At 37.7% G+C, this 288,358-nt stretch overlaps 1 protein-coding gene and 1 pseudogene across 2 annotated transcripts; both read right to left on the bottom strand.

Moving 5' to 3' along the window:
- Positions 1-51,312: 51,312 nt before the first annotated feature.
- On the bottom strand, positions 51,313-258,254 carry TFEC (transcription factor EC). Of its 2 annotated transcripts, XM_043967675.1 has the most exons (9): positions 258,174-258,254; positions 86,204-86,245; positions 85,553-85,795; positions 81,091-81,186; positions 66,355-66,469; positions 64,600-64,656; positions 59,958-60,033; positions 52,917-53,064; positions 51,313-51,909 (listed from the first exon to the last, which is right to left on the bottom strand). In XM_043967675.1, exons 1-9 carry the CDS (start codon positions 258,252-258,254, stop codon positions 51,529-51,531), a joined length of 1,239 nt encoding a protein of 412 aa, XP_043823610.1. In that variant the 3' UTR covers positions 51,313-51,528. The 2 variants fall into 2 exon arrangements, with proteins under 2 accessions (XP_043823610.1, XP_043823611.1); XM_043967676.1 differs by lacking the exons at positions 81,091-81,186; positions 85,553-85,795; positions 86,204-86,245; positions 258,174-258,254 and adding an exon at positions 73,715-73,780.
- LOC122728994 lies at positions 182,166-182,824 on the bottom strand (annotated as a pseudogene).
- Positions 258,255-288,358: the final 30,104 nt, after the last annotated feature.

The raw sequence follows: 288,358 nt of genomic DNA, 5'->3' as shown, positions 1-288,358 counted from the left end.
CCATTCGTACTTCTAGGATCATAGATTTAGAGCTAAAAGGGGACTTGGAAGTCTTCTAGTCCATCTGTTCTTTTTTGTGGATAATAAAACTGAGGCCTATAGAGGTTAAATGACTTACCCAAGGTCACACAAGAAGTAAAGGGAAAAACAGATTCAAACACAGGTCTTTTGACCACAAATGTGCTGTGATTTGCATTGTCCCTTGGAGCTTCCAATTCCCTCTGATAGCCAATAATGTAATAGACATGTATCATCTTTGAACAAGTAAAATTGTCAACACTGTCTACAGAAGCCATCTACATCTGTTGCCATTTTAACATCCCCTTTAAAGATTTTCTAGAAAGTACTACCAACCCCTTGACAGCCTCTGTTTATGACAAACAACAATGACAAAAAGGGCCCAATTAATTCTTATTAGAATTAGTGCTGTGTTTTCTATGTAAGCTAAGTTCTAATAGTGGTTTTTCATAGTGACTGTATGCAATTAATTTGTTCAGTTAAAAAAAAAGAGAAGTGTTACATTTTTAATAGGTAAAAATGTCAGAATATAAGCATGGTCAAGTGCCAAATCATGGTTTAAAAGAGGCTGTTGTAAGTCTACATAGCATTCTTTATAGGTCACTAAGATAAAATAACGTGTGGTCTATAAAGCCATAAAAATATTTTTTTGAAAAGGAAAACCATTGGGGATATCATATTTCGACAGGAGGAGTATAATGGAAAATGTACTGGACTAGGACTCAGGTGAGACCTGTTTTTGAATTCCATCTCTCTGATACTTCCAAATTCTGTGACCAAGAGGACAGTGGGAAATAGTGAAAAGAGCATTAGATCTACAATCCACAGTTCTGAGTTCAATTTTTAACTTGTCTATTTGCCACCTGTATGAACTTGGACCATTCATTTAACCTCAGTGAGCCTCAGTTTCCTCATCTATAAATTGAGTAGCTTATATTAGATGACCTCAGAGGTCCCTTTCAGTTCTCAAGCTGTTATCCTTTGACTGTGAAAAACTCTTTGAACTTCCCTTAGCCTCAGTTTTCTCATTTATAAAACAGGAATAATACTTGTCTCACAGGATTGATGCAAGAATTAAATGAGACAGTGTATATGTAAAACACTACATAAATATGCAGTTATTAGACTACATAGTACCTGTGCACCTTACGCCTATCTCCATAGCTCACTTACTAATATACACACTTAGGAAATGATTTGGCCATGAAGCGTACCCTTGATCCTGGCTAGCTGTTAGGATGCTATCAATGCTATCAATAATAATAAAGAAAGCAGAGGAGAAAGTGCTATGAATGACTTAATAAGAATCCAGCATGACTATTTGAAAAGAGCAATAACCACAAAAAATTGACAGTGGATTGTAAGGGTAGAAATGTAGGGGACTGTAGAAGTAAACAGAGTTATTACAATGTTCCTTTCAGTACAATAATCACTAATGACTACATTTACAGTTGTGTTTTTTAATTGCAACTATATGGTCCCCCTCAAATGATTGTATTTAATCTTGATTATTCAAGGAATATTGATCAATTAAAGACTTTTGTTATTTTTTTTCAGTTGTGTCCAACTCTTCACGACCCCATTTGGCATTTTCTTTGCAGAGATACTAGAGTGGTTTGCCATTTCCTTCTCCAGCCCATTTTAAAGGTAAAGAACTGAGGCAAACAGGATTGTGGCTTGCCCAGAGTCACACAGTTAGTAAGTGTCTGAAACCAAATCTGAATTTACAAAAGATGAGTCTTCCAGACTTCAGGCCCAATACTCTATCCACTGAACCACCTAGCTGCTCTCAGTTAAAGATTAGGTTCTTATAAATCCTCAAAAGCAAGAATTACTTCACAAACTTAATTGGAAGTAAAGAAGATAACTTTAAAATCCATGTGGCATGATTTTAGGGGTATTAAAAGATGCCAAGTCCCCCAAATCTTCCATCCCCTACTTGTTGATCACTGAATTACTACCACTGTTAAAACTCATTGCTGTCAAGCTTGAGTCCAACATTTTAAAACATGAATAGCACTGAAAAAAATAACTGTTTAAGCTAGTATTAGTGAAATAGCTGGAGAAGGAATGCAACACCTGAGATAACCGACCCAAAGGGACCTTTTGCCTGCTTCACCATATTGTCTAGTCTGGGCAGCTAGGGGGCACAGTGGATAAAGCACAGCCCTCGATTCAGGAGTACCTGAGTTCATATCTGGCCTCGGACACTTGACACTACCTATGTGACCTTGGACAAGTCACTTAACCCCCATTGCCCCACAAAAACAAACAAAAAAATAAATAAAAATATATTGTCTAGTCTGACCTTGGAAAAGAAAATACTAAACATCTTATTATGAGAACTGAATGACACTACTTATGTTGATTCTACCCCAAGTCACTTCAGACACTGTCCAATATTAATTTATTAGTCAATAAATATTTGATAAATGCTTCATATGTATCAGACACAGAATGAAAGGATGAGAATACAAAGTCATCTTATGAAAAGGTCTCTGCCCTCACAGAACCTGAATTCTATCCTTAGAGAGAGCATGGATGCAAAGTAAATACAGGCTAATTTTTCACTAGCAGACAATAGCAGTTTGGGGAGATCAGCAAAGGCTAGTGCTGAGGACAGAGCACTGGGCCTGGAGTCAGAAAGGCCTCAGTTCAAATACTGCCTCAGATGCTTACCAACTAAGGGACCTTGGAAAATTCAGTTAACCTATGTCTGTCTCAGTTTCAGGGAAGCTAAGTGGTGCGGTGCACACAGATACAGGCCTGAAATCAGGAAGACTCATCTTCCTAAATTCAAATCTGGCCTCAGATACTATGTGACCATAGGCCAATCACTTAACCCTGTTTGCCTCAGTTTCCTCATCTGTAAAATGAACTGGAGAAGGAAATGGCAAACCACCCTAGTATCTTTGCCAAGAAAACCCCAAATGAGGTCACAAAGAGTCAGATGTGACTGAAAAACAACTGAACCAAAAAAAAATCTGTTTCCTCCATTGTAAAATGAAGATAATGATTCCTACCTCACAGAGTTGTGCAGATCAAACGAGATAATATTTTCAAGTGCTTAGCACAGTGCTGGCACATAGTGAGCACTTAATAAATGCTTGTTTTCTTCTCCTGGATCACTTTTTGGCACAGGGATAGGAAAATTTTTCATTCAAGGGAAGAATTTTCCTGACTCTGCCTCTATTACTCTGGTAGAGCCAAGAGAGGAGATGATACCATGATCTGGCCAAGAATACCATGAAGAAACACTTCAATTTTTAAAAAATGAATTTTCATCATATATTAGATAGAAAACCCAGCTGTTTGATTGGAAACTTAAGTCCTCATCATTTTTTCTTTGAGAAAACAATACTTAAGTGTCTTATTTGTGATTCAGATTGAAAACAATCTCAGCACTTGTGTATTTCAACCAGTATGTTTGTTTTCTACTTATTTATAGTCATATTTTTTCATGTATGAAAATTTCCAGAACCCAAAATGCAACTTGTAAATAATTTTGGCTTGGCAAGGCCTCATGCACACTAACAGATTACATATTGTTCTGGTTAGGCAAGGCAAACATGGTACTGAATTTGTAGATGTGTTTTAGCTCATGATGACAGCTTATGTATGATTTACAGCACGGAATGCTCAAGGAGGCTGTCCTAGTTCAATATTCCTATTTATTTATGCCAGAGTTTGTTGTAAACAAAGCGATTTAGCTCATATGTCAGATGGCTACTGACAAAGAGCCTTCAAGAGCTGCGCAGACACATACATTTTGTAAAAATCACATAAATGTGTTTATCTTCCAAGAAAACAAAGTCTATGTATTTAAAAGGAAACTAAAGACACGGTATTTTTTCAAGCATTTCACCGTACATTTCTTGGGGGGGGGGGGAGGGATTCCTCTCTAATTTTTTTTTTTATTTAGTAAGTCAAGTTGAATATAAGTTGATAATCCCCCAAAACTGAAAGCACCATCAACAAGACAGTTAGAACATTTTACCTCAGAAAAGACATCTGTCTTTTAGAAGGAATTTCCTTTTAAAGAAAGAGGAGTCATTGTAAGTCAACTTCTGCTCGCAGGTTCACTCATAAAGAAGTTTGACTCCCAGAACTTGCTCTATTTCCATGCATAGATTTCTGCATGATCTAATTGGCAGAAGGTGACTCCAGGTATAATAATCTCCTAGGCATGATAGCAGGAGTCTTTCTCACCTTCACATCACATCGTAGATCACTCCGACAGGGGAATCACTTGTTAAAAGCTTAATGATCAGAAGAAAAATACAAATTTTTGAAGGAGAAAATGGGGACCCACTCCCAGATTTCTCTCATCACCTGCATCTTACATTCTGCTTGACAACACAGGAAGGAAGTCGGGCTTGTTGCAGAAGGCCCATAAACTGATTCTTCTAAAGGAGATTGTTGAATGCCCTGGCAGGCAGAGTTAGGAGGACCTTTATTTCTTGGGTTGGTGTTTTCTTGAAGTATATTCGCCCTTTGATCAAATGTTACTCTAGCTTGGAACTTTCACATTGGGAGGGGAAGCATCAGCAGAAAAGTTCTGTGTACCCCACAGACTATGAATAAATATTTGATGATTGAAGGGCTTGTTTGTCCTTGGAATTCACTGGAACTACGAACCTTGTTTTCCAAATGGTTTCTACGGGAGTTAAATTTATGATTTTCATATCTGGGACTTGAAGTGGGGGGTCTGAGTAGTGGGGTGGGGTGGGGAGGGAGTGGTGGGCAAAGTAAAATGATTCTATTATACAATCATTAGAGGCTATTTAGCCCAACATCCTCATTTTATAGATCAAGAAGCTGAAACCCAGGGAGGTTAAATTACTCACCCAGTAGTTTAGACAGGTTGTAAGTTTCTCAGTGCCAGGATTTAAACACGGGGCTTCTAATATCAAAGCTAGTGCTCTTTCCCCTGTAGTAAGCTTCCTCCTCCAAACACTTTCAACCTACTTGTCCCTAGTAAAAGAGGGGAGAGAGGAAAAGAGTTGGTAGAGGACTCAATCAGAGCTGGTAATGTTAACTAAAGGTGTCAGGGTTTGGCTCTGTTGGGGCTGAACTAAAAAAAAAAAAGAACCTAAAAGAACAGGGGCTCTGTGTTTTCCTGAAGCCGCCTTTCAATGTCTTAAGACCAACCATGCAATGCTCATCAAGTTGCTGCCTGGGCAGTTCCACCTCGCGGTCATTGCTCAGTCACTTCATGACCCCTGAAATTACTGCTAAAAGCTCTAGTGGGAATTGTGATGGGACCTTAGCTTGTTCTAAACTCACATGGTCGATTGCCTCAAGGGGAGAGAGACAGACGAGGCAGACAGACATATAGATATTCTTTTCTTCTTCAAAGAGGTTTTCTCTCAGGAACTTAGCCAGAACTCCTGCCCTGCTATAATGACCTGCCGCTGGACTTTTTGATTCTGGACTGGCTTGATGTTTTACAAAAAGGCGCAGAACCAATCACAAGATTTTCCCGAGTTGCATCATCTTATTTAAAGCACTTTATTTTTCTTATATCCATTAAGAATTATTCCTACCTAGTGTATGCTTTTGATTGATCGATTGATTGATTCAGTAGAGCCATCTGGACCCTCCATGGTTAATTAGTTGTAAATGACCATATGAAAACATTCCCCAAGCAGAGCGTTGTGAGATAATCTTTGCTATTGGGCAGCTCAGGTTCAGTTGGTGGATCACTTGAGCTCAGGTTTTGAATTTCAGTGGGACTAAAGCCAGTGGGGTGTCCCCACTAATTCTGGCACCAGGACACATAAAAAGGGAAGAAGCAGCCTGGGTAGAATATGAGCAGGTTAAAGCCTTTGGGGCCTATCACAATCTGGTCTGTGAATTGCTGCTGTACTTCCGGTCTTGGCAAGGTAGGGAGACTCAGTCTCAAAGAAAATTAAAAAGTTTCAAATCACTAACACCAAGGCAAATGCAAATTAAAAATAAAAAACAAACCTCTGAGGATTAACCTCACATCATGCAAATTAGCAAATATATAAGAAAAATGGGAACAGACAGTGTCATTCAGTATATGAGGGGACAGACAGTGTTGATTGAGCTATAAAGTGGTCTAATCATTCTGGAACACAATTTCAAATTATACAAGAAAAGTCATTAAAATGTCCATAGACTTTGAAGTCGTGATCCTCCTACTGGCCATGTACCCAAAGGAAGTCAGAGATAGAAAAGGACAAAGTTCTAACATATACTGAAATATTCATAGCAGAACTCTTTGTGATAGTAAAGAACTGGAAAGAAAGTGGGTGCCCATCATTTGGGGAATGGCTGAAAAATCTATGTCATATGAATGTCATGGAATATTATTGTTCAGTAAAAAATGATGACTCTGAAATTCAAAGAAAAATGGAAAGGTTTATGTGAATCTATGTAGCCCAAAATAAGTAGAACCAGGAGAATACTATACATAATGACTAAAACAGTATAAATGAAAAGACCAGTAAAAAGAAGGTTGAATTCTGAGTAACTTAAAAAAAAAAAAACACCTCCTGTCTTGGAGAAAAGATAATGAAATATATCCCCTATTCCCTCCCACAGAGAGGGGCTTCTCAGATCGAATAGTGAATACACTGGGATGTAGTTGTTATAAGAGATATCCTTGCTTAATTGTTTGTGTTTGTCATAAGAGAAGGTTGAACAGGCCAAGGATTTAAAATAATGTGATATAAAAGAAAAAACACCAATAAAACATAGGAATAAAAAGAAATTGAGATTCAGTAAATATGGTTGAGTATTACTAATGGAGTTTACCATTAAGCTAAGGACTATCATTAGCTATTGTTATTTATTGGGCATTGTTGAAAATTGTTACAATATATTCTTTTTATTCATTGATGTGTATAAACCTACTATATACTATTTATCAATACAGATTATTTGTATTGAGGGTTTGCTTATTTTGCTTTTAATAAATATTTTTAGTCCCCATAAACTCTGAAAAGCAAACCATTATACATGGACTTTAGAGAGTAAATGGTTGTTTGAAGGGATCCTTTGGGTGTTATAGATTGAACTAGGTGGTTCCTGAGGTCTCTTACAACTGAAATTCTGTGACTTAATAGATACATAGAGGGAGGCCAAGACATGTTGAATCAAGGGGAGAATGGAGGGCACTGATTTGACACCAAGGATCTTAAATTTCCATTCCTGTGCATTTGCCCAGAGACAATGAGAACCTCTGAGGAAGAATGCCAACAGTGTCAGGTATCGAAAGCAGAAACAATCTATTAGCGAGATGTAACGATGCAAAGGAAATAATGCCAAGTCTTGCTTTCCCATATCCTGCAAAGCTCAGTTTTTTAGAAATAGCAAAGTCCCGTTCTAGTCTCACCTAAAACAAAACAAGCCTTTACGTAATTCCTCTGAAACCTTCAATAATCTTTAACACGGCACTGGAATTCAGGCAGCTTTTAAATTATTTCACCCACTCAACTGCTATACTACTACTACTTTTTTTTGCCCATTGTAACCTGTCACCCAGATGTCTGTCATTCATGGACAAGTCCCATAACTTCTGAGCCTCACTCGATGATGATTTTATTTAAAGTATTTTAAAACCCCCAAAGACAAAATTTCTTATCAACCAATTTAAATTGACCAAAGGACGGTCCATACATATAAAACATATGGTAAGTTTTGTCAGTTCAGCTTAAAACAAACCAGTTGAGGCCACCACACGCTTGGTTCATTAGTGGTGGTGGTTCTTTTACCAACCTGACCCCTTTTTTTTGCCTGAGCTGACTCTGGCATTACAGTTGAACTTCCATGTAGAAGGGTAGGCACCAAATATATGAAAACCATTGGTTTAGTAGGGAAAGAAAAGAACAGTTCAACAAATTTTAATTGAAGAAAGGTTTCGTTGAACAACCGATTTGGGGAATGGGGAAAAATTCACAATTCACATTAAATAACAGCATGACAGCCACATGCCTTCCCATTCTGTAGCAGCATGAAAGAAGTTGTTCACTCAGAGAATCTCTTCCTTCAGTATAGGGCTGAAATGCCCTCTATAGTTACCCCTTGGCTGTTTGCACAGTTTACATCTTCCCACTGAATTTTCTGTAAAGATCAGAATTTTCTCTTTTCTTCCCATCTTCAGAAATTCAAAGGCTCCTCAGAATTCCTAGCTATTTGCATGACTACTTGTCTGATATCAGTCAGTTTCAAACTACAGAACTTCTCTGCCCTATGTTTGAGCCATTTTGTATTTGTTTTTATTTTATATTCAGTCTTTTTTACTTTAGTAATAAGCTGAACATACTTAGTGTTTTTATCTGAGCAAATCACTAAGGAAACAAAATGGTTATTGCTGAATCCTCCACACATAATTTTTAAAGCATTATATAAGGCGTCTTTTAAAAAATTAGCATAATTTTCTTTTGGAAAAGTAGAAAGATATGTACAAGATTAATGAAGGGTTTGCTTTAAGATAATATTCCATCTTCAGAAAAGAGATAAAGGAAAAAGAGATAAGAAAATGGTAAAGCACAAAACATTCCAAATCATGAAGGAAAACATGTTTTCTTTTCTTTCTTTCTTTTTCTTTTTTCTTTTCTTTTCTTTTCTTTTATTTTTTTGGAAGAAAAAGGAATGTGTACCAAAGAGTTCATGCTTACAATTTATTGTGATCTAAATTTGTACCAGATTCTGTGTGTCCTCCAAAGGACTGGAAAGGATGGCTGCTTGTCTCTCAATGGCCAGTCCCTTCTCTCTCTCTCCCTCTCTCTCTATGGTGGAGATACTTTTGTCTAATCTGGTCAAATTTTGAACCTTAGGGAAACCAGGGGTGAAAGTTCAAACTCCTTTGCTAAAGTGTAGTCATTGTATAATAAAATATCCAAGATGATTCATTCAGTCAACCTAATATCTACTCATCAAGCAGGAGAACAAGCTAAGGAGGTATTATATCTTTCTCTAGCATAACACGTTAAGTGCGGCATTCCAATCTAAAAGGTAGAATTGTTCCTTTGAGTAAAATAATTAATGAGCCCAACAAAAGGGAAAGCTGTTACGAGAGAGACCTCTAGTGGCAAAAAAATGCAAGTGACCTAAAAAAATGGGAGTTTTATTGTTCAGCTTGGCTCATCCACAACTTTGCACTTGTATTGGTGAAGAAGGTGTTAGGGCAGCATCTACAAAGATAAGAAACCAGAGACCTCTCTCTGGTCGAGCAGGTGGATACTTTCCACACAAATACTGCAGACCAGAGGCTTCAGAGAGGAAAATCCAAAGGCTAGGGAACTGAAATTCAAAAACAACAGGTATCTGAAAGGAAAGGCATGAGAGACGCTCAAAGACAACAACAGGAAGCCAGAGGCGGTATATTTGCTAGGAAATCTGGCAACTTGGCTAAGATGTTAAAATAAAAATTTGATTTTTAGGGAATTCTAAGATCATTTGAAACCACAACAACTATCAAAGGAAGCAGAAATAAGTCATTTGAAATTCTGCAGGGTGAGAAGGGATTTCTCGGTCCTCTTTCCAATTTAACCCCCTTACCAAATGAAACATTTTGCATGTGTGAAGTTAATTTTATTTCAGCGAATAAATATAGCATACAAAAGCAGGGAGATGGATGGAAGACACACAAGAGCTCTAGGATATTTTTTTCCGACTCTCTCTGGATGACATCTAGTTTCACTTGACTAAAGCTTCATGGAAGACTAAACTTCTTTTGTTCTCCATACAGTTCCACACAGATCAGTTTATGACGTGCAGAAGAATTTTAACTACATATTAAATAGTACCTAATCTAAAATAATGATAAGAGCAAATATGAAGAGTGAGGAGCATTCATTAGTTACAAATTCAGACTCTTGGGACTAAATTCCAGCTGAGACTCTCCCCCCCCCCAAAAAGTTTGTTTTTTATTCATTGCTATTTGCCAAATAGGTAGTCAGACAGTGTCTAAATTTTGGTTTTATTTTGTTTTGGTTTTTTTTTTGCAGGGCAATGAGGGTTAAGTGACTTGCCCAAGGTCACAATTCTTTTTTTTTTTTTTTTAGTGAGGCAATTGGGGTTAAGTGACTTGCCCAGGGTCACACAGCTAGTAAGTGTTAAGTGTCTGAGGTCAAATTTGAACTCAGGTACTCCTGACTCCAGGGCCGGTGATCTATCCACTGCGCCATCTAGCTGCCCCCACAGTATCTAAATTTAAATGAGTATTTCCTCCTTAATTTCTCTGAACAATCACCCAGAACCACATAATTTGAGAAAGTGCTCCGGGCATAGGAAATAAAGCAGGTAAGCGATATTAATCTAGGACTCAGAGCTAATTTATTCACTGAATTACAGCTGCATTTTTTTTTCCTAAAGAAGAATATCATGGCTAGGGGAACTAGTGCCTCCAATTACAACCCCTTGTGTAGCAATATTGTAAAGTCATTTGTTGCTAATGCCAATATATCACATACATTCAGGCTTTTCATTCATTACAGTAGACTTTTACAAACTGCCTTATTTGTTGTACTTTGTTTAAGCTTTGTCATCCTAACTTGAGAACTGGCCTAAAAGGAAAGCCTAGGTTTTGTGAGGCTATTTTTACATTCCATTTTTGCCCTGTTTCCATCCCCATTTTTAATTTTCCCCAGTGTCTTTAACGAAGCTTCTTCAAGCTCTCCTCAGGATGATGAAATTTTTAGAGCCTATTTGCAATGCAGGTTATTCACAGCCTTTCCATTCTTCATACTAATATATCTCGGTTAATGCTGAAGAAGGACTATCTTTCTGGTTGTTACCAAAGTCTGAGCATCCCATAAAACAGGACATCATAATTCTGGGGAAGTACGGTTCATGAATCTACTGAAATTTGGGACTAGGAGCTGGCAGTATGTTAAATGAAAACTGGTGAGGGTCACACAAATTCTGTCTTCCTGACTTGGTTGCCAGGATAAAATTGCTCACCCACTTGCCTCCTTAGCATTGATTAGAATGGTTTTTGTTTTTCCTTTACTAAAAAAAAGGAGGGAGGGGAGTGAATTAACCAAATCAAATCTTTAAGTGGAATTGGAAATGCTTGAAAAGGTGAATACTTCTTTCCTGCTTTGCTGGGGTCCACCCCCTCCCCACCCAACTCAGTGAAAAGCCATCTAGAATTTAAGAAATCCTTAAGTTACTGTGGATTCTTCCTGAGGGGGGAAAAACCTTAGTGAACAATTCAGTTACTTTACAATTGCCTCTTATGACCTCATATTGTGTTTCCATCAATAGGTACATCTCTTGCTCTCATTCTCAGTTTCCATTGTGCTCTTCATTTTCTCAACAGGCTACTCACCATTCTTTCATACTTCACAGAAAAAAATTATTATTAATAATAATCATCATAATAATAATAATTCTCACTAATGTAATTGTATGGAAGCAGGGCTGGAGGTAGAAATAAAAGGAATTCAAATGGTTCCCTAATCTTGATTGTCACCTTCCACCCATCAGGCAATTTGGGTTCCGCCAAGGAGGAATAAGAGCACAGAGAAAGAACACAGAAGAGAAAGCAGGAGGAAAGATGAAAGGGAAAGGGAGAAGGAAGACTCTGGGAGTGATTCTGAATGCTCAGAAATGAGTACCAGAGCATCCTTTCCACTCTCCAATGTGACCACTCCCCCCCCTCCCCAACCATCTTCCAAATTTATGGAATGATAGAACAGCCCTAAGGCAGAGTTCTACAAGCAGATAATCATGACCTACCAGTCTCTCAAGGATAGGAACTGCTATCCTTCCCACAGTAAATATACACATAATATATGTACTTATATATTCATTTTAGTATTACGTAGACAGATCTACATATCTATATATGCTATAGCCATCAGTCTGTTTTTAGCAGAGGCAGCTAGAGGAAAGACCCTAAACTTGTAGTTGGGAGAGACTTGTATTCAAGTCCTGTCTCTAACACTTACTAGCCACGTGACCCATAACTTACCCACTTAAGGCACAATGGATAGAGTGCTAGGCTTGGAGTCAAGAAGACCTCAATTCAAATTCTGCCTCAGACACTTATTGCTGTGTGACCCTGAACAACTCATTTAACCTCTCTGAGCCTTAGTCTGTTCATCTGTAAAATAAGAAGCCTGTACTTGATTACCTCAAAGGTCCCTTCCAAATTCTATGACTTTTGAGCTTTAGTATCCTCTTCTGTAAAATTGATGTGGTAATATCTGGACCTACTTCATAGGGTGCTGATAAGCTTCCAGTGAAATTATGTAAGACCTCTTCAGTGCTTGAGGCACTATAGAAGTATCAGCTCTTTCCATCATCAGTGTACCCTCTGTTTTCTGGCTGTGTGTATTGTTTATGTGGTCCTTAGATAAGTAAGGTTAAGCTTTTCTCATGAAGTAATGATATCTTCCTTCAAAAAGAGATATGTCTATATTTCTAGCCCTTATACCTTTCCCCACACTTGTAGAGATAAAATAACCTTTATTCTTTTAGACATTTATTTCTTGTTGAATTAAACACCCATTGTGTAAACAGAAGAAAGTGAGCTATTGGGGGGGAGAATTTAACTGGGAGTCATAAAAACCTGAGTACTATTTTCCCTCCAATTTTCAAGGATTTATTAGCTAACAAATATCTAAGATGGTTCATGCATATTTTAATTTTTGTTGTTGGGTTCATGCATAATTTTAACACACAAGCACATACAGGCAAATATATTTGGATACTGGCAGTACAGATATTCTTAGTCAACAATTACATGTGATAATGGGAATAGAAGTGAAGGAGGGGAGAGCAAGTCTGAGGCAAATCCCTTGTAGCTTCAGAAACTAATGCTGTTAAACTATCCCATTGAGTAATAACTCTAAGAAGGCCTTGTATTCTCATCCTGCTCCAACATCAAGTTGCTGTATGGCCTTGTGAGTATATCACTCAGTCTCCCCATTTTCCAAATAGGGATATCGATATTGGCCCTCACAATGTCAGAGGATATTCGTGAGGATTAAACTACTTTCAAGAAATATAAAGTGTTATACAAATGCAAGGTATTATCGTGCATCTGACGCAGCCAATTACTGTGAGGTATTGTTTGGAGTGTCCCTTAAGTTGGTTGTAATAGGATTTCTCTTACTAGTGGTATTTGGGATCACTGTACTTGACATCATACATCAGCTGCTTTGGGATCTTACTGTTGTCACTTTAAATTTCATGTGCAGATGAATAAAGTTGAATTACAGCAGGGACTAAGCAGACTTTTGAATCGACCTAACCTGATTTCCTCTTCTTTGCCAATAAAGCATCTGCTTCTGATTAGTATTCAGCACCAAGTTCTTTTAGGCCCCAAGTGATACCCAGAATTTTTTTTTGTTCCAAATGCAGCTGAGCTTAAGAGGCAGGGAACTCTAAGCCCCAAAAAGTCTAGGACTTATTAAATCTCAAAGCACCCAATATCATTTGTTCATACATTTAGCAATTGTTGAGGAGCCTACTATGTGCAAAGAGATTTCCCTGGTTTGTCAACAGGAATAATTTATAATGGAAGAAATACTGTAGAATTTGGGGTAATAGGCCTGATCTCTCAATGGCTTGTTGAGAATAATTTTCATCAAATTTCTTGCCAAGTAAAGTACTAGAGGGTCAAGCATACTTGCCCCATCTTAGAAGCAACCTTCTCCCAAACAACATTCAAACCTGCATTGGATATCGTCTTAAGTGGTCTGGCAAGATCATGGCAAGATCATGGCACCAGTATTAGATTCCTTTGAGTACGGAGTAATTCAGTTCAATGTAACAAAAGAGTTATTAAACAGAGCATTATGTAAGATGCTAGGGAAGAATCCAAGATTAACTAAGGCAGGGTCCCTGTATAAAACTTAGAATCTAGTTCTTAATCAAAAGTCTTGATAAAATATAAAGCCACAACAAGGCTACAGATTAGACCATATGATAAAATAGTCTGGTGTCTCTTATAGCTCTGAAACTATTCTTTAATGTATCATATTCTGTAAAATTATAGTATAATTCTATGGGTGGTAGACTGGTTTGATTTATTTTAAATATATATACGTATATGTATGTGTGTGTTTATTATTCATTTTTGTTTGTTTGATTGATTGTTTCTTTATTTATAGAAAGCTGATATATGTATGCCAGGCTAGATACCACAGAAAACATTAACAATGAAGGAAGAATTATAGTTGAGACAAAAGTTCACCAAGATAAAATCCAAGAAAGGGGTGAGTAATAAAGCTCATGACTTCAAACATCTTTTCACGGATGCCCAAAGTTTAGGCAACAAGCAAAAGGAACTAGTGGTACTGATGCAAGGAGGCAAGTTTGAGTTCATTTTCACTGTGACTTTGTAAGAAGCCCATTAATTAGAATATGGCTCTGGATGGGTATGCCTTATTCAAAAGAAATAGGATATATAGAGAATCAGGGGAGGAAGAAGGGCACATGAAACATATTAAGAAGGTATACTAAAGTCAGAAACTAAGGAAATGTATTTGGGGAAAGATAACTGAAGGAAAGATCAGAAACAAATGTGTGTTGGAGAATCCTGCAAACCATCTGAGTAGAAAAACAACCTAGATGAATTTGGAAGTAGACCACAAGCCTGGGATAATATAGCATCATATAATAGGGATGAGGAACTTTGATTATCCAATCATCTTATGGCACTTTCTGCCAAAAAAGAGTAGTTAATAACTATTTAACCTGCCTTAGTGATAATTCTATCTCACAAAAGGTGGAAGGACCCAAAGAGGAAAAAATCATTTCTAGAATTGCTTCCTACTAACAGTTCAAACCCACTTTCTTCAAGAGGCATTTTCCAGCTCCCATCCCCACCTGCGTCCTCATCGCCACCACCCTTCAAACAACTAGTGCCTTCCCTCTGAGATTACCTCCCATATATACTATATATATATATATATATATTTCATATGTATATAGTTATTGTCTCCCCCATTAGAATGTGAGTTCCTTGAGGGCAGGGACCATGTTCTTGCCTTTTTTCCTATGCCCAATGCTTAGAATACTCAGTGCATAGCCAGTGCTTAGTCACTTCCTGCCAAAGGAACACTCACTCCCTTGAAGAGTTTGTGATAGAGTAGAGGAAAGCTGGGTTTAGTATGACGTGTACCCTAGATTTCAGGAGAGGGAATTTCAAAGAGTTTAGAGGAAACTACATACTTCCCTTCTCAAAGGGAAGTCGTTTAAGAAGGGGTGAGAAATTCTCAAAAAGAAAATTTTGAAGATAAATAAAGAAAACAATTCCAAAAGATGTTGTGCAAAGAGATGGGTGCAGATGAACTAGTCAGCTTAGATTTTTTTAAAGCTATGCACATAAGATTGAAACAAGGACAAATAACAGAAAATAAGTAGAACATTGCAAGTGTCCTGTTTAAAATGGCGGGGGTTGGGGGGGGAGAGAGAGAGATAGATCAGAATTAGGAGTAGTAAAGCTCAGGATAATCTAAAGAGCTAAGAACAGAGCTAATCTAGAAGCAAGAGTATGCTTGTTTTAGCTATCTATATTAGAGAGGAAATTGAGGAGCAATGAAGGGATAGGACTGCTACCTAGGATGGATAGGACAGCAATCATCTTCAGCATAGGGATAGCAAAACTGCTTTATTCTTTTTTTGCTGATTTTTTTTTCTCTCAGTGAGACCTGACCCTAGAATTGTAAATAGCAGAACAGAAACAGCTAACAGAGAGTTGATGCCTAAGATAAATAAGGTAGTAATAAAGTAGCCCCTAGCTGCCCTTGATGAATTCAGGTCTCCTGGCCCAGGTAATTACCTCTGTGGCTACTGAAATAAATGGCAGATATGATCACTGAGCTTGTCTGTAATATTTGAGGGATTGTGGATTATGAGAGAGGTGACAGAACTGGAGAAGAACAAATCTGATTTCAATTTTCAGAAATGGGAAGAAAATAGAATATGGAAACTACAGACCAGTGGGATTAACATCAATTCTTAGGAAAATTCTAGAATGTATCATTAAAGATATGGTAAATGAACATATAGAAAAGGAAGGGGTATGTATAAAGGAATAGCTTGGCTTTCTCAAGAACACGTCATGCCAGCCTAACCTTATTTCTGTTATGTACAGGGTTACTAAAATAATGGGTCAGGGAAATGTCATAGACATAGTTTACCTAGATTTTTAGCAAGCAACTTGATAAAATATCTCAAAATAATTTTGTGGGAAATGTGGAGAAATATGAACTAAAAGATAATTGTAGAAGGATACGGAACTGGTTGAATGTCCAGATTTTAAAAGTAATTTTAAATGGTTCAATATCAATAGGGTGGGGCAGCTAAGTGGCGCAGTGGATAGAGCACCAGCCCTGGATTCAGGAGGATGTGAGTTCAAATCCGGTCTCAGACACTGAACAAGTACTAGCTGTGTGACTCTGGGCAAGTCACTTAACCCCAATTGCCTCAAAAAAAAAACAAACAAAAACAAAAACAAAAACTATCAATAGGGCAAGAAGTCATCAATGTCAGTCCCCCTCCTCAGCTTTATGTACTGCTTAACATTTTTATCAGTGACTTTGTTGAAGTATTAATGACATGATCACCAAGTTGGCATATGAAACAAGGTTTGGAGGGATAACAAATTCACTGGATGGTAGAGTCTAGAACATTAGGTTGAATATAATACCTCAATATAAAATTCAGTAGGGATAAATGTACAATCTGACATTTAGGATCCAGAGTCAACTTCAGCAGCAAAAAACGGGGAAGGCATTATTAGAAAGCGTTTTGTCTGGGAAAAAAAAAAAATGGGGATTTCAATGCAAACTCAGTCTGAGTCACAACAGTGTGATACAGCAACCAAAAATTGCTGATGCAATCTCGGCCTACCTTAAGAGAAGAATAGCTCTCTGCCCAGGTCAGAACACATCTGGAATGGTATGTTGGGCTCTGGATGTCATGGATTTGGGATAAACTAGAGAATATCCAGAGGAGGAGAATGGGAACACAGCAGGGCCTTGAGTTCATGTCATTCATACAAGGATTAGGTGAAGGAACTGAGGGTATTTCGCCTGATGAAGAGTGGATTCAGTGGAGACATGATAGTTGTCTTCAAATATTTAAAGGGCTGCCATAAACAAGAGGAATTAAGCTTGTTCTGGTTGGCTCCAGAACACAGAACCAAGAACAATAGAAGTTGCAAAAAAAAACAAAACAGGCTTGAACTTTAAAGGGAAAACACTTTCTCACAAGTTATATCAAGAGGTAGAGGGCAGTTAGGTGGTGCAGTGGATAAAGCAGTGGCCCTGGATACAGGAGGACCTGAGTTCAAATCTGGCCTCAGACACTTGACACTTACTAGATGTGTGATCCTGGGCAAGTCACTTAACCCCCACTGCCCTGTGCAAAAAAAAAAAAAAAAAAGAGGTGGTGGGTAGTCTTCAAAAAAAGGTGTTGTGACTGTTTATCAGGTGTGGTATAGATGGCTTTTGGTTTTAGTTCTGAATGGAACTAGTCAGCCATTGAAATCCATTCTAGCTCTGTGATTTTGTGGTTTTCCAATTGAGGAATACAAATATTCACTCTACACTCTTAGAAACTCAGAGGAAACAAGTCAGGCAAGATTCAGACTTGACTAATTATCTTTCGTGCTCTTCAGACTAGCTCTCATCTTGGAGCTAGGATAGGAAAAAAAAATACCAATGATCTAGTAATGTAATTCCTTTCATTATAGAGACAAGAAAAGTGAATACCATTAAAGTGGAGAGGTAGGCAAGGTTATGCGTCTAGTTAGTAGCAGTGCTAGGGCTGGGGGCTTCTTTTGTTGGACAGTATATTGGCTAGAATCGTGAACTTGCAGTTAGGCACATCTTGGTTCAGATTCTACTTTAGTCACTTAAGTATCTATGTGACCATGGGCAAGTCACTTAATCTAGTGCTGCTCAGTGTCACAGTGGATAAAGGTTGTATTTGGAGTCAGGAAGAACTAAGTGCAAATCCTGCCTTACACACTTCCTTTTTGTATGTCCCTTGCCAAGTCATTTAACCTGTTTCTGCAATAGTTTCCTTGTCTGTAAAATGGGGATAGTAATTTCTACCCCTCAGTGTTGTTTTGAGGATAAGATGAGATATTTATAAAGTTCATTGCAAATTTTAAAGCACTGTATAAATCCTAGCTGCTATCATCATCTTTATTACTACTACTACTTCTGCTTCCACCACTGCCACTATACCTATACTGCAAGGTTGTTCCTGTGCATGTTTAACAACCCGTATTCCAGCAAGTAAAAAATTGTGTGCATGACACACTTTTAAGTTTAATTTGAATTATTATCAGATATGATATTTGCAAAGCCCTTGGTACCTCACACATGATAGATGCTATATAAGTTTTAGGTATTATTATTATTATTATTATTATTATTATTATTATTATTATTATTTCTGACATTTTTCTCATGTTTTCTTAAGTCTGCACAATCAGCAAAACAATAAATTAAGCCCTGATTTGTAGCATTTGCCAATTTTCAAGGTGAAAATGATCACACTGAAAATTTTCCTATCTGCTTTTCTGAACTGGCATAGCACACCATGATCCATAGGCCTTACTTCCTCATTTGTAAAATGATGGAATTGTACTAAATAGCTTCTAAGTTCCCTTCCGGATCTAAATCTTTGCCATTCTGGTACTCTTCTGTGATACAAGTCTGAGTCAAGAAACATTGCTCAGTTAGCTCCAGTGGCTTTGATCCTTTAGGATCAAAGATCCTGTTTGGCATTTAAAACTCTTCATAGCCTGGCCCCTTCCTGGCTTTCTAACTCTCTTAGACATTAGTCTCTTCCATAAACTCTAATAATCTTGTCATTTCTTGAACCCCACACTTCATCATCTGTCTTTCTGTCTTTGCACTGGCTGAATTCCGAGCTTGGAATGTTCTGTCCTCTGACCTCTACTTCTAACTTTCCTTGGCTTCCTTTAAGATTCTGCTCAAATTCTCCATTTTTTTTTTCAGGAGACTGTTCCTAGTCTCCCCATCTGCTGATAATGCCTCCCATTTCGAGTTGTTTCCTATCTACTCTGCATGTATTTTATAAGTACTTAGTTACTTACACGTTGTCTCCTCCACTGGAGGGCAGAACTGGTTTTTGTCTCTCTTTGTATCCCAACTGCTTAGCACAGTGCCTGATACAGAGTAAGCACTTAATAAATATTGATTGATTTACTGACTGATTTAGTTAGCACCAAGTATAAGACAGGTACCATTCCAGACATTAGGGATACAAAGAAAGAAGGGAAAGAAAAATTCCTATCTTCAAAGAGTTTGCAATCTAGTAAGGTTAGAAAACCAGAAACAAAGATCCAAACATGATTGAAGCTGCCATGAAGAAATGAAAGATGAGGTGGTCCATTTTAAGTAGCATAGGAAGGAAAGAAACAGTGTTGGCTGTAGTCCTGAGAAAGATTGTAGATCTCCCCTCAGACTCTTCAATTGCTTTCATATGTAGGTATTTTGTGCCATTAATGATACCAGCATCTCCGATGATCTCAAAGGTTGTAGAATAGACTGCCACCTCATCTACTCCAGCCTTCTCATTTTACAGATGTGAAATATGAGTCTCAGAGAGGCTCAGGACTTCCTTAGTTGGTTCCTTAAGATTTTGAATGTTAGAGATTGGGTTTGAATTTATGTCCTCTAAATTTAAATTCATTTCTCTTAACTCTGCCACAGTGTCTCTCTCCTACTTGAATAATAAGTCTCTGGCTCTCGTGACCTATTGTTTGTTTCCCCAAAACCAAGATTTGGAAGAGATTAATAGTTTCAGTAATTTAAAAAAACCCACCAAATCAACACTAACATTTGAATACCTGAGCCTCTGAGGTTGTAGGCCAGTAGACCCAGAACAAAGTGTGTTTCTTCCATTAAGGACCCTCTTGATTGAAAGAATATTATTATTTTTTTTTTTTGCAGGGCAATGAGGGTCAAGTGACTTGCCCAAGGTCACACAGACAGTAAGTGTCAAGTGTCTGAGGACAGATTTGAACTCAGGTCCTCCTGAATCCAAAGCCAGTGCTCTATCCACTGCACCACATAGCTGCCCCTGAAAGAATATTAATTTTTTTAAAAAATAAACAAGATGACAGTGATGAATGCTGTGGATAGCTTTTGTAATACAGTGTGCTAACAAGATTATAAACTCTCTGAAGATAGAGACCATGCTGTATTCATTTTTATCCATCCCGCAGTGATTAACACAAAGTAGAAGCTCAATAAATATTTGTTAAATGAATTACCATTTGAATCCTCAATTCCTACATAGCCATCCTAAACCAAGGAGCTTTGTTCCACAATCCTACATATCTTATCCTTCCTTGAAAAAGGACTGAGCAGGAGAATAAGGATGATTCATGACAAATCCATCCCTTGCATTAGCAGGTATAGTCCCTTCTAATTCAATGCTAGGTCCTTAATAGGTGCTCAGTGATCTTCTGAATGCATGGATTTGAGTACGTCATTTTCATGTATAAAAATATTCAGGGGCCTCCCACTGCTTCTCACATTCCTGATGTGGATAGTCAAGGTCCTTAACATTCTATTTCCATACTACTTCTCCAGCTTGATCTCACCCTACTTGCCCCATGTATTTATTCTACATTCCAGCCATGATGGATTACTACTGACCAGTCTACAAATACATCCCACATTCTCTTTCCCATGGCTCTAGTACATTTCTTGGAATGCACTTCTCCAGGTCTCAGTTTAATAAAATCTTATAAATGACTTAAGAACTAGACAAAAGACTTAACCTGATGTGATTCCTCCTTTCTTTGAATTCTCATAGCACTTTGTTGTGATTCTTTTATTCAGATGCTTACTAGCTGTGTGACTCTGGGCAATTCATTTAACCTGTTTTCCTCAGCTTCTTTATCTGTAAAATTGGAATAATAGTAGCACCTATCTTCCAGGGTTCTTGTGAACATCACGTGAGTTAATAATAATTATAAAGCATTTAGCACAGTGCTTGGCACACAGTAAGCCCTATATAAAGATTGGTAGTTTGGTGTGTTTTTTTACTGGACCAGTGACTAGACTTGTGCTTTCATCATTATAAGAAGCTTTAAGTGAGGAATTTTCTTCTACCAATGCAGATGAATGCCTTTTTTTAAACACAGTCTTAGAAAATTGCCTAGGAACCTCTATCCGATTGCTTGTCACCTCACAAGGGCAGGGGGAGGGAGGAAAGGAGGGATAAAATTTGGAACTCAAAACTTTAAATAAAGGAATATTTACCAATTTTTTTTTAAAAAAAAGAAAGAAAATTGGGGCAGCTAGATGGCGCAGTAGATAGAACACTAGCCCTGGAGTCAGGAGGACCTGAGTTCAAATCCGGCCTCAGACACTTAACACTTACTAGCTGTGTGACCCTGGGCAAGTCACTTAACCCCAACTGCCTCACTAAAAAACAAAAAAGCTAAAAAAATTTTTTTAATTTTAAAAATTTTAAAAAGAAAGAAAATTGCTCAAGGGCGTAATGAGAGTATAACTTGTCCAGGCTCAAATAGGCAGCATGTGTCAGCACTGCAACTTGAACCCAGGTCTTCTGACTCTGAGGTCAACCCTCTATCCAGTCTACCAACGTCTATTGAATGAAAGAATGCTTTATTGGCCAAGAGCATCATTTTTTGGTTATAAAGCCCAGGTCATTGTTACTGTTTCAAATTGTATCCTAAAGTAATTAGTTCCATTCTGTGACAGGTAAGACATGTGTTGTTTCTCCCAGGAATAACTTACCCCTGTGCTGACTGTATCCAGGGCACATAGCCTCGGTATTCTGCTTGGGTTTTATTGGGTTGACAATGTGCTCTGGATTTTACTCTCACATACTGAAAACACCATTTGTTTTGGTGTTCTACATATGACATCAACTCTTTTGCTCTCTAAACAGGATTGTGCATTCCATTTGCAATGGGGGAAAAAAAAGCATCCAAAGGAAATGTCTTGCTCTTGTGCTTTGGTCAAATGGTTTTTTTTAAATAGTTAGCTAAAGTTAATACAAATTCTGTTTCCAGGAATGTTTGTAGAGGCATATTCAATTGAGGAAAGTTTGATATAATGAATATGACTATCCATAAGAGAACCTAGGAGCTCCTTGAAAATGTATTATTTCCTGTTTATGAAATGCATTCTCTATCCCATTAAAAATCTTTGACTTAGTTGTGTTTCTACATGATAAATACCATTGTGCCTTCAGTCCATTTCTTAAACTTTCAACATCCAATAAAGCACATAGTTTGGAGGGCATAGATTAACCTTTTGTAATTTCTACAAAAATTAAGACCCCCCCCCCCCCACGAAGCACAGCAGAGTTTGGCCATGAGATCAATTTCATTTTTTTCTGGGCTCTGGCCATCCCAATGAGGAGAAATGAGAGAGAGGGAGAAGGAAATACAATCTAAGTAGGAGAGATAATGGAGGGGAAAAAAAGGGACGTGTGGCAAACAGAACTGAAGTATGGTAAATGGGGACAACTTGACAGCTTCTTCTCCAAAGCAGATCATGTTGTTTCTTGGAGCTGTTACTGTCATCCTAATGGTTTATGAGGCAAGCTAACCCTGAATAGGTACTCGAAGGTGCCAGAGGGCAGATCTCCTATAATGTAGGTTACTCATAATTATTCAAAAAATAAAAGGTAGTATTTAATCATTTTTGGAAAGCTCAGGTTACAACATTCTCGTTTTTTGCCTGAAATCATTTCCTGCCTTTCCATTTCCTGGAAAATAGGCAGAGAAAGTATCCATTTATTGTTGATAACTATGTTGTGAAGAAAAAAATAAATAAACCTCCCAACTACTTTTTTAAAGCAAGGAATCCCCTGAAGTGATCAAAAGAAATGGGCAGGAAATTTTTCTTTCTCTCAATTTTAACTTTTAATTCAACTTAGACACACTTATAGAAAGATACATGAGGTGGATTCATAGTTTGAAGTCCAGGGCATACATTATCGTATTAAATTGAACCAGGCAAGTTTTCCGCTGAGATTTCTAAATCAGGTTTGTATATTTGCTTTTAAGTGAATGCTAGAAAGGCCAAGGGGCAAGAGTTGGGGGAGGAAGCAAAACAATATGTTGTCTGGGGATATAATATACAATCTGTTTAAAATCTGTCTTCTAGCTGACCCACAACAGAGGCAGTTCTACTTTAGGGTCCTGATGGAGAAAAACTGCTTCTTGTCATATTACAGGTATAAGGGACTTCCCTCCCCCCCATATTTTCCTGCAGTTTCTAAGATGTTTAAAATAATGGTGCAGTCTTTTAGTGGCTATTTATTGGTGCATTTTATACCATTTGTTAGCTATAATCTTCCATCATTTGAGTACATTGAGCCCTAATCTTCAACTCTGTCAGCCCCATTTTGCATTACAAATCATTTGTAGTTTTATAACTGTCATTTCCAAGGACATCTGGAAAAGATGGATTTATGAAAGGTTACCATGCATTCTAAGAAGGCCTAGAATTAGCATGACTTTGTAAAGGTTCTTGTAAATTGAGCAGCAGCCTGCGCTGGCAATAAGGTGTTTTCTGCTCTAGTTAGAGCATATTTATTTAAATATTAAGGCAGGGGATGACCTTTGGCCTCAAAGATCACTATGACACAGCCATAGCACAATCTATTAGCTGTCAATGGAGCATTATGGCCCTGGCTCTCTCAAGATGCCTATTTGTGGACAGTGTTGTAATAACCCTTCCATTAGGCATCCCCAAGGCAAATAACCTTGGCTTTAACAGAGTCAGTTTCAAATTCCTTAGAGTCACATTAAGAGACTATCTGGTTTGTGTCAGTTTAGGATCAACTACTCTCTGCATTAGCTCAATTCAGTAAATTGTAAGGGAAAACACTTTTATTAGAATTATTTTCTATGTGCCTACAGGTAACAATTAAATGCTGACATGTAAAAACAATCCTTCATTTTATTTTTAGTCTTTTTCTGAAACAGCAAATTTAAGAATCACTAGATAATTGCTTGATCGGTAGAGATGAAAAATGGCATTTTATTCTGTACATATCCTTTTGTTGCTAGAACATGTACCGTGTGACACAGTTAAGTGGTAAATTTCACAATAACCAGTGAAACAAGTCCCCTGGCACTAGGAAATAAACTCTCACAAATGGAAGAGAGAAGATAATATTCCCTGGGAAGGAGTCACACCTATCTGTTTGAATTCAGTGATGATGACAACACCAGGAGAACAATTTATACAATAACATCACTGTAAATACAAACAACTTTGAAATCTGTAAGAACTATGATGAATGAAATGGCCATCCATGATTCTAATGGATTAATGATGAAATAGACTATCCACCAAGTAATAGATTTTAGAGTGAATAATTTATGTGTGTGTATATATGTATATAAATTCTGTATGACATGCATATAAACACATATACATATATGTAGATATGTGTGCGACAACTAAATCTATATATGTATACATGTGTGTGTGTAACATGCACATATATCATACAGCCAAGATAGCATACAGACAATGAGGAGATTTGTTTGGTTGAGAATATATATTTGTTACAAAGAATTTGTTTTTCTTTCTTTTTTTTAAAGGGTATGGTGAGTATAGGAAGAAGAAAAATAGATTTCTGTCAGTTAAACAACACTACAGAATAGAGAGGGGAATTATAGGTTGTATATACTTTGAGATCAGGTTGTGATACTGTTTAGCTTGTTTTCCTTTGTTACAAGAGAACTCTGGGGGAAATTTATAAATGTTTGTAATATAATAATAAAACAAGTCAACAAGTATTTTTTAAAGTAAAGAAAACCAAAAGTTTTCTTTTAATTTTACTTCTTAGACTCACTCCACACCCACACAGCTAAGTAAATGTGGTTCTACCCAAATGAAATTCTTGAATATTTTTTGAATCACAAATGATTACTCCTATTTCTAACTATGCAGAATCATTATAGAGTTCATAATATAAGAGAAAATATCAGATTGAAAGACATTTTTACACTACTAAAAATCAGGGTCAAATTTTCTTTAAAATTGCCTTCAAAAATCACAAATGTTAACTGAGGTCTTAAGGATAAACCAATAAAGATCTTATTTAAATTCCAAATATTTTCCCCAAGACATTGATTTTAATGTTACCATTATTTTTGTTTTTAGGCAAATGTAACCCCCCTTCTTAAAGAATAAAATAAGTGTATCAGTTGTAAGGGAAGGATGCAAAGGGTTTGATGCTTACAAAAATTCATTTGGGGGCAGCTAGATGGCACAGTGGATAGAGCACCAGCCCTGGAGTCAGGAGTACCTGAGTTCAAATCTGGCCTCAGACACTTAACACTTACTAGCTGTGTGACCCTGGGCAAGTCACTTAACCCCAATTGCCTCACTTAAAAAAAAATTCATTTGGAAATTCAAGAGATTTCTCAAGGATATGTTTTGTTGTTGTTCACTTGGTTCAGTCATGTCCAACTCTTCATGCCCCCATTTGGGGTTTTCTTGACAACAATACTGGGGTGGTTTACCATTTCCTTCACCAGTTCATTTTACAGAGGAGGAAACTAAAACAAACAAGATTAAGTGATTCTATCCACTCTACACTCAGTTGACGTAGGGATATGCTACTTTTATAAAATTATAGTTTTATAGTTTGAAGGATCAACTTAGAAATTAGCTAGTCTACCCACTTTTCTTTTATAGATAAGAAGACTAAGACCCACAGTGGTTAAGTGACTTGCCTAAAGGTCACACAGGCAATATTTGATAGAACTGGTGTTCAAACTCCCTTAGGTTTTGGTGGGGTTTTTTATTTTGTGCAGGGCAATGAGGGTTCAGTGACTTACCCATAGTTACACAGCTAGTAAGTGTCAAGTGTCTGAGGCCGGATTTGAACTCAGGTCCTCCTGAATCCAGGGCTGGTGCTTTATCCACTGTCCCACCTACCTGCCCCTTCAAACTCAGTTTACATTTATAGGTCTCATGATTCCAAGCTCAGTCTTCTTTCCACTGCCTCATACTGCCATCATCATTAACATTATTGTCATCACCATCATTCTGCAGTGAATATTCAATTCTGAGTTGAAATTAATATTTTTGAAAACAGCTGGCAAAATTAAAACATATGAATAAAGTGCTAGTTTTAAAATCCAAGGACCTATTCTAGCTCAGAGGTCAAAAATCCCAGGTCCTAGGCTCTTTTACTTCACTATCCATGTGATTTCAGGCACATTATACTTCACTTTACTTCAGTTTCTTCATCCCTAAACTAAGGTGTTATGGTTAGATGATTTCTATGGTCCCTTCCCAGTCTGAATGTGTTGATTTCATTTACTGGGCATTACCTATGTGCATGGCACTATGGTATATCCTCAAATCTTACAATTTCCTTTTTTGATCATACTGCCAGCATAAGGAAAATGCTGGAATACAACAACTTAAGAACCAAATAAATATTATATATTCTTGACCTATCTGTGTCCTGAGGCCCTAAGGTACCTAACACAATTATTGATTTATTGTGTTTTGCATCATACCTGGTTAATTGTTAAGCAAAAAGGGTAAAATGATGACATACATTAAAACTTCAACCCCCATAAACAACACTTAGCTTATGATTTACAGCCAAGTCACAGTTACCATTTCTACTTGCCTCTGCCTCTAACACTGCATGCTAGACCATAGGGCAGTACATGGCATACTGCATAATATAAGATGTAATTTAAGGGGTTCTATTGATGCTATAAATCACAAGTAGTCTTGCTGAAGCAGTTTATGAATGGCAGTAAAACACTAAGATTGAATTATATCATTAGAATTCTGTACCCCGTACAGGTATTATTATTTGTAATTGAGGATAAAGTATTATATATACAGGTATACACATATATGTATGTTTGTATTTATATATGCATATATGTACATACACAGATATATTGCATACCTATGGAGAAAGATCCAATTGTTTGAATTATTGGATATTTACTGAATTATTTTTAGTTCTAAGGCAAAAAAGATATGTTTTAAGAACAAAATTAGAAAACAAGGAGAATAATGGAGCATCTGTCATCCTAGATTAGGAGCATTCACTGTATTCTTACTCTGGACCATAATAGTTAGAATATATTCTGACAGGTCATATGTAACCTAAGTACCAGACTCACTGAGGAAATTCCATAAATGGGCTTTTTATTTGGCAAGATTGGGTGTTTTGTTCAAATAAACTATTAAAAACCGTACTTAACACAGCAACAATTGTTCCAAATAGTCATAACACAAACAGATGAAAGCATTAAAAATATCAGTCAACATGTTAATTTTGTCTATATGACTCCAAACTAGATGGTCAGATTTTCCCACTGAACTCATTGGTCATTTTTTGATACACATAGTCTCATTGTAGCTTTGAAAAAGTTTTCATCTTTACTAGCTTCTTTGGGTGGGGAGAGAGTGAAATGGTCACCGTAATAATTATTTAATTATTCTGAGCATATCATTTGATCCCCTGTAGACTAAATTATTTCATCAGCACTTTGCTGTTGTTAAGTCATTTTTCAATTGTATCCATTCTTTGTTATCCCATTTGGGGTTTTCTTGGCAAGGATACTAGAGTGGTTTGCCATTTCCTTCCCTAGGTTGTTTTACAGGTGAGGAAACTGAGGCAAACAGGGTTAAGTGACATGCTCAGAGTCACACAGCTAAGTAAGTGTCTGAACCCAGATTTGAACTCAGGAAGATGAGTCTTCCTTCCATTCATTCTATTCACTGTACCACCGCCTAGCACTCTAAGGGATGATTTATATACTAAGTATAGTTTTCCCGCTCCCCCAACCAAATGAGAATCTGCCCTAGTGTGGACCATCAAAGCACTTTGCATCTATCATGTTCTTTTTCGCTTCACTTTTTATTATGTTTATTTCTGCGCGTTTCACCCATGCTAGCTTGTATTAATGAGACTGTGTTGTGTTCATCCTCTGTAGCCTTCTCGGCACATAGTCAACAAGAATTCATTAAGCGCTTAGTATGTGTTGAGCACTGTGCTAAGCAACAGAGATACAAAAAAAATTCAAAAGTAGTTTGTGTATTCAAGGAGTTTACATTGTGATGGTGGAGATTACAGGTAAATAAATGGTTACATACAAGATACATATAGAGTAGATAAAAGGCACTCTGAGAAGGAAAGTCATTAGCACCTGGTGGGACCTGGAAAGTAGAAACTGAGCTTTGAAACAAGTCTTCAAAGAAGCCTGGGAAATAAGAGGCAGAGATGGGGGCAGTGATCCAGGGGAAGAGATGGCCAGTGCAAAGATATAGAAAGAGGAGGACAGAGATACAGAAGTGCAAATAGGCCAGAATTTCTGGGTTTCTTTTTTAACTGTCTTGTGATCATTATTCTTTTTGTTTACATGGTAATAGTCATCGTACATTTTTCTTGGCTCTGTTTATTTCACTTTGCATCAGTTCACATAAGTCTTTCCATTCTCTATATTCATCATACTCATTATTTCTCACAGCACAATAATATCTCTTTACATTCATGTACAATTTATTTAGCCATTTCCCCATAAAAGTAGATTCTCCATCTACTTCCCCACCACCACCAATTATTTGCTACCACAAAAAGTGTTACTATCAATATTTTGATGTATATAGGGATTTTCTTCTTATTGGTGACCTCCTTGGAGGTCTAATAGTGAAATCTCTGGGTCAAAACGTATGGATATTTTCTTCACTTTATTCTTTACTGTATTTTCTTCACTGGAAGGAAGGAAGAGAGGAAGGAAGGAAGGAAGGAAGGAAGGAAGGAAGGAAGGAAGGAAGGAAGGAAGGAAGGAAGGAAGGAAGGAAGGAAGGAAGGAAGGAAGGAAGGAAGGAAGGAAGGAAGGAAGGAAGGAAGGAAGGAAGGAAGGAAGGAAGGAAGGAAGGAAGGAAGGAAGGAAGGAAGGAAGGAAGGAAGGAAGGAAGGAAGGAAGGAAGGAAGGAAGGAAGGAAGGAAGGAAGGAAGGAAGAAATCATGTTTGTAGGGAGACCAGAGTCAGATTGAGTTGTTATTGATAAAAATGAAAAATATGTAAAAAAAATAGAAAAAAGAAAAGAAAATGTACCCAATTGTACCTAGATATTGATTCCTTCAATTAAGTTAAACATATTAATAAATACCTGTGCTAGTCAGTGGGGACAAAAAGCTGAAATGATCCAATCCCCATCATCAAGATGTTTACAAGCTAATACTAACTCATACTTTATATGCTATCTTTCTAAATTTAAGTTCAACTACTTTGAAGTGTTTCCTCTCTACTTAAAAAGTAGGAATGGGATGGGCATGATTATTCCCACTTCAGTTATAACCACCTATGGCATATCTACTTTGTGAACATATCTGACACATAAGAAACATTTAATAAATACTTGCTGCCTTCCATTGTTACCTTGTCCACAAAAGATATTTATTTCCCCAAGTACTTTTCCCTAAAATTATGATAAAATATGTGAGGAAACAAATACCTTTTGTTGACAAATAACAATGGAAGACAAAAAGCATTTATTGTTTCCTATGTGCCAGCATAAATGCTGGGCTTACAAATGTAGTCCTCAAAGAGCTTACATTCTTTTTTCTTTCTTTTTTTTTTTGTGGGACAATGAAGGTTAAGTGACTTGCCCAAGGTCACACAGCTAATAAGTGTCAAGTGTCTGAGGTTGAATTTGAACTCAGGTCCTTTATCCACTGTGCTACTTAGCTGCCCCGAGCTTACATTCTAATGGAGAGGGGGCAACTAGGTGGCAGAGTGGATAAAGCACTGGCCTTGGATTCAGGAGGACCTGAGTTCAAATCCAGCCTCAGACACTTGATACTTAACTAGCTGTGTGACCCTGGGCAAGTCACTTAACCCTCATTGCCCTGAAAAAACAAAACAAAACAAAACAACAAAACATTCTAATGGAGAAATATGACCCACAAAAGTCAGCTGAAGAGTGAGAGGAGGGGGATGTAGCCACAACAGAGCATGGCATTGAAGTCTAAATGAAGGTTGGCTGGCTTAGGTCTCTCCCCAAAACGGAGGCTCCAGGAGGAACTCCCCAGTGATGAAAGAGGGCCCGTATAGCAGAGCCATGTTCCAAGGTTAGAAGACTATGGAAACACATGGCTGAGAAGGGCCCAGGCTGTATATAAAGCTCCAGGTGAGGATGCAGCAAAGGCACAGAAGTGCAGAAAGTCAGAAGTGCCAGGCTTTTCATCCAGCTTTTGTCTGAAGAGCTCTGGTACAAGGAAACCTGTGACTTCCCAGAACTTCCTGGGGCATCTGTTTCCACTTTTGAACAGATCTATTTAGGGTCTGGAGACAGGTGGCACCATGGATAGAGTGCTGGGCCTAGAGTTAGGGAGACCTGAATTCATGTAAAGCCTTAGATCCTTACTACATGATACTATAGATACTTACTGTATGACTCTGGGCAAATCACTTAACTGATGTTTGCCTCAGTTTCCTTATCTGTTAAATGAGCTAGAGAAGGAAATGGCAAACCACTCCACTATCTTTGCCATGGAAACCCCATGGAGAGTATTGGCATGCCATGGTCCATAGGTTCACAAAGAGTCAGTCACGACTGAACAACAATTTAGTATCTAGTTAGGAAGTTTCTCCCCTTTCTACAAGCGTATACCCATTGCCCCCAGTTCTGCTCTCTGGGGATAAGAATGTTAATAACTGGGACAGCTAGGTGGCACAGTGCCCTGGATTCAGGAGGATCAGAGTTCAAATTTGGCCTCAGACACTTGATGCTTACTAGCTATGTGACCCTGGGAAAGTCACTTAACCTTCATTGCCCTGCAAAAACACACAAAGAATAATAATAACTGGCATTTCTATAGCACTTTAAAGTTGGCAAAGCACTCAATACAGATTATTTCACTTGAGCCTCACAACAACTGTATTGTGTAGGTCTACTCCAAATATTCTTATCCTTATTTTATAAGTGAGTAAACTGAAACTAAGAATTTCAGATCAAGTATTTCAGCCAGCCTAGCAAGGAAGTCTGGGAAGCTATCCCAATGGTCTTTGTACTTGAACCTCTTTCCTGACCCTGGAAAAACCTCTCTCCTGCAACACCTTCCTTTAATTGGTCAATTCCTCCAGCAACCTGCATTTTAGAGAAGGCCCCAGTATGACTGTGTTCACTTAATTGGTCATCCGTGGGTTCCTGACTCTCCAGACTTTTTTTCTGTACCATTCTCTGACATGAATATCTTCTTCCCTTACTTTTTTTAAGCCTCCTTTTTATGTGTTATCTTCTCCTAGTAGAAAGTAAGCTCCATTTGTGTGTGTGTGTTTCCATTTGAATTCCCATTGCTTGGCATATTGTAAGAGCTTAATCCTTATTGACTTGGCTTGATTTGCTCATGGTCACATAGCCAGAGGCAAGAGTTGAACCCAGTACCTCACTTTAAGACCAATACTGTTTACTTCCCCAAAGAGGAACAAAAAGAATCCCTTCTTCATTTGGCAACTAGATTATGCTCACTTAAGTCTTCTCCTCACCAAGCTAAATAAATATTCCAGTTTCTTCAAATGATGCTTGTATGGCATAGTTTCAGGGCTTTTCATCATCCTGACCAATGTCCTTTGGATGATTTCCAGCTTGTTAGTATCTTTCCTAAAATGCGGCACTCGGAATTGAACACACAGCTCCCAATGTGATTTTGTCTTTGTATCCCCAGGACTTCGCATGTTGCTTTTCACAGAGTAGCTACTTAATAAAAGCTTGTTGCATTGGATAAAAGAAAAGTAGTAGCAAGGGATTTGTACCCTAGTGAATATGAGGCCAGAAGGGTATGCATAAGGTGGACTAGAGGCCAGAGATTTATTCCTTCTTGTCCAATGGGCCAGAGAGTGGATGGGACAGTGGGAAATTAAATATGATTTTAATCATAGGTGAAATGCATATAGAATTTACTTATGGAACCTTACATCTAATTTCTAACATAGATTGAGAAATTAAGTTGGAGTCAGACAGGATCAGAGAAAATCCAGCATAAAATTCATCACCTTCACTACTCTAGATCAACCATAAATTTCAGCATGAAGAATTCTCAGGATGAAGTCATATATGCACACAATCCTATCTGGATCCTGTCTCCGAAGGGACCCATCTAGAGCAAAGCTTAAACTGTGGGTAGCAACCTCATATGGGGTTCCATAACTGAATGTGGGGGTCGTGAAAAATTTGGCAACAGTAAAAGGTTATGTACACCTATTTTATATACATATATACCTGGAGGTGTATCAGTGAAAAGGGGTTGCAAGTGGAAAAAATTTAAGAAGCCCGGATCTAGAATGAGGAACTTTAAGATGTGCTACACAGCAGACTGCTTTCTTCTTGGAGGACAGGCAATCAATTTCATTCAGGCTTATCTGATTAAAAAAAAAAACAAACCAAAGGCATGGTGCTGAAAGTGCTGGCAAAGGAATAAGGATGCGGGACAGTTAGGTGGCGCAGTGGAAAAGCACCAGTCCTGGATTCAGGAGGACCTGAGTTCAAATCTGACTTCAGATACTTGACATTTATTATCAATGTGACACCCTGGGCAAGTCACTTAACCCTCATTGCCCCACCAAAATAAAGGGGGGGGGAGACAAGGATGCGTTGAAGTCCTATAGCTCCAGAAGGAGCATGTACTTGTATTCACAGAACTTCAGAGTTGGATGCAGCTTCCCTGTTTTAGTAGAGAAATGGTGGAAGGAATATCCCCATCCTCTTCTTCATTCCATTCAACCTTCAGTTGCCAAATTATGTTGCTTCTTTCCTCATTGCGTCTCCCTTATCTGTTTCCTTCTCTCTTCTTGAGTAACTGCTACTCTAGTTCAGACCCTCTTCATCTCTTACTTGGACTAGTGCAATAGCCACTTAACTTGGCTCACTAGGGCATCCTCCACAGTTACATAAGCGAGTTTTCCTAACACCCAGGTCCCCTATTCAATAAACGTCTGTGGTTCTTTTGTCTCTAAGGATTAAATATAAATTGGGGCCAGCTAGGTGGCGCAGTGGATAAAGCACCAGCCCTGGATTCAGGAGGACCTGAGTTCAAATCCGGCTTCGGATACTTGACATTTACTAGCTGTGTGACCCTGGGCAAGTCGCTTAATCCTCATTGCCCTGCCAAAAAAAAAAATTAAATATAAATTGCACTGGCATTTAGAGATCTTTGGAACCCCAATCAACATTGTTATCCTTATTATATAATACTTCCCTTTCTGAATTCCTTGTTGTCCTTCACACATGGTACTCAATCTCTTCGTATCTTCATGCTTTTATACTCTTCCCTCTATGCCTAGAATGTACTTCCTCTTCACTTCCTTAGAATTCCTTGTTTCCTTTAAAACTCAGCCAACGCATCTCCTGATACAATGAAATCCCTCCTGATTCTCCCAACTACTAGCGCAGCGCTCTTCTTTACCCTGCTAACTTACCTTTTATTTATTTTGTAAATCCTTACATGCATAGATGATACCTCCTCTGATAGAGTTGAAGCACTTTGAAGGCAGGGTCTGTTTCATTTATGTGTCTGTTACATATAGGTGCTTAATAAATGCTTATTAATTCATTGATTGATTGACAACAGACGTCATCTGTTACAACCCATATTTGGCCAAGAATCTGTTTGTGAAATTCCTGGCAAATGCTCATCCCACATCCATTAAATCTCCAGTAAGATCTATTACTGCTGGGGGCAACTAGGTGGCACAGTGGATAAAGCACTGACCCAGGATTCAGAAAGACCTGAGTTCAAATCCAGCCTCAGACACTTGACACTAGCTGTGTGACACTGGGCAAGTCACTTAAAACCCATTGCCCTGAAAAAAAAGGAAAAGAAAAAAAAGATCTACTACCACCCTTGTACTTTTGAATAGTTCTGTTTCTTAGTTTTTACATTTCCAATATAAATAAGCATCCCCATTTCTTTCAACTGATTCTTACATACCATCATCTTCAGTCTTTATACTGCCCTGATCAGTCATCTGATTGTATCCCAATGTGTTAATTTTGTCTAAAATTGTGGTTCATAGAACTGCACGTGTTACTCCAGGCATTGTTAGACTTTGATAGCTCTAGGAGAGACTGGTTGGACAGGATGACTTTTCAGGTCTCTTCCAGTTCTAAGTCTTTGCTCCAGATTTTAGTGTTTTAGATGCCTGCTGCCCTAGAATCAAAGTGTCCAGTACATGGAAGCTGGCCAGAAAGAGCGTGGGGTCAGGGTTCTTTCCTCTTCTCCATTTGGAACGCAAGAGCTGGTGAGACACTTAGGAATTGTCCTGTTATCATTTCAATTATTGTATTTTAGCTTTGTTCATTTTGAAATATTCATGTTATGAAATTTTCTTTTACCTTTTTCTCTTCTCAAATTATGCAGGCATTTCCTTGTTTTCAGAGATTCCTTTGTCTTAGATATTCTATGAGTGTTCTGCATCTCTTATGTGCCCAGTCCTCTGGTATGTGATATAATAAAAGAGACTTCCCTTTTCCTTGAACAATTTACAATCCTGATGAGGAAATCAGATGTACACACTAAGTCAATAAAAGTAACCAGAGGGGGCAGCTAGGTGGTGCAGCAGATAGAGCACTGGCCCTGGATTCAGGAGGACCTGAGTTCAAATTTGACCTCAGACACTTGACGCTTACTGGCTGTGTGACCCTGGGCAATTCATTTAACCCTCATTGCCCCACCAAAAATAAAATAAAATAAAATAACCAGAAACAGTACATATCAAAAGGAGCCACGTGCTACAGATGGATAAAGCCTAGCACTTAGAACTGAAAGAGGAGAAGGGAGATGAGAATTCATTTGGATAATTTCACAGGGCTTTCAAAGACTCTGTCACCAAAGACCATTTTTAATGCCAAGTCTCTACAGTCATAGTATGTAACTATGAGACATGAAACAGTTCAGCTCAACCAATGTCTATTAAATATTTATGATGACAAGAAGATAACCAGCATTTATTCAGCACTTCATATCTGTCAGGCACTGTTCGAAGAACTAAGGGTGCAAAGAAAGGCAAAAGATAACCCTTGTCTTCAAGGTGCTCCCAATCAAATGAAGAGGACAAAAAATAAACAAATATGTACAAACTATATATGAGGTAAATAGGAAATAATTGAGAGAAGACATTAGAAGTAAGTGGAATTGGGAAAAGATTCCTGTAGAAGGTGAGATTTTAGTTGGGACTTGAAGGAAGTGAGGAAAGCCAATAGCTGGAGATGAATGAGCTAAGGCTTGGGGTTCAAGGGGACTTACTTTGAGATCTAAGGAGACATTTATTAAAGGTTAAGAGAACAGTACTCTGAATCAAATTAATGTTTATGCTTATTGGGAAGGAATGGTAGCAAAGCTTTGCTTCAATAATATGTATCCATTCCCATGACAATGCCCAAATGTCATATACTATAGGAGGACAGAAAATGTACAACCTTAAATGCAAAATGACCACAAGGTCTGACCAGAAAAATCTCACAACCAGAAGCCCTAAGATTGTGCCTATGACCAGAGTGGCCCATACAGTGTCACAGATTTCTTTAGGTGATTAGGAGGGGGTAGCAAAGAGGTTGTGAGACTCTGAAAGGAACTGAATCAGGTAGGGGGGAGAGGAACAGGTTGCTGATTAAAAGGCCTTACCAGATTTCTATTTAGGGGAAATCGTCAGTATTGGCACTTCAATAAAACTCCTTGAAAAGCAAACTTAAAAATTTGAATTGCTACATTGATCTGTTACCCTGACCCTCTGTAGGATGTGATGAAAGGGAAATCACAATGGGAACATGTCTTCTAGGATTCATAAAGGGGAGAACAAGTTTCTGTCTTCTACCTGGTAACTCTTCAAATTCATGAAGACACACAGAAAGTTAAAGCTAAATATTTTCATTTTCTTCAACCGAGCCTCCAGAGCTTGATGTTTTCTTTTTCTTCCTTGTTAAAGTCTTCCACTTTCTAACTTTCTTATACACATCAAGATTCCCTCTGACTTCTTAATTTCTTTTTTGTTGTTGTTGTTCTTTTAATTATATCTCTTTTCCAGAAAACATTTTATTCTCTCTGGTCCCTTGAATGGATAGGTTTTCCTTTGTCCTTCTCTAGCAGGAAGATAACTGATATTTTGTGCTCAAATACTTGTTACCTGGAACTAGCAGAAATTCAGGCAGAGCACACTCTCACAGACATATTCAAAAATTTCCCTTGCTTTCCATACTTGCTGGAATTGAAATTCTCAATTCTCTTGTCATGCTTGCTTCCAGCTCTTAACTGCCATGGCAGACTTCCTGAATGCTAAAACTGTAGCTGGGGGCTCTTGGCTAATTGTTTTATATGCACATTGGATTTTCCTGCCTTTTTCTGGGACTCTCCTTGAATTTAAAGACTACTTGCCACCTTGGTCATCTTCTTTTGAGCCTTAACTAGCATATTCTGCCACAATCCTAATGGAAACAGAAAATTCCCTCAGCTTTTATACCAGCCAAAGTTATAGCTATGTGAGTTTTTCCTCAATCAGGTCAGCAAAGTCCCAGGGTAGAAGTTCCAGAGCTGAAAGCATTAAGTCCTTCAAGGCATGTTCTGTGGTTTGGGCAGCAAGGTTGCTAATGAGATGGCCGGGGAGCAAAGTGAAGCATTACCACAACCCACCTAGATATATTGGGCCAAGTGTTACACTTACCCGTCAAGACTACAGGGCCCCAGGGAGCAGTGATCTTCTTTCCCATTTTGAATTTCTACAATACATATATTCTCCACTTTACTTTCTATCAGTATCTATTTATGGAATGAATATAAGTGAATGAGTCAAGCATTATTAAGCACTTACTGTATACAAAACACTACACCAAACCCTGGGAATACAGATAGGAAAGGAAGATAGTCTCTTTCAGAGCTATCATTTTATTTTTACATATTGCTTTGAATTGTTCTTTTTTGTACTTGTTTGATTTCCTCATCAAACTGTTTCTCCAGGAGGATGATAATCTTTTTTTTATATCCCCTATAGTACCCACTATAGGGCTGGGCATATAATAGATGCAGAATAAGTATTTGTTGAATGACTGCTCTTCAGAAAACAAGACATCTTCTGTATACTTTGGGAAGAAAATATGGTCAAGAAATATATATAGGTCCCTAATACACTCATTTCAAATGCACCAAAACCCCTTACAACTTACAAACTATTAGAAGATAGTTTGATAGGCACATTCTGACTCTCCAGATGAAGAAAGCTAATTATGAATTGTCAGAGAATACAAATATGGCGTAGCTTCGGGATTTAGTTGTGATAGAGAATTCAAATATCCAGACATCTGCTGAAGATTTCCCTCTACTAAAATAGGAGAATCTGATTCATTCTGGCTCATTTTGCTCTGATAGGTTTGTTCGTTTTTGTTTTTTGTTTTTTCATTAAAGAAACTAGAAGAAACAATGGATGCAAATATTATTCTGGACCTACTTCTAACCACCAAAGAGGAACAAGTTGGTCAATCTAAAATGACAAGAATCTTGAGAGGCAGGGACTAGGAGCTCAGAATTTAATAAGAAGACATTGTGCAGGGCAGCCAGGTGGCACAGTGGATAAAGCACCTGCTCTGGATTCAGGAGTACCTGAGTTCAAATCTAGCCTCAGACACTTGACATTTACTAGCTGTGTGACCTGGGCAAGTCACTTAACCCCCATTGCCCTGCCAAAAAAGAAAAAAAAGAAAAGAAAAGAAAAAAGAAAAATGGGGGAAAGGCTTCCTGTAGAAGGTGGGATTTTAGTTGATAAGAAGGAAGCCAGGAGGCAAGAGCTAATAACAAAAGTGGGCCCTCTAGTGGGGGGGGGGTAGAGAAAATTCAGATACAGGCCTAGTATATTGACTTTCATTAAAATAAATGCTATCAAAAATCCATTGAACTCATGGTTCATAAACTTCCCATCCAACATATTTTTCACAAAATTGTTTACAACTTCAAATCTATTCTTCTTGTCCTGAGTATTGGTACTTTGGAAAAGCTAAGTGAAACCTATTAGATTGGTCTGTCTGAGAACACCAACTTGTGTTTTATCCATGCCAAACATATAACAATCATGTCAAAAAGAAAAAGCTAGCATGCAGACATGGAGAACAAGGCACTGTGGTCACAGATAAAAAAATTGACAATCCTTGCTCTCAAAAAGCTCACATTCAAATTGAGGGAGACAGTATTGTTATTGTTCAGTCATTCATTCACATCTGACTCATGACCCAGTGGATCATACTGTCCATGGGATTTTCTTGGCAAAGATACTGCAGTAGTTCACCATTTCCTTTTCCAGTGGATAAGGCAAAAAGATTAAGTGATTTGTGTAGGGTCACACAACTAGTAAGTATCTTGGGCCAGATTCGATCTTAGGTCTTTCTGACCCTAGGTCCAGTTCTATCCATTGAGCCACCTTGTGCCTCAAAATATAGGAGAGTTCCACTAGAGGGCAGATGGAGGGACCAATTGTTACTTAGGCAGAGCGGGACAGGGCAGATGGCAATGCCCAAGAGTCTAGAGAATATAGCAGCAGGTCAAGTAGAACCCAACAATCCATTAAGGCTAGTGACAGGGAAAATGCTAAGGCTGAATGGATTGTAGCTGAAGATATGTTGTTCACATAAAGAATGTGAGTGATGGGGCAGCTAAGTGGCACAGGCAATAGAGAATGGATAAAATACTTATCAAACACATGTTCCAGGTGCTATGGTGGGCAAACAGATATAAGTGAAAAGAAAGATGCTCCCCCAAGGAGCTTTTATTTTAAGGCGAGAAGACAGTACATTAAAGGGAGCTGAAAAGTAGCCAGGAGGAAGGCTAGAAAATACCTACTTGGGGCAAGGTGGAAAGTTAATACAGAAAATCAGGAATAGGACTGGACTGAGGGACTAGGATGTCAGAGTGTTCAGAGGGGGTAGGGACTGGAGTGAAGAAAAGTAAGTCGCATATAAGACACAAAATAGTCTGTCTTCCAACTACATGCATTTTCACTGGCTCTCTGCCATGCCTAGAATTCTCTCCCCACCCCCCCATCTACATCTCTGAACTTCTCCTACTTTCTTCAGATGCCAACTAAAATTCTACCTTTTGGAAGAAGCCTTTCAGGGGGCATCTAGGTGCTGCAGTAGATAAAGCACCGGCCCTGGATTCAGGAGGACCTGAGTTCAAATCTGTCCTCAGACACTTGACACTTACTAGCTGTGCAACCCTGAGCAAGTCACTTAACCCTCATTGCCTAGCCAGAAAAAAGAAAGAAGCCTTTCCCATTCCCCCTTAATGCTAGTTCCTTCTCTCTAAGGTTAACTACAATTTATTTAGCCTGCATCTTGTTTGTATATAGTTGTTTGCATATTACTATATCACCCATTAGACTGTGAGATCTTTAAAATGTTTGCCTTATATCCCCATTGCTTAAGAAGAACCTAGTATATGGTAGGTGCTTAATAAATGCTTATTGATTTGACTTAGTATACTGAATTAACTTGAGGAGAGTGATTTCAGAGCCATAGATGACAGCTCTCTTGAAAGTGCAACCCAAATGCCACCTTCTTCAGAGGCCTTTCCCAATTTTCTCAGTTGTTATTTACCCAGCCCCTTGCCCCCCATATGACAGTGCATTTATTTTGTACAAATCCTGTATTTACTTATCTTCAAACATTTATTATCATACTGATACGATGTATGATCCTTAAAGTCAGGGACTAAGCTATTTTTATATTCACATTCCAGGAACTGGCAGTGACTGGCACATAGTAGGCATCTAATAAATTCTTGTTGACTGACTCAACATCTCATACTCGTGGTAAACTAAACCACTTCTGAATCCATCCGTCTAACTGTAGTTTCATGTAGCCTTCATCATTCTATCTTGTCCAGAATGAAAGAATGAATGACCTATCAAAATCTTTCCTGAAATTTTAGGCAAACTATTTCTACAGCATTCCCCTCACTTACCAATCTAATAACTTTTGGAAGGGAACTTTATTCTGGAATTAATCATTCTTGATGAAACCAATCAAGTTGACTTTTGGTGATCACTTGCCCTCTAGGTGTTACTATTCTCTTAATAATGCCTCCTACAACTTGGGAATCGAGGTCAAGTTCACTGGCAGACTCCATGGTCTTCTCTTTTACTGAAAACCTGGACAGCCTTTGCCCTTCTTTACCCATATGGAACCTCTCTGGTTCCCTGTGACCTTTCAAAGATCACAAAGAATAGCCCAATAAAGCATGTCTGACAGTTTTGTCAGTGCACTAGGATATATTTTGTATGAGCCTGTGGCTTCAGTTATTTAAGGGTAATATATGGTCTTCTATTCTACCTGATCTTGGGTTTCAGCTTTCTCTTAAACATTTTTATACTGTCCTTTCCAAGTTTAAAGTTCATTCTTTTCTTCAGAAAAGAAAAGCACAATAAAATGGAGTAGTTTTGCCTTCTCTCTGTTATCCATTATCATTTCATCTCTCATAAACAGAAGTCCTATTCATTCTTTGATATGTTTCCTACACTATAACTTTAAGAAATTATTATTTTGGGGGCAGCTAGTTGGCACAGTGGATAAAACACTGGCCTTGGATTCAGGAGGACCTGAGTTCAAATCCAGCCTCAGACACTTGACACTAGCTGTGTGACCCTGGGCAAGTCACTTAACCCTCACTGCCCTCCAAAAAACAAACAAACAAAAAACAAACCAAAAAAAGAAATTATTATTTTACTTCTTCAATAGCCTAAGCACCTCCAGAGTTTTTGCACTCATGACACTTTTGTATTTATCTGCATTATTCTTTGCTTGATTTTTAAAATTTTTTATGATACAACGATATTTACTTTAAAAATATAGCAGAAGGCAGCTAGGTGGTGCAGTGGATAGAGCACCAGCCCTCAATTCAGGAGGACCTGAGTTTGAATCCGGCCTCAGACACTTAACACTTACTAGCTGTGTGACCCTGGGCAAGTCACTTAAGCCCAATTGCCCCCCCACACACACAGCAATATATATATATATATATATATATATATCAGAAAAAAATATAGCAGAAATAGTAGTGCAGACATTTCCACCCAAGGGCACATTCTTCCCTATACCACCTCAGTCTTTGGGGAGATCAGCTCTTTCTTGTTGGCTAGAATCAATCTAGAATAGCAGTACCATTATGACTTATTCTATCTTTTGAAGGATACAATTACTGTTTTTAAATTTTTTTCCAATTGGCAAAAATCTATTCTCTCATTGCAGCTTCACCCCACCCACCTATAAACATATATAGATATATAGATACATAGATATACACACATTTTTATATATGTATATAAATCTCCTGTTCTGAATTTAGAGTCCTTCATCTATCAGGAGGTGGGCAACATTTTTCATCATTAGTCCTCTGGAATTGTGATTAATCATAGGCTGATCAGAGTTTTCAATTCTTTCAGAATTGTTTGTCTTTACCATACTTTTGTCATTGTAAAAATTGTGCTCCTGGTTCTATGCATCTGATGCATTCTGCATCATTTCATACAAATCTTCCCAGGTTTCTCTGATGTCATCCCCTTTTTCATTTCTTATAGCCCAATAGTATTTCATCACTTACTTGTACAACCATTCAATTGTTCAGCACCTCCTCAGATTCCCACTCTTTGCCACCTCAAAAAGAAAAATGCTTGCACATCTTTAGTTTGTTCTGCTATGAACTAATGCTTTCCTTAATCTATACCCACTATAATTTCCCCTTCCACTTTTCCTTCATATCAAATGAGATAATATTTGTACAAGCACTTAGCACAGAGCTCATAACCTCTTATTTCCCTGTTGAGTGAAATATATTTCTCTATCCAATTGTGTGTGTGTGCATGTGTGTGTGCGTGTGTGTGTGTATGTGTGTGCATGTGTGTGTGCGTGCGTGTGTGTGTGTGTGTGTTCTTCCCTCTATCTCCTCCTCCTTGTTTCTATAGATATTTACTTCAACACCCTGATTGTGTGGGATGATTTTCCCTAAGCTTTTCCTTTCTCTGTCCCCGGTATATTTCTCTTCTCCCTCTCTTTCCATTCAGAACAGAACAGAACAGAACAGAACCACTCCCAGACCTTGTCTAATCAAATTCCCTCTATGACCCTGGATGACACAGGGTTCAAAGGGAACATGTCATCTCCCCATATTTGAATGTAAATAGTTTATCCTTGTTTAGCCTTTTATCATTATTCATTTGTTTAACTTTTTATGTTTCTCTTAACTCCTTCATTTGAACCTCAACATCTGGTTTTTTCATCAGGATTGCATGGAAGTATTCTATTTCATCAAACATCCATTCCTTCCCCATTCCTTATTTTTGAACTTGTGCCTTTCTAGGTACACAGCCCAAGATTTCCCTACACAGGAAAGTAGTATAGGACCCTTTCTCAGTCTGCCCTGGATTAGTGAGCTAGAACTGGATAGTGGGGACTAAAGTTAACAGTTGGCACATATATTACCTGGTATTTCTTCTTGCCTTGGTGCACAGCCTCTCCTTGGATGCTGGAGTGTCCTGCCCAGAGTACTTTTGGCCAGACCCCTAGTGTCCACAGAGCTCTCTGTCCTAACCTACAATTCCCTGTGCCTTTTTCTGGATTTCCCCATTATGATTCAGTCCTGTACATTTTCTAGATCTCTCTGGTGAAGTTTGGAGGGAGTTTACTGTACTGTTTCTTGCTATTCCATCAACTCAGCTCTATCTCAGGATACAATTACTATTAAGAAAATCTAAGAATTTCCTAGCTGATCTGCTTTTGGCAGGACAAAAGGAAGCCAGGCCAGTTTATACTTGGTTTCTCCTTGTTTATTTTCTTCCTTCTGTCCAGATATTGTATGACACTTGCCAATGACAATATTGCTTCTGTTTCTGTCTCCATTGATCTCCAAATGCCCCATCTCTGGTTTCTGTACTTTCCCCATGATTCTATTTTCTTAAGATATGATTCTACTCTGTCCCACCCTCTTTATTTATTCTGAGCCTTTGAATAACATATACCCTTTTAGAACTTCCATCTAATCATGAATCCCATTCCACCAATTTTCAGTTATATTGGTGAGGCCACATTTTCCTTTTTGTCTTAGAATTTCTAGTTCACTTTGCTTTTTCTTGGACCATATTTTCTGTCAATTATGAGACTCTCTTCTTTCTACATTATAGCTACTTCCTAGGGGACCTGGAGTGGTAGTTACTTTGTACCTATACAGATAGTAACCATTTTACTAGCATCCAATATTTACTAGCTGTTGTGACCAAAAGAAATCACTTAACTGCCCTGTTCCCGAGTTTTCTTAATGGTAAAATGGGAATAATAATATTTAGTTTTCTAACCTCAAAGGGTCATTGTGAGGTTAAAATATCTTAGGAAACTTAAAACAATTATTGTTTAAACTCTTTCACTGGCCCACCATCCCTGTATTTTTAGCCATATTCCATGAATCCAAATCCCATTCGTGGGTGCCATCTTCTTAACCATCTGGTCAACTCCCATGCCTACCTTTCTCTTCTAAAGGCCTTACTTTTGATTGGCAGCAGTAGTAGGAGGGGCAGCTAGGTGGCACAGTGGATAGAGCACAGGTCCTGGATTCAGGAGGACCTCAGTTCAAATCCAGCCTCAGACACTTGACACTTACTAGCTGTGTGACCCTGGACAAGTCACTTAACCCCAATTGCCTCACCAAAAACAAAACAAAAAAACAGTAGTTGGAAAACACCACCTCTTCCAATTCCTCTAGTACATTATTATTTTCCCAGGATTAAGCATCTATCTCTAAGTCATACTCAAAAAGAAAGGCAGCATATTCTTATATTCATTATAGTGTATATTTGCTGCTTTCCCTGTGACACAGAATGTAGGCATGCATTTTGCCATAAAACTATATGAAAAATTTTCCAAGATATTTTTTCATAAATTGATTTTTCTCACAAAGCACATTGTCACCAAATTCACATTTATAAGCAAATGAATCCATCCTATAGACTATGGCCTTGTTTTTGGCAATGTGATATACCCCAACACAGCTTCTTATTCCATCATAAGGCTTGAATGATTCACGTGCAATGTTTCCAATCCACTTTTCTAGGCTTGTGAAACTTTTTAACGAAATGTTAGCATTTGCAGGCACCAGATGTTTTGACATAAGGAGAAGCAATATGTAAATTTTAATCCATGCTAGGAACAATAGCCTGCAGGCACCTTTTTCTTATTACATGAATCATATACATAACCACAATGTGGTGGATCATATCAAAATCATCACCAACTGGAATACAGTCCTCTTGTCTTGTGGTTGCCAATTAATAAGACTGATATATATTTAACTTGATAGGTATCAGTGATTTAGCCAATAGGCCTTATTGTACTATGCTACTGTAACCACTGTGTCCTAAAGGTGATTAAAAAAAAATATATATATATATATACATACATATATATTTTTTAATTGCTGGTGTTCTCTAATCTCCCATTAGTAGTCAATAAAAATGATGTAACCATCATATATGGCTTTCATTTGTCAATATCACCAATTTTAATACAATTTTTTTTTTAGTATTAGGTATCTTTCCTGACCTCTTCAATATCTTCTGATTTCAACCCATATGTAAAATTCTTTTTTCTTTGCAAATAATATAGGCAACTTGGAGACAGCCTTGACTGTTCCCAAAAGTGCAACATTAAAAAGGAGCTATCTTGTTAGGCTCAAAATCCCTTCTAATAAAGAATGACTACTAAAAGGCAGTTCCTTACAGGCTGTTAATCCAAAACCCAGACAACAAAAGTCAATGTAAAACATTTATTCAGCCATATGATAATACAAAAAGTTCTGATTATTTTTTTCTTTCAAAAATTGTCTAATTTATTTTCCCCCCTAAAAGTGAGTTTCCCCCCCCTCACAGTGATGTGACTGGTTTGACACTGGTAAGGCCTTGAAATAAAATAGCTATCTGCTGAAGTGAAGGAATAAGAGAAAAGCTCACTGAAAGAGAATACTAACCGTTGCAGGCTATCTAGGAGCAAAACATACTGTTATTTATTCCTGAGGTAGCTATGCATTGAAGACATGCATTTGGTGCCGACCTACAATTTAAGCAGTACAGGTAAATCCCAACGTCGGAAACTCCCTCTACCAGTACAAATAGGCAACACACTTCTATCTTATAGTCTTGGCGAATTGACTGGAAAACCAAGAGATTAAGTGATTCACCCATGACACAACCAATATATGTCAGGGGCAAGACCTGAGCTCATCATCCTGATAACAAGCCTGGCAAGCCATCTTCTCTGCCATTCTAGCCCTTCAAGATATATATAAAATAGGGGCAGCTAGGTGGTGCGGTGGATAGAGCACCGGCCCTGGATTCAGGAAGACCTGAGTTCAAATCCAGCCTCAGACACTTGACACTTACTAGCTGTGTGACCCTGGGCAAGTCACTTAACCCCAATTGCATCACCCCAAAAAAAAAAAATATATATATATATATGTCCAAAAAATACCTTCTGATGCTAAGAATAATGCTGCACATGAAATCTTTATCCATTTCATTTTGAAATGTAATCATTGTGCATTGACATTCCTTTTGTGTATGTGTTAGAATAGATGGTCCATGAAGTTCTTTCCATTTTCAAATTCTGTGATAATGATTCAGTACCTTCGTGTTACTTAAATAACATATTTTAAAATATTTTCCAAATTAAAATTGTCTTCTGTTTATCCTAGATTTTTGAGAGTGTGCGAGAGGGATGTCTAAACTTATAAAGATTTTTGAGAATTTTGCAATATTTTAACAGCTCCATCACCATGCTTGCTATTTATTTGGCAACATTTTAAAACATTTGCCATAAATTAAAGCCTTAACAGCAGGAATAAGCAGATGGCAAGAGACCCTATTAAAGAAAATATCAATTATCTTCATTGGGGAAGTATTAGATCATGATGTATTATCATGGACTTAGAATTTATTAGTTGTCAAGTGTTTCATCAGTTCAATATTCTTTCCAAAGCCTTAGCCCATATTTTTTCTATTATCTAGCACTGTGAATATAGAAAAACAAAATAAGACAAGTACAAAACCTGTTTTTTAAAAATCTATTATTTAGTTGAATATATATTACAAACAAAACATCAGTGCATTATAAAAAGGCATTTTATAAAGATTGCATTATGTACTAAGGCAATCTATTCTTGTACATTTACTTAGAAAACACTGTGATTTAAAATGAAAAATTGCAATAATTACAAAATTCTAGTTTTATAATAACATAAATGCTTTCCCTGATCTAACCAACTTAAGTAAATTAAAATTACAGTCACTTTACCTCAGCCATTCATATGTATAGCCCTATTAAAGTCAAAGATTTTATAATGGTGTTCTTATTAAGATTAAATGACTGAATTATTTTTAGTCTTTTATGCCATGAGCAACTACATTGCTGTTGATTCAGATGTTTGAATTGGCTGTAGATTTTCAAACAATAACCACATGCAAGGCAGCAAAATAATTTGTTTCTTTTTATTGGCATACAAATGCATTTTATGAATTAAATGAGGATATTTAGATTCTCTTTCCTTTTGTATCATCATCTTTTTGGGTTTTGCTCTATGACCCTTGTTTTCAAATATCTTTTATACAACACAAAACATTTTCTTTTAGTATATAAACAAAATCATTAAAAATTCAGAATTATTTGTTACTGGGAACGTAAGCCTTTCTCTTGTTCTTAAGGCCTGAATCATAAATGAAGAAACTGCAGTTTTTTACAAAGGATTCATCAGTAGAAAAGATACTGAAAATAATTTGGATATATGCTATTATACATGTAAATCCCTTGTAAGAAAAAGGTGAGAGAAAAAAAAATCCATTTATATATGTAAAGCAGTAGACAGCAATATCTCATTGCTAAATTGGATGGGTACTAGGAAAGAATTAGCCCACCCCACCTTGGAATGACTTTCTCTGAGAGTTTCTGAAGTTCAATAGCCACCCCCTCCCCCTCCTCCACCTTCCTTCTGAATATCCCAGGGAAAATGTAGTGCAGCACCATATTAAGGACACAATTCTTTTCTCACTTCCTGACCAGACTATTCCAGTTTCACCTTAAAATAAATCACACAAGTATTTAAAGTATGGAGATGCACAATGACTAATGAACCATGGAGTAGTTTCTCCTATTAATCATAAAGGGTACATAATTTAAAGCGTAATAAATCATTCATCAGGTCATATACACACCAAAAAAAGCTCATTATATAATGTTCTTTCTATAAACTATTGAAATCAGTATAATTTTAGGTCACCCAAATTCAAATTTTAATGCACTGGTCTTAGAAAATTAGTATATTATGATTTTTGAAGTGTAAAATTAGTCATTATGAAGCCTTTTTTTCTTTTTTTGAAGGGTGAGGATTTTCACATGGTGTCACAGTCTCTGATTCTGGCTAGGTAATCCAGAAAAAGAAACAGATTTTTTCAGGTGTATTTTCATCTACTTGCTTGGTATCACCACATCTATAAATTATTAATTTGAGAACTAATACTCATATATTTGTGAATGGCAGTGAAGTCTAGTGGACTAGAATCAAAAGGTTTGTTGTTAGCTAGTCATGGCCAACTCTTTTCATGACCCCATTTGTGATTTTCTTGGTAAAGATACTGGAGTGGTTTGCCATTTCCTTCTCCAGCTCATTTGACAGATGAGGAAACTGAGGCAAACAAGGTTAAGTGACTTGTCCAGAGTCACACAGCCACTAAGTGTCTGAGGCCAGATTTGAACTCAGAAAGATGAGTCTTCCTGACCCTAGGCCCAGCACTCTATCAGTGGATACTGATACCACCTAGCTGCCCTTGCTGAATCAAAAGGACCCAGGTTCAAGTCCTGCTTCTCACAAATACTGGCTGTGTGGCCATGGACAAGTCATTGAACATCTTAGTGTTCTAGACATCCCTCAAAGATTGTAAATTACAGAGAAGGTGCCAGACAATCACTGGTGAAGAGGGACTTTACTACACTAGGAGTCTCTTACACCAAGGAAATCAAAACGGTGTGGACATTTATATATATATATATCTGAGTATAGTATGTGTATGATTAAGAACATTATCTATTAAAAATCCTAATTGAGTGAGACAAAAAGTTTTTCTTACTCCCAGATATCAATGCCTCTTAAATGCTATGAACTGACTTCTAGGCTATGAAATGCCTATTCTTTGACTTCTGTTGTTGAAAACACAGTTAACAATTACTATGAATCCGAAGTTATCCAGCCGACCAAAATCAGGGAGAATATGCAGAGCAAATCAAGGTGCCTATAGCCAAACAACTTTAGAGGTTTTGGTATTATTCTCCCATAGGTTTAAAACCCAGTGTAGGGAAAGGCAACTTGAAAATTTGAGGTAGGAAATAGGAAGAGGAAGAGAAAAGCCTGTTTGACTTAACTCTACCATTTGCTATTTATTCTTTGGTCTTTTATCTACACAATTGGGTTTCCCCTCCCCCACCTAACCATTTCTGCTCTCCACTTTCTTCAGCTTTCTCCATTTCACTGGCCTTGACACACCCCCACTCTTCCTTTGCTCCATCTTTAAAAACCCATTACCCATTTTACAATCCCTCCACAGCAATTATAATCCTGCAGCAGCCACCGCTGCCTTGTAGTTATTAGTGCCATCTCCAACCCTTTTTTGGGCATGCTCTGCTTTCACTTCTTTGTATGCAGTCCTTATTAGTAGTAGTGATTATGAGAAGGAACAGTTGCTAGTACTAGTTCAACAGACTGGAGACGCCATGAACCAGCAGAGGCAGGAGGGATGACAATGTTTTAAGACTGAGGAGCACGGGAGAATAAGAGATGAGAAGAGAGCAGAAAGCAGTTCCTTCCTAGCGAGTTATTTTACTCATTGTTCTAAATTATGGATTTCCTCCTTTTCACTTGGGAATGTCAAATTAATTACCAGGGGGAAGGTTTTCATAGTCAAGGTAAATCAACAAGCATTAATTAAGTGCCCACCATGTGACAGGCACTGTATTTAAGTGCTTTTATTATAAACTGGAAGACTGATTTTGTAAATAAAAATAGGGTCCTGGAAATGATGTTAAAAGGATAAATTCTTACTCTCATTTTAATCCTTATCTCATTCTAATCTAAAGCTGTAGGTAGGATAAATTTGTCTCTCTTTGAGGTCTTCTGAGGAAATTAAAATCACTGCTTTCTAAATCCAAGACCTGAATTAGAATCAAAGAAAAAAATCATTTTTGGTGGGGGAAGAGGGGTAGAATGGATCGTAGAAACTAAGTGTAACTCCTTTAAATTGCCTATGATCTCAATTACAGAAACATTCCCATCTCAAAACTTAGACTGTATAGAATTACATGCTTGTGTTTCCCAGATAGAGAATAATCATTCATTCACTTAATACAATAACTGTCAATAAAGTACTTGTGATGAGTTATAAAATAAAACCTCAAGTCATTTCATAAATGTTTTAAACTATGACTTCTGACAGTATGTAGTCTAGGAATTTTTATAGAATATGATAATTTTCTGCTTTATCATATCTAATCTCTTCTACCTGGTTTTCAAGGCTTTCCATAATTTCTTCCACCCACTTGACACTTACTAGCTGTGTGACCCTGGGCAAGTCACTTAACCCTCATTGCCCCACCAAAGAAAACAACAACAACAACATAATTTCTTCCACCCCATCTATGCTGCCTTATTTCCCAGTATTCTTTTAAATGCACCCTTCACTTTAATCAGGTCAGTAATGTCATTTTCTTTTCCTCTGTGCTTTCAGGTTATTGCCCTGCTCATCTGCCCACTAAGATGTACCATATCACCACTACCATCTCCCCCAATGCCTACACATCATCTATGAGGTCCAAATCAAGTTCCAGCTCTTCCTTAAAATCTTTCTTAGACACCCCATCCTTCACTGATCTTCTTCTCCTTTGACTTTCTACAGCAATTGGAGTCTATACTATGGATTTCAGATCTTAATTATATTTTGTTCTATGTTGGTTCATATGTTAGTTTTATTACCTAGAGTATAATCTTTCTGGTGGCAGAGGCAAAGTCTTATACTTTCCTCTCTCTCTCTTTGTGATGAATAGTGCTAAGCATTGAGCTCTTGCTAAGTTCTCAATACAAAAAATTGCTCATGAATTGGTTGCTTAAATGAACGAGGTACATCCTATTATTGGCCTTTTTGGTAACTCAAATCTTAAAATCCAAGAGACACTCAGGAGATATAAATTTTCAGGAATTAATATAATAACCTAAGCTCACAAATAGTTTTCAAATTCAAGGCAATAGCCTCCCCTAGGAATAGAGAGAAAAAAATTCAAATTTTAAAATCTATCGGTTCATCCAGTAATTTCATCATCATCTCCATCAATAACTGCTTACCTAATGTCAGTCACAATCATGAATTTTCAAAGGCAGACTACTAAAGAAACATTTGAAATCATAACTAAATGTTAATCAAAATAAACACTTAATCATAATTTAATGGTATTTCCTATAATCACTTTTCTTTCCTGATAAAGAAAAGAAAAATGTGATTTCTCATGCTGACTACAAAGTCAGAAGGGTAAAAAAAAAAAACAAAAACAAAAGAAAATGAATAGCATCAAGTATTTTTTTTTGAGACAGTCATTTCAGAAATTATGTGATATAAGCTCACTTTTTAAAAATATGTTATGAGTGATGGAATGGGAAAATTATGTATCAAGTTCTTTGTTCTAGACTAAATGCATATATCATCAACTAAAGAAAGAGTGAAGCTTTGAGAACAAATGAAGTGAAAATGACTAGAAGAATTAAGAACAATTTGTTAAAGTGCTTGGGAATTTACAGCACTTTGCTTTGGAAAATATCCAGTGTTTACTATAGATTTAATTCTAATTATCCAGGGGCAGATGTTCTATTTTGTAATATGCTTCCATTTGACCATGGGCTCTCATTAGCAAGTCCACCAGAGGGCAAGGGGGAGCCAATGAACCATAAATCTGTCAATCTTGCTGCTCATAAACTGATATGTTTAATGTTGTGCAATGGACAAGATTAAAATGAATGACTAAGCAGGTTTGTACTTTTCATTGACTGTAAGCAATTCTGTGCACAAGCACTGAACTCAGTTTCTACTTTCAAATTTCAGAAGTCTACATCTTATGTTTATTTCTTAGATAGACTTTTCACACATACTTTTCCTGGGAACCATTTCAGTATTGGTTGAAAACCGAAGACAGAAAGAAATATCCATGCAAATTAGGTTACTTTGGCCAAAAATATTTCTCCAACTTAATTTTTCATCTTCAAGCAGTCTTCTCCTTTGCTTCAACACTCCTCGAAACCCAGTTTGCCATGAACAACTTACTCTGTTACAAAAATTAAGCCTCAGCAATATACCAGACTCAGAGCATAATCGCATAGCACCAGCAGAGAATTTCTTCCCAATGTGAAGATTGGGTCTGTTCACAGTTTTTTTTTTTTTTTTCCCCTTTTTTATAACTCATCTCCATCATCTGTGCTAAAACTACTTCTCCTACTGCTCTCTTTGGATACTGTAGGTGAAGTGGCAGATAGCAGAGGATCTGTTCCAAATGGAGATACTGAATCATCCAGTAATATATGATCCAATCTTTGTTCTTCTTTCAAGGCAGCACTAAATGATAAATCAGTAAAGTGTGACAGGGGATAAGAAAAGGCCATGGATCCATCGCAGAGGTCAGATCTTGATCCCTGAGCCAGAGTCAGTTCTTGGGAATAATCTACTGATTTATCCTCTGGATAGGTCTGTTGATTGGTGGTATGGGCAGCCAAATCGGTTGCACTGTGTGAAGACGTGATTGGCAGACCATGTGCCCGAGCCTGTATTTCCAGTTCCTGTAGTTTGAAATGAGATTTCAGTAAGTACTTTGAAAGTAAGTGTTACAGTATAATGCTCCCCAGAATGAGACCCATACAATTGATAGGTATTCATGTGAACCATTATGTTATTAAGTACTATCGCTATTAAAAATGCAGTTCTCCCCAACCCCAACCAATGGTAGAAACCAGTCTATTTCTAACTAAAAAATAAATAAATAAATCAGCTCCCTGCTCACTAATCCTGTTGTTCCCTGAAGGTCCTAGGAACACAAGTCCATCCCACACTACCACAGAGCCTCATAAAGGGTATGGAAAAATCAATGAATTATTTCTATTGAATAACTTCCCACAACAGTCCTAGACAGTTTTAAGTAAAGCTAGCAAGTACTTTACCTGGCAATATGCCATCTTAAGGGGAAGAACAAACCTTGAGGGCTAAGAATTATGAAAATCCATATTCTGGTACCTTGTGTCACATGTACAGGTGATGAGTGACTAAATATTACCTGGCACAACATACCCTCAAGGCAAAGCAAACCATAGGAATGCTACTAAAGGAAAAAAATAAAGGGAAGAATTTAGTGTCCAATATTATTTTGAGAAATAAATGTGATATTTAGTATAACATATACACACATGTGCGTATGTATGTGCCTTTTGGCTGGAAACATACTATGTAAATGGGACAGTCACATATTCCTGAAATTTTGTAATTAGCTCTCCAGATACACACACACATACACACACGCATGTGCATACATGTGTGTGTGTGTGTGTGTGTGTGTGTGTGTGTGTGTGTGTGTGTGTGTGTTCCCTTTAAGGCCATCAAAATTTTGGATCTTCTAACTAAACCCCAACTGAAACAACCTGCTCTATGAACTTGCAAAGGCATTTCAAATTGTCCTTCAGAGAGATAGGGGAGAAAAGTGAATAAGGAAAAAAAAATGAGGCCAATGAATAAAACCGATGACGGGGAAATGGTGCATAAGCTTTGCGGTTCATGGCAACATTCTTATAAAAACCTGAATTCGAAGTAGAAGCTGTCGGTTAACCAGCTCTAATTTCTTCTGCCTGTGTTCTAATTCTCGGGCTCTCTGTTGTTCTTTTTGTAGCCACTTGATGTACTCCACTGATGCTTTTAAAATAGTTCCTTTGTTCCAGCGCATATCACTGCGGAATGTAGAGATAACCTTTTCACAATTGTGCATGTCAGCAGAATTCATAAGAACTTACAAAATCTTTTACATTAATATGAAATAATGATTTACATGACTATTATTCACTCTTAGATATTATTGCTTCTGAATAGAAATTTTAATAGAATAGTTAAGAAGCCCTTATATAGTAAAATTAATCCCTGAATGAAAATAAGTGTCAAAAGAAAGTAATAAAGTGACTTTTTGTGGGAGAGCTAAATGCAATATCATGATTCTACCATTACAGTTTTTATATTTTTAGTGAAAATTGCTTTTATTATTAACTCCAAGATTAAAATCTATGTGCAGTATTTCTGCATTAATGAACTAGGAAATGTACATTACTGAGGACTTAAGCCTAAATTTTTTAAGATCATTTCAAATATACTACTCTTTTTACCTGACTTTCTAATAAGGTTGCTTTTATGCTTGTTAGAAAAAAATAATAAAAAAAAGGTCCATACCAGTCCTGATACTCATTGATTGTGGAACAGACAAACCACACAGTTTAGTGCTTTAGTCTTATATCACTAATAAAGCAAAACTTTCTTAAATTTGATTTCACAAAACTTTCCTCCTGAAATGCAGCAAAATGGTTAAAATTGCTAGATGATTATTTGAAACCAGATATTTTAAAATGCTAAATGATATAAACACCACAGACTCAAAATCATAGAATTTTGGAAAAATCAGGGGCCATAGATTAGTTTAGTTTGTCCATGCCTCTTCTACAGATGTAAAACCTAGGACCCAGGAAGGTTGTGACTTGTCCAAGGTCAAGTACATTAATTAGTGGTAGAAGGAGCGTTAAAACCATGGCCTCCTGATTCCTAGTCCAATTTGCTTTCCACTAAAACACCCTGCATCTCACTTCCTGTTAATCTTTCAGGTTTGCATGAAAGAAATGTGCATTTTATTAAAACACATATATTTTTATTACAAAAGAAATTCCAAATCTGAAAACATGGAACAGACCATAGATTTTAATTCCTGAGAACATCTATCAGTAGAGTCACTGCCAGATGAATATATTTGCATGTTTTCACTAGAAAGTGGGCATACCTTAAGTGTCATATGAAGCAGACCAATGAAAAAGTTTCTTTCTAGCTGATAGGTAGTAGAGATTTTTAAATGCAACATAAATAAATAAATGAGAATAATCAAATAAAATCGAATTTCTCTCAATGTCTATTTTTTTGAAGCATGCTAGATTTCCCTTCAGCAGACAATACATGAATCACATTGAAACATATCATATAGTCTTCTGGATCTGGCATGCAAATAAAAATTATTTGTGTATTATGTGTAGACAACATGTAGCCAGTGACTTTTAACTTTTGCACAAAGGAAAATGCTTTTAAAAAAAATCACTGAAAGTGACATGAAAGTCAAATTGCTCCTAGGGTTCTCTTCTTCACAGATGCACTGGGACACTCACTAACGATGTCCTCCTTTGGACACGTTATAAAGGCGTATGGGAAAGCTACAGTTTCTGTCAGTTCTTTTTAGAAGCATAATATCTTTTGGTCTTACCGCATCGACCCCTCCCACAGTCTTACTTGGTAGCAGAGGTAACCAGCATGGTACAACAAAAGAAGTCTAGTGTCAGAGAGGTCTGGGTTGGAATTTCATTCTTATCACTTGATGCCACCTGTATGACCTTGGACAAATCACTTAACCTCATCAAGTCTCCTTTTCCTAATAAATGAGAAGATTGTACTAGATGGTTCCAAGGTTTCTTCCCTCTCTGAATCTACTTTCCTAATAAGACAGTAACGGCCACTTTTATGTTATATAGGGCAGACCTGTGATTGAAAAATATGGGGGACTCCAGAACTAAAGATGTAAGTATGAGCAGAGAAGCCATAAATATTAACTCTTGAACCATCTCCCCTTTCCCATGTGTCTTTTTTTTAATCTCCTTTGCTAATTTAGATTTTATGTTATATGATTTAAATCTAAATGAGTCTTTCAAAATGGTGGTAGGAACTATGTAACCGTGGATAGTAACTATATATACTTCTTATATTCAATTTGTTAAAGGATTATTCCTTACAAAATAACTTTTAAAACACTAACTTTTAAATTGGTTCAATCTTTGACATCCCTTTCCTTAAAAAAAAAAAATCTATAGGGTTTTCAATTTATTTAAGAAATTTTCACCTGTCACTTAAGGGAATTTTAAGCAGCTAGTTGGTTGGTGGTTTTCCTTCATTCTCAAAGAGGACCAAAAAGACATTGCTATGTTGGGGTCAGGGTCAAGAAATAGTACGTCTGGCTGTAGCTGGTCAGACCGATAGGAGCTTGGAAGGCTCTGACACAGATCAGGCACCAATAGTCCATATGAACACTTGGAGTGGAGATGTCTCTAAATGTGGGCATCTCATGTTTCTTTTGAGCCACTGCAATTCTGCTAGCAGCTCATAACCAGTGAATGAATGGCACCTGATTTTTCTACAATGACAAATCTTTTTTTAAATGATGGCTCAGGATGACCACTAGTGCATAGGCAGAAATAACTACCCAGGAACATTTTTGAAAAATAAAATTTCCCCCACACACAGAATTTTACATATCTTTCAAGATTTAAAAATATGGTTTCACTGTAACTCCCATCTTTCATTCAAACCCAAGTCATTTATAAAGACAACCCAGGAGGGAAAACAATCAGTTTCATGGATTTAAACTAATCAGTTTTGTAATGTATAAATTATGGTGAGGTGATTGTCCAGTATCATGATGAAAGACCAATAAGTATACTGAATGAAGATACAATGATGGAGGGAAAAATCCCTAAAGATGGAAAAAGACCTTTTTTTTGGTAGGGACAGCTCCCACATGACAAGTTTAGGTGGTAGAGAGATTGTCAAACAGCTTTCTCATTAGTAAAAGTACTGCTTTGTGGTATGTTTTTCTCCCATGTCATATTTCTCACCTAGATGCTTTTCTGCTTGTAATTCCATATTTTCTTTTTAATGAAATAACAATATATTCACATAATTAGATGGTACCATGAAATAACACTGCTCTTAGAGTCAAAAGACTTCAGTTCAAGTGTTGGCTCAGGTATTTACTATCTACATGATTGTGGGCAAGTCATAATTTCTGACCTTTGGTTTCCCTTACCTATAAAAGTAAGAAAGATAATATGTACTCCAAAGAGTCAGTGTGGCTTAGGGCATAGAAGGCTGGCCCCACAGTCCAGAAAAACTAGATTCAATTCCTCCAACACATTCTGCCTTTATGACCCTCCAGAAAATCATTACGCCCTTCAGTGCCCCAGACAAATAACTCACTCCACTGTAGTTCAGTTATGTCTGACTCTTTATGACCCAATTGGAATTTTCTTGGCAAAGATACTGGAATTTTTTTGCCATTTCCTTCTCTGGTTCATATTACAGATGAGTAAACTGAGAGAAACGGGGTGCCCAGAGGTCATGCCACTAGTAAATGTCTGAGGCCATATTTGAACTCAGAGCTTCCTGACCCAAGATCTGGCGCTCTATCCACTATGCCACATAGCTGCCCACTCCACAAGAGGTTACAAACAAGATTTTTATTTTCATCCTAGAACTTCTCCACCGGGAACTCTCTACACCTACAAAATCGCAGGTGTTTTGTGTGCATTTAAATACACACACACACACACAGATATGCATACCCCTACACACACTTGTGTATATGTGTACACACACATATACATAAATATATGTGAAGTGGCCTGGAAAGGGAGTTTGGAGTCAAAGTATGAAAGGTTTTAGATGATAGAATAAAGAATTTAGACTGGATTCAGTAGACAGCAGAGCATGATTGAAAGTTTGTGTGCTTTAGTGCCTGCCCCTAATTTCCTGAATATTCCTAGTTTTGGGGAAAAGTCAATGAGTTGGGTTTGTACATGTGGGGTAAGAGGTGCCAGAGGCACATGGCCAATGAAGGTGCTCAGGAAACAATAGGAAATGTGTCAATGTCTTGACCCCTCCACATGCTTTATGATCCATTAACACCTCCTTTCTTACTCCTCCTCACCTCTGACTGCATCTGCAGACTAGCTTTTCACTGGCTGTCCCTCATGGCTAAAATGCTCTTTCCTTAACCCTGTATCCAGGCTTCCCCCAGAATTCAGCTAAAAGCTCATCTTCTACAAGGAGTCTTTTCTCAGCCCCCTTAATGCTAATTCTTTCCTTCTCAGAGTACCTTCGATGTAGCCTGTATTTATCTTCTATGTGTACAGTTGTTTGCATGTTGTCTCCCCCATTAGCACAGAAACTCCTTGAAGGCAGACACCATGTTTTTGCCTTTCTTTCCATCACCACTTTTTTTTTTTTTTGGTGAGGCAGTTGGGGTTAAGTGACTTGCCCAGGGTCACACAGCCAGTAAGTGTTAAGTGTCTGAGGCCGGATTTGAACTCAGGTACTCCTGACTCCAGGGCCAGTGCTCTATCTACTGCACCATCTAGCTGCCCCTCATCCCCACTTTTTAGCACAGTAATTGGCAGATACAGAGTATGTATTTAATAAATACTTGACTGAGTGGCATTGACCTTTCTCTCTCTCTCTCTTAAAACAGTTGAATATCATGACTAATATGTTAGGGGCGGCTAGGTGGCACAGTGCATAGAGCACTGGCCCTGGATTCAGGAGGACCTGAGTTCAAATCCAGCCTCTGACACTTGACACTTACTAGCTGTGTGACCCTAGGCAAGTCACTTAACCCACATTGCCCCACCAAAAAAAAAAAAAAAAAAGACTAATATGTTGAGTGGCATTCCTTACCCTCTCCTCCTTCCTCTGTTTGGGTGTCTTAATATTTAAAACTAGATTTAAACAGGCTTGAGCAAGCTAAGCAAAATTATAAAATTAGGAGGCAGTCTTGAATCACACACCACCATCCTCATCTTGGTTCCACTGGGGCCTAGGTTTCCTGGCCAGGCACTTCCTCAGCTCATTCTCTGTCCCTTCTGCTTTTCGATGTAGTAAAAAGGAGTAGCTAGATAATAATACATTAATTCAACAAATTGTTTTCTTCAAAATTTTAAAGATAGACACCCAGAGATGTTCAAAGTGATGTTCCCTGTTTAACATCCTGTTCAGGCATGTATTTCTATGTTAAATTTACTTTGCATATTACACAAAATGAGTTTGAACCATCATTAATAGGGCCCCTCACTTTATCATATGTTCATCTGTTATTCTTCCTGTCCATAAATAAATCTATTTTAAATTCAGTCTAGTCTTGCCATCATGTAGCTTTATATTTTTCTTACTTCTATTTTTTTGTTTCTTCTGAGTTTTCAATTATAAAATAAGGGTCAAGTGTACGTAGAGGTTATAGGGAGTGTGGCATAGTGGAAAGGAGCCCTGAATTAGAATCCAATGTAACCTTAGAAAAATCACTTGTCTTTTCTGGGCCTCAGTTTTCTCATCTATAAATTGACTGGGAAGGTTGACTAGACAATCTCTAAGCTTTTCCAAAATGAAATGCTATAACCTCATTCCATGTTCTGTCAGTTCACTAATATTAATTTTTTTAAAGTTTTCATTAGTTCTAGTGGTAATAGGTTAGTGTTAACATTAACATTCTGTTAGTGCAATTAGATTTAATAAACATTTATTGGGGACAGATCATTATATTAGGTGTGGAGACAAAAAAAAAAAAGGAAAAATTTCACAATTCCTACACTCAAGAAACTTTCATTCAAATGGGTAAGGAAGGGTTATGGGACATGAAAGCAGATAAATACAATTTAACATGGAATATGATGGGAGTAAGGAGAGATCCAGACAAGGTTTTCTTAAAAAAAAGAAAATTCAAGAAGGCAAAGGTTACTTTTTACTTGTGTGATTGGAAAAGACTTAATGGGGGCAGCTAGATGGTGCAGTGGATAAAACAGTGGCCCTGGATTCAGGAGGACCTGAGTTCAAATCCGGCCTCAGACAGTTGACACTTACTAACTGTGTGACCCTGGGCAAGTCACTTAACCCCAATTGCCTCACCAAAACAAACAAAGAAAAGAAAAGAAAAAGACTTAATGGAAGAGGGGATATCTAAGCAGCACCTCAAAGGAAGAGAAGGATACCAATACCTACAGATGAATAGAGTCTATTCCAGGCATGGGTGAATTGATAGACCTTGAAGCTTTACATGTTGGAAGTTGTAAAATGAATACAATTTCTTAGGCATATCATCTAACAATAGCATGCACCAAACTCATTTATGTAATGCTTTCAAAGGTTCTACATTGATAGTTTCCCAAGAAACTAAGTACAACACAACTAGTGGAAAAGTAAAGATTTTGTTCAATAAAAGACCTGCTTCTGTTGCAGAATACCAATCACCCAACTTCATTGTGGTTATGTCTATATAATCCCACAAAAGTTTTAGAACTTCACCTCAATGTTTGACCTACTGGAGTTAAGCTGACATAAATAATAACTTTTCTCCTTCCTATATATCTCCAGATCTTTGAGACAGCTAGAGAGTTTAGGTCTTCTCCAAATGGCCCAACCATACTATATGGTGACATACAGAATCAAATCAAATCAAATCAAATCAAACAGGTTAAATCAGTTCATCTTCTGTATGACATTTGATCTTCCCACTGAGATTGGAAACATGATGCCAGATACAGAAATCCACTAAGACCTAGGAGGAAACAACCTACTCATTTCCTATAGACTTACATAACAACTTTCAGTGATGACATTGACCATTAGCAGCTGTCAGCCTGGAATGGATTTTTAAAAATGGGTTTCTGTAATATCCTTATCTTTTCCTTAAGCCACCTAGTTTCCTAGTCATTGGTTCTTCCATTTTTCTCCCCAGTATTGAAAGCATAGACATTATTATAGGAATGATTGTTGAACTCACGGATCATTAGACTTTGGAATAAGAGTGCCAAGCTCTTTGATTCGGAAATTAATATTGTACCTTCTTCTTCTTTCAACTATTAAAAAAGAAACATTATTGATTATTCTCATTAAAACACAGTGCAATTGTGACTCGATGTAAACTTTTTTGAAGACCTCTGAAAAACAGTAGGCAAAGATTATAATTTAGTCATAAAAAGTTATAGACAAAAGAAAAAAATGAATGTAATTGTTCTAGAATTAGAAAGATCCTGAAAATGGATATTATCTTAAGATCCCTAAAGTGAATTTTTCCATTCTTTTTTGTGTACCATATGTAGTCTACTGCTCACATTAGTTTGGCTTTGTATATATAAATGGGTGTATACACATATAAGCATTATGGGAAGCTTGAGAAGTCAGCAACACTATAAGAAATAACAAATGAGAGATGGAGAACAAAAAAGAAGATAGACTTAGTCATGTGATGAGAGTTATGGATAATCATTAGCCAACCTGTGTGCTCCACTGAGAGATATATTCACAATATTAAAAGAAAGTAAGGAAGGACTCTAATACATTGGGTTGATAGCCCATGATGAACCATGATGGAAGCAGACAAAAATTTAACAGGATGGGCTACCTACCCTCCTAGATGATGTCACAGATCTATTTGAGTATTGACTGTGTGATTTGACACACACATTGATACCCGGTAGATTATAAACCTCTGAAGAAGCAGGGACTACCTCTAACATTGCTTTTGTGGTCTTCACAATAAATAGAAAATTTCTAGTTACATAATAGGGGCATGCTAAATACTTATTATTTCAAAGTGTTTATGTTGCTCTATTATTATAATGACTTCTAGATAACTTGCATTATAAGGTTCAACTTTATAGCTTTCCAAAGCATAAAGGAAGCATTCTATGAGCTATAATTTACTACAAGCACTTTAAATAGACTATAAGTTCTTCAATTAATACTTGAGTTCATGGTTTGAGTGATAGCCAATAACACATTGAGGAGAACTATCTAACATGAGAGCCTCAGTGTAGCAAGAGCACCTGTGCCTGTGGCTAATGTTCACTGGGGGCTTTGCCTGAGAATGAACCATTATCTAAAGGCTTCAGATATGTCAGTGGGGCCATAAATTTCAATATGGTTTCTGAGTGAGTTGTAACTTGGATAGGCAGAGTCTCTTAGAGGGATATGGAGCCCCTCTGAAGTCTCTTTTTACTCTAAGTTTCTGTGAGTCTGCCAATGGCCATGACAGTATATAAACTGCAGAGAAGGGGGAGGGAAGGTAAGACCAGAGTCAAGAGAGTTCAAATTTTAATTGAATATACTGAACCGAGCCATAAGCTGCCATCCTTCACTCTAATGCCGAGGCTGTAATATGTCACCATTACATTCAAATTTGAAACATGTTTTTCCCCATAAAAATTCAAGCACATGACCTTCAAAGAAATAGAAAAATTACTCTAACTTAGAAATAGCCCTAGAATTATTATTATAATCCTTCCCACTAAATGGTGTCTTAGTTGGCTTGGGCCATTTACTAAAACAGTTACTTTAAAAAACGTCTTGAGTAAGTCAGTGAATATTGAGCACAGTCAGCTGGCTTACTAACAGTCTCTGCTTCCTTCCAATTTGTTTCCTACTATTTGATGCCACTGAGTGTTATGCCCCAGGTCAATATGAAACAATATAGGAGGATATACTTCATCACAGCCCTGGTACAACAATGAAGTCATTGCAGTCCATAATGCAGTTCTCATGCAATCCACCTCCAACTCCCTTCTAACTACCATTAATACCCATTTAGGAACCCACAGTTTCTAGGTTCCAAATTCTTCTCCTGCCTGAGTCTCTCTCTTCTATCTTCTACTAGGAGCTAGAGAGCTAGCATTTGAGGTTTGCAAATCACTTTACATCTTTTCTCATTTGAGAAGCTGTGCTCTAGCCAATCAAATGCATCTTGGAAAAGTTCTAATCTCAACAGTCAGCCTACATTTCTCTTTACTCTTAGGACTTCCTAAACTTACTCTCTGCCCTGCAACAGAACTTTCTTTTCCCCTCCCCCAATCAAAAAAAAAAGTTTTTTATTGATGTCTTTTGCTTCTTATATCACTATACTTTCTCCATATTCCTTATTCTATCTAAAGAGCCATCCCATATAAAGCATAGTATTTTTAAAGCCTAAGTAAGGGAAAAAAAACACCCAGCATTGCTGAACAATACATTTTAAAAGCCTGAGAATATGTTGCAATATGCAACGTCCCTGCAAAAAAAGTGAAGTAGGAGTGTTTTCTCATGTCTTGTTTTGAGCCATGCTTGTTTTTTTATAATTTTGCACATTCACTTTGGTGTATGTGTGTGGGGGGGTGGGGGGGTTGTATGGTTGTTCTCTTCAATTACATTGCTCTAGTTACTTTGTGTGTATATAGTTTCATTGCTCTGCTTCAGTTCATGTAGATCTTTCCTTGCATCACTTCTTACAGTACAGTAATAATATTCCATTACATTCAGATGCTATAATTTGTTTAGTCATTCCCCAATCAATGGGCATCTATTTGGTTTCCAATTCTTTGGTATCATAAAAAGGGCTGCTATAAATATTTTGGTGTATAAGATAGATTCAATGGATTCTTTGGAGTATAAGCTATTTCCCTACAACACTTCCAACATTGACTATTTGCCATCTTTTGCTTATCTTGCTTGGCCAATTCTCAGGATGTTAAGGTGAAACTCAGAACTGATTTGATTTGCTTTTCTTATTGTTAGTGTTCTGGAACATTCTTTATTTAAATGACTGTAAATAGTTTTCAGTTCTTTTTTGCAAAATTTTTGTTCATCTCCTTTGACCACATAGCATGACATACAATCCCTGTAGGGGAATGGCTTTTGGTTAGAGCTATCTTTATTTGCTTCTTCTTCTAGCCTATTTCTTTTCTTTGGATTTGTTAGTGCTGGGCTCTGTGCATTTCTGGGGAATGTCTGGCCACGGCTTCCTTTTACTGCTTCCATTGCTTCCAAAGTGATGTGTTCCGGAGTGAGGTCTGCTCACAGTCTTCCTCATGTGAACTCTGTAAGTTCCTGACCCAACTCCACCAATAACTCAGGAGGCTCTGCAGGTTAAGATCAACTAAGTGCAGACTCCTCTTTGGTCTGAAACTCCTGTCCTGGTTATTCCACTGAATACTTCTATGCTGGGTAGGAGGCTAAACCTCTTTGTCCCTCCCCCCCCCCAAAAATTATGATCTTTGGTATTAATGTCACTTATCCATTTAGGATATAGTGTTGGCCTGAGCCTAATTCTGTAAGACAATTCTTACAGTGTTCCCAGCAATGTTTATCAAATAGGAGGTTCTTTCCTAAGTTTTCTACCAAAAACTAGTTTTACTGAATACCATTATTTCTGACTCTCCCTTGTCCAATCTGTTCCATTGAACAACCTTTCCATTTTTTAACCAATACCAAGTGCCTTATAATATAGTTTTAGGTCTGGAAGTACTATTCCTCCTCTGTCTTTACCTCTTTTCATCATTGCCCTTAATATTCTAGATCTTTTGTTTGTCTAAATGAATCACCATTATTTTATAAGTTCTATAAAATATCCCTTTGACAGTCTTGTCATTTTTATTATATTGGCACAGGCCAGCCATGAGCACTACATATTACTCCAGTTATATAAAAGTTGTTCTTTATTTCTTTAAGGAGTGTACTGACAACCCCTTCGAGATACATTTCTGGAAAGTGAGGGCAGAAGATAATTCTATTGAGAAAGGCCTCTCGTCTCCAAATATTTGTGGTCTGTACAGAGACACAGTCCTCAATACAGCTCACCCTTGCATTCTTTTCTCATTTTGTTAAGCTCACTCGAGAACTTAAGTGCACTGTATACTTGTGGGTTATGAAAGGCACAGTGCTGCCATCACCCTTTAAAAAAATTAACTTGCTTTTTTCAATTAGCTGTTTATAAAATCATGCAATTGAATAACATGCATACATCTCAGTTAATATTTGCAAGGATCACACTGGACGGGATTATAGTATCTTTAGTTTTGTCAAAAGAAGCAGGAGACTCTGCTCCTATTTCTTACCTTAAAAGGCCTTGATGTTCATTCTGAGTATGACATTTAATAAGATTCCAAAAATGTGCCCATTATGTTAGAAAATACAGGCATATTCTGTTCAAAGTTGCTGCAACATACATTATTTCACAATAATTTAATTAACATTTTAGAACCAAACCTTGCTGCAAAGTCATGAAACCTTGCTGCAATGTTTTGTCAACTCTTCCATTTATGATGGGTTCTCTCCCTGCTATCCCTCCCCTCATGGAAAAAACAGCTTCCTGTAATACAATTTTACCTAACATTGTGTTTGTGTTGATCCAATTAATGGTATTAGGCAGGCTATGCCTAAATACTTTTTTTAATTTAATTTTTTTTTCAATAGTATGTAAAAACAATTTTTAACATTTTTTTAAAATTTTGAGTTTCAAAATCTCTCTCCCCACCCCTGATGTGACTATACAATTAATTGATATTCATTTGACATGAAGAAACTCACAGGAGTGTTAAGCAGCATGGTATTTTAATTCCAACATGTTCTTTTTTATCCAGTTATTTTGATTGAAAAAAAATAAGTATACTCACTGAGATTGTGATTGTCCTTTTTTTGCCTCTCTTTGGCCAGAGCCCGGGTATCTGTTTCTGATCAAAAGCAATATTATTAAAATAGACTTTGATTCTACCTAAGTTTGGATAGCTTTACTTAATATGCTTAGCAATATCAAAAGATTGAAATTAAGTAAAATGATGTTTACTTAGATAACACCACTAATCATGCATTTTTCACCTAAATATTGGCAAATTTAAACTTTCTAGTAAGTCATAATTGTAATTCATAAAGTCTCATATGGCAAACCTAGGGGGTCAGAAGACCAACCACCAATAGAGGTGCCCTTTCTCCCTTGCCTTCATAGATATTTTACAAATAAATTTAGATTTCTGTATCTCATTGAATTTTATTTGATTTTCAAGATTCTCTTCTTGAAACAGTTTCATTATATACTCTAGTAAATAACATTAAACTCTCCTAGCATTGTTTAGATCAGTATAACTTCTTTTAAAAAATAATAATAATAATCCTGTTAATAAAATATTTTCACTTTCTCTTTAAATGGGCTTATTGAAAGGTATTTAAAATATACATATATCTATATATCTATATAATATATATGTAGATAGATTTAGTTTATTATATGAGGCAGGATATGCCTAATATACCTTTTTATGGCATTAAGAACCAAAGTGAGAAAAACTGGCATGTCCTGAAAGAATTAAGTGTATTTTTAATGTAAATAGTCTTGAAGAGCATTTTGAGTCACTGAACTAAAAGGTCAATGTAACCATTTAATTCCAATGTATTTTGTTCTTGTAAAACTAGACAAAGGGGGCAGCTAGGTGGCGCAGTGGATAAAGCACCGGCCCTGGATTCAGGAGTTCATGAGTTCAGATCTGGCCTCAGACACTTGACACTTACTAGCTGTGTGACCCTGGGCAAGTCACTTAACCCCCATTGCCCTGCAAAAAAAAAAAAAAAAAACTAGACAAAGGTCAGGAAATCTGGGTTCTGGCTCTAAGAATAACCAGATTTGGGAAAATTACTTATATTCTCAGGATGTATTTCTTCCTACGTACTATAATATAATAGAAGAGAGGAACTCTAAGTTCTCTTCCAGCTCTAGGAGTTAGAAGTAATTCTAACATGTTTTACTTTGTGTTTTTGGTGTAATAGCAAAATGCAAATGAAAGCAGTTCCACTTGAAAGTAGAACAAAATCATTTGTTGATGACACTAAATAATCATTTGGCCTAAGTATTGCACCAATTTAACTTACTATTTTTGATCTAATATTATTTAGCTATAGCATTGATACAGTTGAAGATGGAGAAATTCAGGGGCAGCTAGGTGGCGCAGTGGATAAAGCACCAGCCTTGGATTCAGGAGGACCTGAGTTCAAATGTGACCTCAGACATTTCACACTTACTAGCTTTGTGACCCTGGGCAAGTCACTTAACCCTCAATGCCCCACCCCCCAAAAAATGTATAAAAGAAAATGGAGAAATTCTTCTGCCATGTTATTTCAATGTGTCACAGTCTAGGTTTAGGCTTATCCAGTGTCCAAACAACCAATAAATAGTTCAGACTGTTTGATTGATCAACTGATAATCCAGTGAAAAACCTGTGTTATGAGAGAAGGGAAAGAACACATGGAGCTTTTGCTACTTCAGCTGGCTGTGTCGATGGTGTGAATGTCCACACATACATATGGTTTCAGCAACTATATTACCAAAACTTGGCCTATTGCTATTTTAGTTGGATATGAAAAAAACATCACTACATTACCTGGGGATTCCCTTTTCACAGGTAGACTTCTTGGACAGGAAGCATTAGTAAGTCCCATATTAACTGGTGAAATCCCCTGGTCACCATTGTACACATCCAAGATGCTTCCAGATAACTTTGTGAGGGAGGGGAAAAAGAAAAAAAATTTTTTTTTTTAAATCAAGATAGATTAATGAAATCATCACCCCCTACCACTACTTCCAGTATAGTTTTAAAAAATTTTCCATGTATTAAATGTTGGTAAATCTTCATCAGATAGCAATAGAATAGAGATATCTGGGTGGATAAAACATACCTCAGGGGAATAGGTGCTTACTACCTAGCTAAAAGTAGGAACACTTAGGAATCATAGCTTAGGAGAAATGAATAGGCACATGAGGAGAGAGAAATTTCACTGCAAGTCAAGTTAAAACTGAGGAAAACTTGTTGGGAGAATCTCTTTAAATACTATTGTATTTAAAGTATAAAAGAATTTTATTAAGTAGTACTTCTCAAATATTAATTACTTTAAATACTAATTTAAATATTAAATAAATACTATTAAACATCTCATGTTCAAAAGGAATATCACATAATAAAGTTAAATGAAACATCTTTTCTGAAAGGATTATTTTTCTTATTATAAATATTTCAGCTGCATATAAACCCTAGGCTGACATTTTTCCTCCTAATAAATGTATGGTCCATCCAAATAGAGCAACACTGCATTACTTGAGGTACCTTCAAGAGAATGACTCTGTGAAATGCCATTACTTAGGCTCAATTTGAAATAGGCACCAAGGCAGTATTAGAAAACCTGTTCATGTATTTGAAGTCCCAGGAAAATTAATTTCAAAGCATGCTTAGAATTTGTTCTGATTATTACTGAAGAAAAAGCTATATTTTATATGAAGGATCTGAAAGTTAACCACATTCCATCTTAAATAGTTACATTTCATTTTAGAGTGAACCAAGAACTGTATAGATAGAAAGTCTTCTGCATTCTTCAAGAAGTAAATACGGTCTCTTTCTTTGTGTAATCTATCCCCTCCAGCTGTCAACCGATAACTCTTTTCCCTTTCACTCCAAAAATCCAAGGGGGATCTCTTTCCAACTCCAGCAGTAATGCTACCACCATTTCTTATTTCCCTCATCCTTTTCCAAAACTCACCCTTGTCCTTTCTGCAGTTTTCTATGTTTCTGAACAAGCCCTTCTTATTATGATAAGAGGATTCGGTAGAATAGTGTAGTAGAGTACAGATTTAGAACATTTTAGACTCAACTTCCTCTCCTTCCTTAGCCCATCTCATAAAATCTCTAACTTCCAACAAGATGCTCAAGTATCACTTTTGATATGTTTTTTCCTGATCCCCGCAAGAGCTAGTACCCCCCTCCCTAAACTACCATGGATATATCTTGACAGTATCAAGGACCCTGCCTCACATCCCTGCCTTTTCTATACCACATCTTCTCCACTCTGGCTATCATCTCCAAATTCTCCCCACCAGAACGTTCTACTCTGTCTCCAGAACCACTCTGAGCTCTGATCAGCATACTTTTCTCCTTATTCTGGTCAAAGATAGGTATCCGCATCACTTTGAGGCCATTTCCATTCCATGCTACTGGGTGTTCATACTGCCTTCCCTGCTCTCCTCCTCACGCCAGTCCCCTCCTCCAGTCCCAGTCAGAACAGAGACTATCTTTCTTGCACATACAAAACATTTAAGAAATGTTTGCTTCATTAACCTATTTTGTAATTTGCATTTGGTTTTTTTGGAGTATACTTAGATATACATGTTTTCTCCCCTTAAACACATCTAAGTTCCTTGAGATCAAGAACTATTTTATTTGTGTTTTTGTCTAATTTGTGCCCATCACAATACCTCGCACATAGGAATGCTTCCTAAATGTTGGAAATGTATTGATTGGCATTGAAAAGGGACTTGACTGAGTTGTCTGGTCAGTGTTTCAGAGGATGTATGGGGAAGAGCTAGGATTTGATACCAGATTCTCAAATTCTAAATCCAGTGCCCTTAACAATGATCCACTTAATTTCTTACTTAATTTCTATGAAAAAGCTTATCCAGTTCTCCTATTTGTTTGGCTTCACTATCTTAAGTCATTTTTTGTGCTTTGTCATTCAGCTCCTGTCCTTCCCTCCCCACCCCGCCATGAATATATGCCTGAGGCTCAGACTGGGTGTCCCCCTCCCTTGTCTACATTCTCTTCTTTGGTGATCTTATCCAATTTCATAGTTTCAATTATTAGTTGGGTTTTTTTTTTAGTGAGGCAATTGGGATTAAGTGACTTGCCCAGGGTCACACAGCTAGTAAGTGTTAAGTGTCTGAGGCCGGATTAATTATTAGTTAACTCTCAAATTTTCATCTCTAGATCCTCTTTCTCTTTAAACCTCTCTCTGAAAATTCTCTTCTACCTCACATATTCTGCACCCTCAACTACGTACTCAACACCTTTAACTGGATGTCCAATAGGCCTTTCTAACCCAAAATGTTCCAAAGCCAAGTCATCCTCTTCCTGTCACCCAGGCTCAAAACCTGCATTGTCTTAACTCTTCCCTGAACTTCTTCCTCTCTATTCGATTGGTCATCAAGTCTGGCTGATATCACCTCTATCTACATCCCTTTTTCCCACTTACATACTTCAGTCTCCTCTAGCTCCTTTTTCCCCATTCACATACTTCAGACTTTCTTTTCATCTTGCCTAGACTAGCTAGCTGATTGGTCTCGTCTCCATTCTCTCTTCTGTCTGAAAGCTGTTAATGGCTCTCTTTTAAACTCTAGGATGAAATATAAAATCTCCTAAGCTTGACATTCAAGGCCCTTACCATTTTACTTCATGAACTCGACATTCCAATCAAACTTGGTAGCTCCCTAGTCCCTAACCTCAATTCGTTGACTCCTCTCTCTATATATTTGTTTTTCCTTTAATGGAATGCATATGATAGGTACTTTCTCATTTCTATATTTTAGAAGTCCTTTATCCCTTCTTGGCTCACATAAATGCCTTCTTCTCGACATACCCTCCCCAAGTTCCCTTAGTGAAAGCCTCTTTTATGTTAAATATTCCTCGAACAACTTGTTTGGATCTCTATTTTGTTCCCAACCACTCCTGACTTATTATACTTAAACTCTGTCCTTATCCTATCCCTTCCACAAATTTACCAATGTAGTCGAAGTTATTCTTCCTTCCTGAGGAGACTGTGCCGTCTTAATCTTTCTATTCCCCGCACTTAACACAATACCTTCTACATAGTAAGTATTGAATGAATTTTTGTTCATTTGAATCATGCTTGGAGGTGAGTCTCCATTTTCAAAGTTTTACAGTAATAAAAGCAGCGTGTCATAGTCAGTTGAGAGCTCACCTTGGAACCAGGAACATCTGGGTTCAAATCTGTAGCTAGATGGTGCACCAGGCTTGGAGTCTGGAAGACCTGAATTCCAATGCAACCTCAGTCACTTAACATTTGTTTGTCTCAGTTTCCTCAACTGGGCAAATCCTTTTACGTCGTAGGGCCCTAAAACTAACACTCCAAGTTGCAAAGAAGATGCAGCCCTGCACTGGTCAATGGGGTTTCCTTACCTGGGAACTCCCTATATTAAGAAAATCAAAGGTCTGATCCCTAAAATAACAGACAAATATGAAAATAGAGAAACCTTTGAGCTAGGAAGACCTGAGTTCAAGTCCTGCTCAAGACCTTTTGGGTGTCTATGCAAATCATTTCACTTTGCAGGGCCCTAAATTGTATAGAAGGTGCCAACTCAAATAAGAAGTTTCTTCAACTCGAAGTGGACTGGACTAATCAAAGGTCTAGTGTCCATCCCAGTAAGTTTGTAAAATATTTTACATATGTTTTCTCATTTAATCTTCACAATAATCTGGTAAGGTAGGTGCTATTATTATCCTCATCTGTAAGATGAGAAAATGAGGTGGAGAGAGATTAAATGACTTGCCCAAGATCACACAGCTAGTATTTGAACTTATCTCTCTGACTTCAAATGTAGTGTTCTAGCCACTAAGATGCCTTTGTATGTTCTAAGCTCAAGGTCTATCAAATCTTTACAGACTTGGAAAGGCTTCAATTCTGTGTCTGACAAAAGACATTATGCCTGTCATCTGAGGCCCAAATTAGCGATGCTTAAGGAGACTCATCACCAATCAATGACTTTTCTCCTATAGCAACCCATGAAAACCACCACCTAAGCCATGGACGAATTGTGATCGAAATCAATGCAAGGAATACCCAAAGTGACAGACGCAAATCTCTCAAATATTAAAGCTGAAATCACGAGGATGTCTCTGTTTCCAATCTGTTGCAAAGTTCCCATAATCAAGTTTTAAATTTCTTGATGTAATCTCTCTTTTCAAAAGCCATATTTCATTTCCCCATTTCATTGATAGGCTTTTTAAAGACATCATCACCATCATAATTACCATGGCGGTATGGATTTCAAAAAAAATTATTTCAAACACTTTTGTCTCTGGGGATCAGCTAGGTAGCACAGTGGATAAAGCACCAGCCCTGGATTCAGGAGGATCTGAGTTCAAATCCAGCCTCAGACACTTGACACTTACTAGCCGTGTGACCTGAGCAAGTCACTTAACCCTCATTGCCCCACCAAAAAAAAAAAAAAAAATCAAACACATTTAACTCAATGTTGAATATTTTATATTTAGGATAGGCCCTACCTTGGGACAACACAAAATCTGGTCATTAAATTATTTTGCATTTTTTTTCCATTTCTGGGAGCAGTTCCATGGACTTGTTTCTCATCTTCAACTGAAGTTCCTTGTCTGCCTTCATCCTTTTGTGGAGCATAGCCAGACTTTTCTAACTGATGTTCATAGACTTGAGCTATTCAATTCAACAAATATCTACTAACATTTACCATGAATCGGGGACTTAATAAATGCTTGTTGAATTAAACTACCAAAAAATTTTGTCTCAGACAGACAGGAAGTCCTGATTTCAAGTCTGGGCATGACGCATATGGTTGTTTGTGGACCAGACCCTATGGATTCAAAGAAAAAAAAAGTAATAATAATACTTTCTTTCAAGGAGCTTTCATGCTGCCTAGGAAAGATATCAGGGGTGGGGAGAGTAACATGTACATGAATAAATATAAATTACGTACAAAATAATTGGGGGCAGGAGGATCAAGTTTAGGAAAGACCTCATGTAGGGGGTGGCTCTTGAAGGGAATGTTGAATAGAGCTCAAGAGTTTACTAAAAACGGAGATGAGCAATACATGTTAATTTTCCATGGGTGAAAACAAAAACTACATCTCCAAACCTTACCTCTCACATGAGCTGGAGATTTATGTTTCTAATGCTCTACATCAATGGCTGTCTTGAAGCTGCAGATAGATGACCACTTGTCAAGGCAGGTTTGGGTGAGCTAGATTACCTCTGAGATTCTATGATATGATACAGCACATTTTTTGCATGGATGTCCCATATTTGCCTCAAAATTAACATGTACAGAACAATTACTTCTCTCATTTCTCCTTAAACACTAGGCTTTTCCACCAATCCCATTTTTGTCAATGCTGTTATCATTTTTAGTCTATCCAATTGGTTTTCTAATTTTTTTTAACTTTTTTCTCTTTGTCTGCTATTCATAATTTGTCACTGAGTCATGCTATTTTTTCATTCAGTGTCTCTCCGATTTGGGAAGATAAACTGCAGGTATAAAAGGAAAACCCTGTGTTCGCCACTCCCATGATTATATCTTAGAACCTGTTCTTCCTCCTCCCAACTCTCTCCCCCCTCCAAGCCATCCTCAATGACAGAATAATGTTCTAAAACCACCAATTTTGCCAAGTTATTTTCCAACCGGAGACTACAATGTGACTCCTTATTGGCATTTGCATCAAATCTAAACTCTTCCTAGTTTAAAATGTCCTCTATAATCTATCCAACCATATCTCCTGCTGCTCCCAACATGCTTTCTTCACTCTGGTCAGGTCCGTCTTTGTTTAATATATTAACTTTGCTTCAAATGTCCTCCATTTTCCCCTCCACATTTCAAAATTCCACTCACCCTGTAAGTACCAGTCAGTGACAGGTGCATTAGAAAGTCTTCCCTGATCACTTTAGCCCATCGATCCTTGTCTGCCTCTTTTAAACATCTATTCCATGTATTATATGTACCACCAAGGCTAGTGATTATTTTGTCTCAATATTTCCTGTCTTAGTTTTCTCTTTCCAAGAAGATGGCAAGATCTTTAACAAAGACTATTTCTTCTGCTACCTTTGTTTCCCCCCAGAGCACTTAAAGTGTAGATGGGTAGATGGTATGTGCTCAGTAAACATTTATTGAATGAATGATTAATTGAAAGGACACAGGAACTTATGGAGGTCTTCAGACATTATGCCATCCTTTGTCTCCCTGGATCACTGAGGAGAAGGCTGTTGGGGTTTTTAAGACTATTTCTTGGCTCCTTTGCTTTGCTTTTCTACTGGAGATACAGCCATACTATTACAGAAAGGGGTTGATGGGAAAAGTTAGCATGAGGCTATTAGGTGGAACAACTGGGGACATAAAAGGAAGATAAACTACAGGCATAAATGCAGAACTCAGTAGGGGAGCATGTACATGTACAATGTATGCATACATGAAAAGCTTAGCTTTTCAAAGATTAACACATTTTCCTTTGGGGTTCCTGTTCATTTAAATGCAGTAGACAGGACTTTTACAGTTTTAGGATGCACTGTTGAGTTCAATCCTGCCTCATTTCTATTTGCCAAAGCTAGGCTCTGAGGTTCAGATGATAAACATTGAACATAGAGGGGAGACCCACTCATTTTTTTAGTACAAATAATGCATAAAAAATTATATGAAAAGCAAATTTTAAAAACCTAGCTCAGTCCCTTATAGCTTGAGTTGAAAAGAGAAAATACAGTGTAAGAGGATTCACATTCTTTTCACAAATATAGGCATATATATACATATATGTCCCTCATGTGTATCCAATAATATTGATTAAATATAGCCAATAAAAGGTAGTTAGTATAATATATAAGCACTTGAACAAATGAGCATATAGTTCCTTCCCAAGGTGAATCTGACTTGAATGTTTTACTCTTTAAAAGAAAAAGCCAAAGCAGCATACTACTTTGGTCCTAACAATCTTATAGAAAAAAAAAAACAACACATCGAATTTTAAAGTTTTCCTAAAGCACACAGCACCAAACTCTATCGACTTGTTAGTAAATTAGCTTCTGTTTCTGTGTGTTCCAGTAGCCTGTTTTCAAGATACCTTCTTTTATTATTTCTAAGATTACAAGTTTCAGCTCAGCATTTACCATACTTTTCACACTCAAGACACTGAAAGATAAAGCCAAAATTCACTTGCTCACCAGTCTCAACTTTGGAGAGTCTATAACCTTCAAAATAGCAATGGTTTTCTCTTTCTCCTTCATCATTCTCTTTGCCTTAAACTTGCAAACAATAAGCAGAAAAGCTAGGCTGAAACTTCTGCACTAAAGTGAACTTTGATTCTTCCTTGGACTTTAAGACTAATGTGGTCTAGGATGTGACTGACAAAAGCTTCCTCACTGATGTTATGCACATTTTCAAGTTACTCGGCTACGCAAAGGGGGTTGTTAATATTTATTCAATCCCCATCCCTGGAATGGTTTTGAACTATAACAGTTTACTTAGATTGCCAAATGCCACTAGCATTTACATTTACCTGGTTGAAGAAATACCTATAAAATAAGATGAAGATAAGAGTTACTTGGGTCAGCGGAATTACATGTACTTCTGAAAAGGAAGAACATCATATTATCTTTCCTAATCTGTGGCAGCTGTGTTTTCCTCATCATAACAAAATCATTCTCGCCAAATGGGAAATATTTTATCTATTTAATATTTGTTTCTAAGAACTACATCCCACTCCCTGGAATCAGGAAGTTGGTAAAAATCTTTAACCTCATTCTTTCATGGATTATAATTATTCTGTGTATGTGTGTATATATGCATTTATTGATTATACACTTCCTAATCCAGGGGACTACATTTCTGACTCATCACAGATGCAAAACTGGCCAAATTTGATTCTTTCTTGGTCATCTTAATGAGTAAGTAAGCCACTAGGTCAACAATGATTATTTAATATCTACCATTTGGAAGGTGCTGTACCAATAGCAGCAAGTGACTGGTGAAAGACCACCACTGGCTATCTCCTGGCTACTACCCAAATAAAATCACCTGGGGGGGGGGGAGGGAAGGGTACATAAAAAAATCTGAACAAAGGCTTCATGAACCAAAAAAACCAACCAAACAAACCAAAAACCCAACATTCCTTAAGGTCTCACTTTCTTACATGAATTTTGACTACCTCTCTAATGAAAATAATTTATTCCTTCTGAAACAGAGTTGAGAATTAATAGTTACATGGTTATCATCAGTAAGTGGTTATTAAAATCTCTTGGCACACTTTCAATTTATTACCACATCTTCCTTTTTTTTTTTTAGCATAGTGACACAAACATTTATTCAAATATCAACATTTCCATTAACAAATAGAGACATGGGCCATTTAGCCTGGAAATAAACCTCCAAGGAGCTAAAGAATGCTGGTCCTTCTAAGGAATTAACTACTAAGCCACCTAATCCTGCAGCCCCACTGTTACTGCCTCTATCGTCTGGGTTTTTTTTTTACTTTAAAAGAAACAATTTACTAGCTATATTCTCTAATTTCAAATCTCTCCCCACCCCTAAAAAATATATTACATTCACAATTCACTATTATATTATGCAGTTCTGACTGCAACGTACCAAATCCTACAATCTAATATGATATAGACATTTAAAGTTGGTAGGAGCCTCAGAGATCGTCTTGTCTGACCTCTTCCCAAATCACAAACACCATTTCCAACATTCCCCTAAAGTAGCAACCTACTTTTGCTTGAAGAAATGGTGATCAGCCTAATACTCATGTGCTTACCCTAAGAGTTATTGCCAGACCAAATATGAAGCTCACTTTTTAGGCCATTTACTTCAAAACTTCAAGGGTCTACAACTTTATATGGATGCTTCTTCTCAAAATGCAGATCCCAACCCCTCCTCCCTTAATGAAATATTAAGTACATTAAAGAGTACCTCAGACAAGAAAATTCATCAATACATGAATAACCCTTTCTAAGTAAACCTCTACAAATGTAGTTAAGGCAGCCCTTGGATATACAGCCCCACAATCAAAGACTTTCCATTTTGGTAGGTCCAGAGCTTACATCCCAGTGTTACGTGGACTTGAAGAGGCACAGGGATAGGACTTTAGTGGAAATCAGTTGGTATGTTCCAGCAACAGCAGAAAACAGATCAGAAATGGAAAAAAGAATAATAATCCAAGCTTTTTTGAAACCATGGAATTCCCTAATATCCACACCAGCTCAAGCATGGTATCAACTTAAACAATACTGAATGCAATCTTTACAGGTCCATAGACAAAATAATTCAGCTGGATATTTCCCTCAATGAAGTTCTTGAGCATCTTACACAAAATTCTTTCTCCAAAGTCATTGACAATCTCACAATTATGAAATCTAATCCTTCTTAATCTTTATCCTTCAATCAATAAACATTTATTAAGTGCAGACTTATGTACTGGGCATTTTGCTAAGTGCTGGGGATATAAAAAGAGGAAAAAGATAGTCCCTCCCTTAAGGAGATTACATTTTCTTACAGCCCTGTGCAGTATTTATCACTGGTGACCACAGTTTCCTACTGGACATTGTCTCCTTTCTGGTTTTCATGACTGTTCTCTCCCACTTCTTTTCATACCTCTCTTCTAACCTGGAACTCCTCAATCTCCTTTGCGGAATTATCTCATCACAACCACTAATAGTGGCTGTATGCCCCCCTCCCCCCAAGGCTCTATCTTAGATCCTCTTCTCTTTTCTCTCTATAATCTTTAGCACCCTTGGGTTCAATCTCTCTCTGCAAATGACTTCCAGATTGATGTATGTAGCCAAAAGTTTTCTACTAAATTCAGTCCTACATGACCAACTGCCTGTGGGTATTTCAAACCAGCTGTCCAAAACAGAACTTATTATCTTCGCTACCCAACCACAGGTAGCACAGCATCCTTCCAGCTTAAAACTTGGGGTCTTTACCTCTTCACTCACCCTATCCAGTCAGTTGCCAAATGTTATCTTTTTCTACAATATGTCTGATGTGACCACCTCTCTCCCATACAGTCACAATGCCAGTTCAGGGGCTTGACGTTTCTTGCCTGGATTATTGAAATATCCTCCTTTGTAGTCAAGGAATAAACCTCACACTTTGCACAGTTGCATAGATTTACACATAGAAGGGATCTAGTCCAAACCCCGTCTCCACCCCAACATCATTTTATAAATGAGGAAACTGAGTCTCTGGAGAGGGATAACTTATCCCCAGTTACATAGATAGTATGGGACATACTGGGGATTCAAACCCAGGTTCTTTGACTGCAAATCCAGTAGCTTTTTCTCCTGAACCATATCGAGGGCCAAAGAGCTCAGAATTCATATCATTAAGTTGTTAAAAAAGAAAAACAAAACACAAAAAAAAACCCCCTAACATCAGAATTTGAAGTGTTCACCTTTTCTCTCTTATTTTCTAGAAAGATGTAAATATCTGGAAATCCCCCAAGGAGTCCTGAAGGAGCTTAACACACTACAGCTTGCACCCTTGCTAATTTTTAATTAGTAATGAGAAGGTGAAGTGAGCAATTACAGGTGAGATGCTGTCCTTGGTTGCACTGCAGATCGCTATAAGTGAGAAAGGGGCATTAACCAGTCTAGAAGGAATTTGTCCTGATTTCAACACCAGCCATACCCTCTGTGCTTCCACACAGGGTGCAGAATGTTTTAAATGAACTTGTACTAGCCATAAACATCATTTATGGGCCTTACAATCAGTTTCTTTTTTTTTCATCGTGGTAATGATTACTCTTCTAAGTCTCTGTGACTTGGAACCCATCCCTTCAAGGCTCAGTTCAAGTGCCACCTCCTACATCAATTTTACATATTTTTATATCTTATATTCCTATGCCAGTGTGTACATATGTATGTACACACACACACACACACACACACACACACACACACACACACACACACACACACACACACACACACACATACTGCTCACCCTTACCCCTGCCAAAATAATAATGGTAATTACCAGCATTGATATAGTACCTCAAGACAACCAAGAGGTGGGTGCTATTATTATCCTTATTTTGCATTATTGTCAACTGAAACAAACATATTAAGTGGATTGTCCAGGATCTTTGTACATTTTGCTTCTCCAGAATAGGATGTAAATCCATGCCTTACCTGGATTATTACCCTAGGCTGCTAATTAGCCTCCCTGTCTCAAGTCTCTCCTATTCCAATCTAGTCTTCCACCCAAATGCAAAAGTGATTTTCCGGGGCAGCTAGGTGGCACAGTGGATAGGGCACCGGCCCTGGAGTCAGGAGTACCTGAGTTCAAGTCCAGCCTCAGACACTTGACACTTACTAGCTGTGTGACCCTGGGCAAGTCACTTAACCCCAATTGCCTCACTAAAAACAAACAAACAAAAGTGATTTTCCCAAGTACAGATTTGATCATGTCACTCTTTACTTAATAAAATCCAGTAGTTCCCTCTTGCCTCCAAGATAAAACACAAACCCCTTTGTTTTTATTTGAAGCTATTCACAGCCTGGTCCCAAAATACTTTATTTTTTTTTAAGTTTCATTATGTATTATTTGTATTTCTCTGCTTTCACATGAGCTGCCTTCTATGCTCTCCTCAACTCCACCTTCCAGAATGCCTTGCTTACTTCTTTCAAGAGTCAGCTCAAGTACCATCTTCTATAAGAAATCTTTCCTAATCTCCCCAAACTAAATTGATTGATATATGTGTGTGTGTATACACACACATACTTTCAACTCTCATCATTCATAGTAGATATGTTCTATAAAGTCACCATTAACCCTGAAATAGTGAATACTGAACTATTGCTTTTAGGGGAAATACAAGATTAGGTTCCTCTGAACCTCTGGTCACAACTTGAACTTTAGCACTTTCTGGAGCAGCCTCACATACAGATTGGTGAATTCTCTCTTCCTTTTTCTGGATGGACTGTATTGTGGATTAATGAACATTGAACTTATGGCCAGCAGTCCCATATCATACCTGAACTAAGATTATTGAGCTTAGGAATACACTAATGCTTAGGGCCAGTTTTAATAGCAAAATCACTTACTCGTACAAAAATGCAACAACAACCAAGTGTCACTAAATAGACCAAGGGCAGGTAGGTGACACAGTGGATAGAGTGCTAGGCCTATAATCAGGAAGACCTGAGTTCAAATCCAACTCAGACACTTACTAGCTGTGTGACCCTGGGCAAGTCACAACCCTGTTTGCCTCAGTTTTCTCATCTGTAAAATGGGCTGGAGAAGGAAATGGCAAACCACTCCAGTATCTTTGCCAAGAAAATCCCAAATGGGGTCACAAAGAGTTTGAAACGACTGAACAACAACAAACAGATCAAGAAAAGGACACTTGTTTACTGTATGAGAGCTGAAACAAGAAGGCAGGGTGTTGCCCTGTTCTGACTTCAGCTGGGACGTGTGCATTGAGTGACTCAGCATGTCTGTGAATGATTGCAAAAGCACCTTTGAGTATTGGTTTCCCCAATAATTCCCATGCTAGTCTTGAGCCTAGTTCATGAGATGGCCAAGCAGCATTTATTTGGACCTTATAGACTTTTGGACACGATCACAGAATGTCTTAAAGGACTACTTATTGTTTTGAGGAAGGGTTAAGGCAAACAGCTGCTTTTATGCTTATTTCAATGTCATAAATTACATTTTAGATGTTTTCTACTCTCTGGCTGGTTTTGGCCTTTTCTTCCATAGGAGGGAAGCAGGAGAATTTTATTTCCCCTTCCAGCCACAAGATGAAACTGTTAAAGTTTGAGAATTTTTCTTGAACTATGTGATTAGAGAGATGGTTCGGCTGATTATATTCATACATAGGAAATTAGATTATTTATTCAATTACACATTGAAAAGAACTTAGGTCATAAGCAAATAAGTCTGCAACAAAAACTGTCAAACTTGTAACAGTGGGATGGTATTCATGATCTGAAATTATTTATTGGATTTTTTTCCCCCTGAAGTATTAGGCTCTTCCCCACCCTGCCCAAGAAGTGAGCAGCTTGTCCAAAGGTTGGGAAGTAATGACCTGAAGCCACTCTGCTAACCTTGCCTTGTCTCTGTTTATGATGCTTCTCCCATAAAACCCTATTAAGGGCTGGAAGAAGCTGAGCAAAACCTCAGAGCCTAGACCTCAGTGTCATTAAAATGTGTAATCTTAAGTTGTCAATTCCTGGTCACTCAACTAATAGAAGTTAATTTTTAGTTCTCAATAAATAAACATCTTTTTAAAATAGAGGATTGATTTTACAAGAATAAAATTTGTTAATAATGAGGATAAATTTTCTATCTACACAGTATATAAATTGTCTCTCTAAACTCTTTCTCTTGGTGATCTCCTCAGCAACCATGCATTCAATGATCATTATTTAGGCAGATGACCTCAAACTCATATGTAACCCTAGGCTATCTGGCCAACTCCAGTACTAACTTGTTAACTACCATTTACCCTGTTTGGAGAAGGAAATGGCAAACCACTCCAGTATCTTTGCCAAGAAAACCCAAAAGAGGCTCACAAAGAGTCAGACAAGAAGACTAAACAACATGATCGTGCTCTCCGTGGCTACAAAAGAAATTTTCCTAAAACACAGATTTGACCATGCCAGTCCCTTGCTGGAATCCAATTCTTGATGCTTATCTTTGAATAAAACTCCTCAGGATGCCTCTAACTCACTGAAAATCAGCCTTATTTCATACTCTTCTGCTTCAAATATTCGACATTCCAGCCAACCTCTACTATTAAGTTTTCCCCCAAAACTGACACTGCAGCTTCTGCCTCCAGGGTTTTGGGGGGTTTTGTTTTTTAGAAACAGGACCCCCCTCTCATGGCTGGAATGCATGACCTCCTCATTGCCATCTCTCAGAATTCTCTTGTTCTTTTGAGGTTGAGTTCAAGTAAGGCCTTTCCTGATTCTCCCAGTTGTCAGTATTCTTTCTTTATCCAAATTATATTGTTATTAAATGTGTCTATGATGTATCCCTCCAATAGAACGTAAGCTTTTTAAGGCCAAGGACAGTTTGGTTTTTGTTTTCTTATCTCCAGTACTTAGCACAGAGGCTTACTCATAGTAGGCACTTAATAAATGCTTGTTGAATTAGAGAGGTACAATGACTTGGCCAAGGGCACAGAATTAAATGTGTCGGTGTTATTTTTCCACTGTAAACATACTATATTTAGAAAAAAAAATTGAACACAAGATACATTTTATCAGTTATCACTTAAGAGGAAAAAAGTCATTTGAGATACCTTTATTAATAAAGATGTAGTCATTAAAAATGTTCAGTTTTATTTATTTCTATACTATTTCGTTTTGTGACACACAGATCACTCAAAATGTAAAAACACTCACCGTTGGGGCAGCTAGGTGGTGCAGTGGATAGAGCACCAGCCCTGGATTCAGGAGGACCTGAGTTCAAATCCGACCTCAGACACTTAACAATTACTAGCTGTATGACCCTAGGCAAGTCACTTAACCCCAATTGCCTCACCAAAAAAAAAAAAAAAAACCAAACAAACAAAATAAAAAACACTCACCGTCTTTTGCATTAGGAGTGGATCTTCTGGACAACCTGTTCCTTTATCATTAAAACTTGATTCCATGCTGATTATGTTCTCAAAAACATCATCCATCTAACAAAAAAAATACTTAAAATAAATACACAAAATAAAAAAAGACTCCCTTATCCTTACAATCACTCAATTGACAAGCATTTATTAGGCTTTCACCATAGGGCAGAAACTTGCTGAATGATTTCATTTGAAAAATTAAATTATGGTGACATCTACATAATGGCCCTCAAATCTCTATGTGGTAAAACTAATGGTCAATCCATGTAGTACATGTGGCCATAAAATATTCTCATGGAAAATGAAGATTAATACAAAGCAACAAAGTGAACCAAAGGAAACCAAATAGAGTGTAAAAAGCCCTGACCCAGGATATGGCCCTGCCACCATTTTATCATATGACTTTGGATAACCGACAATCTCTTTGTTGTTCAGTTCTTTTAGTCACATTCAACTCTGTGACCCCATTTGGGGTTTTCTTTGCAAAGACACTGGTTTGCCATTTCCTTTTCCAGATGAGTAAACTGAGGCAAACAAGGCTAACTGACTTGCCCAGGGTCACACAGCTAGGTCTAAGGCCAGATTTGAACTCACAAAGATGAGTTTTCTTGATTCCAGGCCCAGTACTCTATTTACTGAGCCACCTGGCTCCCCATAACAATCTCTAGTATGTTAAAATAGAGAGATTGCGGGGCAGCTAGATGGCACAGTGGATAGAGCACCGGCCCTGGAGTCAGGAGGACCTGAGTTCAAATCCAGTCTCAGACACTTAACACTTACTAGCTGTGTGACCCTGGGCAAGTCACTTAACCCTAATTGCCTCACTAAAAACAAACAAAACAAAACAAAACAAAAAATAGAGAGATTGCAATATGTGATCACTAGGATCCTTCTAGATGCAAAATCTCTAAATCAACTTTCCCTCCTTTGGTCTAAGTGGATTTTCTCTACACTTGCTCCATGACCGATTAGAGTAAGACAGCCCTTATAATAAAAGGGAACTGCTGGCTATTACCCTGAAGTGCCTAGACCATCTCCCAGACTGAGTCCAGGCAAACACAATTCACCCACAAAACCTTTTTTTTTGTCCTTTGAACAAAGATTTTGTGTGATTGGGCTTAAGTGACAATTCTAGTAAACCTCTCATACAAATAAATAGGCCTGTATAACCAGTCAGAAGACCTAAAAACCTAATATAATTTACCTCCCCTTTCAGTCTACTTCCTTTATCTGTTTATTATAAGCCCCTTTCTACTCTTTCCTACCATTTTTTCTTGTACATGAGAAGAGAGGATTTTTAAAATGCCAGTCTGGGTACATAGGGGTAGTGTGTGTGGGCCATGTTTTCTTACCTCAGGATGTGAAAACCAATAAAAGAAAGTGAGTACAAATCACGTTGGGATGCTGACACTCCTGAAGATGGGTCGAAATAGTTCTTTTTTTAAATCTCTGTGAATTTCAGAGACTCAAGAATAACATGGCTAAAAATAATGTGTGGAGTCTAGCCTCATCTAGGCTTCATCTAGTTATTGCCACTAGGATTTTCTTAAGAATCACATAAAACTGGGGGCAGCTAGGTGGCACAGTGGATAAAGCACTGGCCCTGGATTCAGGAGGACCTGAGTTCAAATCCAGCCTCAGACACGTGACACTTAACTAGCTGTGTGACCCTGGGGAAGTCACTTAACCCTCATTGCCCTGCCCCCCCCAAAAAAGAAAAGAAAAACACATAAAAGTAATTAGGACTACCACCTGAAATTAAAATAATTATACATGGTTTGCTTACAATTATCATATAATCTAATCTCTGTAAATTTTGAGGTATGACATTTGTTATTATTATTGTCAGATTTTCATTTTCCAATTTTTTCTTTCAGGTAGGTAATCGAATTAGCTTTACATCCAAAGGGTATCAAACAAAGAAAAATACATTTTTTTCCTGAACTGGTAAGGAATAGCAAGTCACAGTGAGCAAAAAATTGTTTTCTTCTTGTCTTTCCTCCACAAGAAAATAGTTAATATTGAAGTCACTTCAGAAGAATGTCCTCTATTTCCCCATACCTTCCCACTCACTATGGGATCTATCAATTATTTTTCCTCTTATATCTTCAGTCTTTCCCTCTTCACTGAGTTCTTCCCCTTCATCTACAAATAAACTCAGGCCTCCCTTATGCTAAACAAATAGAAACTGTCCTTGACCCTAATTCTTCAAACTTTACATTCTTCTTTCATCCTTTCACTTATTCATTATGTAAAGGACACCAGTTATGGAGAAGGCACCTTCATACTAAAAGTGCTCTCTTAGACGTGACCTCTGGATGCCATTGTTTTTCAGGCTTCATCTTCCTGTTCCAATTCTACCCATTTTTTATTTTCAAATCCAAGCTTAAATATGATCTCATTTATGACAGTTCCTTTTGTCCTCCTAGACCAAAGTCATCCTTCCTTTCTCATTGATGATTGAACTTTGATATTATCTCCCTTATGTATCTTACCACATTCTTTCTCATGGTTATCTGTGGCTTTCTCTTATTCTCACCCCCCCACCCCCAACCTTCAATAATTGGAAGGTCTTATTCAATCAGTCTCCCCTCCATAATCCACAGCACAATGTCTGAGGCAAAGTGAATGCATAGTAAATACATGTTGAATATTCTGAGAAGCCTTCTCTGACTCTTCCCATTGCTCTCCTCAAATGACCTCATATTTACTTATCTGTGTACATGTTGTATCACTCTAGCACAAAGCAAACTCCTTGAGACCAATGACGATTTCATTTTTGCCATTGAAATCTCAGCATTAGCACAGTGCCTTATACATAATAGATGGTTAATAAGTGTTTAATTGAATCAACTAATGCATGACTGAATGATAGCCAGGGGAAAGCCATCTGCAACACTGTTGGATAATACATTTCCCAGCAACTTCTAGCTAAACTAAAAATCCTGAATTTCAGATCATTCCTTCTGGTCTAATCCTCAGCAGGTAGGAGTTTGGGGAGTGTCTTTGAATCAGTGATGGCTTCAGGGATCCCTCTAGAACAGGGCTTCTTCAACTTTGTCCACTGGCAAGCCCTTTTTGACCCAGAAACTTTTACCCAACCTCGGGTATATAAGTATATAAAGTAGGTATACATAACCTTTTACTGTTGGCAAATTTTTCATGACCCCCACATTCAGTTACATGAACCCATATGGGGTCACTACCCACAGTTTAAGAAGCCTTGCTCTAGAGCGGATGAATTGTACTATGTCCTGCTCACTGTGAAAGGCCAGAAGACTGACATTTGTGATTTGACTTCTGGAAAAACTAAACCCAAAACAAAGAACATATTTCATATTTCTGTGCAGGGAATTTCCAACATGAAAACTGCTGTCAATACCAATCATTAACTTATCTGTACTTTATATAGAGATTATATATTTATATTTATATATTATATTTATAGAGATTCATCTATGGTACGGAGAAGTTAAGTGACTTATCTATAGTCACACAAGTGGTATGTTTAAGAATTTAAACTTGAACCCAGGCCTCTTCCAGGTTCTAAGGCTGTCACTGTACCATGCTGACACATTATATTTTGCTTAAGATAAATTAAAAAGTTCAGATTCTCAAGTTCCACTCAGCATAAGACCATGCCAATCAAGTCTCACTTTCTGTCCCTTCCACCAAAGGGTCATCTCCTATATCAAAATGCATCTTGAAAAAGTGGATATCTATTGGAAATGTTTTTCATGACTGCACATGTATAACCTATTTCAAATTACTTGCCTTCTCTGTGAAGAGGGTAGGAGAGAGAGGGAAAGAGAATTTGGAACTCAAAATTTTTAAAAATGAATGTTAAAAACTGTTTTTACACATAATTAAGGAAAAAAATTAACTAAACATTAAAAAAATTAATCTGTAAGATCCTCTTGTCTTTCGTGTGTTACTAATAGTTAATAATCGACTTACTCTCCTTATGTCTGCATAGTCTTAATGGAATTATATGGAAATTTTTTAGTCTAAATTCACTTTTCAAAAAAAAAGAAAATTACAATTATCTGCATTTTTTTTTAATGAAAGAGCATACTACTTAAATGACTTTCAGGATTGGGCTTAACTTGCTGAATGGTTCTAGAACTGTTTATTTAAAATGTCTTGTGATATAAATATATATTACATGTCACTTTTGTAAAATAGAACATTTAGAATACTTTCTCTAAATGAATTATGATCATTGATATAGAAAGGACCTTAGAAACTTTCTAGAGGAAACTGAGACCTAGAAAGGTCAAGTGACTTAATAAAAGTCACAAAGGTAGAAAATGGGATTTGAATCCTCTCATCTTTTCCACTGTAGTACCTCTAATGTCTCTCTATCCCACTGTCCTGTACTTAAGCAACCAATCATAATTTTCAAGGTCATAAATTATTTATTCCATACCACATTTTCATGGTCCTTCCCAAGAGCTAACAACTTGGTGATTGGATTTTCTGTGATCCCAATTTCACTTTCAGGAGGCACGTGTCCATTCTGTACCAAATGTGTGGCACCTGTGGCTTGTGGATGGTTCAATGTAAGGGTTTGATTGGGCAACTTGGTGTCAAGAGTTAGATATTGCTTAACTTGGTGTCTCTGTGCTTGCTGTATGTGGTACCTAGTTGGGTTTTCCACATGCGTTTGGACCTAGAAATCAAAAAGATAAATGTTAATGGGTCATATCATTTGTTAAATCATAATGGCTAACACAGTTCTATTTTTAACAGACAAATTGTGACATTAAACACATAACATTCTAAAACACCCCAAGCCTTTCGTAGATTTTTGTAGTTGTCATAAGTTACATATAGCTATAATGACTTTACTATTTAGAAAAATCAATATGTGTCAGTGAGAGACTACTGGATTTCTTAACCTTTACTACACATCATTTGATGCCAAAAGCATCGGTTAAAGTTAATTTCTCTCAAAATATTGTGCAAAAGAAAATGGCATGCAAATGACACAAAATTAATTACAAAAGTGATTGCCATAATGCAATGGTAGTAATAAAGAACATGCTTAAGACCTTGCTGCTGTGAGTTCTTTACTCACCTTGTAATAAGGTCGATCAGTTAAATGAGGCATTGCTGAGTTCTGTAAAAAAGAAAAACTTTCAGTCCTAAGGAAAGCCTACCCACATATGAAATGTCAATCAAATAACCCGTATTTGGGCTTTTGAGGCTACAAGTCAAAAGCGAACCTTTTTTTTTTTTTTTTAGTGAGGCAATTGGGGCTAAGTGACTTGCCGAGAGTCACACAGCTAGTAAGTGCTAAGTGTCTGAGGCCGAATTTGAACTCGGATCCTCCTGAATCCAGGGCCAGTGCTCTATCCACTGCGCCACCTAGCTGCCCGATAAAATGATTTCTAATTCTTTAAATAGCATTTTGGAAGGTTGGGGTGCTGAATGACCACTTAATAGCTACATCCCATGGGGGATTCTTGTATAGGTATGGGTTGGAATAGATGTTCTTTAAGATCCCTTGCAACTCTGAGATTCTGTGATGATGTGACTCTTTTATTGTTTGTATTTTTGTTTTGTTTTTGCAGGCAATGGGGGTTAAGTGACTTGCCCAGGGTCACACAGCTAGAAACTGTCAAGTGTCTGAGGCCAGATTTGAACTCAGGTACTCCTGAATCCAGGGCTAGTGCTCCATCCACTGCGCCACCTAGTTGCCCCAGTTAGAAGCTTTAGCACCAGATTTGGGGCATTAAGCATTTTTTTTTTTTTGCAGGGCAATGGGGGTTAAGTGACTTGCCCAGGGTCACACAGCTAGTAAATGTCTGAGGCTGGATTTGAACTCAGGTACTCCTGAATCCAGGGCCAGTGCTTTATCCACTGCACCACCTAGCTGCCCCATAAAGCGAAACTTTTTAAACTAAGTGGGTTATTATACAGTCAGTGATCTTGCTAACAGACCTCAGTTGTGAAAAGCATGCCAGCTTTTTGAATATGCAAGGCAGTCTTTCCACATTTCAGCCTCATTTTCACCAGCACTGCATGTAAGCTTGCATGCACATGCACACCCCCCTCCACTACACACACACACACACACACACACACACAACTTGGCCCTATGACTTGCTACTACCCAGTGATGTGACTAGTCACCAATTTCTAGTAATAAATTTTCCTCAAGTGGCCCATATGTAAGTGTGTTTAATATGCCCAGCATGTTAAACAATAGTAAAGGCTCCAGTACAGTGCTTATTTTTTTCTTTTTTATTCCAGCTACACAAACTAGTGTTTAATTCCCTTAACATACATTAGCGCAGACAAATAGCCCATACAAAGTATTTTGCATTTAAATGAGCTAGTTTGGGGTACAATATTGTAGTACTTACTTTACTTTAATTCTGTTATGCTGACATTTTTAGCATTATTTTAATTGTGTGACCATAAAATAATTTTTCAGTCATATAAAAAAGATTAAGATTGGTAATAAAGATTACACATATTACTAATTATATTGCTATGAGCTTTGAAGTTGTAAAATAACATTTCATTAAAACACCAGTGGGAATTTTTTAGGGTGGCTGTTTAGATTATTCTACAGTTTTAAGTTAACACTCCTCATTCTCTTCACACATTTACAAAATATATTTTATAAATAGCATTTTCAGACTCACAAATTAAAGTCCTCCTTAGTTATGTATTTTACATTAATATTTAAGGGCATTTGTATTAGTTGTTTTTTGAGGTTTTTTTTTAAAGTAGAGTGCCTCTGGTTCAAAGGAAAGGATGTTGATTTCATCAGTTCCCCAGATTCCTTCAGTCCTTCAGAAACATTTATTAAAAGCCTGCTGTACCAAGTGCTATGAAGGAGACCAAAGACTTAGACAACAGTTCAAACCTCCAAGGAGTTTGCAGTTTGGATAGGGGAACAAGAGCTACACAAATCACATAACTTAAGAACAAAAGAAAAATGATTCACGAAGCTGTGCCAACTATAGCCAAAAATAAAAATTAATGGAGTCAAAGTTTTTCAAGAAAGTGAAATTTGAATGTGGTCTTGAAAGAAGGGGGAACAGTGGACCAGAGCAATGTGGCAGTGCTCAGGCCTTTCAAAGGACTTCTAGGAACCAGTGATGTCTCCTTCCTGAAATGACTTTATATTCATCTGTATTTCCCTAGTAGAACATAAGCTCCAAAACTGCTCATTGTCCAGTTTTTAATCTTTGTATCCATATCATTAGGAAACTAGGTAGTACAATGCAGAGAGCATTGGGCCTAAAGTTAGGAAGACGCGAGTTCAAATCCAGCCTCCAACACTTACTAGCTCTGGGACTACCCTGTTTGCCTCAGTTTCCTCATCTGTAAAAGGAACTGGAGGGGCACCTAGGTGGCACAGTGGATAGAGCACCAGCCCTGGAATCAGGAGTACCTGAGTTCAAATCCAGCCTCAGACACTTAACACTTACTAGCTATGTGACCCTGGGCAAGTCACTTAACCCCAATTGCCTCACTAAAAAAAAAAAAAAAAAAGGAACTGGAGAAGGAAATGGCAAACTTCTCCAGTACCTTTGCCAAGGAAACCCCAAATGGGGCCACAAAGAGTCAGACACAACTAAAACAACTGAATAACAACAACAATAATAACAAACCCACAACACCTGGTCCTTGAATATTTTATTTTCTTTGTTTTGGGGTAGTTTGTTTTGGTTTGGGGTTTTTTTTGGGGGGGGGGGACTAGACCTGAGATTTCATTTTGTAGGGGAGCTCCTAGGGAAATATCAATTTCAATAGAAAACTATTTTGAAATTTACAAAATCGCTTTAGGAACTGTGAGAATAAGTATTTTATGCAGGATTACATAGCCAGTATGTGACAGAGGTGACACTTGAACCTAGGTCTTCCTGGGTAACTAGATGGTACTGTGGTCCGGAAAACCATGATACAAACGTGGCCTCAGTTTCCTCATCTGTAAAATGGAGATAATAGCACCAGAATTCCAAGGTTTTTCTAAATAACAAATGATATAAAATCTGTAAAGTGCCATTTAAACCTAAAACTCTCCATATAAATGCTACCTATCTTTCCTTATTTTTTTCCCCCTGGGCAATAAGGGTTAAGTGACTTGTCCCAGGGTCACACAGCTAGTAAGTGTCAAGTGTCCAAGGCTGGATTTGAACTCAGGTCCTCCTGAATCCAGGGCCAGTGCTGCACCACCTAGCTGCCCCCTCATTCCTTATTCTAAGAGGCTGGCTCTCTTTGTGCTATAGCATTGGCTCTTGCCTTGCCTCTAGCAAGCACCTAATAAGTGCTCCACCAAATTGAGTTCAGGTAAATGTGCTTATATAGAAAGCATTGAAAGCGGGGGAAAAATAACCTGAGCAAAGGCAGAAAAGCAATAGTTGGAATCAATGATGGAAGAGAAACAATCCCAAACACTTCTCCAAAAAAAAGCCGCACCCTCCCCCTAACCACAACGGAACATGGGACATGGTCAAAGATGAACTCAGATGGAACTGACTGTACTTCTCTATGAAGCATTTATTTGTTGTTACAAAGGATGAAACCCTGGCAAGTAAGGAGGCTTGTGTGTGCATCTGTCTAACACAGTGGTCAAAGTGAAGAGATTTAGCTGGGAGAAGAGCACAGTTTCAAAAGTATAGGCCTTTGGAGAAGTCTCGTTAGAAGAGGGTTTCTTAGCCTTTTTTCTGTCATGCACTAAGAATGTATACAAACATAGCTCATTTTGAAGCAGGCCAGAATTAGAATGGAGTGGGGGGGGTGGGGGGAGAGGGAACTGTTCATCAAAAAAGGAATAGCTGAACAAGTTAGGGTATACAGTTATCATGGAATATATTGTGCCTTAAGAAATGATGGGGAAGGGGCAGCTAGGTGGCGCAGTGGATAAAGCACTGGCCTTGGATTCAGGAGGACCTGAGTTCAAATCCAGCCTCAGACACTTGACACTAGCTGTGTGACCCTGGGCAAGTCACTTAACCCTCATTGCCCCACAAAACCAAAAAAAAAAGAAAAGAAAGAAAGAAAGAAATAATGGGGAGAGTATCTAAGAACCCTGAGGGGATGTGTATGAACTGAGGCAAAGTTAAGGACAATAATATAGTAAAGACAAAAACCTTAGGAACTGATCAATCACAATTCCAGAGGACTAATGATGACTCATGCTACCAGTATCTAAGACAGATAGTTATCTGAGCTTTCCACTAATAAGAAAAATAGGTTATTCCCTTGCTGAGGATAAAATTATAAGTAACAACAACGCCTTCTAAAAGTCTGTTTATAGGGCAGCTAGGTGGTACAGTGGATAAAGCACTGGTCCTGGATTCAGAAGGACCTGAGCTCAAATCCAGCCTCAGACACTTGACACTTACTAGGTGTGTGACACTGGGCAAGTCACTTAACCCTCCATTGCCCCACCAGAGAGAGAGGGGGTGGGGGGAGAGAGAGAGAGAGAGAGAGAGAGAGAGAGAGAGAGAGAGAGAGAGAGAGAGAGAGAGAAAGGAACAAAAAGTCTATTTACTTGATAAGAAGAAATGGGGCAGCTAGATGGTGCAGTGCACTGGCCCTGGATTCAGGAGGACCTGAGTTCAAATCCGGGCTCAGACACTTGACATTTACTAGCTGTGTGACCCTGGGCAAGTCACTTAACCCCCATTGCCCCGCCAAATAAAAGAAAGAAAGAAAGAAAAGAAACTTCAGAGGCACAGAACACATGCACTGTGTCAATATCCACATAGTGAAATTCAGTTAATTCCTTTTTCAATGACATCCTGGCACTATACTTAACTGAGAGGATAAAGGGACTGGAATGGAGAGAGATCACAGGCTATCACCAGTAGTCAAGGAGAAAAGTAATGAGGGCCTAAATGAGGATTGTGCAAGTGCAGGGAAGGGGACACACAGAAGAGATAAGAGGAAGAAAGAACAAGATAAGAAAATAGATAGGATGTGGAGGGTGGGGTGGAAGTTGAGGTAGGAAGTTGAATGTTGTAGGTCTGGATGACTGGAAGAATAGTAGTGGGTTGTTCTGTTCTGGACATGTTGAATTTGAGATTCCTATTGGGTATTCAATGAAAGATTTCCTAAAGGCTATTGGTGATGTGTGACTATCTCCAAAGCAAGAGATTAGGACTGGATAGGTAGGCTTAAGAGTCATATGCATAGAGAAGATCATCCAACCCATAAAAGCTCATCAAGTAATATAGAATAGAGTAGAATGGGAAAGGACTTAGGGCAGTCTTAGGCAACACGCATCATTATAGGCATGAAAGAGACTGAGGGACCAGTGAAGGAGATTGACCAAGTGTGGCTGGACAGAGAGGATAAGAAACAGGAGAAAGAGCAGTACCACACAAGTCGAGAGGAGGTGGTATCCAGGAGGAAAACATAATTGACCATATCGAAAGCTATAGAGGGAGGACAGAAGGCATCAGCATCAAGAAGGGAAAAAAAAACCAACATTGTATTTGACAATTTAAGAAATCGCTGGTAATTTTAGAGAGGGCAGTCTCAGCTGACTGATGGAGCTAGATTTCAAAGTGTTTAGAAGAGAGTGTGAGAAATAATTATTGATAATTGATATATTGGGATGGTGCAGTGCTTCCCCTCCCCCCACCTTTCTAAGTCCTTTACTGATGAGATTTAGCCTGCACCCAACCACACCTAGGTGTGCTCTGATCAGCATTCTTTCTCTGAAGTTTTCTTTTTTATCCAGTTTTAGTCAGGGATCCACAGGCTTCTTTTTTGTTTTGTTTGTTTGTTTGTTTTTTTCAGGGTAATGGGGGTTAAGTGACTTGCCCAAGGTCACACAGCTAGTAAGTGTCAAGTGTTCAAGGCTGTATTTGAACTCAGGTCCTGAATCCAGGGTTGGTGCTTTATCTACTGTGCCACCTAGCTGCCCCCCAGACTTCATTTTAATAACACAGTTCCAGGCATGTCAACCAATTAGATTTGATTGGTATGTGACAGACCTCCTACAGTTAGAAGGCTTTATGAACTGTGACTCATCACCATTAGGGGTCTTTGTTCTGAGAGAAGAGAGTCACTGACCATCCTTTTATTAATAACCAGCCTATTATTGATAAAATGATTGGATTACCCAGAAACCATGTCTCTCATATTTTTAATCATTACAAGAGGAAGAGGAAGGACCTAGTGTAGATGACTTTCTTATTTAAAAAAATATATTTTCCCAATTATTTGTAAAAACAATTTGTAATATTTGTGGGGGGGGTTTTAATTTTGAGTTCCAAGTTGTCTCTTCCTCCATCTCTCCATTACCTGAGAGAGTAAGCACTTTGGTATAGATTATACATGCACAATCATGTTTTCATATTATTCTTGTGAAAGAAAACACAGACCAAAAAAAAACTTCCATGAAATAAAGTGAAAAATAGTATCCTTTGATCTGCATTCAGACTTCATCAGTTCTTTCTATTGAAGTAAACAGCATTTTTCATGATTTTGGCATTGTCTTTGGATCACTGAATTCCTGAAAATAGCTAAGTCATTCACAGTTGATATCAGTGGATGGCTTTCTCAAGGAAGTTAGCCACAAAGGAGAAGGGAAATATAGGATGGTAAATGAGCAGAAAAAGTAGGATCAAGTGAGGGTTTTTTAAGGATGAGGGAAAGATGGATGTGTTTATAGTTAGTTGAGAAGATGCCAGTTGGTAAACAGGAGAAAGAGAGAAGAAGGGAGGGAGGGAGGAGAGAAAGGGAGGGGAGAAGGGATAAAGTTAGGGGCAATCTGCTGGAAAAGATAAAAGGGATTCTCCCTGAATCTCCCAGCAAAAAGGGCAGCCCAAACCCTGAAGCTATGGCCTATCTTGAAGACTTAATCCTTCATTTTTAATGAGAAATAGCTTCAACCCTCTCAAGCAGGTGTACCTCTCAAAAAATATCAACCCAAACTTTTAGGAAGTTCCATTCAGCTTAATGACCAAACAGTATATAACATTCAAGGTAGCATTACATGATAATAATTTGCATTAAAAGCATGATTTTCTAAATGTATAAAAGTTGTCTTCACAATAACTTTGTGAAGGTAATGCAGATCCTTATTTTGCATTCAAGGTTGTGGGTGCTCTAAACATGCCAGCCTATGAGGATGAACTGAAACTATTCTCTCCAAAGTCATCAGTGACATCTTCTTGCTAAATCTAAGGGCCTCAATATTCATCATTTTTTACCTCACTGCAGCCTTTGACACTGTTAACAACTTTCTCCTAGATGTTTCCTCTTCTCTTTTGTAACATTCCTATTTGGTTCTTCTCTTTCCTGCAGGATCATTCCTTTTCAAACTCTTTTACTCAAAAATCATCCACTATGGTCCCTAACAATAGTAGTCCCTTGAGGCTCTGTCCTAGCCTCTCTTCTCCTCTCTCACCATGACATCTAATCAACTCACCTGAGTTTCATCTCCTTGAAGATAGGTCCCAGATCTCTATAATTAGTCCAAGTCTCTACCCTTAGCTCCAGTGCTGGATCACCAACCAAGTAATGGACATTTCAGACTGGATATCCTTGGGCAGCTAGGTGGCACAGTGGATAAAGCACCAGCCCTGGTGTCAGAAGGACCTGAGTTCAAATCCGACCTCAGACACTTAACACATACTAGCTGTGTGACCCTGGGCAAGTCACTTAACCCCAGTTGCCTCACCAAAAAAACAAAAACAAAACCCACAACAGACTGGATATCCTGGCAACATTTAAAATTCAACAGATCCAAAACACAGCTGCTCCTCATAAACGAAACGCCATTGCTCTGTTTTCCTACCATTGCACTGGCTATCCTTCCCAGACAGAATAGACTCTTGTTCTCAGGCTCTCTGCATTCCTTCAAGGCTAAGCTCAAATGCCACCTTCTACATCATCGGTTCTCCAAGGGTGCTCTGCAGCCCCTTGGAGGTCTTTGATTACCTTTCAGGTGGTCCACAAGGCTAAAACCACAGTATTTATATAATAATGCTATTGTCTTTTTCATTTTTATTCTCTCACAAGTGTACAGTGGACTTTTCTGGAGGCTACATGGCCTCTGAATTACAAACATGAAGACTGAATTAATAGCTCAACTGCAGAATTGTATTTTTGCCTTATAAAAGGGACAAATGTAAAGATATGATTGAACTTTGGTTTTGCCTGTATTTATCTGGTAGCAACACCAACTAATTATTGACAATTTTTCTTTTATGTGAATGTTTGGCAACAAGGACAAGTAATGCTGAAATATTCAAAATGCTGAGTAACTTTTTTGAATCTCATGATTTATTCTAGAACAGCTGTGCTGATATTTGCACAGATAGTAAAAAAAAAACACAGTGGTGAGTAAAACTGCTGGCATGCTAGCAAGAATCAAGCCACTGGCACCAAAATGTACTATTGATCATGATATTCTTTCACCTCTAGACATTTACAGTTTTAAAAAATCACTAAAATAAACAAATGGGTGGCTAATGGGTGCTAAATAATAAGATCAAAAACCAAAATTAAAAAATAATTGTTATTAAAATAGATTAAAAATAAGTGCCAGTTTCCCTTAAGAATGTCCTTGATAAAAAAGAAAAAAGAAAAAAGAGGGGAAAAAAAGAATGCCCTTGATGAATCCACACAAAATCATTAATTTTATTAAGTCTCAACTCTTTCTTATAAATCTTTCTAATTTTCTGAGTGACTGAATGGGACATCTACAAAAATCACCTTCTTTCTTTTCCTGTCTACTGTAGTACAGGGGATATCTTGAGCAAAAGCATTTGTGCAATTATGTGAGTTGTGAGCTTTTTTATTTTTCACAAAATATCATATTTACTTGAAAGAATAACTAACAAACTATGGTTATTCAAACTTGGGTATTTGGCAGACATTTTCTCAAAAATGAAGTAAGCCTGTCCTTCAAGGAAAACAACTGACAGTATTTGTTGCTAAGGATAAAATTTCAGTTTTTAAGTAAAAATTTGAATTTTAGAAAACACTATTATTTAGAAAAGCCTATTAAAATACTCCTGCACACTCCTAACACAGTTACTAGGCGCTGTGTTCAGCATTAGGGATACAAAAAGAGGCAAAAGACAGTGCCTGCCCTCAAAGAGCTCACAAAACAAATATGTCCAAATAAACTATATGTAGGTTTAATAGGAAAAAATTAACAGAGGGAAGGTACTAGAATTAAGAAAGTTGGGTGACCCTGGGCAAGTCACAACCCTCATTGCCTGGAAAGAAAGTTGGGGAATGGTTTCCTGTAGGAGGTGGGATTTTAGTTGGGACTTAAAAGAAGCCAGTAGGCAAAGATAAAGAGAGAATCCTATAGATGGGGGACAGCTAAAGAAAATGCCTGAAGCCAAGGGAGACCAGTGTCACTGGATCAAAGAGTATGTTTTGGAGAATAAGGCATAAGAATGGGAAGGGGGGGGGGGCTGGGTTATAAAGGGCTTTGAATGTCAGATGATGATTTTACATTTGATATAGGAAGCAATAGGGAGCCACTGGACTTTTTTGAGTAAAGGGGTGCTTTAGTAAAGTCTTTTGAATGGGTGAATGGAGGCAGGCCAACTCACCAGCAGCTACAGCAATAACCCAGGTGTGAGGTGAGGAAGGTCTGCCCCTGGGCTAATGACTGTACCATTATTCCATTCATCAAACACTGCATTAAGCACTCACTATGTACAATACAATCATGACTCAAATTTGCTGACATCATCCAAAATAATTCGATAATTTTCTTTTCTGTTTTTGTTCCTCTCCATCTTCCTACTACCTCTTCATTTACTTGTTCTGGCTTCAATAGAAAGCACCTGACAGTGTTTTAAGGAAGTGTTTTTCTTGGGAGATTTCCTTCCTATTTCGGAGACTGAAAACACAGAGAAGGCTTTCCTAATCTCTGAAAAAGCAGAATCGGCCGGCTCATGTTGCTAATCTCATTTCTGAATCTTCCGAGATTTGCCCATACCTAGTCTAAATTTATACTAAAATGTGCCTTTAAAAATAGGACCTTAAGAGGGCAGTCAGGTGGCACAGGGGATAAAACACTGGCCCTGGATTCAGGAGGACCTGAGTTCAAATCTGCCTTCAGACACTTGATACTTACTAGCTGTGTGACCCTCATTGCCCCCACAAAAACAAACAAACAAAAAACCAATTATAGTAATAGCTACCATTTTGTTAGCTCTTTAAGGTTTGCTAGGTACTTTAATGATACATTTTCTCATTTGATACTCATAACAACCTTGTTAGGTAGGTGCTATTATTCCCATTTTACAGATGAGGAAACTGAGGCAGAGAGAGGCCAAATGACTTGCCCAGGATCACACAGCTAGTAAGTGACTGAGGACAAATTTGAATCCAGTTCTTCCTGACTCCCAAGTCCTTCACTCGTTCCACTATCCACCTAGCTACCTCTAAAGATTATAATCATAATATCCTTGAAAGATAGGTGGGGAAACTGGGACCAAGAGAGATAAATTGATTTGCACAGGGTCAATGGGCACTAAGTATCTAAAGAAGGATTCAAATTCAGGTCTTTCTGACTTCAAATCTGGCAGATTTGAAAAGAAGAAGTACTTTGTTTTATATCTAAACTTAAGCAAGTTTTCTTCTTCATTTCTCCTCCGTTAGGAACTGATTTCATCACTTTAGGGAACTCCCAGTACAGACAGTGCCCCTGCAAATGAAGATCTACACTTCATATGAAGTAGTCTTAGAAAATGACCAGTAATACTGTAAAGTGGCCTCTGCCACAGTCATACAATGAGTATATATGTACTATTACCAGAGATAGGACTTGAATCCAGTTTTTCCTAACTCCATGATCAACTTCAACTTATTCACTAGGCTACCCTACCTCTCAAGGTTAAACATATCAAAAAGCCAAACTCCTATGGAACCCAAGAATTTGCAAATTTGACTCTACAAATCTAGAATACATTCCCATAATTTCAACTTCACATTATCACCTTAACATTCAGTCACAAAATGAAAAGAAAAATTGATTAAACTCATGAATTTTGTCTAGATCTACAAGTGAGCTGTTATTTTAATTAACCCAAATACTAGTTAAGCCAAAATTTTAATTTTTTAAAAGTCTTTGAAAAAAATCACTCCATCTCCATTTTAAAATAACACTTAGAATTTGGAGTTCTCAAAGGGTCATGATCCCTTTAACAGAATTTAGAAGCACCATTATGTGTTTATAAGACAGCTACAATTGTTAGATGCAAAACCAGCCAAGAATTATTTAATAAGTAAACCCAAGTACTAGATGAAAATTTGAATCACAGAAGTTCTAGCTTCAAAGGGCAAAGAGTAAGCGACCCAGTCAAGTGGAGGACAGTCCTTTTCCTAACTGGAGAAAGGGCACTCCTGGGGGAGTCACAGTGACTACCTGGAAGAGCATTAGCAACCTGGGTCTTTCTTTTACTGCTTCTGGCCCATAACGAGGAAGATATGCAAGAGCGCTAAGAATTCAGACAGATATACAGGGAAATGCAACTTATGGTGATCAGATAATAGACAGATAAAGTTCTCTTAATACAGCATTTTTTGAAATCTGCTGAATGGCTCAAAGTCCCACAGATATTGCCAAGCCCTGTGAGAATCCAACTCCAAGAAAAGGTCAAAATGAACTAGAAAACTGCTCTATCTAAACCTATCATAAAAATAGGGTTAGATAAGCAAAGATTGGTTCTAAGCCACAGCTGTGTAATCCTAGGCAAGTCACTGTACACCTAAAAGCCTCATTATTGTCCTAAGCCAAATGGAGATAATAATGCTTGAACTAGCTTCCTCCCAGGGTTATTGTGAGGAAAGCACTTTTTGGACCATAAAAGTATTCTTTCAAGTAAGGTGTTACATTAAAATGTATAATTATTTTATTCAGGGGGCAGCTAGGTGCTCAGTGGATAAAGCACTGGCCCCGGTTTCAGGAGGACCTGAGTTCAAATACGGCCTCAGACACTTGATACTTACTAGCTGTGTGAACCTGAGCAAGTCACTTAACCCTCATTGGCCCACCCCCCAAAAAAGCTAATTTGACTATTCCTTTGTCTGAACAATTAAATTAGTCGGTTAATTAATAGGGACAGGAACTGGAGCTGTGATTTCATTGGTATTGAGAGTTCCTGGGTGAGAATACCCCTGTCAGTGCAGGTGGACTGCAGTTTTGTGGAGAGTTAGTTACAGAGATATGATCCATGTGCTTCTCAAGTAGTCTAGAATCCTTTGACCAGACTTTGATTTATTTTAATAACATTACCAGATCATTTTAAATATCAGAAGGGAAAAAAAAAAACCATATCCAAATCAAGACAGACAGTATGAAGCCTGAGGTTTTAATGACCACTCACGGCAATCTCATTCACCGTAATATGACTGTCATTATTTCGTGTTGTTAATGTTATATTCAGTTTGAATTTAATGAATGAAGTAAAAGTTTGGACTTCACAATTGAATAATAGGTTACGATTAATTATGTCACTAGTGTCAGAGGTATGTATAAGAGGGAATCTATTTTGGATCTTAATATCCCTACCTCCTAGATATCTACTCGTAAGAAGGATATGACATTTGTTAATGCCTTGTAGTAAAGTATAATAAGTCATTTTTTCAAATCTCACCTTTGGAACAGTAGTCTTTGACAGTGGTATTCTAATAAATCCTGAGGTGACGAGGCCTAAAATCATCTGGTACTGCATGTCTGATTGAGATAAAACTGCAAAACTAAAACTCGGGCAGCCTTCATCAAAAGTTTGGCTTGGGTTTCTGAATAACTGTCGGCCCTTTTAGCTGAGTGAGCAACCCTCAATTCACTAAAAAGAACACAGATTTAGAGTTTGAAGGACTCTTAGATGTCACTCAGTCCAAACCCTACCAATGACTTGAAATTACTTGCTTCTAAATTCTCACAACACTAAGTACAGGACAAAAATTTTAAAGAAAAGGAGATTAGTGAAGAGAACAAGTTCATGAGATCTCCAAATTCAGGACCCTTTGTCTAGGGTGATATAGCTAGGAAGCGTGAGAGGTTGAATGTGAATCCTCGGTTCTTGTCTCCAGGTCCTGGATTCGTTGCATCACATGATGTCCCCTCCCTTTAAATTTCAAATATGAATTACCCTATGAAATTTGAATTAAACAGCTCTCACTGAGAGTCAATAGACATGACCTGCACCCCTGTGTATAGGTGAAACTTTAAGAAAGCAAGTATACTTAAAGGTCATGGAGTGGGTATAAAAAAAATTAGTTGAAAGGTTTATCTACTTCTGATTCATGGAAATCAAACTCATTTTGGTAACAGTAACCTAAACTTAAAAAACCTTTACATACAATTATGATATAATTAGGCTTCCACCCTCCATGTTATTGTCATCCACATTTCTTCATTTGATAAATGTTTATGGAGTGCTTATGATATCACTGAAGGTGATACAGAAATCATTTGGTCCCTGCCTTCCTAAGGCCCAGTGAGAAAGAGAAGAAATACACCCCATAGTAAGAGGCTGCAAGTAGAGAGGTATGAAGTGCTCTATTAGAAAAGCTTTGGAAAACTGTCCAGTGTCTCTATATCTGCACAGGCTGCATTGCTTCTTACCTTGCTTAACTTGCTAATTACAGTTTAGGAAAAGCTGCCTTTTAGACACTGTTCCTCCTACTGTAAAATCCTCTTCACAGACCTGCTGCTCAAATCATGGACATCAGTTTTCAGAAAAAGAAAGCTATACAACTAGGAATTTTGGAAGCTTGAAAATAAATCTTCTTAGCAATCAATCAATAATCATTTACTAAGTTCCTTCTCTTTGTTAGGCCTGTACAGGGTGCTGGAGATACCAAGACCAAGTAAAATGTTTCCTTCCCTGTGAGAGCTCGCAGAGGTACAGGTAAGACAGTTTATCATACTTGATATATAAGAAGCAAGTTTCCATAAGAGATATAGCACCGTTCATTCTTTGAGGGAACTTAAAATACATACACACACATATATGTGTGTATACTTAATTATTTTCTGTCATTTCTCTCCTATTTATCCTGTACATAGCTTGCTTTGTATATATTTGTTTGCATGCTGCCTCCCCCATTAGATTTTAAGTTCTTTGAGACTGTCTCTTTTTGTATCTCTGGCACTTAGTACAGTGCCCAGCACTTAATAAATGTTTATTTATTGACATGCACACATATATACTTATATTTCTATATTAATATAGATATATACATATATGTACACTATATAAACACACGTATAAGAATTGCCCAGCCTAGAAGTACTGTGGTCACTTAGGGTCCAATCCCACAGATGACTACCCTGGAAGCTTTTTCCTGCACCATTTCCGATCACTGTTGGTTGGTCATTTCTTGAGCAGCCTGGTACACCTCTGCTCCCCAGGCTCACCATGTCGGTGCCGGACACTGCAGACTCACCATCAGCTTTTATTCTTATTGCATGTCATAACTCCTGAGCTCAAGTAATCCACCAGCCTCATTCTTCCCAGCAGCAGGAACTATAAACGTGCACCATCGTGCTCAGCTATAAATTCATTTTTAAAAGCAGGAACAATCACAAATTTCATTCTAGATAAGAATCCAAAAAATTTAAATGGGGGAAAAATTGTCCACTGTATTTAATCCTTCTAAAAATGCATCACTTTTCTCTTAGAGCATCTATTTGTAGACATATGCCAAGGATTTCACACTTGAAAAGAGTACAAAATGTATTAGTAGCATACCAATCACAGAGCTTAACATGATTGCAGTCTTATAAAATAAGTAGCCAGTTTTTCCTTCATAATTACTTAAAAGGAGGTTTTGTGCATCCAATTTATTAATCCATTTAAAGGTAATACCCCAAAAATGAAAAATTGAAAGACCTATGTTGCTGTTACTCGGGGCAGGAAAAACTCTATTCCAACTGCCCAATTTCAGTAACTGACTTCAAGAAAGATTAATCCTTTCTCTAATTAAAGTGAATTTTCCAAGGTCTAGCAACATTTTATAACTGTACTAAATTTAGTGGTGTTTTTTAGCAGTGGGCTTACTCAAATGATTTAATATCAAAATTAAGCTGCCTTTAAAGCTAACAATGAATATCTTCTTACCAAATTTAAAACTTATCAAAGACTAGTTTTGCTCACTCATTTCACATCCAAACCTACAGCAGCATGCCAAAGCTGAAATATGCAAATTAATTATTTAAGGCAAACTCAGTAAAACACCTCAAATGAAACTTCCCTCAGAAAACTTTCATCTGATAGCATTCGAGCTTCATCATAAATATGCATATAAAGACAGAACACAAAACAGAAGACATCCTGCTTCAAAAATCAACAATTGTGTTTCGATGATGCTTTACACTAGGCTGTGTCTTTTAAGTTAAGACAAAGCTTGTGTGTGACTCTTAAATGGATGATTTTTTCATCCAAGCTACAGTGACCTTTTGATATCATATTCATAAAGAAGTTGTGAATGTTCTTTCAAGGATGTAGACAGTGAAGAAGCAACATTGCTGAGTTCTTTACAAAGGTCACATTTTAAATACCTTGGAAAGTCATCAATGTCTATTCTATTTTGGAATTTAGATGTCCTAAAATAACTCTGAAGGTTATAAATGGGAAGCATTTGGGGGGGAAAGACACCCTGAAATGCTCTATCATGCTCATCATTTATTATAAAATTCTGATGTAAACGTACTGTATTTATAAATTTTTATTATAGCTCAATAGTAGGATTTGGGGTAATATCTATATATTAACATTCATTATTAATAGCCATGAAAAATAGGCTTGTCATTTAATGTAGTTGAATATTTAATAATGATAAAAATAAAACTATATAACTTTGAAAATAAAAAGATTAAAAATGTTTTCTGTCAGAGAAATTTTTCCCCCTAAACCAGGCGAATGGTTTCTATAATATTTTTAACCATGAAAACTTTTTTATATCCTTTATCTACTCATTTTATGGGTTGATATATTGTAATCAATTAATAGAGTCATTTTTATCATAATAAAATGTCATCATTAGAACTGTAGTAGTCTATTCTAACCATTTCATAAAGTATATGATTGGGACATTTTAAATGGTTAAATATTAAAATAATTTAATTGAAAATGAGACTTTGAGATTACTCATTTTGATTGACAAACTGCTGAAAATAGCTTGGCTTCATAAGTGCTTTTGTCCCTTGTCTCTTTTACAGACTTCAGTAGTCATTCTGAGGTCGAAATTTGTCTTTCTTTCACCTTGATTGACTGGTAAATATGACTCTTTGGCTCTTTGCATTAATTGAATTCACCCAATGAAAGCATAATTGCTCAACTTCATATTGTCTAGGGCCAGTCTGGATCAAATGAGCTTAAAAAAAAAAACCATGGCAAGAAAGTAAAGGTATCTCTACTCATCAGATTTTATCAGGTAAATAGGCCAACCTTAACTTTGCTTGTGATTCCAATGCTTTTCAGTTCATGACTTCCTCTTGAGCAATGAAGAGGAAGAAATCCTTCAGGATCAAAGGGGCATGCATTCATTATTTTCGTTTTTATTTTTGGAAGCTATACAAATCACATTCATCTTGACATATCAAACAAAGGAACAAAAATGAGATATCTGAAGCAAATTCCAGGGAACACATGGATCAAAAACTAATGAGAAGGGGGCAGCTAGGTGTCATAGTGGATAAAGCACTGGCCCTGTATTCAGGAGGGCCTGAGTTCAAATCCGGCCTCAGACACTTGACACACTTACTAGCTGTGTGACCCTCGGCAAGTCACTTAACCCTCATTGCCCTGCAAAAAACCAAACCAAAACAAAACAAAAACACAAACAAATGAAAAAAAAAACTAATGAGAAGACCCTGGGTAAGTCACTCAAACCCAATTGCCTCACCGTGGGCCCCTCCCCCCAAAAAAAACCTAATGAGAAGATTCATAAACTAATCTAACAGCCAGGCAATATACAGACTAAAACAAAAACAGAATCTACCTTCAAGAAGCTTATACTCTCCTATGTAAACATCTGGTTTATAAAACTTTATAAAAGATTATAATCCCCACCTCCATGAACATGGACTCTTTGTACACAAGGATAACATTGACCCACTATTCAGAACATATTTATTTTTTAACAATTTGTTCCAATGCTAGTGATTGGTTCAGTGTATATAGTCATGTTCTTTTACTCTGTTTCTTTTTCTGTCCAACTTCATCACGTTGTCAGATAATTGACTGAGATGGGGGCAAGGAACGTAAGTTTTGGCCATGAACAGGGCAAAACTAGGTAACCCAATGGCTGTGATCTCATTGCTACTGTCCTCTCCTAGAAAACCCTAATCCCTTCCTTCACAATGCCCTTTTCCACTTAAAGGATGAAAGTGTTAGCACTAAGCTGCACCTGCATTCTATTTCCACAAAGGGATTTTTTCTGTTTCCTTAAATGATCCTGCCCCGTCTCAACAGCCAGTGACCCAATGTTTCATGAACTGAAATCATCTAATGACAGTTTCCTGACAACAGAGATACAGTTTTAAAGCCAGCACGTCTGATTTTAAAACAAAAATAAGATCTCATGCCTTTGCTAGCTTTTGGAATTAGAATTCTCTCTTGGGAGGACAATCCAATAACTGAGAACAAAAGATAAGAAGTGAATGAGAATTCCTCTTATGAAACAGAGCTGTAGGGAAATGTGGAACTACCCCACCTTGCCCTGTCTCTAGTGGGCAAGATTAGACTTTTTTTTTTTTAAATAAAAAGAGGTTTGGGTTCCAGGTTTTCCATTGATGAGAACATCTTTTCATTTGCCTTTGTTCATTTGGGACAAGATTTACTGCGGGGGGGTGTGTGTGTATAATATTTATATATAACATATATAAAATATATATATATATATATATATATATATATTTAAAGTCATGTTACAAGGAGATGCCTTAGGACCAGAATGACTATGCATTTTCTTTTTTTTTGGGGGGGGGGGTGGAGATGAGAGAGAGAAATGACAGAGGGGCAATATTTTGAAGTGGCAGTCTGGATCTTCCATTCTTGCAAAGCTGGTTACACAAACAGTAGTGGGGGAAATCGCTGCCATAAAATATCCCTTGGTAGAAAGCATTATCTATTAGCTAAATTTCCTCCTTGATGAGGACAAGCATGTGTTACACCTCCTATAAGGCCTTTTCTGATTTTACTACCCACTAGTGACTCCTATTTTTTAAATACTACATATGTTTTGTATTTATTTCTAAGTGTATATTTTCCCCTAAGAGAATATAATCTTCCTGAAGGCCAGGACTGTTTCATTTTGTCCTTGTCTCCTTGGCCCTTAGATCAATTTCACACACAAATAAGAACTTGTTGATTAAATGCATTAAGATGTCTCTTCTTGGGCAGATAGGTGGCGCAGTGGATAAAGCACTGGCCCTGGATTCAGGAGGACCTGAGTTCAAATCCAGCCTCAGACACTTGACACTTACTAGCTGTGTGACCCTGGGCAAGTCACTTAACCCTCACTGCCCCACCCAAAAAAAAAAAAAAAAGATGTCTCTTCTTATGAGGACTGGTAGCTAAATATATTAGCCTCTTAAAATGACCAAATAGCCTAATACCGAGCAAGTCTAAAACATTTCTGGGGAAATATGAAAAAGGGTTCCTCAGGCTGAACTAAAAATGTTGATATATTACTCCCATAATTTACTTTTAAAACTTTTATATCATTTTAAAACTCCTAATGTCAGGCCTACCGACTTGCCCAAGCCTTTTCTATCATAGAAGCCAAATTTTTAATCTTTCAAACTTCATGACAAGATGAACAAAGGGGAGAGCAAAAGTCTCAAGAAATAGAAAACACCTTCCTTTCCTCCATCTTGATCATTCCTTATAGTCTTGCTTATGACCACATAACCTTGAAATTCATGTTACTAAAAAAGCCATCTAAAAAATCTGCCATCATGCAACACAAATGACATGTATGGTAGAAAAAGAAAGAAGATGTGGAAATATTTTTAACATGATTATAATGTATAACCTATATCAAATTGTTTGCTTGTCCTCAGGAGTAGGAAGGAAAGGGAGGATGGGAGAAAAATCTAGAACTTAAAAAACTATCTTTCCATGTAATTGGAGAGGCAGCTAGGTGGCACAGTGGATAGAGCACCAGCCCTGAAGTCAGGAGGACCTGAGTTCAAATCCGGCCTCAGACACAACACTTACTAGCTGTGTGACTCTAGGCAAGTCACTTAACCCCAATTGCCTCACCAAAAAAAAATAAACAAACATGTAATTGGAAAAATAATTTAAATAAATAATTTTTTAAAAAAAGAAAGAAGAGATGATGAAAAGGGAAAAAAAATCACAAGTACTTTATTCTCTCTGCATAGAATTAGACATTTGCAGTGTGAGAAGATGCAGAGAGTGAGAAATAAAAGGAAGTCTTTTTTATGAAGGATACTTTTACTAATGGGGACCCAGACGTAGCCATTTAAAAAATAAAAATCTAATTAATTGGGTCTTGGGGGTAGGAGAAGTTTTTCAATAGGTAACCAGTTACCCTCAAATATCCCAATGCAACTTTGGATAAAAAGCCTAGCAAAATACCCCTTCTTGGGATATGAATATATACAAAATGTTTACTATGAAAGGTACTTGATAGAACTCTGTCTTGGACCCCAATAGAATTTAATTTCCAAGAAATATTTTTCTTTTAATTCCATCATAAGTAAGGTTGACAGTATGAACCCAAGAACAAAATCATAATAGAGATCCACTACATTACATATAAAAATAAAATAAAGCTTGGTGAGCACTTGAAGATATACAAAGCACCGTAGATACATAATTTCACTGGACTCTCGCAATAGTCCTATGATAATAAGTGCTATTATCATCTTCCTTTTACAAATGAGAAAACTAAGGCAAAGAGGCTTTCCCGAGAATCTAGAGCTCCTAAGTGTCTGAGGCAGGAATCCATCTCAGGTCTTTCTGACTTCCAATCCAGCCCTCTATCTACTATGTTGCCTCATTGGTATATGATAACTAGTACATGATGCCTAAACTGAGCCTTCTAACTGGACTTTTTACGTTGCTTTTCATTTTATGCTTTAATCATTTCCCTGATGGAGACATCATTATCAATGAACAAGGTCAGGTTTTTTCCTTTATTGATAAGTCACTAGTAGTCATTTGGAATGAGGTCTATCATGCCAACTTTACAAGCACCTTACAGGATCTATCAAGATCTATATCTGTTTTCCATTCTAAGCAACTTGGCTCAAAGGACCTCTTACAAAGATACATACAACACATACCTGAAAAATAAGGAATTTCATTGCTTTTTAATTTATTTGTTCTATACATTCTTCCTTGGGGGGGAAAAAATAGTGATTTTGGCTGTCCTATAAATATATAACCAGTTATCCTGGCAAGCGCTAAAACTTGATCTGGGAAGCAAATGAACTAATCTGTCAATGACCATTATCACTGAAACTTCTGCCAGTGATCCTAACACAATGGGTAGTGACTTTCAAGTGAAATTCCACAACAGAGATTCAGATATATGTACAGACCCCCACACACACAAAGGATGAGTCTCCACTTAGACTGTTTTTCCAAACCGGAACCAGGGGCCACTAGGTGGCACAGTGAAGAAAGTACTGGCCTTGGTTTCAGGAGGACCTGAGTTCAAATCCAGACTCAGACACTTGATAGTGTGACCCTGGGTAAGTCACTTAACCCTCATTGCCCCGCCAAAAAAAAAAAAAAAGAATCCAAGTCCAAACAGGAACCAATCCGACTGTGGAAACTGTCAAGGAAGTCAAATAAACAGTCAAACCAGGGAGAAACACAATTTAGTCAGGCAAAAAAAAAAAAATTCCTGTCAAATGGCTTCCAACTTTGTGCTATTCATCAAGCAAAAAATGGGTATTATCAGTCAAAATGTTTTTTTTCTTAAAAAGTCGAACTACTCTGTGCTCATATGCACAGCTTTGATGGTTCACATATTTCGGCAAATGTATGCTGTGTCCAGATTGAAAGAATTTTAGGAGCAGCTAGGTGGCACCGTGGATAAAGCACCAGCACTGGAGTCAGGAAGACCTAACTTCAAATCCAGCCTCAGACACTTGATACTTACTAGCTGTGTGACCCTGGGCAAGTCACTTAACCCCAATTGCCTTACCAAAAAAAAAAAAAAAAAGAAAGAAAGAATTTTACTAGGCTACATCAGTGGTGTCAAACTCATATAGGGACAGGGGCCACTAAACCATATATTAGGATCCCATACCTCCCATAGACTATGTGTTTGACACCTCTGGGCTACATTATGTTTAAGAGAAATGGATTCACATCCAGACAGAGGTGTGAACTCAAAGTGTAGACTGAGACTTTTTTTTTTTGACATGGACAATGAGGGAATTTATTTTATTTCATTACATGCTTATAATTATTTTTTCTCTTTTCTCAGTAGAAGTCCTATTTTCATTGAAAATAAATAAATAAAATTTAATTTTAAAAAAGAAAAATAGACCCAATATATGCTTTTCCACAGCCATATTGATTGACCTTTAAGGAACTAAGAAGCAGAAGGAGTTTGGGAATAACTTTCCCATCAACTGGTAAAAGACATTAGGATAAAATGAGGTAATATTTTTAAAGTGCTTTGCAAACCTTAAAGAGCTATGTAAATGCTAGCTATCATTATTAATTATTAATCATGATTAATATTAGCTGAGAGCCTCTCCAAAGAGGGAGAGGGCATAAGAATAATAGTTGGAAGCTTATATAGTACTTTAAAGTGCCAAAGTACTTTATGTCTAAAGGTGTCCCCAAATTCTGAGTGCAGCAAACTGCACTAAGAGTTGGGAACAACCTGCATTATATCATTTGATCTTTTTAACTGTCCTGTAAGGTAGCTGACTTTCTTCCTTTTACAAACAAGAAAGGAGTCTCAGAAAAGTTAGTTGACTTGCCCAGGGTCACACAACTGCTAAATGTCTGAGAAGGGATCTAAACCTAGTTCTTCCTAATTCCAATACTGGTACTCTGCCTAATAAATACTACAGGAACATGAGGTATCCTGCACTTCTAGAAAGTCTTCAGTATGATGCCTTAGAAATAGGACACTCACTTTGGGGTCAGAGTTCAAATCTTGCTTCTGCTACTTATTACATGTGACATTGGGCAAGCCCCTTAATCTCCCTGAATCTCATTTCCCTCACAACTGTAAAACATGGAGGAGCTGAGGGGGTGGGAGTAGGGGGTGGATTCTAACTAGATGAGCTCTAAAGAGTACGCCAGCTCTAAATTTATGATGCAATGATTTCATTCCTGGCAAAAGATGGTTTGCTTTCTGAGCACTGACCTAGTACAGTGACTCATTACCAGTAAAGTGGCCACTGCAAGCCAGTGTAACAGAGAATGTAAATCAGTCCTCAGTCCTATTCAACTCCCTTCTGCATCTGTAATGAGGTTGGCAGAATGGTGAAAAAGGAAATAAAGTTTGTTAATAATCAGTTTTTAGACTATCCATCCACATTAACTTGTCAGTTCATGCTCTAAATGTGAGATCTTTTTCTAGAGACCAAAGTGAAAATATGCTTGAAGGAAATAGATCACCTATATTTTTATTTTCTTTTAAGTAGTGCAACCAAATAACAAAAAGAAACTGCATGGGGCAGCTAGGTGGTACAGTGGATAAAACACCAGCCCGGGATTCAGAAGGACCTGAATTCAAACCTGGCCTCAAACACTTGACACTTACTAGCTGTGTGACCCTGGGCAAGTCACTTAACCATCATTGCCCTGCCAAAAAAAAAAAAAAGAATATGAGCAGTAAAACAATCATAGCTTACTGCAGAATATAAACATATATATATATGTACACTACATCAGGGACTTAGTAGTACAAATGGGCACATACTTGGCTACTCAGTGACATCAGTGAATGGTAGATAGGAAAGGAAAAATGAGCTGAAAAATATGGTTCATGAGGAAGAAATGAGAGACCAAAAGACTATACAGAAGACTCACGTGCATGGATCAAGACTATTTTCTTCAAGGAAATAATTGGGAGATGCTCAACATGCTGAATACCAAATAACACACACACACACACACACACACACACACACACCCCAAATGCAACTGACCCTGTGATCTTGGGCTGTGTCAAGAGAAGCACAGTTTACAGGAATGGAGAGGCAATAAGTCCCAGAGTACTCTGCCATGGTCAGACTTTGGTTAGATTAACCATGCAGTTGAGGGGCAAGGGACTGTGTTAATTCTGGGAACCACAGTTTAAAAGGGACATGAATAAACTACAGTGTCCAGAAGGAGACAACCTTGGGTTCATGTCATAGGAAGATCACTTGAAAGAACTGGGGATATCTAGTCTGAAAAAAGAAGATTCAATTCAGGAAAGACACGGTAGCTGTCTTCACGTATCTGACAACTGTCATGTGAGGAAGGATTGGACCCGCCATGCCTGTCCCCAGAAAGCAAAAAACCCAGAACAATGGGTGAGCATCCAGAAAGTTCTGTGATTCTTCGAGTATTTTGTCAAAAAGAAAGACATGACAGCAAAGGGCAACAATGACGTAAGGTGGAAATTAATCTGTAATTTTTTTTTCATGAGAGAGATGCTAGAATTTTATGACAAATAAATAAATAGAATTTTATAACAAATTTGTTATGAAGCAGTGAAAAGCAACAGCAGAGGGGAAAACCAAGCTTAAAGAAACCTTGATGAGAGATGCAACCAATCAGAGCGATCCTAAAGACACTTAAGTATAAAACCAGAAGGACAAAAACCAAAAACCACGAAATAAAGATTTTGATAAGAAACTCCAAGACAACAGAACGATCTCATCTGCTCTCTGAACTCAACAGTACCAGGTGTGTTGCATAAGGAATTGGAAATAACCATGACAAAAATAAAGATGGGCAAAGCAGCCAGTCTAGAATGAGTATTAACAAAGGACATCTGTGCTGAAGGTGACAATTTTGAAAACAACGAGGGATCAGTTCTCAAGAAATCTACAAAAAGAGAGGATGCTAAAGACATTAAAGAAAAACTGGACGTTATTACCAAGAAAAGTCAATGAAAATACTCCTGGTAGCAACTGAACTGTACACCTACTTTTTCATTTGGACAACAGTGTTTATGAGAATAAGTTACAGAGCAAATGAGGAACTGCATGAGGAACAGCACAAAGGATGTCATCCACAATCAGAAATCAAGGCAGGTCAGTCCTATAATGGGTCTATGCATTCAGTTGGTAGGCACTTAATAAATATCTATTAGGGGCAGCTAGGTGGCGCAGTGGAGTCAGGAGTACCTGAGTTCAAATCCAGCCTCAGACACTTAACACTTACTAGCTGTGTGACCCTGGGCAAGTCACTTAACCCCAATTGCCTCACTTAAAAAAAAAAAACCAAAACAAAACACCAAAAGTTGTGTCTGGCATGAGAAGTAGCAGAGATGGAATTAGATTTCTGCTTCTGATAGTACTAATAGTGGGTGAGTGACTTAACCTCTCAGAGTTCTAGGCAACACTGGAGGACAAGGTACAGAGAAAATGCCCATCTACATCGAGAGTGAGTATTTCCCCACGCAAGAATCCCATATCCCAGTGAAGTCACAGGTCCACTGCCTATCTTTTGGTCTGGCATTTTTAATTCATAGACATCTTATGGACTATAAAGGAAATCAGTTGGCAAGTCACCAAAGGCCACAACAATCCATCCATTTCCTTTCATGTTGTCCAGAACCATAACTAGACTGGTACAGTGTAAGCTTTTCCCAGCATGACAGCATGGAGGCAGAACAGGTTTTTCCAGCTCATACAGAAAGAGGTAACTGGCCCACTCCCATTGAGTGCATTAGGCCTTTGCCTCCAGGGTTCTGTCACTGGACTGATTATTTCCTCTCTTCTGCCTCCAGGGGGTAGGGAGCAACTAAATAGCACAATGGATAAACTGCCAGGCCTAGAGTCAGGAAAACCTAGTTCAAATCTGGCCTCAGACATTTACCCTGTTTGCCTCCATTTCCTCAGCTATGAAATGAGGTGGAGAAGGAAATGGCAAACCACTCCAGTATTTATGAAGCCATGAAGAGTCAGACATGACTGAAGTAACCAAACAACAACAAAGGAGAAGGAAGAAGGGAACACATCAGAGCATCCCCTTCAGGAGAGGGAAGAAAAGAACAGATAAGAGCATCCCCTTCCCAGTGCAAACACCCATCCACAGCTGGTTGTTCTCTGCACTGCAGTCCCTCTGCAAGCGTATATTGCCAACTAATATGTATAGTAGATATAGGGAGAACATTTTGATGCAATCAAGCTTGGTTCAAGCATCAACTGATAGTCTGAAAACTTAAGAACTGCTTGGTTTGAAGTACCTCTATAACTTCTAATGTTCTCTGGGATAACTTTAACTCCATTATTAAAGGAGATACTCTAGTGTAGGAAACCAGAAGACTTCTGCAGAATAGGAATGAATAGAACACTTGGGAATAATACAGGCTACTAGCTACAAATTAGGTTGATGGAGGCAATAACCAGTACAGATTTCTCACGTGACTTGTCCAAGGTCAGTTCACCTCCCTGTGATGTCTCATCCTCCAAATGGAAATAAAAACAGTGAACTCTCTCATAAGTGTGCCCTGTAGTCTGATTAAAGATTGAAAAGATCTTTGAAAATCCACAGTGCTCCTAGGGAAAAATGCTAAATATCATTATCATTATTACACCTAATGCTATAATTTGGTCTCCCCAGATTCCTTTTTTATGCAAATTCCATCAAATTCTGACTTTTGACTTTTCTCCTCTCTGGACAAATCTCCAATGGTAAAGCAAAGGGAAATACTGAAGCAATTAGAGGGAAATTGAAACAATTAATTCCCCTCTTTTTTTTTTTTTAAAGTGAAGAGCTAGTCTCTGTGAACTGGTTCAACCACACAAAAAAGTCACCAATGACCTTTTTCTATCCAAGGTAAAGAAAAATCATCACTGGTAACCAATCAATCAATTATTTTAATCATTCTTTATTTTTACTTTCATTTGTGATGCACAGTAGTCTATTTACATGTTCATGTTATCTACTCCTTTAAGAGTCAGAGAATAGGGGCAGCTAGGTGGTGCAGTGGATAGAGCACTGGCCCTGGAGTCAGGAGGACCTGAGTTCAAATCTGGCCTCAGACACTTGACACTTACTAGCTGTATGACCTTAGGCAAGTCACTTAACCCCAATTGCCTCACCAAGAAAACTAAAAAAAAAAAAAAGTCAGAGAATATGCCATACAAACTGAGGATCAGGTGCCATTTTGAGCAAGAAAAAGCTTCCAGTACCCTGTGCTTCTCCCCAGCTTGGGATGTTTGGGAAGTTTCTTTTTCCTTTAATGGTATTCTAATTGATTGTACTTTATTCAATAATAGGTGATGAAATAAAAGAAAATAATTAAGTTAAATCTTAAAATTATATTATTTTCCCCTAAATTCTCAAAGGATAATAATATCATAGATTTGGAACTGCAAGGAACCTTAGACTTCATAGAGTCCAACCCCTTCATTTTACAGAGAGGTTAAGTGACTCACTGAGAGTCACACAGCTAATAATGATTTGAAGAGGCATTCAAATTCAGGTCTTCCCAACTTCAAGTCTAGTGTTCTATTTACTACCACACTCCTCCCTTCTTATCTTGAAAAAAAAAACAACGCAGCTATTTGATATTGGTCACTGGTAATGAATCAATCCATTGTTTCGATATTAACAGTCACCATGGGTGAAGATTGGGAGGCCTGTACCTTTGGCTTGTTTGATGAATTTTGCACACATTTGACATCACTGGGGTTTTAGATGAAGACGTTCTTGATGGATTACATCCCCAATTGATTCCAAGAGGCTTTTCCCTATAGCGATGTAATGTATATTCTTCTTTTGGAAGCACCTGATTCTTGTCCAAGCCTAAAGATTTGCTCTCAGGGAATTCATGGATCATATAAGATCTTAGAGCCCAAAGGGAATATAGAAGTCAACATCTCCAGGCTCTACTCCTGACTCAATTTTCTTTACCATGTCACAGAAACCAGGAAGTTGATTCCTCCCCTGTACTTCTCACAATGGAAGTAACCCTCCCCCTTCTGATCCCTTGCTCAGATTGACTAGTTTCTCCCAGAGCTTCCATTTTAAGGAAAATGTCCAGGCCAGACACGACTTCATTTCTCTCCAGCTTGTACTTGTGACTCTCTAGGACTTCCTCTACCACCATCCTGGGCTTCTCCTGATGTATTGTGGAAGTATCAGGAGAAGCCCAGGGTAGCTAAATAAAATCCAAGACCAGAATTCATTCTGGGGCAAGGGGCAAAATGGCAACCTTGGGAAATGGGTTGTCAGACTCTTCAAGGCTCACATTTGGCCTGTACTATTTTAAATAGACTCCTTTGCTTTACTATGATATCATGATTTATTTAGGTCTGATCAGGGAAGATTCTGTGGAAATGGAAGTTTATAAGCAGTAGAGTCAAACTGATTATTCCCTCAAATACCATGGACTAGGCATAGCTTAAATAGGACATGTTAGGAAACCCTAGGAGCCGCGACTAGCTTTGGGATCACTTCCATAAGGGCTACAGTTCTTAAGTCATCTCATTTTACACAAGAGAAACCTCCCCTGACAACAAAGATCTATCTAAAATACCAAAAACTTTTGAACTTCAGGCTTCGTACTTAAAGTTGAGGTGGAATTGGAGAGGCTTTGGATACTTCAGAGGAATCTGACTGATATGCTGGCATCAGCTCTTAATTCCAGCTTGGTGTTCAATAAACGATGATTGATTAAATGGCTGCTCTTCCCCACTGGCAGAACATTTTCAGCACCAAAAGTTCCCATCCACTCAGTTCTTTTCTTTCCTAAGTACTCCCAGGAATGTGAAACTTATCCATCTATGGTTCCTGACCAAACAGTTTGCTAGCCAAGACTATTGCTAACAATACCAACCACCCTGTCCAACACCAGCCACCATCTTTCATTATGATCTCCTTTCAAGTTTTCACTTACTCTCACCTGCAAGTGCATCCAATTACAGTCTATATTCAGTGAACTCCGTGTCAAACCTTTTTCTTCCTCAGATGGAATAGACAATTTTTTTCCTACCATAAGGAACGAGAACGATACACTGCAACCCTGCTCAGATGTGTCTGGCCTACCTAACTCAACAAGTATGAAACCCTATAATCTCAAACTCTCAAAAACAACCAGCTGCATTTTCCCCCGAATATGACTTTTTCAGGAACATTCTTCTCAATGGCAAAAAAAAAAAACTCCTTCTGATGACAATGGCAGGATGAGTAAACAAATCAAATAATTTGGATTTCATTTTCATCTCAAACTTTGACATCTTCTTTAAAAATTGGCATTTAAAAAATTAGGTAAAGGTGAAAAGCAGGAAGAGAATGCATAAATAAGACAAGCAAGGACTATGAAAAGTAACTATCAAAAAGGACCTTGGGTCAGACATGAAAGACTCATCAAGTACATAGTGTGAAAAGTGGGGGAAGGAGCTGTGATGGCTGGGAAACAGAATATGTCTATTCAGAGTTTTAGGCCAGAGGTGCTCTCTCTGAGATATATATGTATATAATTATATATTTATAGATAGTTTTATATATATATATATATATATATGTATATATATATGTATATATATATATAACAACTTATTTTCTCCAATCCATTTTCACCTCCTTGACCAGATCAACCTGCTTTGTATTAGTAGATATTGTTTCTACCAATGTGCATAAAAGTCCCTCAGATTTCAGTGCTTAGCGCAGTGCCTTACTCATAGGAGATACTTAATCAATGTTTATTGATTGACTAGAAACTAGATATTCCCTTTGTATGCATTAGCTGACATGATCATTTTAGGAGATTAGTGCCCCAAGACTGGCAATAATCCTGCCAAAGTTTCATCCATAGGAAATCTAAGCTTGTAAAATCACTTCCCTATTGGACATTTCTCTGGGGAGATCTGCCTGAACTATAGAGAAAAATGCCTGGTCACACTCATTTAGCATCAAAACCTAATATTGCTCAATAGTGGTGCAGAGGATAAGTTGAGGGGCATTTCCCATGCATTTCTAACTAAGATATCAGCATTTTTTTTATTTAGTAATCAGCCTTCCTTTCCTTATCACTCCCCTTGAGATAGTTTAAATTGGGTTGAAAGTTATCAACTTCCTTCTTAAACTCGCTCTGACCTTCAATATTGCAATCCGTGTGTCTAACCATACTCTTAAGTGCAATGTTGAGATTATGTGGATCAAAAAAAAAGCTGAAAGGGAGCAAAGGTCTCACCTTCGGAGAGCAAAAGAATTTACTACATTCTGCTGTGCTTGTCTTCAGGGGGAAAAATCCCTTCTAATTACACAACAGTTAGAAAACCTGAAACCAACCTTCACTAACCCATGCCTGAGGAATCAGGAGGATTCAGCATCCTATTTCTTGCTTCAATCAAGAGTGTTGGGGAGAGAAAAAAAAAAATCCTCATGGCTTTTAAAACATTGAAAATGGAATTCAAATGAAGTCACCTATAAAGTTATCTGACTTATTTTTACAAACAATTTATATGAGTATATTTGTATCCCCTAGTAGAAGGTAAGCTCCTTGAGGTCAAGGAATCTTTGAGGACTTTAGCTTTCTATCCTGACTTCCTGGTGCAGAAGAAGGGCTTTTTTATTTTGGGGGGGGGAGATAATGAGAGTTAAGTGACTTGCCCAAGATCACACAGCTAGTAAGTGTCAAGTGTCTGAGGCCGGATTTGAACTCAGGTCCTCCTGAATCCAGGGCCTGTGCTCTATCTACTGCGCCACCTAGCTGCCCCAGAAGGGCTTTTTTAAAAAGCTCCAACACAATAAGTTAATTGAACTGAAAAGACTTGAAAGAACTAATACTGTACAAATTATCTGGATATGTTTGCTACCCAAAGTGTGGCTTCTGTAAGATGAATCAAAGAAACCCAAATCCCTATTGATGTCCTGAATTATCTGGACTTTATGGACCTGAGGCTTTCTCTGTGTTTTGTAAATTCAGGGTTCTCCCAAGATGTTATATAGTTACTACATTTCCCTGAAGCTCTAAGGACATTCTACTATATAGAATACTTATTTGTGTGTATATTTTAATGATAGCTAGCATTTATGGAGCACAAGCCTTAAGGTTTGATAAATGCTTAAAATGTTTACCTTTATCTCATTTGGTCTTCTTAATAATCCTGTAAGCTAAGCATTCATTGTTGCCATTTTACAGATGAGAAAACTGAGGCTGAGAGGTTAAGTGACTTGTGAGTGTCAGACAGCTGAGGTAGGATTTGAACTCAGGTGTTGCAGACGTCACATTTCAGCTTCCTCTTCTGCCCTCCCCCTACTAAATTATAACTGTTTTTGAAGGTAGGAGCTATATCGTTTTTCATCTTATTATCCCTAGTGCCTAGCATAGTGACAGACACATAACTAGGGCTTAATAAATGTTTTGTTCAATTGAACTAAAGCTGAAAATGCCTTCAGGGAAAGATCCCTTGCAGTTAGAATCATTAAGCTTCTGTCTTGAGCAATGGGCCCCAATCTGTGACAAGTTAGTTATGATATACTAGATAATGATAAGGATGTAGAATGAAGTGTTATCTTCTCCATCTTCAAAAAGGGAAGCCTTCAATCTTCTCAAAATTAAAGACTAATTTACTTGCTAGATATATCCACAAAACCCTATACTGATCATTAATCTTATCTGCAGAGGACCAATAACAAAATAATTTTCCCTCTTCAGTACAGGTATAGAATAGTGCATATATATGTTGTTTTCATTTTGCTCATTTTTGTTTGTATGTTTATGAGACAGGGTTTGGTCCAGGAGGAAACAGCTATTGGGAAGTAACAACCGGGGTGGGGGTAGGGGGAGGCATAAATAACACAAAAAGATGGAAAAAATTAAAAAGCACAGCTTCCTTCTCAACTCATCATGGGACTGGGTCTGTTAGTCTTAATATTTTTCAAGATATCTTTCAGGTGCTATTCCATCACTGCTCACTGCTATAATCTGTTTTCCTTCCCTGAGGAAGTGATTAAACACAACATAATATTTTTTTACATTTACTGGTGATAAACAACAATAATAAAGCAATTACTTCATTTAAACCAATTGCTTTTCTCTACATCACCTCATTTGCTCCTCAAAACAATTCTGTGATGCTAAGAGTGCACGTATTATTTATTTTCTGTATTCTAATGATGGGGAAATTAAACCCCACTGGTTTTGCTGGCTAGTCAGAAATCAAAGTGCTGAGACTTGAGACCATTTTCTGACTTGAAGCCCTGCACTCACATTAATATCCAGCTGACATTTATTAACTGCCAACTGTGTGCATAGCACTTGATGCTTTCCATTCCTCTGTGTTATGTTTAATCTATAGACTGGATTTGTCTATGGACCAGACAGTATAAAACAGGTTTATGTTCCTTCCAAGCCTATCTATCCTATACCACAGCACCCAGAATTAGACTGTATAGAGAAGTTCTTTGAAAGGTGAAATTGCAGTCGTAAGGTGATTTCCTGGTTTTATCTCCTTTTTAAAAATTGTTGGGGCAGCTACGTGGTGCAGTGGATAGAGCACCGGCCCTGGATTCAGGAGTACCTGAGTTCAAATCCGACCTCAGACACTTAACACTTACTAGCTGTGTGACTCTGGGCAAGTCACTTAACCCCAATTGCCCCACAATAAGAAAAAAAAATTGTTGATGAATTTGGATGTGATTTCTATGTGTTTATTAGAAATGGGTAGATGAGAATGCTCCTCTGAGTTTTAAAATCATAGACTTTTCAAGCTGGAAGGGACTATAGAAATCATTTGGTCCAACCCTCACCTTGTACAGATTAGAAGTCATGACATGTTTTACAGATTAGAGGAGATGTGACATGTCCAAACTCATCGGGATGGATCACAGGTTCTTTTTTTTTTTTTTTTGGTGAGGCAATTGGGGTTAAGTGACTTGCCTATGGTCACACAGCTAGTAAGTGTCAAGTGTCTGAGGCCGGATTTGAACTCAGGTACTCCTGACTCCAGGGCCTGTACTCTATCCATTGCGCCACCTAGCTGCCTCGATCACAGGTTCTTAACCTAGAGTACCTGAAATTATTTTTTAAAAATATTTTGATAACTGCATTTTAATTTAATTGGCTTCCTTTGTAATACTATGTATTTTATTTTATGCATTTAAAAATAGTATCCTGGGAAAGTGTGCATAGGTTTCACCAGACTGCCAGAAGGGTCCAAGACACTAAAAAGGTTAAGAATCCCTAGCATAGGGGCAGCTAGGTGGTGCAGCAGATAAAGCACCGGCCCTGGATTCAGGAGCACCTGAGTTCAAATCCGACCTCAGACACTTGACACTTGCTAGCTGTGTGACCCTGGACAAGTCACTTAACCCTCATTGCCCCCGGGGGGGAAAAAAAAAATATATATATATATATATATATATCCCTAGCATAGGCAAAATGAAGGGATTGATCCTAAAAGTAGAAAGACCCCTAAGAAACAGCTTAACAGAAATATGACTTTGGCCAAGTCATTTAATCTCCCATAAACCTCAGTTTTATCTGTGAAATGAAGAAGTTGCCTCTGGCCTCTGAACTTTTAAGATTTAAATCCATGATTCTGCTTTTGCAAATGCTTGAGGAAATGCAAAGATTATACTTAACAAAGCCTTTGCTCTCCTGGAAGCCCCCTCTATGGATTACCTCCATGCAGAAGATAGATGGCCTCTGGGTGAGAAAACAAGTCAGGCTTCTCAATTTTTATAAGAGAATATCAATTCTTACTTTATCATGTCTCTTAGTTAGAACTCTTTGTAATCAATGTTACACAATACTGACTTCAGATACTTGACAGAAAATTGCTACCTGCCTAAAGTTTGCTTGAGACATCTGTTATCAGAGATGGACTTCCAGTCTTCTAACCTGCATTGTTATCATACTGCTCAATATCTCTTCTATCAGGCTCTACACAATAAATTCCTCCTTGAATCTGGTGTCAGAAAAGTATTTTTCTAGACAAATTGATAATTTCATTTGATCAGACAAGGTAAGTGATACCATACCAAGTATTTTCCTTTTTGCCTCAGTTGCCCCAAACCTCAGAGTATGATTCATAGATTGCTCACCTACAGGCAGGTAGGCACAGTGAGATAAAATGCTGAGAAGTTAGGAAGACTGGGTTCTAGCCTCAGACACTTACTTAGCTGTATGACCCTACAAACACATGCATTTACAGGTCTTAACCTGTCCTTAAAAAAGCCTTTCACTTCTCTCTGCTGCCCCCTCAAATAATCATCTGGTATTTTATTCTTTCACAGTCAGATTCATAGAAAGAGCTGTCTACACTGTGGAACTCTATTCCCTCCCTACCCACTCACTTTTCAACCCTAGCTTCTGACCTCACTACTGAAGTTGCCACCCCCAAGGTTACCAATGATATCTGCTAAATCCAAAAGCCTTTTTTTCTTGCTACTGTGGAAGCATATTAGCAATTTCCCTTTTAGTTTAACAGAAAATATTAAGAAATAAATCCCTCCCGTCTAAAATTCTTTGCAGACTTACCAGAAAGAAGGAAATTTGATCAGTACTTAATCAAACTTCTTAGGAAACAATGTCCTCCATTAATATCCTTCTTCTCATGCCTAGCACCTTTTTTTCTTAGGCAAATTTGAAAATGAAAGTTAAAATTAGGTGAAATTAATTAAGAATGGTAACCAAATTTAGAAATTAAAACACTTCCAAGTGAAGGGATTAGTGTTGAAACTAAAAGCAGTCCCCTTTTTCCCCATTTCCTAACTGGATTAGGGTACTGATCAGAATCAACATATCTCATTGGTTGCTTTAGGTTAGCAGGGACCAGATGGGTGGGGGAGAGCCCTTTGAAAGGAGTGGTCAAAATAAAAGAATTGAGTGGCTTCTCAGAGAATGATTCTCCCAGGGCTTTCGGGAAAGATTAAGGAACTATTGTTCTATCAGTTGGAGTAGAAAGTTAACCCAAAACCATGTTTATTATATTGTGACAATTTCCTCCTAGAAGATTCCAATATATGTCAAGTTAACTAACTTTTAAATGACATACTGGGTGCCAGGCACAGTCTCAAGTGCTTGGAATACAAAGAAAGGCCCTCTCCTTCAGGTGATTTGCAATCTAATGGGGAACAGAGCAAGCAAACAAATATGTATATACAAGCTATATACAGAATAAATGGGAAATAAACGACAGAGGGAATGTACTAGAATTAAACAGTATTGGGAAAGGCTTCCTGAAAAGTTTTTTGTTGTTGTTGTTTATCCTTCTTTCTTGGGACCATGACATTAGGGAGGTGGTGTCATGACTTGCAGTGAAGTGGATTTAAGTGAGAGAGGGCTATGCAAAGTCATTTAGCCTCAGTCTCCTCCAGAGCCATCTGGGTCCAGTAACAAGATATACATGAGGACAATTAGAGATGGCCCTGGATGTTTAAAGGCAATCAGGGTTAAGTGACTTGCCCAGGGTCACACAGCTAGTGTCAAGTATCTAAAGCCAGATTTAAACTCAGGTCCTCCTGACTCTGCCCTAGTTGGGACTTGAAGGAAGTCAGGTGGTAGGAATGAAAAGGGAAAGCATTCTAGGTTTAGGGACAGCCAGCGATATGCCCAAAGCAAGGAGATGGAGCATCTTGGCCCATGTAAGAGCCAGAGGTCCAGAGTCCCTGGTGGGGAGGGGTGTAAGAAAACTGGAAAGGTTGGGGTGAGGCTGGTAGGGCATGGACACCCACAGCAAGCCGGAGCAACTCATGTGAAGATCCAGCAAGGGAGACTGAGAAAGAATAGGTAGAACCAGGAGAGAGCAATATAGTGAAAGCCTAGAGATAAGAATATCTAGAACAGGGCCTCTTAAAACTTTTTCCACTCATGACGCCTTTCTGCCAGAGAAATTTTTACATGACCTCAGGTATGTAGGTGTTTAAAATCGATATACAAATCAAACATTTACTGCCAAATTTTGAGACCCCCACATTCAGTTACACAAACCCATGTGGGGTTGCAACCCACAGTTTAAGAAGCTTTGATCTAGAAGAAGTTGATCTGATGTAGGAGGCAAAGAAAGGGTTAACACACTTACTAGCTGTGTGACCCTGGGCAAGTCACTTAACCCCAATTGCCTCTGCCTCAGAAAAAAAAAAGAAAGAAAGAAAGGGTTAACAAGCAAACTTAAGACCTGAGCTCTAATTTAGCTCTGAGCTCCAAGAGGGGCTATAACTTACAGACCCCAGCTCCCAAAAGGGATTAACAGATAACTAAAAGACTTGGACCTTCATTAATACAAGTCAGGGCCTAGATTCTTGTTACCCACATTAATCAGCACCCATAACAAGAACATAAAGAGGCAGGTCAGGTCATAGAGACCTTAACTATAACAAATTCATAAATGCTATAGAAATCCTAATTGATAAATGAAAATATTCCGAAGCTAGGCCTGGGAATGAAACATTCTGACCGTGGCAAGTTGAGGTAAGGTGTGCAGAAAAGGCCAAATTTGTCACCAGATTCACTTTATGACATGTAAACGCCCAAAACACACCTCCATACAAAAAAGGTACCTCCCTAGGGGTTGGCTTAGGACCCCAGGAAGTCCAAATTAGGATAAGCCCTCCCCTGTATCTCCCTAAGGTGGAGATTATCATAATGAGACTGATAATCAGTTTATCCATACTATAAATATAACTGGACAAAAAAGGAAGATAATAAATGTTGGAGAGGCTGTGGGAAAATTGGAACACTAATGCATTGTTGGTGGAGCTGTGAGCTGATCCAACCATTCTGGAGAGCAATTTGGAATTATGCCCAAAGGGCAATAAAGCTGTGCATACCCTTTGACCCAGCAATCCCACTTTTAGGTCTTTTGCCTAAAGAAATCATGGAAGGGGGAAAGGGACCCACATGTACAAAAATATTTATAGCTGCTCTTTACGTGGTAGCAAGGAATTGGAAGTTGAGGGGGTGCCCATCAATTGGGGAATGGCTGGACAAGTTGTGGTATATGAATACAATGGAATACTATTGTGCTGTAAGAAATGATGAGCAAGAGGAGTTCAGAGAAACCTGGAGGGTCTTACGAGAGCTGATGATGAGTGAGATGAGCAGAATCAGAAGAACACTGTACACAGTATCATCAATATTGCGTGTTGATCTACTGTGATGGACTATATTCTTCTCACCAATGCAATGGTACAGAAGAGTTCCAGGGAACTCATGATAGAAGAGGATCTCCAAATCCAAGAAAGAAAAAGAAAGAAAGAACTGTGGAGTATAGATGCTGATTGAACCATATTATTTCTTTTGTTTTGGGTGCTGTTGTTTTTTTTTTCTATTTTGAGGTTTTGCATCACTGCTCTGATTTTTTCTCTTGTAACAGGATTAATGCAGAAATAGGATTAATGTTATTATGTGTATATATATATATATATGTGTGTGTATATATATATATATATGTATATGTATAGAGATATATAGATATAACCTATATCAGATTACCTACTGTCTGGGGGAGGGGGGAGGGAGGGCAGGGAGGGAGAAAAATCTGAAATTGTAAAGCATGTATAAACAAAAGATGAGAACTATCTTTACATGTAACGGAAAAAATAAAATACCTTATACATTAAAAAAAAAAGTATAACTGTTTTTCCTTTCCCTATTCGAGAGACACCTCCATGATGCTCTCCCTGTGGTCACTCACAGTACTGCAATAAAACTTGGGAAACTGAGTCACCGAGTCTTGTAATTCTTTTGGGACAACTCACGATCAATCTGATCAATTAATTAATTTCATCCCACATCAGATCCACAATGTCAAGGGCTACGGAGATGTCAAGAAAGATGAGGGATGAAAAGAAACCATTAGACTTGGCAATGAATTCATTTGATAAATAGGATTTCAAAAGACTTTCAAAAGGCAAAAGACTTTCAACTGTGAGAATTTAAGTTGCTCACAGTTTAATGGGGGAAGACAACAAGCAAACAAATATGTGGGATAGAAAGGAGAGAGTTAAGAGAGGGAAGGCACTAGAATCAAAAGGGGTTGGGAAAGGCTTCCACTGGTGACTCTTACTCCAGTGTTCACACACCAGGCAAATCAGTCCCCATGAATATCGAGAAACACTTTCTAAGCCCAAGTCGTTAGTGATATTAAATGTCAGAATCTACTATGCAATATGAGGAATCATGAAGATGAGCCTTCCCGACTCCAGGCCCAGCACTCTTGTCCACTGACTACTGTAAAGAATTAATTGTTATTTGAGGTTTTTATGACCCCATCTTTTGGCTAGAATTTTAAAAACCCTGACGCGTGCACTGGCCTGGGGCTCAGGCGCAGTACCTCCACAAACAGCACTGGTTGTAGCCATCGCCATGGCGCTGGCACCTCACATCATCACCACTCGCCGACACCTACATGGGCCTGGCAAAATTATAATGACTGGAAGCCCAGTGAGGGCAGTCATGTGACTTTCAGGGCTGCCAGTCAATTGGCTTAGGGCTGTTGTGTGGTCAGCCTGGGGTCTGCTGGGAAGAAGGGAGGAATTTCGCCATTCCAGCTTGAAGCTGGAAGGTGACAAGACCCAGCAGTGTGTTCTCAGCTGATTCCTGGGTGGTGGTGTTATTCAGGTTGAATCATTTCCCTTCCCTCATTTTATTTCCTTTCCCTTAATTCTACTGATCTTGCTTGTGTTTTTAAGTTTGTTCTTGTTAATAAATCCTGTTCTGTTTTTGAGGGAGGCTGTCGGTCTCCTTCCTTACCCCAATATTGCGTTGAGCTGCATAGCTAACACTCCCCAATTAAAAATTGGTCCCTACACTACTTGACTGCACGGCCTCTCACCTGGAGATACTACTATTGCAATAGCCTGTAGATACATTTGCCCAGTTCAAGTCTGTACCCTTTTCAACCCATCCTCCATTCAAACTACCAAAATGATTTTCCTAAAGTATAGGTCAGAGATCAGGTGGTCTGTCTCCCCCTCCCCCCCAAAATCCAGTGCATCCCTATTGCCTCCAGGATCAAATACAAAATCCTATTAGGCATTCAAAGCTGATCCTAACCCAGCCCCCTCCTATCTTTCCAGTCTTCTTAATACCCAAAATATACCCTTTGATCCAGTGACATTGGCCTCTTGGCTGTTCCACAAACAAGATTCTTCCTCCCTCAAGCTCTAAGCATTTTCTCTGTTACCTATGCCTGTAATTGTCCACACTCTCCACTCCCCCTACTGATCTCCTTGGCTTCCTTTAAGTCCCAACTAAAATTCCTTCTTTTACTGGAAGCCTTCCCAACCCCTCTTAATTCTAGTGCCTCCCCTCTGTTCATTTTTTCCCTATTAATTCTCTATATAGCTTGCTTTGTATATATATGTTTGCATGTTGACCCCCCCATTAGACCATTGAAAGTAGGGGCTGTCTTTTGCCTCTTTTTGTATCCAGGTGCTTTAGCAATGCACCTAGCACTTAGTAGGTGCTTAATAAACACTGAGTGATTGAAATACAGGTAATCTCAGTGAGCCTCAATTTCCTTAGCTATACAATGGGGAACCACAGGATCACAGAGTTAAATCTAGAAGGGACCTTGTAGGTTATCTAATCCAAATCCTTCTTATAAATTAGTCATGGCCCAGAAAGGTTGTAACTTCTCCAAGATCACATAATAAGTGGCATACCTACAGAATAAAACCTGCCTTTGTTGCTGTTGTTCAGACATTTTTCAACAGCGTCTGATTCTTTGTGACCCCATTTGGGATTTTCTTGGGAAAGAATTATTAAATAATAAAGAATAATTAGAATTATTGGCAGTTTTCTTCTCTGGATCATTTTACAAATGAGGAACTATGGCAAACAGGGTTAAGTGACTTGTCCAGGGTCACATAGCTAAGTGTCTAAGACCAGATTTGAACTCAGGAAGATGAGTTTTACTGACTTCAGTCTAGGTACTCTATCCACTAAGCCACCTGGCTGCCCAAAACCTGCCTTACCTACCTAGGAACAAGGAGGTAACGGTAGGGCAATTATTGGTGGTAGAGACCACTTTAAAAGACAAAGTACTTGGGGCGGCTAGGTGGCACAGTGGATAAAGCACCGGGCCTGCATTCAGGAGTACCTGAGTTCAAATCTGGCCTCAGACACTTAACACTTCCTAGCTGTGTGACCCTGGGCAAGTCGCTTAAGCCCAATTGCCTCACAAAAAATTAAAAAAAAAAAAAGACAAAGTACTTTAGAAGTATGTTGTTGTTGTTGTTGGCTGCTGCTACTGCTGCTGTTAAATAAATTTTTAGGGGGGAAAAAAAAAAGCAAAAATAAAACTTTTTAGTTTTGGATCATAGGATTTAGTGCTAGAAAGAATCTTTAAAGTGTATTTCATAAAATTGCCTCTATCTTGGGGCATCTAGGTGGTGCAGTGGATAGAGCACCAGCCCTGGATTCAAGAGGACCTGAGTTCAAATCCAGCCTCAGACCCTTGACACTTACTAGCTGTGTGACCCTGGGCAAGTCACTTAACCCCAATTGCCTCGATAAAAAAAAAAAATTTAATTGCCTCTATCTTACTTACAGGAGTTGATGAGGGCCATTGACCCTCTCAACCATCTGTCAACTTTATATCAGGGTTTCTTTACTTTCATTGCTCACTGACTTCTTTAGCAGTCTGACTGCTTCTCACACTAATGATTTTAAGTACATAAAATAAAATACGATTAAAAAGGAAGCCAATCATATTGAAATGCAGTTATCAGGGGCAGCTCGGTGGCACAGTAGATAAAGCACTGGCCCAGGATTCAGGAGGACCTGAGTTCAAATCCAGCCTCAGACACTTGACACTTACTAGCTGTGTGACCCTGGGCAAGTCACTTAACCCTCATTGCCTCACCAAAAAAAAAAAGAAAAGAAAAAGGGGAAAAAAAAATAGAAACGCAGTTATCAAAATGTTTCCCTATCCAAGTGCATGGATCCCAGGTTAAAAACCTCTACCCTGTATTGAGGTCACCTTTGGTAAAATCCAGAAAGATATCACTGGCCTAGTAGAAATGATCTTTCAGTCAGTCTTCTTTCTTTTTCTCTTTTGTTCTCAAAAGAAGATCTAGTGTTTTATTTTGTGAGATTTTTTTTACCCTTTTGATTTTCTTCCTTTCACTCATATCTTAAACCATCTCTCTAATATAACAACTCCTATGCATTCCTTTCCTAACAAACTATCGAGTCTTTGCTAATATAATCTAAGTGAACAATTGATTGGCTTACTTGCCCTTCTCCAGTGCTGTGCTGTTCAGTAGTCTTTGACTCAGTCTTAGGTACCCCATTAGTGGTTTTCTTGGCAAAGATACTGAAGTGGTTTGCCATTTCCTGTTCTATCTCTTTTTACAGAGGAGAAAACTGGGGCAAACAGGGTTAAGTGACTTGCCTGGCTTCACACAAGCCAGTAAGTGTCTGAGGTCAAATTTGAACTCAGGTCTTCCGGACTCCAGGCCCAGCAGTTTATCAAGTGTGCCACATGATTCCATCTCTTCCCCCATAGTTCAAACATACTCTCCCCCTTCACCTCTGCTTCTTAGAATCCTTATCTTCCTTTAAGGCTCAGGTCAAGACCTTCTTCCTAAAGAAACCTTTTCTGATCCCACTAGTCCTTAGTAATACTGCTGAAACTACTTTGTAAATATTTTGTATTGACTTGTCTGTATACATGTTGATTTCTCTCAGCAGACTACCTCTTTGTCAACAGGGACTAAGTCTTTTTTTAAAACTTATATCCCAAGTGACTAGAATGGAACCTTGAACACAGTAAGTACTAAACATATTCCTGTGGAATGAAACGATTTGACATTATAAAGGCACATCATATTAGGTGTGGCCATAAATAAATAAATGAGGTACATTTCTGTACGTGACTTATATGGACTAGGACTGAGTGAACCTAAGGCATCCAAGTCTAAAATAATGCTGGAATTCTGAAAAGCAGAATAGGAGCATATCATGGATGCTCAATTGATAAATCAGAAACCGCATAAGAAGCCCTTACAGTCCGACAGGCTCTAGACTAAGCCTAGAGAAGACAAAGGCAAAAACTGGTCCCTGCCCTCAGGGAACTCCCTTTCTAGAGGAGATAACATACATATGAAATGTCTTCACAGTAGATCAAAGGTCATCTCAGAGGAGAAGGCACTAGCAGCTGGGACTGAGATGGAAAGGGAGTCATGCAAACTGAGACCTAGGTTTGAAGAAAGAGTTTAGAGACAGAGAGTTCTGCAGTGTTATGTTATAGGATGTAAGCCACTCTCGCTGGACCCTAAACTGTATGAGGGAAGCAAAGTGTAATAAGACTGGAAAGGCAAAAAGGATTCACTGTATAAATATAAATATCTGTGTTTTTTTATTTCAAATTTCAGAATTGGGTAGATGGTACAGTGGCTGGAGTGCTAGGTTGGAATCAGGAAGACCTGAGCTCAAATCTGACCTCAGACACGTCCTAGCTGTGTGACCCTGGGCAAGTCACTTAACCTGTTTGCCTCAGTTTCCTCATCTATGAAATGGGAATTTTAACAGCTTCTATCTCACAGGGTCATTGTGAAGATTGTATATTTAGACAGAAAAACATTTCAATATAACTGGCTTCCTTTTAAAACTTATGTATAAATGAAATAATATTTTAAAGTGCTTAGCACAATTCCCTGCACATAGTAAGTTTATTCCCATAAAATGCTTATTCCCTTCCCAGACAGAAGATTTTATATTAGATGCTAGAGGTGATAGGGAGCCACTACAGTCTGTGTAATAGGAAGGGGCTTGTGCAGATCTGTCAGAATAACCTAGGCAGCTAAATGGAAGATGGATTAATATTGGGTAGAGACAAGACAGGGAGAAGATCACTGTAATAGTCGAGGTTAGAGGGCAGGAAGACCTACACTGGGGCCCCAGTGGTTGTGTAAGAGGAGAGAAAAAGATACATATGAGAGATGTCATGAAATTATAAATGACAAGATTTGGGAATGTGTTGGTTAATGTGGTAGGAGTTGGTGTGAGAATGACACAGAGGTTAAGCGAGTGGGAGGATGGTGGTGCCCTTAACCATAATAGGGAAGTTGGAAAGCGGGGAAGGTTTAAGGGAAAAGATTAATGCGCTTTGTTTTAAATATGTTGAGCTTCAAATGCCTATGGGAACCCAGGTCTGAAATGCCCAAAAGACAATTGATGACGTAGAACTGCAGCTGCTGAGAGAGGCTGGGTATGAAGATAGTTGAACCCACTGTAGATGATGAGATCCCCAAATGACATTGTCAAGAAGGAAAAGAAAGGGCCAAAGATTGAGCCTTGGGGAACACTTGCAGTTAGTGGACATGACATGGATAAGAAGAACTTGTGAAAGTGACAATGGTCAATAAAGGAAAACAAAAGTAGACATTTCTTCCTGAGTTATCCAAGTGCTTGTTGTCTCCATTCTCTGCTGTACTTTTAGAGATCTGGCCTGATGAAGATAGATGACAGAGAACCTTAGTCCTTTCTCAGATATGAAAATACTGAAAAAGGTCAGTTCTACAAACCCCACAGGTAGAACTGTTCCAGAATGGTGGTTTAAAATAGCTATGTTAGAAGTATCCTGGGATATCTTGAGCATCATATTCCAAAGGATGCTGGGAAGGAGAGGAGCAGAGCAGTATGCTTGGGGTTTGACCAACAAATACAACAGGCTTCCTGTGGGTATCACAACAATTCACAGCAGTGGGAAAAAGCACAGCCTTTTCAGAAATCTTGGAGAGTCAGACTTTATCACTTCTCCCAGACTTTCCCCTTCCCCCAGTAGAAGCTATTTCAACTCTTAATATCATCAGGGAAACTCAGAGTTATTCATAGTCACATGGCAAGGCTGTGGCTCAACTGGGACTCAAAATGCTGAATTTCTGACTTCCTATTTCATGTCTTGGTTACAAAGATCCAAAGAAATCCATCACACATACACAAAATACCTTACAATTTAACCTCTGCTCAGCCCATAGAATCTTAATTGCTCCATGTCCAATGTAGACATCTCTCTCTCCCCTGCCCCATACCATTTGTCCCTAATAGAAGAGTTGATATCGTCTTCCTGCCAATGCTTATGGCCACTACTGCCACTGACACCACAGCTTTGTCCATTTCCCATGGGCTAGGCCAGAACCCATCAACGAAAGGTACCAAACCCCTAAAGTTCATGTTAGGCAGCTGAGCAGCCCAGTGGAAAAGGTGCTGGACCAAAAATCAGGAAGACCCCAATTAAGCCCCACCCTCAATGATCTTGGACAAGTCACTTCAACTTTCCTGAGCAGTATTTTACTCATCTGTAAAACAGGAACAATAAAGAGAATTCACTCCCACAAGGTTGTTGTGAGAATCAAAAGAGCTAGTGTTCATAAAGGACTTTGCAAACCTCAAAGCATTAGAGAAATGCTAGCTATCCTTATTGTGCTAGGGTCTATACAAAGATAATGACATTGGTCCAGGCCCTGTTCTCTACAAGGCTATAGTAGCCTAAGTAGGATACATCATAAAGACTCTAAAATATGTTTGTTAATGGCCAAGACAAATAAAGTTCAGGGACAGGAAGGAAGGAAGTAAAGACTTTTTGGGAGAAGATCTGAAAAATAAGAATTTGACCTCTTAGTTTCTACCTATCTCTACCCTCCCAAACTCCATCCAGGTAGAGGAACTAGCCTTAGCCTGGAAGAAAGGAAAGAAAAGAAAACTAAGGGAAATCTACTCCCAATATCTCATTGGCGATCTCAAGTTCAACTAGCAAGGGGTAAAATCCTTATTACCATCATCATTAGCATTGATATAGCCCTTTAAAGTTTGCAAACCACTTTACAAAGGATGTCATTTTATTCTCATAATCCTGGGAAGCAGGTTAGCCCCTTTTTACAGATGAGGAAATAGAAACAGAGCTTAAGTGACTTGCCCTAAATCATATAGGTAATAAATGTCATAGGTCTGGGTTTGAATTCAGGTCTTCCAGATTGCAGGTCCAGTACTCTATTTCTTTAATTATACTAATGCCTAGTATCACTTTATATTGCTTTCTAGGCTCTACTACTGTCCTTGGTTTAATTTAATTTTCCCCCTTTTCCTTCAAAGTAAGGAAACATGAGAAAGATAGCAATTAATAAAATTTTAGGATCATTAAATTAAATCCCCTGCTGTTTTCTTATAGCAATTAATTTTTTTTTTAAAAAAGCATTGCCTTAGGTTACCTAATCCATTCTTAAAATTTTACAACTAAGGAGATTCCACAACTTACCTTAAATTATTTCAGTATTTCAACAACTCAGTCATCTGAAAGCTCCTCTAGTGATTAACAAAAACTCTTTCATACATTTTAGTCCCATAACTTTATTCTACCGAGGTTATGACAAAAAGGGACCAACAGTTTCTTCTCTCACTGTATAGTGACCCTTATCCAAGGCCTCTTAAGGATAGAGGGAACCCATACCCTCTCCCAAAGACAACCCCAGCGTTCAAGTTTCACTGATCATCAGTTCTTGGAGATAATATTGATGCTATTTAAAGTGTGCCCAACTTGTTTTCTCTCCCATACCAAGCAACAGTAATCCTTTCCTTTACACCTTTTCCTTATGCTGATTTTATTTACCATATGCCAGTCTTTTTAACCTCCTCTTAACTATTGAGAAAGAGACACAGCAAATTATTGTGCCACAGAAAAAAACCCAGTCAATACTACTTTTAAGAATATTATTCAGCTTGTTTCATTTCTTTTAACTACCAAATCCAAGTTTCAGTTCAACAAAATTTACCGGTTTCTAGAATTATGTGATTTCCTATGCACGAAACTAAAAATTTGACAGTCAAATACAGGCTATAAGGCAGACTCTCAAGGTAGCTTCATCCAGTAGAGAGAGGGCTTGACTTGGAATTAGGAAGACCTGACCTCAGGACCTGGTCAAGTCACTTAACCATTTTCCTCATCTGTAAAATGGAAATAACAGCACCTGTAACATTCAGTTGGTGTGAGGCTGAAATGCCAAAGAATATGAAGCACTGTGCAAGGTTTAAAGAACTAGCTATAATAATCACTTAGTACCAGGAAATACTGATTTTAAATGTGGGAAGGTCTTTTACTGTAATTGGCAAATTGAGGATCTTTTAAAAGCAACTCCCTAAGAAAGAATAAAATTATTTCTTTCTTTCTTTTTTTTTTTTGGTGAGGCAATTGGGGTTAAGTGACTTGCCCAGGGTCACACAGCTAGTAAGTGTTAAGTGTCTGAGGCCAAATTTGAACTCAGGTCCTCCTGAATCCAGGGCCAGTGCTCTATCCACTGTGCCACCTAGCTGCCCGATAAAATAATTTCTAATTCTTTAAATAGCATTTTGGAGGGTTGGGGTTTTTTTACTTTTTTGTTTTTAATATATTAACTCAGATTCATAATTCAAGTTCAAAAGGATTCCAAATTTTCCTGATAAAAACCTCAACCTTCTGTTTCCTTTTGCCTCTGTTGACTCAGTGGAGAGACAACTCCTAAAGTTTCTTATAAAGTTAGACATTCAGTGAAGTCTATAGTAAATAAATAACTAAGTTGCCCAGGAGAAATTAACCATTACCTCCGGTTTGGATTTGGGTCTCTTTTTTAAGCCCTACAATTGACATTTCAATTCAGAAATTCTGGAGAAATAGTAATGTTTGAAAAAGATATGACCAGCCCAGGTTTTATCCAACAAAGAAATTTCAAAACATACTGTATACTGCCTTTATTACTTAAAAAAAAAAGTTCCTCGTACTTCTATCAAGAGTTGCTTCCTAACGTTTTAATTAAAAACTTCAATTACAACAATAATCCTACTCTCTGGATTAAAAGCATATTGTTACTATATAGCTGTATGTCCAAAAGTTTTGGTTTATATACACATCCATCCAGTTGTTAGCCACTTTAGAAATTAATTAAAATAAGTTTCAGAACTATACATAGCAATGAACATATAATCATAAAATTACCATCTATAAATTGCACTGCCACAAATGAAATGCCAAAGAATTTTCCCCTTTCAGAAACCAAAGACCTGTGAACATCAAAATGGGAAAAAACGAAAAATGCTTCAGTAACCAAAAATCTTAAATAGACAAAGATCACCATATTCCTGATTATGCCACGAAGCCCAAAGCTACTAACAAGATCAATTTTAAAAGAATGATAGGAAATCACAGCTTGACAAGTAACATCCAGTTGCCTACTGAATTTACAAGCAACAGAAAACATATTGCAACAGAAATCAGGTATTGATTAGAAATGGTCTTCAAGTTTATTTAAAGTACAGAAAATTAACCCGCTAGTTCAGATACCTACCAGCACTGATTGGATTTCTATCACTGTTATCACTTCAACTAAGCAGCATCGACTCATAATCCCTGCCACCAGAACATAAGCAGCAGCATGCAAAAAGGGACAGGAGAAAGAAACAAACCACAGCTCAAAACTGGACCATGAATAATGTATAGCATGGTCTTGTTTGAATCCACTTAGTTCAGAAGAGAGAAAAGAGAAGTAGCTCATTAGGGCATTTCCTGAACCCTGGTTGGAATTTCAGTTAAGGGAGAAGAAATGACAAAGCACTTTTAAGGAGGAGGGGGACTTCCTATCTTTGTCTCAAGTGTGTTGGGGAGTGGAGAAACAGTGGCCAAATGAACCCACCTAGATAGTGGTGGGGAGGCCCCAGAAGGAGCTCACTGTGATCCCAGGATTGCCCCATTGTTATTGCTTTTGCACAGAAAACACATTCTTGTTATCAAATTGGACTACGATCCTGTACTTTGTGACAACTCGGGGTCTTTCCTTCTTTCATTGTTCTCACCTGCCTGTGCTTTTCAGCTCCAGCTCCGGAAGGTTGTATTTCTACTGAAATGAATAGATGTCAAGCTTTTGCTTCCTTTTTGCATAAAGTTTCCCCAATCTTACCTCTTTATTTTCTTAGATGTCATTTTGCTTTCAAAGTTCTTCCAGGATGTTATATTATCATATAATATTTATTACATATCACATATATATCACACACGTGCATGCACACACACACGTGTGTGTGTGTGTGTGTTTATACATATACACACACATATATTGTATCACCTTGCCCAATTACATTTTCACCTTACCAATGGGATGGAGAGATGTGACCTCTTATAGCAGAAATTCTCAATCTTGGGGGTGAGAGGGGTGAAGTGTATGGATCCCTTTTCAGAATAATATTTTAAATGCACAATATAAAAGACAGTTACAAAGAACACCAATTATATGGAAATATAGTTAACAAAATATGAAAACACAAGTTCTCAAACCTCAGCTTAAAAGTTTGCATCCTGTAGAACATAGGTTTTGTGAGGGCAATTTCATTTGTCTTTCTGTCCCCCAGTACTCAGCCTAGGGTAAAGGTGCTCAATAAATGCTTGGTGATTGATTGATTGACTAATATAGGTCATAATATCATCTAGTCCAACCCCTTCATTTATGGATGAAAAAACTTGGTTCCAGAGTAAGTAAGTGATTTGCAGTGTCACAGAGCTAATAAATGTCTGAGACAGGTCTTGCCAGGTTTTCCTGATTCCAAGTCCAGGGACCTCCATCCACTGTTCCAAGATGAATGCAAATATAATGCAAACTTCTTGAGGGCAAGAACTGTGGAGTTTCTTGTTTGCTTGTTTTGGGTCCCAGCACCTCCACAATGTTTGGTATATAGTTGGCACTTAAATGTTTGTTGAGTTGAATTCAATGAAATTAAGAAGTCTCTGGATTCCATTATTCTTTTCCCATCTGTGCTTAATCCTTGTTTTTCAGAGGGTATACTGGTGGGATTTGCCCTATCTTTATAGACCCACCTTCCCAAGAGGGCACACTTAATGGTCTTATTGTATATCCCTCAGGAGTTCAAAATCCAGAGCTCTCACTTTTGCTCACCAATCACATTTTGTGCTATAAGAATTAGCAGGGCACTAGAGAATAGTGGCTTCATCTGCTTTTCTCTGTTTAACCTACATTTTTGATTCCTGAAGCAAGACTTTCATGTTAATGACTGAAGTTTCATTTTCATTTCCAAAGGTTCAGTTTGTATTACTATAATTTTTGTGTTTTAAAAATAGGAGTTCAGTCAAGTTGACATTTATGTTTGACAAGGAGAGTGATTAGAATAACTGGAAATATCTCACCCAAATACTTGACTTCCTAGTTTCTGGAAAAGATCTCCCTAACAGTCAAATAAGAAGAAAAGTCTACTAGAATATCTAAGTTCCCTAATCATCTTACATTTTAGTTGACACTATCAGCCTCACCAAAAATGCACAAGGAATGATGAGATTTTAATAAAGGTAGAAATTGTTGATTAGGGTAGCTATTTAAGGAGAAAAAAAAAACTTTAACTACATTACAGCGAGCATTTGAAAAAGGAAAAAAAAAACAATTAAGGAATGATGCAATTCATTTTAGTTTAGCTGAAGAAGAAAATAAAAAAGATAAGAAATGAAGTTAAAAGTCAAGAGTAGGGACAGCTAGGTGATTCAGCAGATACAGTACTGGCTCTGGAGTCAGGAGGACCTGAGTTCAAATCTAGGCTTAACCCCTATTGCCTTACCAAAAAAAAAAAAAAAGTCAAGGCTAATGTTGTTCAATCATTTCTGTCATATCTGACTAAGGAAAACAGGATTAACTGACTTGCCCAGGGTCATACAGCTAGTGTCTGAGTTGAGATTTGAATTCAAGTTTTCCCAGTTACAACCCCAGCACTCTATCCACTTTACCACCTAGCTGCCCTATGGCTAATAGTCACTTTAAAACAGAGCTCCCTTAGTTGCTTCAAAACATAAATTTTGCTAGTATAATAATAAGATATGAGATTCAGTTACTCAACTCTGAATTGGCTCCTTCTCCAAACTCTTTTAGCTTTGACCCAAGCACAGTATTCTGTATTACTTTTTCTGTGCTGTACTTTGAAATACCTACTCTTCCCCAAAGTTTGCCATCTCCCCCTTATCCTGTTACTTGCCCCTAATCACCTCCATGATGGAGACCCAGTGGATTCTGTTTAACACAAAATAAAAAGATCCAATCCTCTCATTTTGCAGTTGAGGAAATGGGTACCCAGTAAAGTCAAAGTCTTCCAGGAAATAAACAAATTGGCTCCCAAAGCAGTTTGGAACCAGTAGCTCTGCCTATCAGTACCACCATTAAGTCTACTAAATTCATTCTTTAGGCCGGCAAAGGACTTGCCAGGTTTTCTGGCCTAATATGAAAGAGTTCATGGATTCCCACTTCCAGGTACACTCCACAACTTGGAACAAAGTGGCCTTTGCAGTACTTTAAGTGGTTGGATGAGCTTCTTACTCCCTACCTCATGAGGAATAGGCATCTATTGGACAGTGGGGATTGGTTTTTTTCCAGGAAAAAAATCGAAGCCACCCTTTGTAGAATGTCATCCTCTTTCAGGACCCTAAATCAAGATTTCTCTTGGAATACACCTGGGTTGATCAAGTTTTTGAAGGCTTAGTTATATCTATTTGTGATGAATTAGCCTGGAGAAGAATTGCTAGCAAACTAATCTAACTCACAACAAGCCATGGGAAAACAGGAGTGAGAGGTGGGGTGGGGATATACTTCCCCTTTCCAGGGCACTGACAATTTGGTGAGGGCAGTTTCCTTCCTGAAGTCCATCCTCTTTCCTCCCAAGGATCTTGCTGTCATCACATCCCTCTACTGTTTTTCCCCATAGATCTTGCCCCAGGGACCCATCCACTACAGGTCACCCATGATCAATGGCAATAGTGCTAACAAAGCATTTTGCTAGTGTCTCTAAATCTTTATCCTTAGTTCTAACTTAGCCGACTTTTCCCCAGTACTAGAATTCCCAGTTAGGGTCTACTCAGCTGTCGATGTGACTACAGACCTTTTGCTGTGATGGTTAATGCCTCACTGGTCCCTCCAGCATTCCTCCAATCTGACCACTGCTACCATAACAGTTGAAATAGGTGAGCTTGAGCACTCAAGATACACCATATCTCCAAACACAAGCCCAGAACAGGACCATAGAGAGTCTAACTGGTCCTATGAATAACAGGATCATACTAGAACCCCAGCCCACCAGACCCTACAGGGTGAGCAATTCCTTTCTTTCTTTCTTTCTTTCTTTCTTTTTTTGCAGGGCAATGAGGGTTAAGTGACTTGCCCAGGGTCACACAGCTAGTAAGTGTTAAGTGTCTGAGGCCGGATTTGAACTCAGGTCCTCCTGAATCCAGGGCCGGTGCTTTATCCACTGCACCACCTAGCTCCAGGGTGACCAATTCCTATAGCCCACCTGCTGATACTTCTCAACACTGAACTGTACTCAATACCTGGCATTGTAGGTTCAACAACATTCAGTGGACTCCTCAAGATCTCTTTGGATTTTATGAACTTAGCCATGCTTTAGTGAGATTGAGTGTCCATAGAATCCACTTCCTCTCCCATGTTATTCAAAATGATCAATGGACTTTGGTTCAGACTCATGTAATTTGGGCAGCTAGGTGGCGCAGTGGATAGAGCACCAGCCCTGGAGTCAGGAGTACCTGAGTTCAAATCTAACCTCAGACACTTAACACTTACTAGTTGTGGGACCCTGGACAAGTCACTTAACCCCAATTGCCTCACTAAAAAAACAAAAAAAACCAGACATGTAATTCAGCAAAAATATGGCTATATGATTCTAGTTGGAAAAGCAATATGAAATATTTCTTCCTATCAGTTCTTTAGATCTGTTGGGTGATTTTATATAATACATAACTTTCCATGTCCTAGTTCTATCACTTCAATGGAAACTTTCCCTGAAAATTCAGACACAAAGTGATCTCTCCTTCCTCTGAATTCGTGGAGCTCTTATTGTCTTCACTCTTCCTTTAGTGACCATGATATACACCCTGCTTTGTGTTTGGTTCCACAGAAATACTGATGCAACAGGATGAAGAGGGTCCATGGTCAGGTCAATGGTACTTTGAAAAAAAAAATGCTGTCTTGGACAGGAAAGTCATGAAACAAATGACATCATCAAGTAGCCTACTCCTACTGTCATGTAATAATATTTGACCTGATGGATCACATATGAACTTCCTAGCTTTGGAATCTTTTCTGTGAATTCCCAGTGACCCCACTCTGGTTATAATTCTGGCATACTTTTTCCATGCAGACACAAGGTTTTTGGCCCAATGCAAATTAGTCATGTACCTCTACCCTCAGGGAAACACCACACTCTCTAAATCTCTAAAGTGACTTTTACTGAATCCCTCCTAAGAAAGAGTATGAGGCTGGCTACTAAGTTACCTCCTGCTTAATGGGAAATAGCATCCTCTTGGAGTTCTTAGAGGATCTCAAGGGGTCTCTTGACTCCCCTCATTCTCTCAGAAATTCCCAAATTCTGAATTAGTCAGCTTGAGTAAGGATAAGAAGAATATTCTAGCTCCTTTCCAGAGTTTAAGTCAAAAACTCTTGAGCTGGTGGATCAATTTTTGTAAGGTTTGGCTGTCCCTATCCACAGTGAATTAGCTTGAATGAAGCCACTAGAGCTTAAGATCTTCCTTATTGATGGAACTATAATTTATCTTGAAGCTATCTTCTTGAAGCTATACTTCTGGGACCCTAGCCAGCACACCAAATTGGTTCAGGCTGTCCTAAAGGACCATGCCATTCCAGCCATTTGCCAAGTTGGAGAAATGTCAATATGAAGAGGAAATGCACTTTGAGGGGGTATATAATAAACTACTAGAGAGTCCATATGAATCCATGTAAGGTGGAAGGGATGCTATAGGGGGGATCCCTATAATGGTGAAAGGCCTATAGCAGTTCCTCAGTTTTGTGAGCTCCTACTGTTATTATATCCCTAAGGTCTTTTTTTTTTTCTGAGCACCTCCACCCCAATACTTTCGGCTCAATATTCCCAACCTTCCCAAGGGACATGTGATAGTGAACTGCACATTCACTGATATTAATAACTTTGCCTTGTTCCGCCATCTTGAACTATCCACAACCTCAAACAATTCCTTATGGGCATGGATGTCAACAGTGATATATAAGGGTATATTTTTCACAGCCTTGTGAATCCTTCTCCAGCAAAATCCTGGTGGAAAAGAACTATTTTATATGAAAGAAGGAGCCTTCCACAGTAAGCTTTACATTTGAGGAATGGAGAGATCATCTTAAAAAGCACATACTACTCTCATCATAATGCATACCAACATCGGAAGCACCTACAGAGTGCTTGTCTGCTCACAGAATCACAGAATTGGAAACAAGCTCAGAGATCATCCAGTCCACCTTGTTTTTGCACCAAAATCCCCTCTACAACTTAGCCAACAACTGATCATCTGGCCTTTCCTTGAAGACTACTATTAATGAGAACTCGCTATCTCCCAAGTTATCTCCATTCTAACAGAATAGCTCTAATCGTTAGGAAATGTTTCCCTCTACCAAGCCTAGTCTTAGCTCTTTGGAACCTTCGTTCCTTGCTCCTTGTTCTGCCTCTTGGGGTGAAACACAACACAGGACAGCCCTTCAAATATTTGGAGAGAACCATCATATTGCCTTCCTAAATCTTCTCTTTTTCAGCTTAACATCCATAGTTCTTTCAACTGAACCACATATGGGATGTTCTCAAAACACTTCACCAGCCTGTTTGCCCTTCTCTGAACACTCCAATGTATCATCTTCCTTTCTAAAACGTGGCACCCAGAATGTAATTCAATATTCCAAATGGGGCATCTGACCAGGACACTATGTAGATAATGCCTCACTACTCTCACACGCTCTATTCTAATGGCATGGCTCTTTTTGGTCACCATATCACACTTTTACCTACATACTTTGCTGGTAGTCCATGAAAAACTCTAAGTTTATTTTTTTAGGACAAATTGATGTCTAGCCATTCCTGTCCTATCTTGTGAAAGTTGTTTTTTGAACCTAAGCAACTTGCCAGTATGTCCAGTCCTATGTATTTGCAAAGTCCCCTGTAAAATAAGCTCCTCCTGCATCACCTGTTGACTCATCCTACCAATGGACATTGGTAACAATAGACTTTTCCATAGACTTGTCCCAGTATTAGGGGGTAGACCATCTGAGAACATCCTTTCCAAGTTTAATGCATTTCCTCCCCTCTGATGGATTACCCACCATAGCCAAAGCCACCAACCTACTTCAACAATAAATTTCCTAGCTCCCCAGTCTCCATTCCCATAACACCCATAGAACTCCTAGATTCCCTCTCATTTCTACATTGTATCAATCACATTTTCTAAGAGCTATCTTTCTAACACATAGTATCGTAAATCAGAGAATATAAAATATGTCCTTGAACATAGGTATTAGACCTCTTGCAATTAAGATGATAGGGTCACTCTATCACCTAGCACAGAATTGTTACCATAGTTCAGTTCACACCTCTATCCAAAACATTCCATATTACATAACTGCTTCTTCTCCTAGTCATTCCCTTGGTTCTTAGCATCAGTGGCTACCTGAAGCATTTATCCTGGGCCAACTTCTATATCATGCTATGAATAGCAGAAAGGGCATTTAAATGGGAAATTTACTATCATTGCACCCCTGAAGTATAAGGGACCCAGTCTGCTGTCTACTCAAAGCATTCATATTGATTGATAGACGTTCTTGGAAAATGGAAGACAGGTTGAAAGGTCCCTTCCCAAGGACACAAGTGTTGAGGTTTGTTTCCTATTAGCTAACACCATTCTCCTTAATAAATATCACATCATATTTCATAGATCTTGCTATAATGGACCTACTTGAATCCTGAACTATATCTCCTAAATCCCCAGTAACTCATACAGAATACCTCCATTAGCTGGTTGCTTCACATAGTTATAGGCCTAAGGAAAAACCATGGAAACCATCAAGTAATGGCCGTGTCCTAGAGTTAGTGAAGACCTTCCAGTAATGAATAAGACCTTCCATTAACCTGCCGTCTTGAGTTGGGTAAAAGCATGGTGTCAAGGTACAGAGCAATAGGTACATGAAGCTACTAGGTGGTGTAATAGATAGAGCACTGGCCCTGGAGTCAGACCCCAGTTGAAATCCTGCCTCAGATACTTACTGGCTATGTGACCCTGGGCAAGTCACTTAATTTCTGTCTGCCTCATAATAGCACCTACCTCCCAGAGTTGTGAGGATCAGAAGAGATACTTCTAAAGTACTTTGCAAACTATAAAGTTCTGCATAATGTTATTATTAATGTATACCTTACATATCATATTAAATAATATATTCTATTTAAAGGGGTGTGGTTACCAAGCTACCACCATAAAAGGATGTTGCCTTTGGCAAAGATTTTGACCAACTCATATTGGCAGCCAGTAGTAGAAAACACACGGTACAGATAGAACCAATATAGCATGGGGCCTGGACTCAGGAGGGTCTGACTTCAAATCCTGCCTCAGTCACCTACTAGCTCTGTGACCTTGGGCAAATCACTGAATCTGCCTGCCTCAGTTTCCTTTTCTGTTAAATAAGGATGATCTCTCTTCATTGGAATGGGAGGATCAAGTGAGATAACATGTAAAGCCCTTTGAAAACCTTAAAGTATTAAATCGATGCTAGCTATTTTTAGATGTTTTCCTGTTGATCCCAGCTTGTTTCACAACCATTGGTTTTAACTCCCAGTTGTGGTTGTTGCTGTGAATTCTTTTTCAGTTTTCTGATGTTGGCCTTGGCAGGTCATAGAATAAAGGACTTTCCTCCCTTCACCCCATCAGTCCCTTTAGGAAAGTTAATTGTCAGCTAGGAAGTTCATTGTGGCTCAGTAGATGGAGCACTGTGTCTGACGTTAGGAATAACTGAGTTCAAATCTAACTTCAGACACTTACTAAATGTGTGACCCTGGGCACAGTTAACCTCTCTGCCTCAGTTTTCCCATGTATAAAATGAGGATAATAATAACACCTACACCCAAGGGTTGTTTTGAGATCAAATGAGATAATGAATGTCAAGCATTTAGCACAATTCCTGGTCCATTACAGACACTTAGTAAATACTTGTGATGTAGGAGGCAAAAAAAAGGGCTTAACAGAAAAACCTAAGATCCAAGCTCTAATTCAGATATTAGCTCTAAAAGGGATTCAGACCCCAATTAATGGAAGACTTGAGTCTTCATTAATATAAGGCCTAGGTTTTCCTGTACCCACATTAATCAGTACCCACAACAAAAACATAACAAGAACATAAAGAGGCAGGTCAGAGAGATCGTAACAATAACAATAATAAAATGACAGGGTATAGAAACTCAAACTAGAAATAAATGAAAAATGAAGATATTTTGAAACTATCCATGGGAATAAAAAAGTGACATGTGCAGAAAAGGCCAAATTTGTCCCCAGATTCACCTTATGACATGTAAACCTCCAAAATACACCTCCACGGAAAAAGGTACCCACCTTGGGGGTTGGTTTAAGCCCCCAGGAACTCCAAATTAGGATAAACCCTCCCCTGTACCTCCCTGAGGTAGAGATTATTATAATGAACTGATAATCAATTTACCCATATTATAAATATAACTTTCTATCTTTCCTTATTCGAGAGATACCTTTCTATATTTCTTTTGGTTCTCTCCCTGTGGTCAACAGTCTTTCAATAAAACTTGGGAAACTGAGTCACTGAATTTTGTAATTCTTTTGGGACATGCAGTGGACAGAGCACTGGGTCTGGATCAGGAATACTTGAGTTCAAATCTAGCCTCAGACAGTGAACTAGGTTGTGACCCTCTGCAAGTCATTTAACTTCTGTTTGCCTTGGTTTTGTTAACTGTAAAATGGGGATAATAATAGCACTCACATCACAGGGTTTTTGTGAGGATCAAATAAAATAATAACTGCAAAGTGTTACTACGGTGCCTGCCAAAGAATAAGTATAAAAACATTAGCTGTGGGGCAGCTAAGTGGCACAGTGGATAAAGCACCAGCCCTGGATTCAGGAGGACCTGAGTTCAAATCCAGCCTCAGACACTTGACACTTACTAGCTGTGTGGCCCTGGGCAAGTCACTTAACCCTCATTGCCCTGCAAAAAAAAACAACAACCAAAAAAACCCATTAGCTGTTATTATCTACATCTCATCTTGATGAGGGTCAACAGGTATCTCCTCTTTAGGAAAAGGATCTTTGGCATGATGACTCCATCTAGTAAAAGTCTACCTTTTAACTTCTTTTTCTTTTTACTATATTTAATGGAAAAAGTGAAAGCCAAACATATAAACATTTATTTTTCTTTTCTATCTCTTTCTGGGAAAGTTTTGCCTAGTAAAGAGAGAAGTGCCACAATGGTGATCATTGTGTGATTGCCAAATTCCAGGCTCATCTTTGTGCATTAGATCAATGATCAATAATAGATAACGGTGAAGTTAGAACTACTGAGAAGGGGGTGAGCAGGAATGGTGCTTGCCAAATGCCAGCTAATGTACCTTTAGAAATAGAATCAGAAAGCAGTTCTCAGGGGGGAAAAAAAGAGAGAACTGATGCTATAAGTGAAGGGAGAAAAAGACAGAAAGATCAGGAGAGAGGGAGAGGGAAAAAATGAAAGAGAAAAAGAGACAGATAGAGGAGAGACTGAGACAGAGAGTCAGAGAGAGGAGAAACAGAGATTAGAGACAAAATTTTAGTGTGAAATGGTGACAAAATCTCCTTGGTTTTGAAGATGCAAGACCCCAAATGCCCAGTGTGAAAGGCTATTGGTAAAATCTCTCCTATGTGAACAGATGTCTAAAATGTTTAGGATTTTTTCTTTTCTGCATAAGACAATCTTTCCTTAAAAGGAATAGATTGGCCAAAGCCAGTTCATTAACACACCCCTTCATCTCATCATTTAGACATCCACATACCTACGTATCTTGGGTGTCTCTCGTTCATGTTTTCCCACGTATCTGTCATGGGGAAAGGGGCATGAAGCCGACAAGTGGAGATTACAACCCTTTACTTCCAGCCTTTGCTTCGTCTGCACATACCGACATATTCCTGAGTGGTAACTGGAGGATAACTTCTATGTCCGTTATAAATTTTTCTAAACTCCACTGGGCCATAAACATAGCAAACCAATATTTTTACTCATTTCTAACTGATTTTCTATTCCATTCACCACAATTGATATTCTAAATCACCTCTTCTCTCCTCAAGGGACCCATGGCATCCCTTCCCCTCCCCATCTCTGCTAAAATCCTATTTGACCCAGAAAATTGAGGTCATGTATAATGAGCTTCCTCTACTTCCTTCCTCCTCATCTCATAACCCTTTGACATTTTCCAGGCTCTGTCCTAGGTTCCCCTCAATTCTCTCTACATTATCTTAAATGGAGAACACTTAGCTCCCATTGGTTCAATAATCATCTTTATACAGGTATCTTCCAGAACTACAAATCCAGCCCTAGTGTCTCTTCTGAGTTCTGGTCCCACATTACCAAATTCCTATTGGATATTTTAAAATGGATATTCCAAAAGCATATAAAACTCATTATTTCAAACCGGATCTCATTTTATTCACCCCAAACCTTCTTTCCTTTCTGACCTTTAATACTATCAAAGCCCCACAATCCTTCCAGCATTATCATTTGACTCCTCCCTCTCACTTGCCCTTCATATCCAATCAGTTGTCACACCTTTTGCCTCTATCTCCTTTTTTCTACTCACCTGACTAGCACTCTAGGTCAGACCATCATTGCCTTTTCCTGGACCATTGTAAGAGCCTTTCCATTTGACTGTCCTTCCTCTAATCTCCCTCCCTTTCACTCCCCAATCTACCCTCCATATAGCTGCCAAAGTGATTTTCGTAAAAAGCCAAGACTGAGCACTTCATGACTCTATTCAATAAACCTCAGTATTTCCTTATTCTCTCTAGGGTCTAAATCCTTCTGTCTGGCATGTAAAGCTCTTCACCACCTGATTTCTTTCTCTCCTTCCAGTCTTCCTTCCTAATGCTGCATTCCTCTCATGCCTTGTTCTAGCAACACTGGCCTATTTGCTGTTCCCCACGCATGACTTTCCTTTCCCTGTTTTGGGGTCTTTGCATTAACTGTCCCCTAGACCTGGAATGCTTTTCTTCACAATCTCTGCCTTTTCAAAGCTTCCTTCAGAACATAGCTCATGAGTTACCTTCTACAGGAAAGTCTTTCCTGATCCCTCAAGCTGCTGGTGAACCCTTTCTGAAACCATGTTTTCACTCTGTTTTGTATATAATCTGTAAACACATGTAAACACATGTTGACTCGTTCATTAGAAGGTAAGTTCCTTGAAAGCAGGCACTCTTTCAAAGTTTTTGTATCCCCAGAACCTCAGATAGTACCTGGTGCTTAATGAATATGTTAATTGTGTTCTCTTGTCATGGCATATACACACAATTAATATGCACACATTCACAATTAGTGCAGAATACATACATAATGAATTTATATATATATTTATAATTTCCAATTTACTGTAATACAACTAATTATACAAAGTCTCTTCCCTTTGAAGTCGTGTGTTAAGAAAAAGGTAAAATTAAACATTTTTTCTAAGAAATTTAGAGAATAGGGCTAGAAAAGACATTAATACTGCCACAAAAAAATAAAACAGGACTATCTAATCCTAGCATCTCTGATGTATACATGAATATGATGGAATTGGACTATTAGAACTATGCTATTATGCATTAAGAATAAAAAAGTTTTATAATTAGTCACCAATCAGATAATCAGCTGTTTTACTAAAAACCTATATTAGCGCAATAAATAGTTTAGCAGAGCACAGATGAAAGTTATAAAGCTGTGTTTCACTTCTGTTTCTAGACTTCTACCTGGTTAGAACTTTAAAAAGCATTTTATGAATTAATGAATAAGAAATCATTTAAAAGCATGCAGTAGGGGGCAGCTAGATGGTGCAGTGGATAAAGCACCGGCCCTGGATTCAGGAGAACCTGAGTTCAAATCCAGCCTCAGACACTTGACACTAGCTGTGTGACCCTGGGCAAGTCACTTAACCCTCATGGCCCCATGGAAAAAAAAAAAAAAAGCATGCTATACTCCTGGCACTGTGCTAAAAGCTGGGGATCTAAACATAAAAGGAACACAAAAGTTTCTGCCCTCAAGGAGCTTACATTCAAATAAAGGAAGACAACATATATAAAGGAGTTGTGGCCAGCCAAGGAGGGATATTGTTGACTGGGAAGTCACAGGGATGGTGAGCTAAGCCATAGGAGCAATTAGGTGACAAGACCTTTCCAGAAATGACAGCATTGATTTGAATACTATTCACAAAACTAGATATGGAACGGGGGGGGGGGGGGGGGGGGACACGGACTGGGGGATAATATTGAAAGGGTACAGAGATTCCCATGTGGCATGGAGATGACCAGAGGGAAGCAACACTGTATATCTTGGTCAGGTTAGTTATGGATAACTTTTGCTATTCAGAAGACAGGGCCTCAGAGTGAAAGACATAGAGCCAACCCAGAGGAATGGCATGAAGATGGTGGGAAAACAGATATTATATTCAGTGCCAGGTATAAATATACTGAGGCAGCTGAATGGCACAGATTTCCAGGTCTGGAGTCAGGAAGACTCATCTTCCCGAGTTCAAATCTGGCTTCAGACACTTACTGGGTAGGTGACCCTGGGCAAGTTACTTAACCTTGTTTGCTTCAGTTTCCTCATGTGTAAAATGAAATAAAGAAGGAAATGGCAAACCATTCCAGGATCTTTGACAAGAAAATCCCAAATGAGGTCACGAAGAGCCAGATAATAACTGAAACTGAACAACAATAAACTTAGATATGTTGACAGCATCTGCCAGGGGGAAAAAAAAGACCTACAGGAGACTGTTTTTTCAGGATGGAGGATTTGGTTGGGAGCTTTTTGTTTGTTTATGTTTATTTTTGGACCAGATGTAAAATTTAATTAGTATAGGAAATTCCTAATGAGAAAACTCATTATACCAAAGTTGAACAGCAGCTGTTCTCTCATGGTCTGAGAGAGTCCTTGGGACACTGAGAAGATGTGCCCTGTCTCCTACCACAAAGCCTATTATATCATCTGGGTTGGTACTTGAACTAAGTAAGGCCAGTTCTTAATCCATGATGATAGATGATATCGTGCTCATCATAGAGATAAATAAGATGGACATTACTGATCCTGAAATTTAACCAAATCTTTCCAGGTTCAGAAATACCACTGAAGTTTTAAAATTCTGTTCAAATTTTATTAAATTGGAGTTATAATGTCCTTAACAATGCCCTCAATGGTACTCTGAGACTTCAGTAATTGTGAAGGATGCATGACAGAAAGGATGGGAAACAAATTTTAAATGTGCATAGCATTATATCATTCCAACTATAATCCTTTTTGTCTTCTAAAGTTTCTTTCATCTACTTCAATGTTCTTTAGAAACATCAACTCATTAATCTTCACAAGTCCCCTCAAGGTATACTATACTATCGTTGCTGCCATGCCACATGGGCAAATTGAGACACCAAAAGATATAGTCACTTGTCCAAGCTCTCACAATCACTATTTTGGCAGAACAAGGAAAAGATCTCCTGAGACTTTGAAAGAACTAACAAAATAGAAGAGGTTCTCTGCAAAGCTACATTCCAAGTTTATTAGTCTTTCCTTCCACTTAACACTGTCCTGCCCTAAAGTCCAAGGTGCATTACCAGCCCTACTAAGAAAAAAAAAAGATCAAGCAGAATCGTTTTTAACATTCTCAACTCCTCTTTTGATTGTTCTTCCCCATATTTTGCTAGCACCCCTTTCTTGCCCTCAAAGTTCTCACCTCTAAACCTACTCTTGGTTTTTTTTGTTGTTGTTTTTGGGTTTTTTGCGAGGCAATGGGGGTTAAGTGACTTGCCCAGGGTCACACAGGTAGTAAGTATCAAGTCTGTGAGGCCATATTTGAACTCAGGTCTTCCTGAATCCAGGGCCAGTGCTTTATCCACTGTGCCACCTAGCTACCCTAAACCTACTCTTAAAAAAAGATCTGGGAGAAAAATCTGAAATTGTAAAGCATGTATAAACAAAAGATGAGAACTATCTTTACATGTAACGGAAAAAATAAAATACCTTATACATAAAAAAAAAAAAAGATCTGGGAAACAAAGTGTCAGTGACTGCTTCACCTCCCATGAGGTATTTGCATTTTATTTAACCAGGCCTGGATCCTTACACTAAGGGGAAGAAGCTGATTCAAGCTTTTGCAACTAGCTTTCAGGAGGCTTTGGGTGGGTGGGGCGGTCAATGGCACTTCCCAGCATGCTACTAGCTCTGCTTACTCTGCAAACTCATCACAAATTATCACATACTGGACACAATGATCTCTGCTCTATCAACTTAGAAGTGAAATTTTGCCTCCCTTCTCTTTAAAGAAGAGATTGACTCTACACCACATGCCATTAAATAAAGCATCTAGATTAAGTCTTTGCTCTGTAAATAAGCCTGTGCATCTTTAGAAAATGCTCTCATGGCTCTCTGAAATCCAGCTCTGTAAAGTGTATCTGCTTTTCCTGTTAAGGTAGGTAAGAACAGTGGGCTCTGCCTTCAAGTAAACATCAGGCAGCTTTCTCTTTTACCTTCCCACTCACAGAGGCAACTAGCCATTTTCTGACCTCTCCTGCAAAGCTAGGAAGAGGCAGGAAGCAGGTTGGAATCTACATCTTCCTCCAAATCCTGTGTTTGTGTGAGAGAGACAAAGAGCACGCTTTATATACTGGAACATCAAGGGGTCAAGCAGGTGCCAACAACACAGGCTTGAGGTGATTGGTGCAGACAGGACAGGGAGCATCTGTTAGAGGCTAGAATGTTGGGACGAGTGGGAAGTCTCAAAAGGAAAGTGTTTAAGACTGGAGTTGAGGGGGCAGCTAGGTAGCGCAGTGGATAAAGCACCAGCCCTGGATTCAGGAGTATCTGAGTTCAAATCTGACCTCAGACACTTGACACTTACTAGCTGTGTGACCCTGGGCAAGTCACTTAACCCTCATTGCCCCACACACAAAAAAAAAAAAAGACTGGAGTTGGAGGAAGAAATCACCCTTCCAACAACTTGCAAGACAGGGAAGAGGAAGTGTGCACAATGGTACACACTCCTAAAACGCAGGACAGTTAATTCAGTTCACAAGTTGAACTGAACTAGAAGGGTTAGCAGGAGAAGCAAGAAAAAGAAGATTTCTTGGTTACCATATATGCCTTTGTTGAGTGAGAAGGATGGTGGTGATCCCCAAAATGAGTTTGTTCATGGTAGGGTGCTTTCTGGAATGGAAAGAGGACCAGACTGTTAGTGAAGGCTTTGTGGAGTATGGCTCTATTACAATTCTGCAGGGTGATCCCAGGAGAATCAAACTTCTCTATGCCTAAGTGAGGTGCATCCTCTATCTAGAACAGGGTGGACCTTAAGGGCAATCTGCTTCAACTGTCCCATTTAACAGATGAAGAAACTGAAGTCCCTGAAGGTTAAGCCACTTGTTCAGTCACTCCAGTAGTAAGCAGCCCATCATGTGAGTTATTTAGACTCAAGGACCTATCGTATCCTTCTAGTTCTGAAAGTCTATGGTTCTCTGGTCACGTGGGAATATGATACAAAGAGAAGTAATAGGTCTTCAGAAATCTAACTGAGAAGTCAGAACTTCTGAGACAGAGACATATAGATCTAAATGAGAGGAAGGAATCACTCCTTGGGGGAGGGGAAAGTAAAGAGAAGCTGTTTTTTTCTTTCATTTTGATTTGAAGTGAAACTATATGGGGGAGGGGGGAGGAATGTGGTGCCATTTTGCTTTCTATTTTAAGAAAGCTTTTTTTTTTTTAAACCTTGGAGTCAATGCTTTTTTGTTTCTAGCGCCTTGGAGCCAGATGAGTGACTCAAAATAGTTCTGGGACCAGTCTTTTTGAGAGTTTATATGGATAAGTGAAATAGAAAACAGAAGGGCTGGAAACTTGACCCTATTTTTTTTTCCCTTTCTGAATTTTCAAGATAAATCCTTTGTTTTTCATTCCTTTCTTTCCCCCTGGGGCTGGATTATATTGTCACCCTCTGGAGAGAATACCATTCCTGATGCAAACTATGGATAATGGCCAAGAGCCTGCTGACCTCAAGTCAGTACCTCCCCATGCATAGAACATCAAGGTGGCAGCACAGTGGATGGAACCTGGGATCAGGAAGACCTGAATTCAAATCCAGCTTCAGACACTTAGTACCTATGTGATCATGAACAAATCACTTAACTGTCAGCCTCAGTTTCCTCATTTGTAAAACTGAGATAGCACCTGCCTCCTTAGGTGGCTGTGTGAATAAAATGTTTGTAAAGTGCTTTGCAAACCTTAAAATGACATAATAAATGTCACTTATTACCATTATTATTGTTATTTAAACATAGTTCTCTAGATTTGGGCAATGTACAAAGGAAAGAGAAGCTTATAGTTTAACCATACATTCAAGGCAAACTGGCAAAGTTTGGTCTTGGGGGGGGGGGGTTAGGTTCCAATCCTGCCTCTAACACATAGAGTTAGGTGATCGTGGATAAATTACTTAACCTTATAGACAAGCTGCTCATCTGCATTTGTGGAAAGAGTTTCTACCCATGAGTTCCCTGTGCTAATAAAATCACGCGTCTAGATAAAAACATCCTGTATTTAGACAGGTGAGATTTTGCCTTATCTTGACCAAAACCAGACCTCTGTCCCACTTCTCAGCCACTAGCTTCAAACCCTGCCATCATCCCCCCTTCCCCCATCTCCACTGCACCAGAACCTCGGAAGCTGTCTCTGGAATCACCCGGAGCTTGGATAGGTATCTTTTTGCTTTATCTTGCTTCCAGTTTCCACCTGACTTCCTCAACACCAGCTCCAAACCATGAAGCTCTTTGTACAATGATTCCCCTCCCACCCCCTTCCCTTCAGGTTCCATTTAGGTGCTGTCTTCTCCTATTAGAATGCAGGCTTTCTCAGGACAGGCACTGCCTTGCTTGAATTACCTGCTGAATGCTTAGCATAGAACCAGGCCTATCTCTCCGGCAAATATAAAAATGAATTGGAACACACACAACAAGAATATAGAAGCCTATATACAAATAATTCTTGTAATGCCCATTAACCTGTGGGTGCTCCATATACTTGGCCCAATTCACACTTAATCCCTTGAACTGACAACAACAAATACTTCCAGAAAGCAGGCTTGTATTGTCACCAAAATCATGGCCAACAAGAATCAGGAAAGAATTCCTATATTTTAGAGAGGCTCACCCCCTTTCTCTTCACCAGATCCCCAACCACAGACCAGAATCTGGGCTAAACCAATCTTGGATTGACTGTAGGCTTATCTTCATACTTGAAAGCATTTTGATTTAGAAATGCCAAACAATAAAGAATTGGTATTGGAAATTTTTCCTCTTCTTTGACAGAGTTCAAAAGACAAGAGAAACTATATATAGTGCCATGGATTAGGAAATTAAAAGTGGAAATCTGTCCTTATTACTTCAGGTTGCCATTTCACTCAAGGGAATACTAATACTTAACTCCTCAAGCTACTTAGTTCATTTAGTTCTTTTATTGATTTCCTGTCATGACACTTAAGTGAAAAGGGTCTGTTAAATTTGCTAACTGAATCATTTTTCTAAATGTAAATAACTAGGCATGTCTAAGACGGCATTTTAACATACTCCACTTATTCTGTGTATAAGCTTTTGCAGATGAGTTGCCCATTGGTGAAATATGGCTCTTTTTGTGTATTAATGATGTGGGATCTATGGGATCATGTTCCCATTTGTTTTGAAAGTTTTAAGTAATAAGGCAAAGGAAAGCATTAGGCAATATAATGAAACTAAAAGACTACCTAACATGGATAATGGGGGTAGAGTATAAAATATAAGGAAAAATCTATTTAAAGACCAAAGATAGGGGGCAGCTAGGTGGCGAAGTAGATAAAGCACTGACTCTGGATTCAGGAGGACCTGAGTTCAAATCAGGCCTCAGACACTTGACTAGCTGTGTGACTAGGCAAGTCACTTAACCCTCATTGCCCTGGCCTCCCCCCCCCCCCCCATGATATGGCTATGAACATGAGAGAATAATAGAGGCTGTCCAGCCTGATGGATAATTTATTTATTAAATACCTACATGCATATAATTCAGGCAATTGCTCAGTACTGGGGGAAAAGGTGAAAAGGTCAAGTCATGGTATTTGATCTGAAGAAGCTTACAATCTTATGGAGGCAATGAGAAGGGTACATTAATCATTATGATACAAGACAAGATGTGTTATGTGCTATGAAGAAGTCCAGTCAAAGTAGTATGAGAAATTTGAGGGTGAGACATTTGAGTGTACTAATACTAATTCTGCCTGTTTTTATCAACCATTTATAGTTCTTCTTAGTGCTATCAAAAATTACCCTCACCTTCAGGACTTTGGATTTATATACACTTATATGCCTCTCTGACAGTGCCACCCCTTTAATTTTTCTATTAGATGATAACATCATGGGATTTAGAACCAGAAGGGACCTTGTGAGATGTTTCTTTGGGAAAAGATATAGCCTTCCATTGTGAGATTTCAGATGTAAATCCAGTCCCACCAGTTTGTTGATGCTTTTATCATCAATTTTCCTTCCATGTGTTTGAATTAAAAAATTTCAAATTATCTATATTATGTATACTGCTATGTACACATTTGAGATCATAAAGATGCCTCTTATATTAGAGAGAAGAGAGCTAAACATGCAGTTAGGCAGACCTGGCTTTGAGTCTTTTCTCAGACACGGATTTAAGTGACCCTGGGCAGTTAATTCACTTATTTAATTTACTAATTTATTTATTAGTAAATTAATTAATTTTATTTACCAATTTACTTAATTTCTCTGAGTTTCAGTTCCTTCATCTGTAAAATGTTCTTTGAACTCAACAACCTCCAAAATCCATTCTAGTTCTAGAACTATGATGCTGTGTCTTCACCGTAATTTTTTTTCCCTAAGAAATAGTGTGTACCATCTTTAATATCCCTCTTCTTTGTCATACCTACAGTCTTCCATAAGACCCAAAATAACAATTTCATTTCTATAGCCTCTTTCACTGTGAGGAGATTGAGTATAGGGATCACTCAGAGATGCACTTCTCTAACTCATTTATCATGAAATATTTATATTACAGGTATCTCCATTTTTGTCAGCCCCTTCTTCAACTGAAAGTTCTTAAAGGGAGATGTCATGTTGTATGTAGTAGCACTTAATAAATGCCCATTGTAGCATACCATTTGTCTTTATAGTGATTCTGTTTGTCCTACTGAGGCTATCAACAGTCCACACATAGTGTTCTTTTGAACAAAGAACTAAAGTACAGCAATCCTTCTGGGTTTCCTTTGCATTAGTAACAATAATCATGGAGCATAATTCATAGGCAAAGGACTGTGCCAGGCACAGAGAGGATAAAACAAATAAACAAACCATAATTTCTACCATTAGTAAGGGTAGAGTAGTCTATATGGTAGGAAGAGTGATCACCCTGACAGTCAGGAAAGATCTACTTTCAAACCCTGCCTCTAACATTTGCTGACTGAATTTGCATAAGTTGCTTAATTTCTCAAGATTCTTCAGTTTCCTTATCTGTAAAATGGGGACAATATCCATAGAATCATTCTAAAGATCAAATGAGATATAGTGTTTCACAACCTATAAAAGTACTGTATGCCAGCTAATACTTTCAAAATCTAATTGGGAGAGATAAGATATGTATCTGGAATAAAGGTAGCTTCATCATATATTAACTTTATTACTATGGGCAACATTTAACCTCCATGAAACCCCAATTTCTTCATCTGTAAAATGGTGCTAAAAATAACTGTATTATCTTCTTTGATAGGTTCTTGTAATAAAAACTCTTTGTAAACTTCAAGGAGAAATATAAATGAAATTAACATTATGGTGATAATCATGTAATGTTAGACCCCTTCGTAGTCATATTAGAAGAATTTAGGTAAATAGAAGTACAAAACCTGACATCAACAAATGCCTTGATTTTCCAAAAGTTAGTTCACAGCAGCTTTCAGAAAAATGGCTGATGAGAAATGCTGTGAATATGCCCTTCTCATCCCCTCCCAAATGTATTAATGCATCAAATTAACCAAAGAAGTATAAAAGGTGAAAAGTCCTCAAAGAAGCAAAGAATACAGAAAATGAAAAAAGAACAAAGGTCAAAGGCCACAAGAACAATGAAGAAATACTGTTGGGATGAGGTAGTATTACTTCTGCAATAGTGAGAACTAGAACCACCCCTCAAAATAAAATGAAAGCCACAAAAAATTTCAGAAGTGATTATAAGGCCTAATAAGAGAAATTACATTAGAGATCTCAATAAAAAACTTGAAAGGGAATCTACTGCTTTGAGCTCAAGCGGTGATAGGTTCCACTGAAAAAGAGAACATGAGAGATGGAACTTAAAAATGCAATTATATAACAAGAAATATTAGGGAAAATAGAGTCAAACGCTAGCAAAATTGAAAGAATATGAGATATCTACAACTGAAAAAAAAGATTCAGAAGACAGAGCTTAGAGACAGAATCTAAGAATTGGGGCCACTAAGGGGGAAAAAATATAAAAACAAAAGTCTAAATGCTACATGTCAGGGAATCATACAAGAAAATTGCCTGAAATTGTAGCAACCAGGGGACAAATTTGAAATTCAAGTCAACAAGCATTTATCAAGTGCCCACTAAGTACCAGGCACTGTGCAAGGGTTAAAAGAAAGGCAAAAATAGTACCAGTCCTCAAGGAGCTCACAAGATGCAAACAGCTGTGTACAAATAAGACAAATTAGAGGTAATTGCAGGATAAATTAGAGGTAATGGCGAAGGAAAAGCATTGGTATCAAAGGGCCAAGGAAAAGCTTCTTTCTGGAGATGGTCTGGGACTTGAAGGAATCCAAATGTTGGGGGCGAGCTTTAACTCCAATAGCGTGTTAGTTCAGTTTTGATGTTGGAAAGCAATGAGGCACTTACAAGGCAATGAACAATTAACAAAAGGAAGTTTATTTTGCTCTAATTCAGCCGACAAAGCAGGCGGTGAAGTATTTAAGTGAGTATCTTGTACCAGGCACTGTGCTAAGAGTTTGGGATACAAATACAAACAAAAAGAGGCACTACCTTCAAAGAGTTTACATTCTAATGAGAGAAGAAAACACCTAAAATGGAGCAGAAGGGGATAAGAGAAGGTACAGCTAAGGAAACATGGGGGTAAAGTCTGGAGAGTCAGAAATGAAGTATGGCTAGCCTGGGCTCATTCCCCAAATGCAGGTCCCAGAAGGACCTCACTGATGGGAAAAAAGGGATAACATGACAGAGGGATATTCAAACATGACAGAGGGATATTCAAACGTGACAGAGTCCCCAGAATCCTAGGTTGGGAAGGCAGGGGAGTTGTGGTGGCAAAATTGGGAAAGGGAGGGAGCAAAGAAAGGAATGAAGAAAAGCTGGATGGGGCATGGAACTCACCTGTAGGAGGTGGTCGTCATGGTGTAGTAAAGTACTAGGATATGGAGATGGCTTGATCATGGTGGCAGAGGTGTCAAATTTCCCTGGGACCAGGACCCTGCTGCTCTAGCTGAAGATCTGCCAAACCCACCACAAAAAGGCTCATCAGCACCCAGGAATCCTGAGACCCAGACTTTAGAGTAAATGCTAGGGCTGGGCATGTCTGGATGGCCCTACTCAGGCTCCTCAGACACACAGTGACTGTTCTTCTACTCATTCCTTTCACCCAACACACTGTGGATCTCACACATGTACCAATCACCTAGGATTTACAACAAGAATAAACTAAGTGGCACTTAGCTTCAGCAGATGTAGTTCCCCTGGGTCTCAACGTGGAAAGGTATTAACTTGTAAGGGCAGGATAGGGTAACTCACGTGGTCCTCTGACTTCCACCAAGTTAAAGGGACCCAGCTCCATTTGGGTGGAACTTTTTATGCCCTTAGGTGATCAGTTATTTGCATTATGTGAGACAAAAGCCAATCAAGGCTTAGAGACAATTTAGCAGTCCTTGGGGAAAACTAATCCCTATTTTGGCAGCCAGGTGGCTGAGAAAAATCAAGCCCTGGTCTGGGAATCAGATCATCCAGAGTTCAAATCCAGCCTGTGTGACCCTGGGCAAGTTAATTAAGCCAGTTTGTCTCAGCTTCCTCATCTTTAAAACCAGCTGGAGAAGGAAATGGTGAACCACTCCATTTTTTTTTGTCCAAAAAACCCAATTGAGGTCACAAAGAGTCTGAAATGACTCAACAACAGCAAAAGCAACAAGAACGATTCCTATTTCAGAGTAATTGAGGGAGCCCTAGTCCTATCATATCAAGGAAGACAAGAGGTAGAAATGAGAAAGAAGATATGATAGTCAAGGATGATACTAGATTGCTGGTCTGGATGACTGGGGGGTGATGATGGTATCTTGGATATTACTATGGAAGTTAGGAAAAGAGGAAGGCTTTGGGGAAAAAATAATCTATTCAGTCTTTGATATGAAACATTAAAACAAAGATGCATGTGTATTTAAATTAAGAGGCTAGAGTGAAATTTGTTATTCTCTAGCTCAATTATTTTTAAAAAGTATTGACCTCAGCCAATGCAACCGAAAACAGTCAAAAGAGACAATTGGTGAAACTATTCTATCCTTAAAGTCACCAGTAAGAAACAAAAAACAGTACATAAGCATTGATTTGCAAAGTATACAGTATTTAAAGGAAAGGCTAACTGAATTCCAAAAAGATTTAGCTTAATTGTTGACTTAAGTGTGCCACCTTCAGACTTCAATAAATCTAAAAGGGACATACAAAAAAAATGTCAAAAGAATGTTTGATTTTTAAAACCTATATATGGCACACTTGGAGCAATTTTAATTAGAATCATAAAAGTTATATTTATTTTTTCAGCATCTTACAGAATCTTCAAAAATTTATCACACACTAAGGCATAAAGAACTCATAAATTAAACCTGAAAGCAATAACATTTAATTCATCTTTAGAGATCATAAAATTATAATTAATAAAGAAATATGAACAAATGACAGACTGAAATCTACTCTGAAACATTTTTTTGACAATTGAATTCTATCAAACATTTAAAGAACATATTCCTAAACTACACAAACTGTTCAACAAAACATAGAACCCAACACTATGACTCGACCAATGGTATGCAAGGAGGCTTGAAGTTTTTCAGTGGCCAAAATATAGGGCCAAAACCAAGGGATTCAGTGAATTACAAATATGAATACTAAATCCAGGAATGCAGGTTGGTTGGGTGGAGTTTGTCTCCTAAATTCATCTTTTGTTCTAAATCAAATTCATTTGTTTAGTAAACAGAAGAAAATATCTAAACCTAAAACAGAACCTTATCTGAGGGATTAGATCTCAGACCAGAGATTGGGGATTTTTAGTTACCTAGTGAGGCCGGTGAGAGTGGAACTTTCCATCCGCCCTTATCATAGAAGTTCTAGCCATTATCCCCCAGCACACTGAAGCTAAGATTATCAGGGCCAGTAGGTAGCCCTGAAGAAAGCATAGAGCTGATAGCAGTGACAAGGCACCAGAAGAACCCTGGGACCTCTCCAAGAATATCTACCAAGAAACAAGAAATAGGGTTTTTTTGGAATGGAAAAAATACTGCAAGCATTCACAGAAAGATAAGATGTAAAGTAAGAATGTCCTCACTATTGTTACCATCAGTACCATCATCTTTGCTGTTATTATTCTTGTTATTACTGAAGGTAGTGCTTGTAGTCAGGAAGACTGTCAGAAGGTGGGAGCATGTAGTGTATAGTGGGTGTATATATATATATATATATATGTATGTATGTATATGTATATATATGTATATATGTATATATATATGTATATATATATATATACACACATATATTTTTATTTTTATTTTTTTGCTTTGTGTGTGTGTGGCAATGAAGGTTAAGTGACTTGCCCAGGGTCACGCAGCTAGTAAGTGTCAAGTGTCTGAGGTAACTGAACTCTGGTCCTACTGAATCCAGGGCTGGTACTTTATCCATTGTGCCACCTAGCTGCCCCATATAGAGTGGGTTCTTAATACTTGTTGATTTCAATTGAATTCTATTTAGAGAAACAGCTAGGTGGAGAAGTGGATAAGGCACGGCCCTGGATTCAGGAAGACCTGAGTTCAAATTCGACCTTAGACACTTGACACTTACTAGCTGTGTGACTCTGGGCAAGTCACTTAACCCTCATTGCCCTGTAAAAACAAACAAACAAAAAGAATTCTATTTTGAGGGACAATAAAATACATTATATGCCTTGGCATTAATATATCAAAGTACACCTAGGACTTAAATATAACTACAAAAATTTTTATATAATTAAAAGAATATGTAAATAATTAGGGCGACCTTCAGTATTCATAGATGGGTTATGCTAATATAACAAAAATTACATTACTACCCAAATTATTCTACAGACTAATTATACCACCAAAAGAATACTTTATAAAATTATAGGGAAAAATAAAATTAATTTGGAGGAACAAAAGGCAAAGAATATCAAGAAATATAACCCAAAAAAGTAAGCTGGTACAAGGATTTGCATTAATATATCTAAAACTATAATAGACAGTGATAATTATACCCCCCCCAAAAAATACACACCATCTGGTAAGCTATAATAGATAGAAATTATATCAATGGAATAGACTAGACAAGTAATACCAAAATTCAAACTGTGCACAACTGGATTTGATAAACCTCAGAAGTCAGTGAATTCAAATTTGGCCTCAGACACTTGACACTTACTAGCTGTGTGACTTTGGGCAAGTTACTTAACCCTCATTGCCCGGCAAGAAAAAAAAAAAGATAAACCCCAGAAGTCAAATACTCAAATATTAGGGAAAGGACTCTTTAGACAATAAGAATTTCTAATTACAAGGACCAAACTTGTTCTAGGAAAAGAGATAAGAAAGCATACTCCTCTCTGAGCGCAAGGACTGTTTTTACCTTTCTTTGTATGCTCAGGGCTTAGCCCTGTGCTGTTTATGTAGTAAACTCTTAATAAATGCTCATCATGCATTAACTAGCTCTGTGATTCTGGGGAAGTTACTGTGTCTCGGTTTCCGTATTTATAAAATAAGGATAGTTATAGCATGCACTCCCCTCCTTGTAGTAAGGATAAAATATGAAAATATTTGTAAAGTTCTTTGCAAACATTAAATCAGTATATTAATACTATTATTGTTATTAAGTGACTGACCTACTTTTGTAGAGGTAGAAAACTATGTATATGGAAGACTCTGTGTGTGTGTGTGTGTGTGTGTGTGTGTGTGTGTGTGTATGTAGTCAGACTCAGTTTATATATTGGTTAATTTTGCCAAACTTTTCTTTCTTCTTTTATTTATTGCAAGGAATGGCTTTCTGAGCAAGAGAGGAGGAAGTGTAGATTCATAAATGGAAGTAATATGAAAACAAAAGATATTAAGATTGAAAAGTCATAACAAAAATATGAATGGAGAATGAAAAATATGATCTCTAGCAATATTGTATGAGGAATACGTTGTTACCAATTGTTATATGATTAAAGAGATAATAAAAAACACTGGCTAATTTTATTATTTAATTTGTTGGTGGGGTTTAAAGCCTTACCAAAAATAAAAATGGATACAACTAGAATCACATGAAAGACATGATTTGACATAAAAGTTCTGCATAAATACATCTGATAAAAATCTGATATCCAAAATCTATATGGGAAAGGACACTTTCAAAAGAATAAATATAGATTATCAATAACCACCCGAAAATTGTTTTAAAATAGTAATGGCAAAATGATGAAAATTAAAACCTTCCTCAGGCAAAAATATTAAACCATTCTGACTGCCCACAATGACTTTATGTTACACAACCTCAACTGGCCCTCAGCACTGCTAGATAATCCTACTATATACCTCCCATATCTTCTCACTATCCCACTCTCCACAGTGGCTCTTCCAAACCTTTTCATCCCTCTTCAAATGTCTCATGGCTCTTCCTACTGGATCAGCTGAGAACATCACCTTATTTTTACAGGAAAAATTGAAGCCATATGTTATGAGCTCCCTCATCTCCCTCCCCTCTTCCCCATCTCCTATCACTTGGGTGCCTTCTACCACTATCTTTTCCTTCACCTCTGCCTTCCTCCTTACCAAGGCTAACCTCTCTACTTGTTCAAGGGATCCCATCCTCTCCTACCTCTGCCAGCCGACTGTGCCCTCTGTTATTTCTATTCTCAGGTTTTTTTTTTCAGTTTTTCCCTAACTAGCTCATTTCCTCTTATCTACAAACATGCCCATGTCTCTCCCAACCACTAATTTTTGTCCTATAGTCTGCCCTTTGTAGCTAAATGTGAAAAGGCCATCTACAATATAGATGCTTCCACTTTTTCTCCTCTCACTCTCATCTGAATCCCTTACAATCTGGTTTCTGACCTTATCATTTCACCTAAACTGCTTTCTCCAAAGTTAATAATGATTTCTTAGCTGTCAAATCCAATGGCCTTTTCTCTCACTCCTCATTCTCCTTGACCTCTCTGCAGCCTTTGACATTGTTGATTACTCTTTCCTCCTCAGGTTTTCAGGATACCATTCTCTCTGGGTTTCCCTCTGACCTGTCTGCTTCTTCTCTTTCTCCTATGCTGGATCCTCTTACAAATCACAGCCTCTAAACCATAGGCGTCCCTCAGTGTGCCTGGGGCTCCTCTTTTCTCTATATACTACTTCACTAGATGATCTCTTAGTTTCCTTCTATTTAATTACCAATGATATACTAATCTACCTATCCTGCCCCAAATGCTAGGCTGACCTCCAAACTCACAGCCTCAACTTTCTTTCAGACATCCCAAACAAGATATCCAGTAGACATCTTCAACCCAACATGTCCAAAACTGAACTCACTATCTTTCCCCTTAAACCCTCCGACTCCTACCTTCCCTATTACTGTAGAGGGTAATGCTATCTTCCCAGGCCTTCAGGCTCACCACCCAGGAGTCATCCTGGATTTCTCACTATCTCCCACCCCACCCCCATATCTAAACTCTTGCTAAGATTTCACCTTTGCAATGTCTCTCACTCTAGTGCAGGCCCTCATCACCTCATGCCTTGATTATTGCAATAATCTGTGGTTCTTCTTGCCTCAAGTCTCTCCCCACCCCAATCCATCCTCCCTTCAGCTACCAAAGTGATTTTTCTAAAGTGTCACACTCACACCCATACCCCACTCAACAAACTCCAATGGCTTTCTATTGCCTGGAGGAGCAAATGCACTTCCTAGCATTCAAAGCCTTTCCATAACCTATAGCCCTACTACCTTTCCAGTCTTCTTACACCTTACTAATGGACAAATATTCTTTGATCCAGTGACACTGGCCTCCTGATTGTTCCAAGAAGACAACACTTGATCTCTCAGCTCCAGGCATTTTCTCTGGTTTTTCCTCTATGCCTGGAATGCTCTGCCTCTTCAGCTCTGCCTACTGACTGCCCTGGCTTCTTTAAAGTCCCAACTAAAATCCCACTTTCTACAGGACATCTTCCCCAAACCCTCTTAATTTCAGTGTCTTCCCTCTGTTAACTTTTTCCTATTTATCCTGTATATGGCTTGCCCGTGTGTGTGTGTGTGTGTGTGTGTGTGTGTGTGTGTGTACACACACACATTTGTATGTATACACACACATATATATGTATATATGTATGTATGTGTATACACACACATACACACACATGTGTTGTCTTCCCCATTAAATTGTAACCTCCTTAAGTGCAGGGACTGTTTTTTGCCTCTTTTTTTTTTTTTTTGCAGGCAGTGGGGGTTAAGTGACTTGCCCAGGGTCACACAGCTAGTAAGTGTCAAGTGTCTGAGGCCTGATTTGAACTCAGGTACTCCTGAATCCAGGGCCCTAGAGTCAGGAGTACCTGAGTTCAAATCAGGCCTCAGACACTTGACACTTACTAGCTGTATGACCCTGGGCAAGTCACTTAATCCCCATTGCCTCACTTAAAAAAAAAAAAAAAGATAAATGTGCTAGTTTTTAGCTGTGTGGACCCTGGGCAAATCAGTTAACCCCAATTGCCTCGCTAATAAATAAATAAATAAATAAATAAACGAACGAACGAATAATTAAATGAATGAATGAATGAATGAATAAATAAATAAAAATGCTAGTTTTGGGTAGTGGAGCTATGAATAGATTCAGTCTTTTTGTATAACCATTGGGAACTATGCAAGAAACGGTACTACATTTTTTCTATACACTTAGACCTAAACCTTAGGATTGTAACTATGGGCCAAAGGGAGTTTTTGACAGGAAAAAAAAAAAAGACATTTCTATAAAAATTCAATTACAAAAAAGTTGACAATAGGTGACCAGTGATCGGGAAATGGAGGGACTAATTAGGATTAGATAATAGAATGTTACTGAATCATAAAGAGTGACAAAAATAAGAATTCAGAGAAACATGAAAAGATTTACATGAGGTGAGAAAGAAGAGAGCAGATCCAATGACTAAACAATGTAAACTGAGTCAATTAGGAGAGACAATAAAACTGTTAGATACAACAGGTGGAATTTCAAAATTAAAGTACATAAGAAATAACTGATAAGCCATTTTTTTTCAGTTAATGGGCTCCTGTAAGGAGGTTTCTTTATAATATATCAGATTGCATCCATTCCCACCCACCATGATGAATTAGGTAATTGAGTAAACAAGACTGCTAAGTGGTACAGTGGATAGAGCTTTGGACTTGGAGTCAGAAAGACCTCAGTTCAAAATCTACCTCACTTATTGCCAGTATGACCCTGGGAAGGTCACAATTTCTTTCTGCCTCAGTTTTCTCATGAGTAAAATAGGATTAATAATAATAGCATCTGGGGCAGCTAGGTGGCACAGTGGATAAAACACTGGCCCTGGATTCAGGAGGTCCTGAGTTCAAATCCAGCCTCAAACATTTGACACTTACTAGCTGCGTGACCTCGGGCAAGTCACTTAACCCTCATTGCCCCACAAAAAAAAAATTATACATAAATAAATAATGATAATAGCATCTACTTCCCAGGGTTGTTGTGAGGATCAAATGAGATGCTTCTAAAGTGCCTGGCACAAAGCAGGTGCTTAATAAACCCTTGTTTACCTATTGTCTCCTCGTTGGATTTTAAGCTCTTTGAGGGCAGGAATTGTATTTTGCCTCTTTTTGCATCCCCAGTGCTTAGTACTGGTACAGTAGATGCTTAATAAATGTTTATTGACTTGATTGTTTTAAAAAATTATAAAAACCAGTAGACTGTGAAATTGATCCCTAACAGAGTTCTCAAACTTGACCTTTGTGCATTTTCTCCTGTGCTTAATCTTTGGCTTCAACACAACCATCAATCCTTTGATGCTTTCCTGTCCTGGTTTTCCTTTCCTGTCCTTCATGTGGTTTCATGTTCTTCAGTGTTGACCCTGTCCTTATTTAGCCATGTACCCCACACTGGAATTCCTCATCCTTTGGTTGTTCTGCCATCTTCATATCCTAAATCCTACACATCCCCACCATTTGTATTTTCTGCTTCTATTCCTAAACCACTAAAGAATTTCTGAAAGTGATAGGACTTAGTCTACCACCAACTATGTGCTATTACTGGGGACTCCAACTGGTCCCTCACAGGTGAATGGCAATGTTTTTATTTTTCCCTAATTTACTCATTATTATACTCCTCATAAAAGCACTTGATAGTCTCCAATCTCCTACCTCCCCAATCCATTCCTCACACAGCTGAGAAAAAATCCGGAGTCAAGGGCTCTTCCCCCCCCCTCCCCCGACTCCCCCTTCCAGAGTCATTCAACTAACAGTCTTGGCACATAATAAATGCTTACTAAATATTTGTTTAAATATTCTAATTATTCATTTTTATTAAATATTTCATTTATATTTATTAAAATTATTAAATTTTCTTGTAAAAATAAATATTTGTTAAAGTGACAAGGTAAAGAAAAGTATCCATAAGGTAAATGGAGGTTAAGTGGATTTCAAATAGTTGAAGACCAACCCCCAAAGGATGAACTTATATATTAGTCAGCAGGGAGGTCTCTCTAGTGATATTCTGAAGGAGTGTGCCCTCAAGTCTATGCTATTTAAAGTTTTAGCAGCAATTTGGAATAAGAAGGCAGAATTATCTATAAATATCAGATGTATAGTTATACATACATATATATTCATATAAATGTATATAAATATACAAATGTACATAAACCAAATTGAAAAGGATAGTTAATACATTGGAAGACAGAATTAGGATTTTTAAAACCCTTGAGAGCCTTAAAAGATAGGGTAAATCCAACAGTGTGACATTCAACAGGAATAAATGGAAAGTCTTAACATTCAGGTCAAAAGATATACATATATGTATACATATTCATACCCCTAGGCTAAAAATTGGTTTTTAAAGCATTCCATAATATGGCAATGTATACATGTATGTGTGTCTATACATATGTAAGGCCATATATACATAAATACATATTTGTATATATGTATGTTCAGTGATTAAATATAAGATAGAAGAAATCTGGTTTAAAAGCAATTCATGGGGGGCAGCTAGGTGGCACAGTGGATAAAGCACTGGCTCTGGATTCAGGAGTACCTGAGTTCAAATCCGGCCTCAGACACTTGACACTTACTAGCTGTGTGACCCTGGGCAAGTCACTTAACCCCCATTGCCCCGCCAAAAAAAAAAAAAAGCAATTCATGGTGGGGGTGAGGGGGAACTCTGTAGTTTATTTTACCATATAAACCCAGAATAAACTAAAAATATGACTTGTAGCAAAGTTCACCTAAGTCTACGCTGCATTAACAAAAGCATAGTCTTTTGATCCTACTGGGCTGCTCAGAGCACTTCAATCAAATTTTGCTGAATTTTGAGTGCTGCCTTTTAGGAAGGGTACTGGCAAACTTGTCTGTTCATAGAAGAGGGTGACCAGCAAAGTTGTGAGCCTGGAAGCCATTTCATGTGAGAAATAGTTGCAGGAATTAGGGATATTTAACGTGGAGGAGAAAAAAAAATCTAAGTAGGTTATCACAGCTGTCATCAGATATTTGACCTCGGTCATGTGGAGGAGCCATTAAGTTTATTCTGTGTAGTTTTAGAGGGCAGAACTAGAACCGATGGGTAGAAGTTCAATTCTGATTCTCTGTGGATATAGCCGTTGAATTCTTTTTTTGTTTTTTTTACATATAAGGTATTTTATTTTTTCCGTTACATGTAAAGATCGTTCTCAACTTTTGTTTATACAAGCTTTACAATTTCAGATTTTTCTCCCTCCCTCCCCTCCCTCCCCCCCCTCCCTCCCCCTTCCCCTAGACAGCAGGTAATCTGATATAGGTTATATCTATATATCTATATATCATATACATATCCATAGATATACACACACACACACACACACACACACACACACACACATATATATATATATATATATATATACACATAATAACATGAATCCTATTTCTGCAAGTTGAATTCTTTAATGTGGTCACCATTGGCTACTCTTGGGTCCATGGTTAATGTCTTCTAGGAGTAATCAACTATCTCAATCCACAGCTCACAAGCCTCTGAGCCAGAATAAAGCACATAATAACTGAAAAGAATACTTCCTCTTAAAGAAAACGCAAGAACTAAGAGTTCAATCCAACAGCAAGCACTAATATTATTGCTTCAGGAATTCCTGGAGCAGTAAGCAACCAGGAGCCAATCACCTCTGTCCCAGCATAGCAGGAAGTGAGGGGGAGAACTCACCTCCCCTTGCTGCTTCTACAAGAGGTTGTAAGGGTAGAGAAAGCAAGACTGGGCACCCATTTCCTTCTTTCTTTTTTCTCTCCCTCTAGTTTTTCCTCCCCAGCATACAGCTCAAGTCTCAGTCCCAATGCAACATAGGCATTCACCTTTCAAAATGGGCACTAATTATTTCAAATTTCAAAATGAGTTAACGGACAGGCTTTGGGGAGATGTAGTTCTGAAATTCCCAGACCTCTTATTTAAGAAAGTAATTTCCAATAATTATAGTAATACTGTACAATGATGGTACAGGCTGTCCCATACAATAGTGAACTCCCTATCACTAGAAAATCTTTAAACAAAATCTGGATTGTCATCTATTGAGGTTATTTCAAAAGGATTTTCTGCTTGGAATGGGGAAACTGGACTTAGTAACCTCTACAGCCTCTTTGAAGGCAAAATGTTTGTATAATGTTCTTATATCTAGCATAAGATCCAAAGATTCAAGGAACATCGCATGCAACTAATGAATGAATTACAGTTGTAGACCTCTAAATCAGAGTCAGGACATGTATTTGAAATTTACCTAAGTCATCCATGTTAATAAAAGAGCCCCAGGCCCAAAAAGAGAGACCCTAAGTGAAAGTCTCACCCCAGACTACAAAAGTATTTATTTTCTGGGAAGAAGAATTTGGAAGGGAAAGCCTGTAAGAGCGCAGAAAGGGAATGAGAGCCCAGCTACCCAAAGGGCAGTGGGAAAAGATAATGTAGTTTCTAGAGGCTTTCGGTCTGGGGGAGGGAGGAGATTAAGGGAGAAAACATCTGTAGACACAATGAGAAAATCCAGAGGAAGGTCTTGTGTCTGCACTTGCTGTGTAAGGTTGTCCCTTAAACTGGTCAAAGCTGGGTTGTATGGTTTCTGACTGTGAAAGGCATCTCCAAATTTGGCTAGAGTTCACTTTCACTGGTATGTCAAGTAATTTGGGGCTTCAGAAGCCTTTCTGAATAGCTAGTTGTTGTGTAACTCTGACAAGTATGAGACCATGTTAACATCCAAGACAACAGTGTCAACTTAAATAGAAACAAGGGTCACTAAATCATAGATATAGATATAATAGATATACATATATAAATATGTATGCATATATATGTATATACACACATACACATATATGACACACACATGCACATACATATATGTATTTATAGGCATATTGACTTATAAATCCACAAATTAACATTATATTTGTTCTGTTGCATTTTTTTTTTAAGTGAGGCAATGTAAAAGTTACTCCTCTTAAAGTGCAGTTAATAAGGCAAACTTCACAAATTAAGTCAGCATGGTCTAAAGGGGGAAATTTCAGATTATCTTCCTGTTGGTGTCTTTCGAAATCTATCAAAGCTGTTCAGGAAGCATCCCCTATCCCCTAATTATCTGTCTCACTGTCATATAGCCTTATAGAATTCACAGTTCCTTAAGAGACACACAAACATGGAGAAAAGTTATAAAGTGAATTTGCATTTTTATGTTTATAAATTTTTTTTAATTAATTATTTTTTTGTGGGGCAATGAGGGTTAAGTGACTTGCCCAAGGTCACACAGCTAGTAAGTGTCAAGTGTCTGAGGTCAGATTTGAACTCAGGTCATTCTGAATCCAGGGCCACCTAGCTGCCCCCTGCATTTTTATGTTTAAAAGAGGATGCTGGGGCAGCTAGGTGGCGCAGTGGATAAAGCACTGGCCTTGGATTCAGGAGGACCTGAGTTCAAATCCAGCCTCAGACACTTGACACTTAACTAGCTGTGTGACCCTGGGCAAGTCACTTAACCCTCATTGCCCTGTAAAAACAAAAACAAAAAAAAAATAAAAGAGGATGCTAATTAAACCAAATCATTCTCTAATTGGTGAGATTTCAAGCAAAGTAAAATTAGAATTCTGATCATTTGATTGTGGTATATCCTACATTAGAAGAAGGAACCACCATCTATGTTGTTCCTTGCCTGGTAGTTTGTCTCTCTGTCAGTTCAGTTGTTTCTGTTTTTCACAGCTTCTATCATTCTGCTACTTTTGAACACAGTTTCAGTCAAATATCTCATTTCTTTCCCTCTGTGGTTCCCATGGCAGGGACAGGGGTAGGAGGTGGGGGTAGGAAAGTCTCTTTGGGGAGCAGAAGTGTTGACTGGGGAGGGGAAAGGACAAGGGCTGCAATTGTGGTTACAGGTCATTTTCAAATTAAGGGACATTATTATGTGTTAATGAGCATTAATAGTTGTAATGAAGGCAAACCATAAAATAATAGAACTGTAGTACAAGAGCTGAACGGAGACCCTATCTTAAAGAACCAAATTATTAACTTTCACAGTAGAAACGCCCTTTCATTACTTGCTATCCTCATTGTTTTTCTGCTAACATTATCTGGCCTTTAGTTTAGCCCCACCATATAGGATGTTTTCTTTTCTTTATTTTTTTTCTTTAACGTCGTTGCACCAAAATTACGTGGGGCATAATACACTTAAAAAAATTATCCCAATTTCAGTTCTATACAATATAATTTGGTTCTAATTTAAAAGTCAGTTGGAAAGAAGAGGAATGTGAACAAAAATACCTTTTATCTATTGATGAGGGTCAGCATGAGTCTTTAGCTCCTACATCCTATTTGTAATTCTCATTAGAATGATGGGAACTTGGGCATGACATGAGATAAATAAGTCTCAGACTTACAACCTCAATTATACATCTGGGCTGCTTTAAGAACTAATAGCATAGATTTTCCCCGAAGTTTAATGTAAACATTGCCTAGATTTATTTTGAGAGAAATGGCCATGTTCTATCAGAGAATAGATTGCCAAATATATGTACTTTTGTTGTTAAAACTTGAATCTTTTTACCCTTAACTCAAACTGTCTTGACTGCTCATGTTTATGCAAAATAGAATTTTTGGAGGAAAAAAGAGAGCTACTGTAACATCAGAGGAAATCATCAAAGAACCAGTGGCAACATCTTAAGGCTTTTATCAAAGTAGTGAGGGAATGCATTAAAGCAACAATATCTGAGACTTACATGTGATGGGACTACCAAATGGAATAGTATGTCTTATGAGTATATGAGGATAGGATGATTTTTCAGTAAGAGAACAAGTTATTCTCAAGGTACTATGCTGGGCTGTGATTGCTCCCACCCCTCCAAGTTAGAGAATGCTATTCTCACTTAGCAATCAAAAAAACAAACAAAAAAACCCCCTCACTATTTAAATAATAATACATAGTTCATCCTTAAGAAACAGGACCCCCCCCCAATTTGTTTTTACTGTCTGTTTACACAATGAAGGAAATAACCATAATATAAACAATATAATATAATATAAATATAAATATATAGGAGAGCCATAATATAAAGGAGAGCCAAACCCTCATTAATTATAATGGCCAATTTCAGACTTGGAGAATCAGTTATTAAAAGGGTGGCACAGATGCTGGTACAGTCTAAAGAGGTCTGGATTTGAAGGCCTGGGTTTGAATTCTGGCTCTGCTGCTTATTCACAGAAACCTCTCTGGGGCTCAGTTTCCTTATTTGCAAAATAAGGGGATTTAAATTGATGACCACTGAGGTCCCTACATTCATATCATCTCCATTAATCCAGTAGAACCGTGGAGGATTGTTTAGGTGAAATGGAATAAATGTTGTCAGACAGTCAGATGGTTGTGCTCTTGTGTCTTTCTTTGTTAGAAATCAGACAAATGGACTAGCCTTTAGTAATTGCTTACTATGTTCTAGGCACTGAAGATACAAAGAAAAAAGTAAAATAGACCCTGCCCTCAAGGGGCTTATAGGGGAAAACAGATATGTTCAGATACTGATATGTTCAGTTGTTTTCAAGTTGAATCCAACTCTTGACCCCATTTGGGATTTTCTTGGCAAAGATATTGAAGCAGTTTTCCATTTTCTTCTCCAGCTCATTTTTCAAATGTGGAAACTGAGGTAAACAGGGTTAAGTGACTTGCCCAGGGTCACACAGTATCTAAAGTCAGATTTGAATTTAGGAAGAGGAGTCTTCCTTACTCCAGGCCCTGCACTGAGACACTTAGCAGCCCATACCTTGATCTAGTTATATATACAAAAGAAATACAAGTAATGTTGCCTGGGGGAATGCAAAATCAAGGGGATTACAAAAGGCTTAATGTATGTGGTGGGGCTTCAGTTGAATCTTGAGGGAGACTAAGGATTATAAGGGAGGGTTCAACGTGATTTATGGAGGGCATAGGGTGAAATGATTGTGGTTTAAAACCAAGTCATCAATAAAGCTTTAAAATTCTGTCAGTAAATGACACCCTTAAATATTTACCATTAAACATTTTGCTGAAGAATAAAAGTTTACCAAAAAATAAGTATGTGATGTGCTTCAAGAGCTGAATATTTCAACCCCACTGAGTCCTGATATCCAACCTGTGATCAAAAAAATACCTGCTTCTATTTATCAAAATGTGTTCCACATAAACGACTACTCAGCCAGAAAGAGAGCCAGTGTTAAATACGATTATATATTAACATCAAACCGCCCGATAAACTGGGCGGGTTGGGGGGTGGAGAGGATGGTAAGAAAAAAGAATCCACATGAAAACCCACCATCAGCCACCCTACTAAGTGTCTATTACTACGTGGTTCTTCAGTACTCCCAGGAGATCTTGTATTAAAGACACTCCTTCAGACATCCAGCAGACAGCATGATACTATCCTCAATGCATTTACTTATACACCCACAACACTAAAGAAAGAATATCAACTTCTATGAATATTCACTGTGCTTTTGTTCATTAGAAAGAAGACGAATAACCAGCGACTATTTAGGTTGACACCAACTGTTCACCCTTTCTTTCCATTGGAAAAAAATCACAGCACTCTTGAAAGAAAGACTGATCTAGGGACAATGCAGGCCCGCATTATGCAAGTCTCCACACCTCAGTCCTGACCTCCAATGCCACTGTTGTGCAATTGTTGGGGCTCTCCTATCTCCGAGACAATACCTGTACCTGTCAGACTCAGTGCAGTCATTCTCTTAGGAATAAAAATCTCTAAATCCATTTCACATGGCCCTGACGGCAGATTCGCAATCTAAGCCTCATAAAGGGAAAGCATACAAAGCTTTTACTAAAACGTTTTGAACCCAGGCCTCTGAAGATGAAACTACAGAAGCAACTTGCCCCAAAGAAGAAGGAAATAGCCCAGTGGAATTCATTAGTTACTCAGATCTTCTGAAACTTATGCCCTCCATAGTGTAAGTAATATGGATTTTATTCAAGTATGTTTAAATTGTCTCTCATGTTAAATTACTTTGAGTTTTTGGCAAAATAATAAACTTTAAATAGCAAGGACCATAGAGATAAGTATGGGATCTATGATTTCATTGATTATGGGAATTATCATATGAAGAAACTCCCTTTCCTAATGCAGGTTGACACCTTTCCCTGCAATTTATAGTCTTAGAAAATTAGGTTAGAGGTTAAGTGACTCGCCTGGGGCCACGCAGTCAACTCAGGTATGGGACTTGAACCTGTTAGAGCTAAAATTCTAGCTAGTCTGTCTAAAATATCTAATGAGTGGTCACCAATAAATTATAAGCTTTAGCAAGAGTTAGACTTTTAAGCATTTATTAAGGAAAATAAGAATTTGGTAAAGAGAGAGAGAAAGGCCTACATTCATCTATCTATTAAAGGGAGAGCACATTTCTAGTAACACTCTCTGCCAGAGTCCCCAGGAAAAAGCCCCAGTCAGAGCGCCAGGCTCCTCCCTTCTTCCTCCCACAAGCAGACGTCACTTCCTGACGCCAAAGAAAAGACTCCTGGTCTTGCCCTCAAAGACCTTCACTTCATGGCAGAGCTTTTCTACAGCAAGTCTCCAGTAGGTGGCGTCATTCCAATCGGTACAAACCCAGGTTTTCCTGGCTCTGAGGCCAGCTCCCTGCTTCCTAAGCCAAGGCTGCCTCTGAACAGCAAGAAATTCTTTCACATTCTAGGTACAAATCCAAGTTTTCCTTTCTCTTGGGAAGGTTGTAAATCCAAAGTCAATTTTTGTAGCACATCATCACGATATCATGCTTTGATTTTCATTTTTATATATGTGTAACTTTTTGTCTTTTTTTTTGGTTTTTTGGGGTTTTTTTGTTTTTTTTTGCGGGGCAAGGGGGGTTAAGTGACTTGCCCAGGGTCACACAGCTAGTAAGTATCAAGTGTCTGAGGCCGGATTTGAACTCAGGTACTCCTGAATCCAGGGCCGGTGCTTTATCCACTGCGCCACCTAGCTGCCCCTATGTGTAACTTTTAAAAAAAACCTCCAGGTCATAATATTAAGGAGAGCCAACTCTTATGACATCCATTTCCGCTGTCTGCCTCCTTTGTCACACAGTAGGGGTCACTTAGAATGAGGCTACCTTCAGGATGCCAAACTGAGATTCTCTCTCTCTTTTTTTTTAAAGATAGTTTTTTGTGTTTTGTTTTGTTTTGTTTTGTTTCTTGTTTTGTTTGTTTGTTGTTATTTGTTTTGGTTTTTTGCAGGGCAATGGAGGTTAGGTGACTTGCCCTGGGTCACACAGCTAGTAAGTGTCAAGTGTCTGAGGTCAGATTTGAACTCAGGTTTTCCTGAATCCAGGGCCAGTGCTTTATCCACTGTGCCACCTAGCTGCCCCTTGATTAACATTTTAGATCCTGCCACTGATCCTCCCTCCCTTGCGGTTCTTCATCAATAACCAGCTTTGACCTATTCCTTTTCTCCTATATCATCACCCTTCTGGTTTCCTTTGGGGCCAGACCAGTCAGTCTATAGTTCCCATGGCCAGTCACTTCAACCTTTTGCTCACCAGCACCCCATAATCTCATAATGTTGGTCTTGCCTTTCTTCCTGCTCTGTTTATCTTCATCCTGGTATAACCACCACCATAATAGGAGAAAGCCATTCACTGATAGGAAGCACTTCTTATAAACCCATGTCACTTCACTTCACGTGAGCCTTCACTAATGCCTGGTAAGCCTAACTAGTGTAATTAACGTAAGCTTTGTGAGGGGAGTTGTGTGCTTCATTTTTGCACCTCTGCATACTCAGTGCCTGGAACAAGACAGGCACCCAAGAAAATTCTTCTCGATTGATTGATTTTATGCAACTCTTAGGGTCTTCTTGTCATTTTCCCCAAAGCAACTCTCATGAATCTTTCCCATTCTCTTTAGTCCTAGACTCCTAAGCTCTCAGGGAAAAAAAAAACCACACAACTCATTTCATATAATAGGATCAAAGACATCTAGGTTTTTTTCTCCACAATTCAGAAGCTATATGTTTTCTCCCATCACCTCCTGTGTACCCCCTGGTATTTCAAAGGAAGAAGTGGCTCTGCTCCTTGAAAACTTTAACCCTTTTCCTGTCTGCCTGCTGAGGTAGCAAGGTAGAGTGGACAGAGGTTGGGATGGTAATTTGGAAGACCTGGCTTGGACTCCAAGGCTCTGGTACTAACTATGTGACCACAGGCAAGTCATTTAATTTCTCTTAGACTCAGTTTTTTCGTCTGCAAAATAGAATAATAATACCTATAGAACATACTCGCAGGTTTGAGGCTCAAACGAGAATATCTGTAGTGTGTGATATAATATTAGTGTGATACTGGTTCTAATTATTATCCCTTTCACTTTTCCACAGGACATTGTCCATAAATCTTCCTCTCTCTTTCATCTTTAATCTTTCCTTCTTCTCTGCATCCTTCACTGTATGAACAAAGATCTTCCCAATTCTTTGAAAAAGAAATACTTTTCTTATCTCTGCGCTACCTTTAAGCAATCATATCTCACTTTCTCTGCCAACTTTTTGAGAAAAGTATTCTATATTTGGGCAGCTGGGTGGCTCAGTGGATAGATTGCTGGGCCTGGAAGTCAGGAAGACTTGAGTTCAAGTCCTACCTCAGATACTAGCTGTATGACCCTGGGCAACTCACTTAACCCTGTTTGCTTCACTTTCCTCGTCTGTAAAATGAACTGGAGAAGGAAATAGCAAACCGCTCCAGTATCTATGCCAAGAAAACCACAAATGGGGTTACAGAAGAGTCAGACACAACTGAAACAACTCAACAACAAAATTCTACATTTGTCACAAGTTTCTTAGTGGCCATACTCCAAATCATGCAGGCTCACAACTTAAGTGTCATCCTCAATTCCTCATTCTTTCCCATTTCCCATATCTAATCTGTTTTCAAAACCTGTTGATTCTATCTTCCTGACATTTCTTTTTTTTTTTTTTTTGGTGAGGCAATTGGGGTTAAGTGACTTGCCCAGGGTCACACAGCTAGTAATTGTTAAGTGTCTGAGGCCAGATTTGAACTCAGGTCCTCCTGAATCCAGGGCCGGTGCTTTATCCACTGCGCCACCTAGCAGCGCCCCCTGACATTTCTTACATACTTTCCCTTCTGCCTTCTGAAACTGCTTCCACCCGGGTGCAGGCCCACATCACTTCATGCTTAGAGGACTAAAATCACCTTGTATTTGGTCTTCCTGCCTCAAGTCTCCCCCACTCCAGTCATCCGCCACTCTATTGTCAAAATGATTTTCCTAAATCCCAACCCACTGTCCCTCACTCAATAAACTCCAATGACACTGTATAATCTGTAGGATCGAATACAATGTCCCCAGCTGGGCATTCAGAACCCTTTGTCTTTACACTTTATTACCTTATGAGTACTCTTCAACAAGTGGCACTGGCCTCCTTGCTATTATTCCCACAAGACTTGCCCAAGGTCAAGCAGGTAGTGTTGTAAAAATGATAGATTTGAAGACAATTACAAAGTCTTTATGTGCTTCCAGTAACTCCCTAGAATTGATCTACAAAATAATAGATGAATTAAGATTTGCATTGGGGGAGAGTTCCCTTCCCTAGGTCATCTTTGGACTCCACCCTCTCTCTACCAGTCTTATCCTGGATAAACCAGTTTCTAGGTCCTTCTAATGCTACCTCTGGAAGACCCCTTACATTCATCTGTTCCTTTCAGTTCCCACTGCCAGGATTGTAGTATAAGGCCTTATTACCTTTTGTCAAAACTAGGAGCCTATTTTAATAGCCTCCTAATTGATCTCCCCACCTCAAATCTCTCTCCTTCCAAGGATTCCTACACACTGGTGCCAAATTAATCTTCGTAACACAAAGATCTGATCAGGTCACTCACTCTTTTCATCAAAACTTTGCCATTATTCTCTACTGTATACTCAATCAAGCCCAAATTTTTAAGGAAGACTCTTTCTAGCTTTAAAAGATTTTTCTGGGGCAGCTAGATGGCGCAGTGGTTAAAGTACTGGCCCTGGATTCAGGAGTACCTGAGTTCAAATCCAGCCTCAGACACTTGACACTTAACCCCCTATTGCCTGCAAAAAAAAAAAAAAAAAGATTTTTCCAATATCTTCCCATGTTAAACCTCTTTATGAACCGTACGCCCCAGCCAAAACTAAACTATTTCCCATTCCCCACGCATGCCTCAGGTTTTCCCGCCCCTTAGCCTTTGTGAATGCTATCCTTGTCCTGGAATTCCCTCCTCTGTGGAATCCTACATATCCTTCTATTTCCCCCTCAAAGACTAACTCTCCCGTAAAGTTTTCCCAGGATTCCTAAAGCTGGAAATGATCTCTTCTTCCCCTGAACTATTGTTGCACCTTGCGTATCTATTAGGTATTTATCATGTTCCATTTTATTAAACTTATTTGTGTTTTTCTTATTGTGTGTATATACAAACACATTCTGCCAAAAAAAAATTAAACTGTTAAAAATGTTATAAAGATAAGTACATGTGATTTTTTTTTTCTAAAAACATACAATTCTTGATGTAGGAGTGAATTCATAGATAGTACAAAAGGTAAAAAGGGATTAAATATTGCAATATCTTAATTGGAAAGTCCTATAGTACCTAACATAATGGTTTATATCAAGTAGACACTTAGTATTTGTTTAATTAAATTAATTTTTTTCATAGAACATTATGTTATGGGATCATTAGTTAAGACAATTGAGGCCTAAAGAGGTTACTTGACTTGTCCAAGATCACACAGCAAGAGAGTAGCAGAGCTAAAACTGGCATTTCAATGTCTTCACTTTCAATCAAGGAAATTTTCCATTATAACATACTTAGATGAGCTCATCTTACAGATGAAACTCCTTTACACCAAGATCCTCTTGATACTTAATTAACCAAAACCCCTTGAACTACTCTAGAGTGAACTTACATGCAAATTGAATTCTCTTCCTCAAGAAAGAGTCCCATAGTCTTAAGTGTTAAGACTTTACATCAGAAAGACCCACATTTGACATCTGCCCTGCATACTTACTAGCTGTGTGACCCTAGGCAAGTTTGCTCATCTGTAAAATGGATATAATAATAGCACCTACCTCACAGTATTATTGTGGGGATTAAATTAGTTAGCCTATGTAAAATACTCTGCAACCCTTAAAGCACAATGTAAAAGGACTGATAATTTTGTCACTCTGGGTATTCTTTTTTTTTTCCCCTTACTGCAAAGAGCAAGCCCTCTTCATCTCTTTAGACCATCTTCATGGTTGCTATGGCTAAAGAAAAATATATCTCCTGTTGCTAACCTTTTGATGATGAGCTTTTCCAAAGTACTATCAGTCAATAAACATTTATTAAGCACCAGGCATTGTGCTAAGCTAAGGCTCATCATTGGATGTTAGCCATCAGCCATTGCAGACTTATTTATTTATTTTTGTGAGGCAATTGGGGTTAAGTGACTTGTCCAGGGTCACACAGCTAGTGAGTGTCAAGCATCTGAAGCTGGATTTGAACTCAGGTCCTCCTGACTCCAGGGCTGGTGCTCTATCCACTGTGCCACCTAGCTGCCCCTCATTGCAGACTTATAATAGAAACCTTTCCATTCAGAGCTTGTATTCCATTGGTAGCGTAACTTCTGACAACCCAGAGTCACAATGAGGCAATGGAATAGGATTTTAAGTGGAAGTCTTACCATACATCTTATATTAATAGATCCAGTCACTTTAACTTTCATAAATTTACTCTATGTGGCACCGCAGATAAGAGTGTTGGAACTGGAATCAAGAAGACCCATCTTTCTGAGTTTGAATCTGGCCTCAGACATTTACTAGCTGTGTGACCCTTGGCAAGTCATTTAATTCTGTTTGCCTCAGTTTCCTCATCTGTACAATACATTAGAGAAGGAAATGGCAAACTACTCTAGTATCTCTGCCAAGAAAACCCCAAAATGGGGTCATAAAAAAAGAGTCAGACACGACTGAAAATAACCAAGCAACAACAACAAATGTATGTTCCTATGGATACTCATGGAGTAGGCTGTTTATTTTTGCTTACCCTTGGAAGATCAATAAAAAATAGTGGCTAAATCTTTTTTGGGGGGGGTGTGTGTGTTAACCATTTTATTGCCCAAGAAAAATTGGAAAGTGGGAAGGAGGAAGACAGAAAGATTAAAAGGATATTGGAATGTCAAAAAGTTACATATGCTACCTCTAGCATCCCATACTCATTGTATTTTTGTTTTGTTTTGTTTTTTGTTTTATGTGGGGCAATGGGGGTTAAGTGACTTGCCCAGGGTCACACAGCTAGTAAGTGTCAAGTGTCTGAGGCTGGATTTGAATTCAGGTCCTCCTGAATCCAGGGCCGGTGCTTTATCCACTGCGCTACCTAGCTGCCCCCATACTCATTGTAGATGTCTACAGTATGGAGCTTTGGAGAGTCAGAAAGCAGGGACTGGATTCTGAAAGGAGGTAACATACTACAATGGAAAGAATATTGGTCCTGGAGTAAGAAGACCTGAGTCAAATGCTGCCCTTGGTACTTACAACCTGTGTCAGTTTAGGAAAGTTACAACTTCCCTGGGCCTATAGATGAATTTCCTTGTCTATAAAAGGAGGGGTTGGACTAGATCTGGCACCTTTTACTGTTGCCAAATTTTTCTTGACCCCCACATTCTGTTACATGACCCCATGTGAGGTTGAAACTCACAGTTTAAGAAGCTGAGATCTAGAGAACCTAAGGGCCTCTGTATCCTTTCATGAGGTAGGTTTTGGTAAACTCTAAGGTTATATAGTTTCTATATAAGGTTATAACTTGTAAGGTTATCAGTGTATACATAAAATTAATTTCTAGGTATCAAATCCATATTCCATTCACTTATAATTTAATTTCATAGATTCAATAACTTGATTTCTTGCTGATTTTCATCATAGGTCTGCTAATATTTCCCTTTAATCTCATTATTTAAAGGAACAATGAGTTAGCTATTTTACAAAGGATGCTTCATGAAGTCTTAAGTGTCTAATCTGTTTTGCAAATTTAGATTTCTCTATTTCGAGTTTTAAGCTGGAACACAGCTGCACTGTCAGGGAACATTTATCACTATACTTTTTTCCTTAAGAAACAAATATTAAACAGAGATTTTGTTTTGTTTGTTTGGGGGGTTTATTTTATTTTATTTTTATTTTATTTTTTAGTTAGCTGGGTTTAAGTACCTTCTTTTTTTTGTTTGTTTGTTTTGTTTGTTTTTGTGGGGCAATGGGGGTTGAGTGACTTGCCCAGGGTCACACAGCTAGTAAGTGTCAAGTGTCTGAGGCCGGATTTGAACCCTGGTCCTCCTGAATCCAGGGTGGGTACTTTATCCACTGTGCCACCTAGCTGCCCCTGGGGGTTTATTTTAGTAGAATGGTGACAGGATCAAACCTAAGATACCTGAAAGGGATATGTACAATGAGAGGGAGACCAGTGGTTAATCAACAATATTTCCCCTTCATTCTCTGGTGAGTTCCCACTATTCCCAGAGACTTTTATAGTCCTACAGTCATATTGTGAGTCCTCAGAGATCTGTATAGTTATCTCAGATTTAAAAGGTCACCCTCCCTACAAGTGGGGAAAGAAACTGGGGACACTGATGAATCAGTCCCTCTCCTCTATATCAACACAGTCCATATTCACATTACCAGTGAAGGGCAATGTCTAAATTTTCTCCTCATTATGGTTTTATGCCCGTTTGCAATCTGATTCTGGTTGCTACATATCCAAGATTGAAATTACCCTTGGCTTGTGGTCCACAACCCAATATCTGCTACCTTTACATGGCATCTTCCCCCTTCCTCCATTGCCATTACAATTCTTCTCCTGCTATTATTGCCTCAGTGTTACAGCTACTTACAATGTATTGGCTCAAGGCAGGCTGACAAGCCTAGGGACTAGTCAACACATTTCCTGTTCTTTTTGCAAGGCCTATATCTACTCCTGGCTAACATGTAAAGTCTTCCTTATCCATGTGTAAGAACCTTCCTAACAGAAGGTATCCAACTCTTTCTCTTAAACAAATTAAGAATGTTTAATTCCACTCATCTCTTCCCTACCTCAAGGGGCAGACAGTGTGTCCCCAACATGGTGACTATTCCTGTTTAGTCTTTTTGAGGCTAGGGAAAACCATGATTCTTTCTATTTGCATTTCCATTCTGTCATCAGCACCACAATGCCCCTTTACAGCTCCAGATAATGTACACTATCCTGAAGTTCTAAGAAGTTGTGTAAATAGTTCTAGGAACACAAGAAAGGGACAGGACAGACAACCAATATCGGGAATATTGTTACAACAGTGAATGTTCCTCTCCCCATTATATTCTTCTCCTAGGTTTGTTTTTTTTTTTTAAAGGGAAATTCCTACGAATGGTGGTTCATACAAAGAGATAGTCTCTTCCTTCCCCAGTTAGAACCATGCAATCTCTTTTGACGTCTGATTTCTTATCTAGTATTCTTTCTTCAATATACTATGATCACTCTGAAAAAGAAAATGATACATGCTTCACTGAAAGGACTATTTTGGGGTGAGTAGGAGCCAGTTATCCACGTTGTGATAATAACCAGAAAGATCTAGCTTCAGAAACCACCTTTGACACATGGCTGGGTAATCATGAACACACCATTTAACTTAACCTCGCTCCCCGCTCCCACCTTTAAAAATAATATCCACTATTATGCCCAAAGGGCAATAAAGCTGTGCATACCCTTTGACCCAGCAATTCCACTTTTAGGTCTTTTGCCCAAAGAAATCATGGAAGGGAGAAAGGGACCCACATGTACAAAAATATTTATAGCTGCTCTTTATGTGGTAGCAAGGAATTGGAAGTTGAGGGGGTGCCCATCAATTGGGGAATGGCTGGACAAGTTGTGGTATATGAATACAATGGAATACTATTGTGCTGTAAGAAATGATGAGCAGGAAGAGTTCAGAGAAACCTGGAGGGTCTTACGTGAGCTGATGATGAGTGAGATGAGCAGAACCAGAAGAACATTGTACACAGTATCATCAACATTGAGTGTTGACCTACTATATTCTTCTCACCAATGCAATGGTACAGAAGAGTTCCAGGGAACTCATGATAGAAGAGGATCTCCAAATCCAAGAAAAAAAAAAGAAAGAAAGAACTGTGGAGTATAGATGCTGATTGAACAATATTATTTCTTTTGTTTTGGGTGCTGTTGGGTTTTTTTTTTTTTCTATTTTGAGGTTTTGCATCACTGCTCTGATTTTTTCTCTTGTAACAGGATTAATACAGAAATAGGATTAATGTTATTATGTGTATATATATATGTGTGTGTGTATATATCTATATCTATATGTATATGTATAGAGATATATAGACATAACCTATATCAGATTGCCTGCTGTCTAGGGGAGGGGGGGAGGGAGGGGAGGGAGGGAGAAAAGTCTGAAATTGTAAAGCTTGTATGGGCAAAGGTTGGGAACTATCTTTACATGTAACGGAAAAAATAAAATACCTTATACATTTAAAAAAAATAATAATAATATCCACTGATATCCAAAGCATGTGATATCATTCACTTTACAGGGTTGTTGTGATGATTCAATTAGACAGCACCTTGCAGGCTTGTGCCATACAAATGTATTATTATGACTATGATTATCTTATTGGATCTTCACAGCACCCCCAAAAGTGTTGTTATTATCCCCACTTTAATGATGAGAAAACTGTTTCAGAGGAAGGCTGACCCAAAGTCAACACCACTTGCTGTTGTCATTCAGTTGCCCCTGACTCTTTCTGATGCCATTTTGTGGTTTTCTTGGCAAAGATACTGCAGTGGTTTGTCATTGCCTTCTCCAGATAAAGAAACAAAGGGAAATAGGGTGAAGTGACTTGCCCAGGGTCACATAGCTAACATATGTCTGAGGTCAGATTTGAACTCAGAAAGGGGAGTCTTTTTGACTTCAGACCTTGCACTCTATCCATTGTGCTATCTAGTTGCACATCTAGGGCCACACAGCTAGTAAGTGCTAGAGGCTGGTTTCAAACTCTGGTCTTCTGAACTCCTTGCCTGAGCTCTAAGTCACAGTCCCAACCTAACTGCCACACTCTGCCACCTAGTGACGAGAGTTTAGACACTTTGCTAGGCATCTTTCAGTTTCATGTTTTCCATAGCACCTAGCAAAGTGTCTAAATTTTAGGTAAATACTTGTTCATTTTCTTTCTTGTGCCTTCTCCAGAGACTCAGAGGGATTAATTTGTCAGAGGAACATAAAAATCCACCCATAGAACCCGCCTAATAGTTTGACAAATCAATTTTTTTAATAGTTACTATCTAATTCTATGAGCAAGGATGTAAATATGTAAATGTTTTCAAAACTTGAAAAACAAAAATATTTAAGCAGAATCAGGGGTGAAAGATATATATATTTTCCCCTAATAATTATAATAATTGAAACCAGTGACTATTCAGATAATGGTGAAGCTCAAATAGCATATAAATTGTCCTGATACACATCTCTCATCTTTGGCAAAAATGGAAAGACATCCCTTCCAGGAATACAAAAATTAAATTTAAAATAATTTTAGCTTTATATTTGAAGTTGTACATGCAATAGGAATGCCACAGTTTGGAACCAACAGTATAGACAAGCTTATTATTTAAATATGATTTTTTTCTTCTTAATGCTATTTCATCTTTAATTTAACCCTTTCACCACTTTGTAGACTAAATCAAGCAAGATGGCAAGATGAGTTGAAGACATCAAAGAGAAATATAAATCTGAATGACCTAATGTGAATAGGGGATTGGAATGTTTCCTGATATTCTGTTATAACAACTTTATAATAAAGTAATCTTCCAATTTGTATTTATTAGACAGAGACTTTCCCTGTGAAGTATATACGATTGGAATATCAGAGGACAGTAATTAAAAAATTTACACTATAATTGCAATTTAATTTCTAACATTAAATGCATATTACATATAAACTATCAACTTTATGTTATAAAATAATGTTCATATAGTATGTTACATATACGTGTGTGTGTGTGTGTGTGTGTGTGAGAGAAGCAATTGGGGTTAAGTGACTTGCCCAGGGTCACACAGTTAGTAAATGTCTGGGGCCAGATTTGAATTCAAGTCTCCCTGATTCCAGGCCCAGCACTCTATCCAATGAGCCACCCAGCTGGGTTCCATATATGCAAGTCTATGCATGTATGTAGATATATTTACACTGAAATAGACATATATACATGTGTATATATACACACATATGTGAGTGTGTGCCTATATATATCACATGAACATATCTGCACTTACTCAAAATATGGACTCAAATTTCCATTTGTATGGGGAATTCCACCACCACCATCTTCAGTACAGGAAATACCTTTTCTACAATTTAAAGTCTTAGTTGCCTCCAATACTGAAAAGTTAAATGACTTGTCTAGGGTGACACAGCCAGTATGGATTTGAGAAAGGCCTCAAGGATGTGTGAGAAAAGAATGGGTTTTGGAAAGCCCAAAGGCCCAGCTTGAGGGGATTGATTGGATTGACTGACTTCACTGATTAACTCACTTAAAGGTAATTCAATTAAAACCACTGCCTGGGCCTCAAGAGGGTATGTTCTCCCGAGGGTGTGAACTCTGACCTCAACACAGGACCACCCTCAAATCCGGTGAACCAATGGATTTGGGTGATGCTAGCCAATTAGCTTGAAGCAGTGTGTAAGGACTGTCTTTCCTCCTGATGCAGAGAAAGCTTCCACTCTTAGTTTCGCTCTCAGACAGGTTCATGGTAGAGGACCTGGAGAAAGAAGCAGGCCAGGTTGGAGCTCTAGGCTAGATAGGCCTTTTTTTTTTTTGTAGTTTAGTTTTTATTTCATAATCATAAAATTAACTCTGTTTAGCCAACTTGTGGAAGGAAAAAGGAAATGAAATCCAAAGAGAATTGCAGCAAGTGAGAGCACAAGGATTATAAGGTATAAGAGTAGATGGGGTTCAGGGGTGCTCTCTCCAGCTACAGAGGAATGGTTTGATGGTTAAGACAAAAAACAAAACAAAAAAACTTATGAGAGTTGACCACAGTTAGCAATGGTGATCTTCTTGCTGGTCTTGCCATCCCGAGAACCGAAACGCTCCATGGCTTCCACAATATTCATGCCTTCTTTCACTTGGCCAAAGACAACATGCATGCCATCTAACCAATCAGTCTTAGCAGTACAGATGAAAAGCTGGGAGCCATTTGTGTTGGGTCCAGCATTTGCCATGGACAAGATGCCAGGACCAGTGTGCTTCAGGATGAAGTTCTCATTTCTAATTTCTCCCCATAGATGGACTTGCCAGCAGTGCCATTGTGGCGTGTGAAGTCACCACCCTGGCACATGAATCCAGGAATGATTCTATGAAAGCAGGATCCCTTGTAACCAAATCCCTTCTCTCCAGTGCTCAGAGCATGGAAGTTTTCTGCTGTCTTTGGAACCTTGTCTGCAAAGAGCTCGAAAGCAACCCGGCCCAGGGGCTCATTATCGATGGCGATGTTGAAGTACATGCTGGGATTGGCCATGGCCACAGATGCCCGGGCTGGGGGCGACGGCAGAGGCAGCAGGAATTGGCGCCCGGCAGGTGGAACCAAGACGAGGACTTCCTGTAGCGGCATCTGCAAAGCCGATAGGCCTTTTCTTAACTTTCTGACTCAGGTGTTCTCTTTTTTCTAATACTTGGTATGCTTTTATAAATGCTTAATGCTGCAAACTGGTGCTAAAGCTTCTAATTTATAAGTAACAAATATATTAGAAACCTCAGCTAATTTTCCCCAACCTTGGGAAAGAAATAAGGCGACCACATTACATTTTGCACATCACAGATGAATTATGCAACTGTTAACTAAGTATGTAAAGTTAAGATGCATGTAAAAGTACAACTTCAAATATAAAGCTAAAATTACTTTAAATTTAATTTTTGTATTCCTGGAAGGAATGTCTTTCCATTTTTGCCAAAGATGAGAGATGTGTATCAGAACAATTTATATGCTATTTGAACTTCACCATTATCTGAATAGTCACTGGTCTCAGCCAACTGTTAATGTGCTAAGGTATAGAAGCCTGGTGATCTGATTCTGGGGACAGTGTCCATACTAGTTAAATTGCAATTCTTTTCCATACATAATACAATTCATCTAAATAGTAAAAAGAATATGCACAATGAAAGGGTCTAAGTAAGTCTTCAATGGCATGGTGGATCAAACAAATGACATAATGAGGGTGACCTAGCACGGTCAAGGATTTGTAAACTGTGAGGAAGGGCTGCCTAGCATACAGTAGGCACTTAATAAATACTTATGGGAATTAAATTTAATTGAATGATAAATATTAACCATAAGTGTGCAAGAGCAGTCTTCAAGAGCAATGGAATCCATGGGTTTTTAGTTTTAAGTAGTGCTTGGGGATTGAAAGTTTCCCTTGCTTAGGGGTCCAATGATGATGTCGCGAATGTGTAAAAATGACTTGAAGGTGATCTTAACTAAGAGTGATGTAAACGGGCTCAGAGCAATCATACTAAAATGCTTGTCCTCTTTTTGAAGTAAAAAAAATATAAATTCCATGGCTGGGTTAAAAAAAAAATACCTCTTGGCCTACAGCTTCATTTCAAATATACATAAAACAGACAGATTATCCCCACTGTGCAAACTACTTCTTCAGTGAGCTGAACGTTACCCCAGTGGTCTAAAAGAGTTAATGCAGCTTACCAAAAAGCCTAAATTATTCCCAGGGCATAGCTTACACAGTGGGAGTATCCGGCTCATTAAAGTCAATGGACATTTTATGTAAGGTCCATAATTCTTCTTTGCATAGTGGTGCATTTCATTTCAAGGGTTGGATATTCCCATTTGGAATTCTATTTCATCAAACAACTATTTGTTTTTACGTAAAAAGCCAATGGGATTGGATGAGCTATGTGAACATATCTTGGTAAATACATTAAAAAAAAAAAAAAACCAGCTGGTTCAATACTGAAAAACCTCAGGAAAGCACAGATGCCAATAACTTATCTCATTAAGATAGAAAGTAATCACCAACCATCTCAAAACAACATATTAAAGCTGACAAGAATCTTAGACCTACATCTGTTTCACACCTGTACCATAAACCTAAACTATCCAGGTAAATTGTGACTGTGTACTTGAGATGAGTTTAAAAAAAAAAAGAAGAAAGAAGTCATCTTCTTCTTGAGTCATCAAAGAACTGACCCAAGTACTTCTATCACCATAGCACATCAACAAGATCCAATTATCATTTCATCCTTTCCCCAAATACATGGCTGGGTTCATAGAGAACTAAACTGATTCTAAATATTCCTAGTCCTATAGAATTCTTCTCGAATACCTTTTGGCTTTAAGAGGCATCCAAAGCCTGACCCTGAACATTGCTGAGTACTGACTGCACTGATGTACCTCTGACCCTGTTAACCAAGAGGATATAAAATAGAGGGAAGATGACATCAGGCATGCTATTGCCTTTGTGAGGCCCAGTAAATTGTTTGAAGAGGGGAAAAAATGGGTTGTTCAGATCTACTATCTATGTTGTATATAAAGATATCCCTGCCTCTGCCTCTGTCTCTGCCTCAGCTAGTGAGATTTTGTTTCCACACCAATTAAATAATCAATTCCATCATGAGACATTTGTTAAGTGGCACTGAGCTAGGTCTTAGAGATAAAAAGACAAAGCTGAAATTGTTCCTGACCTTACACAGCTTCTATTTTATAGGGGAGATAATAGACACATGTATATAAAAAAGATAAACACAGGGTAATTTTGGCAATGAGATTCTAGGAGCAAAGGGCCTCAGTAAAGGCCTCTCGGAGAAGGTGGCATTTCAGCTGAGCTTTGAAGGAAACTAGGGATTCTTAGGCACCGGGAAGAAAGTGCCACAGTTCATCTGAAGAACAGATGACAAGCCAAGTGATAAGACTGATTACTTTAGGTCATTTTTATATTGTTTAAATACCATCTGGCCTTGGGGAATCTATGGAGTGAAAGATGATATGCAGGTAAGTACATGAGGGTAAGAGGGTCAATACTGAAAAGTGGGTTAGCATAGAAAGGCCCCTAAAGTAAAAAGAACAACTCTGGTTAAAGGGTTATAGAAGCCGAAAGTAATTAATAGGTAGAAGCAGTTCACAGGAGGGAACGGGCTGTTTAAAGGGGTGTGAAGGGTCCTTGAGGCACATCAAGAGCTTTAAGGGCTCTTAAGGAATTATTAACCATGCTGTTGAGTAATGAGTAAGTTGGATATTAAAATGTTTGCCAGATTAGTGAACTCTGTGTAAAAGCTACGTGAAAGACAGATCTAAATGTGTAAATGCATTTTAATAATATCTTTCCTTCTTCCCTTCTTTCTTTCCTTCCTTCCTTCCTTCCTTCCACAAACATTTATTGAATGACTACTATTGAAAGGCACTGTGCTAGGTTCTATAAAGCAATAGTTCAGGTATTAATTTCCTTTGTGAGTGATAAAGCTACATATTGTTAATGGTCTAAAGAAAGTCTCTGGAACACTATAGCTACAGAAATATTTCAGATGAGTCTTCAGTGAATTTTCTTGGGGTAATTTCAAAATACCTCTAAATTTAGCATAATAAGTCAAGGCCCATCAGATAGCAAAATCAAGGGAAAACCAGTGGATGGTTCATTTGCTCCACTACTTTCTAAGCAATGTCAAGATATTTATTTATAAATTTATTTTTTAATCATAAAAGTATTTTATTATTTTCTAATTACATGCAGGGGTAGTTTTCAACATTTGTTTTTTTATTTGTTTTTTTGTTTGTTTGTTTTTTTGTGGGGCAATGGGGGTTAAGTGACTTGCCTGAGGTCACACAGCTAGTAAGTGTCAAGTGTCTGAGGTCAGATTTGAACTCAGGTACTCCTGAATGCAGGCCCGGTGCTTTATCCACTGCGCCACCTAGGCGCCCCAACATCTGTTTTTATAAGATTTCTAATTCCAAATTTTTCTCCCTCCCTCCCTTCCCTGAGACAGCAAACAATCTGATATAGGTTATATATGTACAATCACATTAAACATATTTCTGCATTAGTCATGCTGTGAAAGAAGAATCAGAGCAAAAGGGAAAAACCTCAAATAAGAAAAAACAAAAGCAAAAAAAAGTAGAAACAGTATGATTCAATCTGCATCTAGATTTCACAGTTCTTTTTTTAGTATACTGTGTAAAATGTTGGTCTATGCCGAGTTTCTGCCATACTATCTTCCAGTTTTCCCAGCAGTTTTTGTCAAATAATGAGTTCCTATCCCAGAAGCTGGAGTCTTTGGGTTTATCAAATAGTAGATTACTATAGTCATTTACTACGGTGTCTCCTGTGCCTAACCTATTCCAATGATCACTCTATTTCTTAGTCAGTACCAAATAATGTCAGGATATTTAGAGAACAGTCCCAGAATGGTATATGAGTCTCCATTGGAAAGTTTATTCAAGCCCCACAGAATCAGAAAGTGTGGATGGGTTGGAATCTGTACGTGTTCTTCTTGTGACCCTGCTATTCTCTCAATCTCTGCTATGTCTTTTTAACCATTCACCATAAAACTTCTAGGAAGAGTAGTCCACATCCATGGAATACAGTTTATTCATTTAAGCACTTACTCTTCAACCCAAAGAAGTCTGGGAATATTAAAAAATTATTTTGTGATGATTCCAAAAACATTATAAGAAAATATTTTTATTATTATAAGCCCTCAGAACAATGAAAAGCTTTTAGTCTAATTCAGTGTTTTGGGGGCTTTTGCCTTCCCTGTCTGTTCTGACCTAACTTGTCTTCCATCCTGTTCATCAAACCTTTGTTTAGTCCTTTCAATGATAAACTCTCCCCCACTTGTGAATCCCCACCTCATTGTCCTCCCACTCTTCATATCATCCCCCAGTCTGGGAACCCTTCAATACCCACATCATTTTACAGACACATAATATGTTGCTCTTTTTGGACCAGACCTGACAATTCCCCAACAAAACCCAGTTACATCAGGGTAGAGGGCTCCTGGTGAGAAAACTCCCTCCACCAATGCAAATCAGCAACTTTTCTGACATTTAACAGAGCAGATATTTAATACATACTTGATGAACTTAATTTAATTTAAAATGTGGAAACTGACACTTCCATAGGTTAAATCAACTACCTGGGTTACACAAGCCTGTGGATGGGCCATAGAGGTGTATTTCAAGGACAAGACTATATATGTCAGAGAGGCTCATCACTAGTCTTGCTTCAAGCATTTGTTAAATGCTTACTGTGTACTAGGCTCCATGCTAAGTGCTTTACAAATATTATCTCATGTGATCCTCACAATAACCTCAGGAGGTAGGTATTATTATTATTATTATCATCCCCATTTTACAAATGAGGAAACTGAGGTAAACAAGTTAAGTGACTTGCTAAGGGTTACACAGTGAGTCTTGCTTTGAACTCAGGTTTCCTGACTACAAATGCAGCTCTCCATCCATTTAACTGCCTCATACATCCTAGAAGTATTTTAGTATTTGCTTCACATCCAGAACTGTCTGTCCAGTTGTTTATAGGTGAATGCTCATAAGAATAATATGACAGGTTAGGGGCAATTTAATTGTATACCAAAAAGAATATTCTCCATAGCCACAAATTGTATTCAACCCCCCAAACCATCTTGGACTTGTCCACAATTTGTCACAAAAAAAAAAAAGCCTGAAGAAAGATAGTGAATTGTTCAGTACAAAACCATTATTACAGCTGGAAAAACAATCAGAACACACCTCTTATAGACAGAACATCAGGAGTACTTTTTTCTTAGGCAACTCATAGTTAATTCCATTTTAAGTCTAAATATCATCTACATTGAAATACTATTGGTGAACAAATACAATGCTACAGCAAAAGGGCAGAAACACAAAATATCATGTCAATGTATCATGATATAAACATATTAGAACAAATCTCAGACACAAATTAAAGAAAAAATGAAATTGTAACGATTGGAATAACGCCACCTGCTGGATACTTACTGTAGAGGAGTTCTGCCCATGAAGCGAAGGTCTTTGAGGGCAAGACCAGGCATCAGGAAGTTACGCGGACGAGTGGGAGGAGGAAGGAAGAGACTGGCGCTCGGTCTCACTCTCTTTCCTGAGGACGCTGGCGGAGAAGGGAGCTAGAAATGTGCTCTCCCTTTAATAGATAGGAATCTAGGCCTTTCTCTCTCTCTTTACCAAATTCTTATTCTCCTTAATAAATGCTTAAAAGTCTAACTCTTGCTAAAGCTTATAATTTATTGGCGACCACTCATTAGATATTTTAGACAGTTTAGCTAGAATTTTAGCCTTAACAGATGGCTGACCACGAAGAGGAAAGCTAACCCTCAGTCTTCTGATCTGCTGGTTGGGTAAGAAATTTCCCCTCCCTCTCCCTTTAACTGCTAAGTACTGGCGCACTGGCTGTGTTTTTCCTTTGAATTTTTTCGAATGGACCTTTTAAACTCCCTAATTATCCTATTTTTGATTTTGGTCTGTTTAACCAGACAAATGGGAGATAAGATCATGTTAATGCTTTGTTTTTGTGGATTTTCTATTTTTCTTTTTATTTTTGTTAAAAGAGCCAGCAACTTACTCACACAAGGAAATATCTCTCCCTCTCCCAACCATGCTTTTTCAGAGAAACCTGAAGAGATTCCTGCAGCTTTTCCCAGTTCTAACACTAATTGTTGCTTTAATTTTGCATGCCTGGAGGCAATGACCCACCCTCTAGAAGCTTTTAATCCCCTAGCACCTGGAGGCCAAGTGGGGGAAGAGGAATCCAGGCCTGAGTTCAAAATCAAGTCTGATTCTAATTGCTCTGGTCCCTCCCCTCCTCTCCAAACCCCACCCTCTACTCCTCCCATGGCCAAGCCCATTGCTTCCCTGGCCCGGGAAGTCCAAAGATCTAATGCGCATGCTCAACTTTCTCTAACTGCATTTGCAGCTTCAGGCTCAGCCCTTTCCCAGCCTGGCTGTGCTTCTGAGACAACCTTAGAAAGCCCTTTAAATTCCAGATATGCTTGTTTTGTTCATAATTTTGCTAACCTGCTTTTGTCTTTAATTAGTAATCTTATAAAGCATTTGTATGGTGAAAAGACTGACAGACAATATAGAGGGGTTAAAGAAGAAAAACTTAAGCTGAATAAGAATGACAATCATCACCATAGTTCAAGACTCTGCTTCTTTTGCCATGGAAGGGTACATATTTTACAGAAATGTAGAAGTAAGCAGCAAGGTATTGATATGAGTATTGGGGATTTTAGATATCGGAATCAAAAGTGTTCTGAATTCACTCAGAGTAATAATGTCAGTTCAGAGGTTACATAGGATTTCTATGCCATTACATATACATTTTGAAATTAATGGTATGGGTTTATTTTCATAGAGATTTTCATGCTTTTGAGATTGGGTCTTATACTTAGTTTCTAAAACAAGGAGAATATCTGTAAAAGCTTTTTATAGTCATGTGATCAAGTTTATATTTTATAATACTCTTATTGATATTAAGTTCATATTCATTTAGACTTCCTTAGTTTGAATTTCATTGTCTTTTATTGTTCCATGTGTATTTTCTTCTATTCATTTGTCTATCTAATTTTGAAACATTGCAAGATGGCTTTGATTTTATTATACAATGTTAATTCTAGGAGTATTGTGCTCCCATATTCTGAGTTGTTTGTTTTTGTTATTTTTTCTCAACTGATTATTTGATCAAACTCTTTAAAGCATTTCCGTGGCAAATTGGTTGCCATGGCAAGTGTAAATTGATTCTAGAAGTATTATTTTTGATAAGCATATTCCCAAAAAAAAAAAAAAGAGGGGAACATTTGTAAAAGTTTTCTATTTTCAAAAAAAAAAAAGTTATTTGAGATTCTGTTGTGCTTTAACTTGTATTTAAGTATGTTCTGATTTTTCACAAAAGTAATTGTATACTAAGTAAAAAAAAGGGTATTATTTGAAATTGTTGCATAATTATATATTATATTTTGAGTCAAGATGTATTCACATTTTTTGCAATCATTTATTATCCTCAATTTTAAATCCATATGAGACTTGGATTATGGGAACTTATCATTTAAGACATTAATTACCTTTATTCTGAGTTATCAGATGCCAGTTGGCCAAGATGCCATCCAATCACAAGAGGAATACATGCAAGAGCAGACACTGAACTGTCACATGAGGGGAGACATGCATGAAGTCAAGGTATGGCCGAGGGAACAGCTTTTGACAAATGTTGAGGTTGGATTCTCTTGGTTTAATATTTTATTCTCTTTTTCCCCACAATATTGTACAGATGGCTGGAAGTATTCATCCCACCCATCTCACTTCTACACCTGGCTTCTATGCTCCCTCCTATATGCCTGATGCCATGGACATCTCAATCCCATGCATCTGATTAAGTCTGACTCAGTTTCTTCCAATATGTTCGGTGGCATGGACATATATTCCATCCACCTATTTTAAGCCTGGCATACTGTATGGGCAGTACATATTGCTCAAGTGTGGGAATGCTCATATCCCATCATTTCTCTGTTCTTTTATGGTAACCCCCATAATTATCTCAGGTGTCATGATAAATAACAGTGTTGAATTTGGCCTTGACACCTGTTACCAATTATATTAGATTTTCTAATTTCTCATAATGGCATGAGGATAATTAGGCAGATGATGCAAAAAGTGATGAAACAAAGATAAAAATTATTTTTAAAAATTAATATCGCAGCAATTGTCTTCTCAAATACCCTCCATAAGGGGGGACTATAGTAATATTATAATTTTAAAGAATGGTTCAATTTTTGTTTTATTATATGTTTCATGTGTAACAACTAAGATTCTGAATTCCCTTAGACATGTTTTTGAGAACTTTCATTGTTTGATTTGATTATTGACAAAGCTATTTTAAAGTTGTGTTAAGCTCAATTTTGTAGGAAATTTCCTGGCTGATTACCAGTATCCACACATCAACCCCTGAAAAGACTTCCATTCCACGACTACACCTAGAGGACATCTGAGAAAAGACTTTCAGAGACTTTAAATGAACAGTTTTGTTTTGTTTTTTTCTCTTTTCTTTTTCGGTTATAATATACACCATCTGTAATATGTACTCTCTGCAGAGGCCCTCCCTTTGCAAGACCAATGTCAAAGCGTCGGTTCATGAGGACAAAAAAAAAAAATCGCCCCTCTGAACAAAACTTTCCTCTCTTCCTTTTCTATATTGTTGTTCAGCAATAGTTATCATATTGTTTTTACTGTTCCGTCAAGGAAACATTTTGTTTCTTGAGGAACAACAGGGGGGACTGTAACGATTGGAATAACGCCACCTGCTGGATACTTACTGTAGAGGAGTTCTGCCCATGAAGCGAAGGTCTTTGAGGGCAAGACCAGGCATCAGGAAGTTACGCGGACGAGTGGGAGGAGGAAGGAAGAGACTGGCGCTCGGTCTCACTCTCTTTCCTGAGGACGCTGGCGGAGAAGGGAGCTAGAAATGTGCTCTCCCTTTAATAGATAGGAATCTAGGCCTTTCTCTCTCTCTTTACCAAATTCTTATTCTCCTTAATAAATGCTTAAAAGTCTAACTCTTGCTAAAGCTTATAATTTATTGGCGACCACTCATTAGATATTTTAGACAGTTTAGCTAGAATTTTAGCCTTAACAAAATGTTTCTTCAGATGTGACTGATAGAAGTAATTCCTATGGAAAAATACCCACAAAACTAGGTTTTGTAAGAAGGAAGCAGGAGGGGCAGCTAGGTGGCACAGTGGATAAAGCACCAGCCCTGGATTCAGGATCTGAGTTTAAATCAGGCCTCAGACACTTGACACTAGCTGTGGGACCCTGGGCAAGTCACTTAACCCTGCTTGCTCCACCCCCCCCAAAAAAAAAAAAAAAAACAGAAGCAGGAAGGGCAAATTTTTGTTGTTTATTTAAAAGAAAAGAAAAAAAAAAACTACAGCCTAAGCTGTATAGCATGGTACACAGAGAGTGTATCTTGGAGTCAGAAAAACTCTGGATTCAGGTCCTGCTTCTGACACATAAGAAATGTGTGATGATGGGCAAATGACTTAACCTCTCTGTGCCCCTAGACAACTTTGATCTATACTAGTTCAGGGAACTTAAATATTATGATTTAGTGATACTGTAACGATTGGAATGATGCCACCTGCTGAAGACTTACTGTAGGAAAGCTCCACCATGAGGAGAAGGCATCTGAGGGCAAGGCCATGCAGCTTTTCTTTGGCATCAGGAAGTGACTGTTTGCTGGTGGGAGGAAGAGGGGGCAAGGCTGGTTCTCTCGCTCTCTTTCCTCAGGACACTGGTGGAGAGTGGAGCTAGAAATGTGCTCTCCCTTTAATAGATGAATCTAGGCCTTTTTCTTTCTCATCACCAAATTCTTATTCTCCTTAATAAATGCTTAAAAGTCTAAACTCTTGCTAAAGCTTATAATTTATTGGCGACCACTCAATAGATATTTTAGACAGACTAGCTAGAATTTTAGCCCCTTACAATACCAAGAAAATCCTAACTTCTGAACCAAAAAAACTAACAAATAAAACCTAAACGATGCTAAAGATCTTCAGTTGAACAAAAAACAAATTTGAATTTCTGTTGGCATTTAAATATTTCTCTATGAGTTTTCAATTCAACCTATAAGAAATGGGTTAGTTAGAAAAAAAAGCAAAATGGTCTCTAAACTTAAGTGAAACTCTGAAAGTGAAGCTGTTCACTTAAGTGAACTCAATTGTCCATCATACAAGGGGATATTTAAAAATATAAATAGGCATTATTTCAAAAATTTAATGCAAGTCACTTTTTTTTTTGGTGAGGCAATTGGGGTTAAATGACTTGCCCAGGGTCACATAGCTAGTAAGTATCAAGGGTCTGAGGCCGGATTTGAACTCAGGTCCTCCTGAATCTAGGGTTAGTGTTCTGTCCACTGAAGCAAGTCACTTTTTTTTTTTTTGGTGAGGCAGTTGGGGTTAAGTGACTTGCCCAGGGTCACACAGCTAGTAAGTGTTAAGTGTCCAAGGCCGGATTTGAACTCAGGTAATCCTGACTCCAGGGCCAGTGCTCTATCCACTGCACCACCTAACTGCCCCTGAAGCAAGTCACTTTTAAAGATGTAGTTATTATGTAAGAAATAATTTCTTTAAAATGAACATTAAATAAAAGCATAAATTTTATAAAATGAAATAAAAATTTAATAAAGTTTATTTGTTAAGTAAATTTAAATACATTAAATTTTTTCTCCTATAATATATTTTAAACATTGAGTCATAGTTATTAAACCAAAAAATAGCACCAAATAAAAGGAAAAACTCGAACTAAAAGAAAGTTTTAAAGTATTGCCTTTATAGTTGAAAAGTCTCTGAAATGTAAGCCTGCCCCAACAGCTATGGCATAATGATATTCTATATATCAAATGAAATTAATACAAGATGAGATGACTCTTTCATCACAGCAGGAAAACTAAAGGTGGGGGGAGCTGAATATGGATCAAGGCATTAGATATTTAAAGGCAGTTCAGGTGTATAGCAATGTAGAAATGTTTATCTTGAATTGAGATTAAAATGTACCGTATATTCAAAAATCCTTTCAAAGAGGATTATTTCTTAATTTTAAGGAGAACTGGAGAAATTAAATAGTGCTCCTCTTTGATTTTCCTCAAATGTGCAAATAAAGTTGAGAGACAAAAAATAAAAAAAGAAATCTATGAGATGTTTGTTAACATTATCAATCAATCAACAAGTATTGATTAACCTTTTACTATGTCTCAGACATTGTACTAAGCTCTGGGAAAGAAAAAAAAAAAAAGGTGAATTATTCCCTCCTGTCTAGGAGCATTGTAAGGGGAGAGACATGACCACCTGTAAGCATACACATGATGTCAACAAAGTGAACACCAGATAGTTTGGGAAGAGAGAAGGAAAGGCTTCATATAAGGTGATGCTTGAAGTGAATCTTTCTCTCTCTCTCTCTCTTTTTTTTTTGCAGGGCAATGGGGGTTAAGTGACTTGCCCAGGGTCACACAGCTAGTTAGTGTCAAGTGTCTAAGGCTGGATTTGAACTCAGGTACTCCTGAATCCAAGGCTGGTGCTTAATCCATTGCGCCACCTAGCTGACCCCCGCTTAAAGTGAATCTTGAAGAAAACTAAGGATTCTAAGAGGCAGAGGTAAGGAGGAAGCGTAATCCAAGAATGGGAGTGGGTCAGAGAAAGGAGATGGAATGGCATGTCTGAGGAACAGAGAGAAAGCCAGTTTGACTGGATCACAGAGTATGGGATGTGGAGTAATAGCCAATCTAACTGAAGATAGGTTGAATCTAGATTGTGAAGGGTTTTAAAAAGCTAAGCAGAAAAATTCATATCTTATCCCAAAGGCAAGAGAGGAAGTTACTGGAGACCACTGAAAGGGTGAAGGAAGGTAACATGGTTGGATAGGCACTTTAACAAAATCACTTAGGCAGCTTTTTGGAGGACAGATTGGAGTGAAAAGTGGCTGGGAGACAAGCTAGGAATCTGTTGGAATAACCTAGGGTGAGAGATGATGAAGACCTGGACAACAGTGGTATCTGTGTGGGTAGAGAGGATGTTGCAAGAGACATTGTAGAGATAGAAATGACAAGATTTGCTAACTGACTGGAAATTGGGTGAGCAAGAATGATAGGTCAAAGAAAACACTGAGACTGTGAAACCATGAGACTGGAAACATGGTGGAGTCCTCCACAACAACAGGGAAGTTTAGAAAAGTGATGGGTAAGATGGTGGTTGGGAGGGAGATAATGATAATTATAGTGTTCCTTTTAAGCCCACAATGTCAGAAGAGGTGTTTATTTCATCATAAAAAATTTAATTTGATCACTTCTATCAAATTCTCCTCATTCCTTATTTTGATGACCTTTTCTGCCTTCATTAGTCATAGAGCCCTATATTAAAAATGTGTCTGAATTTCCCAAAGTATGAATAAATTTAACAGATCATAGCAATGAGCCTTCTTCAGTAAATATTTATATTCTACACTTGAAACTGAGGCAATGCATCCAAAAAGCATGAATTCACAAAATTACTATAGTAAGATTCTATGTAATACATAGGTTAACTGCTATTTTTCCCTCTCCTGCATTTAGCTTTATGATACAACTAGTGTTCTTGATATGTATGTGTATAGTAATTTCATTTTTACTTCATATGTTTTCCAGTGAAAATGAATATGTTGTTGTTCAATTGTCTCTAACTCTTTGTGACCCCATTTGGTGTTTTCTTGTCAAAGATACTGGAATGAGGGTGCAGCTAGGTGGCACAGTGGATAAAGCACCGGCCCTGGATTCAGGAGTTCCTGAGTTCAAATCCGGCCTCAGACACTTGACACTTACTAGCTGTGTGACCTTGGGCAAGTATTTAACCCCCATTGCCCCAAAAAAAAACAAACCAAAAAAAAAAAAGATACTGGAATGGGGCAGCTAGGTGGCACAGTGGATAAAGCACTGGTCCTGGATTCAGGAGGATCTGAGTTCAAATCTGGCTTCAGACACTTGACACTTACTAGCTGTGTGACCCTGGGCAAGTCACTTAACACTCATTGCCCAGCATCCCCCTCACCCCCTCAAAAAAAAAAGATACTGGAATGGGTTGCCATTTCCTTCTCCAGCTCATTTTACAGATGAGAAAACTGAAGCAAACAGGGTTAAGTGACTTGCCTAGGGTCACACAGCTAGAAGATAACTTTCTGATTTCAGGCCCAGCACTTTATCCAATGCACCACCTAGCTGCCTTAAGATGAATATAAATGTAAAAAATATGTATCCTGCTACATCAGATGCCCTCATTAGAATAGTAAGATAAAATGGTTTGAATTCTGGAAATTAAGTTTGGTGTCATGGAAAAGGTATTGGACTTATCTAGGTCTACCACTTACTGCTATGTTGTCATGGACAAAAATCTCTTCACTTCCCTGTTTCTTAGGATATAAATACTTAAAACAGGGTTAAAAAGACCTGCTTCACAGGATTGTGGGAAATGTGTTTTGTAAACCTTAAAATCTTATATAGGAGCTTCTAGACAGGAGGATAAGGAACTTCCAGTTAAGATGGTGATGTGAAAAGTTGGAGAGAAGCCCAACTCTTCCTCATCTCCAGAAAACCCCAGAAAATATGGCAAAAAGATTCCAAGAAAGACTAATGATTTTTTTCCTAGCAAATGAAAAGTAAACTCCATCCAGTCCAGAATCCTCCCTTACACACACACACACACACACACACACACACACACACACACACACACACACACACACACACACCAACCAAGGAAGGTAGAGGGTTTATGCCAGGAACCACTGCAAGATCCTGCAAAAGAACATGGAGGCAGCTGGTACTTAGAACAGAAGTCACAAGCCAGCACAGGCTCTAGTCATCAAGGTGCTAAACCCACATCCCAGCCCCGGCAGGTCAGAATAGAGGCAAGGGAACAGAATTGGCCCTCATAGGTCATAGAACAGGGTGAGAGGAACTAGCCACGCCATTACTGGAGCACTGGGAGTCACAGCAGGCTGGAGGGAGGGGGCCACCATACAGAAGGCTTGCAGCAAGCATGATTTTCAGCTTGCTACTTGAATCAACCAACAAGCGTCAATTTAAGTACCTGCTCTATGTCAGGAACTGTGCTAAGTGAATATAAAGAATGAAACAGGGGTAGCTAGGTGGCGCAGTGGATAGAGCACCGGCCCTGGAGTCAGGAGTACCTGAGTTCAAATCCGGCCTCAGACACTTGACACTTACTAGCTGTGTGACCCTGGGCAAGTCACTTAACCCCCATTGCCTCACCAAAAAAAAAAAAAGAATGAAATAATTGCTATGTTCAAGGAATTTACATTCTAACAGGAGAGACAAGTACATATAAGAAATAAAAATAATAGCTAACATTTCTAAATACTTTTATATTTGCACTGCACTTTAGGTATTTTCTGTTCCCCACTACAACCCTCTGAAGCAAATCTATATAGAAGAAATATAAAGAGAATGAAGACAAAGTAGTTAAGTGAAAGGTGGTTTGAGAGGGAGGATGCTAGCATTAGGAAGGTAATATCTGACCTGTGAATCAAACCAAGGGGTTTTATGAGATGGGGTCCACAAGAGAGTGGATTCTAGACAAAGGGAAGACCATTGCAAAGACACAGAAGTAGGAGATGGGGTGCCAACCTACATCCCCTCTACTCCTCTCACCCAAGGATTTTGCCTCTTACTGCACTGAAAAAAAATGTTAAGTCCTTTGATGTAAGTCCCCTCTCCTCTCATTCTTTTCATTTCGAAACACCCCAATATCTCCCATTCCCTCAACTTTTCTTACAAGCCTTTCTCTTTGCTAAGATCAAGCCCTCCACGAGACCTTTGGCCAAGTCCCCTACCCTCTTCTCCAGCAGACTATATCCTCAATTTGTCCCACCCCCTTTGTATCTTCAATCTCTTCCAATCAATTAGTTCCTTCCTTACTGCCTTCAAATGTGTCCCATCCTTCAGTAATCCTATCATCTCCTCAAACTATCAGCCCATCTATCTCTTCTCCTTTTCTCAAAGTTCTTCATAAAGTTGTCTATACCAGAAGTGACAAGCTCAAAAACAGAGGCCACTGAACCATACATAAGGATTCTTGTGGGTCTGTACGTTGACTTAGAAAATCACACATGAATGTTATCTATGTTCTGTTGCATTTTTATTTCTTTTGCCAAATATTTCCCAATTAATTTTGGGGGGGGGGCAGGGCAATGAGGGTTAAGTGACTTGCCCAGCTTCACATACCTAGTAAGTGTCAAGTGTCTGAGGTCACATTTGAACTCAGGTCCTCGTGAATGCAGGGCCAGTGCTTTATCTACTGCACCACCTAGCTGCCCCACCCCCAGCTTCTTTTTATGTGTTGTCTTTCCCCATTACACTGGGAGCACCTTGAGGCAGAGACTTTCTTTGTCTCTTCAGTGCTTATCACAGTGCTTGATACAGTAGGCATTTAATAAATGCTTAATGACTGAGTGCCTAGAAAAGTTAATTGAATTGTAGGAGTAGACAGCAACACTAAGATAGGTGTTATCCTCAAGGACTCCCTGTCAGACCTAGACAAATTTAGTAGCACAAAGAATAAGGAAGAAGTTAAAAACCTGAAGGGATTTTTAAAAAGTTAATTGTGATAGATCTCTGGCAATTATTTAAGGGGAAAGAAAGGAATATACATATTACTAAATAGTGCATGGCACTTTTACAAAAATCAACCAATTATTAGGTTGTCTAAACTTCATAAAATGCAGAAAAGCACAAATGTTAAATATATCCTTTATGGTACACAATTCAATCAGCCTAAATTATCAATAAAAAGGATTTTGAATAAAGGATTCAAACTTAGAGACTAAATACTTTAATCTTAAATAATTGGGGCAGGGGAGGGAAAGGCCAGGGAATAAACACTTATTAAGCACATACTATATATGCCAGGAACTATGCTAAACACTTTAAAATATTATCTCGTTTGTTCCTCACAACAAGATTAAGGGGTAGGTGCTATTATTATCCCCATTGTACAGTTAAGAAACCTAAGGCAAAAAAAGCCTAAGTAACTTGCCCAGTGTCACAAAGTCCTGAGGGGAAAATGTGCATTTCTAAGCAGGTTCATCAATAAAAGAAACAATTAATGTATTGGTCATTCAACAACAACAACAAAAAATAGAAAATAAACAAATCAAAAAATTTCAGCCAAACACAAAAATAGCAATTTTAAAAATCAAAGAAGAGGTAAACATAATTGAAAAGAAAACAGCCTTTGTATTATTAAAGTTAGGAACTATTTACAAATTAATAAAATAGACAAATTATTTATTAATCTGATAAAAATAGAGGTAAACCTAATTCCCAATTTTTAAAATAAAGAGAATTCACAATAAATGCAATTATTAGAAACTGCTTTCCCATTTAATACTAACAAAATAAACAAAGTTAATGTTTACACAAATATAAAATATACAGCTTCCAGTACAATAATATAGAAAATGAATAAATCATTTTCAGAAAAAGAAACTGAGCAAACTATAAAGATATTATCAAAAGAAAAAAAGGACCAAAGAGATTCTATCAAACATTCTAAGAACAACTAATTTCAATATTAAATAAATTACAAAGATAAGCAAAGATGTCATCCTAATAAATTTTTTGTATGGAGCAAATATTAGCAGCTAGGTGGCACGGTGGATAGAGCAGTGACTTTGGAATCAGGAATACTGATCTTCCTGAGTTCAAATCTGGTCTCAGACACTTACTAGCTGTGTGATCCTGGGCAAGTCACATAACCCTGTTTGCCTCAATGTCCTCATCTGTAAAATGAGCTAGAGAAGGAAACAGCAAACTACTTCAGTATCTTTGCCATGAAAACCCCAAATGGGGTCATGAAGAGTCAGACATGAATGAAAAACAACTAAACAACAACAACAAAAACAAATGACACAAATGTTACTGATACATAAACCTGACAGACATAAAACAGAGAAAGAAAGTGATAGACCAATATCTTTAATGAATATCAGCATGAAAATATTAATGATAATATAAGCAAAAAGTTTACAACAATGTATTTAAAATACCTCATATGCCATCACCTAATTGGACTTATACCAGAAATAAGGTTTGGTTCACTATTAAGATAACCATAAACCGGGGGCAGCTAGGTGGCACAGTGGATAAAGCACCGGCCCTGGATTCAGGAGTACCTGAGTTCAAATCTGGCCTCAGACACTTAACACTTACTAGCTGTGTGACCCTGGGCAAGTCACTTAACCCCAATTGCCTTACCAAAAAAAAAAAAAAAAAAGATAACCATAAACCTAATGGACCACATCAGTAATAAAACCTAAATCACATGATTACATAAATAATTTTAGAAAACATTTCAATAAAACATAATATTCCTTTCTATCAAAAACATCCAAAAATCATAGGACTATTCCTTTATTTGGTAAATTGTGTCTATATAAACACCAAAGTCAGTATTATCTGTAATAGAGAAAAAATAGAGTGATTTCCAGTAAGGTCAGGGATAAAGCAAAGGCATTTATTATCACTATTAATATTTATATAGTTCTAGGAAAGTTTGCTATAATAATAAGAAAAAGAAATTTAGAAATGAGCATAGGCAAAGATGAAGTAAAATTGTTATTCTTTTGCAGATGGTATGATTGTTTATTTAGAAGTCAACTAAAGTGTAACTGAAACAAAGAACTTCAGCAAATTGTATATACCACCCCCCTCAAAAAAAATCAGGAACAGATAAAGAAATTCCATTCAAAATAACTCCAAATAAACTAGGGTGATGACTTTGTGCATTGAGAAAAGAAAACAAATGTGAGAAATGTGAATGTAGAAAAAAAATTGGCAGCTGATTGAATATAGAGAATGAGAGAAAGTCAAGAGTCAAGGATAACAATAAGGGTATAAATGTGGGCACCTAGAAAGACAGGGGTGCATATATTTAAGTACATATCATGCATTAAATGATATATTCTCTCTATAAATATACACATGTGTGTATGTCTGTATGTATCAGAAAAACATTATGATTTGAAATAGCAAGAGCAAGTGATGGACAACCCATATACTCCATCAGAATTTGCACAATGTCAAGAGAACTAAATGAAGGCCCCAAGAACATTGGGTATACTCCCTGTGGCGAGTTTAGATGAAGACCTGTACTAGAGTAATATACGATGTGAGGGCATGGATGGTTTATAATCCAAATCATTGGAAGGAGTATCCACATTGGTAAGACCATAGATTTACTGGCATATTAAAGCATATGTAAGTATATATACCTACATATAACATATATATGAATACATTTATATAACACACATTTTGTGTATATATGCATGATAGCATGATCCTGGAAATTATGCCTGCAGAAAATAATATTCTCCATATGTAGTCCCTGATCAAATTGTTACTCCAAGTTTTGCATCTGGGAAGGATTCAGATATGAATTGTTTGACAAAAGTGGAAGGCAAAGGAATCTTGCTTCCAACTCTCTCCCAGATTCATAACCAACATTTGCTATATTCAAAATGTGACCCCTCTGAACTCTTGTAAATCTAAAATTCTATGATTCAAAGTCTAGGGAAAAAAGTCAAGCTATAGAAATGCTTCTAAGATAAGCATTATGTAAAAATGAATGGGTATCATTTTTATAATAAAATAATAACCTAGATTTTAGTTACTTTAAAATAAAATGCCTTCTGAGACTATGACATAGAAATAAGTACTAACTATAATATTCATTTGATATTATTACCACCAAAAAATAAAATACCATGTAAAATAATCAAATAATAGAAAATTAAATTCATTTGCAAATAATTTTGTCATAGTGACTGTAATAATACTACTACATGAACTACTGATGTCATAAAATATTTGTTCTTACATATTCTAATGAAACTAGTACACATTTCATTATTGTACACTAAATAGAAGATTACACATGCAACCTGGAAAAGTTAAGTTTATTCAGTTACAAAAGTGAACCACACATGAAAGTTTTATTTAAATACCACATGCCATAGTTAAATTCAAGTATTTCAAGCTATTATCTTTTTGCCTCATTATTATTATGAATCTTATTGTAATATTTTACGGGTACTTCTCTAAAGGTTTTTTATAATATATATCTTAACAAATGCAAAAACATCCAAAATACTTAAGTCTGAATTTCACTATTTCACTTCAGTTTCTCTGATTTTGGAATAATTTCTTAAAGCTCACACTTTGATGATAACTTTATATTTTACATTTATTACATAATATTTATCAAAATATGCTTTTCTACAAATTGATGAAGAAACAATTTTTCTACTGAAGAATATAGAAACTATTGTGTGAGGAAGAAACTAATTAAAATGGCAAGATTCTTTTGTAGACAAAACTTCTTTGAAGATATTAGGAAATGTTAAATGGCATATATTGGAGTCAGAGAATACTGCATGGTTACCTATGTGCAAATTTTTAAGTGGTATGACTTTTCAATCTGCAAAAATTAATATTATCCCAAACATGAAATTTGAAACTTTAAACTCATTTTTCACAATAGCTATAGAATTTTCATAAATGTAGATTTTTTCATTGTCAAAAAGCAAAAGAAAAAAGACCTTTCCAATTCCTGAACTGAGCATAAGAAACTTTTTTTAATGCCATAAATTCTAGCAAACATAAAATTGCAATATTTAAGCCATTAGAAAGGATTATAACAATTACAGTTTGCAGCAGGTTTTAAGGGAAATAAATCTAGTTCTCAAACCCAAAGGGCCATCATTTACAAAGCTGAGATGTTCTTAATGTACTCATCTTTAACAAGTATGTAGAGTTTTTCTATCTTGCCTTAATGTCAGCACAATGAAAGGAAACTGATGCACAAATGCTCCTAAAATTTCCCCTAAAATGGGACCTTCAATACACACAAACTACTAAATGCAAAATTATGGCCAATGTTTCCAGTATTATCAAAAGCAAAAAGAAGACCTATTTTTCATTAACATGCCAAGAGTAGCATGATTCATAGCACATGAGATGCATGATTGCCAAAAATCATCCCATCTTCACAATGGGGGCAATATAGATTAACTCTATTGTTGTCCCAACTATTGCGGAAATGGAAGCATACATACCTGCCCATACCAACTATATTCCAGCATCGTACAATTGGGAAAACCAAAGCTTTCAGTACTCAGAATTAGTGGGTGAATGTCAGTTGTTTCATTCAGTAGGACTCTTGTGGGTTAGCTGCCACTTTTCCTTCCAGAGGAGTGGGCCACCTTCTACCCACCGCTTCTTACTCAACCACCGGCACTTCTACAATCAGAGCTTTGTTGCAATGTTGTGCTCTTAACAGCTCAACCCTGTTGATAATGAACCTGAACCCATTATTTTGAGTCAATGAATTGAGAGAAATAGGGCAAAGAATGAAAGCCACAGGGCCAATTACCAGCATTCTTTGATGTATTACTAGCTAGCACCCACCAAATCACTTTGTGTCTTTGTCTTGATCCCCTCTGTTATTCATTAATTATTCTAGAAGGGTTAGAGTTCAAATAGCTAATTGCACAGACAGTTTTACTTGGTGGGGATTCTCCCTACACTGACACTTTCCCCAACTGTGCCCAGCCACCTTGTATTACGCCAATTAATCCAATTCTTGGCATTTTCGCACGGCCTTCCAGGTTCTTTTCATGCTTTGCCTAAAAGATTTTCATGGGGCCTGCCTATGACAGAGGCCAAAATAGCATTAGGAACCAGGTGAAATATATTTTCTAGTTACAGAATTTTCTACTTCCTTAAAGGTACAATTATATTATTTTCTGCACTATCTAGTCATGATCACAGCTCTAGAAATTTTACTAGATTTATAAAACAGAAAACTTTGTAAGCAAACTCGTGAATTCTTAATAATACTGTCTTTTTCATTTCACTCTCCTTCACTAAATGTGTTGGGCTTCTCAAATAATAATCATCATCTCTTTGCTCGTACATCCGGATCTGAATGGAGAACCTTCAACAAATTTAGTTTTTCCCTAAATAATTTTGCTATAATTTTCCCCAGTTTCTTTCCTATCTTCTATGGAGACATAACACATTTTAAATAAATACACTATAAAGTGTCTATAGTTTTAAAAAGCCAACTTGAGAATTATCTGTAATAATTGGAGAGGAGAAAGAAAGAAATGTGAATCTCATACTTCTCTCCTCCCCTCCCCCCCACCCCTCACCCCCCACCCTAGAATCTGCCATCGTGATTTGTACAGAGTTAGTGCTTAGTTGACAGAATTTATTATTGGGCTATCCACATTGTGGCCATTCAATACATTCTTGCCCTTGCTGTAGAAGATATTATAAATTTTAATGTAAGAGTGAGAAAATAGTATCATTTTAAAGTAATATCACCTTTTTTTTTTAATTTAATGAGGCAATTGGGGTTAAGTGACTTGCCCAGGGTCACACAGCTAGCAAGTCTTAAGTGTCTGAGGCCGGATTTGAACTCAGGTACTCCTGACTCCAGGGCTGATGCTCTATCCACTGCCCCACCTAGCTGCCCCTAAAGTCATATCACCTTAAAGGAGAACTATAATAGAAGCTTGTAGTCACTAGTAATGCCCTTTGATGGATCCACAGTCTCACTGTTGTGGGTACTAATGCAGCTTGTATATCTCACAATCCAACCATGCTTGTTCATTCTCTGATTCTTGTCTTCCCATAAAGCCTCTAAATCCTCTCCATCTACTAGAGTCCTTTATCTAGAACTTTAAATATTTTATGAATACTAGTGTAACCATCAAGATATATCTCCCTTACTGGTACTGATGGAACATAGACTGAAGCATCTATTTCTCACTTTCATTTTTTTCTTTTATTCAAATTTTCTTGTACAAAATAACTGATATGGTAATGTTTTACATAATCATACATATATAACCCATGACAGTATCTGTCAGAGCCAAGACTTGCAACAAGATCTCCCTGACCCTAAGTCCATCTCTCTCTCTCTCTCTCTCTCTCTCTCTCTCTCTCTCTCTCTCTCTCTTTCTTTTTCTCATCACTTGCTCTCCCTACATGACTATCTATTCTGGCCTGGTCCTGACTCAGGTCAGTTCCCAGGTGTTAAGGGTTAAAATTCTAGCTAAACTGTCTAAAATATCTAATGAGTGGTCGCCAATAAATTATAAGCTTTAGCAAGAGTTAGACTTTTAAGCATTTATTAAGGAGAATAAGAATTTGGTAAAGAGAGAGAGAAAGGCCTAGATTTCTATCTATTAAAGGGAGAGCACATTTCTAGCTCCCTTCTCCGCCAGCGTCCTCAGGAAAAAAGCCCCAGAGTCAGCGCCAGTCTCTTCCTTCCTCCTCCCACTAGCCCGCGTCAGGAAGTGACGCCAAAGAAAAGACTCCTGGTCTTGCCCTCAAAGACCTTCGCTTCATGGGTGAAACTCTTCTACAGTAAGTCTCCAGCAGGTGGCGTCATTCCAATCGTTACACAGGTAAATTTGATAATGGAACAAAATGAGATATAAATGATCAACGGATAACAAAAGGAAATTTACTTAACTATAACAGCAAAAGGATATTCAACAAAGGTAGGGGTCCTCAAGGATACCTTGAGTTGATTCAGCTGAGACAAGCCCCCTTGCCTGAGTTGCCCATTATGGTCTACTAGCCAAGCATCAGAGAGCTCCTGAGGCTCCTCATAGCAGCCTAGCACTCAGACGGTAAGGAAGTAACATCAATAGTTTAAGCCTCTAGTCCCCAAAGCTAACCAAGTCTCAAGGAATATCTCACTGTTTACTAAAGAAAAACTGGCAAAGGCAGGAAGGTTTAGAATATATCACCAATCCACCTAACATTCCAATTATGCATTTCCTTGATGACAACTTTTGAACCATATCTTTTTTTGGGGGGGTGGGGGGCAGGGCAATGAGGGTTAAGTGACTTGCCCAGGGTCACACAGCTAGTAAGTGTCAAATGCCTGAGGCCAGATTTGAATTCAGGTCCTCCTGAATCTAAGGCCAGTGCTTTATCCACTGTGCCACCTAGCTGCCCCCTGAACCATATCTTGCATGCAAATCATCATTGGTAATATATATTCCAACCTATCTATATAAAAATTGTATACATCTTCCAAGATACTCCTAGCACATAAATCCTGAGAAGAATTCTAGTAAACCCCTATTTTCAAATCCCATTTTGTACAATATCTTGGCCTCAGGGATGATCTTTATTTGCTAACCTCCCCAAGCAGGTAACAGAAATCCAATACTTCACAAACAATCAGGTCAAAAGAACAGCTCCATAACCACGTCCATCTCACGTTAAAATATGGCTAGTATTTTAGAGAAAGAGCAGTTGAGCAAGATCAAAGAAGAAAAAAATCATTATAGATTTCATTTTATGTAAGAAGAATATAAATAAGCTCTGGATGAATCTAAACTTTAGAATTATTAGTACCACTTTGTTAGACTAACCATCTTGATTCTCGGTCATTAGATTCCACCATCAGGTAGAAGTGTGTGTAAAATATACCTGGCTATTTTTGTCAAGATACCATCAGCGACTAAGCTTTTGAGATTGACCTTTTGGCAAAGCTAGCGCAAAAACAACCAACCATGAACTCAGTTATTAACTGCATCCTTTCAACCTCTCTCTCTCATAAGATACGTTAACATTAAGACTACCCAAAAAATAGTTCCATGAATTAATTTTCTCTTACATCCCTACATTTATGCTGAAAACATACATCTTTTCAGGGCCTGTGGTTTGCCTGTTCTCCACTTGTTTTAAAAAGGTCAATTACTCATTTTTTTAATCTAAGTTCTTTCACATCTGATTTATAAGGGTATCAAGCTATTTTCCCATCATGAAAATTAAAGGTAAAACATAACACTCAAAGGTTCTTTTCATGTTTTCACATTAATGGCTTTCTACTTTATAACGAAGTTCTACACCTGAGAAGACAGAGGTGTTCTGGGCCAACTTTAACCCCTGAAATTCTAAACGTTTTGTTAATTATCCATTCTTCCTCTTCAGTTCATCAAGTGAAATCAGTCTCACTGTGTGTGGTCAATGACTTGCTATTCAAGTTTCAGGAACATTCTCAGAGGAGAATACATGATGCTTAGGAATAGTGTTTTGTTGAAGAAGGCCTATTCCAGTCATTGTTTAGTCATTTTTCACTCATGTCTGACTCTTTGTGGCCCCATTTGGGGTTTTATGGCAGAGATACTAGAGTAGTTTGCCATTTCCTTCTCCAGCTTTTTTTTTTTTGGGGGGGGGGCAGGGCAATGAGGATTAAGTGACTTGCCCAGGGTCACACAGCCAGTAAGTGTCAAGTGTCTGAGTTCAAATTTGAACTCAGGTCCTTCTGAATCCAGGGCCTGTGATTTATCTACTGTGCCACCTAGCTGCCCCCACTAGCTTATTTTGCTGATGAGGAAAGTAAGGCAAATGGGTTAAGTGACTTGTCCAGGGTCACGCAGCTAATAAGTGTATGAGGTTGGATTTGAACTAAGAGAAATGAGTCTTCCTGACTCTAGGCCCTTCAGTCTATGCACTGAGCCATCTAGTTGCCCATACTACCTTTTACCTCTAATCTCTATAAGATATCTTGGATGTTTCTTTTTAGTCTGTCCTCTTCCCGCAATGTTTTCCAAACTGTTATATTTGCCTTTGGTGAATCCCTTTTGAGGTAGCTTGGTGGTACAGTGGATAGAGTGCTGAGCCAGGAGTCAGGAAGACCTGAGTTCAAATGTAGTCTAAGATACCTGTGTGACCCTGTACAATACAGTTAACCTCTGTCCTCTTCAGCTTCCTGTAAAATGGGGGTGATAATAGCATCTACCGCCAAAGGTTGTTGTGAGGATCCAAGGAGGTATTTACAAAGCGCTTAGCAGAATTCCTGGCACATATTTTGTACTTAATAAATGCTTGTTCCTTTCCTTTCCCCTCCCTTCTCTTATTGCCTCTGGGATAGAATATAAATCCTCAGGGGCCATTTAAAGAGATCTTTAATCTTGCCCTAGCCAGTTTTGTAAGTTTATTTCTTACAGATTTCATTATATCTATATCTAAATATAATATATATCATATTTATATATTTCTTTCTATTTTGTGTCTTGTTTTGCTTTGGATTTGGTTTATTTAGCTTGCATTAAAATCCCCAAATCTTTTTTCCACACAAATTGTAGTTTAGCCACAGGTCCCCTATACTCTACTATGATTTCCTTTTGTGTGTGTGTGTGTGTGTGTGTGTGTGTGTGTGTGTGGCTGTGGCTCTCAATCTTATGTGATAGACATATTTTAATGGCTATACTTAGTAACTTCACTATTTTAGTATCTATTAAGCACTTACTATGTGACAGGTAATTCTAAGCTCTAGGGATCTGGGTTTTGGGGGGAGGCACAAGGGGATAACCTATGATTTCACTGGCAAAGGGAACTCTCGTTGAGAAAGTTCTCTACCAATGGAAACCAGCATCGGTTCAGTGGCGTTTACTTTTGGAGAGTCGTCTGGGGCATTGAGAGGTTATAAGACTTGCCTGAGGACACCGAGCCTGGCCCTAAGTCTAGATCTTTCTTATATACCATGCCACGTGGCCTCTCGTGGTGATACAAGCACATAGATTCAACAGGTGCAGCCCTCAAAGAGCTTTTAGAAGAGTGACATGGTCAAACCAGTCTTTGGGAAGTTGATTTCAGCAGCTAGGGGGAGTGCCAGTCCCATTCAAAAAGGCTGATAAACACTTGTGGATTGAAACTAGAACAGACTAATTAGAAGGACTAATAAATAGTGCAGACTAAAGAGGATAAGGGCTGGAATCAATGTGCTAGATATAGGCAAAGAGTCCCCCACACCCCTCAACAAATACATTCACTAGAGCACTTCTCTGAGAACAGAAAGAGATATTAAAGGACATAGAATCAAGACTTAGATGTTAAGGGGGTTGTAAAAAAGTAGCCACAGGAATACACCATTGTGGATTGGTCAAGCATTTGAGAAAGCAAATAGGAATGATGGCAAAAAACAATCAAATACAACATCCATCCTTTTTGACCCAGAGATTCTACCATTAGGCATATGCTAGAAGAGAGTCAGTGATTTTAAAAAACGTTTCCCACATATGCCAAAATATTTATAACACAGAAACTTTCTTAGGAGGTCCAATACCTTTTGATTCTGAGGTCATTAGTATAAGAGCTACCAGTGAAGACATTATCTTTTCTTTTTTTTGGTGAAGCAGTTGGGGTTAAGTGACTTGCCCAGGGTCACACAGCTAGTAAGTGTCAAGTATCTGAGGCCAGATTTCAACTCAGGTCCTCCTGAATCCAGGACCAATGCTCTATCCACTGTGCCACCTAGCTGCCCCCAGTGAAGACATTATCAATACACATTAAGATGATTTTAGAGAGTGGCCTGGGACACTGAGACATTGGTTCCAAGACTAACTCTAGGTCATACAGCTAATTTGCTGGAGCCTCAGTTTCTTCTTCTGTAAAACGTTGATATTAATGTTTATAGTACCTACATCATGTGGATGTTACTATAATCAAATGAGATAATATAGACATTGCTAAACAAATGTCATTTATCATTCCCTATAATAATCACTCCTCCTAATGTCCTCAGTGTTTTATCTTTACCCTGTATTGAATTTTCAGCAAAGACTTGTACTCACAAATGTTTAAGAGAATGGGAGAAAACAGTTGTGAGTTAGCTAGGGGAGAGCATTTATTGAGAACTCAGCATAAGCAAAGAACTTGTTTTAGAGAACTCTTTGGTTAGTTTTAGAGAACTCTTTGGTTAGTTAAATGGTTAGTTATTAGAATCTACTCAGAGACTTTTCAATGTCTTTCTCAATTTGTTATAAGTAAGGAAAGCAGATGTGCAGCAAGAAATTTAATTGGTGATGTTATCCACATATCTTTTGCAATCTGATTCATTATTAATATTAAGCCTAGGGCTAGTGAATGGTTTGTGAAATGGCTAGTGAATGATGTTAGGGTCAATTCACAATTAAGAGCTCAACTTATTTTGTAACCAATATTGAGCATAATGTAGTGGCAATATAGAGCTGGCCTCTGTTAATCATGATGTGGGTGCAAGGCCCACCTTTGGCACATACTACATTCTTGACCCTGAAAAAGGCACAAGTCTGAGATTATGTGTGTATGTGTGCATGTACACATATATACACATACATATATACTTATACACATACACATATAGTATTAGATATAAAACTTTATTTATATCATATTTATATTTTAATAAATTACATATGCTTATATACAGTGTTTATATATAAACATATGTGATGTGTAAATACATCAACATATATAATGTTAGGAGAGAAAAGAAAGAAAGGGAGAAAGAGAGTGGAGGAGGAGAGAGAGGAAGGGAGGCAGAGAGAAGAGAGAGGAGGAGGAGGGGGAAGAGAGAGATGGGGAAGAGAAGAGGAGAGGAAGAGAAGAAGGGAGACAGAGACAGAGATGGAGACAAGGAGAAAAGGGAAGAGGAGGAGAAGGAGAGAGATATGGGTTAGAGAAGAGAGAGGGGTGGAAGAAAAGAGGAGAGGAGATGAGAGGAGGGACAACATGAGTGCATAGAAGGAACATTGTAGTGGACAGAGAATTGAACTGAGCCTCAGGAAAACCTGGGTTCAAACAGTTCCTTTGTGCTTGGGCAGCTAATTAGAATTTATCCACTAAGTCATACAATAGTTGCTCTCTGAAGACTCCAATAGAACAGAATGTCCTGGATTACCCAGTACAGGATTTGGGGGGGGGGGCAGGGCAATTGGGGTTAAGTGACTTGCCCAAGGTCTCACAGCTAGTAAATGTCAAGTATCTGAGGCCAGATTTGAGCTCAGGTACTCCTGAATCCAGAAATGGTGCTTTATCAGTACAGGTTTTTGAAAGTCAGTTTTATTAACATAATTATGCTTCATTATATTTCTTCAAATATATGAGGCATTAATAAATTAGCACTTTTCTAAGAGTCAGAAGACCAGAGTTCAAGTTCTGATATAGTCACAGTACCTAAGTCAGAAGGAAGCATGACCTACATTGGCACAAGGAATTGTAGACAAAGTCAGTACCTGCCATGAAATGACAGATTTTGTATGGCAACTAGAAAAACAAAAATTGTTGGCTTCCATTTAATCTTTGGCTCTAATGTGGACCTCTGCTTTATACAACCCTTTTCCCTCTTGATATCAGCTTCTTAGATCTTGGTACTGCAGAGACACACTAGTAGTACCTAACAAACCACATCATCCATGTGCTTTTCCCAAAAAAGTGTCCTCCCCCTGCCTAAGGTTGGCCTAGTCAATTCCTGTGTTGCCCCAGTGTGGCTTCTGGACAGCTCTAAACTTTCCTGTACCTATGATTTCACTAAAGCAGTAGTATAGTTTACCCTTCTCGGGGCAGCTAGGTGGTACAGTGGATAAAGTACTAGCACTGGATTCAGGAGGACCTGAGTTCAAATCCAGCTTCAGACACTTAACACTTACTAGCTATGTGACCCTGGGCAAGTCACTTAATCCCAATTGCCTCACCAAAAAAAAAAAAAGATAGATAGATAGATAGTTAGTTTACCCTTCTCTTCCATGTTCAAAACTTTAGGGGTATCTTTGACCCTTCCCCTCTCCCTCATCTTTTATTTCCAATCATTTACAAAGTTGTATTGATGATACCTTCACAATATCCATCAGTCTGTCTTATCTTCTTTATTCACATTGCTACCATAACCTTGTCTGATTCAATCTATGAATCAACAATTTATTAAGTGTCTTATATGTGCCAGGGAGTGTGTGGCAGGCAGTGGAGATGCAAAAAACAAAAAGGAAGTAGTCTCTGCCCTTAGGGAGCTTAAATTCTATTGGGGAGAGTATATATGCATATGGATATATGAAGAATATGTAATATGTAAAAAGTATGTAAATGTAACCTAGAGACTTATGTAAAAAATAAAGACAAAATGACTTCAGGAGGAGGAACTAGCAGCTGGAGTGGGGAGCAGAGGGGGCGTATCATCAAAGGCCTCATACAGGAGTTGGCTTTTGAGCTGTGCTTTGAAGAAAGCTAGAGATTCTGAGAGGTGGAAGAAAGAAAGTTAGAAAGGTGGGCAGGAAAATGGGAAGGAAAGCAGGAAGGCAGGCAGATGGGAAGGAGTTCATGACGTGAATCATTGGCAAAGTCAAACCAGTGAAAAGTATGAGGAGCAGAGATAGAAGGTCCTATGCAAAGAATGGTAAGAAAGCCGGTTTGGCTGGACTCTAGAACATGGAGAGGAACGTGGTGAGGGTGGGTGAAGCCAGAATAGGAAGGATTTTAAATACTAAAGAGCAGATTAGACCTGAGAGGGAGTTACCAAAATCTATTAAGCAAGGTGGAGACATAATTAGAGGTGGGTTTTAGCAATATCACTTTGGCAGATACTTGGAGGATGGAATGGAGAGAGGAGACTTGAGACAAGAAAATGAATAAGAGGCTCTTGCAATAGTCCCAATGAGGAAGCCCTGAATTAGGGTGGTGGTCATGTGAGTAAAGGGATGGGGACAACTGTAAGAGTTGTCAGTCTTAGAAGTAATTTCCAAGTCTTGGAAATCAGAGGGAAATGTGGAGCAGTGGTGTTGTTTTGTTTTGTTTTGGTTTTTTGGGTGAGGGACAGTGGTGTTGAGTCGTTTCAGTCCTGTCCAATTTCTCCTGACCCCATCTGTGGTTTTCTTGGCAAAGATACTGAATGGTTTCCCATTTCCTTCTCCAGCTCATTTGACAGATGAAGAAACTGAGCCAAACAGGGTTAAGTGACTTAGAGTCACACCGCTAGTTAAGTGTCTGAGGGCAGATTTGAACTCAGGTTTTTCTGACTGTAGGCTCAGTTCTTTCTTTATCCACTGCATCACCTAATATTTACAGATCTGGGAGTTATCTGCACAGAGGTAATAACTGAACTCTTTGCAGCTGATAAAGTTTTCAAAAGGGAAATAGTGTATAGAAACAGAAAAGGAGAGAGCTCAGTACAGATCCTTGGAGTTTATACATTGGTAGGGGACCAGATACAGGTAATAATCCAGCAAAAGAAATTGAGAAGGAACTGTCAGACACAGAGGAGGACCAGGAAAGTAAAGGATCATTAAAAAGAAAAGGAGGCAAGAGCATACTAGAGGAGAAGGTGGTGCTGAATGTTAACTGCTGCCTAGAAGCCAAGAAGGGTAAAGACAAAGAAAGAGCCATTGGATTTGGCAAATGAGAGATCACTGATAACTTGGAAGAGAGGAGTTTCAGTGGAGTCATACGGTTGGAAGGCAGACAGGAAGGAGCTGAGAAGTGAGTGAGAAAAGAGGTGAAGGGACTGAGCGTAGATGGCTTTCTACTAGAAATTTGTCTGTGAAAGGGAGTAGATAGATAATCTCTATGTGTACGTCGCATACCACAACTCTATCTAACTAGTTATATAGAGAGGATGTAAGGGATGGTCGGATCATTTAAGAGTGGGTTTTTTGTTTGTTTGTTTTATGTTTTTAGGATAGAGATGACCTGGGTAGGTTTGGGAAAAGCAGGAATCAAACCAGTCCATAGGGAGAGATTGAAGATTAGCAGATATCTCCAACTCTGTTCTTTCCCTCTTCCTATCAGTCCCCAAATGGCCTCTCACACGTAGTAGTTTTGTTTATCTCTATTGCTTATTAATGAAAATATCTACTCCTTTGCACATCGTTCGATTGTGCCTTTCACAATCTGGTGCTAACCAACCTAACAGCCTTATCTTGTATTACTCCCCTTATGTTCTCTAAAACTCTAGTGGAACTGGACTATTGCCCCATAAACAGAAGGTCCTTATTTTAGGAAGATAATATGTATCTGATGTAGGGAGAGCTCTTAAGAAAACAAGATTATATATTCATTCAGTAAAGGAGGACAAGGAAAGAAAAATATTACAACTATGTTGGTAGAACTATTTTGGAATCAAGTGGATTTTGAAATTTCTCCCAGGGGTTAGGTCCTCTATGAAAAAAAAAAGTATACTTCGCACATAAGTAAACAAAGCAAATAAGCCAGTCCTTACATACCATAAACTGCCAGAGTTGAAAATGTCTATCAAACTCCTCTTTACAGTCACACAGGCCTATACAGATAAGAAAAACTAAAACCATTGAATTTTTTACTGGATTCTAATGTATTCTCTTATTTCCTTTTAACCATTAAACAAAACTGGCAACATTGAATTTTTATATCTACCTATCTATAACAAACACATAAAATCATATATATATGTGTGTATAAATATAATTTTATGTATGTATGTTATGTATACCCACATATTATATATATATACACACATATAGTATACAGATACGTATTATATATAGATATATCAATACATAGGCATATATACTCACATATACATATGTGCGAATATACATATTGTAGCCTATCTATATATTATGGCCTCTGTGTGTGTGTGTGTGTGTGTGTGTGTGTGTGTGTGTGTGTGTGTGTGTATTTTCTTCCTTTTTAAGATTGGGTTTCAGCTGTGCATACCCTTTGACCCAGCAATACCACTTTTGGGTCTTTTTCCCAAAGAAATCATGGAAAGAGGAAAAGGACCCACATGTACAAAAATATTTATAGCTGCTCTGTATGTGGTAGCAAGGAATTGGAAGTTGAGGGGATGCCCATCAATTGGGGAATGGCTGGACAAGTTGTGGTATATGAATGCAATGGAATACTATTGTGCTATAAGAAATGATGAGCAGCAGGAGTTCAGAGAAACCTGGAGGGTCTTGCGTGGGCTGATGATGAGTGAGATGAGCAGAACCAGAAGAACATTGTACATAGTATCATCAACACTGTGTGTTGATCTACTGTGTTGGACTATATTCTTCTCACCAATGCAATGGTACAGAAGGGTTCCAGGGAACTCATGATGGAGGAAGATCTCCAAATCCAGGGAAAAAAGAAAAGAACTGTGGAGTATAGATGCTGAATGAACCATACTATTTCTTTTGGTTTTGGTGCTGTTGTTTTTCTATTCTGAGGTTTTTCATCATTGCTCTGATTTTTCTCTTATAACATAACTAATGCAGAAATAGGATTAATGTTATTATGTGTGTATGTATGTGTGTATATATATATATATATATATATATATATATATATATATATATATATATATATATATATAACCTATATCAGATTACTTGCTGTCTAGGGGAGGGGGGAGGGAGGGGATTGAGGGAGAAAAATCTGAAATTAGAAAGCTTGTATAAACAAAAGTTGAGAACTATCTTTACATGTAAAGGGGAAAAAAATATTTTATTAAAAAAAAAAAGATTGGGTTTCCCTGTCTCATTCGGGCTAGAAGTAGAGAGACTACTCCCAGGCTCATCTATTGGTCATGAGAGTTTTGACTCTGTTTTTGACCTTCTTCTTAGGTAATCTAGTGTTTCACCCCCTTCCCCACCCCTTGGGACTCACCATATTAATATTAAGCTTAGTATGGATACCCAGTGAGCTCAGTCCACTGCAACAAAGACCTCCTTAACTCAAGAAGATTCCCCCATCCTCATTCTTTCCAGTAATAGGGATTACAGCCTTGTCCCACCATCCCAGGCCAAAGTGAATTTTTTTTAAATTAAATTTAAATTTTTAATTTTTCTCAATTACATGTAACGATATTTTGTGAGTTCCAAATTTTTCTCCCACTCTCCCTTTCCTCCCCCCTCCCCAGGCCAGCAAGCAATTTGATATAGGTTATACATTACTTATCATGTTAGACATATTTCCACATTAATCAGAACAAAAGGGGGGGAGAAAGCAAGAAAGAATAAACAAGAACAATAACAAAAAAGTAACAACAAAACTAAACTGAATTTCTAAAACAAAACAGCTTCTGGTCTAGAATCTTCCATGCTAAGCTTTGGCCTAAAGCAAATTTTATAGTGATAGCATTTGTCCTGGAAAATAAGTCTTAAAATAGAACCACTGAGAGGTCTGTAACTCCAGCTAAACTGACCAAATCCCCTCAAAAGGTGCTATTTAAATGTCCACCGACCTTAGGCTTTTTTCCCCCTACTAATTGTCCTGAGGTAAGCTGGAGCTCATCCCATTGTCTCTAAAGCATTGCCCTTGTGAACTCATAAAGTGATCTTTTACCACTGCTGTGAGTCTCAAGTGGATATAATAAATGGCCAGACTGTTTGGTTCTTGCATTGGGCTTTTCATTGATGCCAATTACAACTTGAACTTCACCTAGCTGAAAAAGCCTGCAGACTTCACTCAATTAACTGCAAAAGGATTAAAACATAGTTTGGGAACTGAAGATTCAAATAGACAAAAACCTTGGCAAAGGCCCATTTCACGTTCCAAATTAATCCTAAAATAAATATTGTGTTAAGATTAAAGTGTTTCTAATCATCAGGAATTTTAGCATTTTCTTTTCCAGTTAAAAAAATCTTGGGAAGTTTCTCCCCTATTAACTGAACAGTTTTATTAGGTTTTTCTTAAGTTTTTCAAAAAATGATTTTTATAACTGACTTTAAATTTTATCATATATGTATTTTCTGTCTAGATTTCTGCCCCCCTCCAATATTTCCATTTTTCTATTAAGAATACTTTTATTTCAGGGCCATGGTCAGTCATAGCTGCCACTTTACTAAGATCATTAGTTTCTGTAAGCAAATTGGACAACTTCCACCAAATAAGTTCCCATGAGTCCAGGATAATAGGTAGAAGTGTCCAAGGTGAGAGGTCATTAGTACTTCTCCTCTCTAGTGGAAAAAAATGCGAAAAATGAAGATTGCCTCCCAAGTCACTAAGCAAATACCCACTAGGTCTATAGGCTAATCTAATCCTGAGTGCAAAGGTGAATTTGCAGAAGTGAGTATAGACATAACTATTAGCAACCACTTCCTCTCTAGCAATCTAACAATTATAAAGCCAAGCATAACTCAGATAATTATTTTAACAAATCCTAAGAACAGATTTGTGATCATTTGTAACAAATGTGAACTGGCTTTTGCCTCTTCATTCTTTCTGATGTTTAAATGACATCTTTTAAGTACCTGTTATGCAAATATTAATAACTTGGTGATTTGAGGATACCAAATATTCAAGAATGCCTTTTCTTCAAACAATCCCAAGACAAAATTCCAGCAAATACAGGTTGTGTGTGTGTGTGTGTGTGTAGGGAGGGAGGAGCAAGAAGGAGATGGGGATATTTACCCACACACAGAGAATGACACAGATAGATATGTAATAATTCAGTAGATAGGTAGGGGACTTGAGACTGGGGGTATAATTTAAATTTTCAGGTCTTATCTGTGTAATCTTGGCCTGGTCACCTCACTTCCTTTCTGTGCCTCAGTTTCCTCATCTATCCATTGTGGGGTTGTACTTCATTTTAAAGATCTCTTCCTGTTCTATGTAAGTATGTATGTATGTGTATATATGTATGTATGTAAAATATAAATACACACATATCTGGAGAGAGATGATATGTTTAATTGGTTTTATTGATGTTTAATGTTGTTTTTAATAAAACCTTTCATTTTAAGAGGAAAAATATTAAATTATGCAATACTATCAACAATTTAAAACTAATCCTCACCTCAAAAACTCATTTTATTTCATTCATTCATTCATTCATTCATTTATTGCAGGGCAATGAGGGTTAAGTGACTTGCCCAGGGTTATGCAGGTAGTAAGTGTCAAGTGTCTAAGGCCACATTTGAACTCAGGTCTTCAGATATTTTATGCACTGCGCCATCTAGCTGCCCCCTCAAAAGCCCATTTTAAAAAATTATTATTTTCCCAGTATTTCTATATGACTATGATTTCAGGAAATGTCATGATCTCAAAAGAATAAAAATTCCAGGTGTCTCAAAAGGAAATAGAAAGATTCATGCTACATCTAAGTAGGCTACAGCATATTCTCAATGATGACTTGTAGGTGAAAAATAGTATAAAAGCCACTATCCAAAGATGGGCATGACTACTGAAAAAGTACAGGGTCTGTTCAAGTAGAAAGTATGTGGGATAAGAGGTGAAAAGGCAGAATGTCACAGTAATATCACCAAAACATGAAAAGATCTATGAGAAGGCCCTCTAGCGTGTGGAGTGGATCCACTAATGGTACATTTATGGAAAGCCATAGATATTGTGCGTGTGCTACAGTGAAAGAACTGTTCCTGGAATCAGGAACATGGGTTTGAATTCTAGTTCTATTCCTCAATACCTGTGTGACTTATGGTTTGTCACTTAACTCCTCTGACCTTCAGTTTCCTCATATATAAAGCTGGGCAAGTTAACCTTCCAAACCATACACAGTACTCATTTAAATACAGTTACAAAATATGTTCATTAAAGAAGCATTCATTGTGCATGGTTGGGCTATTAAAACAATGATACTACCTAAGTCAGTTTATAGAATTGGTGCTCAATCCATTAAACTTTGAAAGGGTTATTTTAGAACTAGACAAATCAAAAAGAAAATTCATTTGGAGCAACAAGTATCTCATAGAAAATACTGAAGAAAGTAGAATTGAAAAGGTCTCAGCATTACCAAACCTCAAATAATACTACAAAGCTATAATCATCAAAATTACTTGAAAAGGATTAAAAAGTTAATTTTTATAATATTGATCAGTGAAACAAATTAGGAGAGGTTGAGTCAATGTGAATTTTCTAACACCTCTACTTCTTCTTGTGTATATTCAAAGAACTCCTATTTGTTTTCTTTTGCCTTGATGATGCCATCAATTCTACCAGAAAACATTCAAATGATTTCCTCAATGAGAGCCCTTTCTTTCTTATTGGCTATTTCTTCAACATTTCCTTCAGTATCTTCAAGTATTTCTCACTGCTCATGATTTCTCAATTTTTCATCAATCATTCTCCACTTCTTTTCTTTTGACCTTGCTTAGATTTCATTCCTGCAAATGTCTTACTACTTAGTGTCTGTCTTTTCTTTCTATTTCACCATTATCTTTTTTTTTTTTTTTGGTGGGGCAATGAAGGTTAAGTGACTTGCCCAGGGTCACACAACTAGTAAGTGTCAAGTGTCTGAGATCATTTTTGAACTCAGGTCCTTCTGAATCCAGGGCCAGTGCTCTATCTACTGTGCCACCTAGCTTCCCCCTCACCATTATCTATTGTTATCATATTTGTCTTTCATAATGATGAAGATGGGTCTGATTTTCCAAAATGTGCTTTTCCTAGTTATTTCTAGAGGGAAAAATGTATCTTGTATTTCTCTTCTCCTATCCTATCCCTCTCAAATTCAAAATTTTTGCCCTCTAATTTACTGAAAGCACACCTTCCTTTCTTATAATATTGCAGAAGTCTCCACAGATATGTTTGCCACTTCCTATACTGGGATTTACGGCCTGATCACTAGCCTCCAGTTCAGCTCCTTAGACTGTCTAGGGGGGATCGATCATAAAGGAAGATCAAAAGTAGGAGCTACTCTATGTTCTTTACTGAGAAAAATGTTAAATGGTACATAGCACAGAACATTCACATGCATTTTCAATTTATTTTTATATGATTTTGTGGGTGAAAAATCCCAGAATAATAGAAAACTTGAAATTTATCAGTATGAGGGGACTAAATATATTATGTGATCAGATATTTTAGAATTAAAGAGGTGCTAAAAAGATACTTTCTTATTCCTGTTGTAGTTATGTGTTTCCATTGTAAATTACTTGAGGGCAGAGACAATCTTTTATTTATCTTTGTAGCTCTGCCAATGTCTAGCACAGTGCATTGCATATTATAGGTGCTCAATAAACGAATTTTGAGTTAGATCGAAATGTGACAGCTAAAACCAACCTGCATAAGACTGGGCAAAATTGCTCATCTTTTCCAGTTCCTTCACTGAAGTTTTCTTCAGTGTTTCAATTGGTCTACGATCTCACCAATGTGTTTCCTACAAATGATACATTTCTTCGTACCATCCTTCATTGTTCATCTCTCTTCATCAGTTTTCCATAGAAGACCAAATCCATGTGCTCCAAGTCCCTCTCTAGGTCTGGTTACACTCTGTGGATGCCAGCAGACCATTTAGCCTGTCCATCTGCTACGCCTTGCTCCTGGCCAGCCCACCTTCTATTCCCAGTTCTGTGTTTCCTCACTGATGTACCAATGTCACTTCTCAAGTAGAGATTATTACTAGAAAAAGGCTGAAGTCACCTCCACCCTCTGTGTATATCCTTACTTCCCTTTGGCATCACTGTGATCTCATCTCTGATGACTGATACCCGTGGGGTCTTGAGTAGACAGCTAACCCTCTACTTTCCTCATTTGTAAATGAGGGGGTTATATTAAATGATTTTTGAGGCCCCTTCTAGCTCTAGATGTGGTGTCCTTTAATCTTATGATGGCTTATAAGATTCCTATGATATTTCTATGATCATGAAATCCCAGATTTCAGGCCAGAATTCACCTTAGAGGAGATCTCGTCCAACCTTCCCATCTTAAAGATGAAGAAACTAAGAGCCAGAGAGGTCAAATACCTACTCCAAGGTCACAAAGGTAAAAATAACAGATGTGGAATTTTAATATAGGTCCTCTGATTTCATTTTTTTTTTTTTTTTGCGGGGCAATAGAGGTTAAGTGACTTGCCCAGGGTCACACAGCTAGTAAGTGTCAAGTGTCTGAGGTTGGATTTGGATTTGAACTCAGGTCCTCCTGAATCCAGGGCCAGTGCTTTATCCACTGCGCCACCTAGCTGCCCCTGATCCTCTGATTTCAAAGCCAGGGTTCTTTCCAACTCACTGTGCCACCTCTAAAGATTTCCAACTATCCATTACCAGGAGAAAATTTCTTTTGAAAAAGTGAGTCTCTATGGCAGGGAGTACCTGGAGAACATTAAAAGCATTGAACAATTTCCCTTCTTTTCTTTCTTTTTTTCTTTTTTTTTGGAGGGGGGCAATGAGGGTTAAGTGACTTGCTCAGGGTTACACAGCTAGTCAGTGTCAAATGTCTGGGGTCGAATTTGAATTCAAGTCCTTCTGAATCCAGGGCAGGTACTTTATCCACTGCGCCACCTAGCTGCCCCCCTGAATAATTTCCCAAATGTAATCCAGCCTATGAAGTTTCTCTTTTACCATTCTGGGCCCAATAAGTTATGTACCCACGGTGACATTAATTAAACAGAATAGCTATCGACTTACATAGCCCTACAGTACTGGCTTTTCCATGTTTAAACTGTCTGTTCTTCCTACTCAGACACTATGCCAGAATATATTATCATGGCATTTCATTATCCTAAATATTGATAGCTTAACTACTGAAGGCAGCTGTGGCATGGTGTTTAGAGAGCTGGCCTTAGAGACTGGGACACTTGATTCTGAAACTTGATAGCTTTGTGACCATAGGCAAGTCAAGTAACATCTTTGGGCTCTAGGTAAATCTCTAGGACTATAAGTTGGAGAGAGGGGCGTATCTATGTTGATAGAGAGCATTCATTCATCTGGGAGTTCCCTATATGGATGAAATCACAGGCCCAGTCTCTATCCCCCTAAATATTGATTGAAATTTCAGGGATACTGGACAATACACCTGTGATTTTATCAATAATAAAATAACTTCCTCAGACCCCAAATCAGAAATTGCCTTTATGAGTGGTAATTCAACACTTTTCTGGATCAGCAAACTGAGGGCAAAAAGAAGTCCCTAGTTTTAGAGTGTAATTCTTCACTTTTAAAATTTATTTTTTGTAGGGCAAATGAGGGTTAAATGACTTGCCTAGGGTCACACAGCTAGTAAGTGTCAAATATCTGAGGCTGAATTTGAACTCAGGTCCTCCTGAATCCATGGCCAGTGCTTTATTCACTACACCACCTACCTGCCCCTAGAAGTCCCTAGTTTTAATGCCTATTTTGACAACTTGGCCCAGGTAGAGCTAGTTCATTATACCCTTGAATTTCTAGGTAAATAATAAGTTTCAAAAGAGAAAACACTCTATGTCAGGAACTATGTCAAGGAAATTTCTCATTTCCCCCATTTTCCTCATCTGATTGTGACTCCAAATACTACTCAGAGAATTTTAGACCTTGGAAGGCCCTTTAAAATTATGCTATTTTAAAAAGGAGAAAAATAAGACCTAGAAAACCTAACATGTACCACAACATGGCCTGAATAGGCAAAATCTCCATGCTCTCCACAGTAGTTCGAAGACTGACCCCCTTTGAAGACATTAAAAAAAATGAATAAAGTTTGATTCTAAACTCGGGTATTCAAACCTACATTACAAAGACTTTATGGTGATAACTTCCAGGTATAGCCTTACATGTAGACAGAGTAGACTGATGTCACGTGGTCTGATTTCTTGTGTGTGTGTGTGTGTGTGTGTGTGTGTGTGTGTGTGTGTGTGTGTGGCAATTGGGATTAAGTGACTTGCCCGGGCTGGAAGTACAGTGGCTACTCATGGGCCTAACCCAATTGCTGATGGGCTTGGAAGCTATGTCCTGTTCTGTTTCTGACCTGGGTCACTTTACCGTTTCCTAGAAAGCCTGGCAGCCCCTGGATGGAGAAGTATGGAGGGGATGTTGTGTAATGATTACAGACTTAGTGCTAATACAAATATCTGATCACCTTTAGCCCTACTGCAGCTCAGAGCTCCCAAACTCAAGCAATTTATCAGTCTAAGCCTCAGCAATAGCAGGGATTAGATTCATGAGCTGCCATGCCTGGCTCTTTCCAGTTCTAAATCTCAAGTTAGAATTCTTTATGAACAAAAATTAATATGAATGAATGAATGAAACAAAAAATACATATGATAAACTGCCTAGACTTTATTATTGTGTGTATATTTTTATGTGTGTATTTTTTAAAAGGGGTGTTGCATAAATTACACTTAAATGGGTTGCAGAATATAGACTAATGCATAAGAAAGTTTAAAATAAATTAGTGAGGCTAAAAATAATCCTGATTTCTATGTGAAAATGATAAATACTACAGAGAATTTGCCCCTAGCATCTGTTAACTTGAATATTTTTTTTATCTAACTCAGAATTGGTTTGAAGTCAGATGGGTAAGAACAACTGCTGTTAATGTGATTACTTTTTTCCCCCTCATTATATCTAGGACCGGACTAGATGTCAATCTAGCTTCTGTAAGCAATGTCATCTAATAATAAAGTATTATTTTTAAAAAACCCTCATACATTGAAGTATTTTTGCATAGATGTATAATAATTATGTAACTAATTACCTAACCTGGTGGGCATTATTTCTCTGCCTTTTTTTTCTATTCAATGGTAATTATATTGCTCATTATTGTAATGGTACCTGTATTGTGCAGTAATGTTACCACACCTTATCCTTTATGCAACAAATTGAAGTTCAATTGCTAACTCCCATCAGATGTCCATTAAACTAAATATCAGGAGCCTAATGCATGACATTATGCTTTAAATATATGTAGGTTCAATTTCCAGTAGTTGGATTATTAGTTATATATTCTAATAATGAAAATGTTGGGGATCTTTAATTTTTCATTTACAGGTGCCATAATAAGTACTTTCAACAGAATTACTGAAATGACTTTTAGAGATTAGGATTACAGTATAGTGTCAGTGACTTAATACCCCTTCCATAATTCTGACTTTTTCAAAATTCAATCTAAAAACAAAAAACCCACTGAATTTGAACATTTTGCTGCCTTAATTCACCCTGATTCCAGTGAATAAGTATATCCTCACTAATCTCAATACCATCTGCAACTACATATCCATACCCCAAAACTACAAACACACACAAAGCCACAAGATCAAAATATATTCACTCTCAGGGGGCGGCTAGGTGGCACAGTGGATAAAGCACCAGCCCTGGATTCAGGAGGACCTAAGTTCAAATCCGGCCTCAGACACTTGATACTTACTAGCTGTGTGACCCTGGGCAAGTCACTTAACCCCCATTGCCCTGCAAAAAAAAAAATTAAAAAATATATATATATATTCACTCTCCTTAAAGAAAAACCATTTCCTATCTTAGTAGATTTTTGAAGTTGTAATGGAATTTAAATATTTTCTGAATATGGATATTAATCATATTAATAGATGTTGTGAGGTGATCATATTGATGGCGATAAGGTCCTAGAAAAAGGCCCATTTCTGGCTTTTGGCCAATTTCTGCCTTTGAACTACAAGTGACCAGTGATATGGATAAAATTAATGAAGTTCTTAAGACAAAGATCAACCATCAGACTAGGGATGAAATAAACATAGCAAGGGTTGATAAGTGTGTGTGTGTGTGTGTGTGTGTGTGTGTGTGTGTGTGTGTGTGTGTATGTATGTATGTATGTACACTTGTAGAGCCAAGAGAGTCTATACTGGAAATGAAGAAGGGGAAAGTAGCAGGCAAGAAGGCCCATTAAGAATACCAGTGATGGGGCGGCTAGGTGGTGCAGTAGATAAAGCACCGGCCCTGGATTCAGGAGTTCCTGAGTTCAAATCCGGCCTCAGACACTTAATACTTACTAGCTGGGTGACCCCGGGCAAGTCACTTAACCCCATTGCCCCGTAAAAATAAATAAATAAATAAAAATTAAAAAAAAAAAAGAATACCAGTGATGATATTTCTTTTCTTTTCTTTTCTTTTTTTTTTTTTGGTGAGGCAATTGGGGTTAAGTGACTTGCCTAGGGTCACACAGCTAATAAGTGTCAAGTGTCTGAGGCCGGATTTGAACTCAGGTCCTCCTGAATCCAGGGCTAGTGCTTTATCTACTGTGCTACCTAGCTGCCCCCACAATTCATTTTTACCTTCTCATTCCATGCCACTCCTGTTCATATTTCACATAAGTCATGTGATGGAGATCCACCCAACATGCTAAAGGACCTTATTCTAGATAAAAAAATGTTAAACATGCCAGCAACACTCCCTAGTGAATCCTGATGCAGATTAAAATATAATTGGGAAATACTTAATGAAAATAAATTAAAATATAATAAAATATAGATAACCCATTTTAAAACTAAGTCTATGTGGCTTGCAGGAATCTATGAGGATGAGTATAGCTTTGTGGTACCCATTTCTATTCAGTTTAACACTAATGTTCTCTAGATCTATCTTAAGGCATCCACTGATTATCCTCTACTTTTCTTTTTTCATTCATTTATTCATTTATTTAGACAATTTTTAAAAAATTATTTCCAGTTCCAAAATCTCTCCCTTCCTTTAGTCCCTCCCTCACTCATTGAGAAGGCAAGAAATGTGATACTCATTATATATTAAGTCATGCAAAACACATTTTCACATTAGTCATGTAGCCAACAAAATGCAAAGCAAGAAAAATAATGTGGAAAAATATACTTCAATTTGTGCTTGGAGTTCATCAGTATATCTTACATTTTCAACATCACCAGCCAATCCATTTTTTGGTCATGTGTCTTTCCAAGGATATGTGTTTCATTAGTTATATGTTGCAACTGATCATGCCTACTATGTTTCTCTCTAGCACCCTATGGGTAAATCTCAAATTCATTTCTTTAGCTACTATGTATTCCATATCTCAAAGCCATATGGTATCACTGAAAGAATATTGATGATAAAAAGATGAGCTATTTCACCAAAAGACAGATGGTAAAGGATATGAACATAAAGTTTTCAAAAGAAGAACTACAAATTGTTAACAGTCATCTGAAAGAATATAGCCAACTAATAATAAGCTTATTTCAAATCAAAATAGCCTTGAGGTTCAATCTCACACCTCACAAATTGGCAAAGATAATATAACATGGGAAAAGTCAGTGTTAGAAGGGCTATTTAAGGCAGAAATACTCATTGCTTTTGTTAGAGTTAAAAATCAGTACAACCATTTTGAAAAGTAATTTGGAATTTAAAAAAAGAATAAATAGCTAAAAATATCCATACCTTTTTTGTTTTTTGTTTTTTGGGTTTTTTTTTTGAGGGGCAATGGGGGTTAAGTGACTTGCCCAGGGTCACACAGCTAGTAAGTGTCACGTGTCTGAGGCCAGATTTGAACTCAGGTACTCCTGAATCCAGGGCTGGTGCTTTATCCACTGTGCCACCTAGCCACCCCCAATATCCATACCTTTTAACCCAGGAAGTCTACTATTTAACATATATGCTAGTGTTGTTTTGAAAATGAAATGAGACAATAACTGTAAAGTAGCACAGTGCCTCACACATGCTAAAGTGATATGTAAATGTTAGTTGTTGTAAGAAATGATGAATTTGGTAAATGAAGACAATCAATGAGCAAAGTGAGTTCAGGAGATAGGTATTAAAACATCCCACATGGAGGCTTTATAATAGGGAGTAGAGAGAATTAGAAAGGTAGATTAGGATACGATTGGGTCAGAAGAAGGAACCTAAAATCTGGAAGGGCCATTAGAAGACTACTGCAAAGATCCAAGATGGAGATATTAAGGGACTGAATTCAGATGGTTAAAACTCCAATGAAAATAAAGATATATATATATATATGTATATATGTATATATGTATATATGTGTGTGTATATATATGTGTGTGTATATATGTGTGTATGTATGTGTGTGTATATATATGTGTGTATGTATGTGTGTGTATATATATATGTGTGTGTGTGTGTGTGTGTATATATGAGAGAAATTACAAAGGAAAAAATCAGCATGAGAAATTGTTTAACTGTTGGATATCGGAGGAGACAAGAGAGACAAAGATGACTTCACAGGCTTAAAGCTGGGTGACTGGAAGAACAGGGGGCATCATCAACAGAAAACAGGAAGTCAAATATCTGGTTTTTAGAAAGAATATCATGTTTTTGTTTTTAAACAGGTTTACTTTTATGATAGTAGAACCACAAAAATTTAGGATGGACTTGAACTTGAGTGAGTTGAGTACTACCATATAGATTTGGAAGCCATCTGTATATGGTAATCATTGAAACCACAAGAAATAATGGCAGTTAATTAAATACTTATATAGAAGGTACTGTCCTAGCTACTATACAGGGTACAAATATGTTATCTTCTTTAACCATTAGATATGTTTTCCTTTGTTAGGTTAAATTTCTCAAAGCTTAAAAGTGATGAAACACTGACTCATTTACCCAGGAATTTAACATTTTTCCCCTTACTGTTACTATTTAATAAAAACTCATGTTATTTTTCCCTTCAAGTAGTGATGAATACTTAAAGAAATTGTTCTTCAGGTTAACATGACATCTTTCTGGCTATACTCTCAGAATACTGAAAAGATTTCATCCATTATCTTTTTTTTTTCAGGGCAATGAGGGCTAAGTGACTTGCCCAGGGTCACACAGCTAGTAAGTGTGCAGTGTCCAAGGCTGGACTTGACCGCAGGTCCTCCTGAATCTAGGGCCTTTATCCTCTGCACCACCTAGCTGCCCCTCATCCATTATCATTTTTAAAAAATTCAAGCCCATGCTAACTTCCCTTCTCTCTCTCCCCAACTCCCACCAGTATCTAAAACATTAGAGGACAAAGAGCATGTTATTTTTTTTTTCTATATCTATTTTGGCACTGGGGTATCAGCCTGTGCTTATGCATTCAGGTGAATATGCTAAAGGATAAACAATAGTCTTTTAGGTCGTAGAGAAAGATCACAAAACTGTGAAAACTAGTCTTCATTTTGAGAGCAATGAACTTTTTAAAAAGTATTTTTTGAAAAAAAAAAGAATATTTACTGTATACCCTTTGGTCCAGTGCTACTATAGCATATATCCAAAAGAGAAAGGTAAAGGACCTATATGTGCAAAATACAGACAGACAGAGATCAGCACTTTTTGATGTAGCAAAGAACTGGAAACAAAGTGGGTGTCCATCAGTTAGGGAATGTTGACTACATTATGGTACATGAATATAGTAGAATAGTACTGAGCCATATGTAATGATGACTGTAACAGACACAGAGAAACCTTGAAAAACTTAAATAATGATGCAGAGTGAAGTGACTAGAACCAGAAGTATTTCCACAGCAATCACAATATTTTGAAGTAAAATACCTTTGAAAGACTTCAGAATTCTGATCAACAGTGACTGTCAATCATGACACCAGAAGACTGATGATAAAGCATATTTCCTCCTTCTAGACCAGTGGATCAAAGGTTCGGAATGAAACAAACATTTTCAAATATAGACAATGTATTAACTTGTTTTCTGTAATTAAATTATTGCTTACAAGGGAAGGAAGGTAATTGGTAGTGTTGGTGATTATTTTTAAAAGAAAAAAACAAGATAGCTGAGTGTAATAAAAACAAGAATCCTACATTATGTTGTTTACAAGAAACACATTTGTAGTAGACACACACACACACACATAGTAAAAGTAAAAGGCTAGAACAGAATATATTATGCTTCACCTAAAGTTAAAAAAAAAAAAGCAGGGGTATCAATCATGATCTCATGCAAAGCAAAGGCAAAATAGATCTAATCAAAAGAGACAGGGAAGGAAACTATATCTTGCTAGAAGGTACCATAGACAATAAAGTACTATCAGTACTAAACATATATGCACTAAATGGTATAGCATCCAAATTTCTAAAGAAGTTAAATAAGTTACAGGAGGAAATAAACAGTAAAACTACAGTAGTGGGGGATGTCAACCTTCCCCTCTCAGAACTAAAGAAGTCTAACCATAAAATAAACAAAAAAGAAGTTAAGGAAGTGAATAGAATTGTAGAAAAGTTAGATATGATAAACCTGTGGAGAAAACTGAATGGGAATAAAAAGGAATATACCTTTTTCTCAGTGATTATGTGGCACCTACACAAAAAGTAACCATGTATTAGGACATAAAAACCTCACAATGAAATGAAGAAAGGCAGAAATATTAAATATATCCTTTTCAGATCATGATGAAAAAAATATTTAATAAAGGACCAAGGAAAAATGGATTAAAGATCAATTGGAAACTAATTTAATCCTAAAGAATAAGTGAGTCAAAGAACAAATCATAGAAATAATCAATTATTTCATTAAAGAAAATTACAATCATAAGACAACATACCAAAATTTATGGGATGCATTCAAAGCAATAGTGAGGTTGAAATTTATATCTCTAAATACTTAAATCAATAAACTAGAGAAAGAGGGAATCAATAAATTGGTCATACAACTAAAATCTAGAAAAAGAACAAATCAAAAGTCTCCAATTAAACACCAAATTGGAAATCCTGAAAAATCAAAGGAGATACAATTAAAATTGAAAGTAAGAAAACCATTGAACTAATAAATAAATCTAGAATCTGGTTTTATGAAAAGTAACAACAATAAAATAGATAAACCATGGGTTAAATTGATTTTTTAAAAGGGAAAAAAACCAAATGGTATAGAGAATCAACGAAAAAATTACTTGAAATGATTAAGAATTTTAGCAGTTCCAGGATATAAAATATACCCACAAAATCATCAGCATTTCTGTATATAACCAACAAAGCCCAGCAACAAGAGGTAGAAAGAGAAATTCCACTTAAAATAATTGTAAACAATATAAAATACTTGGGAGTCTACCTGCTATGACAAACCTAGGAACTTTCTGAATACAATTATAAAACATGTTTCACACAAATAAAGTCAGATCTAAACAGCTGGAAAAATATCAATTACTTCTTGGTAGGCCAATCTAATAGAAAAAAAATGACAATTCTACCTTAATTAATTTACTTATTTAGTGTCATAACAATAAAACTACCAAAATTATTTTATAGAGCTAGAAAAATAATAACAAAATTAATCTGGAAGAACAAAAGGTCAAGAATATTAAGGGAATTAATGAAAAAAATGCAAAGGAAGGCGGAATAGCCATACCAGATATAAAACTATATTATAAAGCAGCAATCATCAAAACTATCTGGTACTGGCTAAAAAATAGAATGGTAGATCAGTGGATTGTGTTAGGTACATAAGACATAGTAGTAAATGACCACAGTAATCTACTATTTGATAAAGCTAACAACTCAGCTTCTGGGATAACTTACTGTTTGATAAAAACTGCTGGGAAAATGGTAAAACAGTATGGCAGAAACTAGGAATAGACCAACATCTTACACCATATACCAAGATAAGATCAAAATGGGTACATGATTTAGACATAAAGGGTGATACCATGAGCAAATTCAAAGTGTAAGGAATAGTTTACTTATCAGATATATGGAGAATGATAGAATTTGTGACCAAACAGGAGATAGAGAGCATTACAAAATATAAAATGGATACTTTTTATTATATTAAATCAAAAAGATTTTGCACAAGCAAAACCAATGCAAACAAGATGAGAAGGGAAGCAGAAAGGTAAGAAATAGGGGCAGCTAGATGGCGCAGTGGATAGAGCACTGGCCCTGGAGTCAGGAGTACCTGAGTTCAAATCCGGCCTCAGACACTTAATACTTACTAGCTGTGTGACCCTGGGCAAGTCACTTAACCCCAATTGCCTCACTAAAAAAAAAAGAAAGAAAGAAAGAAAGAAAGGTAAGAAATGATTTTCATGGCAAGTGTCTCTGATAAAGGCATTATTTCTCAAATACATAGAGAACTGAGTCAAATTTGTAAGAATATAGACCATTCCCCAACTGATAGATGGTCAAAGGATATTAATGGGCAGTTTTCAAATGAGGAAATCAAAGCTATCTATAGTCATATGAAAAAATGATCCAAATCACTATTGATTAGAGAAATGAAAATTAAAGCAACTCTAAGGTACCACCCTCACAGTTATCTTTTTGTAAATTAATTTTCCGTTACATGTAAAGATAGTTCTCAACTTTTGTTTATACAAGCTTTTCAATTTCAGATTTTTTCTCCCTCCCTCCCCTCCCTCCCCCCTCCCCTAGACAGCAGGTAATCTGATATAGGTTATATATACACATACACACACACACACACACACACAATAACATTAATCCTATTTCTGCATTAGTCATGTTATAAGAGAAAAATCAGAGCAATGATGAAAAATCTCAAAATAGAAAAAACAACAGCACCAAAAACAAAAGAAATAGTATGGTTCATTCAGCATCTATACTCCACAGTTCTTTTTTTTTTTTCTTGGATTTGGAGATCCTCTTCTATCATGAGTTCCCTGGAACTCTTCTGTACCATTGCATTGGAGAGAAGAATATAGTCCATCACAGTAGATCAACACTCAATGTTGATGATACTGTGTACAATGTTCTTCTGGTTCTGCTCATCTCACTCATCATCAGCCCATGCAAAACCCTCCAGGTTTCTCTGAACTCCTGCTGCTCATCATTTCTTACAGCACAATAGTATTCCATTGTATTCATATACCACAACTTGTCCAGCCATTCCCCAATTGATGGGCATCCCCTCAACTTCCAATTCCTTGCCACCACATAAAGAGCAGCTATAAATATTTTTGTACATGTGGGTCCCTTTCCCCTTTCCATGATTTCTTTGGGAAAAAGACCCAAAAGCCTCACAGTTATCTTATTAGCTAATATGACAGAAAAGGAAAATGACAAATGTTGAGAAAGATATGAGAAAATTGGGACATTAATGCATTGGTTTTTGGGGGTTTTTTGGTTTGTTTTTTTGCGGGCAATGGGGGTTAAGTGACTTGCCCAGGGTCACACAGCTAGTAAATGTCAAGTGTCTGAGGCCAGATTTGAACCCAGGTACTCCTGAATCCAGGGCCGGTGCTCTATCCGCTGCGCCACCTAGCCGCCCCCCGACATTAATGCATTGTTGGTGGAGTTGAGAACTGATCCAACCATTCTGGAGAGCAATTTGAAACTATGCCCAAAGCTAAACTGTGCATATCCCAGCAATAGCATTATTAGGTTTGCATCCCAAAGAGATAAAAAAAAAATAAAAAGAAAATTATCTATATGTACAAAAATATTTATAGCAACTCGTTTTTTTTTGTTTTTTTTTTTTTTGGTGGCAAAAAATTGGAAATTTAAGGGATGTCCATCAATTGGTAAATGGCTGAACAAGTTTTGGAATATGGATGTAATGGAATACTATTGTGCTATAAGAAATGATGAGCAGGTGGATTTCAGAAAAACCTGGAAAGACTTACATGAACTGATGCAAAGTGAAGTGAGCAGGAGAATATTGTACACAGTAACAGCAAAACTGTGAGATAATCAACTATGAATGATTTAGCTCTTTCAGCAATATAATGATCCAACGCAATTCCAAAAGAATCATAATGGAAAATATTATCCACATACAGTAAAAGAACTGATGGAGTCTGAAGGCATATTGAAGCATAGTATTTTCACTTTATTTTTTTCATAGTTTTTTCCTTTTGTTGTTTCTTCTTTCACAACATAACTAATATGAAAATATTTTTCATGATTGTACATATATAACATCAAATTGCTTACTATCTTTGGGAGGAGGGAGGGAAGAAAATTTTGAGTCAAAATTTTATTTTAAAATGTTTTAAATTGTCTTTACATGTAATTAGAAAAATAAAATACTATTTTAAAGGAAAAAACAAAAGCAGAGAATCAGCTAAATAGTTTTAAAATATACAAAAGAGAATAAAATGAAGTTGAGAAGGAGATACAGACAATCAGGACAGTTTTATTACTACTTTGTTAACTTTCATATGCATTGTGAAAGACAAAACCAACTATTTAACAGAAGTCCAAAGTTTAATGCATAATCTTTTTTGTTCTTTGTATACTTTTTTCTTGAAATTTGCTTGTTTTATTCAAAATAAAATAATTTAAAACAATTTATTGCTAGTATTAAAATTTTTACATTTGTATTTTTTGACAGAAAAAATAGGAGAAAATGAAACAGATTAGGTAAACTGCTATGACAGAACATATCTAGGTATTCTATTTTAGGAAGGACATTAATAAGCTGGGGACCATCTAGAGGAAAACAAGAGTGGTAAAGGAATTGATAATGCTTAGCCTGAAGAAGAGAAAAGTTATAGGAAAATGAATTTCTTCCAGTATTTCAAGACCTATCATATTGGGGGTAATGGGGAGGAGGAAGAAGGATCAGACTTGTTCTACATGGCCACCAAAAGTAGAAAAAGAAAAGATGGGTGAAAGCTGCAGAGGAATATTCAGAGAAAAATTTCCTAACAATTAAGGCTATATCTTTTTTTTTTCCTGCAGGGCAATGAGGGTTAAGTGACTTGCCTAGGGTCACACAGCTAGTAAATGTTCAAGTGTCTGGACTTGAACTCAGGTCCTCCTGAATCCAGGGCTGGTTCTTTATCCACTGCACCACCTAGCTGCCCCAGTTAAGGCTATATCAAAGTGAACTGAGATACTGCCTGAGAAGAAATCTTCAAACGAAGGCTGGATGACCACTTGTCAAGATCTTCTTTAAATATTAGAGTTCTGAGCATAGTATTCTAGTAACTGGTTTTACTAGAGTAAAGCAGAGAATTTACATTAAATGTAAGATATTATTTTTAAAATAATTGCTCTGAATGGCCAATAAAGGAGACATTTTGGTTAATCTGACCAGTTGATCCATGAATATTCAGACAACCATTTATATTTAAATTTTTATTGTTGGAAAGTTCTCCAAAATGCCTTTGGGGCCCTACAATGTAGGGATAGGAGATCCAGCTGAATGTGAACTGGCCATACCCATATAATACATTTAATTCTGAATTATGATATATTATAGATCTCTATGTACACATTTTTCTCCATTAGGTCAGGGTCCAAATACTATCTAAAGTTTTTATCTCTCTCAGGACCTAGTTTTTTTGTGTTTTTTTTTTTAAGATTTATTAACTTGAATTGTTGAATTTACTTACTTATATATAAATCCAGAGTTACACCTTGGCATATTGGATAGTGTCAGTCAGATCTGGGTTCAAGTCTTGCCTCTAACACATACTGATAATATGACCCTGAGTGTGTCAATTAACTATTTGGTGCTATTAGCAACTCTCTAATACTACGTGTTACAAAGATGGTGCCAATTTTCATTGGTAGGGAAAGAATTCTCATTTGGGAATTACCTATACCAGAGAAATCACAGACCCAGTCCCTATTCCTTTATATAAATTCACCACTATGGACCATCGTCCCTTAAGAAATTTTGCTTTAAATAAAACAGTTCTTATAGAAAGAGGGCAGTCAGTTGCAAAATGTACTTTTATTCTTATAGATAAAAGACCAAAGTATCCATTTGATACTGAAATTTCTCCAAATCTTCATTTTTTTAAAATGTAATTAACAAAACTTATTGCAACAAAGTATTATTTAGCTCATTCAAACAATTTAGTGAGGATATTAATATGAAAAACATTACATTCTTCAGGTATCTTTGCTATACTAAAACAAAAAGCCTATGAATCTTCATGCTCCGGGGCATAATTTGATTACCAGCTGGGGTCAGAAAGATATTTTCCCCATTGTATATTATTATCAATTACCATAGGTGCGATATGAGCAAAGGAAAAGTCAGGGGGTTATGCCTGCCTCTAAAGCATCTGGTATTGGATGCTTTCAGAGTGAGAATTTGGGATTAGATAAAACATTCAATTGTTCCTGTATGTCAATTCTGATGTTCCTAGGAGCTGCCAATGTGACATTGCTGTCACAAGGGAGGGATTTCCTGTGGAACAGATGTCACTTACAGTATTATGTGGGCTATCTATCTCCACAAATAATTGCCTGGCACTTATGCCCTATGGCAAGGGTCTGAAAAATGTGTTAGTGAGATAACATACCATCCAAGCAGATGGGCATGGATAAAGGAAGGAAAGAGAGCATACTGTGCCTGAAATGTATTTGTAAAAGCCAGATGGGAATATTGAAACAGATGTCTTTCCTCATCTTCAATGACTAAGGCACATTATGGGGATTTGCCAGTTATTTCTCCATTTCTAAACTAGGCTACGTTTCAAAAATTACCTTTGATTGAGTATGAGGAGCCATTGGGTCCCAGCTTATTGAAACAAAAGTTCCTTCCTTTTCTGGTTTAAGTAGGCAGTTCCATGTGAAATGATCAATACAAACTCTTCTATGTTACCTAAAGGCCTGAAAAGGGGATAGGAATACCACCAAAAAAAAAAAAAAAAAGAGGTAGACTAAGAATATGAGAAAAGTAGGCCAGGTTAAGTGAATAGATACAAAGAATGACAATGAGCTTGTAGGTGCCTGCATTGAGCTGTAACTTGTAAGAGATTGGAAGAGAGGAGAAAAAAAAAACTCTTAAAATTTGAAGTCTTAAAAAAAATCAAAGAAAGTGGTTTGCCTTTCTCTGATATAAAAGGGGAAAGTTAATAAAAGTTCTGAGATTGCAACATGTTCTTTTTTTAATGGGAGGAAAGAAAATTATGTAAGGGGAGTTAAAGAACCAGGCCAAAACTAATATAACAAGTATGTTACTTTTAGTTCATCAGACAATGACCCCCATGCTAAGGTTAAATTTTTCCCAAACCTTGAAGTATCTGAAATAGCTACCAAAAACAATTAGCATGCTACATTAATTTGAGGCACTAAAGCCTCAGTAATTTTCAAAAATATCCTATCCAAGTGAGCACACTAGCAAATTATGGACTAATGTAGTCAGGTACCCTCCAAATTGGGGAAATAATGAGTGATTCTTTGGTTATGCATATCAGAATGAATACTATTCATTCAGAATGGTAATTCATTATTAATGATAAGTAGTGGTGAGTGAAATAGTGATTTTTCTTTTTAATTTGACAGAAAAAATCAAGTTGATAGGAACTAGTGAGCACCTTGGACAATAGACTAAGAATTTTAAAATTGAATTTTGAAAAACAATAAAGAGTATTAACTTGGGGGAAGTTTTATAAAGGAAGGATAAGCAAAATGTATTTAGGAAGAAAAAATCATTCAACATATATGCAAAAAAGGAATAAGGCATCATTCAGGTAGTAAAAAACTAAACTAAGTAAAAAAAATATGAGAAAATCAATATGTACCTTTGGCTGAACATTCTCAGTTATCCATTTAAATTCCTATTTTAAATGGTGAGGAAATTTTTAAAAAGGTATAACTATTTTTTTCCTTTTTGGGGTGGGGGGCAGGGCAATGAGGGTTAAGTGACTTGCCCAGGGTCACACAGCTAGTAAGTGTCATGTGTCCGAGGATGGATTGAACTCAGGTACTCCTGAATCCAGGGCCGATGCTTTATCCACTGCACCACCTAGCTGCCCCTATGATTGTTTCTTTCTTTTTTTTTTTTTTTAGTGAGGCAATTGGGGTTAAGTGACTTGCCCAAGGTCACACAGCTAGTAAGTGTTAAGTGTCTGAGGCCAGATCTGAACTCAGGTACTCCTGACTCCAGGGCCAGTGCTCTATCCACTGCGCCACCTAGCTGCCCCCACTATGATTGTTTCTTAAGCAGCAATAATATTTTAAATCTGATTTTCCTTTTTTTTTTCCCAAGGGAAAATAAAATTACTCAAAGAAAAGAACCAATTGTCTTTAATCAAATGGAGTTTGAACTCTTCAAAACCCAAAGACTTAGAAGAAAAAGTTGGATCTTCTGAATATATCCTTCCTTCACTCCTAATTACTGAGCTACCTCTTGTAACAAAGAATTTTAAAAAATCAATAAAAAGCAGTTTAGCAAAACCAATCTTTACATCTATGTCTGACAGCATATGATATTCCAAACTAATATTCCCTCTGTCCTGCTCAAAGATGGGAGAGAGGCATAGTTTAAAATTTTTTTCTGCCAAGTCAAGCTTGGTCACTATAATTATATATACACTATCATTTTTAATGAAGTCATAATGTGTGTATAAGCTAAGAAATACATTATAAAATAGAATTGAAAGAAGGAACATTTGGAGCAGCTAGGTGGCACAGTGGATAAAGCACTGGCCTTGGATTCAGGAGGACCTGAGTTCAAATCCAGACTCAGACACCTGACACTTACTAGCTGTGTGATCCTGGGCAAGTCACTTAACCCTCATTGCCCTGCCCGAAAGAAAGAAAGAAAGAAAGAAAGAAAGAAAGAAAGAAAGAAAGAAAGAAAGAAAGAAAGAGAAAGAAGGAAGGAACATTTATATATGAGTTAATACCATCTCCTTGTATTCAACATGTGCTAATCATAATTTTGTGTGGAGAGGACTTCAGGGGCTCTGATTTCATGGTTATTGGGGGATCCTTGGTAGGGAAATTCTTTGCAATGGCTGACAGACAACCCATCTGTAAGAAAGATTTTGAAGCACTGCCATGTTACTTAGAGATTGTGACTTGGTCAAAGAATGTGTCTTAGTAAATTTAAAGAGAAAGTTTCTATATATGGTAGCATCTCATAAAGTTAAGTCCAATCAATAAGCATTTATTAAGTGCTTACTATGTGTCAGGTTTAAAGGATAAAACAAAAAAGAAATGACTAAAAGGCAAATGAATGATAGTGAAAAACATTATGTGGGTGTGTTGTGGGGGTTTTTTTTATGTTAGAATGAATTACCAAAGATATTGGTCCATCCTTTTATCATTCAGCTGCACAAAGCTACCTGCTCTCATGACAACTACATCTACCATTTACTGGCTGCAGGATCCTGGGGAAACTCTCAGTGCCACGGACACATTTTTTAAGATTTTAAGTTGCAAAATTGTTGCTCATCTACATTGGTAGAGGAAGCTTCTTCACCAAAGGGGCTCCCTACATGAATAAAATCACATTTCTGGACAAAAACAAAGTAAAATTAAATTAAACTAAATAAGCAACCTAAAAGAAGAAATAGATTAGTTTAAGGTCACAGTCAAGAACTGTGTATTCACATAAGATGAATAACAAAGGACCAAGTGACTGTATCTTTATTCCCACAGTTCCAGAGATCAATTTCCTTCCATTCAAAATCTACTGAGCCATGAGATTGTTCCACTGAATTTTACCTCCTCAGCCAGGGGCAAGTTGATAAGATACTTGAGTCAGCCTACATAGTGGAACAAGGAAACTTCCTGAGGCCTCTTCAACTTTATGGTCTATGATTTTAATTTACATGAATTGAGTATAAACATCTGTAGAGATGTGCATTCATTGATAGCTCATCAGACATTAGTCATTAACTGTGCTCATGCACAGGTTACTAAACTCCATCCTATACCACAAAGTTTCCAAGACATGATTCTTCCTCTTCAGATTATCTTCTGAAAAGCTACATATTGAAAAATTATGATGAGCCTTCAAACTTTAAAGAGTGTCTCTTTTGCACTTCAGTCCTTTTGTCATTTTGTGATTTCTATCATTTTTATTTTGTATCCATTCCAACTTCACTATGGAATCAGGGATTTTTAGAACATGTGAGGTACAGAGTGGGACTACCTTCCCACATGGCCACTTTCCCAAGGAGGGTTCATTCACAGAAGACATGAGTTTTCAGGAGGCCATGGGAAAAGTCTCCTAACTCTGGAGAGGACGGTTGTCATATATGCAAGTGAAATTTGTACCACTTATAGGAAAAACTAGAATCCTATAAGACATAAGATGACACTTTAAAAAAATAGTATGGCCAGACAGAAATATTAAGCACTTCATTATAATGCTTTTGTTCTCTGAATATTTCATATATTTCATAGATTATTTCCAAAAAGGGAAAATGTGCTTAATATATATTTTTTAATTTATCTATCTTTTCAAAACTAAAGTTCAGGTTCTTTTAAGGATAGGCAACATATGTTATCCTATTTTGATCCTCTACAGTACTTAGAACAATACCTGGCACACAGTAGGTGCTTAATAAATGCTTAATGACTGATTGACATGTCAGTCAGCATGTGATATGGTACTGCTGAGCAAATAATCTGATGTATTAATAAAATTGATTGACATATTTATTAATTCAAAACAAAACCATTCATAAGACTTAGGAGACAATATATATGAAGGTTTTTATGAACTGTAAAATGTTCAAATAAATTTGTTATTATAATTGAGAGGCAGCTGGCTTTAATGGATTGAGAACTGGCTTCAGAACCAGGATGATCTAGGTTGAGGTCCTATCTTTGACATATACTTGCTTTGTTACCGTGGACACCCTTTCAGTGCCCTAGCCAAGTCTCTAAGACTATAAGTTATTAAAAAAAAAAGATGCCAAACTTCATTGGTGAAATAAATTCCTCCCTGTCAATGAAATCGTAGTTCCCAGTTAAAATATTATTATCATGATCATTATTCAATGTGATTCCTCACACCCTTTTTGCATGTTGCCCTCTTTGCATCCTCTCAACCTTGAAGGTTTTTATCAAGGAAATGCATGACCTATCCATTTTTTTTTTTTGTGCAGGGCCATGAGGGTTAAGTGAGTTGCCCAGGGTCACACAGCTAGTAAGTGTTAAATGTCTGAGGCTAGATCTGAACTCAGGTCCTCCTGAATCTAGGGCCAGTACTTTATCTACTGCACCACCTAGCTGCCTCCTGGAAATGCATGACCTAAAAAGGACGAATAGGACATGCAACAAGATCAAGGGATAGCTGATGGGCAGCCAGTGTGCTCCATTTGTATCATCATGATGTCAAGAGAAAGGAAAGAAGAGCCTGTAGCATGTTGGGTACAGTCTTCTATGGCAAACATAAGGGAGGACAAGGACAAGCAAGATGAACAGGAATGGATGGCTTATGATATATATCATTAGAAAGAACATCCACACTGAGAGATCACAGACTCTTTGGAGTATTTGAGTATTATTAGGTACCTACCTAATGCTTTTTCTTTTGAGTCCAACTTCGTTCTAGGGTAACAATCACTGAAAATTTATTAAACACCTACTATTTTTGAGTCACTGTCTAGGAAATGAATTTAGACTGATTTAACAATCATCCTCACAGCATGAGTCTGTAAGGCTCAGAATGTTCTCAGGCAGTTTTGGTTTCAGATGCTATGCCTATTTCAGAATCAGAGGTTTCTAAGTTAGGAATACAAGACAAGATTAAAACTTGATGCAGTATCAGCTCTACTTCACATGTGCAGCAAACATTTAATGGAACATGAAGTTAACAGACAAAAGTGACACCATCCTGACAGAAAGACTCAGATTCTGAAAAAGCATACATGATTTCACAGACCACAAATGTACTAGTGTATTATACCCAAGGAAAACAAATTTGGAGTTATTACAGAACTGATTAGGTATGACTTATAAGGAAGCATTAAAATATATCCCTGGGATGGAGGCTAAAAGGATTGATAACAGTCCCAGAACAACGTTTTTCCTGAAGAGGAAGAAGACAGGAAGAAGCTAACCTTTATAACGTTCTGATAAAACTTCCTTGGTAAAGAAGACTATTAAAAAAGAAATTGTAACGGACATCCCACTACAATTAAGGTACTATGGCTAGAGAGGATATATCAGTAAAGTTTAGAAGAAGAGCTTTTGAGAACCTCCCAAAATAAGATGAACAAATTAAGAGAGAGATTGAAAAAGAAAGGAAGCAAAGAAAATAAATGTAAAAAACGCTTGAGTTAACAATTGAGTTATTTACTCTTCGTCTGTAAGCTATGTTAGGGAACTAAGCTCTCATTTTTTAAAGCAATAAGACTCAGCTATAAATGGGCTGAATTAGTGAGGAATCAGTGAGGAGGAAGTAATTTATTTTGTTCATTTTATATTCAGAGTTTTATTTTCCCAAATCATAAGTAATTTATTTTGGAATCCTTTCTATTAGCTCATTCATATGATGCTTCATGTTGTCAGTGTCACACTAAAGGTCTATGTGAGACTGAATCAGCATTCTCCTCTCCCAACTCTATTTTGGTTAGAATGCATATTTGTTCAAAGGCGGTATAACATGTCCCTTTGAAAGGGATGCCTGCTCATACATACATACATACATACATACATATACATATATGTATATATTTTGAGAAGAATGATAGTTGGCTCAGAGGAATTTATGGCTCCTCTGGAAAATGTCCATGGCATGTTGGATTGTGTGAAAACAGCATATGGGACTACATATCTTGCTCACTGGCTTCTTGGCAATACTAGTCTCTCTCTCCTTCACTGGCACCTGCTCTCTCAGCTGAAACCAAAGTCCAGTTAGAGCTTGTAATGCATGTTAAAAAAAAAAATCCCCACCCACCCCAGTGGAACTGAAAGAAAAACCACTGTAAGACATATACACAATAAAATTAAGGTCTGTCTACAAAAGAGATTCCATATCATGAAAAATAAACCTATTAAAGAAAAAGAGGAAGCATCTAAAATAGAAAAACAAACTCAGTCTGTAATGGCTACAGTTCACCCATAAGGATACGTTTCTTAATGTATGAGTTTGAAAAAACAGACACGCACAAGATGAGAAAGAACAGTTGGCATTCAGTTAACAATTGTGTTTGGAGGTTTGTAACTGACTTTGTTATTCCAAGGGAAGCCAGGTACCAGTCTCTTGGGATTATGTACAAAGGCAAGGAAAAAAGTGGACATGTAGAAACCTCAAAGGTTACTGCTGGGTTAATAAAACAGTCTGTTTTCTGTTCACCCACTCTTCTTCTCAGTGTGCAAGTATATTAAAATATGTCAAAAGGAAAGCCATTCGCTGGGCAGAAATAATTCGGCTAGAAGTCAAAATTTCCAGCTGGTGGAACGCCTTGGTGTGTTTAAGTGCGCTAACAAGTGACCCACATGTCTCCCTGGATGAAAGTTGATATCCTCATTAAAGTAGCAACAAACACACAAAATAGGAACAACTGTCACCTAGGAAAACAGTCCACAATAGATTGCACAAAGCAGCATTTGTTTCCCTGCTCTGTTTTTGACTCGAGATGCGGCAGGTTGAAGAGCAGCATGTCCTCGTAAAAGTAACCTCTCCTGAAAGAATTGAAGGTAAAATGATAAACCTGCTGGAAGAATTCTACCATCCTTGTTATTGCTCAATGTTTAGAAGGGGAAAAAAAACTTTCAGTCAACTTTCTCTAAATTTCACACCAAGTAAAGAATTAAAAACATTAAGCAAGTAAATTAAAATCATATGTCCTGGGAAGTCAGAATTAATGCTGTAACTCCTGTTTTGAATTCACCCTGATAGACATATTCTGAACCATATCACATCAGGAAGAGGGGAACAACAGGCTTTTATTAAGCATTGACACTATGCTAAGCACTTAAAAATAAGTCATTGGATCCTCACAACAACCCTGGGAAATAGTTGCTATTTTTATTCCCATTTTGCAGTTGAGGAAACTGAGGGAGACAGAGGTTAAGTGACTTGCCCAGGATCACATGGCTAATATATGTCTGAGGTCACATTTTAACTCAGGTCTTCCTGACTCTGGGCCCAGCGCTCTATCTCCTGCACTACTTAGCTGCCTAGAATATGCAAAGTCAGATCACATTCTGCTCTGGTTTCTCACTAGGAGACCTTGTCCGTAGCAATATCCATCATACACTTATTCAGCTTCATGTTTTATAATCATCATCAGTGCTATGATGATGATGATTACTGGGCAGTTCTAATATTCAATAAGTACTATTAAGAGGGCTTATTATGTGCCCAATAACATGAAAGATACTAACGAGTAAACAAAAGTATCTCCTCCTGGACCACTGACTTGTCCTGGTGGAGGGGCTTGCATAGCTCAATAAAACCATAAGCAAGGTTACCCAAGACAGACAGGTCATAGTGGAGAATTCTGATGAAAGGTGATCCAGTAGAGAAGGAAATAGCAAACTACTCCAATATCTTTGTCCGGAAAACCCCGCAAACAGTATTAAAATTATAAAAGATATGACACCAGAAGGTGAGGCCCTCAGGTCAGAGGTATCCAACATGTTACACGATATATGGGATGTTCAGGGAGAAGTAGCACCTCTGGTATGAGGGCTTACCGAGTCCTTTTCAGCGCTGCCTGTCTACCTTTAGTGTCCATTTCACTTTACTCTCACCTGCGGCCCCAGGAAGTTGTAGCATGTGCAGTGCCCACACCCTGGTAAACCATTTATTTTTATTTTTTTATTTTAATTTTAATTTTTTAGTTTTTTTAGTGAGGCAATTGCGGTTAAGTGACTTGCCCAGGGTCACACAGCTAGTAAGTGTTAAGTGTCTGAGGCCGGATTTGAACTCAGGTACTCCTGACTCTAGAGCCAGTGCTTTATCCATTGTGCCGCCTAGCTGCTCCCCTGGTAAACCATTAAAAAAAAAAAATCTTTTTTTTTTTTTTTTTTGCAGGGCAATGAGGGTTAAGTGACTTGCCCAGGGTCACACAGTTAGTGTCAAGTGTCTGAGGCTGGATTTGAACTCAGGTCCTCCTGAATCCAGGGCCAGTGTTTTATCCACTGCACCACCTAGCTGCCCGTCTGATAAACCATTTTAGTAAACAGGCTACATCAGGTTGAGGGAAATTGACAGGCCTCAATCCTAACAGTGAGTTAAGGGATGTCTACCCCAAGCACATGAAGACTTTCCCTGGTGGAATGGATGGATTAGAACAATCTGTTCCAAACGCCATGAAGGTGGATGAAGCAAGTGCTGTGTAGTACTTAGAACTAGGTCAGGCATCAAAGATGCCAAAGTCACCCACTGTATCCTGGACCATTGCCAGTTGTCTTGACTTTTGTCTGCCACTAGACTTCAATGACTCAGGAAGAGAGAGGAAAGCTGATTACTTTACACAACTCTGTCTCACTTAAATCTAATTCATGTGCAAGCATCCCCCATGATGCCACTGGTCCTCTTTGTAAAGGAAGGACAAACAAGGGGAGGAGCAAAGGACAACTACAAGTAGCTGCAGAAAGAATGAAGCTGGGACAGCTAGGTGGCGCAGTGGATAGAGCACCGGCCCTGGAGTCAGGAGTGCCTGGGTTCAAATCCGGCCTTAGACACTTAACACTTACTAGCTGTGTGACCCTGGGCAAGTCACTTAACCCCAATTGCCTCACTAAAAAAAAAAAAGAAAAAGAAAAGAATGAAGCAGTTGGGGCAAAGTCTAAAGGAAATGCAGCCCCAGAAGTGTCTGGGGTTAAAAGGAAAGTCTGAGGCTTCACTGATCAATACTGTGTAGGAACCTGGAATGTAAGATCAATGAACCAAAGTAAGCTAGATGTGGTCAAACAGGATGTGGAAAAATTAAACATCCAACATCTTGGTTGTTAGTGAACTTCAATGAATGGGAATGGGTGAATTTAAATTCAGGTGATGATTACATATACTACTGTGGGCAAGATTCCCTTAGAAAAAATAGAAAAGCCCTCATAATCAATAAAAGGGTGAGGAAAGCTGTACTGGAGTATAATCTCAAAAATGACAGAATGAAATCTGTTCAAACCCAAGGCCAAAAATTCAACATTACAGTAGTACAGGTCTATGCTCCAACCACTGACACTGAAGAGGGCAAAGTTAGTCAGTTCTATGAAGACCTACAACATCTTCTAGAAACAACACAGAAACATAACGACATGATTATTAGAATTATAATGATAATTATTGTTCTCTAGTTTATACACAAAGATCTTGTCATTTTTATGTGGCTTGCAAGTTCCCTGAGGGCAAAAATTACTTTATCTACTACTACTTTTAATTATAATAATTCATATTATGACACTGTTATGTCATTGCTTCCCCCTTCAAAGCCCATCATCCATGCCATAGATGTGGGGGAGATGGCAATATCAAAATAAGGAAATTCCAGTCAGAATCACACAAATAGGGATTCTGTCTTTTCTGAGTTCACTATGGTAGCTACAAAGGCTGGGCAGGACATAAAGTCCCACTTGTTCTACTGTCTTCTCTGTCAAGATGATCATCATGATGGTTATGAGTACTTCCAAACTACAACCCTGTGCCACCTCATCTATTGGGGGTTATTTTATATCCACAGGAGAAGTTTTATCACCCTGACCAATATACTAATCCAATCAGTGATATTGCCAGAGCCCAGTTGCCCACTGTTTTGAGATTGAGGGCAGGTTTTCACAGCTACTAGAGTGATTTCATGACATGATATGCCAAAAGGTACTAGGGAAATAAAAAGCAACTTCTTATCTATTTGGTTTTTAATTGAACAAATCACCCAAAATCTGCATGAGGTTTTCACTTCCTTTATTGATTATTACAAAGCCTTTGACTCAGTTCCACACTCATGGCTCATTCATTCATACCAAATGTATAAAAAAGACCAAAGTATAATGAAAACACTTGAGTATTTGATGTCCATACAGAAAATTGTTCTCTGTTTAAACTATACTACCAGCGCAATAATGTTAGGAGCAATTGATAAAAAATGTGACATCGACTAGGGAGGAGGTTTAAACCTGCTATGGTTCTGTCTAGTCTTAAATCTACTATAATTAATCCTGAATAAAAGGGAGTATGGTTTTCAAGTCAAAGAGGGTATCATACCCAAACATCATATTAGTCATGGGATGTACAATATACTGGGTTATATATGGCTGTAGTGAAAAACTTATTGAACAGTTATTCATTCTTACAGAAACAAAATGTCATTTGAAATCAATAAGTATGAAATTATTCACATACACTAACGAATAAGAGAGACTCAGGGAGGGCCTTGAGCTTGAACCCAGAAGACAAATTGCTTGAAGGTGATATCTACGGATACCTTGGGCATCTTCAAACAAGATAGATAGATAGATAGATAGATAGATAGATAGATAGATAGATAGATAGATAGATAGATAGATAGAATAATCAAGGGAAAAGTTGATATTGTGTAAGAGGCATCTTGAAGTGAAAATTTAATGGGAATATATCACTTCAAGCAATTAATGTGTATGTAAAAATGGTTTTTACCATATGGTTTTGGCATATTAAAATGGATTACAATATGTCTAGAAAGTGTCCAAACAAAAACTCTATATGGAACTAACAAGACACAAGGCTCATCCCTCCTCCACCCCCTGAAACGATGGGAAGATTTACCTTTTTTTCAACAAAAAAGAGAAAGGGAACTAAAAGACATTCTGAGAGGACAAAAGATAAAATATTAATAGAAATATTTTTACAACAAATCATTCCACCAAGCACTAGTATACAGGTAATAGGCATATTCCACAGGATTCATCAAATGTTGTTGAAAGTAGTTTATCTTTGGATGAGATTTTAGAAATAGTTAAGATGTGAATCAAAAGGAAATAGTTAAGATAGGAATCAAAAGATGCATTATGGGTAACATCCACATAAACTCAACCAACAATATATGGACAAAGAAACATTAAATAAATGGCTGAGTCATGCAGATTTGTTTATAAAACACTGAAGGGTTTATGACAATCATTTAGGCTTAGGTTCTTGCTCCTTTAAATTACAGCTTTCTGTAATTTAAATCATCTTTATGATTCTTAAGGTATATCATATCATATTGAATCTTATAGACTTAGTAATTGATGCAGATTATATAATGAAATTATAGAAATGGTATAATGTATAACTGTAGGCTGCAAAAATTCAGTATTTACTGGATAACTACAAGGATAAAAGCAGGTGGTTAGCACCATACACATCAGTTCACCATCATTTAAAATTAAGTTGAAAAATCCCCATAGTACAAAAATAAACTATAAAATATCCATGAGAATCCAACAAATAACATGTCCCAGAATTGAAGTATCATTATAGACAGAACACTTGTTCACAGCCATTTACACAAAATATATAACTATAAAAATGTAAGAACAACGTTAAAAAATGTAGCTAGGTGGATAGGGTGCTAGGTCTATACTCAGGAAGGCCTGAGTTCAAATCCAGCTTCAGACACTTATTAGCTGTGTGTCCCTGGGCAAGTCACTTAACCCTGTTTGCCTCAGTTTCCTCATCTGTAAAATGAACTGGAGAAGGTGTCAAACTACTCCAGTATTGCTGCCAAGAAAACCCCAAATATTGTCACAATGAATAGGACATGGGGCAGTTAGGTGGTGCAGTGGATAAAGCACTGGCCCTGGATTCAGGAGGACCTGAGTTCAAATTCGGCTTCAGACACTTGACACTTACTAGCTGTGTGACCCTGGGCAAGTCACTTAACCCTCATTGCCCTGCAAAACAAAACAAAAAAAAAAAAAACAAAACGAGGAATAGGACATGACTGAAATGACTGAACAACCAAAACAACAAATCTCAGGGCAAAAGTACTTAAGGGAGAGGAGGAAGAGGAGACCAGGAATGATGTCCTACAGAAAGCAGGATTTGAGCTGACTCATTAGGGAAGTCAGGAGCAGGGGTGAAGATGGTCTGTAGTATCTTTGTATTATTATATATTTTTATCTTTGTAGTATCTCCAGTATCTTTGCCAAGAAAACCTTAAAGAGGTCACAAAGAGTCTGATGTGATTGAAAAATGACTAAACAACTTTATCAAATGCTCGTGATCTCATTCCTCACTGGGCTGCACACCAGGCTTCTTCTACCATCCCCCAGAAACCTCTTTATACTGGAAGTTCATTCCAGCCCTGGAATTAACATTGGGAGTACCCTCTGCCCCTGTGGCTTTTCCTCCAATGGGATGCTTCCCCTTAGAACCTTTATTTAAGGAAGCCACCTAGCCAGCCATGTCTCATTCTTGTCCATAAAAAGAGGTGAATAGCACTGTAGTTTCTCTAAAAAACTACAGTGGCAGGGCTAGATAAGATCCCTAATTATTGAAGCAAATGTTTTATAATGGCACATGACTACTAGCAAAGCACTTTATCTCCTCAGACACAACTCGTGTCTTTTTTCTTTTTTAGCAGAAGGCATTGCATATCCATTAACAAAAGAGGAGAACAGGAATGACCCCTCAAAATACAGACCAATGACATGTTTACATACTTTAGATAATGTACTATATAAAACTTATATCACTAAAAATCTATAAACATTCACAAGAAGACCAATATGTTGTATGAGGAACAAAAAAGGTGTCCCCCCCCCCAATACCTCAGAGATGCACAGATGAACTTATCAATTCAGTAATTTTTGAGTAAGTCACTCCAAAGTACTGTGTAATACATCTGGTAAGCTGTCAGAATCTGGATTTGATTCCAGGCATTCCTAACTCAAAATCCAGAAATCTACGTACCACTCCACCCTTAAGAGACCAAACATGGAGCACAGTCAATAAATTCAATGGAAGATTGTTACAGTGAAGAACCACCATAGATTTGAGAACCTAAAGAATTACTTATATAGAGAATTTTAAAACCTCCAAAAGATTTTCACATACACAAAAAAGAAAACTACCATCTCACAGACTCCCCTCCAAGTTTCCTATGAATGTGTTAAGATCATACAAGATTCCTTGAATGATACTAGAATAGATGGCTTTAGCCCTCTGAATACTGATATGAAGCAAGGCAAAGCATAAGGAGATGCCTACTACCCAAAGATATTTGCCACTGTCACCATCATTTCCTAGAACTGAGTCCAAATGGAAAGCTACCTTGTACATGGTGAAGATTTTCAGATACTCCCATTTTGTATGGCATTATGCCGATTACAACAAGCCGCAAAACAGTACAAAGGCTCCCAAGAGACATCCAAAAATCACAGAATCACACAAAAGAGTTCAGCCTGTCTAAGAAGGGGGCAATTAGGAGAGGGCAGGAAGTAAATTAAGAATACTTATTGTTCAGTTGGATAGAAAAATCTACATAGCTGTTAAATCAATGCATATCTTGGACATATGTTTATAGACAATGAAAGAGGTCCAAAACTTAATAGAAGGGAAAGAGAGTACTCAATGACATTTGAGAAACTGTGCAGTACTTCTCCCTGAAAAATGGTCCATCTTTTAAACACCAGTATTCTTCTGGTGATGCTATATAAATTAATGAACGATAATTTATTAAGCATCTATTCTGTACTGGGCACTGTGTTAAACCTTGGGGGTGCAAAGAAAAAAAATGAAAAGCCCGTACCCTGAAGGAGCTTACAACAGAGCAAACACCATGTTCATATGCAAGAATATGCAAAATATATAAAAAGTAAATATAAGGTGATATAGAGACACTGGCAGCTGTAAGGATCAGGAAAGACCTCATGTAGGAGATGACGTGAATTAAGCTTTGAAGAAAACTATAAATTCTAAGAGGGATAAGGGACTGCTTTGTAAGTATGGGTGGTAGGGTGAGAAAGCATGGAGATTGGAAATGGAAGGTCATGTGTGAATAACAGCAAGAACACCAGTTGTCTTAACTGGAGAATGCATGAAGACTAAAGTATAATAAGGCTGGAAATGTAGGTTGAAGTCAGGTTGTAAAGGGCTTCAAATACTAAATGAAGTTAAAATTTAATCATAGGGTAATGAAACACTATTGGAATTTATGAAGCAGGGAAATTGCACAAGTGCAATTAAGGAATTGCAATTAGAGAATACACTTTGGCAGACATAAAATAGCATTTACTTAGCACTATAAGGATCACAAAGCACTTTACATATGTTAACTCATTTAATCTTCCCAACTACCCTGTGAGATAAATGTTGTTGTTATTCCCGTCTTACAGACAACAGAGAAATAACAATCAAAATAAATTAGATGAAATTTCACTGGCATAATTTTTTTTGCATTTTGATTTAAAAAATCAGTTGCATAATCCAGGATAGGGGAAATATGGCTTAGCAATTGTTGAGATACACACACACACACACACACACATACATACATATGTACATATAGACATAGATATAGATATACAGATATATATAGACCTAGGGTATTTAGTTGACAGTTGGGTCCATTTGAACCATTAATTGACATAGCTGCCCAAAAAAGTCAACAAAATTGAGAAAAGTGATTAAATTGTTCATGCCATCTGACTCTGTGATTCCATCATAGTATATATATTCCTCAGAAGTATAAGATATAAAGGGTCCCTATATACCAAAATAGTCATAAAAATTTTTGTAGTATTAAGAAGCTGGGAACCAACTGGGTAGGCATCTATTTGGGAAATAGCTGAATAAACTGTGGTACATAAGGGTTATATATAGGTCCACCTAATTCTTTTAGCAAATTACAAGACATTTCTGCATAGTGCCATCCATCTAGGTTTATCTGATTCTTTTATCCAACTATAAGACATTTCTATGTATTGCCATCTATCTTTATCCAATGGTCAAAGCACTTTACTTTCAAATTGATTAAGGACATTTCACAACTAGTTAATATTTTTGATTAATTCAGTCAACAAGTCTTCACCTTCTATGTTTAATTGAGGTGGGGTGGACCACTATACTTACAAATGCAATGGAGTGGGGCAGCTAGGTGGCACAGTGGATAAAGCACTGGCTCTAGAGTCAGGAGTACCTGAGTTCAAGTCCGGCCTCAGACACTTAACACTTAATAGCTGTGTGACCCTGGGCAAGTCACTTAACCCCAATTGCCTCACTAAAAATAAAAAAATGCAATAGAGTATTACTGCATTTTAAGAAAAGACAAAGATAAAGAATTCTGAGAAACATGAGAAGACTATATGAACTGCTGGAAAAACAAATGGAACTAAGAGAATTGTAAACACAATGACTATGATAATGTCAATGAAAAAGCCCTTAAGGGTGACTGGGCTATGATTAGTGGCAATGAACAATCTCAGCTTTAGAGAAGTCATAATGAAACATTCCTCTTTTCTCTCAGTACAGAGGTAGACTACGGATTTAGAATGTGTTGATGGTATCAAATTTGATCATTTTGTCAATTGGTTTTGTTAAGTTGTATTTTTTGGTGGTTGTTATAATAAAGGATTCCATGGCGTAGGGTAAGTGGGCAAAGCTTATGTAAAATCAAATATCAACAATAAAACAAACAAAAAATATTGTAATTTTAGGTTCTATTAAGAGAACTAGAAAGTTCAGGACAAGAGAGGGAATTCTGATGTATCCTGATCTTGTCATACTATAGCAGAGATACTATGTCTCATTTTAGAAACCGCACTTTAAGAAAAATAAGTACAAACTGTGATTGTCTTGAGGAGAAAGATTAAGATAATCAGATCTGTAAACCATGCCATGTCAGTATCAGTTAAACCAGGGGTTCTTCACCTGGGAACCATGGACACCCAAGGGACTTAAGGATAGATTTCAGGGGATTCATTAGCTTGGATGGGAAAATTCATATTTTCATTTTCACTAACTTTTGACTGAAGTTTAGCATTTGAATATGAATGTAAGTAACCAATATCCTAAGATTGGGATCATAGATTTTGCCAGACCACCAAGGCTGTCCATGGCACAAAAAAAGCTAAAAACTCTGAGTTTAAGTAACCATGTATCTTGAGAAGACTTAACAGCATGGGAGTTGTCTTTATACCTGTATCTAAGAGCTTACAATGTAGAGTACAATTATGCAGTAGTGCTTTAGAGGGCAAAATTATGGTCATTTGGGATCATCATACTGAAATAGTGACATTTCTTTCTTTCTTTTTTATTTTTGTGAGGTAATTGGGGTTAAGTGACTTGCCCAGGGTCACACAGCTAGTAGGTGTTAAGTGTCTGAGTCCGGATTTGAACTCAGGTCCTCCTGAATCCAGGGCTGGTGCTCTATCCACTGTGCCACCTAGCTGTCTCCTATACAGTGATATTTCTTACAGTGTAATTCTAATAATATTTTCCAGAAATATCTAACAAAAAAGTGGAAGTGTTCCAGTATAAATTGGATGAATATTTATCAAGGATAATGGTTGAGTTTCCTCTATTAAAAGAGTGTACACTAGATGACCTCACCAATGCTTACATTATATCTTTTGTTTTGTTTGTAATGGAAATCACCATCACTCAAAAAGTCTTTATTAAGTATCTACTATCAACAACACTCTCCTATTTGAAATATTTAAAAACAACATGAAAGTTCCTTCCCTCAAGGAGCTTACATTCTCTCAAGGGGAACAATATGCTAATACATAAGTATATAAAACATAAATGCAAAAGAAATACAAGGAGGGGCACAGCTAGGTGGTGCAGTGGATAAAGCACTGGCCCTGAATTCAGGAGTACTTGAGTTCAAATCCGGCCTCAGACACTTGACACTTACTAGCTGTGTCACCCTGGGCAAGTCACTTAACTCTCATTGCCCCACAAAAAAAGAAAAAAGAAAAAGAAATACAAGGTGGGTGATAATCAGCTGGGGGATCGAGAAAGACCTTATGTAGGAAGTAGTGCTTGAGATACTGTACTGTAGAAGACTAGGTTTCAAATTCCACCTCAGCCTCTTACTAGCTGTGTGATCCTGTTCAGATTTGATCAGGAGTTAGTTAAGTGACTACTTCACCTCTCTTGGCTCCAGCTCATCATCTGTAAAATGAAAAAGTTGGACTAAATCACCTCTAAGTTCCCTTCCAGCTTTAGCCTGATGATTCTATGAAGCTACAGATTCTAAGTAGTGGTAAGGGGGAAGGGAGTACATTCCAGTCATGTATATCATAGGATTGAGAAGTAACTCGAGATGGGAGATGAAATGTAAGGAAGAGCAAGAAAGAATATGTGATAAAAATTAATGTATAATCAATCTAGAAAGGTTGGAGCCAGTTCTTATTGTCATACACAGAGGTGATTTAATGTCATTTAACTAATCTTCAGTTGTCAGTGGCTACTAACACTTTAAGTTTAGATTCCTCTGCTTCCTCCCCATCCTAGGTCCTTCTGTCAGGTATTTAATGATCTATAAAGCAGAATTAATTTGTACAATTAGAGATCAGTATTCAAAGAAAGCCTTTTATAAAGCAAAGAATCTCTTCCTAGAATGAATAATCACATCTTAGTTTGTAAGTTCAAATGTCCTTCTCAGATTTTTCTCAGAAGGAGTATAATATGCACACAAGGGGGAAAAATCTTATAAGAGGTGCTTAATTCTTTCCTTTACATGCTTTACAAATAAAAAAGAAACAATGAAAATTCCCCAGCAGAAAAAGGAAAGAAAGAAAATTTCAAAGAATCAGCCAATGCCTTTAGGCTATGGTTATCATAGCAGTATGAGCAGCATCATTCATATTGCCAAGAATACAAGGAAATTCAACCTACTCACTAGGGAAAGCAAAAATTTGGTAGTAATCCAGGTGTAGAAGAGAAATAGCATATAAACAGATTTTTAAAACCAGAAAACTCCATTACAGCTTGAATTATCTGGTAAAAGTCAGCTATCACTGGGACTAAACCAGTCAGAGCTATCTATTAATCCACTGAATGTATCCCATTTCCAGAGGTTATGGGAATGACACAGTTCTTTCAAAAAGAAAGTCCCCTTCCATTGAATTAATAGCATGTATTGTCTAAGACTTATTTGGTCCTGGGTTGTAAGAATTGAGCAGGAAAAGAACTTAGATAATCAATCAAACTGAGCTTCATTTGAGAAAGAAGGAAATGATGACCCAGGGAAATAAAATAATGTATCCAAGGTCACACAGGTAGCAAAGCACAAGAGCTTGACCTCAAACCCAGGTCCTATGACAACACATCCAGGGCTCTTTTCATTACAAAGTATTGTCCCCTAGTTGGTTTTCTCATTTTGTTCAGTTGTTTTTCAGTCACTGACTCTTCATGACCCAATTTGGAGTTTTCTTGGCAGAGATGCTGAAGTGGTTTGCTATTTCCTTCTTTGGCTCACTATACAGATGAGGAAACTGAGGCAAACTAGGTTAGGTGACTTGCCCAGGGTCACATACTTAGTATCTTGAGGCCAGATTTGATTTCAGTATGATAACTCTTCCTGACTCCAAGTTCAGCACTCCATCCACTGTGGCATCTAGCTGCCCCTATTTTTTTTAATAATGCTATTTAAAGTTGTATGTGTTTCTTCCAAGAGATTCTTCAGAGTGCAGAGACCCCTTATTTGTCTATCTTCCACAGCATCTCTTATGTGGTGCAAGAAATATTGAGAGAAATGAATGGATGAAGGTGATTGCTATAAGAGTAGTCATACTTCAGTGTCCATGTATTGAGAAAAATTGCAGCTCCAAGCCACTAAAGAGACACATTAAATGAATAGAATTCTCCTTGGTCTACTGTGTTTTATTTTGTTTTGTTTTAATTTGTAATAGGAAGGGTATCTGTCTGTCTAACTATCAATCACCCATCCATCTGTCTGTCTACCATGCTTTTAAATTGGCAAAGTACTGTCTATGTTATCTTATTTTGATCCTCACAATAGTCCTGTCAGATAGATACTATTCTTGTCCCCATTTTAGAGGGGAAGAAACTGAGGCTAGAAAAAGTTTGAGTAATTTGTCCAAGGTCACAAAGCTAGTGTCTGAGGCAGCATTCAAACTCAGGCTTTCTTGACTTCAAACCTAGTATTCTTACCCATTGGACCACCTAGCTGACTTTTTGTATATAACCTTTATGGCAAGTAAGAGAGGCCAGTCACTCTCCATTAGGAACACTGAACAAACTGGGGAGGAGAAGAATAAATAGAGCAAGTTCCTTTTGACAATGAATTTAGACACTATTGTCAAGGTCAAACAGTGACTCAAAGAAGGCATTAAAACCCAGTGTTCTGATTCTAAATTTTGTGCTCTCGTTGACTATTGATTAAAAGAATTGTTAAAACATTCTCCCAGCTCCTGGAGGCTATCATGCCACAGAAATACCCACAGTATAGTATTATTAGGTATGCAAAAAACCCTAGCTACTTATGGCACATAAAAAGAAGAAGGAGAAGTAAATTGTCATCTTTTCCCCCTTAGAATGCCCCAGGCACTCATAACCATTATGGATACCATTGGCCTCAAAAGTCTCACTTCAGAAAAAGAAAAAAAAAATCCCCAAACCTATTGAGGTATAAGAGCATAGACAACATTTAAAATTATAACTATTCCATCCCCCTGAACACCAAGAGAGACCAACAGATTTTTATTTTTCACTTGGAATTGACCTTTCAGTTAACCCATCGCATGCCAAGTTATAGCCTGAAGCAATTTTCTGTAGTGAATGCCTTGAATCTTTGTACTAGAATAGACATATCTCTCACCCTGTCTCAATATCATCATTTCAGTAACACTGTGGCTGGTCAGCATACCAAAGAAATAACTCAATTCCATGCACATTTTTTTAAAAAGTCAAACTTTTTATTTGTCTTCTTTTTACCATTACAAAATCTCATAGGACTAAAAATATCAGTAAACTTCTCAAACATTCAGCTTTCATCCTCAAACTTATTTATTGGTTTTTCTCCAGTGTATTTGTGCTGAATGCTGAATAAAAATAATAACTATCTTATTGTGTCCACATCACAAAAAGCTGTAACAGTTTCTTTTGTTCAATCTAGTACCCACTGGTATCTCTTCCTAGAAGCGAAAATTAACTTCAAGGTATTTCTCCATATATTTAACCCACTGGCAACCCCATGCTTAGGCGCAGCGATGAGTCAGGGCCATCCCACTATTTTGAAAGTGAAAGATAAAGCCTGTTTAAAGGATTTATACCTGATTAGTCCAGTCTATCATTCTTTTTCCAACATGAATAAGCTCAATAGTTATATAAAATTTGACAACACAAAAAGGAACAGTCTTAAGTTGCAGTAGGAGAGATTTAATTTAGAGATTAGGGAGGACATTTGACCATAAAAATTGTGAGAGACTTGCCACTGATGGGTAACTAAAGGTGATGATGGGGCCTCTGGAGATTTCAATATGGAGAAAGCTCTATTTCCAGGATTATTTCAATGCTTTTTTTTTTTTGTTTTCTGCAGACAGGTAGTAAAATAAAAATAAGATTAAATGCCTATCCATTTCTGTATGGCTTACATGTAGTCTAGCCTATTATAGAGCTATGGAAAGAACTGTATTTGGAGTTTGAGGACCAGTGTCAGAATTCTACTCCTCTTTTTTACTATCTGTGTAATATTGGGAAAGTCATGTAACTTAATCTATGATACTAAGAACATAGGAATGAGCCCTGTAAGTATAATTTAGCTGTGCAACTAATATAGAGGTCAATGAGTCCAAGTCCTCATTTTATAGAAGAAACTGAGGCCCAGAAAGATTGTAATTTGTCCAGGGTCATACAGAAAGTATATGTCTGAGGCAGAATTTGAACCCAGGTCTTCCAAACTCCATGTCTAGCACCCTATCTACCACTTAATGGTATGTTGCAAGGGGATAGGTTATAAGAGGTAGAGGCTGAACTGGATGATATCCAAAGTCTTTCTGAATTCTGTGATTATTCAATAAGCCATTTGAAATGTAAGCCATATTGCCTTCCTGAACTGAATTTGAACCTGTGTCATCCTGATTTTAGTACTCATCTACTACATTACAGATGGGGATAGGTGAAGATGAGGGGGGAACCAAGGATAACTTTGAAATTACAAACTTGAATGATGGGAATGATGATGGTTGTATTCTCAGTGGGAAAAGGAATTGCAGGTGACATAGAATTAGTGATGATGGGAAGTATGTGTGAATGTGGAGGAGAAAACATGGGTACTCTCTCCACCAATGCAGACCACACCTTCTTCTTTAAGTTAGTAGAAAAATCTATCACCTTTGGTTAATCTGATGATGAGTTTCTCTGACCCTAGCTAGGCTGATCCTTAGATAACAAATAGGCCATCCTCAGGCCCCTACTCAAAGCCTTTACTAAGTAACAGAAAAATGTTCTAACTAGAGTTCTACTTCAAGAATTCTGGATCCTTCTCCCTCCCCCAATCCCTACTATGGTGAAGAATGTGAAGAAGCACTTTAGTGGCTGATACATGCTGACATAGGGACTGACCACAAGCAAGAAGGAGAAGACAATTGATAGGCTCATAGGCATCCCAATCATGGGCCGTCCATGGGGCAATAACGTTTAACAATTCTGGAATCAGGGAGGCAAGGAGAGACACTGGAAACAGAGACTCCAACAGAGATTAAACCTGCCTGCCACATTGTCATCTGCGGCACTCTTGAGCTGGGACTAAACCAGATTAAAATATAAAATAGATATAGATATAGAACATAAATAATGTTAACATGTTGCTTTCTAAGTGAATATGCAGCTCACAAGAATCCCAATATACGGGTTAGAGGCCCCATTTCTATTTGGGTTTGACACCACTCCTCTTGGGAACCTGTTATAGCAGGCAGACCTGGGACATTCCTTGTTCCTTCTGCTATCACAAAGCCAAGGAATAGAAGGGGGCGGGGGAGGGGGGGAGAAATCCCTAACAATTAGAGCAATTCAGAAAGTTCAAATCCAAAAGTTAAATAGGCAGATTCAGAAGGCAGTAGGTTCCCTATCCCTGGAGATGTTCAGATTCTACCCTTCTCCGGACAGGTGACATTTTGATTCAAATGAAATCCAAAATGCCGATATTAAATGCATACATTCTGGAGTGGGCCTTCTTACCAGAAGTCTCCAACTAGAAACTGACCAACATACTGAAATCCCTGATGCGGTATATGTATATATGCATGTGTTGATTCCTGCTTACAATCCGCATTCTAAACTGGCGATAACTTGGGAATTTTTTTCTAGGAAAACATTAGATTCAGATAGATTTTAAGCTAGAAAGGACCTTGGAGGCTCTCTAATCCAAAACTCTCATTTACAGATGGGGAAATCAAAGCACAGAAAAATGAAATGATTTGTCCAGAGCCACACAGCTGGCAAGTAAGTGCCCGAGGAAGAATATGACCTCGGGTCTACCTGACTCTGAGTCCAATGCTTTGTCAACTATACCATAGTATGTAAATGACTACAACTGAGAGTGGATTTCAAAAGATTATATTTAACCCTGATGATGAAAGAAAAGAGAGAAAGGACAAGAAGAAAATAGTGTACACATAACTTCAGTCTCTATGTCAAAGGATCCAGATCCAGTGTAAAAGGGAGAGCCCAGTTGGAGGGGGTACAATGGCACATTCTTCACAAACAATTACCTTGCCAGGACCCACATATTGAGAAACTCTTAGACATCTCCTTACTCAACTTCTTGGTGCTTCTAATTTGACTTCTACTCCATTTAGTGTGGTTATTTCTAGCTGGTGGGGGGGGAGGGAGTTGTCCTGGCAAATTTTTTTTCAAGGCCTTTGTTTATATAAACAATTTGATAAAAATGATATTACAAAATTCATGGACCTGTGTGAAATATATAATAATTTATTGATGAAGATTTAGGATGGGTAGACTAATGAGTCCCATCTCTTTCTTTTCAGGTTCCCAAACCATTTTTTCATGTTCTTTGTTGTCAACTGTCCCATTCATGGCTAATCTCTTTTCTCTTACTTTAAGAAAAAGGTAGCAACACTGTTTTTACTCCCAGTCCTTTTCATAAGAAGTGCTGAGATTTGAAATACTGAACTATACAAAGCCAAAACAGCTATCTAAATCTGAATTGTTAGTGCAGTCCACACAAACATTTGCATTGCAATTTCATATGACGAGCATCACACCTGATGGATAAAGAGTGAATTCCAACACTCCCTCTCCCAATCTTTCTGGTTATTCACCACACTATCAATAAAAAATTTCAGAAAAATGGTTTACACCAAGATGGCTCACCTGACTTCTATGCTGCTCATGGTTTCTAAATATGTCACAGATATTCATAGCTTCATTTTCAGAAAGCCTTTTCATCACCATTTAATAGTTGATACCTGGAAATTAGAATATATCAAACAACTTATATTCCCAGTAATATACATTCCAACCCCCCCCAAAAGTGTTGCCCTTTTTAAAAAAGTGAGTCAATTGGGGTTAAGTGACTTGCCTAAGGTCACACAGCTAGTAAGTGTCAAGTGTCTGAGGTTGGATTTGAACTCAGGTACTCCTGACTCCAGGGCTGGTGCTCTATCCCCTGCACCACCTAGCTGCCCTGAAAGTGTTGCCCTTTTTATAATAGCATGCATCAAACTATAAAACATAGAATAGAGAAAGAAAATTATAGACCAATTTCCCTAATGAATATTGATACAAAAATCTTAAATAAGATATTAGCAAGATTACAGCAAGTGATCACCAGGATAATACGCTATTACCAGGTGGGATTCATACCAGGAATGCAGGGCTGGTTCAACATTAGGAAAACTATGAACATAATCAGTCACATCCATAAGAAAACTAACCAAAATCATATGATTATCTCAATAGATGCAGAGAAAGCTTTTGACAAAATACAGCACCCATCCCTAATAAAAACACTAGAGAGCTTAGGAATAGGTGGTGCTTTCCTTAAAATAATAAGCAGTATCTACCTAAAACCATGAGCAAGCATTATATATAATAGAGATAAATTAGAGGCATTCCCAATAAGATCAGGAGTGCCCCGAGTTCAAATCCAGCCTCAGACACTTAACACTTACTGGCTGTGTGACCCTGGGCAAATCACTTATCCCCAATTGCCTTGCTAAAAAAAAAAAAGCAACAGTTATCAGAACTATCTGGTACTGGCTAAGAAATAGAGTTGAGAATCAATGGAATAGATTAGGTACAGGAAACACAGTAGTGAATGACTTTAGTAATGTACTGTTTGATAAACCCAAAGACTCCAGCTTCTGGGATAGGAACTCAGTATTTGACAAAAACTGCCGGGAAAACTGGAAGATAGTATGGCAGAAACTAGGCATAGACCAACATCTTACACCTTATACTAAAATAAGGTCAAAATGGGTACATGATTTAGATATAAAAGGTGATACCATAGGTAAATTAGGAGAGGAAGGAATAATTCACCTCTCAGATCTTTCCAAAGGAGAACAGTTTATGACCAAACAAGAGATAGAGAATATTATAAAATGCAAAATGGATGATTTTGATTACATTAAATTAAAAAGTTTTTGTACAAACAGAAGCAGTACATCCAAAATTAGAAGGGAGACAGAAAATTGGGAAACAATTTTTATAGGCAGTACTTCTGATAAAGGCCTCATTTCTAAAATATATTGAGAACCAAATCAAATTTATAAGAATCCAAGTCATTCTCCAATTGAGAAATGGTCAAAGGATATGATGAGGCAGTTTTCTGATGAATCAATCAAAACTATCTATTGCCATATGAAAAAATGCTCTAAATCACTATTGATTAGAGAGATGCAAATTAAAATAACTCTGAGGTACCACCTGACACCTATCAGATTGGCTAATATGACAAAAAAGGAAAATAATAAATGTTGGAGAAGCTGTGGAAAAATTGGAACACTAATGCATTGTTGGTGGAGCTGTGAACTGATCCAACCATTCTGGAGGGCAGTTTGGAACTATGCTCAAAGGGCTATAAAGCTTTGCATACCCTTTGACCTAGCAATACCACTATTAGGTCTTTCCCCCAAAGAGATCATAAAAAAGGGAAAAGGACCCACATGTACAAAAATAATCATAGCTGCTTTTTTTGTGGTGGCAAGAAATTGGAAATTGAAGGGTTGCCCATCAATTGGGGAATGGCTGAACAAGTTGTGGTATATGAATGTAATGGAATTCTATTGTGCTGTAAGAAACAATGAGAAGGAGGAGTTCAGGGAAACCTCGAAGGACTTGCATGAATTGATGATGAGCAAGATGAGCATAACTAGGAGAACACTGTACACAGTATCAATAACATTGTGTGTTGATCAACTATGATAGACTTGATTCTTCTCAGCAATACAATAGTCCAGGATAGTTCCAAAGAACTCATAGTGGAAAATGCTCTGCAAATCCAGAAAAAAAAAAAAAAGAACTGTTGAATCTGGATGCAGATCGAACCATACCAATTTCTATTTTGTTGTTGTTTTTCTTTTTTGAGGTTTTTCCTTTTTGCTGATTCTTCTCTCATTACATGACTAATGCAGAAATATGTTTAATGTGATTGTACAAAATATAACCTATATCAGATTACTTGCTGTCTTGGAGAGGGATGGAGAAAAATTTGAAACCATAAATCTTATAAAAACAAATGTTGAAAATTATCTCAAAATGTAACTGGAAAATAATAAAATATTTACATGGAAAAAAGAATAAACCATGCTGAATTAATCTAAAAAAACATAGAATAAAAATTTTATCATAGATTGGAACTCTGTTTTGGTGCATTTTATCTGGGAATAAAAAGTCCTTCACAGAATGCCTCTATAACATTTTTTCATGAAATAGATAATTACACAGATATTTTGTTACATCTTATACTAAATTTTAAATTATTTAAATTATTATTTGTTGTGTTGCTAGTAAAAATAAACCAGAAAATGAAATGATGGTATATGCATTTCATAATGCCCTATTTTTGAAACCTCAGATACAATAACTTTCTCAATAATAACAGTCACTTTGTATTGTAATGATTGGAATGATGCCACCTACTGGAGACTTACTATAAGAAAGCTCCACCATGAAGAGAATGCCTCAGAGGGCAAGGCCATGTGACTTTTCCTTGGCATCAGGAAGTGACGTTTGCTCATGGGTGCTGTCTATCAAGGCTACCAGCCAATCAACTTGAGCCTCCTATTTTCTGGGAGGAGACAGGAAGGAGAAAAGAGGGCCTGCGCGGAGAGCTCTCTCTCTTTTGGGTTCCTGACTTGATGGTGGTGGTGGCGGCAAAGGACTTCACAGGAAATTTGAGGAAAAACAGGAATTCCAGGCTGTTGGAATTCTGTTCTCAATCTTTCTCTTTCTATTTTTCAATAAACCCTTAAAAACCTAAACTCGTTTTATCAGTGATTTTAGTCAGTTTTCCCCAAAACTGGGGGAACAGATTAGAACCCACATTTAGAATCTTAAATTACACAGTATTGAAATACAAAATACATAAAAATTACAATATAAGAAAATAAAATTATGTGGAAGCTTATATTTCAATTGGTGATACAAACATAACAATATATTCATATACTTGGTTATTGAGGTGGGTTTTTTTTTTTGCCCTATCACTTTACTGTTACAGTCCTAGAATTAATGATGATGGCATTTAAACATTTTTTTGAAGAAACAGTGGCTTATTTTGTGAATTATTAAGAATTTAGGTAAAGCACCCAGAATTATTAAGCAGCCAGTGTGGGACATATTAGGAATTCTAAGAAGCAAATAGAGGTCATCAAAGTAAACTGCTTGATAGATTTCAGAAAAACCTGGAAAGACTTACATGAATTGATGCTGAGTGAAATGAGCAGAACCAAGAGGACATTGTACAAAGCATCAACAACATTGCGTGATGATAAACTGTGATAGACTTAACTCTTCTCAGCAATAATGATCCAAGACAGTGGCAAAAGACTCATTTAAAAATATTTTATTTTATTTTTTCATTTATTTTTGTGGGGCAATGAGGGTTAAGTGACTTGCCCAGGGTCACAGAGCTAGTGTCAAGTGTTTGAGATTGGATTTGAACTCAGGTTCTCCTGAATCCAGGGACAGTGCTTTATCCACTGCGCCACCTAGTTGCCCCCAGTGCCAAAAGACTTATGATGGAAAATGTTCTCCACATCCAGAAAAAGAACTATGGAGTCTGAATGCAGATTGAAGCACAATATTTTCACTTTTATTGTTGCTTTTTTGTTATTGTTCTTATTTATTCTTTCTTGCATTTTTCTTTTTGTTCTGATCCTTCTCTTACAACGTGACTAATGTGGAAATATGTTTAAGATAATTGTAATGTATAACCTATATCAGATTGCTTGCTGGCCTCAGGAGGCGGGGTAGAGGGAAGGAAGAGTGAAAAAAATTTGGAGTTAAAAAATATCTTTACATGTAATAGGAAAAAAATTAAAAATAAATTTTTTTTAAAAAAGTAAACTTCACAACACAGAGAATATGTTACTATTGTCAGCATTTAAGAATTAACGGTCTCAAAATTCAATGTTATGTGTGTGTGTGTGTGTGTGTGTGTTGGTGAGGCAATTGGGGTTAAGTGACTTGCCCAAGGTCACACAGCTAGTGTTTATTGTTATTATTATTATTATTATCATTATTATTTTGTGGGGCATTGAGGGTTAAGTGACTTCCCCAGGGTCACACAGCTAGTAAGTGTCAAGTGTCAAGTGTCTGAGGCCGGTTTTGAACTAAGGTCCTCCTGAATCCAGGGCTGGTGTTTTATCCACTGCGCCACCTAGCTGCCCCCTATAATATGTTTTTATTTGGCAGATCTGAAACATGCTTGAGATGTCAAAAGAAAATCCTTAAAATCAGCAGTGATGTTTTGGTACTGACTTCAGGTCAGAAAAGCAGAGTATTACTGTCAATGTTGTTCATACTACAAGTTTTTGACTGAGATCAACTCCTATCAAAACAGCGATTACATTGCATTACTCTTATAAAATATTATCTTGTCACAATGCATAAAGTTTCGTGCTCACATCTTTGTTGCGCATGTTAGTGCACATTTATGTTATTATTAAATTTATGATCCAAGACAGTGTATTCAGTCAACAGTTTATGTTGTACTTTGAAGTGACTCATGACAGCTAACAACAAGCAATAAATCTATGGGCATTTAAGGGATTCAATTAAAAAGTGGGGCAAGCAGAAGCTCTGCTGGCGAACACATTGTTCAAATGTGGAACATTTCCCAAGACTCTTCACCATACAGGGATGGGTGTTATCAAATTCAAGGAATACTCAATTTAATCCAGGACAGTTGGCTAGTATTCCTATATCTCATACAAAATATCCCACCCAACTAAGGTAACATTCACTTGCTTTTGCAAGTCAACCATATTTATTTTGCTTTATTCTGCCTATTTCATTTTTATCTTAATAATTTGTGATTGAGGTCCTCCAAAGTATCAAAGCCCCTATGGTCTGAGGCTCCTGAGCAAGGAGACCTGATTGTTCTAATCTAAGGACAGTACTGCTGTTAAGGGAATGGGGATGGAGGGGACCATTCTGCGGTCAATTATCAGAATGGAATCAATACCTTACCTAAAATGTCTAAGTCATGGGATCACCTCCAACTTGTACTTTTCAATAACCATACAACCCACTCTAGGACAGAGTAATTAATAAACCAGAAAAGGTAGCCACATGTCACAGCAATCTCTATGAAAGTGATTGTCTAGAAATAGAAAAATATACTTTTATGGAACAATACCCAAAAGCAAGTTAGAATAATATCAGTGAAACAAAAATCTTTTCTTCAAAGGAATGGATTTCAGAGGAGGTGTCTGAATGACAACACCAAACAACTAAGACCCCATTAAAAAAAAAAATATATATATATATGAAAGCAAATTGGTCCACTCAAACTCTTGAGTGTAGTGTCTGGCTGATCAAATGCAACTCATTCCGTATGAAGCATGGAAATGACCACTCATCAGAGAGCAGACTTTTCAGTACTGTCCACATTCAGGGACAGCAATGCTGTCAGCAAGGTCATCTTTGAATACCAAGGACAACATTACGCACACACTCTGTATCAAAGAATGTGACATCATAAACCAATAATCCTAGAAAGGGTCATGTCAAAAATAAATCATAGGGTGAACATCTCTTAGCGTGTTTTCTTTCGGTAAAAGCATAGCCACCTCTATGCATTCCTCTTACAGTCCAGCCAGCTATAGCTTTTGAATCCTTGCACAATGGTCAGAAATCTCTGGCTTTGCCTGTGTGCTAACATACTGGAGGGAATAGCATCTGGGACTAAAAGGCAGGCTTGTTTGACTGGAGAGATGAGAACAAGGGAGAGATTAGAGGAAAATGAGAAAGATAATGGGACAGACTGCAAGAGAGCCTTGAAAGCACCTGGGGGAAAACAGAATTTGGTTAGGACACGATGGAAGTCCAGTGAAGAGGGTTTTTTGGGGTTTTTTTTAAAGAGAAATGTGTGGTCAAAATGGCAGGTTAAAAAAAGAGATAATTATAAAGGTGATGTTTTATACTGATTAGACAGGAGATGGCCTGGAAGGTGGGAAACCAATGAAGAGAAGGATAGGGGAGTCTAGTAATGAGATGACCAAAGTCAAAGATCTGGCTGTAGGAATGTGAGGAAAATAGACCAAAGACACCAACAGAGAGAACCTAGCTACAATTGACAGGTAGGTAATCTGAATGTAGAGGGGATAATTACAGAAAAAATGTCTTGGAAGTTTAGATAATTTCATATGTATTTCTTAGGAGGAAAACATTTTATAGAGTGTTAGAGTTCAATTTCAGAATTCTGCCTCAAGAAGTATTTATTCATGAAAATGAGGAAGCTGCTGAAGTTGGATACATACCTCAGATATTTCTCTCTCTCTTTTTGATGGAGCATGGTCACACACACAGCTACTAAGTGTCAAGTGTCTGAGGCCACATTTGAACTCAGGTCCTCCTGAATCCAGGGCCAGTGCTTTATGCACTGCACCACATAGCTGACCCCTCAGATATTTCAAAGAATTTTCTCTGGCCTTTCCTTAAAAACCTGAACACTGCCTGGCATAATTTGGAGTTAGGAAGACCTGGTTGAATCCCTCCTCAGACACTTACTAGTTATATGACTCTGAAAAAGTCACTTAAACACTTTCAGACTCAATTGTCTTAGCAGAAAATGGGGATGATCATTGCACCTTCCTCACAGAGTTGTGAGGATCAAATGAAATAACATTAAGTGTTTTTCATACCTATAACACTAGATAAAAATTAGTTATTAGTAGTACAGATACATATATGAAAATATAAGAAAAATATCTAAAATAATTAAATGTTCCCTAAATATATTTGACTGTAGACTCTGGGCTCAGTTTCCCAACCCCATTGGAATTGGCACCCCAGGTCTCTAGAGTATGGACAACTATATCTTCCATCAGTGTTCTAGGGGTAACCTTGAGGATTACTATCATTTGAGGGCCCCTAGCTAGTGTATTTCTGCCTACTTTCAATATCTTTCCAATATTCACCAATTTACATCAATTAGCTTTTGTGAAAGTATATTTACAGGAGGCAGATAGATGGCTCAGTAAATAGAGTGTTGGGTCTGTAGTAAGGAAGACCCAAGTTCAAATCCAGCCTAAGTCACTTACTAGCTGTATGACCCTGGGCATGTCACTTAACCTCTGTTTGCATTAATCTACTGGAGAAGGAAATGGCAAACCATTTCTGTATCTTTTCCAAGACAACACCATATGGGATTAGAAAGAGTCAGACAAGACTGAACAACATTTACTGAGAAAATAAAATATAGCAAGAAACAAAATATAAAAACCTCTTAAACTGGGAGCACACTTTTCTACCACTTTGGATGTTGGGAAGAGTGGGCTCAAACTTAAAGTGGTTGCTAGCAAAACATTTCCCCTCAACTCCATCTAATTCACTTTTTGGGATGACATGGGTGACGGAGCAGTCACTCCTTTGTTGGCAGTACACAGTGTTTCATCTGCCATGTTGATTAGCTCCTGGGTTAGGTCAAGTAAGTCGCTTCTCTGGTTCTTTCCCAGACTTGGGTGATGTAGTTACTGACAGACTATATTCTTAGAGACTCCAATTGCTGGACCTCTGATAGCTCTTCCAACCTTTTTAATGTCACAAAGCTTGAAGGTCACCTAGTCTGATCTGCTTCCAATGATTCCTTAACCTAAGATCTTGAAAGAATAAAATACAACGGACATAGAAGAAACAAAAGCCAGAATCACATATCAGTGACACATGGAAGGTAGGTAGATTGATAAGGCAGAGAGAGCCAAGCAGATGGCCCCTGCCACTTCTGTCTCTCTTACTCCTTTCCCAAATCAGAGGCTTATATGAGAGTCCCTTCAGGCCAGCCTTTTGTATATATACTCAGTTCCTGATAGGCTTCTCATCACCATGCAGTAAGCAGTCGAGTAACAGTCAGAGAATACCTGAGCGTACTATGAAGAGGGGGTGGGGAAAGTGTTCTCCATCAATGACTTCCAGAAGCGGGGTCAGCAAGCTTCAATGTGGACTGGCTACAGGCAGATATCACATCTTCATGTTTGTATGCTTATGTCTATGCTTTGTATGTGACTTGTGAATCATATTACCATAAAACTTCACTAAGCATGATTTTTTTCTTGTAAAATATCCAGTAAAATGTGGGTGTACAAAAATATCAAAAACCACAAAATGTCACCAAAATGACATAGTTTCTCCTTTCTACAGTAGACTGATGCAGCAGGTAATCTACACAAGAAAAATAAACCACAGGAAATCTATCCTTTTATGTTTTGTTTTGTTTTTTTGTTTTTTTAGTGAGGCAATTGGGGTTAAGTGACTTGCCCAGGGTCACACAGCTAGTAAGTGTTAAGTGTCTGAGGCTAGATTTGAACTCGGGTCCTCCTGACTCCAGGGCCGGTGCTTTATCCACTACGCCTTGTAGCTGCCCCGAAATCTATCCTTTTAATAGTTATTCAAAGAATAGAAAAACCTTCTTCTGAGTGCTTACAATGAACAATATTGGACAAAATGCTAAAGAAATTAAAGCCAAAGAAATATAAAATTTGATGAGAAGTAGGTTTTCTAAGCTTCTCTATATTATTATAGACATATTTGAGTATTCAAAGGAACTAGATTTCCTCAACATCCCTGATTCTGCCTTTCATACAGAAGCTTTTTTTTTCCTCACACTGATTGTAGCCTTATTTGGTAGAGTCTTAGGGGCTTGTCCAAAGCATAGAAAGGCTAAGGACCCTGGCCAGAATTACATGGCTAGTTTCTGTGAGAGGTGGAATTTGAACCCAAGTCTTCCTGACTTTATGTCAGCCCATTATCTGTTATGCCAATCTGCCTAAATTATAGGAGTATTTCACGAAAAATATTAGGCTGGGCATTAAGAGATCCAATTTTAATACCTGGCTCATAATAATAGATATTCTGTAAATAATAATATTCTGTAAAAATAATATGGTATAATATCATCTCACTTACCCCTCACAGCAATGGGAGGCATATGTTATTATTACCTTGTTTTATAGATAAGAAAACTGAGACTGGGATAGGTTAAGTGACTTGCCCCAGGTTCATTGAACTATTGAGTGTTTGGGGCAAGAATCAAACCCAGGTCTTCCAGACTCCAAGTCCAGCATTCTATACCAGGTGCCACCAGGTGCCACTAATCTCAAGAATGTTGTTAGGATCAAATGAGATTACAGGAAAGTACTTAGAAAGGCTACATGCATAAAGCATTATTGTAGGTAGTATTACTGTATGACAGCAATAACACTATCTTTTATCTAGCCAAAAGAAACTAAATTGGCTACTAAGAAGAGAATTATACATTTAGAGCTAGAAGAGATTTCAGAGGGGCAGCTAGGTGGTGTAGTAGATAAAGCACCAGCCCTGGATTCAGGAGGACCTGAGTTCAAATCTGGCCTCAGACAGTTGACACTTATTAGCTGTGTGACCCCGGGCAAGTCATTTAACCCCCATTGCCCCATAAGAAAAAAAAAAAAAAAGAAGAGATTTCAGAGGCCAACTCCATTTACAGATGGGAAAACCGGGGACCAATAGTAGCTTAAGTGACTTGGCCAAGGTCACACAGGTAATAAGTGTCATAGATAGGATTTGAACCCAGGGCTTCTTACCCTAGAACCAGTGCTTCCTTCTTGTATAAGGCAGCACTGTTACCAATTTCTTTATCTCTATGACCAAACAGAATAGTAAAATGTTCAATTACATCTTTAAGAATGAACCTTGAAAGATATGAGGAAATAAAAGCAAAATGCCCATGTGTGCCCGTACTGATGTGTGACAAATCTTGCCATACAAATCAACCCGTTGTTACATTCAGCTATATCTTCTACTCCCCTTGGCCAGTGTCACTAGTCACATTAAGTGGTAAAGAGAAAGAAATGAAGCAGAGGGCAGTAGGGATAGCTGGGAATGAGGAGACTAGCTCACAGGGGATCCAAGTCTCCAAGGCAAATATGCAAGGAACACTAAGCAAAAGCCTGTATACTTATCAGATCCCAAAGAGTACTTAGTTCCTGGTAGAAGGCATGAACACAATAATTTTGCTTCATCCTAATCCCACTGATCAGGCCCTCTATCTCCAAAGAATAGGAAATTACTTCTTAACCCTCTGGGATTTCTGCTGCCTTCGCTTTCGTATGAGAAAAAACACATTGTCTTTAGGAGATGTTTTCATATTAAACGTATGCTTGTCTTACACTCCTTGTAACATGAAGTCTTGCTTGGTAAAGGAAAAACTCACTAATTTAAACAAATTAGGAAAAGGTCAGAGGCAGCAAAAAGCCTGCATTACAGAGTTATTTTTAAGGAAATGTAGTTAGTGATGATTGTTTAGTCATTTAAACGAAATGCTAACAAAATGATAACTCAAGAGTTATTCAAGAGAAATTTGCTTTAAAGAATAGATAAGCATGATGAATAATTTGTAATTGAGAGACTAATTAATACAATGCTTACCTTGGAGACAGAAATGGGTTTTTTTGGTTGGGCAATGAAGTGACTTGCCCAAGGTCACACAGCTAGTGTCAAGTGTCTGAAGCTAGATTTGAACTCAGGTTCTCCTAAATCCAGGGCCAGTGCTTTATCCACTGCGCCACCTAGCTGCCCCCCCAAGACTACTTTTGACACATATTTAGACTCAGGCCTTGGCAAAAATCAGGTAACTTTTTATGATACATAAATTAAATGTGATTTTATTTGTAATATTATCATCGTACAACAACAAACATGTTGTCATTTGGCCAAAATAAGCTGAATCAAGTACTGACCATAGAATTAGAGAATCATTGATTTTCAGCATCTTGTGTAACTCCCTCGTTTTACAGATGAGGAAACTGAGGGCTAATGAGATTATGTCACTTGTCCAAGGAAACCCAGATATTAAGTGTCATAGACAGGATTAGAAGTTCCTTGGGAACAGGCACCGTTTCATTTTTTAAAAAAGTTTTATTGATATGTTTTGTTTTGACATTACAAACATTTACTGGTTTTGTTTTGTACTTTTATATCCCCAGCACCAACCATAGTCCCTGGCACTTTGTAAACTAATAAATGTTTTTTGAGCGATCAATAGGGGTGACTCATTTGCATCATTTCCAAATGAGAGGTTTCCAACACTGATGAAGTAAAACTCCAGGCTCTTCTCTCCCTCTCCTGCCTTCAAAAATAGTAATTAGCAACATTATTTGTATTATAAAAGAATTTCTTCTTCTGCTACTTGAAGATGCTTGAAAATAATTTGCTAAACATCTGTCTTGCAATCATCTCTCTTACATGGCTACTTTGCACTAACTTATGAAGAAAAAGATTGCTTAGCAAAAATATTTAGTACAGTTAATATGTTTATGAGTGTCATATATTGTAAAGGATAATATCCTACACAACTGTTACATTCCAGCTTCCTTCTATTGAATTATCGTAGCAACCATTTCTGTAGCAACCAAAAATTTCTTTTTTGAAAACTGTCCTGTTCCATGCAACGAAAAAGGATCATAATAATCTGAGATCACATAACAAAGAAACCCATTGTTCAACTTTCTCATTTGTAAAATAAGATTTCTTTCGGTTCTAACTTTCTGAGCTGCCCATCATATCCTGCTGTACAAATTGTAGCATTCACTGGAAGATGTAGTAGGGCTCCTTCAGTGAAAGATAGCTTCCTTCCTCTGGAGCAGTATAAAATCTAAGTAACAATTCATTTTTATAACAAACTTTTTTTTTTTTTTAAGTGAGGCAATGGGGGTTAAGTAACTTGCCCAGGGTCACACAGCTAGTAAGTGTTAAGTGTCTGAGGCCGGATTTGAACTCAGGTCCTCCTGACTCCAGGGCCGGTGCTCTATCCGCTGCGCCACCTAGCTGCCCCAACAATTCATTTTAATAAACATTAAGGGCCTACCATGAGTAAGGGGACTGTGCCAGCACCCCCATCATTCTACAAGGACATAACATGCATAGAAATACCAATTTTGAGATGAATTGAAGAAGTGTGACTAGTTGTGGTATATGAATGTGATGGAATACTATTATGCTATAGGAAATGACGAGCAGGCAGATTTTGGAAGAGTTGGAAAAACTTAAGTGGACTGATGCTGAGTGAAGTGAGCAGAACCAGGAGAACATTGTACACAGTAACGGCAACATTATGTGATGATCAACTGTGATAGACGTAGCTCTTCTCAGGAATACAATGATCCAAGACAATTACAAAAAACTCATAATGGAAAATATTCTCCACATCAAAAAAAAAAAAAAAAGAACTGTGGATTCTTGATGCAGATTGAACCATACTTGTTTCTACTTTTTTTTTTTTTGAGATTTTCCCCTTCTGTTCTGATTTTTCTTTCACAACATGACTAATGTAGAAATACGTTTAATGTGATTGTACATATATAACATGTATCAGATTGCTTTCCGTCTTGGGGAGGAGAGAGAGAGGGAAAAATTTGGAACTGGGAAACTTATGAAAACAAATGTCCAAAACTGTCTTTGCATGTAACTGGAAAACAATAAAATACTTTTATGATTAAAAAAAAGAAAACAAAAAACAAAAACGAAAAAGTGTGACTAATGTCCAGAGCTGAGAACAATAGTTCTAACGCTAGAAAGCATTTAGCCCAACTCCCTCATTTGACAGATGAGGAAACTGAGGCCAAGGGGATTAGTAACTTGCCCAGGATCACACAGGTAGAAAGCACTAAATCCAAGTCCTCTCATTTTAGATCTGGGGTTCATATCCTGGCTCTATGAATTTGTTTTTTTGTTTTGTTACTATTTTGATAAGTGGGTTTAAATAGAATTCATTTCCTTTTTAGCACTGTGCATTTTATTTTATGTGGTTAAAAAACTTATTTCAAGGAGGGGTCCAGAGGATGAACCAGACTGTCAACAGGGTCCATCAGATGGAAAAGGTTAAGAACTCCAGTTATAAATCTAATGTTCATTCCATTGTACAACATATCAACCAGCATTTTTTTTTTTTTTTTGCCCTCAGAAACAGGGGTTCTGGAGGAGAAAAAAAACACATTCGGAAAGAAAATGGATCATTTCAACCTGAAAAATTCCACCCTAGAAGTAGTCGCTGTTAAGTGAATAGGAATTTTTCTGTCAGTTCTATTAGGGGAGTAAGGAAGGGGGCAGGAAGATAATTAATTCATCCATTAACATTGTAGGTAGGACTCACAACTACTCCTCTTCAGTATGCATTACATTTCATAAAATGAAATTATTGCTCACAGCTGTTTTTAATTTTACAGAGCATCTACTTTAACTTTATTATCGAACTTGGGTGTTAAATATGTCTCATAATAAAGTAAAGTGATTTCCTTTTATAAGAGTTTATAAAAAGAATGATTAGAAACATGGTGTTATGACAGCATGCACCATTTCAGATCAACATTTGAACAGAGTAGGATAGAGCATCTGTATCTTCAAGAAACCTAAAGACTTAAAAATAAGTTAGAAGTTATCATTACTTTTACATGTGAATGTTCTCATAATGAATCCTTATGTAAAAATTATGCAAACATAATGTATACAATTTTAAAGAGATTTTTACATCAGCCTTTCATCACCTTTACTGGTTTGTCCTTTTCCAAAGTGTAATGCTGCCTTTATGACACCGAGAAAGCACCTTTTAATTTTTCTTCAAAATATTTTACTGATTAGATAACAAGTTGTTCATAAAGAAACCACTTATTATACTACTCAAAAAAGAAAGAAATTCCTCTCCTCTGAAAGACTACACTAACTTCTTAAAGCAATTAGGTTGTTAAAATTTTTTTTAATTGTGGATTTAAAAAGATATTTATTTATTTTTGGTAGATTTTTTAACATCACGACAAAGCAGCTTGGTTAAATGATTATTTTTAATATATAAAACTTTACATTTGAACACTTAATAAAAGTTTTCCTGGCCAAATAATTCCTACTTTTAACAAGATCTGTCATTATTTATGCATTGAATATGTATAAGTCAATGCTTTCATTAGAATATACACTAGCTAGTAAATGTGTGTTGGTCTTTTGACATCATGAGTAAAAGGTGTTTTATTGCCCTTATATTTATTTTTTAAAACTGACACTTGTTGCTGTTCCTGCCTGGCATGTACTTTGAGACCATTATAAATAGGTTTCAGATTTTCATTCCCCCATTTATTTTTCGTGTATTTCTTGTTCAGATCTTTGCTTTATAATATCGTAAAAATGCTAGCTGAAAACTCTCTATATAGCAAGCAACTGGCCATTTAATACATCTGGAAGGCACTGGTTCTGGAATGGAGTGGAATGTTATATCTGAGAAGAAAAAAGTAAGAAAATGGGTCCTACAATAACAATACAAAAAGAGAAAAAATTCTGATATCAATCCAAACTCCCAAGCCATAATCAGTGACAAAAGAAGCTAACAAATCAAAGTAAAGCATAACATCCTATTCAAACCAGATGAAACATTTAAATTGAACAAACTTATTAATCTTTGTATAAAAATTTGACACTACAGCTAAGAAAAGAAACAATTAAAATGTCTGATTTATTAATACTTATTTCTAAGAGTAAAAAACATATATTTTAGAAGAAATGAAACTTCAATATAGGATCAAGAAAAATGGCTCATGTAAGATTAAGAAACTGCCAATTGAACAGTTCAAAAGCTGTTAAGACTTGAACTCCAGTTCTTTTATTCTTTGCTTTATATGAAACAGAATATCTGTGTGTCTGTCTTCTGTTTTCATGCAAAAAAAAAAAAAGAGGGGCTAGGGGAACAAGGCATCACATGTCTGTAAATCAATTTAGCTTTGTACAATTTATAACATTTAGAAGACTATTTTTAGACTAAACAAAAACATAACACATGGAATTTGACTGTTGTAACTTATAATGAGTTTATAACTGCTTCCTTAGGTATGTATAGTGTAATTGTTATAGAAATTTTTTTTGAAATTGCTGTTATATATCAGGAGGAAAGATAATGTTCATTCATTAATCTTTTTTGGGGGGTTGAGAAACTACAACAAAACTTTGGTATCAGTAAGATTCTGAATATTGGTAGTATAATAAGAATAAAATTTGGGAGGTTAATGTCATTTATTATGGGTACTTTAAAATTATATACATACACAAGTATAAATACATAGGTGTTATAAATGCCACATCATCAATGGAAGGAAAACACAACAGGGTGGTGGTGGGGGGGGCAGGTTCTTGGAATTGTAATGCTACTTTTTATCAATCTGTATTCATAACATTTAATTTTTTGTGATACTCATCTTTGATACTAAAATAAAGGTCTTATTTGTTAAATAGCAGGAAAGCCCCCTCAACCTCTGGTAGAATGCACTACATAGTATAGCGCACATTTGAATAATGCCAGTCTCTGTAGGGCTTGATATTGGGCTATGAATATTTGACCTAGAATGCCATTAGCTTAACTTATACATTTTTAAATCACGTATCGAAATGCTGCAAAACTAAGATTGTAGTGAATTTAATTTCAAAGCCACACTGGCGATCCTTTTATACTGTATGTGGTAATCCTTGATTTCTTGCACTGATGCTAAATGTTAATGAACAGAGCCACAGTATACCATTTCACCTGGAGCAATGAAAACATTAAAATCTCTTCAGAAGCCTGAATAAAACTTTATTTTATAAATATAATCCGCGGTGAAGCTCTACCATTTCACTGTACTTTTTTGAAATAAGGGCACATGGAAAATATGGAAGAGTTTCCTTTGAGATCGCTAACTAAAGCTACAAAATGAGCCCGGTACGGCATTTCCAAGGAACGCGGTTCAAAAGTTGTACGATTACTACTAAGGTTGTTTTATTCTCTCCCACATTTGGAACAGGAAGTCTGTGTTGTTCTTGAAGAATTCTGAAAAGCAATGTCACAGTCTGATGACCTCTTCTCCTCATTAAAACGTTCCCAAAGACAGCTCTCTGCATGATGTTTTGTAGTTTCAGCAGCCATGAACTAATTTGTACCTCTTATTTTGATCATGCACTGGTGAAAGCACCAAACAATATTTTTCTTTAAACACAGAGAGGGCTTTCAACAGCTCAGCATGCACTTCTACCCTCTTTTTAATCTTGGAGCACCTATTTATTTGCTCTTTTCACCACTAAATCTTCTTTGCTCCTTTCTGCCCCCTGCAAAGCGGCTAGTTAAAAATCTTCAGTGTTTTTTCTTCATAGGCTTAAACCATTAAAAGGGTATTACCATAAAAAGGGAGACAAGGATTTACAGACAGAGGACAGGGAGAATTTGCATTTCTAATTTTTAATCCAATTAAACTGAAATAATATTTATTTAGCTACAACCTTTATATAATGTCTGTGACCTCACCAAAGTTAATGGGGGGAAAAATTCCTGCTTGGGGAAATTACTTAGAGGTATTCCCTGAAAAGACTGATTGGGTCTGCTTATTGAATATTTGAAGATTTTTTTTTTTACTTTATATCTGATAAGTATGCATGTGGCTCATTTGCTTACTTTGCATAACCTTCATTCTTTCCCCCTAGTCCAATTATGCACGTCATTTAAAAAATATAAATTTGACTCCTTTGAATCACAAAGACAGTGTTGAGATTTTCATAGGTATTGCATGAGGGTAGGAGTTTTCTGCTATACATTTTAGGAATCTGGAAAAGGAAGTACAATAGAATGACATTTAAAAATTTCAATGACAGTTTTTCTAGGCTGTGATGTCACCCTTATTAATAAATGCTAAGGTTCAAAACTGTTAATTCCAAAGTATTCCATATTAAAAAATCTAGATCGTAATCCATAAAATCAACTGGCTTATAATCATACTAGCAACAAAATGAAAACAAAATTCCCTGTACTTCATAACTTAAAAGCTTTAGCGCTAAACATACTTCTATAAATATCAAAGTTTCTCTAAATAGGCAGTGTAAAGATTCTCATAAAGAAGAATTAAACTTTAATATTTTCTACAGTTATGCACTAAAAACCAAATTATGAGTAAAACAATAGAAATATAATCTTGTTATATTTTTCTTAAATATGTCACAAGTAAAATGGAAACAGTTCACCATAAACAAGTCTACTTGAGATTATTATGAATACATTTAAACGTTATTAACAATTTATTAACTCACTAACAAAAATATTTTCCCAAAGCATGATTGTACAGTTGTAGATTTCACATTTTTTCATATCATATCTCTAAACAATACCATTCATTCAAATATTTCTTTAATTCATTATGTTTATCATGAATTTATTTTATGGCAATTAGAAACCAACTTTGTTGCTTTCTATAAGATAATTATTATTTGTTATTCAGCGACAAATAAAAATGCATGTAATCAAACAAGATTACCTAAATCACCACGGTGATAAAAATCTATTAAAGGTTTAAGAGTCTTCAAACTTGTTTTACAAAGTTCCTTATCCATTCTTTTCTATGAATAGATAGTCAATGAATTCAAGAGATTAGGAGAAAAGAAAGAAGGACAATTTAACTGATCTTATAGGGCCACAAATCATTAGAGCTAGAGAGGACATTAAAAACCATGCAGTACAAGCACTTCATTTTTCTAATGAAGCAACTGAGGCCTAATGAGAGGAAATGATCAATCCAAGGTAATTAGGTAACAGCACAACTATGATACAAAACACAAGTGTCTGGTTGCTGTTGTTTTAAGTCAAGTTCAGTGTTCTTTAATTAATAAGTATTCGAAAAATTGAAGTGATTTGAATAGAGTTAATTTTTTTCTACCCCACACTACCTCTCCCAGCAAACTTCCAAGTCTCTCTGGAATTTTTCTCCTGTAAATTTCATCTCACCCTTTAACTTATGATAACATTTTTCTGTCTCCATCTAATGTTAAGCATCACTAAATAACCACTTTCATACAGAGACATTTTTATCTTGTATATACTAGCAGTCGTATATCTTTTTTGTTGTTGTTGTTGAGGCAATCGGGGTTAAGTGACTTCCCCAGGGTCACACAGCCAGTAAGTGTCAAGTGTCTGAGGTTGGATTTGAACTCAGGTCCTCCTGACTCCAGGGCCAGTGCTCTATCCACTGCACCACCTAGCTGCCCCTATGTATCTTTTAATTGGAATGTTTTTCCCAAGCTCAAAAGCTTCACTTATTTTAAAAATGAGTCTTTTAAAATCAACTGATTGTTGTTGGATTGAAATCCAAACTTTGTCTGCTGTGCTCTATGTTAAACTAGACCAGAATTCTTCAAGCTTCCTGAATGTTTTGCTCTTTAAGATTCAGAAAAATTTACATGTAAATAAGTATGTGTGTGGGTAGAGAGGTCTGTCATCAGTTTTGGAGTCATGAAGACAGTAAAGCAATGTGACACAATGAAAAGTACTGGGCTAGGTGCTATCGGACACAGGCCTATTTCCAGGTCCACATTTAACACATGAAACTACTTTACTGAACCTCTTCTCTCAAATGAAGATAAAACTTCTAAACAACCAAGATGTTGGGAGAACTAAGTGAATACATATATGAAAACACTTTGCAAACCATGAAGGGCTCCCTAGATGTAATAATAATAATAATAATAATAACTAAAACATATAGTATTTTATTGTTTGTGCTTTATATGTTGTATCATTTAATTCAATTTAGCAAAAATACATTCCTTATCAGGTTACGCTGGAGACAGCTCAAACCCAGCCAACTGTTAAATTTTCAGTGTGAGTATTTATACCTTGGAAATTAGGAAACACTACAAATAAGAGCTTGATTTATTTTTTTCTTGTTGTTGATTGTTTAGATATAAAAAGTGACAGTGACGGAGAAAATGTTAATAATGCAAAGTAAACATAAAACTGTGTTGCATGTAAATTTTTTTCCCAAGACAGCCAGTTGTTAAATATTTACCAGTACACCCCTAGGTAAGCATCATAAAAGGATGGATCTGGAGCTGAAAGGGACCTTAAAGATTATCTACTACAACTCATTCCTTTTACAGGAGAGGAAACTGAGGCCCAGTGTTATCCAAAGTCACATAGACAGTTAAATTAGGTATTCAGGGATGGGGCTTAGAATGTGGGGCAGGAAGGGAAAAGAGGCTAAATTTACCATTTCTCATTCTCTAAACAGAGAAACTGTATGGGACTAAATCGAATTAGTTACTATCAGTTACCATTCAAAAGGAAACGCAAATAACAAAGGCCTGATCCAGTATAAAATTGTGTGTGGCTTTTCACACCCTCACCAAAAGGCTACACGAGTGTGGCAGCCAAGTAAATACTTTTAGGATCTTCTGGACAGAATTTTACATAAAGGTTAAAGCTCGTTTTAAAGGCCCCCTCCCTGAAAAAGCTCAGGCCCATGTGCGTTTCTATTCTCCCATTCTGCGTTTTGTCCACTAGATGTCCTCAGTGTGTCACACACCAAGCTCTGATCTCCCAGCTAGACAGCCCCTTGTTAATGTGAATCCAAATGGATTGTTAGTGTTTGAAGTGAATCCTAAGATACCTTGTGCAAAAGAACTTTCATTCTTGACTTCATTTCATCCCTAAATTAACAAGCTACTAATCTACAAGAGAAATGCAATCACTTAAAGACTTTGCCCACGACGTGGCTCGAGCGTGGCCAATTAAAGAGCATGTGTATCTTCTTGTCTGAAACAAGCCTAAGAAATCAAAGATGGAAACACGTGAAAAGGGGGAAAAATCCTTAGAGAAAAAGTTCCTACCCTTGAAAGAAGGGATCTTAACACAACTTTTAATTGTATTGCTTTCAAAGAGCGAATAATAGTTACACAAAATAGTTCAGAAAACGCTGGTGACAGCAGGAACCTTGTTTAATTCCAACTTTAATCAATTAAAGATAAAATTAGAGTCGGAGCTTGAATGATTCCCCACAAGTGCCCCTCCTCCTTCACACAAAACCTCTGTAACAAAGAAGAAGAGGATGAGCTCTCATAATAATTGAACATAGGGACGTTGAGAGAGAACTGAGCTTGCAAAGCCCTGTCCTTTCTTCCCGCCCCCCCCCCCCCCCCATCCCAATGAGTCCCACAGCACATGAAGCTTGTGCACTTGGTGTAAGCTATCACCCTGTGAGCTGCTATGGCAGATGGGAACACTAGAGGGCTTAGAACCGCTTGTTCTAAAGGAATTCAATAAGGATTTCCTACAAGGTGTCTCAAAATGGAACCACGCAGGCAGCGTGTGTCTGGCTCTTGGGGCAAGAGGTAAAAAGTTCAGCCTGTGAAGTCGAACCCTTTCTGGACCAGAGAGAGCAAGGAACGTTGAAACAATGGTAAGCCCTGACAGTAGGTCGCTGGCTCTATTCACTTCGTGCCGGGTTATCTTTCCAATGTGACTTCTCAATCATCTGGTCATACTGTCTTCCGGACCTATTCTTCAAAAGTAAGAAGCCCCCCCTTCCCCCCCCCCCCGCCCCCAGTTTCCACAAAGCCAATTCCCTCCCTCCCTGATTCGTCTTTAAGGCTCATAATTTGTCCCATCTCCTCCTTGAAGCCTTCCTTAATTAAGTAGGATTTATCCATCAACAAATATTTATTGCCCTCCTACTACTATATGCTTAACACCGTCCTGGACAATGTGAAGGAGCAGCATAAAGGTAGCACAAGACTGTAGGGCCACAGAAGATTTGAGTTGGGGAAATCCAACTATGATATACACGAAATGGTAAGTGGACAAATGAGTACAATCAAAATCAGCTGGAGTAGGAGGGGAATGGTTCGTGGAGGAGCTGAACCCTAAAAAGTGGGTAGGAGATAGAAGGAAGAAAGGAGGAGAGAAGTGAGGATATTCTGAGGGAGGCATGGAAGTGGGAAGGAGCATGGCCTGTGGAGAGGACAGTCGGGAAGTAGACCTGACTGCAGCAGAGGATGCCCTCAGGGAGAAGCGGGAAATACCATTAGAGATACATGTTGGGGGAAAAGCATGAAAAGTAGAGAAAATTGGGGCAGCTAGGTGGCACAGTGGACAAAGCACCGGCCCTGGATTCAGGAGGACCTGGGTTCAAATCCAGCTTGAGAAGCATGACACTTACTAGCTCTGTGACCCTGGGTAAGTCACTTAAACCTCATTGCCCCACAAAAAAAAAAAAAGAAGAAGAAGAAGTAGAGGAAATTCAGTCATAGGAGTTTTCCCTTAATCCTGTAGGTAAGAGGGAGTTATTGTAGGTTCCTGAGCAGGGAAATAACACAATGAAATAAGGTGATCCTGCTGGCTGGATAATTAGCATGGATGTAGTATTTTAAGGTTTGTAAAGCACCTTATAAATATTCTCACTTGATCCTCACAACTCAGGAAGTTACAGATGAGGAAGAGGCCTAGAGGTGTTAAATGACTTGCCCAGGGAAGTTAGGTAGCATAGTGTAAAGAGTGCTGGGCCTGGAGTGAGGAAGACCTAAGTTCAAATCCAGCCTCAGACCCTTACTAGCTGTGTGACTCTGGGCAAGTCACTTAACTCTGTTTGCTTCAGTTTCCACATTTGTAAAATGAGCTGGAGAAGAAAATTGGAAACCACTCCAGTATCTCTGCCAAGAAGACCCCAAATGGGGTCACAAAGAGTCAGACAGAACTGAAATGACTCAACAATAACTTGCCTAGCGTTACATGGCTAGTAGTGATATGTGTGTTATCTCCCAATTTTTCTGTGAGCTTCTTGAGAGTAGGGACTCTTTTTTACCTTTCTTTGTCTCTCAGCACCTAGAACAGTGCCTGGCATGTAGTAGATTATTTTTTTTTTTTTAAGTGAGGCAATTGGGGTTAAGTGACTTGCCCAGGGTCACACAGCTAGTAAGTGTTAAGTGTTTGAGGCTGGATTTGAACTCAGGTACTCCTGACTCCAGGCCCCCACTGAGCCACCTAGCTGCCCCCCATGTAGTAGATTCTTTTTTTTTTTTTTTTGCAGGGCAATGGGGGTTAAGTGACTTGCCCAGGGTCACACAGCTAGTAAGTGTCAAGTGTCTGAAGCTGGATTTGAACTCAGGTACTCCTGAATCCAGGGCCGGTGCTTTATCCACTGCGCCACCTAGCCGCCCCCCCATGTAGTAGATTCTTAAGGAATGCTAGCTGACCAACAAGATGGTAACAGCATCCCCCCCAGCTACCTTCAATGAGTTCAAGTCACTAGGCAAACCACACCCTGGGATGCTGAAGAAGTGAAAACAAGACAACAAATGACTAGGTATGATTTCTATAGTGTTGTCTGGGATCTCTGGGAAAAAAAAAGTGGAAAATGAGAGCGATGCTATGGGAAGTGGGCATGTGTTGTTCCCATTTTCTTCTCTCTCTCTCTTTTTATTTTTGTGGGGCAATGAGGGTTAAGCGACTTGGCCAGGTTCACATAGCTAGTAAGTGTTAAGTGTCTGAGGCCGTATTTGAATTCAGGTCCTCCTGAATCCAGGGCCGGTGCTTTATCCACTGTGCCACCTAGCTGCCCTGATTGTTCCCATTTTCAAAAGGTAGATTCCTCAGACTAGAAGCTAGTGAACTTAACCTTAGATTCCTGACATAATTTCATAACTTGCTATTAAAAACATCAACTGAGTTCATAAGCAATGATCACCAAGATCCATCCCAGGTTCATCAGTAATATTTTGTGCTGGACTGATCATTCCGCCCCCCCCCTTTTTTTGGTAGTGTTATAAAAGTGGTGGATGAGGGGAATGTCAACATAGCACTTTCAACAACATATTTAACAGGTGCTCATGGACAAGATAGAAAGATGTTTGCTAGATAATAGTCCAGACAGACAGACTTGGTATCAATCAGGTGACCAATTGTACCCAAGGGTACTGATTAATGGTACTGAAAGGAAGTCTCTGGAAGAATGGCCCAGGGATTTGAGCTCGGAACTGTGGTGCTCAGTTTAGGAGCGCAGGATGACAGGATCATACATTTAGAATCAGAAGGAAGCTCTGAGGTCACCTAATCCAACTTCTCATGTATCAGAAGAGGAAACTGAGGCCCAAATAGGGGGTGATGGGCAGTGTGGTACAGTGGCTCTGGAATTAGAGAATCCAGGTTTATTCTCTCTCCTTCCGGGGCTTACGGTAACCATCACAAAACCTCTCTGGGTTTGGTTTCCTCATCTCTATAAAGAAGGTAGTTGGACTACATGGTCTCAGATGTCTTTTTCAGCTCAAAATCAATGGTCCTATGAAGGTACAAAAAGGCAAATTTAAACTCTATAAAAGGCAAAACTTTCTAAAGATTTGTTGTTGTTGTTCAGTAATTTCAGTCACATCTGACTCTCTGTGACCCCATTTGGGGTTTTCTTGGCAAACTACTCAGTGGTTTGCCATTTCCTTCTCCTGAGACAAACAGGATTAAGGGACTTGGGCAGGGTCATACAGATAGTAAGTCAGATGAGTCTTCCTGACTCCAGGCCTGGCACTCTATCCACTGTGACACCCAGCTGCCCCTCCTAAAAATTAGAGCTATCCCAAAGTGAAATGGGCTGCCTTTGCTCCTTGTTAAAGGTTTTCAAACAAAAGTTTGTTTACTGAGGATGATGAAGAAGAGATGCTCAATCAGTTCTAGTCACCCTAGGTGGCCTCCAAGCTCCTTTTCCAGGTCTGTGATTTTGTGAAAGGAGGGAGGGATAGCTAATTTGTTGGGGGACAGACGCAAGATCCAAAAGGTCCTTGTGACTTTGCCCAGACGTGCCTCTTTGACTGGAATTTACCCCCTTCTCACCCCTGTCTCTTAAAATCTTCAGCTTCCTTTAAGACTCGGGTCACAGGTTACTCAGCCTTTCCTCATCCTGCTTTGTTGTCCAAACTCTTCTCAAATTACTAAGGCCTTACTCCTGCTTATATGCTGTTTTATCCAGTAGCATCTAAACTCCTTAAGAGTAGAGACTAATTATTGTTTTCTGTCTTTGTATTCATAGCGCCCTGCATTGTGCCTTGGACACAGTAAGGGCTTCATAAGCATTTGGTGAACTGAAGAGAACTTAAAGGGCATCTAGCTCATTTTACAAATGGGGAAATGGAGGCTCAGATAGGTTAAGGAGCTTGTACAAGACAACATAGCTAGTGAGTAGGAGAGAGGAAATTCAAATCCGGAGCTCTGTTGCTAAATCCAGCAGGCTTTCCCCTGCCCCGTTTCTGCCCCTCTGTGCGCATCCATTTGTCTTTGTATCATACAAAACCAAGACCATCACCAAACAGTAGCACAGCTGTCTTTATCTTTTATTGGAAAATAGATGTGGTATCCTGGAAAGAACATTGGCCTTAGAACCAAAAGAACTTTGTAAAAGTTAAGTGCTTGTTAAAGGATTGTTAAAGGTCTTTTCTTGTTTAGCTTAGATCCCAGGGTCTTAAGATTCACCTCTTTTGGGGAAGCTAGGTGGCATAGTGGATAGAATACTGGCCCTGGAGTCAGGAGGACCTGAGTTCAAATCCAGCCTCAGACACTTGACACTTACTAGCTGTGTGACCCTGGGCAAGTCACTTAACCCTAATTGCCTCACAAAAAAAAAAAAAAAAGATTTACCTCTTTTACTTAAGGGGGAAGACCAGTGTCATACTCAGTACCACATCCATTAGTTTCAAATCAGCTGTGAGTATTGTCAGACCATCAATTTGTTAGGGGGGAGAAAAATCTAAACAAATTTGAAGAAAGAATAAAAACAAGAAGATACAGCTAAGCCTGACTTACATAAGCCAGCTATGATCTGACCTATCTAACTCAGTTAACAAAACCAAAAAATAGGAAATAAAAGAACAAACACTGTTTCCTAAGTAAAGTTAGCTAATGTAAATTAATCGTCAGAAAGAAGCAAATGTAGTCTCAGCAAGCAAACACTTCATCTACTTACAACTTAGAAAGATATAAAAGAAAACCACAATAGTGTTTGTGTGTATATAATTTATATATGTACATATTCACATATACATATATACATGATTCATCTCATACATATACAGATACTTGGCCATCTCATCATCATCCCATTTGCCCTGATGATCCTCTAGACCAGAGATCAATCTCTGGAGGACTTAATCCTTTTGACTCTAAAATTCTTGCTCTAAGGACTATAAGGTTCTGATTGGTAAGTGCTTCACATGGCTCACTATATCTAGTTGGCTCCAGTCATCTTTCCTTCAGCCCCCAGTGATTTCAGCCTGTCCAGCATGTATAATTACAATCAAGTTAACACTAATTTTGCTTTTGGAATGGTTGGCCCAATCTTCTCTCCCATAGCCCCAGTCACCATCCCTGTGAATTTCTAAACCAAAACACCCTTCCCTAGCTACCATTCCTCTATATGTATCCCCCACACCCTTGCTAGAATATAAACTGTGAGGGTTGTGACTGTTACACATTAGTATTCAAATATTCAGTATGTAGTACATGCTATGTGCCTAGCATATAGTAAGCATATAATATACATGATTTTTCATTCATACATATTGGTTTAGAATATAATCATAAATTCTTAGAGGAGATCTATAGATAGGATCTCTTCATAAAATAGTAAGACATGGTAAAAGGAAAAACCAGTTTGCAGTAAGCTTGAGGGGAATCAGTTGTACTCCAGGAACATTTGGGGATAAAACTGAAGAAGATGGGACAGCTAGGTGGCGCAGTGGATAAAGCACTGGCCCTGGATTCAGGAGGACCTGAGTTCAAATCTGGACTCAAACACTTGACACTTACTAGCTGTGTGACCCTGGGCAAGTCACTTAACCCCCATTGTCCCGCAAAAAAACCAAACCAAACAAACAAAAAAACCTGAAGAAAACAGATGAAAAATGTAAAAGGTCTGTCAACTTTTGTAACAAATTATTATTATTGTTCTTTGGTGGGTTTTGTTTTTGTTTTTTGTTTTTGTGGGGCAATGAGGGTTAAGTGACTTGCCCAGGGTCACACAGCTAGTAAGCGTCAAGAGCCTGAATCCAGATTTGAACTCAGGTTCTCCTGAATCGAGGGTCGATGCTTTATCCACTGCGCCACCTAGCTGCCCCTCCAAATTATTTTTCCATCAATGACAGTGAGTCATCATATTTGGATTCAGTGTCCCCTATTCATATCCTTTTACTCAGAGGTTATACTGCAAGGCATGTACTCCAGGGTGAGCAAAGAAAGACTCCATATACGCCAAAATACTTATTGCAGCACTTTTGGTAGTAGCATAGAACCAGGAGCAAAGTAGAAATCCACGAATTGAGTAATAACCAAATAAATTATAGTACACAAATATAGTGGAATATTTCTCTGTTGTGTGAAATAATGAATATGATCAACATAGCAAAGCATAGGAATCAGTGGCATAGCTGATAGAGCAATAGCTTTGGAATCAAGAAGACCTGAGTTCAAATCATGCCTCAGATATTTACTACGTGACCATGGCCAAGTCATTTACCCTCTGGTTTTCAATTTCCTCATTGGTACAATGAGAGAGTTGGATTCAAGGTCCTTTTAAACGCTAAATCTATAATCCCATGATCCTAAAAACTGATAAAGTTGAAGTAAGGAGCAAACAAGATGAATACAGCGAATGTAAATAGAAAGAACCATTACAAAATAATTGAAATGGAATGCTGAAAAATGTGAATGACTAAGTTTGGTCCCCAAAAAGAAGGCACCTCATTCAATTCTCCATAGATATGGTAAGAACTTTTGGGTCTGGAGCACTAGAAATAGTGTCAGACTTCTTGGATGTGTTGGTAAGATTTACTATGCTGTTTGTTTTTTTCTAGTAGAAAGGATGGCTCTCTTGTGGAGAAGAGTGGAATATATTAAGTAATGGAAGTAAGTTACAAAAGATGTCACTAAAATGTATGTAAAGTGGGAAATGCAAAGGAAAATATTTGTTGAAAATTTTAAATTATTTAAAATAAATCCCTGATAAAATGAGAGAGTAGAGATAGCATCAGACATTAAGGTAGAAAAAGTACTTGGACCAAGCTATGTATATACTCAGTGTATATACCCACATAGGAAGCAACACAGCTAAGGTCTTTGAGCACTAACTTCTCAAGATATGTTTGTTTTGTTTTGTTTTTGTTTTGTTGTTTGTGGGGCAACAGGGGTTAAGTGACTTGCCCAGGGTCACACAGCTAGTAAATGTCAAGTGTCTAAGGCTGGATTTGAACTCAGGTCCTTCTGAATCCAAGGCCAGTGCTTTATGCACTGAGCCACCTAGCTGCCCCCTCAAGATATTTTTAAGAAAGGAGAGTACCAATTGTTTTGGGGGTAAAACAGCACATGTCACTTTATCTACCCCCTTAGGTAATGGAGAAAACATAATAAGTACAATCTCATAAGAATAAAATTGAATTTATTTGCTAAAGATCAGTAGTTTTAGTCTCTTACTTTATTCATATGATTTATCTATGTATACCTAGGAAAAGAATAAATGAGAAGTATCTATGCAAATTTTGTGGGCCAGAGATTTTTTTTTCCAGATATAATGACTTTTGACAACTTTCTCAAAGGTTGATCTAGAGTTTCTTAATGAGACACATTTTCAAGTGGCATATACCACAGTTCAAACTGAGGTTTTGGCAAGAAAGGGGAATAAATCTTTTGGTCTATTTTCTATATCAAAAAGATCCAACGTGATTTTGAGTCACATTCACGTGGTTCCATACTACTTTTGCTCTATATCTGATCTCTAATACACAAACTTAAAATACCTTCAAATGAGTTTGTAAAATTAGTTTCACTTCCAGGCAATACACATCATCCAAATAGCATGTAATGAAGCAATCCCTTCTCTCTAAGGCACATAGCAATGCAAAAACCAAAAAACCTCACAAATGGGAAACTGCACAACTTCTTCATGGAACCCTACCTTGTTCACTAGCTTTACTAATGTAACACCCATGTCCAGTGATAAGTTAAGGTAACTAAGGACAGGGCATTCAATTCTATGACCTTTAAGTATCATTCCAACCCCTAATAACTCCATTACACCGACACTAAAACTGAAGGGTTCAGTAAAAAGAACAATGGATTTGGAGATGGAGGCCCTGGGTTCAAGTTCTACCACTTCTGTTCACCACCTGTGTGACCTTGGAGAAGTCACTTAACTCTACTGGATCTCAGTTTTCTTATCTATAAAATGAGGGGGTTGGATTTGATGATTTCTATGTATCCTTCCAGCTTTTAAATCCAGGATCCTATAATACTATAGATATCTAAGATCAACCAGTGCTAGGGTTATACAGCAAAGTGAAGGCCCTTCCACTAATACTAAGCAATTTGAAAAGAAACTCAGTCGAAGCTGTACAAATATAAAAGACAAATAAAAAATAAATATTAATTCAAATATTTAAAAAACCTTTTGATTAAGGTAGTAGATAAGATCATTTAAAATTTCAAATACTAATCATAACCCCTCTGAAATTGAGCATCCAATTACATGTGTTAGTTCAGTTTGAGGAGAAGCATTTTTAAAGGTTCCTTATACCATTACATCAAGTCCAGGCTTACCATTTGGAGGAGCTGGGTGGTGAAGTGGTTAGAGCACCTGGCCTGGAATCAAGAAGACTCATCTTCTTCAGTTCAAATCTGGCCTCAGACGCTTACTTAGCTATGTGACCTGGTCAAGTCACTTAACCCCGTTTGCCTCAGTTTCCTCATCTGTAAAACGAGCTGAAGAAGGAAATGGCAAACGACTCCAGTATCTTTGCCAAGAAAACTCCAAATGGGGTCATAAAGGGATAAGATTGAAAAATGACTAAACAACAAAATCAGCACCTGAAGAAACCTCTGACAATAGAAAAAGTCCTCCAACAGCTCAGAGGAAAGGGGCTAACCAGCAATTCCCAATAATTCAGATTTTCTCCCACCCCTCTGGGAATTATTAGAACACCAGGAGGAACTTAATTGCTGGCTCACTTAGGACAAAAAGTTATGAAACCTAAATGCTTTCCTCAGCCCTCTGACAGAACCTCAGCTTCATGGCCCCCAGAAAATCCCTTTCAAAAAGTACCATTTGGCTTTATGCAAATAGTACCACAGGAACTGCGGGAAATGAAATCTCTTTTGTAAAAAACATACCTGAAGATAGTGGGTTCCTAGGCTTTTTGTGAGTGTTATGAACCCCTTCTTGGAATAATGATGTGGGTTTTTTTTAAAGATAATTGAATTTATCACTTAACCCTCATTGCCCCGCAAAAACAAAACAAAACAAAACAAAAGATAATTGAATTTTAAAATGTTAAAAGGAAAAAAAGATTAAAAAAAAGATTTTAAGAAAAGATTTAATTTTTTCCCCATCCAAATTCACAGACCCCTAAAATGGAACACATTTGAAGAACCTCTGCTTAAGAGCAAAGATAGATGGATATAGTATCCCATATAAATAGGACCATTTTATTCTTTCATATTTGTCTAAGTTCCATAAACTGGAGATTGAAAGCATATATGTGAATATATATGTATATATAAACATGCATGTGTATGTGTGCACTCATCTATATGTACACATATATGTAGGTATGTGTGCGTGTGTGTGTATATATATATACACACACACACATATGGGGGGAGAGAGAAAGAAAGAGAGAGAGAGAGAATTTTTTTTTTGTTATTGTTGGTTTTTTGCTGGGCAATGAGGGTTAAGTGACTTGCCCAAGGTCACACAGCTAGTGTCAAGTGTCTGAGACCAGATTTGAACTCAGGTCCTCCTGAGGTGCTTTATCCACTGTGACACCTAGCTGCCCCCAGAAATATTTTTTTGTAGAGAGTCAGCATGTCAAAATGGAGGACCTTGGTGGCACATGTCTGTGATTTCCATTCCTTTGGAGGCCAGACTAGTAAGTCACTTGATCTAGGGAATCCTGAGTTGAGTATGTTAAACTAAGTGTCTGCACTAAGTCTGGCACCAATATGGTCAGCTCCTAGGGGAGGTGGTGGGGGGTGGGGGATGAGCACCAAATTCCTTAAG

This window comes from Dromiciops gliroides, chromosome 5 (genome assembly GCF_019393635.1).
Source record: "Dromiciops gliroides isolate mDroGli1 chromosome 5, mDroGli1.pri, whole genome shotgun sequence".
In the NCBI taxonomy this organism is placed as follows: Eukaryota; Metazoa; Chordata; class Mammalia; order Microbiotheria; family Microbiotheriidae; genus Dromiciops; species Dromiciops gliroides.
Note: the sequence above shows the minus strand (reverse complement) of the source record. Positions and strands in the feature narration are given on the sequence as shown.

What these genes read in the sequence shown, in the direction of transcription:
- TFEC (XM_043967675.1), bottom strand. Translation starts at nt 258,254, where the DNA reads ATGGTGATGAAAAGGCTTTCTGAAAATGAAGCTATGAATATCTGTGAC. An exon ending in GGAAGGACCATGAAAATGTG is followed by an intron (nt 81,187 to 85,552) that starts GTATGGAATAAA and finishes TTTTTTTGTTAG; the next exon opens with ATGGATGATGTTTTTGAGAA. An exon ending in ATTCCAAAGTCTAATGATCC is followed by an intron (nt 53,065 to 59,957) that starts GTGAGTTCAACA and finishes TACATTCCGCAG; the next exon opens with TGATATGCGCTGGAACAAAG.